Below are 217,725 nucleotides of genomic sequence, written 5' to 3' on the forward strand. Positions count from 1 at the left end.
CCTAAGATGCTGGAATAAAGGAACAGTTTGGGCAAATCCTTGTTTCACCCAAATGATCATCATGTGGGCTAAGTACAGACAGTCAAAAAGCCCGAGGCTAAATCAATTCAGTCTTTGCAGGTTAGTCTAAATTGCAGAGATTAAACTGAGAAACAACTGGCCAGACATTCACTTTTGATTCAGGAAATGCAGCCACATGCCTGCATTGGCGTAGGCCAGAAGCCAGGGGGCATTACAGCACTGCTCTCTGGGACATAGCCAGCATGGGCTGTGTGTTTGCTTCCTCTTCCTGCTGCCCCTGAGGTCACTGGGATTTGCAGTCCACAATCACAGCAGTAGGATTTTGCAGGGTTGCTCATCACTTCCTGTTCCTGCTTCCAGGTGCCTCTGGGATTTCTAGTCCACAGGCATAGCCAGCAGTAAGTTTTTAGCAGGGCAGAGCAGCTCATCACTTGGGGGAAGGGAAGTTTAACCCCTGTCCCCGGCCCCAGCTGGGGTTTGCCTGGGGAGGCAATCCCTGCCTCCTCCCCTTCTCTGCTGGAGCAGATAGCACAGCCCAGCCCATCCCAGGGCTGGAAAGCATGCTGGGATGCTGGGAGACTGTGATTTAATTTGAACCAGGAAGGGGTCTGGGACAGAAGTTTCATAAACCAGTTTGACCCAAATCAGTTGAGTCTGATACTACATTCAACCAGGTTGATCTTAAACCAGTTTCAGCCATTTTGAAACTGGTTTATGTCCACTCAACTTCTATTCTGTTGCAGGTTTAACCAATTTCTGATGACTTAAACTGGTTTATGTGTAACTTCTGTCCTTAGCCATGGAATTCCACTCAGCAGGAAAAGGGCTTAGACCAGAGCCCTGGGTCTGAACTTTGGGTGAGATGAGAGTGGCGTCAGACTAGGAGCTCAGAGTGGCATTCAGTCCCTTATCCCTGTATACCATGCCAAATTGAAACTAGAATCCAAACACTATTCTGTACCTCTAAGTGTCAGGAGGAGTTTGAAATCCAAGTCTGCATCCAGGGTCAGACTTTCAGAGTCATTTAGGTGAGTAAGATACAGTTGGTATCCAGAGGGATTTTCAGGAGCACTCAGGCAGGTGAGGTACCCAGCTCCCAGTGAGAGTTGAGGCTAGATCCTGAGCTAGTTGATGTAGTTCAATTGAGGTCAGTTGCTTGATAAAGTGTCTCCTCCATTTCTATTCCTTAGATTTCTGCAGCTGCCATTGAGTATGCCTTATACAATCCACAGTCAGCAGTGATGGATGGAGCAAGAGACAAGAGTCATCCTACAGCAAGATTTTCCAGGAGGAGGGGAGGGAATTCTACCAGAAGGTCAGTAATTTTGAGTGAGAAATAGGCAGCTTCCTTGCTTGGCTTCCCTTCCTTGAAACATTAGAGAAGCAGTGCTGTTTTGAAATGTCCATTTACTGGTAGCTTGAGTCTCACTGCACAGAGCTCACTGTCTGTGAACCCATCAATCAAATACAGTAAGCCAGAAATACCTTCCCTCCTGCAAAGGAAAAGACACACTCATGCTCACACACACACACTGCTTGCTTAAACTCAGCATAAACTCCAGGCCCAGCTGTAACCCATGATGTATATGGAGTGAATATCTCCCTGCAAAGGATATGAAATAATAGTACACATTTTGTACTGCTCTTCCTCTTCCCACATTCATGCCCTCCATCTCATTCACTTGCTAGCAAGACCACATCATTTAACTGAGAGGCTCAGGAAATGGGCAGACAAGAACCTGATGGTGTTTAACACAGAAAAATGCAAGGTTCTCCACCTTGGGAAGAAAAACCCGCAGCATGCTTATAGGCTCGGCAGTGCTACGCTGGCTAGCACTATGGATGAAAGGGACCTGGGGGTCATGACACCACAAGATGGACATAAGCCTTCAATGTGATGCTGCAGCTAGTAAAGTGAGCAACACGCTGGCTTGCATCCATAGATGCTTCTCAAGCAAATCCCAGGATGTCATTCTCCCATTGTACTCGGCCTTGGTGAGGCCACAGCTGGAGTACTGCATCCAGTTTTGGGCTCCACAATTCAAAAAGGATGTGGGGAAGCTTGAGAGAGCGCAGAGGAGAGCCACGCGCATGATCAGAGGTCAGGAAAACATACCTTACGATGACAGGCTGAGAGCCATGGGACTTGTCAGCCTGGAAAAGCGCAGGCTCAGGGGTGATCTGGTGGCTGCCTATAAGTTTATCAGGGGTGCTCACCAGGATCTGGGGGAACATATGTTCACAAGAGCGCACCAAGGGATGACAAGAACAAATAGTCACAAACTCCTCCATGACCGTTTCAGGCTGGACATAAGGAAGAACTTCTTTACTATCCAAGCCCCCCAGGTTTGGAATAGACTGCCGCCGGAGGTGGTTCAAGCACCTACTCTGAATGCCTTCAAGAGACATTTGGATGTTTATCTTGCTGGGATCCTTTGACCCCTGCTGACTTCCTAGCCCTGGGGCAGGGGGCTGGACTCGATGATCTTCTGAGGTCCCTTCCAGCCCTAGTGTCTATGTATGTCTACATATGTCTAACTAAGAATCTTTGGGTCAGATTCTGACTGCTACTGCACGATGCATCAAAAGGTCTCTCAAGGCCTTTTCACCCTTTGACTAATAGAACTGGTTCATTCAGGACAAAATACTGAGACAGCATCAAAAGAAACTGCTTTGCTGTAGCCTGCCCTGCTTCTGTTCAGTTTGTTAAGCAGAGTCCCCATGGCCCTCAGTCTGATACCTCTCAACAGCCAAAGGTATGCTTGATATGGCAGGTGTGATTTCTGAGACGGAACAATCCTGGATGCTTCAGGGATAGATTCCAGGACCAGCAATTTCCTGTCTCTGAGAGAATAGTATATTTTGAACCCCCTTACCATGGATCAGGCCAAAACAAGCAAGGCCTGATTCTGATCTCACATTGCTATAAATCTTGCTATAAATCAGGAGCAACTGCTTTGAAGTCAGTAGAGTTAACCCAAGACAAAGACCTGTTGTTTCCTCTTCATCTTGAATGAATTTATGGCCTCAACCCCATCCAAAAAATATCAAGTCCCCCTCTGCAGTTTTCTCACCTCCTATTCAGACATGCATTACACATGCCCAACATCCCTGCCATAGGCCCACAACAGGCACTGTACAGAAGGAGATTCATAGGAGATAAGAAATTCAAGGGGCAACCCAAAAGTCTGTGAACAGAAAGAAAGACACAAACTCTTTTGTTCTGCTTCCTTTACAACCACCCTGAGCCCCAAGTCCCTTTGGAGTCATTGGCACACATCAGGGGCTGCCCCTTTTGTCTGAAAAAGCACTTTGTGCCTTGACTTAGAAAAAGCAATAATCCCACAGTGGGGAAGAGGAAAAATAAAGGTTTCCCTCAATTTCTGAATGAGCTGCAAAGACCTTTAGAATCAGCCAATTAAAATAATCCTGAGACAAAAATAGAAAGAGAATGCAGTGTATTAAAAACAAAACAATTTACCCAAACCCAACCCTTTCCCTCCCATGAGTCTCAGTATGCAAGTGGCAGCTTTTGAGCTAGAAACAGTTTTGGGTCGGGATTCTATGGGAATTTTAAATGAATACCTTCAGTGAAGACCTCCCCACACTGGCTTTGGTTGAAGGCAGCAGCAGTGGACAAGATCAAGCTAAAAGGTATAGAGGGACCTCCCATAGAGGATTATTATTGCAGTCTACAGAAGGGCAGGAGTTAGAAAATAAAACCAACCAAGAAGCAGCTGATACAAGCTGCTTGTTCAATCTGTGCAAACAAAGCAGAGAGTCATTAACCAAAATGTATGGACTTTGGGATTGGGGATGTGAACTTTTGTGAAAGTTTCCACCTTGTGCTTTTTGTAATGGTTGCCTTAAGAACCATTACAACAGTGTTACTTTAAATACCCTTCAATACCTTATAATATTTTTCTGTGGCTAATGGGATGAACATCTGCTGAGTGAACACCAAAGTGACAAGAAGCGAAGAAGTGATTGCTAATATTCTACATGGCCTCAAGAAGGTATAATGAGAGAGCTGGGAAAACACTGGCCCTGCAATGGGATGCCGTCGAGCTACAACTCCCACTTCCTGCTGAGTGCAGCACAAGAGGATCTGACCTGAAGGTCATATGGTAGGGATGGGATTGACAGAGTCACTTGCCACAGATTAGGCCTTCATCCTCTATTGCTACAAACATTTGATATTGGTAATACCAGCACAATCCTAAATTTGCTCTGACATCACTCTTAGGGTCCCCATCTTTTGGAGAGTGGCCTCCATACATCTACATGAGAGCAAATACTGCTGTGCATTGCTATCCTTCCACTTTCATATTTCTTCCATCTAAAATATGAACCTGGATGCTGTTTCCTGCTGTGAGGCTGGTTTGCTAAGACTCTTCCCTGAGCACCGGCTGGGACTTTGCCCAGAAAACCCTTCCCCAGGTTTCCTGGGATATATGTATGGTGAGATAACCAAGGCGCCTTCTAGAGTTAATCAGGGGCCATGATAGTCTTGCAGGGAGCCTCTTCACTGCCTCATTCCAGTAAAAGACCTGGAGCAAATGTGAAATGGGGGTGGGGGGGGGAGAATAATTTTTTATGCCCCATCTTGTTTTCCCAGTGTCTTTAAGGGGCAGCAAAGCAAATCAAAGTGATGCATTAGCTCCAGAAGAATGTGAAAAGCTACAATGAAGTTTTTTTTTCCCTTCACCCAAAAAAGATCATTTTACCCCTCTTCCCTCTCCCGCCTTTGCAGAGGAGAATGAAGAGGAAGCATGGGGCTATCTGCCCTGTTTTATCATATCCTGTGGCAGAACTGTGACCTGTGTTTTTAGCTGTTTTCTCTTTTGAAGACAATGGAGGGTCAACATCAAACACAGCAGAGCCGAAGCTTTATCACAGATGTCTTTTACGCAGGAATGGAGAATAAGAAACTATCCCAAATGCTGCTCATTGCTTGACTGAAAAGAAATGACAGGAGTGAATCTGTTCAGCTGGTTAGTCCTTTCTTTGCTTGAAATATCCACAGCATATGGAGCTTTAATAGTTAATGCCAGAAGTGAGAACATTTCTGTGGTTTTGGAAACCTTTGAATGCCAAACACACAGTTGCTGTTTTGGTAGGAAGAACCTCTTTCTTTCTTATCCTCTGTAAACATATATAGTCAGACTTTTTATTGTCAATTCTTGTGAATTCTGATCACCTTGGCTTCAAATCGTAATTTTTAAGGCACCCAATAATGTTTGTTTACAGAGCCTCCTGACCTTAGAGATGGGCCCGTCTCTGGCAGGGAGATATTTAATTTCCAGTCTAATGCACAAGGGAGAACATTGTGAAATGATTGCATAAAAAAAGCATTAGAGTATAAATGATCTGGGGCTATTTGCCTGGCAAGGAAGTTGAACCAGTTACAGCTTTTCTTACTTGATTCATGGCTCTTCTGCAGAAGTCAGATGAGAAAAAAATAGATTTTTTAAACTGCAGCAAAACAAATTTAGATCAAGTGTAAGTGGTGGGGAGTGGGGGGGATGCTAGCTATAAGAACAGGACGACTTTGGAACATATTACGTAGAGAAGGTCTAAAATCGCTCACAGGAAGTTTTCAAGAAGCTGGGAAGGCATTTGCCTTGGATGGTTTAAGAACAGTGAATTTTGCTTCTCTGCAGTGGGTTGAACTAGATAGCCCTTGTGATCCCTTCCACAACCCTGAGATGCTGATTATTCTGATTATTTATGACATGATTGGAATAACAAAGACTTGGTGGGACAGCTCGCATTACTGGGGTACTGTCGTGGATGGGTACAAACTGCTCAGGAAGGACAGGCAGGGGAGAAAAGGAGGAGTTGTTCTTTTATGTGAAAGAGCTGTGTGATTGCCCAGAGGACAGTATGAAACTGGAGATAGACCTGTTGAAAGTCTCTGGGCTTGGGTCAGAGGGGAGAGCAACAAGGGTTATGTCATGGTGGGTAATTGCTATAGACCACCAGACCAGAAGGATGAGGTGGATGAGGCTTTTTTCAAACAGCTAGCACAAGTTTCCAGATCACAGGCCTGCTTCTCATGGGGGATTCAGTCACTCTAACATGTGCTGGGAGGACAATGCAGCAGTGTACAGGCAATCCAGGAAGTTTTTAGAGTGTAGTGGGGACAACTTTGTGGTGCAAGTGTTGGAGAGGCCAACTAGGGGCTATGCTCTTCTCGACCTGCTGCTCACAAACAGGGAAGAATTGGTGGGGAATGTAGCAGTAGATGGCAACTTGGGTAGCAGCAACCACAAGATGATTGAGTTCAGGATCCTGAGGAAAGGAAGGACGGAGAGCAGCGGAGTATGGACCCTGGACTTCAGAAAAGCAGACTTTGACTTGCTCAGGGAACTGATGGGCGGGATCCCTTGGGAGGCCAGTCTGAGGAAGAAAAGAGTCCAGGAGATGGCTGTACTTTAAAGAAGCCAGCGCTCTCCGCGGCGGACCCAGAAGCGGACTGGAAGTGCTTCTGGTCCACTTCCGGGTGTGCTGCCGAGCATGCGGGGGAGCCCCCCGCAGTTCTGTGGGACACTCCATGTGCCCCAGCATCGCACCATTCATGAGCCCCTGCTACCTAGTGGTATGTAGAAAAAACATTTAAATCTGTGTCTATGTCCAAATCTCTGAACCTTTCCGAATCTCTCTGAACTGATTCAGAGGGTTCCGATTTGATTCAGAGAGATTAAAGGGTCCTCTGATTCAATTCAGAGATTTGGCCACCAAATTGGCCCAAATCTCCACCAAACTGAGTCAGGGACCAAAGCTTCGCACAGCCCTACCGCCTGGCTAAGCAGCAGCTCTGCAGAAAAGCACCTGGGGGTGACAGTGGACAAGAAGCTGAATATGAGCCGGCAGTGTGCTCTTGTTGCCAAGAAGACTAATGACATACTGGGCTGCACTGGTAGAAGCATTGCCAGCAGATTGAGGAAAGTAGTTATTCCCATCTATTCAGCACTGTTGGGATCACATCTGGAATACTATGTCCAGTTTTGAGTCCCCCACTTCAGAAAGGATGTAGACGAGGGGTTGTCAACCAGGGGTGCTTGGGAAGGTCCTAGGGGGTACGCACGGGCAGGTGGGGAAGGAGCTCTGCCTCCCAGCAGCAGGGCCGGGGTGGGGCGAGGGCAGCAGTGCCCCTCCATGGGCCGCACAGGCCTGGTCAGATGCGGGGGAGTAATGCTGGGGAAGCTTGCACGCGGCAGCAGCTGCCGTTGCCGTCCACCACCCTGTGCTGCTGCTCCGTGTTTGGTTGTGTGCCGCCACCCCCACCGCGCCTGGCTCTGCATCCAGCCACTGGGGGTACACGTATTTAAAAAGGTTGAAAACCTCTGATGTGGACAAACTGGAGAGAGTCCAGCGGAGGGAAGTGAAAATGGTTAGAGGGCTGGGGAACATGACTTCTGAGGAGAGGCTGAGGGAACCCGGCTTATTTAGTCTCGAGAAAAGAAGACCGAGAGGGGATTTAATAACAGTCTTCAACTATCTGAAGGGGGGTTTGAAAGAGGATGGAGCTAGACCAGGGGTGGGCAGAATATGGCCTGTGGGCCGGATCTGGCCAAAGTACAACTGGATCTGGCCCCTGGCTGCCCCTGTGGCATTCTACATGGGGCTGACCCCCACCCGCTCCCACTGGGGCAGCCTGCGCCGCAACCAGCGGGCTGTTCCTGGTGCTGCTCGGTTCCCCTTGCCTCCGGTGGGAGCCACCCCGCTGAAGCTTTCCCCTGCCAGAGCTCGACTGTTCTCAGTGACGGGCAGGCGGGCAGGTGTGTGTTTGTTTGCAAAGCCAGCTTTAGGGGTGGGTGTTATGGACAAACACTTAGGTTGCCATGATTGTGGGGATGCCATACACACGCACATGTGCATACACCTGCACCTGCACCTGCACCTGCACGCAGCACTCTCCCCCCACCCTGCCCTGGGCAATCCCTGCCCCAGGCAGGAGGAGCAGTGCCCAGCCCAGGCCACCCCCCCACCTCCAGCCACTGCTTGGGAGGAGCTGGGCTGGGAAGCGCGGACAGCTCTGCCGCAGCACCGACTGCGCCCCGCGCCCCTGCCCAACTGCTTCTGCATGCAGCAGTGGTGCTGACCTTGAGGGAGGGGCACCAAAATACAAGGTTGCCCAGGGGGCCATTTTCCCAAAGGTCAGCTCTGTTTGCTTGCTTGTATGTGTGCTTGCTTGTTTTTTGTTGTTGCTGTTGTTGGTATTGGGGTTTTTTTTTCATTTTTTTTCCTATTGGGAAGGTATCTTCTTTGAATTTTACAAAACCACTGTACCCCAGATCTCCCAAAATATTGAAGATTAAGGCTGCAATCCCGTAGACACTTAAGCAAGTGTTTCACTTTGCTCATATAAAGAGTTTAACTGAGTTCAGGCCTGGACTCCCCAGGCACTTAAAATGCGCGTAGGAAAAAATCACAGCATCAGAGGCTCAAATGATATTTTTTCAAGAAAACCTAAAAAACCTCTCTCTTAGTAGCATAAAATCTTTAGCACTTTGTAGGAAATTTTATTCTGTGACTAGTTATTTAAATATCAGCACACTGACAAATTTGTGCACTATTATATACACAAGGCACATCTCTCCAAAATATAATTCTGAACTTAGATTTTCTCAGGCCTTGTGCAGCCTCCTCTGAAGGGATTTTCAAAGGCATCTAAACCCATTAGGTTCATAACTCCTGCTGATTTCATCCTGCAAATCCTGTTGGAGGATTTTGGATTAGTCAGAGTATTTCAGCTTTCTTGCCTTGTGGAAGCTCACTATTTCAAATACTAGTGTTCACTTTAAATCCAGCACCATCTCTTTGCTTCTTCATTTTGAGTTTGTTTTGTTATAGTGGAGCTGTTAAAAAGCTCCTTGTCTTTTTCAATACTGAGTATTTTAAGTGTGATTTATTTAGTAGACAAAAAAATCTCAGTGTAAAACCTGAAATTCTAGCAATGAGGAAATTAATGAAAGAAGTAAAAAAACTAATCTTGTTTTACATTTTGAAGCTTCAAACATAGAAAGCAATTAAAGAGCTAGCAACATGTACATAACAAATCTGTTTTAGTTTTATTAATTACTTTAAATTTAAAAAAAATGACTTAAAAAAAATCAAATTTAAGTATTTTGAATTAAGTATTCTCTGTGCCACTTACTAGCGTGACTGGGAAGACCTTCAGAACAAGATTGTCCTGCTCCTTTTTATGTTCTTTAATCGGCAGTGCAATAGTTAATAGACTTGACTTGGAAATTGCTGTTATTCCTGTCTAGTTTGGATTTCTTTTTAACCTGTCTGCAGACTCAGGCATTGTTATACTTGGTTTGTCTTTTCAAGGTTACCTGTATACCCCAAGGAGTAGATATATACTGTTCTTTCCCAGTGAATGCTGAGACACTGTGGTTTGTGATAACATCAAGCTGACAAAAGTGCTCACCTGAGCTCTGACATGTGGGCCCAGCTTGCACTCTGCTTCTCGCTTGGCCTCCGACCCCTTCCTTTTCCCCTTTTCTCTGTCCTCTTATGTTGGTCTGTTGGTGGACATGGTCGTGGTAGTGGTTCCATTTAGTTTAACTTCTGTCTGGTAAGCTCCCTGCTAGTCTAAATGAGTGACTTCTTGGAGCAGGGTGTCCCAAAATGTGAGGATGCCCTGCTGGTATGGTGTCAGGGACCCCCTCCCCAAATGCACAATGCATCTATTCCTCCCAGCCCTTTGGGACCAGATTTCCCCTTCACTTGGAGTATTAGCTGCAGTGATTTTCATTCAGGATTTTTTACTCAGAGTTGGAGGAGCAAAAGCTGAAAATGTTAGGATGACAAAAAAAATCCCATAGGACAAACCAGTCAGTAGAGCATGGGGCAGGTGGATTCAGAGCTGCTTAGCAGCACCTTCTAGTGTCTGCCATCCTTTTGCTGCAAAAGCAATTAAGCGTGACTTGTACTTTAAAATGTTAGAGTAAGGAAGAATTGTATCAATAGCAAACTATACTGGTAAAAGCTGTTAGGATACAACTGTTAACATCTGCATGATTCTGTAGTGATACAGGTGTAGCAAAACTACTGTAACCTTATTTCTTTCAGGGTCAAAGGGCATTTTGGCCAACTGGTATCCCTACAGAACAATGGTTTTCAACCTGTGGTCCATGGACCCCTGGGGGGCTGCACGCTATGTCTAAGGGGTCCATGAAAGATGACTATAATCAATCAAAAGTAGGTGAATACCCACACTTAACTGAAAGGAATCTGCATCTCCATTCAAAATTTTCAAAGGGGAATGCACCTTCATTCAAAATATTTTAAGGATCCACAAATTAAAAAGGTTGAAAACCCCTGCTATAGAAGCCTGCAGACCTAACAATTAGATTGTAACAGCTGATGCCTGCTCCCCAGTGGCAGCTCATTTGGCTTGCTGCCCTTGTCCTGTGTCCCTTGCTGTATCCTCTCCAAGGTTCATAGATTCATAGATGTTAGGGGCTGGAAGGGACCTCACAAGATCATCAGGTCCACCCCCTCCCCTTGCACTTGGGAAGGAAAGACTATTGGGGTCAGATAACCCCAGCAAGGTGAGCGTCCAGTCCATTTTAGAGGATCTCCAAGGTAGATGATTGTACCACCTCTGGGGGGAGTCTGTTCTGGACCCTGGATACTCAAATCGTACAGAAATGTTTCTGTATGTCCAATCTGAAGCAGTCTTCTAGCAGTTTGTGTCTGTTGTTCTATGCCGTCCCCTGAGGTACCTTGGTGAACAGGTGCTCCCCCACGCCCTGATGTACACCCCTAATATACAGCCTATACACTTATAGGCTGCCACCAAGTCCCCTCTATGTTTTCTCTTCTCCAGGCTGAACAGTCCCAAGTCTTTCAGCCACTCCTCATATGGCCTGCTCTCCAGACCTCTAATCACACGTGTGGCCCTCCTTTGGACTCTCTCAAGCTTCTCCACATCCTTCTTGAAGTGCAGTGCCCAGAACTGGATGCAGTACTCCAGCTGCAGCATCCCCAAAGCTCAGTAGAGTGGGATAACATTCTTAGTCTTGCTTGAGGTGCATCAGTAGATGCAAGCCAGTGTTTTTATTTGCTCTGCCAGCTACAGCATTGCACTGGTGGCTCATGCTCTATCACGACCCCCAGGTCTCTTTCAGTTGTGGTGCTGGCAAGCCTGTAAGTACGTTTTAGATTATTTCTTCCCAGATGGAGCACTTTACATTTCTCCATGTTAAATGCCATCAGGTTTTGATCTGCCCGTCTTGCAAGCCTGTCCAGGGCAGATCAAAACCTGGGGCCTGTATCCCCAGCCTGTCCTCTAGCATGACTACACTCCCCCATAATTTGGTGTCATCTGCAAACTTTGCCAGTATGCTTTTAACACACACATCCAAATAATTGATGAATATGTTGAAAAACACTGGTCCAAGTACTGAACCCTGAGGGATACCACTAGTCACCTTACACCATGTTGACTCAGTTTCTTACATTAGGTCAGGTTGCCTTACATTAGGTCAGGGGTTAGCACTGTTTTTGGGCAGAGTGCCAAAAACACCCACAACCTTGACTTGTAAGGTGTTGGCGTGCCAGGAGCAGATAGCAGGGAAACCGCAAGAAGCATGATCCTTGTGGCAATGCAGCCCCAAACCCTGCCCGGCTGTCTGCCCCAAGGCATGCATGCCAAATAAAATGCCTCCACATGCCATGCTGTGGCACCTGTGCCAGGGATTGCCTACCCCTGCATTAGGTTCAAATGGGACATGCCTCACATTCTTCACTATGTTTTTTTAAGCTACAGGTTGCATAAAAAACAACAAGTATCAGCAGAGCATACCTCAGAGTAAGTAGGTTATGGAAACAGAACCAGTATTTTAGCTGCATTTAGCAGACTGCTGCTGGTACATCTTGTCCCGTTAGCTCCTGCCACAGCCCTGGAAGACATTAGAGCACATGTTCAAATTCCTGGGCATTACTGATCTCTGTGCAGTGCCTGAATTTTCTTTTTATGCAGCAAATGGGACAGTGGAGGTGATTCCTAGAACTGGAAACCAGATTCCATAAAGAGCACCTGGAAATGGCACCACGCTGAAGGCCATTCCAGCCTGGAAGACCCCAAGCAGCTGCTTTAGTTTCTGGTTTTCTCCTGTTTTGGGCCACAACTGCAACTAATAAAAAACAGGGAAACTCCATTGGTGTCAATGGGGTGACACCAACTGAGGATCAGGACCCTTGTGTTTTCTCTCTCTATTTATGTACTTAAAGCCAGGGGTCTTTGGTGGGATGGGCACTAATGAAGAATTCCATTTTTTGCCTTTTCAGGTACATATGCTGTATTAGGGTAGTGACTGGCTTAGTTGCTAACAGTGCCTCTTTATACCATTACTCCTGACTTTCCAAGGGGAAGTTTTACTCTTGAGTGGAGGGACTTGCACTGGTGCATGGTTGTCCATCATGTGTCCACTCCATATTTATACCAGTGGAAAGGCAGCTTACATGAATGTGAATGCATTGTGCGTCTATACCTTTAGATGGGCCGGCTTCCTTAAATGAAGCTTCCCTAGTCTACCTTAAACACACACACCAGAACACTCCCTTCCTGCAATTTTCCTTCACAATAATTAAATGCACGCAGGAGTGGAAAAATCAAGAAGTGGAAAATAATCAGAGCAGCAACCACTTCAGAAGTGAACACAGTTGGCCATTTCTTCCCTGGACCTGTTCACACTGTAGTCAATACTATGGGAGTTGAGTCCTAGGTGCACACACCCCTGGATTTCATGGTGATAGGTACTCCCATTTGAATTTTGCAGTCAGCACGAGTCTCAAAAAATGGAGACTACTTCTATCACAGTAATACCTTGAGGCCCAGTGCAGATACATAACAAAGATATTGAGGAAACAGGGACACAGTTCTCAAGAAATCTGTGCAAGTCACCAGAATTAAACTCAGGCACACAAGCCAGGCCCTTTTCCACAAGTATGTCTTGAAATAGTTTATCTGCTTGTTGCTGACAGCAATTCAACTAATCTGTGGTGAGAACAATATAAAATAATATTAATTGCTATGAAGATACAAGTTTTGCCAGACTTGGGGACTGTGCTAGCAGAATGAATAAAACTATCAGAAGAGAGGAGAGAAAAAGATCCAGAGATGGCAAAGAGCAGTCTTTCAAAATCTGCACTCATTTAAGAACAGTGGGCTCAAACTTGCTGTGTTGATTCGGGCCAGCTTCCTGAATCTGGCACATTATACACGTAAAATTCTCTCATCTGTGTTAAAGGCAAGATCAGATCAGATTTTTTGAGTGGTACTACCTGGCCTTAAACTCATGGGTCAAACAAAATGCCCTGGTTTTGGAGATAAGGAGCCAAAGCTCAGGGACAGACTTGCAAGTTCTCATCACTCAAAATTGGGGTAAAAAATGTCAACACCCACTTGTGCTGATCTCTCTTGAAAATCTGACTCCAAAAGTATTTGTTCCATATTGTCCACAGCCTTGAAACAGCAAACACAGGTGTCTTAGTAAACAGGGCCCGTGTTGTCTCACTTTAGCCCTTTAAGCCCCTATGAGCTCTCTGCTGAAATGATATTTTATACCCTTTGGTGAGCACGTTGCTTCCCACTGAGCTTCTCATATTAGTGGGATCTTTTTCTTCTTAGAGAAGTGAATGCATGCTCTTGTTGGAAAGCTCTGTGTATCTAAGCATTGGCTCTTTCTGCACTTGTCATGCCAAGAGTGGTTTCATTTGTTTATTTCTACCATAAGGACAGAAATAGGCACCCCACCCATCCCAAGCCCAGATCCCCTGATAGAATTTAGTTTTGCAATAAATCTTCAAATACAATGACTTACTCTTCCCAGCACAAAAATAAATACATCCTATCTTAGCTCACCCCACAGCCAGGGACAGAATCTCTGCTGCCCTCATCTAAAAGGGTCATTGAAGAACATCCTAGAAGCTGTGGGTGGGGGAAAATCCTGGATTTGTTGAAGTCATCTGGCATTTCCCCACTGGCTTCAGTGAAGCCAGGATTTCGTTCCTCAGCTGTGGTGGACTGGTGGCTTCCCCTACCCTTTCTGTCCTCAGGGCAGCGGCCTAAGTCAGATGTATGGCAGTCTCTATTCACTGCTGTGTTCTTTATTTATCACTTTTGCCTACACACTTAAGGCACTGACACAGCAGCGCTCCTAGTTCATATTCAGGGCTTTTTGTTCCACTTCCATTTAAAGTGGTCAAATGACAGCTTCACAGCATTAGTTACAGCAATAGTTACTACACTGGAAATGCAGTCATGACCATTAGCAGTGGGGTTGATATCAAAGAAAGTTTGGGAGCTGCTGAGTTAGAGCACAGGTGCTGCCCAACCACGCAGTCTTCTTAATCACAGAAGAGTCACATCTTTGTTAACAAAGTTTATTTTCATCAAGCCTTCTGCATCTCATCTGAGTTTATAGTCATTAATCTTGTGAACACCACAGTTGATACATAGCTAGGGCTACTAATCCAAGCAGAAACTAGGAAGTGTTCACCTACGATCTAGGAAATGGCTGTAATTGTCACTGAATTTGGACTGAATCTGAAGTCGGGGGGGAAGAGATGAGGGAAGGAAGTCCCTGCACTTCCACTGTTCATAAACTTCATCTCAGCTGAATGAAATTCAGCATATTCATAATACCATAATAGGTCAAATTCATTCTCAATGCAACTCCAAGGAGGCCGTTAAGGTTACTGCAGGGATGAATTAATCTGATGCCTCAAGGGTTTAATCCAACATTCATTCTTTTTAACCCTTCCAGTGGCCCTTCCTAAGACCTCCTCAATCTTGTTTATTTTTTATCTATACAAAGCCAAGTGTTAGATAGCCAAGAGTCAACTTTTAAGAGATGAAGGAAGTTGAGTGAACCGTGGGCTGGTAAAGCATGACTGCTTTGCAGAATGAAATCCTACACTCCCTCATCCGTGTGACTCACCCCTGACACAGAGGAACCCCCATGTAGGAGCTGAGCATAAAGATGGAAAAATACAGTGATGTTTTTGTTTTTACCAAACCTAACCAAACAGGCTTTTCTTTTTGCAAAACTGCAACTCTGGGTGGTCTGGCTCAGGTTCCCGTTTCGTCTGAACATTCTGATAAATGGCTTTGGGTTTTTTCCCATTTTTGTCTCCCAGAGAGATGGACAAATCCTAGATGGCTTTTGTTTTGCTGGATTTTGTTTTGCTGCTGGTACACAGCTGGATTCTTCTTACCAAGAGGCTGACTTGGCTTATTGCACCTAACTCTTCCAGAACTCGGGGTCAATAGGGATCCAAATCTGTGTCTGGTTGTACATTTCACGGCGTGAACCCATCTTATTTTATTTTCAACCCCTGAGTTAGATAGCCGGTTTTGTGTTGCATCCTACATTAAATGAGTTGGAATTCAACCTTTGTCATCAACTCATTCCTTGGCCTCAACTGAGACTGATGGCAGGATAGATATGGACCTTATAGACCGGGGCGGGCCATTATTTTGGGCAAAGGGCCGCTTACTGAGTTTTGGCAAGTCATTGAGGGCTGCGTGACAGGCAGCCCAGGGCAGATAAATATTACTTTTCTAAATTTTTTAGGGGCCCCGCGGGCTGGATAGAATGGCCACATCAGGCCCCCAGGCTGCATTTTGCCCACGCCTGTTATAGACTAACAAGGAGGCTAGCTGGGAAAGTAGATTTTAAGCTGTCGAGACCTTTCCATGAATGACTATCCTGAGATCTGCAAACAATTCACATGGACCCGGAACAGCCATGCAGAAGAGGACAATCTTCTTTGCAATGACTGATGAGTGAGAGTGACTGCCATCTTAGCACAACAACTGAGTTCTCTGCTCTCTTTGGAGTTGCACCATCATGCTCTTGGTGGCCTCTTATTCTTGTTGCTGAAAATAGAATTGCATCGAGAGAGACCACGTTAAGATATAGAATCAAAGAACAACACATTAATCTGTCTGCTTTTCACACTCCAGCTTTCCAGCTGGTTTTGCAATTATCTAAACTTCTTTCAGAAATAATTAATGAATAACAAATTTGGGAGAAGCCATTGACAGGACAGGGAGGATGAACTGCAGAAGAGTGTAACAGGGCAGATGAAATACTGAATGTTCCTTGCTCCAGGGAGATTTTAAGTTGAGTTGTCGTTTTTCTTCTTCACTCAAAGCAGCTCAGGCAAAAAGAAGAGACACAAATTGCCCCTAACTTGGGTGTTTCCTCTTTTTGATCATTCTGAGTCACTGAACCTTGATGTTCTTCTCAAGGCGTTTGGCAAGCAAACTGCACACAAGGTCTAAATCGTTCTGTTGTTTGTATCAGGTGTGGTTTCTATTTTCTCACTGTCCCAGGAGTATTTCAGTCTGCCTTATGGAGCTCCCAAAGGCAAAATACTTCAAATGGTCACTTGGCCTTTTCTGCTTCTGTCCTGTTGCTAGAAGAGGGGAGATTAGTCTAGGCTTCTCTTCTGGTTCATTGCCTGCAAGAGGGAAGGTAGCCAGGAGATGGTGAGGGTATACAGAGGCCCAAGAAGTCATTTGCCTTGCTTTTGTCTAAAGCTTGAAGTGCCACTGTTGGAATTCCCTGCTTCATGGTGCATCCCCACTACAGCTTTGACTTGCTCAGCTTGTAAGGGAAACGTCGCCTTTGTTGCAGATTAGTTCGGGGATCTCGGTGTCAAGCTGGGTTCTTTCATCCCCAGAAATCTGCCCCAAATGAGATGCAGGAGACATGGACACTTCTGTGCCCTGAAGTAGTTTCTAAACTTGGGTTACTTACTGCTAGAGGAGCCCAAATAGAACTTGCTCATGCCATCTAAGGAAAGGAAAGAAAGAGAATATGCTGGTATTTCCTCAAAACTGAATTAAGGTGATTTGTGGAGAAGCATTATGTTAATTCAATATTTCTGTTTTTTGTTTTTTTGGGGGTGGGATGGGGTGGCGGTTAATGTGCATGAGCATGTTCCTAAATAGGAACATGAACTCAGACTACTGATAAAGACTCTGCAGTGGTCATTTTACCTTGCAAGGATGTTTTATAGGGAAAACATGATTTTCTTTTTTTGCTGTGTGTTGCAAACTTGCTCAGTGCAACTCAACCATAGTGAGCTGATAATATTTTTATAATATCACTTACTCTTCATAACACCCCCGATTGGCAGGTTAGTATTATTACCCCAGCTTCACAAATGGGGAAGCTGTCATAGAGTGGCTGGTTATTTATCAAGTTTGTGTCAGATGCTAGGTTAGAACGCAAGATTTCTGGGCCCTGTGGCAAACCTAATAGGCCATGCTCCCTTTTAGCTAGTCCCGTCGACTAACAGACTATGCTCCCTGTTTTTCCTAATTCATTAAGCAGTAATTAAAATGTATAGAATGAAAACGGCATACATGTCACAACTTCAAATGCTCAGAAAGATTGGGAATCCAGCACGTGTTATTTCCTGCGTGTGAGAGAAAATAAAACCAGAGGTGCATGATAGATAGTTTGTACCCCAGCATCATTAATTGACAGTGTGAAATGTTCCTGTGAAATATGAACAGCAGATTTTCGGCAGCAGAACCGTAGCACAGCTCGGGGAGCTTCTGAAAAGGATCTGTATCAGTACCAAACAGGCAGCATTTGGCTTGAAACTGCTCTGGGGCACTCTGTATTTCTACGACCTTCACACTTGAAATCCTTTGTGCCCAGACAGAATCTGCTGTTTGTTTTATCAGAAGCACCTTCTACAGAAATGATTATGAAATCGCAGACCTTCAGGTGGGAGGAAAACAGGAGGAAACTTAAGTATTAATAATTAGCCAACATCCATTTTTATCAAGGGAGGAAAAGAGGTACAGCCTGAGCGAGATGTGGCCAGTCACATAGTGAGCTAGGGGGCAAGGAGTAAAATCCAGGGGTCTCTCTTTCAACCCACCCCCACATTGTGGGCAGGAATAGAGCAGGGAGAGTTGAAGTGACCACTTTGTGTATTCTCTGTTTTGTAGGACTGTGGACCCCTGCCCCCTTCTTGGTGGAGTCTGGAATAGCCTTAGGGTGCTGCACTTGTTCTACTTCCCCTGCCTTATCTATGGGTGTGATAGGTAGAGAATGGGCCTGGTGTGCTACAGTCTGCCTATGCCCCTGACAAGCACCCTATTCTAAGGGCTGGGAGCAGGGCTGGTGTTAGAGGGCTCACTTCAGCTCTGCACTGTCCAGAGAGGCACCTGCACAGAGCACCGTCTTGAAAAAGGGAAGGTTTCATCCTTTTTATTCTGGCAAAGCAGCACAAAGGGGCCTCAACAGAGTGAGAGTCCTGCTGTCGGCCTCCTGGCTCCCAGCCCTGTGCTTTTGTTACTGCTGCACATGCACTTTGGGTTAGTAAAAGTTCTGCTTTCCCCTTGAGGGCCTAGAGAAGGAAGGAAAAGAAACACAGAAAGCAGGATAATAGCATGGGTCAAATTGTTCCAAATTTAAGCATCGCATTTTGCATAAAGCAACAGCATTAACTGCTGCCTGATAGATTAAATCAGTAAAGATAATGTTGTTTAAATCTTGGCTTCACTTTTCCATTTGAGACTTTAGCCTGATGAGATATGACTGCTAAACAGCTCATGGAGCATTAAGGAAAACATTAGCTTTGAAGGGTAACTGTTATTTTCTGCAACAGATTCGTCTTCAGGTTGCCTTGTGTTATAACTTACAAGCATTATGGGTGAACTCATTGAGCTACAGAGCTCTGAATATGAATCCCAGATTTGACTAGCTGTGTGATAAGTCACAAACTCTACACTCATTTTCCACTCTGTGCAATGGGGATAATCTTATTTGACTAGAGCACGTGGGGATGGAGAAGTGACTATTTAGTGAATTGACTGTTTTGAAAAGAAATCCTGCCATATTGTTAGCAGGTCTGGTCTGATCTCCAATTTGGTTTCCAATTTGTGTTGGTCTCCGACTGGTGTTGCATGTGTGTGTAACTGTTATTAAATAAAAACACAATGCAATACTGAACACCAAGCCTTTTCAAAGTAGTGCAGAAAAGTTTATTAAAGAGGCCATCCTTAATGGACTGGCCGACACCAACATCTTAAGGGATAGCCAGCACGGGTTTGTTGCTGGTAGGTCTTGCTTGACCAATCTCATTTCCTTCTATGACCAGGTGACCTATCACCTGGACAAGGAAGAAGAGATTGATGTCATATATCTTGACTTCAAAAAAGCCTTCGATCTGGTTTCCCATGATCGCCTCTTGGAGAAACTGGCCAATTGTTGCCTTGGGTCCTCCATGATCCACTGGCTGGAAAATTGGCTCCGGGGTCGGACCCAGAGGGTAGTAATTAATGGAAGTCACTCATCGTGGTGTCCTGTGACCAGTGGGGTCCCCCAGGGCTCTGTCCTTGGACCCATACTGTTCAACATCTTCATTAACTATGTGGACACTGGAGTCAGAAGCAGACTGGCCAAGTTCGCCGATGACACCAAACTTTGGGGCAAAGCATCCACACCAGAAGACAGGCAGGTGATCCAGGCTGACCTGGACAGGCTCAGCAAGTGGGCGGATGAGAATCTGATGGTGTTCAACGCCGACAAATGCAAGGTTCTCCACCTTGGGAAGAAAAACCCGCAGCATCCTTATAGGCTCAGCAGTGCTACGCTGGCTAGCACTATGCAAGAAAGAGACTTGGGGGTCATCATTGACCACAAGATGAACATGAGCCTGCAGTGCGATGCTGCGGCTAGTAAAGCGACCAAAACGCTGGCTTGCATCCATAGATGCTTCTCAAGCAAATCCCGGGACGTCATTCTCCCTTTGTACTCGGCCTTGGCGAGGCTGCAGCCGGAGTACTGCGTCCAGTTTTGGGCTCCACAATTCAAAAAGGATGTGGAGAAGCTTGAGAGACTCCAGAGAAGAGCCACGCGCATGATCAGGGGTCAGGGAAGCAGACCCTACGATGACAGGCTGAGAGCCCTGGGGCTCTTTAGCCTGGAAAAGCGTAGGCTCAGGGGTGATCTGATGGCCACCTACAAGTTTATCAGGGGTGACCACCAGTATCTGGGGGAACATTTGTTCACCAGAGCGCCCCAAGGGATGACGACTAGGTCGAATGGTCATAAACCACTTCAAGACCATTTCAGGCTGGACATAAGGAAGAATTTCTTTACTATCCGAGCCCCCAAGGTCTGGAACAGCCTGCCGCCGGAGGTGGTTCAAGCGCCTACATTGAACACCTTCAAGAGCAAACTGGATGCTTATCTTGCTGGGATCCTTTGACCCCAGCTGACTTCCTGCCCTTTGGGCAGGGGGCTGGACTCGATGATCTTCCGAGGTCCCTTCCAGCCCTAATGTCTATGAAATCTATGAAATCTATGAAATATTAACTCACACATTTAAACTCACAGCACCCTGGCTGGTAAGGAGCCCTCTTTTACAGCTTATTGTATTATCTTTGTGCTATTGTCTGTGTCTTCTATTACAAATAGAGGTGCTCAGGGTGAAAGGCAAAGTAATTCACCCAAGGGCAGATTGGGAGTGTGTGGCAGAGGCAGAACTACCTTTTATTTGTTCCTAGAAACCACTGTCTTGCCACCCACTCAGCCATTTCCCATCATTTTGAAGTGCTGCGTGCTGCTACTTAAACACTGAGAAGTCAAGAGCTATGATGAGTACGAACCGTTCCCACTCCACAGGCCATCAGGGGCTGAGATCACCCTCTTCGTTATATGCCTATCCTGGTTCAGCTCCCAACCATGCTTGCTTATTTTTTTCATCCTCTAATTCAGTTGGAGTGCCTTGAACCAACCCCCATATTGTAAAGCCCATACTTTTATACGGCTGCCTATTTGTTTCAGCAGCATTCACACAAAAGACTACATAATGTATCATCTCCTCCTGCATTTATTTTATGCCACAAATTAAACACTGTAGGCAGCTATTGCCCCTTGAAGGTGAGATTTGACCTGTTACCTTTGATTTCCTCATATCACAAGTGATCAGATCACCTTCCAGTCCCTACACCTTTCTGGCTTTCATCCCCCTGGGTTGGCAGGGTCTGAAAGCTTTGCTGTTGCACAGTGACTTCTGCTACCTAATTGCTGCTTGCAGAGTGAAACTTTCCAACCCTTCTCCCCCCTCCAAGATGCACATACTTTCAAGGAGAAAAAATTAGCCTGACAAAGCTTTGCTTATTTAAGTCTTCACCTCTCATGGCCAAAAGGGAGGGGGGAGTGCAGAGGGAAGAATTAAACGATGATGATGATGATAATAACCTAGCAGAGTGTTTTGCCAGGATTTGATTTCTCCAAGTAATGTGACCAAAGTTGCAGGCTCCATCAACAGCCCCGTAACCACCAGGGCCACAGGAATCTGTTAATATGCCCTGGAATTTGGACACTTTTCGTTGCACCATTTTGGGTTGCTTCCCAGGTTGTCACTCAAATGCAGGATACGCCTCTTCAGGAGGCTATTTAAAAAGGAGCTTGTGTGTAATGTTCTTTGGACAGAGAGAGGAGGCTTGGAAAGACAGCGGGGGAGAGAGAGTTGTTAGTCACTAGCCGTCAGTCTGAAATCCCTCCTCTCTCACTCGGGATGTCTGACAGCTTTGGGACAATAACCTGGACCCTGTTCCTCCTCCTCCTTGCACCTGACTGGGTATGTACTGTGCTACAGTAAAGTTGCTTACAGGATGAGCTGTGCAGCTTCTTGCTTTAATGCATGCAGGACGCTTTAGGCAAAATTACCCGTGCAGTTGCTACCTGCTTTTGAAGGGTCCTAGGAAAGGTTAGCGGTTCATTTGGTATTTCAGGTATGTAGGTAAAAAAACGTTCAGAGCAGCCTGATGCAAAGGAAGAGTGATATGCACAATGCCAGGGCTGGACACGGGCATGGGCAAACCAGGCGGCTGCCCGGGGCTTGAACAGAAAGGGGACCCCAAAATGGTAATTTAAAAATTATTATTATCATTATCTTCGGTGAAGGGGGGCCTGATACTAAAAGTTCACCCGGGGCTGCCAGGAATCCAGGTACGGTGCTGCACAGTGCCCTTGGTCCACAGCTCTGAAGGCATTTCATAAACACAAATGAATTAAGCTCCTCGTGCTTTCCTGATGTAATTGTTATTCCTGTTTACAGGAAGGAGAATGGGGAGGCTGAGAGGTAAAACAGTTTGTCCCACTGTGTTACCTGCCAAGTACGTAGCATTGCTCAGGACGAAAACCCTCTTATTTTTGTCCTGTACCTCGAATCATAAGACAGCTTCTTGCTCTTTGAAACAGCGATCTAAAGGAGAAATTGGTTTTCTTGCTGTTTGGGACTTGCCTACCTATGTGTTAATACAAGACCTAGAACAGTAGCATGCTGATTCTGAGCCAAACTTTGCTACCACACTTATAATAATAGCAATAGCATTATGATGATTTTGTTAGCATATGGCCTAAAAGCATGCACCTTGTGAAGCAATTAAGATGCAAGGCCCATGCCTCCGGCAGCTTTGAATGTTATAGCTTGTTGAGCTGATGTATGCAAAATGCTTTAGGCGGATGAACTATATTTGTTGCTGGCGCCACCCAGAATATGCCAACAGAGAAAAATGTGTCTCCTTTCACTGAGTAAAGAGCTCACTGGTGTCAAGGGCTGGGCAGTTTCTGTTCTTGGGGGAATCTCTCTTTTTTTGTTTTGTTCTTTGTTTGTGCAGCACCCCGCACAGGCACTCCTGAAGTACACACTATAGATCATTATAATTCACCTGATTGTGGAAACACGTTTATAGATGTTTATCCCAAATTAGGGCATATTCCCAAACAGCTGCTGAATGCTTTGACCGTGGGGCTCCAACTCCAACCACGTTCTCATCTTTAGGATCTAGTTGTTCGAGCTGGGGAGCAGGAGCCATGACTCCTACATAAGGAAGAGGCAGGTTGTTTAGTGGTTAAAGCAAAACAGGATTCTTATGGTTTGTTCTCAGCTTTGCCACTGACACCGATGACCTTGGGCAAACTAGTTTGTCTGTGCCTGAGTCCCTCTATCTGTCAAATGGAAATAGTGATTCTCACCTATCACACAAGGCTGTTATAAGGTGTCTCGGAGAGGTGTGATGAAGGACCACATGGGTACTATCCACTGCAGTTCAGCATTTGGGTGATCACAGTTTGCCTGCTGTATCCATATATTTGTGTGAGACTATAGGAGCAAGAACCATATGTTACATCTATATTTCACCAGCTTCCAGCAGACCTTTCACTGAGCCTCACAGTGTTTTCCCCCAGCTTTTTCAGATGTGATCATGGTCCAAAGAGCATTATTTTTCTAAAGAATCCTTGCACCTGTCTGCTGCTTCCCATGGATGAAATCTTGGTTGAGTATCTCCCCACTGACCATGCCACAGAGCCAATGCAGCTGCAGATATGAAGCTGTTGCCTCCTGGTGCATGCCCTCCCTGTGCCTTTACTGCTAGCAAGGGGTACATGGAGCAGAAAGAACATTACAGTACTTCTATCTCTCTCTCCAGGTAGCCAGGTGCAGCCTGTGGTGGCAGCAGTTAAGAAAATCTTGTTTTGACTTGTAAACTAAGCAAATGGGACCTGGGAGTCAGGGATGGAGAATATATACAGAGCTGTGAGTCTTCCAGGTAGATTTTTGACTGCAGCTTAGTCAACGCTTGCAGCTCCCAGGAGTGACAGCTTTACAAGTGATGTGTGTGAGCCATGCATAAGCTGCTAGCAGAACTAGAAGCAAGGGGAGTCATCTTTCTTATTCTGATCCATAATATTGGCTCAGTTTTGCTGCCCTTGAAGTCCTTAGAAATTTGTCAGTGACTTCAACAGAAGCAGGATTAGGCCTGTAATGAAGATGTGGGGACCCCATTCCTCTGAAAATGAAATCAGAGTGAACTTCAAGACGAGAGTCCCCAGATGGGGGGAGGAAGATGAAATGTCAGTTCTCAGGTTGGATTGCTAGGCTCCTTCTGCATGCAGGTCTGCAGCACGGCTTGTTGCAATTGTCCCACTTTGTTTCTTCAGCACCTTCTCACTAAGGTGATTCACATGCTTTACAGAGGTGAACTGAGTGCCCTTTTATTCACATTTTCCAAATGGGGCAAGTGAGACACAGAGGTGATGCAAATGGCATCAGGGCAGAGAGCAGCTCCACGGCAGAGCTAGGAACACTCAAGACTTTTCTGGCATCTGGGTCTTTATTCTTGGCACCAGGTATCAGATACCAGGTATCAAAGATACTGTATCAGGAATACACTACCCTGTTTCTGATCTCAGGTGCCCACCCATTGCTGGTTAAATAGCATGTCCCTTTGTCAATGGGAGCAGTTGCATACATGAAAAGGAATAGGGGAAAGTGTAGTGTACTTTTATCTTCTTTTAATGCAATTTAGCAGTTGGAAAGAGATCCATTTGACATGCCAGCTCACAGCAAGTGGTCCCAAAAAAGACTGCAGCTTGCAAACGTCTGTGCTACAGGCTGTAGAGGTTGTATTACACAATACTTTGCACTAGAGAATTACACTGATTCTTTTTGAAGAGAGTGAGACCTTGCGAGGTCTTGCAGGTTAAGCTTCAGGCTGATTGCTGGCCTGTGCTATATGGTGCTGATTGTTGCAGAAGTTAACAATAAAATGAAAAAAAAACAAACATTTGTCAACTCCTGCCCCCATGCCAGTTAAATTTAGAACCGTTGCTGGGAGCAACACTCAAAACAGCTGGGAGAGTTGTACTAGTGTTGTTGGTGACAAAACAATACTCAGGGAGGTTGCTTCACAGCAGGAGCTGAGTCTGCTGTAGCAAGTGCAGATATGGGTCCAGCATATGAACTTGATTGCTTTGTTACTTTACATCGGTATGGGATCTCAAAACAGTTTTTGAGCTCACACTGACAAACAGACTATAGGCAAGGGTCAGTTTGCCGCAATGGCAGCCACTTCTGAGCTGCTGAAGAATGCAAAGCAGAGAAGCAGTAGGATGGAGAAAGATCCATATTCTGTTGCGAGGACTGTGCAAGTGTCAGTAGACAGAATGTAGTGGCCTGAGTGGGTGCCAACAGATTTAGCATCTGTAATGGCCCCAGTTTCACATCTCATCCAAACTGTAGTGCATCCAGCAGATGAAGCGTTGGCTCACTTGGGGGCAAGGGTGCTAGCCAGGCCATCACCAACATTGCTGGCAGCGACCTGAGTTTTGCAGCACATATGCCTGTCCTCCTGGCCCAGGTCAGTTCCATAAGCCTGCAAACCCAATTGTGGACTGTGGAGGAACAGGCATCTCAGACCTCCCTTTGCACTGGGTTGACCGTAAGTTTGCATGGTCCTTAGGAAGGTGCTGCATCTAGGTGAGGTTTGCATCTTGTTGCCTAGTCTGCAGTGCAGATGTAGCCCTACACTTGGACTTGAGAGACCTCAGGTCCATTCCTAGCTCTGCCACTGGCCTTCTTAGTGACCCTGGGCAAGTCACTTCCCCTCTCTGATGCAATTCTCTTATCTGTAAAGGAAGGAGCCATGAGCCTGGCTTTTGTCAAGCACTTTCATCTACAGATATAGAGTGCTATGTAGGAGGTAGGCACTGCTGGTTTGTTCATTTGCTTACTGCCAGAGAGAAGTGAACTGAGCCCCAGAATGGGGGGCCAAGAAGTCATTTGTCCTGTTCTCCCCTGAACTCCAGTGGAGTTTGGGGAAAGAAGGAAATTGCTCATCTGGTGTTAGCTGAAACTGCACACAAGGTCCTCCATGGCAGTCCATCTTCAGGCGAGGGACTCGTGGATTTACTCTCCAGCTGTGGGGATGGCAAGGGGAAGAAGGGATCCACACACGTTCTTTACTGTTAATTTTTCCAGCTGGATGGTTTCTAAAAATAACTTGTTCTTTATCTGATTAATTTGCCTTCCAGGTAGAATCACAGGCATGTGTCTACCCATGCCAGTGCCCCTCCCAGCCACTGCAGTGCCCTGCTGGTACCAGCCATGTGTTGGATGCCTGCGGTTGCTGCAAGGTGTGTGCCAGGCAGCTTGGTGAGCTGTGTTCCCTTCAGAAACCCTGCGATCATCACAAAGGACTCTACTGCGACTTCTCCAAAATCCACAGTGGCAGTGGGATATGCTTAGGTGAGCAGTTTGCACATGCATTCATCATGAAGCCACAGCTTCTGTAGATGACAGAAAAACCACAGAGCTGTGTGACTCTCCTACAGGGGACAAACACAGCAGCAGACTTTTCTGATATGTTATCTGCCCTCTTCTTATTGGGTCTGTGTCATCCCTTTTAAACCAACCGATGGACTGAGAAGCGTGCAACTGAGTAGGTGACACAAGTCATAACCTCAGATGCATCCAAACCTCTCCCTAGTGGCATTTACATGTATCATTTAGCACCGCAGTATGTCAGTGCTGTATAGGGATTGAAAACACTGCAAGACCTGCCTAGGGTAGTCCATTCTTCCCCCCTCCAAAAATGTATTTCTGGGTCTGAGCTCAAATCTGATCTCTAGGTTTGGTTCAGCTGTGGTAGAAGTTATCTTATGAGATTTGAGTCCATCTCATCTTTAAATAGTGCTTTCTGTTGAAGTGGGAGAGATTTTCAAAGATACAAATGGGAGTTAGGGGCCAGATAATAATTGACTTTCAGTGGAAGCCAGTCATTTAGCTCTCCTTGGTGTCTGTGCTATCGCTGTGGAAGATTCCCATCACTGCGGCGCCTCTGCAGTAATGGCAACGTTTTGGACATGTCTGGTAAAGAAATGTCACTTTTTAAATCAAGTCAGAATTCCCCACCCCATCGTAGCAAGGGCTGCATTTTACACGCACTTCGCCCACACAAACAAACTGATGCTCTTTTTGTGGTCACAAGATTAATAAAGGCCAAAAATCATGAAGAAAAGAATGTATGGACTACCTAGGATTTGCAGGTGCTGAGCGATATAAATGCAAACCTGTTTTCACCAGATTTCCCTCAAGACTTCTTATTTTGCTCAATTTTGGTTTTTAATCCAAACTATTGCATCACCAGTGTTGTTACAAGAGTTCTTCCTGGATACTTTTATCATAGAAGAGAAAGCATGTTTACTCCCTCCCTTACTCTGCCTCCTATTGTCTTCCGGTTTTTTTGTTTAAAAAAAAAAAAAGTGAAGCATTTTTGGTTCAAAGATTCCAAAAAGTTCACCCTGCATAGACATGGAGGCTGGAAAATTTCTCTTATAGAGATCAAAGTTTTAGGAAGTTCTCAGCAATTGTAAATGGGATTTTGGAAATGGAAATGCTCAAGCAGCCCTTGCTCTAGCTAGCATTAGCATTTCAGCCATTGTACTTTGGAATTGCCCCGAGGCAGGAGAGCTGAATTGCACTGTTTTAACTATGTCAGAAACACAGTGGTCCTCAAATTTGTTTGCCCCCCCACTCAGAAAGTGTTTTCTGCTTTCACTCATTTTTTTTACTACAGAAAAGATAATAAAGCAATTCTTCTACTGCAAAGAACTCAGACAGGTGACAACAGGTCAGAATGTTTTTGACACTGAATTCCTATTTGAAATCTCTGGGTTTATCTTGTGAATTGTGTGTGTTGCACAAATAACAGTGCTAATATTGGGTGTTTTCCCACAGCAACCTTAAAAGACTCTCACAGCACCCCAGGGTGCCACCCAGATTGAGAATTGCTGGAATAACATGTGCTATTTTTTTTAATTTGCAAGAGTTTGGCTGATTAGTTTAACATGCAAAAGCTAGTGTTATCTCCTCTTTGATCAATTTTATTTCTTTTGATCTATTTAATTTTCCTTCTACCACACTTACTAAATATGTGATTGTGTCCCTAGGGGTGATTGTGAGCATGCATGTGCGGGGGCGTGTGTTTTCTGTGGGACACATTTGTGCCACTGCTATTTGTCCCTGGGCATGACCCTGCACACATGCTCCAGTGTGCAGTAAGTTGACCTGGGTGGCGCTGGGGAGGTGCTGGCCCCAGCAACCTTACCTGGAGTCCTGGGGACCTCCTGGGGCAGCAACAGTGTCAAGCTGACTGCTCAGAGCCTGGCCAGCAGCTAGAGTGTGGCTCTAGCTGGCCAGGCTTCATTTATGGCAGTGCACACTGCTGCCATGTGCACCACACTGCTTTTTTAGTGGTGTTTTTTTTTTACACCAGGATCTCCCAGTATTAAAAAAACCCCAAAACCCTCTGTGTGCAAACCAGCAGCATGGTGAAATGGGTTTGAGGTACTGCAAAGTGCATGTGCACACTTGTCAGGATTCACCCTGGATGTCTTTACACAGCCTTCCCAGTTCTAATTATATGAGCCGATGTCCAGATGTTGACTGCTGAAAGATGCCACTAAATGTACTTGAAGTTTGCCATTTTCTTTTAACTGCTGGCTTGATTGCAGGACAGAAATAAGCATAGCACCACTGGAAGAAGATCTAGTGGGAGTCTCTATTACTTACAGAATTGACCTCAGGTTTGAATGTCTGCCACAAAGCACAGGTTAGAAGTAGAAATCCCAGGGGGGATTCTGTAGCCTCTGTAATGCAAAAGGTCAGACCAGATGTTCACATTGATCCTTTCTGATCTTAAAAATGGATAAGTTAAATGTTCTGACAAAAATCCTAGTGACTTCAATAAGGTCAAAATTTCACTAGATGAATCTGTGGCCACCTGTTTGAAAGTATGGGCCATAATACCATTGACTCACCTAGTCATAACTTCCACATTGATATCTCTACGGTGCCTCTCGTTCTGTAATCTTGAGAGATGAGCCAGCAGAGGCAGTGAAGGAACAAGGGGGTGGCAGAGAGAGGGGTGGGAGAGGAAGATGAGATCAGCTACTGGATCTGGGACAGAAAGAAGAAGGGAGAGCTTGGGAGGCTGAAGAAAAGAAGGTCACAGGTGCCCACATGAGAGAGAACGGAGGTGTTTTCAGCAAGGACAAGAAAAGGAAAGGAAAGGAAGGTTGTTAAAAATATCCAAGGCAGAACTGTCAAGATTGGACACCAACCTGGGCAAGAAGGGAAGTGAAAGGTGAGAATTGCTACTTGTTAACATCCTCTGTGTGTCCAGTGCTCCACAAATCACTGCAAGAGAGCTCCTCCGCCAGGTAGCTTAGACAACAGGGCAGATGCAGAAACCATCTGTGCCAGCTGGGCATTCACAGTCTGGGGTATTCTGTGTGGCAGAGTGCAAACGCCTTGTCACCTGGAGGTGGTGTTTGGAGACAGGACTCATGAATGGAGCAGAGCTCCATGGAGCTTGTAAATGAGAAGCCCTAACTCGATTTGCTTTGTTGCTTTAATTGGATCAGAGCAAGAAAATGAAGCCATTATAGAGAAGTGAAAGGGCATGACTGGCTAATTGGAATCTAAAGGCATAAGAAAATCCCTGTCTAGAGCGCTCTTTAGGGGGAACCTTTTAAGAAAACCAACTGATCTTAGTTTAGCAGCAGGGAGCAAGAGGGTTTGAGCTGAAAGGAATAACAGGAGCATTCAAACAATCTTGGGATGGTCATTTTACATTGAATATGGGTGGTCTTCTTTTAGGTGGAAAAAGTGAAGTCTTTGAAGCTCCTGAGTGCAGATAATTACAAGTTAAGATCCATTTTCCGTACTCCGGCTAGAATAGAGATGTTTGCAATCCTGAAAGCCTTACGTTCCTCTCAAGAACTAGGTGGAATGAGCTTAGGAGAGCCTGACTGAGACCCTTAAAAGAGCACTGTGCAGCCCATACACTTTCTAAAATGAAGGTGTTTTATCTATGAAGCAAGGGAGAGGGGTAGCAAACATAGCTGATTTCTTGGTAAGTCCTTTAAAGTAGGCCATGGCTTGCCATGTTGGTAATCATTTACCTGAAGCCTTCACAGATCATTTTTTTATTCAGGATCTGAAATTTGGAAAGAAGTTGCTGAGCAGAGCTAACAAAAACAGGGAATTTCTGTCCTGTGGGAAATACTGAGAATTTGAAATTTTGTTTTGTCCCAAATCCAGGTGAAAAGTTGAAATCTCCCAACTTCTTTCCTGAAATTTTCAAAAAATATTTTGTTCTGATACTTTGATAAGCTCACAGCATTTATTTTGACAATTATTTATATATTATGTTATAAAAATGAAAACGTTTTGTCCTTATCAGAAAAAATGTTTGAATACTTTCACATAAAGATGCCGGGAAAATCAATACGGTCTCGTGAAACATTTTAATTTAGTTGAATCAACATTTTCTGGTTCAATGGAAAAATTTCTACCCATAGTTCTGCTGCACTTTATGTATGCACAGGGGCACCAGCTGTAAACCAGGGTGAGTACGACTTTGACATCTCTGTTTTAGATGAATACAGCAAAGAAAATGTACTGACTCATGTTCATTTTCTTGGAAGAAAATGGTCCTCTTATCTGGTTTAAAATATAAGGGTCTGTGGTGCACCACATAATAGGAAGGTTGCGCTTATGTATCTATTGGTGTAGGCCCTTTTTTGTTATCTGCAATTTATAAAGTAGATCTGAAAGAGATTTTTCAAGGGGTGGCAGACCAGGAAGTAGATTTTCTTAATATCTTTAACTGAAAAGTAGCCAGAGTGTTAATGCTGATGTACCTCAGCTTTGCAGAACAACCCTTTAGATTTAGAAGTCTTCAACATGGATTGGAAATGGCACAGCCCTTAAAGGAAGGGCTTGTACATTATTTTTTTAAAAGAGTGCTTTGCTCCTATATGTTGTTATGTCTTTGAGTTGAATTAGGTGTCAACAAAAATCTGCAGAAAATGGAAGTTTTAAATAGGCAACAAGGGAAAGTGATAATTTTAGTGGAGTGGTCTTTGATGTCTCAACTCTGCTAGTTCTCTGCTCACCTAGGGATTCTTTTAGGAAAACAGAGAAGGTTAGAGTTGAATGCCTAACGTGAAAGGGGAAAAAAATCCTTCAAGGAAGAAATTGTGGGAGTGAGGAGGAAAGGAATGGTTCCCAGTATTCTTCCCAGATCATAGAGAAGCCACCAAGGGTGCAAAACCAATTAAAAAAATTATTTTCCCATTCATAGTCACCTTTAAATGTGTGGGAAATCGATGACACATCAAAGAATGTTGCCTTTTTGTCTCAAAGGACAAAAGCCTTTGGCTCCTGTGTCATATCAGAAATTCGTCTTGCACAACGTCAGTGACTTGGGGCACTTTGAGACACTGGCTGTATGTAACCTGGATGGTTGCAAAGAGGTGGTTTTCCTTAGCAGCTTGCCCAGTTGAAGATGAGGTTTCTTTGGTGGATATATATAGATATATATAGATTTAAGGAAAAAATTTTGTGTCCCAAGTCAAATCAGCCAAATCAAATCCAAATCCGTGTGAATCATTCAAGAACCAGATGTGGCCCTGCTACTGGCAAGTATCCTCCACCCCAGCCTGGGGCTTCAGATGCTTCCAAATCCTTTGGCAGGCATCCTATGTGCAGGCCCAAGCCCAGAGGCTGGTGGATATCAGTGTTTGGCTTTAGCTCAGCAAAGAGGAGATGTGTAACAGGGAGTCAGAAAACTCCTGTTACTTAAGAGGAAACTGTAGCAGGGTTAGCTGTCCCCTAGCCGGCATGAGAGCTACCTTGGGGAGGCAAACAGAATGCTGCTGCCTTGCAAAGCATCGTGACCCAGGATGAGGAGGAAGCCTGGTTGAACAGACAAGACCATTGGTTACGGTTGGACCCAGAGCGGATTAGTTGGTGATGTTGCCAGAGGGTTTATACCTTTGTTATAATTTATACTGGTGGTTTGAGATTGGGACTACGAGGGGTGGTATGGAGGTCCCAGCTATGCCTGAGGGCACCAGAGTGTCTGGAGCCCTGCTAGGGGCTTGGGGCTTGAGACAGATCGGGCTTGAGCCTTATAGAGTGGCAGCTTAGAGAAGGACTGCAGCTGAGCACAACTCAAGCCAGATAGAGCAGAGGCCATGGATAAGATAGGGCTAGAGGCCCAGACAAAGCTGAAGCAGGCTCGTTGCCCAGAGCAGGGTGGAGACAGGGCCACGGGGCCGAAGGCAAAAGTAAGCCCCAACGAGGAAGCGACTGTGCGGTAACATCTGCGAAGCTTGGGCACGGCTGTAGGGGAGTTTTGGAGGCCGTGAATAGCCCTTAAGGTTGCAAGTACCCTGAGAGGCACAAGTGGGCCAAGAGGTCCCACCAGGCGTAAAGTATATAAAAGACCAGCAGGGTCCATGCGGGACCTGCTGGCTGTCAGAAGAACTGAGGGCTCACACTAGGACCCTTAGGTAGCCTCCCTTTCTGGCATTCAGTAGTTACATCAAGGCATGGCAGGAGAGCAGGGCAAGTGTTGGGGGACATCACGGCCAGTGCAGGAACTCAAACATTGCCACAGGCTGACGCTGACTTTCAGAAAGGCCTGAAAAGTACTGGGGAGAGCTCAGGCAGTTCAAGAAGCCAGATTCTAGACCTTGCTCGCTGCTGCCTTTTTAGATCCATCATTGAAAAAATGGCTCGGTTAGGGCCTGCCAAGTGCTTCCATAGCAACAGAGGTTTTTAATGTGATCAGAATGAATCGCACACTGAGAACTTACTCCCGTGAGACATCTCAGCAAGGGGTCTGTCACCCAGCCCTCAGAGTTAGGGCAGGACCAAGCACCTCTGAACTGTGGGGTGCTTGGGATCTAACCGTGAACCCCTCCATACTGCCAGTGTATCTCAACTGTACTGGGGGACCTACTCTCTGCGACAGAGAGCTTTATGTGATCTCCCTTCCTCCAAGGGTCTAGAAGGGCCAGAATAGCTCTGCACACAAGAAACATTCCTGAACTGTCAACCAGCTCCTTCATTACCCTTCGTTATCCCTTTAGCCTCCAGTTTCTTTCCCCCGGGCACCAGCTCAGTGCTGTAGCTGTCAGTAGCATGGTCATTTTCATATGGTACTAGTGCCCTCTGCTGTGCTCAGAAATAACAGATCCTCTCATCAGCATGTGTACTTCATTACACCATTCATTCAAAAGCATTTTACAGGCTTAGCCCTGACTTGGAGCTAATAAATGCAGCTTGTCAGCAAGTGCAGCTTGCACAGATCTGTATGGATAACTGGGCATGAGAAATTATACTGGTGCATTCTTGAATTGCCTAGGGGAGGGAGCCTCTCATGTCTGGAAGGGGACTGACTCTGGTCTGCAAGTGAAGCTGTTCCTATCCGGTCAGGTGGGTTAAGGCAGGGGTATGGTGGGTGCCTGGTGAACCTGGGGTCACCCTCAGCTCAATCCCTGCTCCTCATACAGGTACTCAAGGAAAGGACTGGAAATTGTCTGTTTGGGAGAGTCAGGCCTGGGGGAGGCCAGGCTGCACCCCGGGGGTCATATCTCCGGCTGAGAGAGGCTTCCGTCCACCTACTTTGCTCCTTCTGAAGTGCTTAGATTGTGCATTGTAACACAGCCCCTTGATGAAGAGGCCTGGCTTTCCAGCTGTTCACATTTCCCTGTCCTGTCTCCCTGCAGCTAATGAAGGAGCAACCTGTGATCTGCTGGGGAAGATCTATCACAATGGCGAGAGCTTCCAGCCCACCTGCAAGCTGCAGTGCATCTGCATGGACGGCGCCATTGGCTGCATCCCCCTGTGCTCAGACGACTTGCGGCTCCCCTCCCCAGACTGCCCCAACCCCCGCCGGGTGAAGCTTCTGAACAAGTGCTGCGAGGAGTGGATTTGCCAGGAGGGCAGCCAGGAGAACCGCTTTGAAACAGCCCTGGCAGGTGAGTGACAGGCAGGTGGGAGCAGGACCAGGGCCAGCGCAGCTGATTTCGCTGCCAAGAGAGAGCAGTTAGGTGTGGACTAAAGAAGTGTGTCACAGCTGTGAGGTTCAGATCCACAGGCGAGGGGATTCACAAGTGCAGCTGTGTGACGGGCCGGCTGCTGGGAGCAAATGATGCAGCCAATCAGTTGTGCACAAGGGGTGAGCCCTCTTCGGTCCCTCAGCATCAGGGAGCAGCCATGGTTTCCCTGAACAGAGCAGATTTCATGCAAGGGTCCAGCTCCACAAGCAGGCTTGGAGCAAGTGCTGCACAGAAAAGAAGTCAGGCTGGAAGGCAAAGATGGTGAACCCAGCTGAGACTGGAGGGAACCTGGGACTGCAGAAGTGAATCAGCTGCTCATCTCCTCTGTCGGAGCTGAGGATGTTGGCAAGGTCTGTGGGAGAGGCTGGGCTGAGCTTGTGCTGTGGGTAAAAAGTGTCAGTCTTGAAAGCAGCCAGGATGACTGCTAAGGAGTGGGTAAAGCCTGAGGCACTACCCAGGTCTCTCACATTGAGCAGAGCTGCCGGAAGTGGGGAAAGGAAACCAAATGTTGCCTGCCCTGCTAGTCTTCTTGCTGAAAAGCTGAGCAACCTAATGGGGTCTTGCAGAGTCCCTCTCTGCTCCATCACTGGAGAGTGAGACTGCACCAGCCTGTGAGTGACCGCATAGAGGCCCCCAAAGAATGAGGCACCATGCAATGATGTCCTTTGTGTCTGGTGATGCACCTTGTCTCGTCCCAGGGCTCTGAACCCTCTCTTTAGTCTCCTTTGACCTGGCTCAGTTTTTAGGGAGAATTCAGCATACAAGCCTGAGCTGAACAACTTCCAGGAGAACTGCCTGGTCCAGACAACCGAGTGGAGCGCCTGTTCCAGGACCTGTGGGATGGGCATCTCCAGCCGCGTCACCAATGACAACCCCCAGTGCCGCCTGGAGAAGGAAAGCCAGCTCTGCATGGTCCGGCCCTGCAACTTCCTCCTGGAGAAGAGCATCAAGGTACTAGCTGCAATGCTAGACAGCAGCAGGGTGAGGCTGAACCCACTGCAGCCGGTGGCTGGTGGCTTTTCCCTGCCCTTGCACTCCGAGCAGCCTCTAGCCTCTGGCTAGCAAAGGCACAAGGGGTCCTCTACCAGGACTACTAATGCCAAAGTAGTTGTGACACCTGTGTCGGGCCCTTTTAAGTAAGGCTCCTATCTCCAAGGGCTTGCAAATGTCAGGGCTTACTTCAGGGAGCTGCCTGCTTGCTCCCTTACCTGCTGATCCCTATACACTTATTGTACCTAAAATTCATGGACAGATGCCGAACCCATTGACCCAAAAGGAGCAGTCTCTGCAGGGCCCTAAAGCAAGCCTCATATTCCATTCCTTTCAGTCTCAAACTCCATGGGGTGTTTGGGGCATGGAGAAATAGCAGATCAGTCACCCCTTCCATACTGCATCACATACAGGGGCCAGACCTGTGAAGGGCAGAGCATCTTGCGCTCCCATTCACTTAACTGGAAACTGAGGGTTTGGTCATGGCAGAATCAGGCCCAGAGCTAAAGCTGTTCAAAAACTAGATGTCAAGATCATTGAAAACTGGGGTTAGGTAAGATGGAAGTGATTTGTGGGAGGGCTCTGATTGCTTTGAAATGGCTTTTTTTGTTCTAGCTTATTGAAATGTTGGGAAAAGGTTAGATGTGTCTTTGTTCCAGTTGCTGGGGAACCCACCTTTTGTTTTAAACACATTTTCTTGCTTCCATTTTCTTCTTCTTTTCCTTTTCCCAAGAAAGGGAGATCCTCACAGCCCTCTTTTCTCACGAAAACAAAATAACATATTCTACACCTCTCCCCCACCAAAAAAAAAATCACTTTAAAATTATTCCTAGAAAACCCAAGAGCATTCCCCCCACAGAGGCATGTCAATACTTTTCAGCTCCTCTGTCCATGTGGGTTCCTGTTCCGGGTGGTTAACCCTTTCCTTGCTGTTGCTCGCTTCCCAGAAAGGAAAGAAGTGTGTGCGGACCCCGAAGCACCGCCAGGCCATTCACTTGGAGTTCTCCGGCTGCACCAGCGTGCACACCTACCGACCCAAGTTCTGCGGCAGCTGCACGGATGGCCGCTGCTGCACCCCGCACACCACCAGCACCACAGAGGTGGATTTTAGGTGCCCAGAGGGGGACATCTTCCAGCGTAAGATGATGTTCATCAGGACATGCTCCTGCCACCATGACTGCCCCAGGGACAATGACATCTTCCTGGCCACCTATCACAGGAGGATGATAGGTGATCATGTCAGGGCAGAGAGGCAGTAGCCCCTTCCTCCCTGACCCCCAGGCCTAGGTGTCAAGAGTGTTCTCAAGTGTCCACAGTGCCTCCGCTGCTGAAGCCCAGGACCATGCGGTCCCTTCTCACCCGTGGGGAGACCACAATGCAATTTGGGCCCAGTGGCAAGGACAACAAGGCAGGCAGCATGGAGGGGAGCAGTCCCCATGGGCTCTCTACTGGTACCATGCATCAGGCAAGGCTTGGGCAGGAGCATCTGGCACACTCCCATCATAGTGGGGATGCTGAGAGAACCAGGCTAGATGCAGAGATGGGCCTGAACTGGAGCCCTGATCCATATTTCCCCAGCTTGTAAGGGGCTTTGGATCTGGATCTAAGCCACAAGGCTTAGCCCCACCTCCAGCTGGGAGCAAAATGAGTGTGGAGTTCCCCGAATCCACTGCCATGCTGCAGCCTTGCCACAACCCCAGAGCAGAGGGCAAAGGAGAGGCCCAGCAGCCTGATCTGTTGCCCAGCCATGCCAAGCAGCCTTCTCAATGGAGGAGGGAATCTGATACTGACCTTCTGCAATGCGTCTCTCTACATAGTTGTCTCCCTTGCCCAAAGAGGGGCTCCAGCCCTGCTGGCAATTCCTTCCAACTAACTGGGAACTACCATTGTTTGGCAAGGCTCATCCCCTTCCTAGTGCTCCCCCCATTGTGATTCCCCTGTGCCCCAGATTAATCAGACCACAGGAATTCTGTATATCTCTTGTGTCACTACGTTGCACGCAGGGGATACCACCCAGATGATAGCAAGGCTATCTAGCAAGTATGTGAGAGCCAACATTACAAGGGAAACAGCGGGTCCCATTGCAAGAAGCCTAAACTTGCCATATGGCTTCCCTAGGGACAGCTGAGCCCTGTAAGAGCCATCTTCAGAGAAGACAGGAATCAACTGGGCTTACCCTGCTCTTTGCCAATGCTAGAAGGATAGTTCTAGGGCCCAGCTCCCATCCCAGTTATGGCAGTACAGATCAGAAGTGTCCAGGGAGAGTAACATCAATGTAAAACTGGGGCTTGTTAAAGTAGAGTCAGCCTTCCAGCCTGTTGCACATCAACAAAGAGATCTGCCCCCTGTGTTTTGCAAGTCCCACACTCAGCCTGTACTGCCAAGAATGAGAATTGCCTACTTTTCTCCTCTGTTAAACTTCAGAGCTAGAACAGCTGGGGGACAAGGAACTGGATTCTCTAGTGGCCTGTGCATTAGCAACAGAGTTGAATTTCAGTAGCAGAGTCTTTTTATGACCAGCAGTGCATGAGCCAGAAAAACCTAGCTCAGGTCAAATCCCCCAGGAGCTTGAGGCACTGGCAGGAAAACCCAGCCTTTCTTGTAAATGGAACAGATTTAACCTGGCATTGCTGAGACAGTACTGCAGAAAGCGCTGCCTGGAGCACCCTGTGTTCTGCAGCCACAGACCTCACCTCCTGCCAGAGAACTATGTTGTATTCACAGGGCTGCACAATGACTGGGCTGGATTCACAGGAGTGTCTCTTGCAAATCAAAGGAAATGATTCTTCTGCTCTGTTTGGCACTGGAGAGGCCTCACCTGCAGAACAGAGTCCAGTTTGGGGCCCCACAATTCAAGAAAAATGTGAGCAGATTGGAAAGAATCCAGTGGAAAGCAACAAAAATGCTTAGGGGCTTTGGAAGCATGACTTGTGAGGAAAGGCTGAAAGAACTAGGGTTATTTAGTCTGGAGATTTTCAAGAGCAGGTTGGACAGACACTTGGCTGGGATAGTTAAGTCAGGGGTGATCCTGCCCTGAGCTTGGGGCTGGACTAGAGGACTTTATGAGGTCCCTTCCAACCCTACTTTCCCGTGATCCTATCACCTGTGTTCAGAATCTCGGCTTCCATTGGAAATGTTTGTAATCCTTACGGCTGCAAACCATCTTTGGACCATGGCCTGCATGTAATCAGTGCAAGAGGCATCTAGCTGAAAGTGCAGTCAGCCTGGAACAATAATTCAGAGAGGTGTGAGCTGCCCTGTTCATCTGAGAGGGACCTTAACTCTAAAGAGTCATGGTGATTTGACAGCTCAACATTACTGAGTATTCAACTCCAGCTCATTTTAGCAGAAGTATCCAGATAACAGCCTAGACACTATGTGCCTTTTTCTGTCTCTGCTCTTCAATTAATCTGAAGCTGGGGCAGAATTCCCTTCAGGACCACGCAGAGCCAAAGGACCCTACTGCAGGGCCAGCCTGCGGTGAGGGGCAGGTCCCGTGCTGCCCTCTGCAGCCATGTTTCAGAGCAGAGCTTCATTTCATATAGCATCCTTGTGCAGGGAGGAAAGGCAGCTTGTCACTGGCTTCGAGGCATTGGCTCTGACTTGGCCACTGAAATGCCAGTTTGGGACTTGCCCTTTTCCCTCTGCCCCAAACACCTGCAGTAGCATTGTTTCCTTCAGAGCCTTATGCAGTTTGGGCTTCTGTTGTTCGCATTGAAATCTGAGCTGTAGACACTGCTAAAAAGAAGCCTTTGTCCAGCCTCTATCATTTTGCTGTCTCACAGCTTCCCCTTGGGCCTTTCCAAGCTGCCAGTCCCTCCCAGCCCTTCTTGCTCTGCCCTGGTGTGTGCTTCTCCCTGGCTGCATGCAGAGCTCAGAGCCTAGTTGCACTTTACCTGATCACAGTAAAATTCTCTCTCTTTTTTTTATATAACCTGCCTGGTCTCTTCTGTGATGCTCTGCTGCTAATCAGGTGTGCCACCTTGTGCAAGTCCCCTCCTTCTCTGAGCCTCTGTTTCTTCTCCCATCACGGGAGAAGATGCCTTGCACAGGGACTACCTCACCCGCCCCCTCTCCCTGCCCCAGTATCTGTGCAGCACCAGTCCTGATCTGCGTGGATGGTAAGATGCTGCAAGCACAGTGCAGATGCAGTGAGGTGCCAGACAATGCCAGGGCTGCAATAGCATCCCATCCGACCAACGTGCACTGTGATTGCTTCTGACTACTGCCCTGGAGGAGGGGGGGTAGGAATCATAGGTAGCTGTTCACCAACGCTGCTCCATTAAGAAGTCTGAAGTCTGTAATACTGGGTTAAAAATAAACCTGGGAGCAGATGTGAGCAGGGGTTGGTGTCAATGTGGCCAGAATGTGGAGGCTCTTTACGGAGGCTTAACAGCTTATAGGTTCTGTTCACTGCCTTGTAACATTATCCAAGGGATCCCTAACATGGACACTTGCAGGAGCTGTTTTCCAGAGACCTGTGTGATACTGGGAAGATGGTCTCCTCTCCTCACAGGTTCCCCACTACCTGTGTCTCCTTTCCTGGGGACAGGATCTGAAGCTGCGGCCCCTCCAGATGAGAGAGGAAAAGTGAGGCAGATCCCCAGGGAGCCCCAGTGTGCTGCAGGTAACCAGGCAGCCCGGTTCCTTTCTCACTCATGCTGGCTTTACATTGTTCATCTCCATTGATCCCTTGGGGTCACTCCAATTTCCACCAGTGTAAGGGAGAGCAGGATCAAAGCCTGAGGAATGTCCTCCACCAAGGGCAGGCAGGAGTCATGGAAACACTCCCAGATTTGATGGGAGTTTAGCTCTGCCTCTCATCCAGGCAGCTGACTCTGTGTCTGGAGCAGTGGTTCTCGGCCTTTCTGGACTCGAAGCACCCCTCACTGGACTCGAGGAAGCCCTCCAGAACTTGTGAATTGAATGGCACTCAGTTGATGTTTGATATATTACAGTGCTTACCTCCTTGCAGAGGCGATGGGGAATCAGCCAGGCAGGGGCAAGCCTGAGCCTGTGCTTCTCTGTTTAATTTATCTGCTTATCCCCTCACACCCCATGGCACCCTTCAAATGATCTGGCAGCACCCTAGGGCACCCCAGCACCCTAGCTGAGAATCACTGGTCTAAAGCATCGCTGAGGGCTGGGACAGGAATCCCCTTCTCCATCTCCTTCACACACCCTGGCTGCATATCCGTCCCCTTCTGCAGCCACCTAATATCACATCACAATCCCCCACTCACCTGCCCTGCTTGCTGCCAGGGCTCCCACTGGCAGCTCCTTCCCAGCACTGAGCTATGCCTTCTCTGGGGTGGTAGCTGTCAATGGAGGTGGAGGGGAAATGAGAAGTAAGGCAGAGAGAAGAAAGAGGCCCTCCCTGCTGCCGCAGCTTGATTTTTCTTTTTCCCTTTTGGTTACGGGATAACTACAATAATCATCAGTCACTTTTTATACAGTCCTGAATCCCAAAGTGCTCTGGCAGCTGGGATGTCTTCACCCACCATGGAATGAATGCTGGCACCTCGGGGGTGGAAGGTGGCAGCCGACGGCAGCGCTGCACAATGGAGCACTCTGTTCAAGTGAAGTTGGAGAGGGAATTCAGGGAAGCAATATGGACTCAGCCACATGGAAATCTGATGGGACCCTGGTGCCACACTTGTCGAGGGGAACATCATGTGGGTAAACAGCTGCAGGCAATATGGATAACATGCAAGGAGCAGTTTTCAGGGAAGAGAGCTAGGGTTTCAGAGCCTGGTTCTTTTGTCTGTTAGGGACATAAGGGGCGCATCTACACGTGCAGTTAATGCAACACAATAAATTCCAGTGCTTATCGCACCAGAATGTATTGCTCCTGGGCACCCCATTTACATGCATGTTGGACCAGATCGGAGCAGCCCCGGCTGCCAGGGGACCTGGGGACAGGCCTGCCAGCCCAGGCCCGCTTTGACTCGGCTCAGCATGCTACCGAGGGGTTGGCTGCGGCACAAGAGTGGTTCAGTGATAGGCTAGCTGGCAAGCAGCCCCTGCACTGCAACACCCTCATGCCCCAGCCAACTGAGTCAGTGTCTACACATGCTTTGTGGCACACTAAATAATGCTGCCACAGGGTAGTACTTGTATTTACAAGTACTAACCTACAGCAGTGTTTATTCATTTCCTGCGACCTACCTAATAGGGCTGCATGTGTAGATGTGGCAACTTTACTGCAGAGCCAATTAGGCAGCTCCGCAGTAAATGTTTCGTGTAGATGCGCCCAGGGACACCCAAGCTACAGGTTTCTGTCTTCAGTGGGTGGGAAAAGCACAGAGCTCAGCCATGGGTATGGGCACCTCATGGGTAACTGATACCTTCAGAGCCCCCACCCCTGCAAGGGGAAGACAGGTATGGCCATAGGAAGATGACAGAGGTGAAAAAAAGAGTCTGGAGAGGAGGAAGGCTCTCTGGGCCTGGGATGAGTGATGTTCTCTGGGTGTGAGTCTCTTAATGCTATTGCAAGTGCTCAGGGGCTTTTATTTGGTCATCTGCCACTGGGCGGCAGCAGACACCTTGCTAACCAGCACTTGGCTTTCCTGGGTCTGGGTTTGTCTCTGGGTTATGGAGGGAGAGGAGATGTGGTGCCTTTGTGTTGTTGCCACATAACAAGCGCTCCCCTTTCTCAAGCACTCCCCTTTCTCCCCTGCATTGCCACTTTTGAGTGGGCTGCAGTGTGGGGGCTCTGGCTGGGCCACGTCTGGCAGTGAAACAGCTATGGCAGAGCAATTGGGTGCTGCAGGACCACCTGGCTCTGACTGACCCCATTGTGCTGAGACACAGCCAGCGGATCGGGGGCAACACGTATGCTGCAGTCAACAGCTTTGTGAGTCATCACCAAATACACTGCTCCTTTCCAAGGGCAGCCTGAAGGACTGGCACCACCCTAGTAATCCCTGAGGCAGCTTCCTTAGGCACTTCCCTCACAAAGCCCAGCTGATGTGCCCTGGGCAGGGCCCACCACTGCTGGCCAGCGATACCACTCTGCCAGAGCAGGTGGGAATGTGTTCAGCTGGGTGTGTTTTACTCCAATGTGCTGCTTCATGGGAGCCAAAAGGCTTGGCAGAGACATCTCAGTTCTGATGATGTTTGCAGCAGGAAGCATTTCAAGGTCCAGTGCATTGCAGTCACTCCAGCTTGGGGAAGGAGAGAGGAATCCCAGAGCTGCCTTTCTGAATCCACACCAGAAGTTTGGACTCAGTTCTGTTTTGTAAGAGCATTAAGCAGGAATAAAGCAAATAGCAAAGCCTCAGAGCTGTCACAAAAGAGACCAGCCAGCATGGGCGACTGGTGCCTCCTGAGTCTGGCAGGAGGGCACAATTTGTGGGCAGGCCAAAAGCCCCATATCCACATGCACCCCAAAAGCTCTCTTGGGGGCCGGAGGGGCCTGGCCCCACACACCACGGGCTTAGTGCCCCCCCAACACACCGCTGGCCCATGTGGCAAAAAAACTGCTTTGGGGGTGGGGGGACACAGCACACCACTACTCCCCCCCCACCCCCAGTACTTTTGGAGGCCAATCTCAGGAGGGGCACATGCTCCTGCTACCAGTTGCCTGTGCCAGCCAGTCCTGCTCCCTGCCCAGGACATCCGCAGTGCCCCTGCTGATGGGGTAAGATTCCCACTGGGCACTCATGCTCTCCTGGAGCTCAGCGCACCGCCTCCTGCTGCTGAGCCCTGGGGGTCCTGGGAGGTGAACAAGGAGCTCAGCATTCAGGTGCAGGCACATTTTTCACGTCTTTATAGAACGAGAGAGAAAGCAATGAAGAGAGCTTTATTCTGGAGGAAATCCCCACTGGGCTTCCTTAGACCAAGCCGCACTCGGAGCCCAGGAACACCATCTGCAGGCAGGAAAGGAGCTCTTGTGTCATGGGGTTCCCCTTGGGACAGTCCACAGCAGTGGTTCTCAAATTTTTTAGGGTCAAGCCCCCTCCCCCCCCCCGGAAAATGCCAGCTCTTAGCTTTCACTGGTTTTTGACCATGGACAAATAACAGCAATGTCTCTGTTGCAAAGAAATCAGAAAGACCACAGCAGCTCAGAATTGTCTTAACACTATAGATTCCTATTTGAAATCATTGGGTTTATCTTGAGAATCGTGCTTACACTCCTCATAGCGCTAACATTTCCTGGCATCCCTGAAAGGAGCTCTAGGTCTGTCCCATGGTGCCGCAGCACCCTGGCTGAGAATCACTGGTCCATAAGGAGGAGTTATTCTGGAAGAGGGAAAGGCACTGCACTAATGCAGAATAACTCCTGGGGACGCTCTTGTACCAGAGCAGGTGGGGCTTACACACTGAGCTGTTCCTCTGGGCTGGTCTCCCCATGGAGCCAAGCCCCAGCTCCCGCCCCCGAAGGGCATGGACTCCCAAGGCTGTTTGTGTACACAGCAGTTCAGCTCAGACCTGAGCAGTATACACATGTTGTGCCAATGCTCCTGCCAGTCCAGCTGCCCCAACAGCCTTATCGCATTTGCCTGGCCATCCCACATCATGTGCATGGGCGTGATAACCTGGGTGTTTCCCTGAGGCCTTAGCTGGCCTGGATAAGGGAGCAGGGGCAGCTTGGAGATCTTCACTGCACAGTAAACCGAATGCAAGACAGGCTTCCCCAGAACTGCCCTCCCCCACCCCTCTGTGAACCAGGTCCCTTATCAGCCTTTTGCACACTTCTCATTTCCAGGTGCAGCCTGCAGCTCAGCCAGCTGAAAACAGGCCCCGGGCTCGCTCTTGTCCTTGAACAGGGTAGAATTGCGCAGGCACTCCCCAGCTTACAGAGAAACAGTGCCCTTTTCTCTCTCCAGGCTGGCCAAACGTGGGCATGAATGTTCAAGCCTGAGGGCACAAGTAAGCTGTATGCAAGGGGATACACTGCCACTGGCTCCACTCTCTGTAGTTAGTGGTACTATCCCTTTCGTAGGGCTCTGCATGCACAAAGCTCTGCAGGGACATTAACTAGCAACTCTCACTCTTCCTGGATCAGGAAAGCACTACACTCATTTCAGAGACAAGAAGATTGGAGTGATGGTATTGTAGGAGGCTGGGTAGTGGGTCTGAACACATCAGGCAGGACTGGATTGAACCAGGATGGCTCTCCCTTGGTCAAACCCCCTGCTCTGCTAGGGAGCTCAGGGAGAGTCTCTGTTAGCTCCAGGAGATAGGGTCTGTGCTCCTGAAGCAGCAGGATCTGGAGTCTAGCCCAGATGCCTTTGGGTAGGCCCAGGTAGCTGTGGGGTCAGCAAGGCAATAGCTCTGAAGAGCTCATGATGCTCCTACTATGGCTATGCAGGAACAAGGCCCTGCCTCAGGAGGGATGCTTTGTGAGATGAGCACTCCCATGTATTCCTTGTATTTCTGAGTCTGCTGCTGGTAACAGCCACAGGGCCAGAAATCAGCGTCAGCTCCCGAAGCAGGGACTAAACCAGTTCTGATACCAGCTGGGACAACAGAACACTTGCACACTTCTATCATGCCTGCTCTCCCATAGCTTTACAAGGTCACAGCCCCTGCACACACCCCTGAAATGCAGCCACCTCTGAAGTGGACTGCAGATGTCCCAGCCAGAAAGGGGGGATCCAGCTGAAATGCCACAGAAGCTCCAGGGGGGCCAGGTGCCATCAGCCTGTTAGAATTTGGCCAGGATGCCACTGCTCATGTCCCTACTGGGCTATGTAATGACCCCAGCGTGGAAGCAGCTTCCAGCTCCCTGGCTCAGGTACAGCTCCCTCCAGCTGAAAACTGTGCTTGCATGGTAGCCAGGGATCAAGGGAGGCTGGGAGAAGGGGCAGCAGTGTGGAAGCAGCTCCCAGCTGCATGGCTCCAGCAGGGGCACGGGGAAAGCTGAAGCCGCCCAGCTCACGTTGCACTGCAGCTGGGCTGTTCAGGCCCCTGGCTTGAAAAGGTTGCCAGACCCTGCCTGAAGTCACTTCTTTAAGCAGCCTTGGTTTCTCCTGGAGATCTCTCCTGCAAACAGTGATTATCAGGGGCTCTGAGAGCGTCTTGCTGCAGGTGGGATTGAGCGTTGGCCCTGTGTATTTGTCTCTGTTTCCAAACTGCCAGTGACTAGATGCCTGGGTGTGCCCCAGGGCAAAGTGGACTGTGAACTAATCAATGCTGTGCTGAAAGCAGAGCACACACCCACCCCTGCTCTTACAAGGCACATTTGGGGCAGATTTCTGCAGAGATTTTCATTTTCAGTTCTGTGTTTTGTCCCCTCAAAGAAAGGAAGTGCTACAAGTTCTTTCTTGAAGAAAAACCCCTGGAAACATGGAGGCAAAACCCCAAGAAACATTTCCCCATGCATATATTTGTCTGCGCATATATATTGTAAATGAACCCAGCCAGACTCCAGCAGGATTGTGAGGGAGATGAAGTGAGCTTTGTTACATGCTTGGGGATCTTTGGATGGAAAGACCTGAACACAAAATCAAGTTATTGTTTCCTACTTTCTGAAGCAAAAATACAGCCTGAAGCTGTGTCCCTGTCAGTGTGAGACAGCTCTTTCTTTATGGCATCAATAGGTTGGAGTGCTCCTTTGGGGTGTGGGTGTGCAGTCTGTACCTATCTGGTACCATCTCATCTAGCAGTACCTTTGAGGCAGGATTTCATGGTCTTGTTGCCTGGGGCTGGAGGCAGCTGCCTGTATTTAAAGGGCTGGAGTCCACAGAGGGTTCTTTGCTTTACAATACAGGCAACCTGCCCCATCCCCTTTGCACCTGCACCTTCATTTGCCTTTATTTCCCCAGTGGCTGCTTGGTTGCAGCTGCAGGAGCCTGCTGTGGTCCAGCCAGGCAGCTGCCCATCAGCACTGAGGCCCCAGGGACAAGCCGGGATCTCACGTTCCTTTCCAGACCCTCCATTTTCTGAGACTCCAAGTGACTGCTTGCTTTGCTGGTGGAGCTGGGAGCTGAGCTCTGGGGTGCAGATCAGAAGCAGCAGCCAGGCATGAGTGCTTTGGGATCCCCCAGCAGAGAGTTCCTCCTCCCCGGTGTTCAAGCTACATGCATGGCTGTAGGAGACCTGCCAGGGGATGCCCTGCGAGTGCTGTGTGACCTGTCTGGGAGGCCTCCTCTGGGGTGACCTTGCCTGGCCCCTCATGCAGATAAGCTGGGGCTTGATTTCTTTCACCAGCTGCAGGTGTGGTAAGGCCAGTGGAGGTGCCATGGAAAGTGTCAGTCCTGAGCTGCAGCTCCAAAGATCCTACTAAACCTCTGCCATTGTCCTGCAAGCCTTGACCTGCAATCCCTCACACACAGCTCTGCCTGTGCCCCTCCATCCTGACTCATTACCCCTGCACTCCCAGCCCTGGGTTACTCACACAGCTCTGCTAGTGCCTCTCAGTCCTGACCCTTAATGCCAGCCCTGGGCTCTGCCCCTATCTGCCACTCAATCCTGTGCAACATCTTTCCTGACCTCCCCCTTCTGGAGACTCCTCAAGTAGACAGCCAGCCCCAGGATAATTCTCGACATTCAGACAACTACAATGCTTGCTCATCTCTAGTAATGCTGCCAAGTTTTTCTTGCCCTGTCTTAGTCTCCTGGCTTCGTGTCAAGTCATGATGCAGCCTTTCTCCCAGTCAGCCATGCCAGACAGGCTCATCCGACGCAGAGGGTGCGGCTCTGAAGCAGGCACTGCACTTTCCTCCGGAAACCCTGCTGCTCTTCTCAGACCTGCTTCCCCAGTCTGACATAGAAGAGGCATCCTGGCACCCTGTCAGTTGTGGCAGGGCAGGCAGGTAGGCTGCCACCCCCTGTCGGAGCCTCCAGTGGGTGAAACTGCTCCCCAGTGTATTTTCCACCTGTCATCTGCTCCCGGAAATGGGCAAAAGGAGACTGGGAAGAAGACTTCAACTGTGCATCAGAGCCTCCCGTGCCTGGTGCAGCTGTCCCGGGGTCAGGTCAGGAGCTGGAGGTACAAGGACCAATTCTGGCCTGTCATACTGGTGTAAGTCCAGAGTACCTGTCACTTGCTCTGCCTTAAAACTGGTGGTATAGACATAAGCCCATACTGAATCTTACAGAAAAGACAGCTCCATCTAGGACACAAGGCAAACAGCTGCTTTTGCAGAGTGGACATGTCTCCTGAGCTAGCCCACTTTCTCTGCAGCTGAAAGAAACTGGTTGAACCCCCACCTGTGCTCGACTCTTTTCCGAGGCCAGTCTGAATCATCTGCCTGTCTCTGGCCAGCTTCTGGGCAGATCAAGAAGGGCATCGAGCATGTTCTCAGGCATCAGAGGGGGCTACTCTGTCTGCCTTGCGCAGCGATGTGCCTCTGAAAATGTTCTATAATTATCAGACGCTCCTTGGTGGCACTTGTTTCTGGGCTTGGCAATTGGCCACTGGGGGACACCCCCCGACATGGTGATCAGCCATGGACAGGGGGCTACAAATGCAAGCATCAGCCCCCGGGCACCGGAGACCCACGGTATGCCACTGGGATCATCCAACCTGCTCCAATCCTGTGCTTCACCTTGGGACTATCTTGTGATGTGCGGGAGCCCCAGCTGGCTGGTGAAGGGTTAATTACCTTCTGGCAGAGCATCAAAAATGCTTTTAAAAAATGATGAGTATTGATTCCTCAAATGGGGTTGGGTGGAGGAAGAGAAGAGAGAGGGAGACTGCACAAAGCTGTGCCCAGGCACACATCTATACGTGCACCCAGGTCAGGAGCAAATTGAGCCTAACAGGAGCAGTGTAGTCCAGGGCTGCTCCTGCCTGGCTCTGTCCCCCTGCAGCAGCAAGGCTCAAGGCTCCCCCAGGTGCCAGCCCCAGGCTAGCAAGGGGTACATAGGGTCAGGCCTGGGCTCCAGGGGCAGCTCTGAGCCAGGCAGCCACCTGCTGCATTGTGTCTGCCTGCTGCCTGGCCTTCCTACCCCATGGGAAGACTAGGTCCAATGGTCACAAACTCTTGGAAGACCATTTTAGGCTGGACATAAGGAAAAACTTCCTTACTGTCTGAGTCCCCATGGCCTGGAATAAACTCTCTGCAGAGGTGGTGCAGGCACCTACTCTGGATTCGTTTAAGAAACACTTGGATGCTTATCTTGCTGGGATCATTTGACCCCTTCTGACTGCCTGCCCTTTGGGCAGGGGGCTGGACCCAGTGATCTTGTGAGGTCCCTTCCAGCCCTAACATCTATGAAATCTCTGAAATCTACGACTGGGACCAATTTGCTCCCAGGCCAGTGTCTGCACATGCAGTTAGGTGCATTAGTTTAAGGCACCATTTTCTAGTACCTGTATCCATTGATTCTAGAAAATGGCACTTTAAACTCATAGATTCATAGATGTTGGGTTGGAAGGGACCTCAATTGCAGCACATGTGTAGCTGGTGGTGCTTTACTGAGCTTTAGTCTAGTGCACAGTGAAGTACATGTGTAGATGTGCCCACAGAGGCCATGCTGCCTTCCAACCCTGTAGAGCTTCCCTTTGGTTCCTGGGCTTGAAAGGACTCCATGTGTATGTGCCAGCAAACATATTCTGATGCATTTTCAATGCAAAATGTCACAGAAAGAAAAAAATACTTTTTTTTCCTTGTCATGCTTTTCATGTCAATGTTCTTCTGACTGTTAATAGCTCTGGCAGACTGGCACCTTGCTCCAGAGGTTGTCTTCTTGTCTAAGAGTTTCAGTTTTTATTTTTAAAAAAGTCTCTAGATGTTAGCATTGCACAGAACACCTGTGAACAGATGTGTGCAAAGAGGTTTATTGAGTTTGCAGAGAGCCTGAACCCATAGGCATGAACTGGCTTGCTCATTTTGGTCAGTGATGATGTGTAGGGTGTGCACGGGGGTGCACATGCACCCCCTGACTGGCCACACTCGTTGCTTAGGTGATGAGCAGGGGGGGCAGGCAGGAGCACCAGTGGCCCCCGCTGCAAGCTCCAGGCAATCGCTGCAGCCGCTCCCAGAAGTCCACTTCAGCCCTTGCAGGATCAGCTGCGGGGGTTCCTCTGGGCAGCGATTTTGGCCGTGGGGGAACACCCCCCTTCCCCCGTTGGTGGGACTGGTCGGGGGGGCACATGCCCCCCCCCGCCTCCCAAGGTGGCACCAGTCACCCATGGTGAAAGGTCCACTTGGATGTCATGGGATGAGCACTTAAATATCAACACTGGAAATAATTGCACTCCCTGTGGAAGATGGGAGGGAAGGTCACAGACCAGCCCAGTTTCCAAGGGGTGATGTATCTTTCAGGTGCTACCAGTGGGCCGTGTTTGGAAGGAGATGCCAAGCGAAAGGGCTCAGCAGACCCCAAAGGCACAGTGAGAGCTCCCTGTAGTGACTAGGAAGCTGCTCAGCCAGTATAACAGTTTGCAGCAGGCTGCTCAGCATTAGAGGGCCTACTCCTGAGTCTGTGGCTAGGACTCTCTAGTTGCCTCTCGCCTTATCCTCAGCTTTGACATTCACTAAGCATAAGCCAAGTCTCCAACAGCCCCACAACCACACCTGCACAAGCTGCTTGGAGCAGTGCCCCATTCTGCTGACTCATACAAGCTGTGCTTCTGTTTAGAGGAGTGGTTGGACATTCACCACTTCCTTCCCCAGAAACACATCTGACACCCATGGTGCACACATTATTTAACCTGGTAGTCACCATGATATGCAAGGCACCAGCTAGTGTTTGTGCACTGTTGCCCCCTAATGGGCTGACATGGGACTGCTCAGCTGTGTGTCATAGTCCCTCTGCTACTAATAGCTAAGGGAGATTCTCCTTAAACGAGCCTGGACTGTTGGGGCAGAAAGGTCTGTCCTACCCCTGCTCTTTGGGCACATTTCCCAATGGCTCTGGTATGTTGTAGAATGACAGCTATGAAGTCCTAGGAAACTGGGATGTGTCAGCAAGTTATATCAGTGTCTGATATACAGGCCATCCAGGCACAGAAACAGGAATAGCAGGGCCTGGAATAGACCCCAAGAGTCCTGACTCCATGTTCAAATAAGCACAATGCCCCCATGGGAGACAGCAGAAGGCTCCTTTCTCCTGACTGCTCAGCTCACAGCCACATGGAGGTAGCCAGGAGGAGGTACATAGCGCACTGTGTTGGGTCAGCTAACTGGGGCCAGCCCCTGCTGACCTACCGATTTGCTGCTTGCTCACCCTGCCTGTGTTTGCACTGGTGTCCGTGTTTGTCTGCAGCCTAAGCCTTTCCAGTGCCCCATCAGCAAAGCTGTTCAGCAAGGGGCCATGACTCAGCTGGTTAGAAAGGTCATGCACAAAGCTGATAAGTCCAGAGGCTGCTGCAGTAAGTGCAACGCCAGCTTCACTTGTACAATGCTGGACTGGCACCACACACGCACAGATCCCCATGATGCAGGCAACTCCCAGGATCACTCGGGAATAGGCCTAGCAGGCAAGAATTTGCCATAATAATCTGTGGAGAGGAAGATGGAAATAACCTCAGAGATCAGCCAGGGCATCTTCTGGTCAGCCTGGAGTGTTGTCTACAGTATATTTATTAAAGTGCCCTGCAGTCTAGCTTAAATGTGCCAGGCAATGCACCTTCTATGCTTCCCTGAGGAGATCACTCCACAGCCTAATGGATCTCACTGCCTGTCTAGTACCTTCTGTCCGAGGACTTCCCAGCATTTACAATGCTCATTTGCACTTCTACAGCCCTTCCTTTCTGCCTCAGACCTCAAAGCATTTTACAAAGCATCAGGAATTCTACTTCAGGACATCTTTAGCAGGTAGACAAATACCATAACATCCTTTTCATAGGCCCATTGAGGCACATGGAGATGAAGTGACTTGTTTGGGGTTACAGAGCAAGTTGGTGGCAAATTCTGGAAAGAACCTGTGAGTCCTGGCTCTCAGGGCAAGGAAGAACTCCAGCTCGGGAAATATTAATGACTTGGAGAATCTACATTCTGCAGGAGAAGAAAAACTTGAGCAGTTTCCTAAGAGTTTGATTTCTGTGGCCAATATTTTGAGAACTAGGAGCCAGAAGTTAGACCTTGAAATCCCTAAGTAGGCACCTAAAGAGGGGCCTGCTTTTCAATACTGTCGAATACCCAGAAGCTCTTGCTGATTCCAGTGCAGTTACAACATCAGCATAGATGAAAGGACAACCAGGTCTTTAGTAAGCCAACAGAGCTGCTGTTCTGCTCCCAGAAACAGCATATGTGCTGCACCGGACATTAGATGCTGCCTTAGCGAGAGCAGACAATGAGAGGAACCCGTGAGCAGCAAATATGATGGGGCTCGTCCCCCATCACTTGCATTGGGACCTTCTGTTCTACAGCCCTGGAGGGCAGAGTAGTTTATTCCAAAGCAAAAGGTGAGAGAAAGAGTTGGAAGTGGTACAGGGCCATGGAGAATCTTGCCACAGGATAACATCAGTGTAACTCTATTGCATTTAGACCCATGTGGGATTGAAAAAAAAAGGCCTCTAGGTCTAGCAGCTTGATAAGGTATCTCCGTAGCTCTGTGACTTACTGTTATCAGACCCAGGATCAAATTCAGCTGTAAGGGGACTGGTGGTGCAAGCCACACACTTCCCCCTTGTACAAAATGAGTGTTGAATGTTACCTGTTAGTGGCCGTCATGAGAGTTGCATGCATTTGCACCACTTACTATTTTGGCCCAGCTGGCCATGGCAGCTGGCTTAATGTCAACCTGTTCTCCACAGCAGGTACCCTGTGTCCATGCTAGCTGAAGCAATCATGTGAGTCAACTGAAGAAATAACAGGCCTTTTAGTAGGTAGTGTTGGATTATGCTAGATCCCACTTAGGACATGAGGATGGTCTCCCACTGATTTAAAGAAAGAGATGATGGGGCTTTACCTTTCACTTGGATCCAACAAGGCTGGCTGCCTGGGGTTCAATTCAAACTGCCTTTGGGTAGACAATACCTCCAAGGTGCCCCCTCCTTCAAAAGGAGCAAGATTAAGGGAAATCCAAAAGATGGTCAGTTTTTGCTGTCCTGTTTCCATTCGGTGGCTGGATAATACAGACCTATACAATGTCTTTTAGGCCCATTCCAATAATTCTGATATTTCAACCTTTGTCTTAAATCAGGATGACAAATTGAAATGCTGAACATGTTTGTTGGATGAAATACTCAGTTTAGGAATCAAGCATCCGTTATAAAGATCAGTTGCAAAACAGTAATGCCTGTGAGGCCACACATTGCAACAGAGAAATGTAATGTGAGAGCAAACTAACTCACCAGGAAAGATTTGGGACCACTTCAACAAATCCAAATGCTCTGAGCCAAACCCAGATGAAATATTTTGTTCAGATTGTCCAGGTGGAAAATTGAAAATTCTCAGCAAAATTGGGATTTTTCCTCAAAACATTTTAATTCAGCAGAAACTGCATTTTCTAGCCAAAAATCAGTCTAGTGGAAAATCATTAATCAGTTCTATCTAGAACAATGTGCAGAATGGACAGGAAAGCACATGAAGAGTTACAGTATAGGTCTCAGTGCATCTGGAAATCATGCTGACTACCTGTGTCACTCCTGGTTTATTATTAATAAAGCAATTGCTTCTGCTGTAACTAGATGTGCCACTCTGTGTTCTCTGTTCTGCATCACAGTATAGCCCCCCGCCCCTCGGGTTCACAGTGTGCATTCTCCCTGACTTCTTCCTTTCTGCACTGCAGGGTGAAGAAGTTGGCTACTTTAACTTGTGTTGTAACAACTCCACAGCCACCTTGGATAGTGGTTCCATGGAGACATGGACCTAGAGGAAGGATGGCGGGGAGGTGGGAGTGAGTAGCAAGTGGGGTTCTAGGTATGTCCCACATCCAACTTTACCCACTTGGGGCACTGAAAACAGCTGTTCTCATGGTAGTTTGAAGATCTTTTTCACACGATTGTCCCTTTAATGGGCTTCAGAATCAGCTTTCTTTTAAGATTAATCATAGAAAGGTAGGGCACAAAGGGCCCACAGAGGTGATCTAGTCCATCTTCCAGCCCTGAGGCAGAATAAGTTTACCTTGAGTAGACCATCCCCAACAAACATTATTCTTAAAACCCTCTCATGAGGGATATTTCACAACATCCCCAGGTTGCCTGTTCCAGTGCTTCATTACCTTGTGTAGTTAGATAGGGCTTTCTTCATAATATCCACCGTAAATTCTCTTTTTTCCAAAGTAGGCTGATTTTTTTTTCTTGTCCTTTCCCCAGTGGACATGGAGAACTATTGCTCTACTTTCTTTGTATAACAGCCTTGCATGAACTGGAAGACTTATTTTATTGCCCCTTGGTCTGATCTTTTCTAGCCTAACAAACTCAGTTCCTTTAGCCCTTCCTCACAGGTCATGTTCCTAAACTTTCATTCCTGTTACCATCCTCTGGACACTTCTCAATTTGTCCACATCTTAAAGTGCGGTGACAAAAACTGGATGTGATATTCCAGGGGAGGCTTCACCAGATTAGGAACAGGGAGGAAGAATTACCTGCCATGACTTACAGAAGGCACTTCTGTTAATACTTCCCAGAAACAGGTCTGCTTTTTTTGCAACAGGATCACATTATTAACTCCTATCTAGTTTCTGATCCATTAGAACTCAGATAATTTTCTGCCGTATTGCTGCCTATTCCCCACCTTGTAAATCTGCTTCCCAAGTGTAGCATTTTGTTTTATTGAGTTTCATCTAACTGATTTCAGAAGACTTTTTCTAATTTGTCAAGATGATTTTGGATCCTTATCTTGTCTTCCAGAGGGCTTGCAATGCTTCCCACTCTAGTGTCACCAATGTGTTCCATCGTACACATTGTTGATGAAAGTATTGATTAGATCTGGGTCCCCTGCAGCGGCCTGACAGAGACTCACTGATAACTTTTCTTTGAGAGCAATTCTGTCAGGAGCAGGGCAGCAGGCAGGCTAAATTGCTCCCTGCAGACCCTGGCTGTCAGTGCCTAACTATCCCCGGTTCCTTTCATGGGTGATTCCTTATAAGCAACAGCCCTTGCAGTACCCGGCAGGTGACTCAACAGGACAGATGCCTCCTTGTCTAGCGTTGAGCTCCTTGTCCCTCATGTCCTGGTTCCTACTTTTGCTTTCTAGTTTCCCAGGTCCTGCCTATTTGTCCTAGTGTCCTAGATCCTGCACGTTTGTTCCCGGTTTTGTGTTCCCTGGGCCCTGGTCTTATCTTTGTTCCTAGTTTCTGCCTGTTGGTCCTGGGTTCCCTGCTTGCTTGTTCCAGACTCCAGCCTTGGCTTCTGTGCTCCAAACTGCCTAGCTGGCTACTTGGCCATTGTGCTCCACAATCTAGTCCAGATATCTGTCCTCTGACTGCTGTCTTCTGGCTCATAGTTTAGTTGGGTGATCAGATTACCTACATCCTGGTCCTGTCCCACTATAGCTGTGTGCTCCATATCAGCTAATGACTTCAATCTGGATCCCTGCGTCCTGCTCCTGACCTCCCCATGGCTTGTGGATGACAACCTATGTCCTGGTCCCTTGGCCTCCTGATCTACCTGCTCCTGATTCCCTAATTCTAGTTGGGACCCTTGCTTCTCTGATCTTGTCTTCACCAGATCCCCTGGGTTATGACCTCTAGGATCAGGATATCTACATCCCAGTTGTACCCCTGGCAAATTCTTCAACTAATTTCTGCACCCCTCTTACAGGGATTTCAGGCAGCTGGTTTATAAAAGGGGCAGGAGGCTGCTCTTCTCTTACAGTTATAGTGTTAAGCTGCTTGCAGACTCAGACAGATCTTACTGTTCAGGTCATGCTTGGATGTGGGACCTGATCCATCACTTCATGACACTAACATTCTCTGGCATAAAGCTGATATAAGACAATGTTGAATCATGCTCTTCTAGGTACAGTATATAGCATACATATATTTTGCGTATTTATATGTAATATGATATGCGTGCACCCCCATACATAATACGTGCTTGTCTCCTTTACATTCCTTTCCTTTGGGTCTGTCCCTGCTGTTGTCTTCCTATGTAAATGAAAGGTTAAATTCTGGGGCACAAGAATAAGCCACCAGAGGAAAAAACTATTTCAGTCACAGGCCTCTGACTAGGGTTCAGATATTGCTACTCCAGCCAAGTTTACACTAAAAACTTTTGTTGGTTTAGTAGAATCAGGTAAGGGTTTGACTTTTTTCATAATGTTTCTATATCAGTAGCATTCCTAATATGGATGCAGTTATAGTAGCAAAGAATTATTTTTGCCAATATAAATGACTCATGTTGGGACCCAGTATAAAGAACAGCACCAAAAGCACTCCTTGCTGGTGTAAGCTGTGGTTATGCTAGAAGGCATCGCTGCTCTGGCCATATCTTTCTTGGCCAGATCATATCTCCAAAGACACGTGCCCATTTCACTTGAGCTAACAAAAAATCTGCTGTCACTCAACAGTGAGGAGTCAGATTTTAAATAAGATCAGCTGTTATTTAGGTTTCAGATGAAAAGGGCAGATTTTTCCAAGGAGCTCAGTATGTGGGATGTCTGTTTGGTGATGAAGTTTCTGACAGTCTGGTCTTAACATCAGTATTGAATAATTGAAAAATCTGGTCTTGTGCTTTTTTTGAAAAATCTAGCACGTACAGCTTTGGAGCAGCTCCAGCCAATTAAGGGTAATGACACACATACACACAAGTAAGTACGTTCCAGCTTGATTTGGCTAAAAGCACAACAAATTCCAGATCAAAATGTGTTGCATTAGAGTGATATTGTAGCCATGGTCGTCCAAGAATGATGCAAGAGGCCAGGATTTCTTTGGGTGATATCATCACCATCATTATCTTTATTATTATCATTAAGTCTACCTCTATCCCAAGAATACAATTGGTCCAATAAAAGATATCACCCAAAGAAATCCTTGCCTCTCCAATCAAAATGTGAAACTTTTGGGAATGCTAGATGTAACCAAAACCAGTCCAGCCCAGCAAACATTCTGGCCTCAACTATAGCATCCATTATAAAGCGAATCTCTTAAAATGAGAAGGGAGGCAGAAAGCTGGGGGAAAGGATGGTAACAAACTGCAAACTGACAACAGGCAAAAGCAGGATATTATAGCTAAGGATACAGTGCCAAACTCTAGGTCTTATGAAAGGAACCATGAAACCGTCCGCGCCCAGAGAGCTGTTTGAAGCTCAGTTGAGCATTTCATAGGAAGGACCAGCTTGTGGCGAACAGCATGCAACAGCTTACATGCTATGAAAGGTGACAGGTTGAGGGTTACTTGCTGCAAAATTAACCTTTTATTTCAAGTAGTGGCATTTTGAATCAACATCTTAGTCCATATGCCATCCACTCCAAAAAGCATCTGGTATCCCCCTCCCACTTTGGAAGAGGCATACTTGCCATCTAATCACTCATCCCTGAGCTGTGACATTCTCTATAAACAATCGAGTCATCGTCTCAAATATTTTAGCTTTTACAGCAGCAATGATACTATAAGTCCTGGGATATGACTTGCATTCAGGGATTGCCACTAAATGCACGTTCGAGGTGCGGTGCCGCCATTGGGCCCGTCTGGCATCTTGCTGGCAATGAAATGCCCTCTCCAGGGATGCTGCCGTGCTCAGAAAGGTGCGTCCTCCAAGAGCGGTGCTTGGCCGGCGGGAAGAGAGATGCCAGCCGCACGGGCCACCGGTTTTAGGGGCAAACCCTTCAGCCCGTTGGCTCAGGGGCGTCACCGCAGTGCAGCGTCCGTGGACTCAAAGCACAAAACTGCAGTTTAGGCAGACAAGGGCCCCTGAGTCAAGGTGTTCTCTTGTATTAGACCAATGGAGGGTGCGGGTGCCAGAAAGCTTGCAAAGAACCATTGTACTAACTAGCTGGTCTAATAAAAGAGATCACCTTGACCCCAAGACCCCTGTCTGCCAATGTGCATAGATCAAAGCGGCTGCAATCAACACAACACCCCCAAAGCCGCGGTTGAGTGTTTCTCCATCACCACTGACGATCCCCAGTGGGTTTATGGGGGCTGGATGCTGACTCAGGGTCGGCGCTAGGACCCACCCCTCGCCCGGGCAGCGCAGCCGGGGCAGGCGAGGCCTCCGTGACGTCACCGCCCACCTGCCCGCCCCGCCCACTGCAGCGGCCGGGCGGTTGCCCCGCCCCTTCTCCCTGATGGGCGGCGCCGGACACCAATAGGCGCCGCGGTGGGTGGATGCGAGGTGACGTCAGGGGGCGTGGCCCGCGCGGCGCAGGTGGAGGCGCTGAGCGCGGTCAGTGGGGAGCAGCGTCTCTTAAAGGGCACGAGCCGGGCGCGGCCCCTCCCCCGCGCGGCGCTGACGCAGGTAACCGCGGGGCCGGGCCGGGCCGGGCCGGGCCGGGCAGGGCGCGGGGTGCGGGAGTTCCCCGGGCGTCACGTTGCGGGTCCTTGGTGCAGGGCGGGGGGCACTGCGCCATTGCAGCCGGCGTGTGTGTGTGCTGCATGCACAGGGACGTGCACACGCGCGTCTGCACCCCCACGTGCACGTGCTCATGTAGGTATAGAGCTGTCTAGAGATGTGCGTTTATATGCGTGTCTGTCATCTGTCTATCCTTCTGTGTGTGTATATGCGTGTGTGTGTGTACACACATACATATCTCCATAGGTATAGACCTAGACATCAACATTTAGAGTGTGTGTATGTGTGTGTGACAGTGACACCAGCATTCGTGTAACACCTCGGTGACCAGCACGGCAATGGCTGTGTGGAAAAGTACCATTAAACCACTTTTCGGTGCCTTTTAGCTTCACCTAACATGACCGACTTGCCCGGGGTCGGAGGAGGCGGAGCCGGCGTCACGTGACCCTCAGGAGACGGTGGTTTGGGGGAACGGCTCTTATCTCGTGTTTGTGCCCGGATGCCGCCGTGACCTGGTGTCATGATAAATGCCCCTGGTTTGCTCGCTCGTTTGGGTTTTTTTAAACCGTGTGTTGTTCTCTGTCACTCAGGTGGTGAAGGGGACGTCTTCCGGTGTCTTTCCGTTCTCCCGCGCTCCCCGGCTGGATGCTCTCGGTGTTTAACGCGGCATTAATGCTTTCCGCAGATTTCAGCTTGCCCACCCTTTTAGATGCGGGGTCTCCAGCCCCCTCAAGATGTCGAGTGCTTGAAATTCTCACGGATTTCCTCTGAAGTATGGGTGTCCTGGGCTCGTGACAGCTCTGCTCTACCTTCTTTTCAGCTACTGCATAATTTTCCTCTTTCTCTTTAGAAGGAGCGTGGATGAATGTAGCAGAAAGGACCCTCTGTGTGCTTTTGGCTTTTTTGCCATCGGAGAAGGTTATTGAACCCGGCAGTTTTGCCCTCTTGTCAACAGCTGCTTACAGAGGTCTGGGAAAGGTTCCTCCCACCCATTGTCAGTAGCAAGAGAGACCCCATCCTTCAGACACTGCCGGCATGCGAAGCTATAGAGATCAGTCCTGCACCATTAAAGTCAGTCTTGCTATTGAGTTCAATGCTGCTTCTGTTGAACTTCTGCAAAACCCGATTTGTCTCTCAGCACATCTCCCCATTGTCTCACACTGATGTTGCTAACAGTACAGCCTGCTGCATCTCCGCCCTCCTTCCTCTATATCCTTTCTGTCCAAGCCGTCTCTCACCTCTTCCTGTTATACCTCCCTAACCTCATGGACCTACATTGCTGCCGTTCTCTTCCCAGCTAAGCAGGACTGCACGGGACTCCATTAACAGCTTGACAACTCTGCTCGTTAACTGATAGAAGAGTCTCCTATTGAATGATGTGACTTCTCCCTACCCCTTTCAATTCTGTGCTGGCTTCACTATGCTTGCCACCCCCTAGCTTGGGGAAATGGGGAAAGAAACTCATTGCAAAGCCCAAGCTGCTTTCTGACTATCTAGGGCAGGAGTGGCCAACCTGAAGCAGGGGTGCCACGAGTGGCACAGGCAGTGGCTGGGGAGGTGACAGGAGCACAGTGGTAAATAGAGCAGAAAGAAGAGCATCAGATCAGGCAGGGAACACATGGCAAGAAGCAGGAAGCAGAGCAGCAGATGGGTCAGGGAACACGGGGCACAACAGAAAGAGCAGAGCAGTTTGGGGAGGGGAAAGGGATCAGGGTAGCACTCGGGAAGCATGCCGAGCTGGTTTGTGGCACCCCTGCTAAAAAGGTTGGCCTCTACTGTTCTAGGAGACGGTAACTATCTTTAGGGCTGTATTGCCATGGAGGGGTGTGTCCTGGATTGACACTGTAGGATGTCTCATTTAGCTCCATGGAGGATTGACTTACACTGGTGCTGATGTATGTGAAGTATCTGCTTGTGGCGTTCAGGGGCTGGAATTGGAGAAGTGTCCTCTTCCAATCAGATTTTGTTTCCCGTTTTCCCCCCCTCCCCTCCCCCCAATCTTTTTTTAAAAACCACCCCTGATTTTTGGGACCCACAGTATCCATTATCCATGTACCTCTGGTCCCTGGAGTTGCTATGGGGTTTCTTCAACCAGGCAGTGTTTATAAACCAACACTAGTGAATTCATTGCCAAGCTTGCAGGCTGACTCTGCCAAGTTCTGAAGGATTTGTAAAACAAGATGACATGCAGCACGCCCCCAGCTTGCTCCCCTGCTCTGTTACCGCAACTTTGCGCATGCAGAAGTGAGGAAATGCAAATTTAGGGTGTCCAGAGCAGCTGTAACCAAGTGCTATTACGTGCATGTGGCATGGGGGTCTTCTGTTAACACGAAGCTGCAGTGTAGCAGGGATCTAGGGTGCTGTGGGGAAACTTTCCATCATCTGCTTCCTGAAAAGAGGGTGAATGTGTAGGTACAAGAGAGCTTGTTTGAAATGGCATTGCTGCTTACCATCACCCACACTGGGCCACAGGGGGTGCCACACTGCTTGCACATAGCCCTTCCTAACCACAGCAGACAAGGCTATTGCTAGCTAGAACCCTTCACATTGAACAGTTGCAGGTTTTGACACCTTTCCTCTCCAGCTTGTGAGTGTTCAAGGTTTAAAAAGGGGGCACAAACGTGTCTAGAAGAGCCATGGGGTCATGAATCCTCTTACTCCCTCAACTGAGGCATTAGCTACATACTCTCTTTTGCTAGATGGGAGTAATTTAACAGGTGCATAGTAGTGTCAAGTGATGCAGGGTTGAGGTTCCTTGCTTTGCTTGGTATGCTTTTTATCCAGCCTTTACTTCATCTGTGCCCTGCTCTGTGTGTACACCAGGCAGGTTCAAGCTCAGCATATTCCTGCATCAAGGTAAGACTACTGAAACTTGAGGCCCTTGGGTGGGTTAAGCAGAAGGGAGCTTTGCTTCACTAACTTCAGTATTTGACTGCCGAAACAACACCATTCGGTATCAGTTACACAAATAACCCTGCTCCTGTGCACACTGGACATTGATTTAACTCGACTGCAGTTCCTCCTTAACCAGTTTGTTTCCAGCTTGGCAGCTGTCTGGCATTCCTTGCAAGGGGTTGGGTACATGCCACATACGCACTGTAACTATGTGTTACCCAAAGCCATCTGGGCATCCTACACAAGCACACCATGTTTAGATAATGATTATGTTTTTGAGGATGAGTTCTTTCCATTGCAAATCCCCATCATGCCTCTTCCCACCCCAATGCACCTCTCGGTGAACAGAAACTTCAGCTCAAACACCAGTCTCTTTAGAATATGCCTCAAAGTATTGACTTGGAATGAAAGTGCCTTCTCATTCCTGCTAATGCTGCTAGTGTGATTGTTATGATAACTGCTGCCTCTTGGGTTTAGCAGTCAAACATAGGAATTGTCTTCAGGCAGTCTTTAGTCGCACTGCATTAGCCGAAGCTTGAGGTGTGCCTTAGGTCGGTGTTAGTTATAAGCACATGGCTGGTCTGAAGAGATCACTTGGAGGATAACTGAGATAGTGACTGCTCTATTGCATGGTGATTTTTTTGCTTTATTTTAAACTGTATGTAATCAATCACGTGTTGTTTTTGAAGCTGCTGATGCCGTGATTGGCAGGTATTATCTGACTAGCTATTTTCCAGAGAAAATAAATAGACATTTGTGTGGAACCAGCTATGTTGGGCTGTGAGCAAGCTGGAAGATAGAGGCTTCCTTGCCTCTGTATAAAAAAGGTGCCTTTTGAGTCTGGCTATGTCATCCCAACCAGAGCGGGGCCTGGGGAGGAAGAAGTTGAAAGGTTTGGTAACAAAGCATTCAGGAACTTAAATGATCATTTAACCAAACCTGCGCACCTCCCTTTATGGTGAGTCTTTTCCCTATAAAAAGGTACTGTGGGGTTTGACCAGCCTACAAAACATGCTTTTTACCAGTTAAATCTTCTTTGGGTATACAGATTAAATGGCTAGGAATTCACAGGGGTGCGTCTATCATGGGGGCCAGCTCTCAATGGCTGGATTTGGGGGCAAGGCCTCACAGTGCAGATGAAGCCTTAAACTTTTCTGGTGCTGAAGAGGGAGGAGTGGATCCTGGCTGCAAGGCTAAGGCGATCAAAATGTCTCTAAATCAAGTCCAGATCAGCTCCTTGTGCGTGGGTGCAGCGTCACACTTCCTGAGTGTGAATGTGCCATTATAGACATTTCTCCAAATAAAACCATGCTTCCAATCAGCTCATGGGATCTGATAGAAATTCCCCAAAGGTGCATGAGACCCCATGGGTCTCTTCAGCTGCATGCACCCTCTCATCCCCAGGAACCCCCTTAGGAACCCAGGATCAGCTTTCTTAATAGGCAAGTTTTCTCTTTGCCCCTTTGACTTGCTGGCAGAATCCAAGTCTCCTAATCTCTGCCCGCTGCCCCTGTGCAGGGTCACCCATGGTCCTTTGCCTCCAGGTGTGCGGGCTCTTCTCAGGTCCCTATTGCTGCAGGACAACCTGCTTCAAACGTCACTGCCAGGCACTCTGCTCACTCTGCCTGGCATTTGACTGATAAGTAGGAGGGCAGTTGATAAGAATTACCCACTACTTTGCCTGGGGGTTGTGAGCCAAGCAGCGTCCTCAGCTCCAGTGAGAGGAACTGAAGCATGAACCTATGCCCCTACATATAGGAAAGGCTGAAGAGGAGAGTATGTGTGTTGGCAGCCATGGGGAGCTCTGTCTGCAAAGAAGAGGTATGGGTGATGGGAGGGCCTCAGCATGGTAAAGTCTGCTGGGGTTTTGCCCCACTGCAAAGTGGTCCCTATGCCCAGTTTAGCGTTTCTCTTTGGGAACTAGAGGATGCAAGTCTACATACCTTATTTCCCCACTAGAGGCTGCTGGTGGGACGAGCTGAACAAATTAACTGTTTGACGGCAGACATCAGGGCCCTGAGTCCCCTGTGTTGTGAACAGTAGCTGCTTGCATGGAGCAGTTGGGCATGCATTCCCCAGGTGCTCTCTTCTCATAGCTGCTGAGATGGCAGAGAAGTCCCCCAAAGAGCAGCAGTGCAAACAGTGAAGATGCAAGGGGCACATCTGGTCTCCTTTCAGGACTTGGCACCTCATTAAATCTCAGGCAGATGAACATAGAGGACTCATACTCTTACAAAAGTATGGTGCCACGGGACATGGAGTCAGGGCTTTGAAAATGGGCCGAGGAGTCTTTCACACTTGGGATGCTGGTTTAAATCTGGGCTGGATCAGTAATGACGGATGGAGCTTATCACGTAATGGCTTTTTGGAGATGTGTGAAACGAGCTTATTGGCTTCTTGTTTGTTTCCCAGCGGATGGATGAGCTCCTGACAGCCCACCCCTGTGCCTCAGCTAATTGGCAGTCTTAGCAGGAAAGCCAAAAGCTGCTTGGGCCAGGGAGACAGAATAGGTGTTCAACCCATAGAAGTGGTCCCGGAGGGCTAGAGGGCACAATACATATTGGTGATGTGGAAGAAGCCCTGATGGTTTCTGTATCCTTTGCCTTGTTCATACATAAGAGGCCTAGTTCTTCATGGCTGTTAGTTGGCATCTATTACAGAGTAAAATTCACATCCCTATATTAGTAGTTACAAGATTACTATTGACTCAATCTTGGATCAGTTAAATAGCAATAAATGTAAATATACATTGCAAGTTAATTGCAACTGCTGCTTAGTCATAGTAATTGCAATTTAGAGTGTCTGGCAGCACATTGAAACAGCAGCTTGTGATGCAAAGCATGGAGACCTGCACTGCTGGGTTTTTTACAGCCATCAAGGTAACAGTGCAAGCTTTGCCAGCTGGCTTTGGGAGGTAAATAGGCAGGCCTGCTTCACTTACAATGGAGGGCCCTTTCTTTACATAAAATGAGACACGCAAACAAGCTTGGAGACCTGGAAAATCCTGTCTGCCATTGTTGCTGCTCAAAAATTAACTAGACTTCCTGGGTTCATTTCCAGCTCTGATTTCTGAACTGTAATAAGGAAGATGTAAAGTGGCCACACAGAAGAATGGGTGTGTGTGTATGATGACTAATTCATCCCCATTCTGTAGCTGAAACTATTACTGAAAGCTCCTCCCAGCTGTGTAGGGCTTGGCCTAGGGTTTCAGGGCTCTTCCTTGTTTCAGTTAGTTGTGTTTGTCTTTACTGCTCTCTGATACCCCTGAGAAAATCCCACAGCAAGTCATGCATACATGTTTTATTTTGCATGCCAGATCATATAGGCTCCTGTCCTAAGCATGCGATAGAATTGAGAAAGTGCCAAATAAAATCTCAGCCCATTAACTCACGGGGAGACTGTAGGAATGGAGGTGGGTGAAGCTGGCATTAAGCCACCGTTGTGTTCTGTGTAGTCTGGCTCCTGATGGGAGCAAGGGTGGCCTTGCTCTGAGTGGTTCTGCTTCATGTGACTCCTCTGCTCCAGCTGTGTCCCTTACACTGGGTTGTATGAGGAGAAGGAGGATAAGACAGAAACATTACAGCAGCTCTAAACCGGCTGGAAAGCCCTGTTTACAGCCGGGTATTCTTTGGGAGGCCATTTTTGAGTGCTAACATGGCTTAAAGATGCAGAGATGAGAGAGAATTGGGCTTCTTGAATGTACAAGTCATGAGAATGGAGGACTTCTGGAGCTGGGATAGTGTGCATGTTTTTTGATTAGCGCATGCCTTTGATGCTTAGGGGACAAGAAATCTAATTCCATTAGGATTATTTCAAACCCTAAGAATGGGTCCAAGTGGCACACTGCTTCTCTCATCTGGGGGAGATCTCAAAGTACTTTAAAAATACAAATTAAACCTCCTGTGCTTCACTCAATTAAATAAATGAATCCTATTAAAATGCTCTCTGCTCCTGCTTCCAAATAGATAATTGGAGAGAGGAGTGATTTCTTAATTTAGTGGGCTTATTTCTTGTTGAATATAACCCCCTAGTGTTGTTCTCCAAACCAGACCACTTTTGGGTACTAGCATGTCTTTTTGCTTGCCAATTTAATATGCAACTAATGCTTCCCTGGCTAAGTAGCAAAGTAAAATCAGGAACCCAGGCATCCTAGAAGCACAAATAAATCTGCTGTATTAGACGTGATCTATACCTGCTTTCACATAGGCTACTAGATAGTAATTTTTGACCATAGTTGACTGGAGCCAGATTGTGTCATTACCAACCTTCAGAGCCATCCAGTTCCACTGACTGTTGTGTAAACTAGACATCTTGTCGGTGGTGTTCAGCTAGTTGCATTAAATGTTAATGGACACAGAAGCAGCTCTCCAACAGCCAGCACATCCCAGCTAAGATGAGTGGGTGATCACTGTGGGAGCTCTATGAACTCGCTGTAGCCTGGCTGTGAATCTGATACCCATACTGACCTCTGCAGAATGCAGATCTGCTTGGCATAGGAAAGGGCTGAGTGGATCAATGCCTCCAAGCATTTACTACAGGCATTGGCTTGTGAGGATCTTTTGATTCATAGAATCATAGAAAATGAGGGTTGGAAGGGACCTCAGGAGGTCATCTAGTCCAACCCCCTGCTCAAAGCAGGACCAGCCTCAACTAGATCATCCCAGCCAGGGCTTTGTCTAGCCGAGTCTTGAATGTTCAAGTTCTTTGCCCTCTCATATTTTCTTTTATCCAGAAATCTCAGAGTGGTGCAACACTCTTAGCATTTAAAAACTTAAGTGAAAGTGCTCTACAGAAATCTTTAATCAATGACTGTATTAATATCAGATAGGGCTGGATTTTGTCTGAACTATGTCTGTGCAGCCCTATTAACTGGAACAGTAATGATGCAAATACATGAGGGCAAATGTTGACCCACTCTTCTTCAGCCACGTTGCAGTGTAACGTGACTTTCCCCAGCGCTGTTGATGTTCTAGTAGATGCACGTGTCTGTGACGTGGAGGTAAACCTCTCCCGGATGGTACAGATCATCCTTATACAATCTGCAGGCTGTGAGCTGCCTGATTCCAAGCTGGCAGATGGGGTCAGTGCTGCTTGGGGATTTCCTCAGTGTCAGGATGGAAGCTCTTAATAGAAAAGGGAATAATTTTTCCAGGTTGTGTGCAGCATTAATTTGAATCCAGCTCCTTACAAATTCCAGCTTGCTTCTGGGTTGAGTCTGAGTGAGGCAAGTCTCTGCTCAAAAGCAATTTTCTGAAAACCATAAATGAAACCCAATTGGTATAAATAGATATTAACTTAGATCTAGCAACACTAATATGACTGGGGCGAGATTCATTTGGTGATTCTCCTGGGTGCCGCAGGACACCTTAAGGTGCCTGACTTTGGGAGAGCTGCTTAGCTTTCTGTTATTGTCATTCAAACCTTTTTAAGGAGTGTCTTTTTGGGATAGTTACAATTGCTAGGCACTCCTAGACCTGGTCATCCCAGAAGGATAGCATTGGCTGGTCTTGGCTCCCTGAAGTCCCATTCCCAGCTCAGCCAGTCTACCTCTGTCCTTAACTGCCCGGTTAGCTCCCGTGTGGAGTCTGCACATAGAGTAGGTTGAGATTTCACCAACTCGTGACACCAAGTGAGTGCCTGATGCTATCTGGTATTCTTTAACACAAGAGTGTGCTTGTGTGTGTGTGCAGGCATTGTGTGTGGAAGAGGTGGAGGGGAGAGAGAGAGAGAGAGAGAGAATATCTTAGGGGGAAGCATCAATCCCATGCTTTTGGCCAGACTTTTTTTCTGGCATTGTTATTTTTAGCACTAATGACACCCCAGCATCTTGCTCCTGTACAGCGTGCAGCAGCAAGAAGTCATGTAACTGATGCTGAGAGAACATTTTTTCCAGGAGAGCATCAGCTATCGCTCTTTGTTCTAGCCTTTTCCCAATTTAATGAGTGGACTCTTTTATTCTGAAGCTGCCCAAATCTGCATGGCAGTTTTCTCCAAGTAAAGGAGTGCCGGTGGAGCAGCGGCAAAGGAGATAATCAGTGTCTTTTTATCCTTTCTTCCCTCCCCACAGCATAATCAGTCAGTACTAGCCGCAGTGCTTTTGCTTACAGCAGCAATTGCGTGATTCTGCCACCCAAATGCTAAATGTTTGTAAGTGATTACTCAGAACACTGAAGAAATAAAAAGGGAACAGATGCCGTGTACAGTAGCCGCCTCGCCATCTTGGCCTTCCTTTTCTGTGTACCTCCTGAAATTCGCCGTGCTCTGTAGCTAGCTGGGTACAGGAGTGAGCACATTAGCCATATTCAGCAAATAATGGTGATCATCTTCCATTACTATGCTTCAGAGCCACCTGGCAAGGCTGGGGCTGAATGAAGAAGTTCATTTGCACAGGGCAGTTAATTCCCTGAATGTTTTAATCTCCGAGACCATCTGTGTCCCTGGCTAGGCTGGGGAGACTATACAGCTCTTGGGATTTATTCCAGGAGGTGAACGTGGGGAGCACAGCTTATTCGCTGCCTGCAGAAAACTTCTCTGGGTCAAAGGAGGACAGGCTCATTAACAATGGAAATAGTTGCTTGGATTTTATTCAGGCAAGAAGCCCTGCATCTAGACAGTGCTTCCATAATGTGTGCTTTTTAAGAGCTGGTATGTTCAAAATCAGATGAGAGAGAAAATGGGGATCTTTGCTACCACCCTCCACTGAAGGGCTTTACTGATATGAATAAATTCTCATATGGGTAGGAACTGCTACCACTTCCTTATAGATGGGGAAACTGAGGCACGGAGGTAAAATGACATGTTCAAAGTTATAGAACTATGTGGCAGAACCACATTTACACCCAGTAAACCTGCCTCCCATTCTCTTGATCGATCTTAAACTCTGTCTCCCTACTGGTTTTTGTGCCAATAACCCCTGCTTGCTATGGATTTTGGAATGGGACACATGACTTTGGTTTAAAGAAAAAACAACCCTCTTTATCTTTGGAGCCAACTTATGAGCCAGCTGTCAGTCCTTGACTGTGCTGCCTCCATTAGGGTGCAGAAGACTAGGATTGCTTGGGCACATCTACATGTCCAACTAGTATGGTTGAATAAATTCTAGTGTAGCTTGCACTGGAGTTTATTGCTCCCAGGTGCAGCATTTACATGTGCACCTGGGACCACAGCACACTGAGCCAAGGCAGTGCAGCCCTGGCTGGCAGGGTCTTGTGGGGTGGCGGGGGTAGGTCAGCCCGAGGCTGCTCCTACCTGGCTCAGTGTGCTGTGGAGGGGCTGGTTGGGGCCTAGCCAGCAGGCAGCCCCTGCACTGTAGCACCCTCGTACCCCAGCCAGCCCCAGTCACTATCTACACATACGTTTCAGTGCAGTAAAATACACTGCCGTAGGATAGTACTTGTCTGGAAGTACTATCCTACAGTGGAGCAAATTAGTTTACTACAGCCTAATAGCGCCACTTGTGTAGATGGTGATACTTTACTGCTGAGCTAATTGGGCAACTGCAGTATAGCACATGTGTAGATGCACCCCTTGTGTCACACTTGAATGCTTCTTGGTGGCTGATCTTTGGGGTGTGGACAGGCAAAAAAATGGAGTGTTTGAGGGGGTGGGGGTGAGCCTGGAGCACCCAGACCCCTGGGAACCACAAGCAGGGTGTCAAATGGCCCCTCTAACACCTGGCTACTCACCCCCCGCTCCAGATGAGCTTGGAATCCCCTGCTCAAGATCAGGGAAATGCTACTGACATAGAGGCTTTCTGCTTCCCTACCGCTACCCTACAATGGTCTCTCTAGGCAATAGATATTTGGGCAGTAGAGTCCTGGCTGCATCCCAGCGCAGTCCCATGGCCCTGCATGGCTTTGAGGGGGTGAGAAGCAGTGCAGTTTGGGATGTCTGGAGGACCGACCAGGTACTAGACATGCAATGTTCTGTGTCTGCACCAAACATTGAACCAGTTCATGGAGGACCAGCTTAAAATAGTACTTTATTTTCCCAGTGTGCTTTTGACACATTCCAGGAAATATAAAGCTTGCTTAAGTGGCATGCACATCTAGACTCTTGTGCTGCTTGTACACACCACAGGGGTTTAATTTGGTTTAGTTCCCCCTAAATTGAAATGGTGGGCTTTTAAAAACACCGCTTTATTGTAGGGAGAATTAAACTGAACTGAACCCCTGTGGCATGTACACAAGGGTGCGGGTCCAATCCTTACCTGTCTCTTCGGAAGTAAGCTGCCAGTCGGCTGAGTGGTCCCTGAGCTGCCTGGGGGCCCCCCAGGTGGCACCCGCCTGCTGGCACCTGGCCTGGGTAGTCTTGTGGGATGCTGCAGCCACAGAGAGAAGCACGAGCCCCCCCCACACACACAGCTGCAGAGGGAAGCACTGGGCCCCCCACACAGCTCAGGCAAGCAGGCAGACTCCAGGGAGAAGAAAGCCCAAAAGATCAGGCTTGTCTCATTTTTTTTTTCTTCAGTGGAGCCTGCCTGCACGGGCTGCCACTCAGTCCCACAGCCCCTGAGCTGTACGGGGCCTACCAAGCCCCAAGCACGTTGACTTCCAGCACCTTGTGCACTGTTGCTCTTTGTTAGGTAGCAAACCAAAACACCTCAGAGGTGTTTTATCTTGCTACGTACCAAAATCATTTAAAGCACAATATGCCACCAAGCGTGCAAACAGCAATTCCATTAAAGCAGTGCAAAAGGGCATTTAAACTGCTTTAAAGGCCAATTTTGTAGTGTGTACAAAGGCCCTTGGGGTTTAAAATATATTTAAAACATTTTAAGCCAGAGGTTCTCAACCTTTTTAGAAACAAGGAACCCTTGATTGATTTGAGGAATCTTTCAATAGACCCGAAGCACCCCTTGGAACGTGCCAGCTCTTAGTTTTCACTCATTTTTTGAGTCCAGAAAAATACTAGAGCAATTCTTCTGTTGCAAAGAAGTTAGAAAGACCACAACAGGTCAGTATGCTTTAACACTATAGATTCCTATCTGAAAACTCTTGAGTTTACCTTGTAAGTCATATTTGTAAACCTAAGAGTGCTAACATTGCATAGCACCCTTGAAAGGATCTTAAGGCATCCCAGGGTGCCATGGCACCCTGGTTGAGAATGACTGCTCTAAGCGTTACATTTGTCCACACCCCCAGAGAAGTCCATACCCAGCCTTTATGCTGCTGCAGAGAGGAGATGCAAATCTGGGAAGACTCCTCATGGCTGGCAGCTGCTCTTTGGCGATTGGATTCCTCAGGAAAGGGGCTAAATAGATCTAATCTGTAGAAACATATGTGCTCACTCTTAATTCTGATGCTTGTTACTCCCAAATAATGACTAGATCACTGCAACTAGTTTGTGATCCATAAAGCACCCAGAGTTGTGGAGCAAATATCTTCTCCCTCTCTCTCTGTTCAGGGCATAGAGATCAGAGGGGCAGCATTGTTGGCTCCTTGTTGACTCTATTTCCTCCTGCGATGTCCTGTAGTGGGATGTGGGGAGGATGATTCTTGTAGTGGAAAAGGGGCTTATGCAGGTTCAGCTGGAGAAATCCCCACACAAGAAGCTAGGCTGTGAATTCAGGGCACCTGCCTTTGCCATAATACTCTCCCCACTTGCATGGACACTCTGTGTGATGAGTGCCTTTGTGAAAAGTAACTTTGAAAGTGGGACTGGCTAGCTTATGCTTAGTGTGCATGACTGTATGCATGGAGAACAGGTCCTGAGTAGAGGGGGTGTGAATTTAGAACTCACCAGTTCATTGCAAGGTAACTTTGTCATGCAGACCAGCCCTGAGTGGGAAAGGACAGAATGGGGAAGACTTGGATGAAGGAGGAACATGTAAATCCTGGAGGAGACTCAGAAAAATGAGGCCAGGCACAAAGCAGGCTACCAAGTGCAGGTCCTTGGGGTGGACAGAGGGAAGATACTTTAGGGGCAAGGCAGGCCTAAGCTCTGGATTTTAAAATGAGGATGAGATTTGTGCCTCCCAAGTCAGGACTCTGTCTCAGTATGTAGGTGACTTAAGTCCTCATCAACTAAGATGAAGCAGCTTCAGAGCTCTGAGCCCCTTGCTACCTTTGTGGGTTAAGCTAACTGTCCCTGCTCCTCTTGGCCTGGACCTAGAGTCTAAATTAGCTGCTTTCTAGGATTTAGAAGCTGCTGAGTTTCTACACTCTTTGGAGCAGAGACCACCTCTGCTTCATGCCTGTACAGCACCAAATGCATTGGAGCTGGCATCTGTTGGTGCTGCCACAATACTGACCATGGGCTTTTCCAAGGAGACTTGTCTGTGGCCCGTGGTAAGGAATGGAAGGCTGGTCCAGACCTTCCCACTCATTTCTGGATTGGGGTACCAGTAGCTGTAGACTGTATTTTGTCCCTCTTTTCTTATTGACAGGTTTTTGCATTACCAGGTCAAGGTTCCACCATTTAACACAAGTACCATGAACAGTATCCAGGTTACAGATTACAATAGCAGGCTTTCCACATAGAGCAAACAGAAGCCTATATTTGCCGTGGGCGTCTTTGGAGCTCAGCTCCTTCTGGCTATTGATCTTGCACCTGGTAGCAAAGGACTGTTCACGATATTAAAGACTCCCACTGGCAAGGCCAAAGGGAACATTCTTCACAGCATAATTAATGTATGTTCCACTCCTGATCAGCATAGTAATGAGTAGCTTTACAGATCTTCTCACTGCATCAGTGGTTTGTGTTCCTAATGTGACTTAGGAAATAAAACCACGCAGATGCTTTTAAGATAAGTTTAAAGGTGACCTGTTAAGGGAGGAAAACATGAATCTGTCCTCACTATGTTGGACAAAAGTCCTGGAATCTTTTTATTTTGAAGGTCCTCCTGATTGTGTCCTGTCTTTTGGATATCAAGCCATATCCTTGCTTGGTGTAAATCAGTACTTCTTTGGCAGTATGCACTAGCTTAGGATCTACATAAACACTTTTTTTCCTGTGTTTACTCAGTTCTCGGGCTCTGCCAACATAAATGCTTTCATAGCCCTCAGCTGAAGGAGCAAAATGTTTAATAGCTCATGAGGAGGGCTTATCTTTCAACTGCTGACCAGGCTCAACATCAGTAGATGTTAACATGCTCTTTTGATTAATGCTCTGAGGGTGACAGTACCTTTCTCACTCAGCCGTTCACATTTCACTCTTCTCACATATAACAGCCTTGTGTCAGCTCTCTAGTGGTCTGTGGAGTCTTTCAGGAAAATCAGGCTGGACACGATCTAGACTTCTAATGTAAGAGAAACCAAAGCTCATCTCCTTTTTAAACAATATCCACATTGTGTGATACGAGTAAAGAAATCCAACACCTTGTGTTCCATTCCTTTTACTCCGTACGAAGTTGGTGGTGTTCTTGATTCATTGCGTGCGCTTTGCTGCATATAACAGAAGTGGAGAATCGGGCCCTTTGTAGTACGTGCGGTGCTTGGAATCGCTGAATGTCACTCTCCAGTCTGTGCATCATGCAGGCAGGATCATTCAAATAGCATCCAAGAGAATATAAATGGCAACTAAAACCAATGCACGTTAAACGTAATAAAGATACCATGCTACATACTTGATGCCCCAGAAATGCATGTGTAGCCTCTGGTGATGTAAATAGAACAGTATTTTTAGTGCAATGGTATGTGCTAGGTGCTTATACTGGGGAGCGTAGAAAAACAAGCCGGTGAAAGGAGAGCAGCAGTGGTAGACTACTGTGGCTTGTAGAGCCAGGTGTGTTCTTGAATTGCTGTATTTGGTTAATGTTTCATAGGCAGGGTTAGGGTTTACAGATCTTTAGAAAAAATGTAAATTAAATTTAAAAGTCAGAGCAGAGTGAAATTGAAAGCCCACTAGAGGGCTCAATTGAAACCTGTTTGAATTTGGGCTGGAGAGAAGTGCAGAGTTCCCCTCCCAACCCCCATAGCTGGTGAAGTTTGCCTTATATAACAGATCCTTTCTGGGCTTATCTAGACCCAACATGAAGAGAAGTGGAGTAGGAACTTGTCTGCAGTCTCAACGCTTCTGCAGCTCAATCAGATTTGCCTTGGTTCTTTACTCTTCTCTTAGTTTTTCTTTACTCTTCTTCACTCTTTCTTAGTTTTCATCTCTCTGTAACCTGAGTTCTTCTCTCTCTGCCTGTGTGTGAACCTCGTCTCAGGCTCTCAGAAAAGCTAAATATTGCATGTTATAAAACAGGGCTAACTGCCTCTTCATATGCAGTATTTAGAGTATTATCTGCATTAAATAACACATGACTATTTTTTTTTCTACATTTGTGTACTTAGAAGGAATATTCAATATAAACCTCTGGTTTAGCCATCTGTTCCGCTCCTGGTAATTTTGCACAAATTCTCTTACAGGGTTTATATTAAAATATAGGTATGAGGGCTTGACTTTGTGGCTTAAGGGATTTTTCTATGTGTGTAGTTGTTTTTTAAAGCTGGAACTCCCTATTAACTCATATCTTTTTCTCTTTCATACCCTGCCCTCCGATGGATTTTGGTGCCTCGCTGTTGGGTTTCTTCTGATTGGCTCATCTCTGTGTGAGTATGTGCTTGGTTACACTAATGAGTAGAAATAAATGGTCCATTCCTGTGTGTCTTAATTTTTGTTCTGTTTTGGGTTAAAAAAATTGGTTTGACTTTTCTGGCTTAACATTAAGAACACAGCTTGTTATACAATTGCAGGCTTTTCTCATATGGTATCGAGGGGTGGGGGGAGTATGTAGAAGTGAAGTGTATGAGCAGTGCAGGTTTGCAGTCATGAAAAGCAGGTTTATGTAGTTATTTCTGGATTTTTTTTTTATTAAAGTGTTTTCATTTGTGGGGTGTTTCCGTCAGCTAGAAATGCTTTACATTCTGGACAGCGAGATAAACCATGTCTTTTCAGCTCTGTACATGATTTGCTTGTTTGTGAAAAATGTTTTGTATTAGAGAAAAATAAATCACTTTCTCCCCATGTCTCTCCCTCTGCAAACTCCTGAAACTGGTAGGCATAAACCAGTGCTGCCATTGTATGGGAGATTCTCTGTAAGAGTTCAGTGACCTTCAGGATTGCCTGTGCCACATAAACAGGGACTACAGTGTTAACTTTTTGTAGCCTCCTGTAACAGGTTCTCCTTTTTGGGGTACAGCTACTTTTCTGTACAGCAGGATGCCTTATAGTCTGGACATTATTAGTGACTGTGACTTGTTGTCACCTGACTTAACCTTGGCTTGTGCAGTTACAAAGCAGATTCATATTTCTCTATTAGCAATGTCTGCTCTGCTCCATCAGGAAATGGGATGTGGCACAGAAGGTGACCAGAGTCAATCTTCTGCATGTTTAGGCAGAATGACAGTCATTGAAAAAGTATTTGAGAAGAAAGCGTACAAGGAGCAGACTGCCTTGCTAGTAAATCCTAATGAAGTTGCAGGGCTTTTTACCTAAGTGACACTTGAGGTCAAGAGATTTCATGGTATCAAGTAAAAGTGAATGGGTATCTTCTAGTGCAGTGGTCACCAACCAGTGGATCTCGATCCACCAGTAAATCTTGGAGTCAATCCGAGGCGGGGGTGGGGTGGGGCTGAGTGCCTGTGTGCATGCACACGCGTGCCCCAGCCCAGCAGGTCAGTCCATGGGGGGAGGCAAGGGGCAGGGCCTAGATTAAGGCCTCCGTGCTGAGGGACAGTGCCGCAGAGGTAGGAGCAGGGGTAAATTGAGTGGGGCCCCAGCTGGGTGGGACTTACCTGTTGGGGAGGCGCACCCTCAAATAATTTTTCTCTTTCTGCCTCGATATGCCCCCCTCTTTCCCGCCCTGCAGACTTACCTGGTGGGCGAGGGGAGGGGGGGTGACGGTGACGCACAGTAGATCTTGGGTTGCTTTAAATGCCAAAGGTGATCTCCCACTCTAAACAGGTTGGAGACCACTGATCTAGTGAATACAAGCACTAAACACTGGAATCCGTGTGAGTGTGTGTGTGATTAATCTCAGATCTGTTGGAAGCTCAGCACCTGTGAAATCTTTAGCTAAATGTTCAGTAGCTTTTAGATGGTTTTTGACGGAGTTATTCAGTAAAAGCCCCTGAGCCTTGTGCCTGAAAATGCAGAGCCTTCTTATGTGAATTACACTTTCAGGAAACAGTCCCTTGTTACTGGATGGGGAACTGGCGTGTGCAGCAAGATACAAGCATTCACTTACATAATATCCAGCGTGTGTTCAGTGATACTCGTGGTTTTGCTCAAGGTAGCCTGCAAACTTATTGCATAATACGTTTTTCCAGCTGCTTTGAGTTAACTGGGACCTGAGTTCCTGAGAAAGGGTTTCTCCTCTTTGCATGTGATCACAGTAGATGTCTTCAGTGCTGGCTTCTCCATGAAGGATAGTAAGACTTTGTGAGGGACTTTTATGTATGCAACTCCTCTATTGACCTCTCCCAGACATTTAGTTTCCCTCCTGAGGCCTGATTTTATTACTGGGTTAATTTTGTGTTGCTTGTGCATGATTTTTGTTTTTTGCAAATTTTTTTTTACCGTAGATGAACGCAATTTACCAAGAAAGGGAGGACTGTGAATTATTTTATAGCCGTATTATATCACAATAATGCTGGTATATTCAGCACTGTAGAAAAAGCGAGGGATTGCTAACAGGCCCTTCCCTCAAAAGCATAGGAGATACAGTACGGGACAAAACTAGCACAGAGTAGTATGAGAATGCGGCTTTTTTTCTAAAGTCCTTAATATTTGAAAGACTGTGGGCCTGATTCTGCTTTCATTAGTGTATGTCTGTACCTGTCAGTGATGGGTAGGTCTTGGCTTCAAGCTTTGGCCAGTGGTAAATTTTATCCTTGAAGAACTGAGGGTCTGAATAAGGTGTAGATGGTCACCAGTTTATCCCCCTTCAGTGAAAGAGAATCATTTTCTTTCATTAGGACAGTAAATTACCTGATGATAGCCACGTGGCATGTGCAACACCGTGGGTAAAAATTTGAATTATAATGTTACAGGCTTGCCACAAACTTCTCAAGGCCTTAACACAGTGGTTTTCAAGCTTGTTTTCATTTGTGGACCCCTAAACAATTTTGAATGGAGGTGCAGACCCGTTTGGAGATTTTGAATGGAGGTGTGGACCCCTTTGAATTTTGTGAGTATTCACATAATGTACTTTTGATTGATCGTAGTCATCTTTCGTGGACCCCCTAAACATAGTCTGCAGACCCCAAGGGGTCTGTGGACCACAAGTTGAAAACCACTGCCTTGACACAAGGAAACAAGCTATTTAGTTGGCTTTGCTGCTAATAGAAATTCATCGTTGAAGGATTCTCTGGATCTTAATCTCCGTCAATATGCAAGAAGGCTAAGTGGTATCTTGTTAATGACAGCAGAGATAAAAGCTTGTTTAGTATAGTATCACTGGAACATAGACAGTATTGACATGCGCTCAGTAGAGCAATTGGACAGCTCATGTTGCCTTTCCATCTTTAAACCTTGCTTATCTTTATCTCTGAAGTAGATGTTGTAGTTAGAGTGAAAGGATCCTCTTTCTGTACCTTGCAAAGTCGATTGGGCTACATTTTGTCTATAAGAACCAGTAAAGTGGGAGGGGTCCTGTGGGAGATGCTGGGATGTATCTGAGATGCGAAGTTTAGCAGCAAAACACTGAAAAACTGGCAGCAGCAGAGAAGTGTGGAATATTTGAGTCTAATGTATTGACATCATTTAAAGCCTTCCAAGAGACCCTCAGTGACATAAATGGAAGGGCAGACTGATTATTGGTAATGATGCATTACGTTATGCTTGCTGCAGAGAACATTGTTTCTCTAATTGCACTTGGGTATCTGGCTGACAGGTCCTTGGGAAAGGTGCATCAAATCACCAGACATGATCCCAACAAGTGGTGAGCAGAGGCCTAATAGTGAAGTCCAGCACCTAATTCACTGCTTCCCTGGCATCCCATCTGCTGGGAGGGAGTCTGCATGGGTTTGTCTCCATAGAACTGGTTTACAGTCTCTACTGGTTGTGGTGCTGGTGAGAGAAGGGGAGACATAGGGTGTTCTTTAACTGTACCCTTCTATGAGCAGAGAGAGGTAGTTAGCTGTGTTAGTCCAAAGTGCAACGCTGCTGCATGTACCCTTCTGGTTAAACAACATCTATGGTGTGTGGAAGAGGTGTTTGGAGATAGTTGGGATCCCAGTGCTGTGTATGGGTTGGGGAAAGGGCTAACGCTATAAAAATATGTTCTAACACTGTGACATTCTGGTTCCAGGTCAGTAATTTGACTTGAAAACTTAAGCAGCAAATGTGTACTGACTGAATATTTTATTTTAATAGATTAGAAAGGCTTAAACAGGCTGGATCTTTTCAAAGGTTTATTTTGAAAATTAAGCAAAGAAGTCACATCACCCCCCATCTATTTTGATCTACTCTGTGCCAGAGCTAGGTGTAAACTGGAATCCATGTTCCACGGGAAATTCTAAAACATTGGAAGATTACAAAATGATATATCCTCCTCCTCCTCCCTGGGAATACGATAAGAACTGAAACTTGCCTGGTTGGGTAGGGCTCCATTGAAGATGTTTTGGTTTCCATCAGAATTTCAAGTGGAGTTTTTCCAGTGGCAGTGGGTCGGAAGACATTTTAGCAGAGCATTTTGTATCAGCCTTCTCACCCCTCGTCTATAGGTACATCTTTTGTATTAGCAAGAGGGGAGCCACAGAGTAGAGGTACAGTTATTTCCATCAGAAACCAGTCTGAAGGACACAAGAATAGTCAGTGCTACCATGTATCTGTATATTCTGGCCTTGTTCCACTTCAGAAATAACATAAACTGCATTTAATAGTCATCATCTAAGTGTGTTGTTGGGTTTGGGGGGGTTTTTTTTGGTGTGTGAAAATCTAATATAGCAGTTCAGAGCAAAAATGTGAAATGTGGTTTCCCCTTATTCTCTATCTCTTCCCCACCATGTTTCTCTTGAAGTTTGACGCACTTTAATTTTATGAATCATTTTCTGCTTTCCCCTAACTTATCCTTCATGTCTCCCTCCAATTTGGGAAATCCTGCTGCTTATTGAAGGAGAGGAAGTGCATTACAAAAATATAGTCCTTGGTAACTACTTCACTACTTATTGATGCTAACTTTTAAAGCATTATTGCTGGCTCTTATATAAAATGGCTGTTCATACACTGGCATTATTGTTTAAGGCTCTCTTCCGACTTGGGCAGCGAGACATTGGCTGCACCCTCCATGATTTGAAAATTCTGTAACTGTTATGGCTTAAAAAAGCTTCTGATTTTACTCCCTCTCCCCCTTTTAAAATTAAAGTGGAACAGATTGCATCTTCCTACGCTTTACAAAATGCTAATAATGAATCTAGTTGACCTAAAAAACCAAAACAGAAAACTGAACTAGGCTAAACGGAGAAGTATTTTCTTTTCAGTGAATAGAGCCAGTGATGGCTTCTGGAGTTTTAGGGAGCTGTTTACTAAAGAGTGACAGCTGAAAGACATCTTTAATATTAGAAATGGATAGTTTTTGGAGGGATCTGTCTCTTATATTTAACAGTTTCAGGTACCCTATTGTAGAGGCAAATAGAAAAGAGTAAAAGATGGAGCTTAACGACTATTAAGGGCAGTAAAGCCTAATAGTAAAAACATAATATGTATCAGTGGAAGCAGCGACTGCTTTGTAAAGAAGAGACTAGTACTGGGAATGTCACAGAAGATTAATTTATTTGCATCCTGACATGCTACAGCTAGCATAGTGTGGGCCTGTGGAGCCTATTGCTTTCCGCTAAATTAAATATTATATTCTTATTGAAAGAAATATACTCTTCACAAAGGAATGTTTTAACAGTTAGTTGATGGCAAGTGAAATAGTTGAAAAATAGATCTGTTTTTACCTCCTTTCCATACACTTGCCCATACCCACGGATTTCTTCAGTATTTTACCTCAAGGGCTGATTTTTTTCCCCCCCTATGGAAAGTTTCTGTCTACAAATAAGTTTGAATTAAATCTTTTGAAAAAAGTAGAGGAGGAAAAATACTCTGACCTCCAAGGTTAAGGACAGACATTCAAAAAGCCTGAGGCTAAATCAATTCAATCTTTGCAGGTGGCTTTAAGCTGCGTAGATAGAACCAATAAGCAAGTGAACAGACATTCACTTTTGATTCCAGAAATGCAGTCACATGCCTGCAGTGGCTCAGGCTAGAAGCTGGTGGCGCTAAAGCAAGCGCTGCCTTCACTTTGGCAGTGGCAGGAAGGCTGGAGGGAAGGTGGGAGAGAAACCTGCTGGGCTTTTCCCTCCTCCCTGCTCAGTGTTACATGTGCCCAGGGAAGGGCTGAGCCGAGAGCCAAGGGGCTCGAGTGTATAGGCAGGGGGATCATCCCAGGCTGGAAGGTATACTGCCTGGAAGGTAAGGAAGATTTACTCTCTTACAGCAGAAGTAGTACTCTGGCCCTTTATGTGTTTCTGTTATAGCCCAGGGGCTTATGGCTTATGTTACTGTTTAATCTACTGGTTTGGGTTAGGACTATAAGGGGAAGTTATGGAGGTCCCGCTAGTGCCCAAGAGGTATGCGATAGCCTCGAGCCTTGCCAGGGGCAGGCTCAAGACTGTAGCTATTGTTGAGCCCAGAAAGGGGTGGAATGCAAAGCAGACAGGGGCCAGGAAGGTGCAGCTGCACAGGGGCCGGGGGGCACAGCTGCACAGGGGCCAGGGGTCCATTAACTGAAGGGACAAACAGAAGCTAGTGCCTCAAAGCCAGGTCCAATGCAGTGGGCCTAGGCTAAAAGTCCTAGTGAGATTAAAGGAGCAGAGGCTGATGCCCCAACAGGTGAACATTATTACTGTAACACCTGTGAGGCATGGAGAGTGGTCTAGGGGAGGATTTGGAGTCATGCAATTAACCCTTAAGGCTTGAGGTGCCCTGAGCATCACACTTATGGAGTGAGGCCCAGTAAGGAGGCCTGAGGACTCTCGAGGCCCAGCAAGGACTAGTGGGGTGTTGGAGAACCTTAACAGGGTCCAGCAGAATTGGGACCACACATGCCCCCTGATCTGTGCGCAGGGCAGAGGCAGCTCCCGCTGTGCACTGAGCTTTGTTCCCTGCTGCAGCTGCCCCAGGAATGGCTGACGCCATGCATCTCCCATCGTGGGGCTGTGCCATGCCTCCTGCTCACCCAGCGGAAAGACACACGTGGTATTGTATGGCTCTTGGGGAAGTGGGGCTCAAAGCACAGTGTACAGCGGCAGCCACTTCCACCCAGATCAGGGAGGCATGTGCCCTCTGGGCCTCTGCTTGTCTTACCACCTGGCCTGGCCGGGGCCCCACTCCACCCAGCTTCTGCCTATGCCCTGGTCCCTCCCTCATTCCTGGGGCCTCAATCTACCCCACATCCCACAGTCCTTTCCCCTCTTCCTGCCCCTTCCCCCACAGGCTTACCTGCTGGGGGGGTATGGGGTGTGTGCATGCATGTATATACGCAGTCAGCCCCCCCCCCCCATAATTTTTTCTCTCTCTGCCTATGGTTACAGGTTTAAAACTGCTTCTGATCACTTTAAACCAGTTTATATCTAACTTCTGTGCTCAGCCATTGTGTCCATGAAGGCTAGTTTTAAAGGCATAATGCACTTAATCTCAGCCAGGCTTGATATTATTTTTTTTTATGTTGTAATGTGAGGAGATTCAGCGATATCAACTTCTCCATCTGCAGCACAGGTTCTCTGTAAACTTTGGCTATGCTGTGTCAAGTTGCATGATCAGCTACAATAACCACACAAAAAGGGAGAAGTCAGATCCAGCTAAGAGCTTAACACTAATATGGGGGGATCCAAGAACATGTTCTATTCAATAATATTAATGCAAAATTCTTCTCTCTTCTCCAGTAGCGAGCTGATAGGGATATAAATGTGTGGGGGGCGGGGAGGGAGGGAGGAGCAACAATCTCTTTCTTTTGAAGGAGGTAGAGCAGTTTGCTTTTACGTATCTGTTATCTGTACTCTGTGGAAGTATGCTTCAGAAAGGACAACCATCTCCTTCAGCATGGTGCTGTACAGATGTACCTTGCTTTTATGGAGGAATGTTTCTCAAATGCTATTTCGTGTTTGTTTTGTTTTGGGTTTTTTTGCCAGATTCACAACCAGCAAAAACCTTTATAGCTCTTCAAGTCATTGGAAACGCATCAGTTTATAGCATTAGAAATCTGGTCCTAGGTTTCAGCCCAAATTCTGACCTGATGGAAAACAGGTTTTCCATCTGGTAAAAGTTTTAGTCCTAAAAAACCTTGACTCACTGATTGAGTCTAAGACTTCTTGGAGGTGTTGGAGAGAGAGAGAGAGAGAGACTTGTATATCACACCCCAGCAAAGCCAGTAGGTAGTGGTTGGGGCACTTCCCTGCGGATGTGGGAGATGGCAGGACACCAGGCTGAATCTGATGTTCCCACATCCCTTGCAAGTGCCCTGATCACCAGGCTTTTGGCTGTTGTGGGGTGAGTGTGTCTATTTTCAAGTCAATATTTCATTTGGGACTGGGAAGCCTTTTGTAATGAAGGATTCCTTGAACGTGCTAGCTACTAGATAACAAGTTAATGAGCAAGGATTAACACCTACAAAACCACAGACTAAGGAGAGGAAAGAATCGATACAGAGCCAGGAATTGCTTCTGGCCCAAGACAGAGACAGTCAGTTGCACAAGCACCCATGTCACGAGTTTTACCTGTCAGCAGCTAGGGGTGCAGGACCCCAGAACCCCCCTGCACTGAACTCCTTGACAGCTGGCAGGCTTCATGGCCACAGCAGGGGCCACCATCCCTGCAGATTTCACCCTGCTGCACCTTAATACACACAGTGTCACCCATGTCACGAGTTTTGCTCGTCTGCAGCTTGAGGTGCAGTTTCTCCCAAACCCCTACACCTGTTTCCTTGAAACTTGGCAGGATTTGTGGCCTCAGCAAGGGCCACGACCCCTGCAGTTTTCACCCCCTGTGATGTAACACATACACATGACATCAGTTTTGCTTTCAAGAATTTGGGGTGCAGTTCCCCCCGAATCCCTGCACCAATCTTCATGAAACTTGGCACGCATCATGCTTTCAGCAGAGGCTACCATCAGCCAAAAGACAACAAAGTATGGATATTTAATTGATTTCCCCGTTATACCCTATAGCCGAATCTCTGAATCGGCTCAGAGTCTTCCGAAGCAATTTGGCTGAATTGAATTGGAAAAACGATTCAGATAGCCGAATCAAATCTCTGGCATCCAAATTGAATAGTTCCGTATTCACGCAGGCCTAGTTCTTATAGTTTCAAGTTCCTACTGTTACCAAGACATTAGACTTATCAGCAGAATTTCATAGTTTCATAGTAGCTAGGGTCAGGAGGGACCTGAACAGATCATCTAGCCTGACCCCCTGCCACAGGCAGGAATGAATGCTGGGTTCACAAGACCCCAGACAGGAGATCGTCCATCCTCCTCTTGAATTTGCCCAAGGTAGGGGCGAGGACCACTTCCCTGGGAAGTTGGTTCCAGATTTTGGCCACCCTAACTGTAAAATATTGCCTCCTGATCTCTAACCTAAACCTATTCTCCATCACCTTATTACCATTGCTCCTTGTCACCACAGGTGGTGCTGCGGAGAAAAGGGCTCTGCTTATTTGCTGTTGATCTCCCCTGATGAGCTTGTAGGCAGCCACCAGGTCCCCCCTCAGCCTCCTCTTGCTGAGGCTGAACAGGTTCATGTCCCTCAGTCTCTCCTCGTAGGGCCTGTCCTGCTGTCCTCTCACCAAGCGGGTGGCCCTCCTCTGAACCCTCTCCAGGCTGGCCACATCCCTCCTGAAGTGTGGCACCCAGTACTGGATGCAGTACTCCAACTGCGGCCTGACCAAAGCCACATAGAGGGGGAGTATAATTTTTCTGGACCAGCTTGAGATGCACCTTCGGATGCATGACAAGGTATGGCTGGCCTTGCTGGCTGCAGTCTGGCATTGGCGGCTCATGTTCATCTTGGAGTCAATAATGACTCCAAGATCCCTTTCTGCCTCTGTGCTTTCAAGAAGGGAACTCCCCAGCCTGCATGTATGCTGTGGATTCCTTCTCCCAAGGTGCAGCACCCTGCATTTGTCTGCGTTGAACCCCATCCTGTTCTCGTCTGCCCACTTTTGTAGTCTGTCTAAATCTAGTTGCAGCTTCTCTCTCCCTTCAAGTGTGTCCACCTCACCCCACATCTTAGTGTCATCAGCAAACTTGGACAGCGTGCTTTCCACCCCCTCGTCCAAGTCGCTGATGAAGATGTTAAACAGTGCAGGCCCGAGGACCGAGCCCTGGGGTACCCCACTGCTCACATCTCGCCAGGTTGAGTACAACCTGTCCACCACTACTCTCTGGGTGCGTCCCATCAGCCAATTTTTTACCCATCCAACTGTGCAGGCATCAATGCCGCAGTCGCTTAATTTATTGATGAGGATGGGGTGAGAGACAGTATCAATTCTTCTGTAATTTATTAACACGTGTCATGGAAATGGAACTTCAAACAAAAAGGCATGGTTAAATATAGGGAAACACTAAACAAGGTAATATTAAGATCAAATCTAAAGGCTAGGCATCTCAGATATGAAATGCAATAAAGCTTTTCATCAAACTGGGATCAGTTTGAACTGTGCTGGTTGCTCCACTGATTTAAATGTATTTGAGAAATGGTTGAAATTAGAAAAGATTGGGCTAAAGCTTACAAATTTATGCTAAGTGTTGCCCTCCTTTAAAAGCCAATGCTTCCTGTTCTGTGGCAGTTGAATTTACCATTTATAGTTGCAGCATTAAGTATAAACAGTATTAAAAAAACAGTGATAACTCATGGCATATATGCTATATCTGTTTTAATGGAACTGTTTGTAAATTTAATACTCCCAAGCTATATCATTACATGAAAAAATCCTGTCTAATTCTTCATAGGGCAGAGAAATGTTCCCAAGATCTTTCTCTGTGTGAAACCATGGCCTTGTAACTTGTGCAAGGTCATCTTTTAATGGGTTCTCTCTCTAAATGATATGTCTCATCAGGGAATGTGCTCTTTCTCTGTGTCCCAAAGGTTTAAAAAAACCTTACTTTAAGGGAGAGGAGTTGTTAGTGTCTTGTTCCTTTTCCCTTGTTGACTTATGTAGTCCATCTCCTCCCATGCCCTGAGCAATCTGCACAGGGAGCGCAGTAGTTTTAATGGAAAACATCCAGTGAGAGATTTCTTGAATAGGGTAGTCAGAGTTTGGGTGGGATGTAAATTCATATTTAGGGAATTAGATGATTAAATGTAATTACTCAAATATATTTGAGTAAAAGATAATTTAGGGTGACTGTCTTGGGATTTGTTTGCTTGGTACAGCAAGGTCTGCTAGGTTGTGGAAAAAATTCCTAAGAAAAAGGTTGGAAGCCTTAGTTCCCTCTCTTCCCCACCGTTGAAAACTAATCTGAATTTCCAAACAAACCACTGTAAAATAAGGATAAGATGTTTGTTACACACAAAACAAGATTAGCTGTACCTACCTACCTACCTACCAATCATGTGTGTGTGTCTATGTGTGTATATATGTATATAATATTGACACCGTTCTCTCTTTTTTTTTCTGTTCGTCCCCTTTCTCTGTTGGTGGGAGAATCCTGCTAGTTGCTGACCACTCTGTGGAAGGTCTGACTATTCTTCAAGATTAGAATTTAGTGTCGCAGTAGGAGGCTGGAGCTGTGGAGTAGCTTTGTTTTAACTAGCCACAGTCTTGAGAGACACCTAACTCATTCGTTTTCTCACCACAGACTTCCTGTATGAACTTGGGCAAGTCTGTTTTCCTTCTTGGACCTCAGTTGTCCATCTGTAAAATGGGTCTAATGATACTTTTCAATTTCACTGGGGTATTTTGGAGATAAATGCATTAAAGATTGTGAAGTGTTAGCTACTATAATAATGAGCACCAGAGATGGAACCTAGAAAAAGCTTTCTGGACACCCTGACAGGTATCTTGAGGACCAGATGTATACATCAAGCATGCCAAATCGGTCTCATGGGGCAAAATGACCTCTCTACTCCATGGGTATGGGTCCTACCCCTCTGGGAAACTTGGTGTTGCCAAAAACAAGCAAACCTAATCTTGCCATTTTGAATGTTCCCCAACCTGTAGGCTGGAAAAACACAAACCCTTTCTTTGCAGCCCTCCAGGCTAGAAACTGCATTATTAGTATGATTAGTAATAATTATTTTAAATAGAAACAGAGACTATTCTGGAATATTAGGACTCCTAGAACTGGGGCCTTGAAAGCAAATGACCTCCCAAATGTTTTGAGAGTTGTGACAGAAATGTAGGAATCAGCAATATCATTGTTCTCTCACCATATATAATTCCAGCATCTGAAATAAAATTGATGCACATGCTCCTTAGATCTGAATGCCTAAAGGTGGCATTTTTTTTAGCAGTGGGCCTTTCCTTGTAATTCACGTCCATCAATTCAGCAGTATCTGAGCTTGAGGCTGGCAAAAGCCTTAATATTACAACCAAAGGATATTGCTCACATTGTTTACATTTGTACTTGCTGTAGGGATGTACATTTAAATATGATACACAGATTTAACCAGATCAGTCTGTATTTCTGTAGTCAGAATGCTCACTGAGTCCCCAAGTACACACAGAGACAAAATTAAACCTTGGACACTTCCAGAAGCAATCAAATACTCTTCTCTTTGCAGACACTGCTGTCAGCCAGATCTGGCTTTTGCGGTCCAGGATGCCTTATGAACAAGGATTCTGGTTTTCTGATATTAAAAAACCCCCTCCAAATTCCCAATTATTGGATTTTAAAAAGTAACTCCAAATCCACATTTTTCTGTGATTAAAATGAAACAACACTAAAATATAGATATAGTAGTGTTTCATTTTAATCACGGAAAAATGTGGATCTTGGGTTAGTTTTTTTAATTAAAAAATTGGGGATTTTGCTTTTTATCAGAGAAAACCAGGACCCCTGCTTATGAGAGAGAATATTGTAAGTAGCATGTTACACAAACACATCACGATGGTTCTGTTACTTTCCAACACAAGTCAGTTTTAACAAATGTGGGGAGGGAGGGGAAGGAAAGTGTTCTTCATTGGTGGAAGACCATGAATGAAAAATCGAAGGGAAATTTTATTTGTTTTTTGGCAAAATTTAAATGCTGGGTCACAACCAGGATTTATAATAGAAAACTAGTTTTAATCCCTTAGTGGTAGGGTTGTGATTGTGGCTTTTTAATAGTGCACCAAAGAATGAATGGATGGGCTGAACTAGATAATTTAATCAGCCTCTGCCATTTCTTAGTTTCTTAAATTTATAATCAAGTAAATGTATTAGACGTATAACAAGAAGCTGTTTTTATATGCCACTGCAAAGCAGTATCTGTATAATCTTTTGAAAGATACAGAAATGTTTCCTCCTATTTATAACTTTGTATATCAAAGGCAAATTATTAAAGACTTTTGTCAACGGTAAATCTCTTCTCCCCCAACTACTGTTTTGTAAGCTACAATTTTGTACACAGAACCGAGAGGTAAATACTGGATTTTAAATGAGTTAGCTAGGAAGGAGAGGTCTTACCTTAAAATATGTCAGAAATGGACCACATTAGATTGGTTTTACTAGGAAATATTTGTTTTCAAATGAGATTTCTTTAGTCCTCTTCAGAGCCTTCTGACCTTACCATTTGCGATGGCAGGAGTGAAAGTAAACCAGACAGCCAGGAGTGGAAGGCTAGTGTTAACAAAATTAAACCACTCACTTTCCCCAAAAGTGTATGTTTGCGCTTAGTATTTCTGCTGCTATGAATTAGCTATAATTCGTATACCAGTAGAAATGCAAGTTGGCACTTTCAATTACTTTTAGCCAGTTTTCAATACGAGTAGATATTCATTTATAAAATGAGGATGCTATTATTCAGGTTCAGGTCACTTTCAAGAGTGTGTGTGGGGGGGGGGGGGCAGGGGGGGAGAGAGAGAGAGAGAGAGGTTTGGAAACCTATGGCACTTTTGGAAACAGTTTTCCACAAATTCCTTTTTATTTCTTTCCCCCAATTCACTAACTTTAGGAGGGAGAGTGTACATGTATATATAAAACTGTAAAGCAAGAGTTGCAAAGTGTGTGTGTATGTATGTATGTATACACACACATTTTGTGAATTCTTTCTTCCAATACTTAACTCCTCTGGGATTAGAGAGTTTAGAACATTATTGGGTGTTTAACAAATAGTGTACCTTATGCTAACAGGAATGGAAATAAAATAGAAACTGGATTTGTAACAGCATACTAATTTGGGGATAGTACTGTGTGTGATACATTCTGTGTTGTCTTATGTGTAACTTGCAAGGATATATAAGATGTTCTCTCCTCTTCCACCCTAACAGAGATTGGAGCGGAACATAGACTTCTAGTTCCATTATTTACTCCTGTGCATTATTTAAAAGGCAGGGAGGGCTCCTTTTTATGGTTCCTCTTCCGTAGGCACCCTGCTCTCCATGATCCAGCTGATCTTCACCCACCAAGGCTACAGGGTCAGGATTGCTCCTATAATTGCCTTCCAGTCTGGAGTAAAATTGACTCCTCCCCAGCAGCCACATGTGCGTGCTGAAAATAATGTGATTTATATCCTTATGACCCCTGTTATTTTAACAGCGCTCATCTCTTGGGATTTCATGATTTATTGGATAACTTTGAATTTCTAATTGGTTTGTATATTGCAGTTTTTAACTTGTGCTCTTCAAAGCAGTGAATAGGAGCGTTCTTTAAATATCTTCAGTCTTGTCTTGGCACAGATTAAACTGTTGTTATAGTTAAGAATTTAAGCAATTTCCATTACTTCCTATGGGACTTCAGAGGTCAGTTTGGGACTGTGTAGGAAGGAAAAGGCTGGAAGATGAGCTAAAAAGAGAATTTGTAAAGAGAAGGGTGTAAAAAAAAAAAAAAAAAGGCAGATTTGTCATCTGATCTAAGGTTAAAAACTTGCTCACCCCTCTTTTTCCTTGGTTGGAAACAAGTACAAGTTACAGTTGTTACATGCCCCTATTGTAGGTTTGCTAAACTTACTGAGACAAGTGTTACAATATTGTTATTATGTATATACATTCTAACTACCATAATGCTGCCTCACATTATATCATGGTACTGCTCTTGATGTATAAAATGATCAGTTTTAACTGAATCTGCCAACATGGATTTATATAGAGCACAAAACAGTACACTTATATAAAAAGTTTTGGTGTTCTTACATACTACAGAGCTTTAAAAAAAAAAAGGAAAAAAAAGTTGGAATTCAAGTTTTGGTGCTCTACCTCCCTCCAACCATCAGACTTTTAAATATATATAAATGCTTTTAATGGTTAAATGTGTGCGAGTTTGCAGTACAGCAAAGTGTATTTGAAAGACTGTAATATTGCCCAGCCTGAGTGTTTAAACATTTGTAACTTGGAGAAACCTCCCTTCCCCAGCGTAATCTGATTTTTTTCTTTAACATGAAATTAAAAAATGGGAAAGTGTTCTAACTTCCCATATTTGTTTCTATTTAGCTCTTAGGACTTTCATTGTAAAGTATTCATTCTGACTGGAAAAGCTTCAAACACTCACATAATCATGTGTCTAGGAGCCACAGTTTTATGAAAGTCATGATTTCATGATAAGTGAGATGAAAAGTTTTGGGAGAATTAGTAACACTGACAGACAGGAAAAGCTATGATTTTTGTGCATCTCAGCATACATGAACCTTTAATGCAAACTGGCTGAAGCTTTAGAAGAGAAGACCTTTCTAAATCTGTAAAGCATTCTTCAGTGGAAGGTGAATTATTTTGAGGTAATGCAAGTGTCCCAGAGTGCTGAATTTTCAATATACAATCAATATTTGCCAAGAGTTTGAAAGGGACACCTGCTTGCTTAGTGTTGAAAGAGATATTGGTGAGGAGTTCCCAGCAGTAACTGCCCCCAGTCAGGAAGAATGTCAACATTGTGTCTTGATAGAGTGGAATAAAGAGTTGGTTAAAAAGCAGTCAGAAAACTGATCCATAATTTAATTTTCTTTCCTTTTTGCTCCAGGAGACTTTTGTTTCCATTAGTTCAGTTGCAGATTATATAAATATCTAAAATAAAAGCTCTTGGTTTCTGTTCATGGTTGGGTTTACATGGTAGGAATTCCTCTTGCTGAAGATTTGTTAGCAGTGACATTGTGAACAAACTACCTGGAGTTGTATTGTATAGTGAGATCTCCCAATGAGCAAGAAAGACTGAGTGTTTCTCACTATTTGAGTTGGTCAAATAAAAGATATCGGGTTTACCCAAATAACCTTGTCTGCCTACAGTACCTATAAAACACAATAACCTTTCCTTAAAATTTCACTACAGACTACAATGTGGAAACCCACTCCTCTAAAATAACACATTCCTTTAGGAAAGAGATGCTTTCATTTAAAAGAAACAAATCCAAACTTACACCACAAAAAAACCCCAAACCAACCAAACTCTCCCCCTTCCACACTCGCATTTTAAAAATTGACCTAGAAAAACTAATTTAATAGTTTCTAGGGTCAGAAGGGACCAGAACAGATCATCAAGTCCGACCCCCTGCCCTGGGCAGGAATGAGTGCTGGGATCATAATACCCCAGCCAGATATCTATCCAGCCTCCTGGGATAACAGAGAATAAGGGCCACTAGGTTAAAAGGAAAGTCTGCTTTGGGGTCACAGCAACTGCCCAGTTTCTTGCGTAATCTTCCTACTCATGTTGAAATATGACACAATTTTGCACATGCAAGCATTTTTTTTTGTTTTACAAACGAATAATGCCCTGCTTCTCAACTCGACTCTTATTAGAGAAACATCCATTGTCTTACAAATCTAGGTCGCTGTAGAAGAACAATTTGTTCCGATTCGGAAACTGTTGGCATCAGTTGTATATTTCCCCCCGTGTTGTTTCTCATTTTATTTGTAAATCTTTTTATGTTGCTGTTTCTTCTTGCTTGCTTGCTTTGACTCCCTACCTCCATAATCCCCTCCCCTCTCCCTAGATCCTCTTAGCTCCAGCGGCAGGACAAATCACTGCTAGTAATCGCGTCGCTCCAACCTCCTCTTCATGCATGGCGCTTGTTTTGCAAGCACCCCAGCAGCACCCATTCCCTGAAAAAACGAGACGAATGAGTTGCTAGGATAAGAATAATTTCCCTGAATTCCCCTGTCGCTCGACCCAGCCCTGCGCATATGCTGAGTTCATAGCAGGCTTTATCCTGGGGGGGGGTTCATCTGTGCTTTCTGCTGCGTGCAATCCGCATGTCCTGCAGAGCGATGCCCGAGAGAAACAGACCTGCTGCTTGAAGCCCCCCCCCGCCCCCTTCAGCACAGATTTGCATCCAGCTGCTCCCGCTGCCTCCCCGGGGGCTTGCGTACAAACAAAGAGGGGCTGAATGGGTTGCAGCTCATGTCAGGGTGGACCCCGCGCCCGCCTGCTCCTAGGGCTGTCGCGGGGGAGGTCACTGCTAGGGCTGCATTCATGCGAGCCTGGATGTGACACGACACTGGGGGGTGGCGGACACGACCTCTTCCCCCTCCGGATTTCCCGCGCTCTCCCGCGGGGCAGCGCGTCCCCCCGGCCGCGTGGGGGCGCCCCCGCTCTCTGTGGCGCCCGGCCGCGGGTTCCCCGCAGCCAATGGCAGCGCCCAGGGCGGCCCCGCCCCCCGCGTTCGGCCAATAGGAACTTACTACTATGTTGTGGGGGGGCGGCGGCGGCGCGCGGGCGCCAGAGGCCGGGAGGCAGCGGGGCCGGAGGGAGCCTCGCAGGCGCCGGCGGAGCGGCCCCGGCCGGGCCGGGCACGGTGCGTGGGGCGGGTGGGCCGGGGGCGGCTGTCGGTTGTGGGGGTTTTCTTTCTGCCCCCGCAGGTGAGAGGGGTCCAGGCGGGAAGAAGCCGCTCGTGCCTGGTCCTCTCAAGATTTGGGCTCGTCGTCGAAGCCTTGTGGGCCCCTCAGGGAGCACGGCGTGGGCCCCTGCAGGGGCCTCGAGGCGGTGGAGGCCTGCAAGTGCGGCCAGGATCTCCATGGAGAGCAGGTGGATGTGTGGAGGAGTGGGGGTTCAAAATGTTTGCCCTGAAATCCGTCAGTGATGCGCCTTGGGGAGTTTTTCTCTCGCTTTTCTAGGAAAGATGACGGCTCGGACGTCTCGTTTTTACAGCCCCGCGACGACACCTGCTTCGTAATGAATTTGCTGGGAGCGTTATGGGGTGCATCTGCACGCGGTCTTAGTTTTTTCTCTCGTGATGCAATCCGAAATGAGTAAGAAAATTCCAGTTGCTGCTTGTCTCCGGCTTGGGTGGTGCCTCTCCATTGAGGGAGAGCCCCTGCGTGGACTTCAGCAACTTGTGAATGCCCAAATCCATTTTTTTTTTTTAAACTTTGTGAATGGAGCAGTTTCATAGGTGGGAGTTTTTCCTGGGAAGGTTGAGCACTGGGTGCGCCCTTAAAAAACCCCCATGAAGTCTTGCAGGTTGTCCTGGTTGTAGCTGTATTGGTGTAGAGGAAAAGCCAGTTGGGACTTGTAGTAGAGATGACATCTTTTATGAGACCAACAAGATTTTTGCTAAAAAAAAATGTCTTTAATTGCAAGTTTTTGGGCACAAACACCCTTCATCAGGCATTGGAAGGAAGATTGTAAAAGTTCTCCTGGGTAGAAGTGAAGGTCTTGCAGGTCTTTGCTAATGTCGCGTGCCGTAGAAATAAAAAGGGCTGGAGTTCTTCAGTGTCTCATGACTAAAGGTAGTCTATCAGAGAGCATGTTCTAAACATAAGAATACTTGTGTGTGGTTAGGCATGCATAAATCACTCCTCGCCTGTTCAGAAACTCCTCTTCTCTCTCCACAGGAGAAGTCTGAGGGGGATCTTGTGGCTCAGGGGGACAGCAAGGAATAGGAGATGCACTGTTTACCAGGGCACCTCTTGGGGTAAATAGGGACAATGGCCACAAACTGACGGAGAACAGATTTAGGTTACAAATCAGGAAGGACTTCTTTATGGTAAGGGTTGACAGAATCTGGAATGGGCTTCCAAGGGAGGTGGTGCTCTCCGCCAAGCCTTGGGGTCTTTAAAAGGAGGCTAGACATACACACACTTGGCTGTCTCCAGAGCTCTTTCCTGCCCATGGCAGGGGGTTGGACTCGATTTGCTAAGGTTCCTTCCGACCCTAACATCTATGAATCTATGAAACAAAATGTACAAACAGGCATTTAGAAAGTGACTTCATAGGTGAATCAAACTTCATCAAAGGCAAATCCATCAATCTTTTTTTGTTTGTTTTTAATTGTTTGCTATTTCAAGTTGGAAAACCAAGAGCTACTCTTGGTATTAATCTGACTGTCATCATTGTGGTTTAAAAACAAATACTTATTAGGAATGAGGTGTCTCAACTGTTGGATAAACTTTTGTAAAAGAATCTATGACTTGGGTATCTTATTGCAATTTTGTAAAACTTAAATTCCTAAATCACATAAGCACTTTTGAACATTTTTTTTTCTCATCCATAGCTTTTATCAATGTTAGAGTTGGTGTGCAGGAAGGTGGCATCTGTATGAGTGGTTGTAATATTGTTAGTAGAGTGCTTTTGAATATACAAGGCTGCAGAAGTCATCTGTTTCAATATGCAGTCTCTTTATTTTACTACTGCCTTATTGAGTAAATTAAAATTGATGAGATGCCTACCTGAGATTCCATGTCACTACGCTGGTAAGCAACCACATTTACCAATACATTCATTTGTGATCAAAGCATCACTGTACAGTAGTTGGTAAGACACTTCAAGCTACAGAATAGCTGAATGCACTTTGTGCTTTGATATGTTAACAGGCTGATTCTCATGTCAAATATGTAGTACGTGACGTATGAAATATGATTCAGTGCTTGTGCTCACAAATGTCAGAATGAATAGGGCTGAATTGATACTTTTGATCACCAATTTGTTCTGAATCAAAATAGAGCCATCCTTTTGGTAACTCTTTTTATCATAGTCCAAGAAATCCAAACAAAGAAACCTTACCATAATTCTTTATGCATTCATGCAGTATAATGATAATTTTGTCATAGTGCCTATTCAGACAGTTATTAACAAGGCCAACTCTGGTCTGATGCACACTCAAATGTAGAATAAAGGATGATGGCCTCCACTTTAAATGGATATTTAAAAGAGACCATGCTTGGGAACAGATTGTTTTTGCTGCACAGCAGTTTTCTCTACCAACCTATTACTAATAATTTTACTTAAGTCTGTCTTTTTTTTTGTTTTTGAAAGAGCCTAAAATTTTGAAGCTTCCAAGCACATGTTTCCAAAGAATGTACCTTAGTAGGTCAGCATGCATGCATGCAAAAAATTCTGAATTTCTTTTAAGTGGTGCTGAGACCATAGGCTCACCTTGAACAGGAAACCTAGTGAGAGCTCTGGAGAACAAAGGAGTGGTGGCCTATTTTTGTGGCTCCTCTGTTTGTGCTGACATGCCCTTGAAGTTTTGAGATCTAATGCTTAGATTTGTGTATACTGTGTTAGGTGAATGTTTGTATATACTTAACTGGGGTTTGCTTAATGCTTCCTGACACTGCTTTTCAAATATGAAGCTTAAATGCTTCCTGACACTGCTTTTCAAATATTCTCGGAAAACAAATCCATTCATTTATGTAAGAAGCAGCGATGATAAATTTGAAATAGTGTGGGGGGATTTTTTAAAAAGAAAATAATCTTTATGGGGAGGGGCTCGTGAGGCCCACCACAGACTAAAGAGGAAACCAGCTTCCCAATAGATCTTGTGCCCTGTCACAAGTTTCAGGAGAAGCACTTTAGCCCCCACCCCCACTTAAATTTCCATTGCTCTAATTCTTCCTAGTGCAGTTTTACTTGGGTATTAAGAAACTACTGCATAGAATAAAAATTGTTTAAACTTGCAGTCTCAATTCTCTGCCAAATAAAAGACTCTTTGGGGAAACCTTTTATGCAGAGTTCTTAGATTTCAAACAGAAACCTGCTTGGAGTCTGTGATCCCTTGTAAATATGATTGTTCTTTCTACATACTTAGCTTAACTTTATTATGTCTTACAGGTATTCAGTTGAGGTCTTTGTGATTGCATATAGCTGCTGTCTGTTTAATTTCTCAATTGCCTCCCTGCTCTGAACAATAATATTAAGTTGCAAAGAGCTGGAGGATGCAACATGGATAGGATTTATCTTTGTCCATCAAATGGATTAGACAGGAATGTTCATGGTTTGTACTTAATCCAGATAACATTGTTACAGTTTCTTTATTTTTCAATCAGTTGTATACACTTGCTTTTCTGTTAGTGTGAACTGTTAGTTTTATAATGTAATTTTAGGTACTGTATGTGTTGTGATCCATTACTGTTAAAGTAAATTACTATGTCTGTTAAGTTTAAGAAGCAGTTCTAGATTGGAACAAGGTTCTGTTTTTAAATTTATACGCTTTTGCAGGGCATATACACGTGGGGCTTTGGGATTGTACTGCTACTACCACAAATCCTTACAAACCTGCTATAGCTATTTTGCATGTGATAAACACTTTATGCAAGTGAAAACATTACCCAGCATCACCTTTATGTGTAAGGTGCATTACTTTGCAATGGAAAGCAACATTTTAAACTCTTGGATCTGTTCGTATGGAGGGTATTGAATGCTTTTTATACTTATTCCCTGTTTTTCTTCTCTTTTTTGTACTTTTATAGTGAAAACATAATCACTCCCACAAAACTACTTATTTCCAATAAAAGCATTCTGCAGGCAAGTTCAATAGCCTTACATGGTCGTCTTGCTATTACATGATGCTGTATATTTTCCTTCTAGTGTGTGTTTCTCTCTCTCTCACACACACACACACACACACACACACACACACACACACACACACTTCTCTTTCTCTCTCATGTCTGTGTACACATGATTTATATATAATAAAAAGATTGCATGTCAAAACAGATGGGTTCTACAGTCTTGTATATTCAAAAGCACTTTATTGAAAATAGCACATCCACTTGTGTGTGTCATCTTTCTCCATAAGAGTTGTAACATTGGAAAGAGCTATGGATGAGGAGAAATATAGGAACTTTAAGTTAACTTTAGAACATTGCATTGCAACCTTTTATAGTGGCAGGGTATGTGCTTGGGATCTGGCTGTACCAGGGACCACTTCTCCCTTCTCATAAGGAAGGGAGGAGGGAGATAACTCCCAATGTCAGAAGGTGAGGGGGAGAGAGCTACAACCCACTATGGATAGGCACAGGGCAAAGAAGGGGACATACTGGGCCAAGCTACTTGCTGCTGATCCCCTGTGCTGTGTCCAGATGGGGCAGGGCCTCAGATTGACCACTACTTACTACTTTGGAAAATCACACACACACCCAGAGTGTGTGTGTCCGTCCATCTGTTTTTGAGGATAAGTGTCTTGTGACGTCACGTCTAAATCCCTCAATCTTCTTGGCAGATTCAGCTCTGGAACTAATGTTCTCCATATGAATACAAGAAAATCTTCACTCCTATGCTTAGACATTCCAGGGGATTGTCCATTCTCCCCCAAAGCACAAAGTGTTGCCTTTGGAGGGCTTTTACCGGACAGACCTAAGGTTGTCTTAGGACTGAAATTTTTTCTAGATTATTCAGTGGAAACTATTGGGGAATTGTTGATTATGATGACACAATTCAAAATGACTTTTGGACAATGTAGTAATGGCTGCTCTAAGGTTTGGACTATTTCCTAGCCAGTTGTAGGAAAACATTTCCCATAATCTTGTATGCAGTTGATTTTTGGTTTAGTGATGCCACTTATATATCTTGTGCAGTCTTCTCCTAGAGCTTTGTTATAGGTAAGTGTATTAAAGTATCCTTGTGTTCTGACTTCAGTAGTTCACATGGACTTGAGAGGACAGGGTTTTTAGGAAGGCAGTGGTGTTCTAGTGGGTGTAGAGTCTTCTATTGGTTTCCCATACTGTTGACTGCTTCCCCCTTCCGACTTGTCCCAGACCTCTTTTTCCATTCTACCTCCCGGTAGGATCTAGTTTCCAGTCCCTGCTGCCTGCCAGTCCTGTTATCTCCTCCCTTTCCCTCCCTGGCTTCCCGTCTTTGTCCAACTAATCCCAATCTCTTACATCCATGACTTCCAAATCCAGTGGTTCCTTTTTTGCTTCCTATGTTTCCTAGTCTGGCTTTTCCTTCTGCATTCAGTTCAAGCATCCTTCTCCTTTAGGCTCCCTGTGCCCAGCAAGAGGGTTATTGAGAGCCCCGAAGTCCTGCGTTTAGATCCAGGGCTCAGATATGACACAGTTGAGACCTGCAGTTGAAGAGGAAGTCCTGTTTAGCCCCAGGCTGAAGTGCAATTAATATGGAAAGAATCTCCAGGCAATTTAAACTTCCAAGGGCCACCAGTCTTCAGTGAGAGTGTGCAAACTGGGGTTATTATGGTAGGTGGGATGGAATTCCTAAATTCTACTGTTGCGATGTTGTGCTGTTTTGTTTCAGTATGCCGTGTCTCCCCTTGGTGGGGTGATTATGCTTTGAGGTTTTTTGGGGGTTTTTTGGGGTTTTTTTGAGGGTAGACAAAAGATAGATTTTTGGTAGTAAAGTTTTCACCTACTTCTACATTTCTCCCATTCCCACTTGAAAAACTCTGGGAGACAATTTTCTACTTCCATTAAGGGTAAGCTCATAATTAGACTTCTGGCTTTATAGTACTTTGAAGATGAAAGGTGCAACATAAACCTAATGGTAAATAAATGTATGCCTGTACTGTAGGCTGTAGCACAGCATAATAATGTTGGAGCTAACTCAGCTACTGGTAGCAGTTTAGCTATGGCAGCAAACAGCTCAGTGCAAGCTGCTAGTTTGCCCTGCTCGTGGGGTTGGGCACATTAGCTTGCGATCATTTTGAAGTTGACTGTTTCTGGAATCTGAGATAGTCTGGGTAACTTGGTGCTTCGTAAGAGTCTATATACCCTAGGGCAGGATCTGCCTATCTGTGTTGCAATGCCCGTGTTTAATGGAGGGATGCTAAAAATAAATCCTGTCTTGTATGTGGTCTCCCTTTCCCTTTTCCTTCAATGCATTTTAAATTACGTGCTGCACATGAAGTGCTGGGGGAGAAGTATTTAACATTAATATTGCAACCAGGAGCATGTTTTTCCACTTTCACACACTCTTTTGAGGCCAGTGGAACAAAGGCAGGTGATTAGTCTTCTTTTTGTATGGTTGCTTTGATGTTTTAACTGTAGACTAGGAGCCTATAGACAGTAGAACATGGCTAGCCTGATATAAATACTGACTAAAGCTGATAGGACCTTTTGGCAGGAGGGGGGGGAGCCCAGGTGAAGTCTTTGCCCCCCAACCCTTTGATGGAGAAGAGGAACTTTTTTCTGTGAAGGAACTGATTCATGAGGAAAGATCAAGACAGAACACAGGTAGTTAGTCTAGCAAATGATCAGGATTGGGGTGCAAATCTATCAAAACTCACATGGTATTGAGATGTCAGGTAGTAGCACCATGGAGCCTGCAACCCACTTTGATTCCTACTTGGCAAAGGAGTTGACTGCCTACAGACTTTTTAAAATCCACTGCCATCTCGGGCTGTTGAACAGACTAGTGCTTTGTTTCCCCTTCCTTTCTTGGCCATGGCTGGAGGGAGATTCTGTTTGTCTCAGCTAAAGCCTATTGCTATCTCTGTTCCTGCTCCTTAACAAGGCCAGCTGGAGGGGTCAAGAGTCTTGCAGGTTCTATGGGACTGAGAAGATTGAGTTACTGATACTGGGTTGGCTGTGCTCATTGATTTAGCTGATTTCCTTTGAAACCCCTTTAAAAAGGCTCATCTACAAAAAAATTATTATCAGATAAAGAGGTGGAAGAATAAGATTAAAAACCACAGGTGAGAACACCTACATAATTTACCTCCCTTTTTGATGGAGCAAAGACATATAACTAGGAATGATGGGATAAAATAAAGATCTTTCCTGACAAGCTATAGAATAGTTTGTCAGTGGTGGTGATGTAAAACCCCAATTTTAATTGGAATGTGGAAAGGTAGAAAATGTTCGGTTAGGAGCAGTAGTGTATTGGAAATGAAAGGGGCTGGGTGACTCAAATTCCTTTTATTTTCTAGTTTCCTAACTTCTCTTTGTGTGTTCACAAATGTTTAAAAAATAAATACGAACCAGTAAGTGGGATACCTTACTACTTTCAGATGTCTTCCTCGTACTTGTGTACTGCTGTTAATATTATTTCCTTCTGGCATATCTAGCTGTTTTTTGTTTTTATTTTATTTTTCTTGCAGTGTCTCTGTTTTTTTGTTTGGTGGTTTCATAGCGTCATTGCTTGCATCTTCTGTTTGTACCCTCCCTCCATCTCACCAGATTAACATTGGTTGTTTGCATTAAAGCAATTAGTCTGCATTTCCCTCCAGATGTTTTAAAATAAAAATTTCAGTTATTCTTTTCTTCTCTCTGGATATCAGTATATGGTTTTGGTGGAGTTATATCCCTTTTGTCACAGGCTGTGGTAACATGACCCATATTATGTCAAACCACAATAAAAGGTATCTATAAAATTTATGTCATCCCACCATGCTTCTGTTGTGTCTTTTAAAATTGGTTGCTTTACCTTGATTTGACACCACAGATATCCAAAGCCGTGTAATTATTGGTCTGAGGTAGGCTCCATAACTTCAGAACAGTAGTTTCGTGTATCAGGGGTGGTTTTTGTTAGGGTCTGTCTTCAGTTCCTAATTTAATGGTTGTTGGCTGTTTCGGATCAGTCACTCTCCTCAAATGGCTTTCCATTTTTCATTCATACAGTAATGCAATCTTTCCTATGTTTCATGAAAGTTTTGGATGACTTGTGTGCACTTTATATGCTGTTTCAGCTTGCGAAGAATGATGCAGAAAATGTGCATCTCTTCTCTGTTTCATTAGTCACGTACTGTACTTGTTTCTCTCTTGGTTGTAAAGTATGGTGTGCTAATACAGTGTTCTAGAGTGGGGAAGGAACCTGAAATAGAATTGGATAAAACTAAATATTTTGTTGCTGCCAGTTTCTTTTGTAATGACCATCAACCTTCTTTATCCGTTTTGTTGACCATCACTATAGCTACATTCTTCTTTGTGAAGATACATCTGTGTGTACATGATACTAAATACATTCATCATTAGCAATAATGAGTTTGGGAATTTTGAAGTGGTGGTATTGTTACAGGATCCACACAAATATGACTGCATTGTTAATGCAATTGCTCACTTAGGCAAAGCAAGAAGACTTGGAGCTAGTCAAGCTCAGTATTTATTTCTGCAGCATTTTCCATTGTATTGTCATTTATCAGGAGTTTTTGAGTGAAACAGTAATGTGATAGGAGGGGGTTCAACTTAACTTTTGTAGAATTATTTCTCTGTCTTTTACTAAAACCTTAATATGAATGCCACTATCCTGAGTGTGATTCGTGCAAAAATTTTTTCCTAATTTATTGGAGACCAGACACAAATTTGCATCTATATCTAAAGATATGTTTACTCCATAGACTTTCCATTCTAGACAACTTTCATTATAAATTAATCTTCTGTGTAGAGCATATATTGAAATCCAGTGTAGAGAACTGGAGTGGAGAAGCAGTTGCCTTTAGAAAACTCACGCCTTTCATATAAGCACGAATCAGTTATATTTAGGAACCGCAAGAGATGCAAGCCCATGAAATAGTTAGCTTTAAAAGTATATGATGGCAGAGCTGCTCCTGTGGTGAGTTGTCTTGATCTAACTGTTCTTGCTGCCTCCCCAGAAATGGGTGTGGATTGTTAGTTCTGTTGGAAAGGCTGCTGGTACATCCTGTTCTACTATATTTTTGTTGACAATATGGGGAGCTTGCATTTTGCGCTCTGAGAGTATGCGTTTTTAAATCAAAAGATAATGAATTGTGGAGAAAAATAAGGATTGTGCCCTTTTGTATGTGGGCAGACATTATTTTAAATCTGTAAAATTAATCTAGACTTTGACTATAGCGTGTCTTGCTCGCTGAAGGAAAGCAGTGGTAAACCCTGCTGCCAGCAGTTAAACCTGAAACTTTTGACTGTGGCAAAACAGGTAGTGATCAGTTATATTGAAACTAAACGTAATGAGAACTTTTTAGCAACGGTTATATTCTGTACTTGGTTTTGTTTTGCAATGAAATAATTTTATGGGAGAAGGCAGTGCTTAAACGTTTAAGTGACTACCAGCTTTTCGGATATAAACAACACATAACACTGCTCATAAGGCAGTTCCTTTTATATAAAAGAGGAAACTGAAGGTACTCGGGAACTGGAATAGAAAGTAGAGAAGGTGAGTGCATAACACTAAAATTGCACCTTGCCATTATGTAAAACAAAATAGATGAAAGTTAGTTATGTTGTTTACTTTAGGGTCTACATGCTTTGCAGTGGATAACACCATAATCCCTTTCATTGGAAACCATCTCAGGGTGGGGGCAATTCCTCTTATTTCCCAAAGGAAAGTGCATGCATTTCTGTTTTTTTGCAGAAGAGCTTTTCAAGCCAAAGAACACTTCCCTCACTTCCCTCCCCGCCACCCCCCCCCCCCAATTCTCACAGGCTATTGCTTTTGAGGTTATTTAGAATTCACACCTAAAATAATAACCCAAGCATGAGAAGCAACTCAACTGTAGTTGTTTTTTCCCTACTATTAATAGCACTTAAATTACCTGGGACACTTGACCCTTCTCTAGAGAATCAGACTTCTGATAAGCAGGGACTGCTCCACAGTGTTGGGGTCCTATTGGATTCATCACTGTTGCCAGGCAGGCAAGGTGAGGATTGCTTTGCTTCCCATCTTGGATCATAGTCCTTATCCAAGAAGAACGGCTGGTCACAGGCTTTAACAATATGAAGCTATTCAAGTCTCTGTTTTGAACATCTCTAATATACTCCATGAAAGGATAACCACAGAGGTCTCTGTGAAAACTAGATAATACACAATAAGCCCTCTATTACCAAGGGTTTGCAAGCACCCAGTTCAGCTCTGGATCTACTGGATCCTTCTCTTCATTTAATGGGCTGAGGCTCAGCTATTTTAAGGGCTCTTTCTCTGTATCCACTGGGGCAGGAATGATGAATGGGGATGTAAGACGTATAGTCTGGTGAAATTTCCAAGAGATTGGGGTTAAGTATCTTCTATAAAACTCGTGCTGCGAGAGATTAGAGTGAGCACAAGTCTATCTCACAAGCATCATTCTGACATATGCCTTTCCTATCAGCAGCGGCTAAAAAAGGGCTGGGCCTCATGGATGAAGAAGGGGAAATGTCAAATTCTTACATTAAATGCATTAACTAACACCAGGCAACATGGCAGTGCCTGGCTTTTTTGCGTGAAAAACAAATAGTGAACTTTATTGTACCATCTTGAGGCTAAATACATGACTTGCTTTTTAGAGCCTTTGCCACTTGAGGCACTTTCTTTTTTTCCTTAACTTCTGTAAATTCACATGAAAACCTTAGCTTGAAGATTGCATGTTTGTTTGCATTCCTCCCTGTTGATGGTTAGCTTGGTGCAAATAATGAGACTATGTGGTATTTAATGATGCATTGCACGATTAGTGTTAACATAAATGTAACCTCAGAGTAACGAGAGAAAAATGCGTGTGACATTTGGCTTTAATTGGTACATTACAATGATGGAAATGCTCAGTGTTTTAAAAGCATTAATGTTTAGACTTGCTTATTCATATTATTGTGATCTATGTCACTTATGCAAATCTACATGTACCAAATCTTTTATCTGGTAATAGTGTCATGGATAAATTTTAAGGATAATAGTGTCTAAAAAATGACGGTTCAGTTTTTTAATTTAATTTTGGGATTTTGTAAAGCTGGATTTCCTTGTAAAGTAAAGGCCTTGGCCGGTTCTTCAAAGTGTACTTTTTTTAGTGTCTTGTAATTTGGATGCCTCTATCCTGTTTGCAAAGTTGTCTTCTCAAAGCAGCAGTCAACAACACTTTTTCCTGCTGTGGGCTAGAATGACCCAGCTTGGCTCCAAGGTGGAGGGCGCTAGGATCTGGCCAGTGCCACTTCTCTGCTGCCTGACTGCACCATGGTATTGCCTGGCTGGGGCATGGCACAGGTAAAGCGCCATGCCACCAAATGGTGCTAAAGCCTTCTTGCTCCACAGGTCAGACCTAAGGGCTCCATGGGCCATAGGTTGCCAACCCCTGTTTTTTAAAGTGCTTTTCTAGCTAAGGGCTTGTCTGTGTGAAAAAGCAGTGGTTTAACTGATGTTGTGCTGACTTTATTTTAGAACAAAAATATTATTTAAACTAGTTTAAAAGGCTATTTATGAACTTTATTTGAGCCCAAAGGGTCAGTTTAATGTAAACTAAACCTGAGAAACAAATTGGGCAATCTCCTTTTCCTGATAGTGTGATTAAATATGGGCCCAGACCCGTGTGTTATACCTTTGTAGAATTCCCCAGTGAGGAGTTGGGTGCCTAAATACCTTTTGAGAATTTGGCCTAAAGGGATAAGGGGAATTTTCCAAGACTTTTAAGTTTGGGCCTTGGTTTCTTAGATTTATTTTCAGTGGTAAGAGGGAATCCATTCTTTCAAGCTGGCAGCTTCCTGAATGTCTGTCATTTTAATCAAGATTGTCAGTAATTCATTCCTTTTTGAATGAAGATTGCCTCATTCTCTTATAATGGTGAGAGTTCAACCCTAGAGCATTTGTAGGGAATGTGGATGATTCATAGAACTCAGTTCAAAATATTAATCTAGACCAGAGGTGGGCAATGATTTGGCTTGGAGGGCCACTTAGGGAATTTTGGTGAGCTGTTGTGGGGGGGAGGGAGGGTGTTACAATTGATCCTGTCGGCCCCACACCCATTACTGGGGGTGCTAGATGAAGCGAGGAGACGGGGTCTCCATAATAGAGACCAGCTGGGACCCCTGTGGGTAGGGCACGCTTGGCCAGGTGGATGGAATATGGCTGCAGATGGATGGGGAGTGATGTCCAGGAGCAGGATGGGCAGGCGGGGCCAGGGCCAGGTCATGGGGCAGTGACTGTACAGGGCCGGGACCTGGGGCAGAGCCGTGATCCGCTCCCCATACGTCCCTGCAATGGATGCTGGTTCCATGGGCAGGGACATGCCAGGGAGTAGATCGCAGCTCTGCCCTAAGCCCTAGGCACGCGCTGTCACTGCCCTGTGATCTTGGCCCTGGCCCTGGCCCCGCCCATCTGTCCCACTTGTGGACACTGCTTCTTGCCTGCCTGTGGCCCCATCCTGTCTGCCTGGCCAAGCATGCCCTGCTTGCAGGGATCCTGGCCGATCTCCATGGAGATGCTGTCTGCTAAATTCATCTTCCATCCCTGGCAGTGGATGTGGGGTGGATGGGTAGGAGTGCCCATGCAGTGGGGCCAGGTCCAGCAGCGATGGTGACACTGGCAGTGGGAACCAGAAGGAGCCGCTGCTGCCAGGGCTGCTGGGAGGCTAAGTCCCGCCGTTGTGCCACCCCACCTTTGTGCGCCTGGGGACAGCAGGACCAGCTGTACATGCCATGGCCTGGGCTGCTCCCTGCACCTGGGCTGGGCGGGGCTGAAGGACCTGCTGTGGACTGGATAAAATCCCTTGATGGGCTAAATCTGGCCCATGGGCCATATTTTGCCCACCTCTGATCTCAGCATTTTCAGGATGTGAAAAAACTTGCTTATCACCAGTACTTTTAGAGCCTATAGTCCTTGTACACTGTACAGACCTGTAATGAGTAGCTTCTACCCCAAGGCTTGCAAGCCAAATGGATCTAATGGGGGTGGGAGAAAGGTCGAGATGCTGGGGGAAGTGAAGTTGCTTTCCCAAGGTTGTCCAGCGGGTCAGAGGTAGAGTCAAGAATAGAATTCAGCTCTTGTACCTTCCTGTCTACTGTGCTGTACTGCCTCATTTTCAGTGGGAAAGTTTTACTTGATGGGTATGCGCTCTCTCTCTGAGGGAGTCAACCTTCTTAAATTTTCTAGTTCTTATTTTTGGAAAGATAATCTCCTTTGAACTGTTGTCAGGGCTGAGTTTAAGTCTGCAGATGTTCTTCTGTTTTTTATTTGAATGCAGCACAGTGAAAACAGACCAAGCTCTTCAGTCTTTCAAGGATCTCTCCTGCACCCCGCAAAATAATTCTGTGACCCCTGGAGTAGCAGTCCGATTTCATTCTGATGGTGGCTGGGGAAAGCTCTGCTGCTGTGCCTTCTGGAAGCATTTATAAGGAGAGGTGAAGGAGGGATAGAGATATGGACACATTCAGTCTTTCAGCAATCAGGGTTTGAGTCTGGAAAGGGGGCAAATGCAGCATTCTCTTCTTTGTTTCATCAGTCAGACGGGCTAGGGGCTCTGAACCTGGTAGCCAGAGGTTCGTGCAAAAATTAGCCCTCAGTTAACACAGTTTGGGGCAGCATAGCAGTAGAAATCCCAGCACCTGCTGATTTCTCACCAAATTGTAGGAGGTGTGGTGTGTGGGAGGAGCAAAACAACAAAAACTTCCCCTTCCCACCTCCCTCTCTGGCCAGTAAGTGATTGAGGTTTTCTTGTTTCACTCTTTTGCTCATTTCTCAGAGGTATGGACTGAGCATAGGATTAGAGGCAAGAGCTCCTGAGCCTTGCAGTGAATCTTCATGTAGCGGGCAAGTATCTTTTTAGGTTCTTCATATGTGCAGGGAGATCAATGTTTGTAGAATACTTTGAAGGAGGAACCACCTATACCTATTCTAAGGATGGACTCAGCACTGTACAGGATGCAAGTGTACCCCTGTGTATGTATAACAGAGTACTCATTGGAGTTGGGATATCACTCGTGAATGAGTGACCGTGTATGTAGTCAGAACATGGAACTGAAGTCCCCAATACTATAAATGCATAGTAAATGGTTTTGCAAAGAATGCCTTGTTAACTTCCAGCAATTTAAAGCATTCAATGATGTGATGTCGTTTTTCTTCTAGTGCAAAATTGGTCAGGAAAAAAATTTCATAGATTGGTTCATAGATTGTAATGCCGGAATGGACCTTGGAAGATCATTGGGTCTAGCCCCCTGCACCAGGCAGGAAAGATAAGTGGGGTCAGACGAGCCCAGCAAGGTGACTGTCCAGTCTACTCTTGAAGTTTTGCAGGGTAGGGTGATTGCACTACCTCTCGAGGGAGCTTATTTCACAGTTTGGACACCTTGATTCTGAAGAAGTTTTTCCTAATGTTGAGCCTGAATTGGTTTTCCAGGAGTTTGTGGCCATTACTCCTAGTTTTCCCCTCGGGTGCCCTGGTGAACATTGTTCATCAGCAGCCTTTGATGTATTCCCCTAATGTAGCAGTAAGCTGCTGCCAGGTCCCCTCCAGCCTTCTTTTCCTCAGCCTTTCCTTGTATGGCTTGCCTTGTAAGACTGCTCGTACGGGTGACTCTTCTTTGGACTCCCTCAAGCTTGCCCATGTCCTTGTTAAAGTGTGGTGCCCAGAACTGGATGCAGTACTCCAGCTGCAGTCTCACTAGTGCTGAGTAGAGTGGAAGAATCACCTCCTTGGTTTTGTCGGAGATGCGTCGATCGATGCATGCCAGAGTATTTGCCCTGCTGGCTACAGCATCGCACTGCCCGCTCATATTCATACTGTGGTCTGTTATTACCCCCAGGTCCCTTCTCATTCGTGGTGCTAGTCAGTTTGGTGCCGCCAAGCCTGTAGGTGTGTTGGGGGTTGTTTGTCCTGAGGTGGAGCACTTTACATTTCTTGACATTGAACTTCATCAGATTCCTGTCTGCCCAACTTGCTAGCCTGTCTAGGTCCACCTGTATCATAGCCTATCTTCAAACGTGACCATGCTTCCCCATAACTTGTCCAGTGAGCTCTTCACCCCTCACACCCAAATCGCTAATAAAGATGTTGAAAAGTACTGGGCCAAGCACTGACCCCTGCGGGACATTGCTGCCCACTTCTCACAAGGATGACACAGATCCATTCATTACGACTACTGGATTTGAGTGTTCATTGTATTTGAGGATCAGGAGAGTTGTAAAATAAATTTGCATTAATATACTTAGTCCTAAGCATTTCCATTAAGATTCCACAAATAGGAAAAGAGCATCTTACAGTATTTTTCAGATCCACTCTTGCCTCTCACCGCTTTTGTGTTATACTGGCCAGTTGTTTAATCAGGTTAACACTTTGACATCTGATGAATTGACCATTACTACCATTTTAACAGCTAAACATTTTCCACCATGAAGGTAAAAATACCTGGTCCTCAGTCCAGGTCAGAGGGAGAGGATTGTCATGTGTTTCTAAATCTTGGGTTCACAAAGGTTAGGAATAGGGGAATGTGTCTCTCTCTGTTAGATACCTTGAATGCTCCTTCATTAAATGAAGATTTATTCATCTAGTCTAAATCTGGAATTTTAGTGGTGGTCCTCTCCTGCCAGAGTAAGGTGTGATATGTTCTGTGCTTCAGAACGGATACCTTAAACATCCCAATCCTGAGGTGGTGGCAAGCCCCTTCTTTGAATGAGCAGCACTGAATTTATTGAAGAAATGAAGAATCATGTGCTCAGTGCTGAGCAACCCTGGGCTGTAAGGCGTAAATGAAATGTTCCCAAACCTACTCGGGTCTTTCCACTGACTGCTTCAATGGGCTTCTGTTCAGCCCCTAAATGAATCTTCCATTAGGATGGCAGGCTTCACCTGCTGTTTGTGAAACAGATTTAGTCCAACTTCAGATCAGCTGATAGAGGCCCTTGTTTTGTTTGTGTTTGTTTTTTCAATTAAATTGAAATACAGGGTTTTTTGTTTTTCTTTGGACAACTTGTTCCATTCTGGTCTGTAAGATCCTTTTAAAAACCTATCGTTGGCTGCTCCGTAGCAGGGTTTATTTTAAATCGTGCTTCCTGCTCCCTTTCCTTAGGTGGCAAGTAGAAATACGTTGTGGGGTTTTTTCCTCTTTGATAGTCAGCTCTCTTATGTGCTGAGAGCTACACTGTGGCTTCGACCAAATAGGTTGTTCCAGAGCTCTAAGTAATTGAATAGCGACTGGCTGACAGTTGAGAAATGCAAACTCCTAAACACATTTAACAAAGCACATCATTTGGGAACATTAATGTCAACTGGTAAATGAGCTTGTGGAATAATAAAACCCAACTTTGTAAGTAAGAACAGTAAGTGTAGCAATAAAAAATATTAAGAACCTTCCCTACATCTGTAGTATTTCTTATGCAAAATCCAGGTTCTTTGCATACTTCCTTTCCAGGCCTTGCACCCTGGTTGTGGCTGCTTAAGTTGCATTTGTGAGAAATTTATGTTAGTAGCTTAGTTCAAAAGGTTCACTTCAGAATATTAAACGTGGAATAACTATTTAAAATGTGTGCGTTTTTTAATTTTTGCTTTCTGCATCCTGTCTCATTTGGATAATGAGAACAAAACACATTCCTCAGCACTTGTATATTTGTGCTCTTTTTGGGGCCTGAAGGTGTCCTTACAGTAAGCAGATAAAACAGTTAAAACTAGATTTGAAGAAAACACTTTTTGTTAGGTGGTAAAACTTTTATTTATTTGCATTGCCTAAATATTGGGCTTAAGCCAGCACGTGGCGTATCCTTTTTAATGAAAAGAGCAAGAAGCAGGAATTGATTTATATTAAACAAGTGTGAACAGGAGTAGATCTTTTGATCCAAGAAGTGTCTTTTTGCTAGGTGGACAGCCTTGCCTATGCTGCTGGAGGCATGTTTCATAAATGAAAGTGCACTTCCAGTCGGATGTAATAATCTGAGTGATGCTTCTCTCCATTTTTCATCCTGTAACACTGGATGAAAAATCACTTGCCAGAAAAATGACCATTTACTTAAGCTGTGGCAATAGTTTATACAAGGAAATTGTTTTAATTTGCTTCTGAGGAAATCCAGAAAAGGTGTTTGTTTTTTTTTTTAAGACTTTTCATTACACGGGCAAAAAGCTGGTTTTGTATCGGCCATCTGTCTGATACGGAATGAGTGAGATCACAGCTGCTTTTTGCCCTCTCTCCAGTCTTTCACTCTGGTTTCAGCTGAAGAGTCTTCTCACTGTGGTGTTAGCCCTAACAATGATATCAACAGAGCTTGCAGAAAAGAGGATTTGTGTGGTATTTTATTCTCTTGTGCTTCATGAATGTGGATTTCAACAATATTGTTTTGTTAATTCTGTTGTCAGCAACACACCAAAAAGAATAGGTCATTTGTCTGGTATTAAGGCTGTGAAAGGCAGAACACTTGGATTTAAGGAGAAATGTAATTTGATTGCAAAATTCAGTTGTGATTTTAATATTGAAGGTTTACTGCTTTTTTAAAAAAAAATTGTATAAACTGAATAAGACAGAGGGCAATTCTGAGCTCCAGTGTTGATGCTATTTAGATACGTTTTGTGCTAATTTTACAGGTTGCCATGTTATTTCAAAGCATACTTTGCTTTTGTAGCACACACAACTGTCAGGTGCTGATAGAGGAATGAAACCCATTCTCTGCCCCCCAGAATATGCAGTTTAATTCCCGCTGGATGGGGTCCCACTAAATTCAATAGGGCTTCAGTTATGTGACGTTGCAATTTGACCTGACACAGAAAAGTGAGGAAGAAACCAGACAACTAATGGCTGTAACAATAAGGCCAAACAGTTATAAAAGCTGACTGCATGGGTTATGGTAGTTTATATGTGCATCTTTTAAAAATAACTCCTGTTCTATTGGGATCAGACAATGTGTGTAACCTCTTACTGAAATAAGCTGACTAATTATTTTCTGGCTTGATCACGTACTTGCATTTAACAGCACTTTTGGCAATTCTTAAAATATAGCATCCTCCTTCACCGCTCCCCCCTTTATTTTTTTTTGTAAATATGAAAAGTTAGTGTGCAGTTGACTCCTCTTTTAATGGAATGTTTTTCCCTTTCTATATTTATTTCTCTGCTCTTCACTTGGATATTTTGATGCATCTTGCATAGCTCTTTGGTTTTAATCATATGTTGTGAGCCACTTACTGTTCCCACCAGCATTTAATACATCCTGGTGCCTCAAGCTGGTTATGTTGCAGGGAAAGCGCCAAGAGAACCCATGGCTATGGGGATAATAGTGGCGTGGAGGGAAAGGAGTTGGAAAAGCTGCACAAGCTGTCCAGGTTTCCCCTGCGCACGCCTGTGGTCTGACCTAGCAGTGTTTGCATTTGGTCTGAGGTTATTTTTAATGTATTCAGGGACATTAAGCTTCTTCCAGTTTGTTATTTTATACAAAATGAAACAGAAGCTTAAAAGGGCTGTGTGGGGACCTGGGAAGCACTGGGGAAATCTGCAGCCATGTCTAGGCTGAAAGAGAGGTCCTGGGCAGTAGTGGGGGAGGGGAAGTATACGGGATGATTAGAGAGAACAAAGGAAGGAGGATTGCAATTATTCACGAGCTAGAATAAGGCAGCTGTGGCTGTGAAGGAGGGAGGCTGGACTGATGGACAAGTACAAGTTGAACATCATGATGTACTTTGTAAAAGGCATCCATGCTGTCCATGGAGTCTGTAGAGCAGTCTGTGGATCGCTGAGATGAAAAACATTAATTAATGTGAGGATTTAATACTGCAACTTGGGGCGGGCCACCTGTGTGTGCATCTCATTATACCTCCATTCAGAAACACAAGGCCAATTGGTCTTGGTAGCTTAGGTTTTTATCTTTTTTGGGTTTTTTTTGGCTTGCATTTTCTCTGTTGTATTGTGGTAGGTTCCAGCTATGTTAGTCTTATTTAATGTATGGTATTAATACAGAAGGAGGTCCTGGGTATGACTGTAACCTGCATCCAACTGGAGGGCCTGGTGGCAACATGGTGGGGCTACTCGTGGTGGGGTAGTTCCTATAAAATACCACCATGTTACAGCCTCCAGAGTACGGTGAGTATGCCTTGTGGGTACTCTTTGGTTGGAGAAAGGCTAAGGGACATCATCCCAACAGAAACATGCCCTTGCTGAGCTGTTAGGCAGTCAGCAGCAGTTCTTACCTGTTGCTCTCTGGCAGAAGCTACAACCATTGAGATACTGAACATCTGGCCTCAGTCTGGGGGGATGCTAAGTCTTGGGCAGCATCCACTCCTTCATACTCTTGCCTAGGTGTATGTGTTGAAGGTCTTGGTGTGTTGGTCACAGAACTCCATACAAGTGCATTCATCAGGCACCTGCCTATACCTCGTACGTGTACACCATGATCCAGAAGATCAACTGTAGTCTACATAATACAGAAAAAATTGTGTCCATTGAAGTCTTTTCAATTGCAAAACTAAACTGAGAGTTCTCCTTACATCCTTAGAGAAAATGGTATAGATATGGCAACAGTGATGCCAAATACTTGCTGTTTTTTATGGTAATTGTTTCTCAGTTCCTTTTTTGAGTCTGTGTTCTGTTGGTCAAAGCCAGATGTAGATTTGATACAAATATTGTGTGTTTTATAGAGAGAGACATCAGTCAAAAAATGTCCCATCCTAACCAAATTAAAAACTTTGTGACCATTTTACATGAACATGCTTGTGATTTAAACTTGCTTCTGGGATTATTTTAAACTTTCATCTTCTGTGATACAGACAAGTATTGAATATACACAACCTCTGCCCACAACTTCCTCTTCCTGATTACTAGTTAAAGAAACTAGTGTAGTAGAGGCAGGACGTGTGTGTGCTTCCTCCATGCATTTCTGTGTTCTGATTGTGGCCCGATTTCAGTAAAGTGGGTTACAGTACTCCTCTGCATCTGATACAAGGAAGTATTTGAACCTGAGTCTCCAAAGGTGAATGCTACCTTTATCTTTAGTATTCTTTTTTTACCTTTTTCTTTTTTTTTTTTTTCATTGTAACTGACCCTCTGCTTTCATATGGCGAAATTAGGATATTTATAAACGCCCTACTTACCTATTCCTGTCACTAACGTGACAGACTTCTTACTGGAGCTCAGCTGTGGTGGCCTAGTGATCTATTACCACATTAGGGTAGGAGTTTGATATAGTGGTTCAAGGCAAGAGTGAGCACAAATGCCCCCATGGAATAATAGTATAATGGCTCAAGGGGCAAGCAGAAGGTGTCAGCATAATTATTTGGTTCAGGAGCAGACTTGGGGATAATAAAGTGCTTGTCATGTATTCATTCTCCCAAGGGATCAAAGGGACTCCTGACAGCTGAGCAATTCAAATGAAGAGGCGAGAGCCATCTCCCTGCCAGAAGGGCACTGCTTTTAAAGGGGACTTAACTAAAAAGGCGCTGGATGAAAGGTATCCAAGCCCTTATTTATAGCTTGAAGCATATATTGAGGGGATATTGCCTTTTTATTTAAAGGAAATGCAGTAGGGTCTCTGAAAAGGTAACACTCTCTGCAGCTTTGCTAATTATCAGTTGTGCTGGGGTAGCGGGAGGTTTCCTACTACCTAAAACCCCAAGCAAACTGCACTAGTGATTTCCTAATATTGTAGTTGACTAGTTCCTCTAATTCATGCTACAGAATGCATACGGGACTGATTAAATATTGTAGATACCCTACAGTGTAAAAAAGCTAGCTAGTCTTACACCATATTTAAGCACTTGAGGGAAAGCAGGGCCATGAGGGGTCACAAAGGCTTGGTCAGTTGAACTGTTGTTGTCTTAAAATGCAGGGGTGGTCAGGCTGATCCTCTTGGGGAACTGAACAGTTTTGATTCAAAGCCATCTTGAGTGAAATGAGTTTACAAATGTGCTACCAATGTGTTACATAAGCTGTGTGTCAAGTGTTTGTTGATGTAATTAGGGAATGAAGAATCCATGGCATGCCCCCCATTCACAAAGATTAAAAACTGAAACTACCTTCTTTTACTACCTGGTGTACCAAAAAAAAGGTAATTGGTGAAGGATTATCCAGGCTTGTCTTTTGTGTGGTGCTTCCACATAAAAGCAGGGCAGGGGGAGAAATCTTGGAACTGAATTAACATTTACATTTAAATTTTGTGTAATTGCCTCTTAACAGAAAAGGGTCACTGTCTCTGCATTCTGATTTGAAGTCCCTGCAAATGCTTCCAGGCTTTCTGCTTTGTTTGTTTTAGGAGCTGTTCCATCCTGTCTCCCTCTCCTTGAGGGGCATGAGGATCTTGGTGAATCTTATTTAGTTCCAGACTGGATTTTGGAGGTATTTCTACAGTTTTTCCAGGCTACATAAATAACAAAGATGGTGTCTGGGTCTCTGTCATGCTCTAAGTATCAGACCAGCTTTTGCAAAGCATGCCTCAGAAGTTGCCACCCTGTTCCCCCTTTCTGATCTTTCTTTATGTTCTTTCTTTAGCAAACTCATTGCCTTTTCTTGTCCTTTTGCATTCATTTTTTAGGTCATATTTGTGCTAAAAAGTGTTACTGGTGTAATTTCTGCCAGCATGCAGCAGCTGACATTACAGTTCTGCTAATGCGTACATGCTTGAATACCATTGCTTGTGCAATGCTCCTTGCTGTGACAGGTTGTATTGGGAGAAGATGGACTGTATTGTGGGTAGGCATCCCATTGTGGCTCCCCCAGTCCTTGGTCAAAGTTTGGTGGCTTTTTGGGAGTTTTCTAGTGCATTGTTGGGGCCCGGCACTTATTTTGGGGGGTGAGAACTTCGGAGTTAGATTTCCATCATTCCTTCTATTCTCTTGCATTGTTTTTTAAAATGCTCACACTTCTACATGGCAATCCTTCCTCAACTGGTTGTTTCCATCTCAGTGACAGAAACATGGCTGTTGAAAAATTCAATGCAGTTCTCATTAGGTTATTTCCTGGCGGAAAGGAAGCGAGGAGAGGGGTGGAAAGAGTCCCCGATTCTTCTGTACTGGTGGTGATAGTTGAAGTTCCGCAGCAGCTGGTGGCGCAGCAGTGAATGTGTGAAGAGTGTATCAGTGAATGGAAATCCCTAGCATTATGGGCATAAGCCCAGTGTGATGGGGCTTTTGGGCACCTAAAACAAGCATTGGGTTGTGGGCTGAGTTTGATGCAAGTCTGAGACAATCTGCAATAGCACACAATTTTAGGAACGAGGCCTTACACATCCAGAAGTTCTGCAGCTAAGTTCGCCTTCCCTTCCAGTGTAAATCAGAGCAAAAGCTGCTTTGACTGTGGAAAAATGGAAGAGAATTACACTCTGGAAGCTTGCAAGCCCAGACTTACTACCCTCTAGCTAACAAAGTTTGATGTGTGTCATCCAGGTATACAAAGCTATTAGTGTGCAGCCTCCTGTGCAGAACTGTGGTTCTGAGCAATGTGCAGTCAACATAGGGTTTCAATGCCATGGACTTCCAAAACTGGTGAGGGTGATAGCTGGGATATGTATCCTGAGGCTGCTGCTTTCTTCTGACCCCAGCTTTCTCCACACTTTGCTTGTTGAGAGTGTGTGTGTGTGAGATATATAAAAAAACCCCAAAAAACAGGAAAAGTGCATGTCTTCTCTCCTTATACAAGTGATTGTGGATCGCTGGGGGAGGGCAGTCACAGAAAGTATATAATACTTGCATCTTTATGAGTACACGGCTCTGAAAAGCAGCCTATAAGGACAGGTATCCAGAAACTAAAGCATTTTTTGCGAAAATCTAGTTGGTGTATTAAAAGACATCACCTCTACCATGCGTTCTGATTCCTTTTGCCTGGTCACTGCACCCCCCCACCCTCCTGGACGCGGAAGAGGAAGGGGAAGCTTACATGTAGTGGCTGCTGCCGCCATTTACTGCCCCATGCCACTGCTCTGTATGCGGCCACTGCTCCAGGACCGGCTGCCATGCCAGTTTAAAAAATACAGCATTTTCAAATTTCTGGCAGGTGCTTGGTCCCAAGCATGCCAGATTTATGAGCTTATACTGTATATGTTGTCTTATGAAATATTTGCAAAGGAAAGGGAGAAACTTTATAGGCAGGATGGAATGGGAAAGTGGAAAGACCACTGGTCTTGAACAGTTGGACTGAAAGGCAATGATGTGAGGATGTCATGCTGCTGTATGACTCAGAGGTTTTAAAAGCACATTTTGAAAGTGTTCCTAGTCACTGCACTACTTTGCCACTTTCTGAATGAATTGTATTTGGCTTGTGTGAGAAATGTAAATGGAACTGTTGAAACATTTTATTAATCCTGTAAATGGGTATTGATGCAGGGGGTCATGTCTGTTTTCCAAGCTGTAACAAATCATGACTTTTCACAAAGAAAACATTTGAGCACTAACAGCAACACAACTTCTAAAACCATCAGAAGTCACTTAAACGTGCAGGGCCTGACTCTTCCTGCATTAATTGTGGGCAGTTGCACTACCTTTGACAACTGCTTGGAAGCTGCAGCTGGTGCAGAACGCAGTGGCCCCCCCCTCAGATGGAGGAAGGGGATGGGTTGCCAAGAGCATACAACTCCAGTGCTCCAGAGTACACTGACTTCCTGTAGCTTTCTAGGTGGAATTTAAAGTTTCTTGTTTTGACAGGTAAGACTCTAAATGGCCTGGGCTCTACTTGCTTAAGGGCTTCCCTCTCCTTTATGCCCCGTTGTGATCCATGGTGTCAATGAAAAACAACAACCTCCTGCAAGTGCCATGAATATGCCAAGTCTGCTTGGCAAAAGTGCATGGAAGTTTGTTCTCGGCAGTTTCTCCTCCTCTCTGGAACTCCTTCCTTCTTGGGGCCTGCTAGAGCCTGAGCCTGAACATCTTTAAGTGCTTTAAAATCTAACGTGTATCATGCCTTGAGCAGGGGACAGACCTAGATGACCTTGTGAGGTCCCTTCCAGCCCTATTTTTGTGCGGTCTTCAGAAGCTCTGTAAGACCTTCCTGTTTGCTCAGGTGTTTAGCAAACAAAGCTAGGTTGAAATATTGTTTCTGTTTTATGTTAATACTGCTTGCTTAGTAACTTAGTAGCCCCATTGTTTCTGTCCCAGGAGTTGTGAATTTGTTGGTATGCTTGTTTATGCCTCCCTTTGTTCTGCTACCTTTCCTTGATTGCATCTCCTCCCTTCCTTATGTTCTTTTGCATTGCTAGCAAGGCTCTTTTCCAGATGAGGAAACCTGCCTTGCTTTATCTGTCCATGTCTTCCTCCTCCTGATTAAGGTCTGCCTTTCACAGGCATGGAGGAAATGTCTCTGAGATGCTCTAGCTGAGGTCTGTGCTAAGTAAGGCAGGTGTACTTTTAGACTTAAAACGGGTTCCAGACAGAAAGAGATCAGTGACAGAACTCCCCCAAACTGCCCTGCTAAGATGTACGTAAAAATATGAAATGGCTCAGACTTTCAAGGCTGTTTAGTGATTTCTAGCATGGTGCGCATATGGAGCTTATATGAGGGATGGGGTGGAGGTGTTCCAATTAATAACTGTTAATAATGGTACTGCAGCATATATTGTTCCCTGAAGGTCATTGCACTATCTGCCACCTGCAGATGTACTGAGTAACAGTATAGCTCTGCTGCTAGTGAAGGTTAGCTGTGTAATAAGTTGTGGACCAAGCAACGGCAGCATGACCAGGATGTGGTGGGGACAGATAGCAGTATGCTTCCTCCAGAAAAGCTACATATACTTTGGTGCTGTGACATGGCAAGTACAGGTCACCATTATAATAAGCCATACATCTACAAGTCCGCAACGGAGGAGAAGGTGGAAGATGTTAGAATCTCATCAGCTGCAAAGGCAGACAAAGGCTGCAGCAGAATGAGATCTTCAATTGTCTTGGCCTCCTTGCTATTGAATTAAGGCCCTGTTCTGTCAAGAACTGTGAAAGCTGATGTGCAGCAGCTTCTCCATGGCAACAGATCATGCACCAGCATCTTGCATGAAAATGTCTTTTCCAGCATATTTTTCAAGCCTTTGGTGACCAGCTAGTGATGACGGGAGCAGGACTGTGATCTTCCGGAAGATCCTAATCATGAACTGGCATGAAGGCAACAGTTACAAGAAGGTTATTTAACACTTGGACCAGGCAGGAGTGTGATTTGGCAATGGTAACTGCAACTAAGCAGCCCTTTTGATGATCTGTTTTGTGCACCCACATGGGAAGGGGGCTAGAAATGGCATCCTAAACATAGTCTGCCTATTTTCTTCCTAACTGGATAACTGTATCCAGTGGGATCACCTTCACTGTGCTCAAGAGCAGCAAAGGCGCACACTCAGTTTTGGGACCTAGAACATCTGGACTGTCATGGGTAATCCTGATAGTGAATCTCCAGAGCCCCACACTGCAATCATGGCTTGAGAACTCAGATGACACAATATTGATATCACTGCACTAAGCGAGACCTGGTGAGCAGGAGATAGGCAGGCAGCTCAGAGAGAAAGGAGGCAGCTATAGCCTTTTCTGAAAGGGTAAACAGGAAAGAGAATGCTGACTTCATGGTGTTGGCTTTGCCATTAAGAATGAACTCATAAACCAACTGAATGAGTTCCCCATTAGAATTAATGAGCACCTCATGACTCTCCATCTTAAATTGACAGGGACCCAATATTTCACTGTCATCAGCGCATATGCCTCAACTCTTGATGCCACCAGTGAAACCAAGGAGGAATTCTATACCAAACTTTAACTCCTATCTGAAGTTCCAGAGGGAGACAGATTTATTCTGTGCAGCAATTTCAGTGCCAGTTGGAAGGGACTTGAACCTCTGGAATGGAACCATCAGCAAGGAGGGAATGGAAAAAATCAACTCTAATGGCATCCTCCTCTTGACCAAATGCACAGAACATGGACTCGACTTCACCAGCACTCTGTTCTGCCAGAAATCAGGCACAAGACATCAGGGCAGTATCTCTGGTCTAAGTGTTGGCAGATGATTGATTGTGTCATTGCTCATGCCCAGGATCACAAAGATGTCTGGATCACCCAAGTTATGTTAGGAGCTGATGATTACTGGACTGATTGTTGACTCATCTGGTTGGTTATGTCATTCAAACTGGCTCCCAAATGGCGGATGCAGCAGAAGCAATGCCAGTAAAAGCTCAGCGTCAAAGGATTCAAGGACCCAATCAAGTGAGACCTCTTTCACCAGTGCCTCAACAAAACACTGGTGAATTTCAATTGACAACAGTGGGAGAATGTCAGCAGCACTTTGGGGTGCCTTCAAGTCCACCATCATTAGCACGTATAAAGAGACACTTGGATTCTGTATCAAGAAACATTATGATGGGTTTTGACGAAAATGACCGGGACATCCAAGACTTGATTGACTGCAAGGCCATTTTTGCTTGGCAGAACAATACCAGTTCCAAGCAAAATGCATTGAATTGCCAACAAGCCAAGACAGGGGTCTAAAGGAGGACCTGCAATATAAAAAACAGATGGTAGGAGGACTATTTGAAGGAGATTCAACATCTCACTGGCACCCACGATACGTGCGTGTTTTTTTTTATTCCATCTGCAGACGGAGCGCTTGGGGACCAACCCCCTTGAGACCTAAGGATGGAGGAGAGCTGATCAAAGAAATGGGAGCCATCAGTGCCTGTTGGAAGGAGCATTTTGAAAACCTTCTCAATCGAGATCCAGTCAGGGATGACCTTGGAATCCCTCCAACCCTCGACCAGGTGAGGAAAGCCATCACACAGATGAAGAACAACAAGGCATCTGAAGCTGAGGGAATCCCTGCTGAAATATTTAAACAGAGGGGAGAGGAGCTCATATCACAGCTTCATGCACTCATCTTAAGGATCTGGAATGATGAGGGAATCCCAGATGACCGGAGAGGAGCCATAATTGTGACAATCTTCAAGAAGGGAGACAGGTCCAACTGTGGAAATTACAGAGGGATCACCTTGCTGTCTACCACAAGAAAGATCTTTGGGAGAACCCTCCTGAACCGTCTCTTTCCATTTGCTGAAAAGCTCCTCCCAGAATCTCAGTGTGGGTTTTAGGGCATCAGTAGGCACAACTGACATACATGATCTTCACTACTCGCCACCTGCATAAAAAATGCTGGGAACAGCATGAACTTCTCTGCGTGGCCTTCTTTGACGTAACAGAAGCCTTTGATTGTCAACTGAGAAGCACTGTGGAGGATCCTTCTGAAGTATGTATACCCACTGAAATTCATCACCATTCTTTGCCTGCTCCATTACAGTATGTGAATGGTGGTTCTCAGTAATGGATCTGTCACATCCTTTTGAGGCTAAGACCGGAGTTAAGCAAGGCTGTGTCATTGTTCCAACACTCTTCTCAATATTTCTTACTGCAGTGCTACATCTGACTACCATCAAGCTTCCAGTTGGAGTGGAGCTAAACTACTGAATGGATGGCAAGCTGTTTAATCTCAGCTGACTCTGAGCCAAAATCAAGACCATCCCAACCTCAAATCATTGAGCTCCACCAGTATGCTAGTGTTGCTTTAGTGTGTGCTTACTCAGAAGCAGAACTTCAGGCAATTGTCAGTGTCTTTACCGAGGCGTACAAGGAAAATGGGACTGACAGTTAACATTCAGAAGGCTAAGGTTTTCCATTGAGCTCTTAATGAGCAGTCCCCAGCTCTTGTAATTTAGATTAACAGTGAGACTCGGGAGAAATTTGAGCATTTCCTGTACCTTGGAAGCCATCTCTTGTAGAAGACAGACTTTGACAAAGAAATCCAACATCACCTTAAAAGTGCAAATGCAAATTATGGCAGCTTAAACCAGGACAGTGTCACCCCAATATGGTTCCGGTATTTGTGCATGTGGGGCACCATGCTAGGCTGGCCATTCTACTCCCAGTCCAGGAGACCACCTAAACTAGGAGGATTATGGGTGAGTGACTGCTGTGCTTTGCATGTACCTACTGAGTTTGGTGGCACTTAAATGATCTCATCTGCTTTAAGGAGGCAGAGTGCTGGAGGGGTTACATACTCCTTCTCACCAAGGTGCTGCTTGGCACCACAGAATTAAGCCAAGACAAAAGTCCAGGATTTTGTAAATGCCAGGACAGCTTTTTTTCAAACGGATGTTATCCAGTGCAAACTGGGATGATCAGTAGCTTTACCCCGAATGGAAAGCATAAGGCAGCCCCCCCTTAGAAATGTGCAGTGAATGATTAAACAATACCTGCTTGACATTTTCATTAAGATGGGCCTAGAAGGGATGCACAAACAGGGATGGTTTTATTTCAGAATCCGTCTCTGTTTCAGGTTGAAGGGTTGTTGCCACTACCTGCTTCAGCAAGCACAAAACCAAGTCTCCTGAGCCAGTGACACACCATCTGTTGCCTTCTTCTGTCCCTGAATCCAAGCACAGCATGCAAGTCATTTGCTTTGGTTTGGAGATGCAACTAGAAAATCAAAGCAGTGCATTTTCAGTGTTTATTATTTACTTTTGCAGTCTTTCCCACCCTTCTCCCTCACCCTTCACAAAAATAGTGTTGACTCAGGACTGAGCAATTATTGGATTACATTGGTTTATTAAACATAAGTATTTCTTTTGAATGCTCAGGTATTGGTTTCGGTAGTTGGATGTGTGTGGGGGGGGTGGGAGGGTGCAGATGTGTGGATGCACAATGTATTTATATGCTAAAATGTTTTTACTGTCTACACTGCCAGAAGCATGTATTTAGGAATGTCTTTTGGGGTTGGTTATAGGATTGTTGTTGTTTGCCTTTGCTAGTCTGTGTTGACAGTCATAAGCAAACAGCAACAGTACAATAACTAGTACCACATCCACCTTCCTGTAGTAGAGGCTGGGGGAAAGAGTGACAGAGCTCCAGATTTCTTGTTATTTTCTTCACCTTTATAATAATAGCTGAAAACATATGTAGTTCTCTCCCCTTCACCCCATGTTTCTGCATGTCCCTGTCATGCCATAGGTCCTGTATCTCTTTTGAAATGTCTAAATAAATGTCTTTGTACCTGGGCTTGCGCTGCCCCTTCCCCCCCACAGACTGTACCAGGGAGCTCTTCCTTAGCTTGGCAGCTGTACAGGGTTTGACTGGAGCTTTGTGTCATGCCAGAGGTGTGCACCAGGAAAACTGATACTTCTAAAATACATAGGATTTTAAGGGGGTTGCTCTTCCAGTCACTTAAATCTCTAGTCCAACTCGGGTCAAAATTGAGACCTGAGCAATCACTATCATGGGAATACAGGTATGGTAGAACTGTTGCTAGAAGATTGTTTGTGCAGATATAGGTAATGCTGAATCCACAGGACGGTATGGGTGGAGCAGGGCTGACAGGTTGTGAACTGTATAGGAACATGGTTTAACTTGATTGCAACTAACTGATAGGGCTCACAATTGAAGACAGGCAGAGATGTGCCAACATAGGGCAAGTCTGATCAGTAAAAACGTGTGGTATAGTGGACCATAATTAGTTTTATGACAAAAGCAAGGATGAAAAAAATCTGAGATTCATCTGTCGGTGCAGGAGGTGATACTGAATGTGAGGTGGGAAAGAGGAAAATGGCTTCTACCAACTTCATTGGTGAGGAGGCCAGTTCAGCCCCTGGCTTGGACCAAGAAAAGCCTAATTTGCACTCCCTGCTATATAGCACTTATAGAACTGGGGAACTGCCCCTGGTGCAAAGGGGCCCTTGAGTGACTAACCTAGCCCTCTGCCTCCTAATGGATTTGCTAGTCTTATGGGTCTTAGGACATTTTGCTACTTTTTCATTAACCTGCATAATGCAGGCACACATTAGATCTTAAAATACTGAAAGTCCCACAGGCGCATGAAGGATGGTTCTGACTACGTATTGTATAGAGCATAGCTTGAGGATGTTTGTTCATGGGAACAAATTTGTCTCTCTTCTCATGAGAGTTTCTTTTGTACTACTGTTGCATGTATGTTGCTGAATGGTGGAAAGGAAATGAAAAGATAGCAGAGCATTAAGGTCAGCCTGGTGGCAGGGAAATGAGAGGAAAGAATTCACTTGTTTTTTTTCCTGTAAGATTAAGCTGCAGATAAATGTTGGTGAAGCATAACAGCAGTGATGGTTGTGCAGCAACCTTTGGAGTCTCAAGCTGAATGTGCATATATAAGTTGAATTGCTCTTCCTGAGCCCCAGAAGCTGTCTTGCTCAGTAGCAGTCTTTCTTATCTTCAGTGTGGTCCTTTTCCTAGGCACTGGGATGTGCTTTGAGAATGAGTGTTTTCCTCATCCAAAGCATTTCTTAAATCCTCTTCTGTTTCTTGTTTTTTTTTTTTAATGTTAAACAACTCTGCTATTCTCCCTATTACCCAGACTCGCAGCCTAATTGGCCTTACTTGTTCCTTGCTTTCTTCTTCTCCAGTGTCTCATCCTATTCCACTATTCCCATAGCCAAAACGTATCTACAATCCTCTGTATGATTCCTCCTTAGATTAAGGTAAACTCCTCTGACTACCCACCTCTCCCATATCTATGGTTTCACATAACTGCCATAAACTCTTCATTGGCATCATGTTTTTCTGATTCTCTCACCTAGTTTCCTGCATCTCCTTGCTGTTGCCTTCAGGATTGAATAGCTGGCCCCTCATTTCTTTTTCTCCCTCTTGCCCAACTCCTTCTTAATGTTCTACACTATGCTACCTGTAGCTTCCATATTAAACTTTTCTTCTAGTTACACTTCTGTGGCTTCCTACCCACGTTTTCCCTTGTGTCTGGACGAACAAAAACTGATTTGAGATACCTTTTGCACAGTGTCTGGTTAGGCTGTGGGATTCAGCTAGCTGCATACTGTGGCAGTGGTGAGAAGAGTAATAAGATTCAAAGAAGGATTTGGCCTTTGTATGGACAATGAACCTAGATACTTTTGTGATAGTTCCTTTCCTTTTTCATGTCCTTATGACAAGGTATTTGACAGAATATGCAGATTTGTTGAAATCTGTGAGCACTTCTGCTATAGCCTCAAACTTGTGACCTTTGGGCTTTCAATCATGCACCTTGGCGCCCATGCTGCCCCAGCCCCCTTAGCAATAGTTGATGCTAATAGAAGTAGTATTAGAAGGGTGAAAATGCCTTAGGTTTCAGGTTTACACCAGGTACTTTTTATTATTTTCATAGAAAGCAACTTATTCTACACATTCCTGTGCTTTTTCCTAAAACAGGGGTGTCAAAGATATGGTTTGTGGGATTCCTGAAGGGGCTGGGATTTGGAGGGTGGGGCCTCGAATCTGGGATATACAGCCCCATTGGGGATGCATTTCGGTGATGGCTGGGCATGTGGCAGCTGCGTTAATCCCTGTGGTTCCCTGACACTTGCTTTGCCACCAGAGGTGCGTCCAGTTCTGGCCCCCAAGAAGCCCCATAATCTGGATCTGGCCCAGGGAGCCAAGTAGGGTGAGTTTGATATCCTTGCCTTGAAAAAGCATCTAATGCTGGTTGCAGTCTGTGATCAGGTACCAGACTAGATGAACCATGGGTCCAACTCAGCACAGGAGTCCCTGGTTTTCATTTTGTATTTTGGGTTTTTTTAAATCTAAAGTGATGTCTACATTGTGGTACTGTAGTAAAAATAAGAAAGATGCAGGGGTTGTTGAGGCTTTGGTTTTTTTTTTTCTTTCCTTGCTTGGTTTCTTATGGTTGTAAGGCATTGAATTAGTTGATGGATTGTTCTGATCCTGGTTAATTTATAACTGTTTTACACTTCCTTCTCCTTCCTCTTCCTCCCCTACCATCCCCTCTAAAATACTGACATCTGAACAAATGTATTCAGGTACTTGAGAGACTGAGATCTAGACAGCTCTGCCTTAGAAATGTGTCATATTACAAACTGTCAACTGGGAGAACTAAATATTTTACATTCAACTGATCTCTGTCTTGGAATGTTAAACAGCATTAAGGAGAAGGAAGGGGGACCTATTTTTATCAGGGAAGAAATTCTTGGAGTCAATTGAGGGTAGCATCAGTATGTGTTGAATTATCTGCTTGAATATTTTTTTAAGAGTGGATCACAATTCTGAGTTATTACTTAATAATTTGAGTCTCAATCTTTGAATCCTTGCAAGTAGACTTAACCAAAATCACTAGGCATCCTTGTGAGCAAGGGATTGGAAGATCAGTCTCTCTTTTTTTTTTTTTAGTGTAAGTTTGACTAAAGCAGTAGAACTGAACTGTAGCCCTCTTTAAGAGATTGGTATGTAATTTAAATCCCAAATTCTGGTTTGTGTGGATTGCTTGGATTTTTGTGGGCTCTTAGAAATCATAATTCTCTTGTGTATTACTTATATTGCAGGTAATAACATTTGTGAGTGGTTTAAAAAAAAATGATTTCAAGTCTGATGTTTTTCCTTTCTTATGCAATTTTTTTTTGGTGGGGACTGTGAGGGTGGTTCATAAAGAGAACCTGAGAACACACACAGATCTCATTACGGAAGCAACCGCAGAGTAGGCATTTAAGCAGACTGTAATGAGTGCAAGGAGCAGTCCAAGTGTGAGAGTGAGCTGTAGCCAGGCATGCTTAATGCAGCCATTTGGAATCTCCTACAGAATGGCAGTAGGCGACTAAAGCTTTTGAAAGCCTTTAGCCTCAAACATCTTTTCTCATTCTCATTGCGCTAGTAATACACACACTTGTGTGTGTTTGTGTGTACACATGCTATTATTTAGCAGGCTGCTCTTTATCAAAGGAGTGCATAGGTCCCTCTTGGATTCTAATTACAGCTTTGCCTTGGAAAACAACCAAAGGGAAAATAACAAAAGCAAAAACCATTTCACTCTGTGCCTGAAAAACCAGAAGGAAGGAAAGCAAGCCCTTGTTACATTATACAGCAAGTGTAAATGAGGCGTAGTGCGAGTAAACACATCTGTGCGCAGAAGAAAATATTTTATGAAGGCTTGATGGCAAATCTATTTTAGTTTACTTGGCTTCAGTCTACTGCTTGCCTCTTGATGATAAGAAATTTCTGCCTTAAAAGCAAGGGTAGTGGCAGAGTGTGAAGTCTGTAACTTACTTGACCAGTCTTTATCATTTACACCTTATTGTATTAAAAACAGAACTGGAGTGGCTTCTAAAGTGAAAGCAGTAATGACCTGCAGAAAATGCAAATCTTGAAATTTGATTTTTTTTTTAATTTTTTTTTTTTTTTGACCTACCATCACAGTCTGACATGGCTACCACAGATGAGTGTTCAGGATAGTCTCGTACACCCAACGGAGTTGGCTGAAATTCCAGTGGGAGGTTCTAGTGATGACATAAATAAAAAGCTGTTCCGTTACCACAATCCTTGATGAAATTGTGGTCTTTGCTCAGATTTTGGTGTGTTCTTTGTTTAATGCACATTTGGTCTTTCCACTCAGCTCTGGGGCAGGCCTGAGAAAGGAACTAGACATCACTATCTGTGAACTGCATATGTAAGGAGTCATGTGCTGGGTGGGGCCGTTCTGCCAGTTCCTCCCTTCATCAATACTGTCCCGTATATTATCAACTCTACTTGTAGAAGGACTGAACTTCAGTGGCCAGTAAAGGAGCTGTGCTCCCGGTTGCTCTTGCTGTTCTTTGTAGCATTGCTGCTATTAATAGAGCATTTAACAGGCTTATTATATATTTTTTCTGATATCCGTACTGAAATCGCAATAAGGAGAGAAGCCTAGTCATCAGGATTGCATTCTGTCACGAAGTGAATAAAAGAAGGAACTATCTGTGTAGACATATATTCTTCAAACATATATTAATTACAATTTTAAGCTAAGGAAAATAGTTGTCTTGCTATGCTTTGTTAACAGACTAGAGCAGTTGCTGGCAACCAGGCACAAGTGAAATGTAAGCCTTCTCTTGATATAGTCCATATCCATTAATAAGACCCTTTAAACAATTGCATAATTCCAAGTTGTATTTTAAATCTTTAGAATATTTTCAGGAAAGCTTTTGCCAGGAGACATTCCAGAGAGGAACTTCCTCCAAGTACTTGCACACCATTAAATTTGTAATAATTTTCCCCCCTCTTAATGTTGGAACATTTTATAAATCCAGCCTCCAGTTTGACACACATGATCTGGCTCCAGCAGATGCTAAGCTACTGTTTTCTCCCTCATTGAAATAGAAAAGCTGTACTATGGCGAAAGGATGAAGGAGGGGCATGGTACTGCTGACATACAGTAGATTACTGGGCCTGGTCTAGCGAGAATTAAATCTAGGCAGTGACAATGTACCATCTGGATTGTAATATTGGGTGGGTTTTTATTTTCTTTCTTTGTTGTTATTGAGCGTAAATCTTTAAGTAATTCCAGTGGAAAGATATCTCTGCTTCTGCTAGCATAGTGTCACTATTTGATTAACTGCCCCCTTAGTCTGTTTAGGAACCAAAATACAGTGATTCGTCGAGTAGCTAAATAACATTTAAAATACATTCTGCGTAGGATTTAAGTTCCCACTGGTAGGGACTCTAACCACATTTTGTCCTGGTGAAACACACTTTGTATTTCTGTTTAAAAGAGAACCTCCTCTATGCACTTCGTCACCAGAAGCTTTGACACGTTGGTGTAGAAGGTGATGTATGCAGAAGTAGTTTTAGAATTAATTTGTATTATTTCTCAATGTGGACATTTAACACTGCCTATAAAATGCCCATAGCATTGTCAATGGAGCACTTTCACTCTAAATTATTAACTATTTTTGAACCTATTGAAAGGAAATATTTTGTACATCTAGCAGTCTCTGAATTTATTGATTCCATTTGTCATCTAGTCAAACAATTCTGCAGTATTTTGGGGGCTGTACAATGAGGCTGAGGTGCAGTGTGAGCAAATTGAGACTGAGACTGCTGCTGGAGGTTGTACTGGGTTTCTTTCTAAACTATTTAAATAATGTTCTCGAATGTCATTTTTTGAGCCCTGCTAAGAAGCTCTCAATGCATATTTTCCAAAGAGAATTCTGTTAGAGTACTTGGGTTGTTGTTAAATAAAGATCTTCCATTTTCAGATGTTCCTTATGAAAATTGACCTATTATTGTTATAAGTAGCAGCAACCAAAGTTACTTTAATTGGAAGATACTTGAGACTAAACAGACAACAGGTTTTATTAGTCTGAACATCAAAACAGGAGTGGGACATTTTACACACTAGGCTTAGAAGGCAATTTACTGGAATTAGATGGGATTGCTTTGAGGCAAAGTGTTAATTTGTACACTTCACAGGTACTTAATGTGGGACAATGGGCTTGTCTGGCTGTAAGATCTGAGGTTTGCTGTGAGAAGATGCTCAAATAGAAATCAAACTGATTGTCTGTTTTTTATCCTGAGACATCTCACTTCCAGTTTAGTTTGCCCTTTTTACAATACCTTTCCATATGGCCTTTTTTCCCCTTCTGGCTTGTGTGGTCCTTTAATGAGTCTAGAAGAATAAAGAAGGGTGTTTTTTTTATTTTTTAAAATAGGAGAATAAGAGGCAAGAACTCTTTTTGTGGCCGATATATTTTACTGGACTGACTGTGCAGTTGGGAGAAACAGAGATGACCTTTCGGGTACCAGTGTACCCTTCCTCAGGTCTCACGTTTTTCCTGCACTTTCACGGCCGCAACATCACCCAAACATTACCGTTGTAAAATCATGAAATTTGTCACAGGAACTTAGGCAGGTACAGGCTTAAAAATTACTACCTCATTTGCTTTTTAAACATGGACAAAACTAAAGTAAAGTATCTGTCCTTTTAATTAAAATTGTGTTTTATCATTTTCATGGTCTATTGCTGCAGCAGTGTGTTTGTTTGTTTGTTTTCCTTTTCATAAGGGCACACATTTTCTCAGGTAGAAGGGATCCAAAGCAGTATATGGTGGCAAGAATAATTTTATTTTCTATAGCCTAACTTGTGTACTATGTTATTATACAATTCTGTATATTATCAGTAGAAGTTATTTGTCAACGACCAGATTTTCTTTGTTCCTTCTATTCTTCTGGTTTTTTTTATTTCAAGAGACCAAAGCCTTGAAGTTAAACGGTCAGTTCTGTAACATAAACTTTAACATGATTTGGATGCTCAGCATTGATGGCAGGAATAAGTTAGTAACTGTACCTTGTCTGAATAATAAATGTGTGCTTGCTTCTGAGTAAATGTTAACTAATGCACACTAAAGCAGTTCTCAATCCTTGAGACGCACTGCAATAGTTAGATACTGAGCTACTAGCATTACTCTGGGTCGTTATGACAATTGACCTCAGCTATATTTGGCTTTGATGTGACATCTTTTATTAGTAGTCTAAATTTATATCTTCTTCCAAATGAAGATCTTCTGAAAACAGATAGATGAACTGTGAAGTAGTGACTTAGTGTCCCTCAACCTAAGGTTTGAAATATCTGGATGCCCTGGCAAGGGCATATCCAGGATCAGCCAGACCTTCCAGATTTTCCAGTTAGATCATTCTAAGTTACAGCAGTTTAGCACAAATGCCCTGGGAGAAGTAGCGCCTGAGACTGCAAAACCCAAAGGCCCGTCTGCACTTTTTGTAATGACATTAAAAGCTCCCAGGTCAGTGTTGCATTGGGGATTTGCACCAGTGTCCTTGACTGAAATGTCTCCTTTCCCTGCATAAGCGTAGCCCACGGGCGGGCAATTATTTTGGGCGGAGGACTGCTTACCAAGTTTTGGCAAGCTGTCCAGGGCCGCATGGGTAGCCCCACCCTTTGACAGGTGCCCCACCCCTGGTTACCGTCTTGTGACTGGAAGTCTTGCCCCCAACCCCTGACCTTTGCCCCCAGAAATACTCTTTTCAGTAAGGGGTTTTGCCATCTCAGAACCAGAAAAATACCAAATTATATTCTAAAAAGTGAACATCTAAAACATTCATTAATTTGATTTCAAAAAATGTTTTTGTCCTGGCTTACATGTCTTTGTGTAGTCTACATAGAGGTGACTGTATAGAATAGCTTAAAATGAAGTCTTATGCTTGTATATTATGGGGGGTGGGTTTAGGTTTGTTGCAGGTATGTGGGGTGTGGGGGAGAGTTTGGGTGCGTCTGTGGGGGGTAGATAGGTGTGGGGTGAGGTAGTATGTGGGTGTGTGTATGGATATGTGGGGTGCTGGTGTGTATGGGGTTTCTGGGGGGCTGGATGTGTGAGGGGAGGGTGGTTGTGGTGTGTGTGGGGATGTGGGTGTGGGGGCCTGTGTGTATGGTAGTGCAAGGGGGGGGTGCATATGTATGGTGGAGTGTAAAAGTGGGACTCACCCTACAAACAGACACAAAGTACCTCCACGCACCATGCACTCATGCGCACACATGCGTGCACGCACGCACCCATTGAAAGATGAGTAGGGAAATAGTGGAGGCAGGTAGGTAAGTAATGCTTATCTTGAAAGAAGAGTAGAAGGGCATGTGAAAAAATAGAGATCTCTTCCAAGCATATTCAGACAAGATTCTGCTGATTTATCAGGTATATTTTGCCTTTATTCCAAATCCAATTTTTCCTTTTGCTGTGGATTTTCAAAATGACACAGGAGCTCTTAAAACTTGAAAATGCCTTTAAATAATTTGAAATAAGCATTTTTCTTTGAGGTCCACTTTTTCTGGAAAACTACATCAGTTATGCCCTCAGAAGAGTGGGCAGTGGGTCAGAACTGAAACTGGGTCTTATTCTGCCTTATTTCTTTCTGTTGGATGTTCTGAAGTAAATTTGTGAGAAGGGCAAGGCATCAATATTATATGTAAGCAGCAGAAAAACTTATAAAATGTTAGAAGAGCAGTTTGGCTTCAAAAAGAAAAATCTCACAAATAACATGCTAGTTAAGATTAGGTTAAATTATCCTAAATCTGTATATTTTGCAAGCATGAAGTAGCCCACTGGTGACAGCCTAACTGAAATGTATCAAATTATAGGTCAGGATTTAGAGATTGCCTCTGTCTAGAGATCCCAAGTGTTCAGAGGAAAGATTGAATTCACTAAAGGTGGCATTAAAGCATTTTGGAAGTATCTGGGACTCATCTAATGCATGATAATAGTTTTTTCCTTTTCATTAATGCAAGAGTAGTGGAAGTGTACTAGTGGGAAGAAAGAAAGAAAAAAGAACAATAGAGTTTTCTCTGAAATCCCCTTGAAGGTTAAGTATCATTGCATTGATTTGTGCTGGCCTAAAAAAGACAGTGAGCTTCTTAAAGTTTTTCTGTTGCTCTTCAGTATCTTTGCCTGTTGCACTTACTGGCTGTCTAGACTTGACATACCCATTCATACGCTTCCAAAATAGTGTCCATAGCCTGTTACTAGTGTTTTTATGTCTTAGTGATTTGGATTAACAGCAGTCTCTTCCTGCTGGTAATTCAAATATTTCAAGATCAGCTTTACAATTTTAGTTTTTGATATCTTAAAAACCGTATTATTGAAAGCTGGTAGGGAGAATAGAGCATTTTTGTTGTGAATACTTCTTACAGCATCTTAATTGCAAATGATTTCACTTGATTCTTATGTTGTGTATATATATCTGGGCATAAAGCCCTGTGAAACCCTGTCTAGTATAGAATAGTGCGGTCTACTATGAGCACATGCAAGCAATCTTCTGCTCCTGTGCTTAATTCCTGTAGAATTGAATCTTATATTCCAGTTACTGCATCCAGTTGATCCAAAATATCATCTAAAACTCTGGAATGAGCGTCACGATTGACAGTGCTGCTCATCAAATGCAGTGTAACTTTCCATCCCAAGGACAAAGCTTATTTGCGCACAAGGGGAAACTTTTGCGGTGTAGAAAGGGCTCAAAGAAACGTCTCAACTGCAGAACAAACAGCCTGAGAAGGATCATTGCAGACCTTGCTATCTTTTGCTCCATCTGCAAGGTGTACACCTTGTTAATTATAACATCTTTAACAAAAATATACCACTGGGTACATGTAATAAAAAGAAAAAAACCCCAAACACTATTAATACCTATGCTTCTTGCCTCGGACAGAGGATCAGAGGATTCATGGAGCGTACTGACAATAACTGGTAGTCCTGTTGTTTTATGTCCTGGAAGATGCTAAGTCCCCTGGTGCAGATGGTGGGATGATTAGAACCTGCACTTCATAGAAGGTAGCTCTTCAGAACTGAAATGTTGAAAGGGCCTCAAGTCTTCAGCGCTGCAGATGTGCATCATCAGTGCAGCAGGTACCTAAAGAGGACTTGGAAGTGGTCTGCAGGATCTAAGGATGTCTCTTGAGAGGGTAGCACAGGAAGCTTGTGTGCATTTCAACATGTGGGTCTTATCTCAGAATTGAAGGTGTTTCCTGTTAACAGTATCTTTCCTGAATATTTAACAAGCTACCTGTGTAGGAAACTCTTGCTGTGAGCTATGCTTAGGGATTCCAGTGGATAACAAACTAGGTGTTTAGCAAGCAGCTTTGTATAGCTAAGGCTTAAGAAATGCATGCGGAATTAAATAATGTGGTATCTTTTGATTTTTTTTTTAAATTATTATTGCTTTTTCATTTTACAAGATAAAGCCTTAGTGCATATGCTTTCAGGTGAAAGCATGAAAATGAATTCTAAATGTAAAAGCATGATGGACCAGAGTACATCAGGGTCTCATGTAAGTACGTGACTATGCTCAGCACGTTGCTGTTTGGTGCTTTGCTGATCACTAGATGTTTATTGGGAGGGGCTGTGAGAGGAAGTATTTGTACAGACCCATCTCCACATTCCTGGCTCTATGAAGTATGCTGGCCTGAGAGAAGAAATGGTGTGACTTCAGTCCTGGGGGACAAAGGAAATGCATGGAGATGTTTGTTCATTTGAAAACAAGACCCACCTTTTGGTACTAGGGAAAAAGTATGATCTATGACTGCACAAGAATTGTTCCTTTGTTAATATCTAACCAAGTAAACAGAACAGAGACTTTGGAAAGGAAGTGCCTATTTGTAGTTCGTCTTGTTTACTTGGCTCCTAGCAGCTCCTTAACCTCAAGAGCCCTGGTTTTACCTTTGTGGTAGGAAAGTAGGGCTGGAAGGGACCTCAGGAGGTCGTCTAGTCTATTTAGTGTGGGTTTCAAATGCGTTTTTTCTGAATGCGTTCCATGCAGAGTAACGACAAAGCAGATTTGTTTTGGCAGCCTAGCAAAGGAATTATCTTTTACCACTGGATATTAATGCTTGCATAATATGCCTGTATTTGACTCAGTGGTGTAATTAAGTGCCATCCCTTCAGGGGATGTCCCAGCAAGTTGACCATTGGTGGAAGTTAAATGTGCATTTTTTTTTCCTGATACACTCATTGTGCTTGGTAGATTACTGTTCAGTTAGTTAACACTTCCCTGTTTCTGAACTCCTGTCCTCATATTCAGCTCAGGAATTTAGAGGTGGATTGTGAGTGCTTTAATTATTGGTTTCTTTGCATTTTGCATGACAAGACTCAGAAGACTTGCAGGGCTCTTGTTGGATATGACAGAAATAAGCAATGGAATGAGTACGCGGAGCTGCTGAGGTCCCAGTGCAGAGCTAGGTGTATCATGTCTTGCACCTTTAGGATTATTTGCGTCTCCCCCTCTCTTACGTCCTACTTTGCCTGTGTTGATTGCTCACAGAGACCACAAAGTGAGACCCAGTGACACAGTAACTATTGCTGTTTTCTCCAGTAAGAAACCAGCTGTATGAAATGGAGAAAACTACTAGTTGCTTCTGCTGCTGAAATTTTTACTGTCCATATTTTTTTGCATGAATCTCAAATGTCTTACAGGGAAAAAAGTCTCCATTAAGCAAATATAGAACCTCTCCACTTAAATTATTAATGTTTATCCCCTGAGCTGTATTTTCAGATACTTAGATGCAGCTCTCTTTAAGGTAGAGCTGCATAGCACTATCTATATTTTATTTGAATTTTTATTAACTTTCTTGCAGAGGGGCTGTTATATGCTAAGGGGACCCTTGCCAGGCTTCTAAAAAATATATGCACTAATTCAACACCCTGATGATAATAAGGTAGCAACAGTAACATACCATCTCCTGAGTAGCCCCAGCAAATACTGGCACCACCTCTAGCCAGCTATACTTCATGCTTCCTGCACATGCAGGATGAAATAGGCTTGGCAGCGCACCCTCGGAGCTACAGAGAGTGACTGTTATGAGCAGAGGTGGCCGAATGAGCTCTAAGACTATGTAGGTGTCCTGCCATCTCCAATACCAGAGGGACCTTCACTAAGTAACTATGGTAGAGGGGCTGAGCTAGGCCACACCAGTGCAAGCTTAGAGTCTGTTAAAGAAGTAACTAGGTCACTTTTTCTAATATTTTGAAGGCCAGAAGTAACTCAAACTTGACTTTGAGATTGAGGCTGGTTTGTGAGGCTGGCCAGTGGTAAAGACACATCTGTAAGCTGAGGGAATTGGATCCACAGTAGAAGTTGAGTGTCAGATGTGGATCTCCCTGATGTAATTCTCACTCAAACAATTTAATGCAGGTTTAGAAACAGCGGGTCGTTGTGTTTTCCCTGTTGTACTGAACGGGCAAGGAGGAGAGCAGCGCAGATGGAAATCTAATACAAACAGTTTTTAAAGATGAAAGGATATGTTTAGGTCCCTTCTAAGTGGTGGGAAGATGCAGGGGCTCATGCAAGTAAACAGAAACCTATTGTTATTTTATCCTTATCTCACTCTTCTGTTTAACTCTTTCATTTCCTCCTCTGAAGCCTTTGTGAAACTAATGCAACAAAGGGTCCAGTCATGCATGATTTTTCAAAGCCTGTCTGAAAAGATGGGCGGAGACTTTTTTAGTTTGCTTTTTGTTGGGATATTTTCTTTCTTTCTTTTTTTGATTGATATTAATACCACTACGTCTGGATAAGTGGGGTAAATAGTCTGATTTTTAGCAACTACTACAAAACAAACTAGAAATGCTGTGTATGGACTGCATATTTTAGGGCAGTGGGTCTCAAACTGTGGTCCCCAGATGCTTTCTGGTGGTCCATGGATAGCTCAGTTGTGTGCTGCTGGGAATGAGAAAGTCAGCTATTGATTCATGTCAAATGAGTTAAAATACATTAAATATTTTAGTATTATGTTGTCTTCTAAGCAGTTAATTTAAGGTGACATTTATTTGACCATTGGTAGGTTGGAAGCATTGGCCCGTCAATGGCAAATAGTGAGGAGGGTAGAGATATCCACAGGACACTAAGTTAGGACTCCAGAGATTGGGGGTAGGATAATCTTTCACTGAGAAGTTACTAGTTCAAATTCTTCTCAGGTAAGTCATGAATGAAATCTTATTCCACCTGATGGTGTTCAGTGGCCAATAGGAAATGAGCAGAAATAGTATCTTCATAGAGTCTTGATTTTAGCTTTTGCTAGACCATTTCACATTTCAAAATCCCCTAGCATAATGGACCTGTTGGCAACCTCAGCCTAGTAAGAAAGGGCTGTGAAGAGTGACCTAACTCATTCCCTTAGGGAGAACCGTGACTTGGAGTGACCAAAGTGCCATATATTAGAACTATATCCGTTAGGGTAAGCATATGTCCCCAGTTTGGCTGGGACAATGCCAGATTTCAAAGGCAGGTCCCAACCAGTTGGTGAAAATTAAAATGAAAGTCCCAGAATTGCAGGGGCATGGGACACAGTCTGGTGGGGAAGTGGAATGGTATGGTGTGCCAGGCAGGCGGGCACCATGCTGCTTGTCTTCACCTCTGCCTGCAGCAGTCTCTCTGACCTTGGCAGGGAGCGAGGAAAGCGGCAGTGTCCTGGATTTCCCATGGCCACCCCACACTTAGTGCCAGTAGAGGACTTCTCCATCCGCTGTGTTTAGCAAGGCAGTCGTCACAAGCAGCACATTCCTGTAGAGAGAGAACTCTGGAAATCCCAGTGCTGAGTTTAATGTTGGAGAATCAACATAACTTGTCTAGGAGACTTGGACTATGTAGCAAATTGTGCATCTTGGGTGTTCAGAACAGTTGGTGCATACAATACAGAGTTAACAACATTTTTAGGACAACTCTTTTGTGATAGGTGAATCGCATTCTTATGCTTTTTTTCTGAAACATTTTGATTACTTTGGCAGCTAGTTCTAGGTAGAAAATGACTTAAAAAAATTAAGGGGGGGGCAAATTCTGTTTCTGTTAAATGGGGTAATGGGGGAGCCAACACTTGTCTGTTTCTTGATTCTAAATGAGAAGCTGAATAAATATTTCTGCAAGGTTTGGGCCAGTTTGACTTGAAACAGACTTCAGATTGTGGTCCCTATGTAAACAGTGAAATATGTTACTATAGAAACATGTGATGCAACTCTCCAAGATTAGTTCTATCCCCTCTAAAGCATGATTATCTCAGACCCTTTGAATAGATATTCTTCTCATGTGATTTCCATCATTTTTGCATCAATGGCTAGGTTAAAGTTGAAGTAAACAGTGCATCAGATGAACAAAATGCACTTAAAAAAACTTCATTAGAAGAATAAATTTTATTCAGAAACTATTTTAATTTTAAATTGTGATGTTTTACCATACAGTGCAAGTCTCAACTTGTCTACGCTGAATTCCACAGCCCAGTAGGTTTACTTAAAACTGCTTAAAGGCATATATAATTAAAATAATACATCTTTTAACTGGACCTCAGTAAATACTGTTCTGAACAATTCTGAATAGTGCAGCAATCTGTCTTGGTAAAGGAGATGAAGAGGATTATTATATTGCATTTGTGTATGTTTACTTCTTAATTTACCATTAAATTCTCTAGTCTGTTGCAGAGACACTTACTGTGGGTAGGCTATAAAATTTGCTCTAAGGTTGTTTTTTGGGGGGGGGAGGGGGGAGTGTTGTTGTTTTTTTTTAACCTCCTTGAAGAGTCTTACTGATAATACATAATGCATATTTGGGATTTTGTTTTTGAAACTTCCTATTACGAATAAAAAAAGAATGCTGTAATATTTCAGTAAGGGAGTATGTGGCTGCTCCAGAATTTTTTGTGCAGAATGTTACTGAGAAGTTGACTTAATGATGTGCCTGTTCTCCCCTCCCCACCTTCCACAAAAATGTACAAGCAAAAAGTTCTGTTAGAAAGTAAAAACTGACCTGGGGAGGAGGGGGACCTAAACTTAGACATGTCAGAGGAAGGTCCTACCTCCCTGACCTTGTTACTTGCTTTTGCATCTTTAAGTCTTCCACTCTTGTCATGTTTTGGCAGTAGCGCTCCTTGATTAGCACTTTTGATTAAGCAAGAGGGCTGCAATGATCTCCATGAATTCTAAGAAATGCATGGGAAGGAAGTGACGTTTTCTGCAAGAGCTGTTAACACATCTGAAACTTGTTTGGGTTTGTATAATCCCTAATTTAAAAGATGTGTGAGCAGGCAGAGATCAAGGTGCTTCTATTGGAAAGATTAAGCCGTGAATGGTCAGTGGAAATTTTTTTTTGTATTTGAGACTCAGCAGTCCTGAGAAGAGTGGCTGTACACAAGTGGTTCTTAGTGTTTGCTCTTCCCCATGCAATGGCTTAATGCATATGTGAACCCTGAAGAAAAGTTGTTCACTTTTTTAATCTCTCTTTATAGTTTCATCATGACAACAGAGAAGAGCTTAGTGGCTGAGCCCGAACATCCTAAGGAACAGCAGCCAAAGGAGGAAGACGTAGCTGCTGAAACTCATAAGCAAGAGTTTTCTTTGGAGGAAGAGGCTCCCCAACAGGCATCTGAGGGACATAATCAGCCTGGGCAGAAGCAGAAGGCCTCCAACGGTGATACCCCCACACACGAGGACCAGAGCAAGAAAGAGCGCCGCACTTCTGAGGGTCGGGGCCTGTCACGCCTATTTTCATCGTTTCTCAAAAGACCCAAATCTCAAGTCTCTGAAGACGACAAAGAAGCTGAAACTCCAAAGGAACCAGGGGAAGGAGACCAGAAAGAGAGAGACTTAGGAGCCAGCCCTGATGAAGAGATTCTGTTGAAGGCTCCAATAGCTGCACCAGAGCCTGAACTGAAGACTGATCCATCTTTAGATCTTCATTCACTCAGCAGTGCAGAGACACAGGTAAGAAAACGAAACAAAAATGGGTAAATAACAGGTGTTATAGATTCGTTGCACTTGGTTTACTAGAGAGAAAGATTGTACTTAAGATTATTTGTCAAATTAAATAAAGTTTAGACACAGATAAAGTAGGCATTTGCTGCACCGCTAATTTGCAGAGCAGTGGCTTTTGTTTGACACCAGGAAATCCTGGTGTCAAAAAAACCCCATGCCAGAAAAAAGCAGGGTGGCGTATGTGGTAGCAATGTGTGCTGCCTAAAACCGGAGCCTGGATGCCTAGAGCTACACTCCAGCTGCCAGCCAGGCTCTGGGCATCCGGATCACCACTGCTGCAGCCCAGGGAGGCTGCCAGGACCCCAGGTAAGGCTGCTGGGGTCAGCACAGGTGGTCCCAGCCTGTTACACATTTGTGCTGCTGCTTTTTTTCCCCATGGCAACCGTACACCTCTGCTCATGGGGGCATGGCCATTAAGTGCATGTAAGCCCCTAGTGAAAGTTTAGGACCTCAGAGTCCTCAGTTGTGGTTACACCCTGTTTTTCTGGGGCCCCACAGATACTGACACTGAGCACTAAATGTAGGTAGACGTTTTAAAGGATTGTAAGAAAATTAGAGACTCGGTTTCCAGGAACTCTGATTTAGTTTTTTAGGCTAGATCACAAAACTTTAAAAAGGTTGATATAATTTCTACCTTAGAGATGAAAAACTGAAGCAAAGGATGTAATAGACAATCAAAAGTAGCTGTACGTTTTGGATCTTGGGTTTGAAATGCAGAGGTCAGGCAAAGTGCTTTTAGTTGGACACCTAAAGATTGATGGCCAATTCCTTTTTTTCTTTTTCTTTCTTTCGGTCTTTGTGGGGAAGCCACATAGTAGGCAAGTGGTAGAGCCTGGGATGGAATTCAGCTCTCTTTAGTTTTGTCTATATGGCACGATACATTGTTATGTAAGGATGGGCCAGCTCAGGTGCGAGAGATAGTATAGCCATGTTGGTGCAGGTTAATTAGCTCCATTGAGAAACAGGGATCACTAGCCTAGTGGAACACTACATTAGCTCAGGCTCATTTTTTGCTCAGAGCTGGCTCAGGTATCTTAGACCAGCCCTGCCCTGTGTCTTGTAAAGAAACCCTTAGGTTTCACACCACTGATTTAAGCACTTGTTTGCACTGCCTGACACTAGCGTTGTGTGTCAGTGAGGTAAATATGAAGTCTACAGCCCATGTCTTTGAATTTTAGAGAAATACGAGCTCAAAGTTTAAATTATTGCCAACCCCAAGAATTGTCCCACTGCCGTGAAAATATTCTGTGTACATAAATACTAAAGTGTGCACTGTTTTCAGGCAAGTGTGACAGTCTGTTATTTTAATACATGAATAAGCTAATTTGCTGGCTGCCTTGCCTACAAGATTCAGTTTCAGGTAGGGGAAGAATCTGACACACCTTAAATGAGATGCTACTAATGGATTATGAAGACCTGCACAGTTTAATCAGTCCTCTTTTTCTTTCATGCTTTGATAATTTCAATCAATCACAGTAACTATTAGTGTATCATTAGATTTTAGAATTAACACCCAGTTGAACTCTTTTTTATTCAACTTGTGTCAGAGCTATTGTTTCGGGTATTTTGCTCAGGGAGATGGTACTGCGTTGATTTACATTTCAGTTATTTTCAACTAACAGGGGCAGAAATATAATTCAAGGTAAAAAGTATAAATTAGAGAGAGCAGGTTACAGGTTTAGAGAAAAGCACTGGTGGTTTGAGCTCCTGAGAACTGGGCCAGTTTGATCTCTGGTGGGTTTTAATTACCTAAAGTTGCATCTGTTCAATCAATATGCTGTTTGTATGACGCTACTTGCTTGAAACATTTAAGTAATAGATTTGCGTGTATTGTGGGGTTTCAGCCTGCTCAGGAGGACAGAAAAGAAGATCAGGACCCAGACATCAGAGACTTTGAGATTAAGGAAGACGGTGGTGTGCAGGAAGAGTGTTCCAGGGCAGAGGTGAAAAGAGAGAACCCGGAGACAAAGGCAGACAAAGACTTAAAGGCCACCCCGAGAACAGTGAAAAAACACAGAAACATGCACTGCAAAGTTACCTTGCTGGATGACACCATTTTTGAGTGTACTATGGATGTAAGTGCTTTTGTTCTTTCAGTATGTACAGATGGGAGAAGCTGAAAGTTGCACATAAATAAGGGTCTAATAGCATGTCAGCAAAGTGAATGGCAAAACTTTGTTGGAGAAGAATCATGCCCTAAGCTATAATAATTATTTACAATGTACAAAAAATGGTCTGACACTTTGGAAATTACCAAAAAAAAAAAAAGGAGAGAGAGAGAAAAAGTGCTTGACTAGTTGAAGGCATTTTTTAAAAATCGTTATTATCTGTGTCTCACCCTCCTCTCCCATCCTCCCCTCCTGCCCCCTGCCCCCCAAGTTCTTGATGTTTCAGACTACAGTTAGATTCTGATATCCTACTAAGGTTCAGCTATATGTCTAAATATTTTCTGGCTTTGAGTTGAACAATGTGTATTGTCAGCTGGTTTTATGTGCTTTGGCAAGCTTTTCTCTCAGCTCAGAATAGCTTAGAAATATAAGATTACATTGCTGCTGACTAATAACCAGAGAACAATTTCAGCAAAGCTCATCACAGAAAAAATTTAGATTGCTTCCACATGAACTTTTGCCAAAATATGGTTTGTGGTCCTTTTCTTTTAATCAAATTCTTCCTGTTTATACACATCAGATCTTGAAAGACTTAGCTGAGATGCTTACTGGGCATAACTCTTTCATTTATTTATTCTCACATCAATGTTTGTACGAATTCTTACTGAATGGTTACAGTAGTATTGCTGGCAGTCCACATGTGCTCTTGACCTAGCCCTCATGAGGGAGTGGGCTGTCTTTAAATAGCCACTAACAGAATTGATGGCCCACAAGGCATTTTGTGTTTCCACATAAAAAAAAATCATAGCAAAATGACAATGTTTTGCATATTGTTGAATAAGTTTGCACTAAACAGCAATAGAATTTAGAATCCACATCAAAGCGACTCCAGTAGTTCTGTAATGCTATGTCTGAATATTTTTGGTTTTACATTATTTTTATTATATACTGTTTCATCAGATGACCCACTGTGACAGGAGTAAAACATTTATCAGAGATCTCTACCTCAGTCTCTGAATATTTGGCCCAAATGTTAAAAAATCAGATATTTAGCATTTGAGATTTCATGAATGTGTTAATATCTGAATCTGCTAGTTAAGTTAAGATTACAGAATTATAGATGCCCATTTGTGGTCTGTTTGAGTCCTGGGGCTTTTTTGTACATTCAAGCAGTTCCTTGGATGTACAAATAAGTCACTGCATCTGTGTTTGTAATACTGGTGCTGCTGCTTTTGCATAGAATTGGCTACTTAAATTTATCACTGGATCATCAGCATTTAGGGTATGTGTGGGTTGTAAAGGTGGGGTTTATTAATGAGCACAACCTACAAGGTCCTTGGTTATAAAGTTGACATCCATAGGAAAGAAACGTTAAGCATCGTGGATGAGCAGTGGGTTCAGTACTGCTGCCCTGGACAGCGTGTTATGTTTAAGTTTCATATACCACTGCCTGGAGCTGTGCTTGGTTGGTTGTTTTAAAAAAATATATATTTTCTCGTGATTTCTGCCTCTTTCTTAACTTGTATGATCGGTTGATGATAGCATGAGGCAGTATGATAGGTACTATTACCTCACCCTGGGTAACAAGATAAATCTCTTCCACTATATAACCCAGAAAATTATGGTAAAGTTAAAGATCAGATTGTATAACACTCTCTTCTTTGTAAACATATATTGATGCAACTACTCCCATTGTCTTTACCTCCAACAATCTCACCAGTTTGTGAGAAACGAGTTAAAATTTATATGGGAAAGTGTTGCGAAGGTGTGACTGAGTAAATCAGTGCAAAATGCCTTCAGGAAGAATAAACTTCTCCAACACTTCTTTTCAAACTGTTGATCAGAAAGTAGAATTTTGATTCCCTCCAACATCTCTCTATTTTTCAATTGTTTTAGTTACAATTCTTTAAAAAATACCCTGAGCAGTATATTTTTTCAAGTAAGCTATACACTCTCAAGGTCTCACTGGCATTAATTTTAAAGGAGGGATGGTTCTTTGATCACCAGTACATATGAGCACACAGTAATAATACTTAACAAAAGCCATTGGGCAAGACTAAATAAAAAGAAAAAAGGCAGAAAGCTTTCATCAGCAAATTTGTTTTGCCTTAGTGGGGGCGTAGACCTTTTCAGTTCCTAGAAATCTTTCCTTTTCATCAGAGCCTCCACCAGACTGAGATGTTTCTGGTAATAGTTTTATGCTCTAGACAGGTTTCCTTTGTACTGTACTATAAAAGAACTCTTATTCCTATGCAGGCAAAGTTTGTCCATTTGTTTTTTTTTGTTCCTGCTGAATATCTGAAGGAGTGTTGGCCAAATGCTTTCATAGACCAGAAAAGAGTGAGGTGAATAGTAGCTATTGGAGTATAGAGGGAGCAAAATTTTAGAAATAGTGTTTGATCCCAAGAGCAAAGTAGGAAATTTTCAGGCAAGGCTGCTACAATCATGAAGCTGAAGTCTGAAAAATGTTTGCTGCTCCTGTCATTTGCCAAGTAACAGCTCTACCCCTGGAGCTGTAAATCCTTTTACAGCTACAACAGCTGTTCCCTCTCTGCCAGTCTGTTTCTCTCTCAAAATATCTGAGGTTCAAATTATCTAGATGTCCATTATTTCTATAGACTATTTGCCGGAATTTAATAGTGAGGTCTAATCCATATTCATTTTTCTCAATCTCACAATTTTCATTCATCTTTGCTGCACGAACATATTGTACCATTGAAAATAGTTTTAAATAGTCAAATAATTACAGTCTTTTAGGAGTGCATCCTGTACTCTGCACGTCCTCATGCTGAAAATGCTGTTAAGCTGAAAGCCTTGAGTAGAAAACCTCCTTGGAACATTACATTTACGCAATACTTCACTTCTAGAATTAATTCTAATTCTAAACAGGTGAATATTCTCCTTTTTATAAAAGAGTTCTCAGACACGGGCGCTGTGCCTTGTCCATCCCAGCAATTGCAAATAGTTTTGGAACCCAGAGGTCATACTCCTTTGCTCAAACCAGCAGAATATATTGCCTCTGAAAAAACAAGCATGTCAGAATAAAAAGTTCAGATAAATCAGAAATCTTAATGAATATCCACTTGTTTTCGCATTTTTATACTGGCACCTATCACTGAAGTGAGAGCATCTTCTTGCAGCATTTTTGCAAAAAAAAACTTAAGCTACACAATGCTTTGCATAACCATTTTTCAGATGGTAAGATGAGGCACAGATGAAGTGACCTTCAGGACAGTGAGTAAAAGGATTGGCATTATCTTCTTTTGTTCTAAATACTTTCTTTTTCCCTATTAGCCATGCTTTGCATTGTTAGAATCTGATTCTACTGGCCCAAAAGAAATACCTCAGCCATAAATTGCTGACGTGGTATAAATTGGAGTTTTGGAGCCATTTTAATGCTCAGAAATTTGTTCAGGAGTTCTCTGACTTCTTTGGGGTGGCAGGGGAAAGGCTTAAGACAGTGCATAATATGGAATCTTTTGGTTGTCTGCAGAAACATGCCAAGGGACAGGATCTGCTAAGAAAAGTATGTGAACATCTCAATCTTTTGGAAGAAGACTACTTTGGACTCGCCATATGGGATTCTCCAACTGCCAAGGTAAGCAAATGCTTGTTGAATTACAAGCCACAACCAATGGTTAACTTTGTCCTGATTTGAACAACTGGTCAAAAAAATGTATAAATGTCCTAAATTGGAGGTGTTGCATATATGGCCATGTCATCCAGCCTATGGGGTTTTTGGAGGGGCTGAGACTTCAGGGATGGGCCCATGGCTTAATTCCTGGTCCCACTGGGGGTGCATTTCAGGGTGGTAGGCCAGTGATGGCTGTGTCAACCCTGCTGCCACTTACCTTGCTACTGGAGATAGGTCTGGATCTGACCTGCAAGGTGCTGTATCATCTCAACCCATCTCAAGGGGCCAAATGAGTTTAACGCTTCTAAACTAAAAATAATTTGATTTGTTTTTTTCAAAAATCATAAGGAAGGACTATACTAAGTGCTGACAAACTGCATTTTAAGGGGTAATGATTGGGAGTAAAACAGAATAATCTTCTATCAAATAGTGCAATGTGGGCTTTGCTAATGGTGGAAACAAAGCAAACAGGGTAAAATGTATTTTAATGAAACCACATGCAGAAATAGCTTATATTCTGGTCCTTGATAAAAATACTGTTGTTGACTTGTAAACCTACAACAGAAGACCTAAAAGTCCCAGCTGTTCAGGAGTACCAGGGAAAACAAGTTTTTCTTTCTATCAAAAAAACCCCAACAAATGTGTTATGGTGAATATAACAGATAAAGCAAGGGAGTAAAGATCTAAGCTATGGAAGCAGGCCATGAACCCTGAAGGATTTGGGGGAGAATTTCTCCCTGATGAGTGAGTTCCATGTATTTATTGAAGACGGTATGCTGAGCAACAACCAGCAGTAAAAATTGGTTGTATTTTACAGATAAATAAGCCTATAGGATTTGACTGTGCATTTACAAGTCAAGAATATGTAGAATGGGTTCTCATTCTTTCTCCAAAGATGCCTCTGTTTTTAGCTTTTTTTCCCCCCCATAACTGACTCTTCTGTCACTGCCATAACTAATAATTAGGGGTTTAACCTCAGGCTTGTTTTACTCTGCCTGGGCAATCTCCTTGTCCAGCATCCTGGATATTCTTCTAATGTATGTCTGAATGAACTGGTCAATTGGTATATGAATGGCAACAACTTATTCCCTGAGCCCTACTGTTTTGCTGCACCATGCTAGCTGCTTCAGCTGTATGGGGAAGACAAAAAGGAAGAGCTGTAAGTGGTTCAAGACTTAATTCCTTTGTGCATTCACCGCAGAAGTCTCTCTGGAAACCCCCCCCCCCGTCGAGTTGCATATGTAAATTCCACACCTGCTGTGTGCATCGATGAGGGGAAAGAGTTTAGAAAATGTGTAGAGGTATCATTAGACTGTGGGGTATCATTAGACTGTGGAATATACCTAATTTCTGTAGAAACTAGACATGAAAAATATGTATGGATGAAAACGGACAGTTACTTGATTCAAAGTGTGGAAAATGTTGCTCTTTTTTGAGGACTTTTCAGAATGGGAAAATATATCGTAGCAGAGTGGCAGAAATTTCTTCAGCCTTTTTGTAAGGTCTGGTAAGAGGTAATTCGGGATTAATGTTTCAGGCTGCAGCTTGTCTTTGACAGAAGAGAGAAAATACCAGAGGTGTGTAATTTTAAGAAATAGGTTACTTTTAGTGAGTTTGCTGAGTGGAAAAGACATTTTTGATACTGAAACTTATGCAATGTAATTTTCCTATTGGCACTTTAACATCCTGTGTATCTTTTTAATAACCCAGAGTGCCTGACAGAAATGTTAACTGCAACTTTATTCAGGCAAAAACTCAGTCCCTAGATATGTTGAATTCAGATCAGTGGCTGATTTCAGCCTTGAACCCAAGACCTATTGTAACTGAATATTCTGACTACTTGTTTGTTACATATAATGCAGTTGCTTATGATGAGCAGGGTTATTATGGTGGGAAGTAGCAGCTAAATCATTAGAAAATAATATTTTAAAATTTTCTTATGGGTAATGAAGTGTAGCTGTTCATATCAGCTGATGCCCAGGCTTGGTCTTCATTGGTTTTGATGTACTTCCTTGTATTTGCAGTGTGATTCTTCCCCCCCCCCCCCCCCCAGTCATGCGGTATGAGCTGTTTCATTCCATATTTGTTAAGTGGAATCTACTGTGTGCAAAGAATTTCATAAGAGATCTCCAGGACAAAAACATCAAGCTGTTCATGCTAAGACTTTTCACTATTGCATTTTTGTGTTGGAGAAACATATATCTGGCAATTATCTAACCTTGTTAGTCTCAAGAACTGACAGATGGAGTGCCTTTTTGTATCTGTCACTTGAGTCAAGGAGGCTTCCTGAGGTTTGGGACAGGAGGACTGGAGGAATGCTAATTTCACTGCCTTCAGTAAAAAAGCAAATTTATGCATATGCTTGCTTTTTCTAATTGAAGTCAAAGTGTGAGGTTGAGGTTTTAATTTCTTAATGATTGCAGCAAGCCAAGGAAACACCCTGAGTAGCAAACTTCTGAGTCACAGACATTTATTGTCACTTAAAAGAAAGATTGACATAGTTAAACAGCTGCTGAAGTTTTAATCCTGGTCTGAAATAATCTATTCCTGTTCACAACCCCCATTTGCTTTATTGGAAAGTTGTCTTGTATACGTTTTGTCTTATTGGAAAGAAAACTGCCAAGCATGAAATTCCTTCCCTGCCCTACAGTATTCTTGGGGGGGGGGGGGGAAGCTGCCACTTCATTGTTTTGTGTTATCAGCTGAAAGTGTTCTTAATTCAAGGCCCCACCAAGTCGACTTCTGAACCTCCTTCAAAATTATGGCAAGGGCTTGAAGTGTGTAAAATAAATGTAGGCAAAATATTATACCTAGATATTCCTACCTTTTTGCTTTGGAAATAAACCAACCATGCCCCGAAGGAAGAGCATTTTCCCACACTGGAAAATCAGATCGTAAAAGTGAATAGAGTGACTGTTAAGCACTGAAGGAGTGTGCGCTAGAGTTTATACTAGTCTGAAAGAGAGAATTGTTTTTTACTGATTCATGACACAGCATTGGATAAAAGTATCATTAATTACTGAACTCTTCATTGTCTGTTGGATTAGGCAGACAGGATGCATTCCGTGAATGCATGACTGCACTGGGGCTGTGTTTGGGTCGACCTAACTGGCCCTTTTCTCCTTGGGGTAACTGAACATTGGTAGCATCAGCACTTAGACAAAAAGCTGCTCCATTTACTACACAGTATGTCTGGCTTATGCACCTTTCTGCATGCATATCAGTACTACTTTTACAGGTTGGAAGGGGTAGAGTGCATATTTAACACATTTAATTTAAACCTAACTACAGTTGTACCAGTAATTTATTAAGCTAAACACCCTTTAGGTTAAGATGAGCTCAGAAGGCTCAGCAGGTTAAGCATACTAGTCTTTCACCTCAGAAGACCTAGGCTTTTAAATCCTGCTTAGTTCACATGAAAATGAATTCAGTAGTCTCATTCTAGCCCCTAGAGGAAAACTATAAATATTGCATTGCCTCCATACATCATGGCAAAAATTGAGGGCTTCTGTTAAAGAGAAATTCAGGATTGAGGTGCTGAAAGGGCTTTGATCAGGCATTGGCAGGACCGACGGCATCAGTTTTACCCCTTCCCTAACCCCACTTCCCAAAAAGCAACTAATTTCAGGGAACTAGAAAACCTGGGATTTTTTTCTTAATATACGTGTAATCTCTTACAGTCCTTGAAAACTTCAACCATTATTTTTTGAACATTTTACCAATACTTTTCCCTTCTATGAGTGGTCCTACACTTTTTATGCTGTAATCAGATTTTCATAAGTAGTCCAGTGAGTGATATGTCAGGAAATTATACTTCATGACTGTGCATCAGAGCATATCTTCATAACGGTGAAAATTGCAGTATTCTGCACCTCTAGGTCCACAGAGAGAGAGCGCTTCCGTTGGAAGATACTGTTTTCTTGTTCAAGACCATGGTAAGATTTCAAATGAATGGAGCTTTGGGTATAGTAATTTTATTGTCCTTTCAATCTCAATTCATCTTGTATGCAGTATATATGCACTAGCTTGTCCAACTGGGACAAAAATCGTGGATATAAATTCTGCTACTGCCCTTCATTCCATCCTTTCCACTCTGAAGCAATTTTAGAAAATGGTGGGATTATAACATCAAACATGAATTTAAGCCAGTAGGCTGGAGTGAGTATGCTGAAAAAATGGAAGACATCGTGTCTGTATGTGTTAGTTATATGGTATGTGCATGCATTGCAACAGCCAGCTCCATTCATATTGGCAGATGCTTTTTATCTAAATGCCATGGTGTTCATATAATACATGTCAATCTGAATATATATGCTTTTCTGTTCTTACAGACATGGCTGGATCCTGCCAAGGAGATAAAAAAACAGGTTCATGGTAAGTGGATTGAGTTAATCTTTTTTTTGTTTGTTTTGTTTTCCTTCCCACTGTAGATATTTATAGACTTGGCACATAACCTAGAGAACCCCTGAGGACTAGCTAGAGTTCACGTAAGAATATTTGGCAGGGACCAGCACCAGTTCAGACAGCACATACTCTCTTGTATTTTACACTTAAGGATTTGCGGGTCTTAAGAACAACAGTGGCATTTTTTCACAATGAAGTATCGTGTCCAGTATCTTGTGCCAGTAGGCAGACAAATACTAGACCATCACACTGTAATCCAGAAATAAATAGATCTTTAATCTGACATTATGAGAGGGAGGGGGAACTAATTAAAGTTAATAGAGGACGTGGGGAAGGGGCAAAGAAAGTTGCATGCTGTAGCAAGCTTCTCCGAATACTTCTGGACAACTCTGGTATCCAGAAATATTGCAAGTGACTTCAGTGGGGTCAGAATAAATAACTGATGCTGTGAATAACACAACTGCTCTGTGAAGTCTACTAATATTGATGAAGCAGAGTTAATATAAGTCTAGGTTGAAGCTCGCTTTTCTCCGAAGAAAAATGCTAGGAAACTGAAAGAAGTAGATAGTGGTGTTAGTTTAAAGTCAAGCAGGAGGGGAGGGCACCTTAGAGACTAACCTGTATGGCTATGCAAAGCTTTCAGTCCCTGATTTGATTCGGCGGAGATTTGGCCCGATTTTGGTGACTGAATCTCCAAATCCAGATTGAATCAGGCGACCCTTTAATCTCTCTGAATTGATTTGGAGAGATTCGGAAAGATTTCGACATAGACGCAGCTTAAACGTTTTTTCTGAATACCTCGAGGTACCAGTCGGCTGATGAATGCTGAGATGCTGGGGCAGATGGAGCATCCCACAGGAGCGCTGGGGGCTCCCCAGCGTGCTCGGCAGCAGACCTGGAAGTGGACCAGAAGCACTTTCAGGTCTGCCGGGGAGTGCATGGAGGGGGCCCTGTGCCACCTGCTCCATGACTGGTGCCTCCTGGGTCTGGGGGGGTACCTGGGGTCCTCCCGTGGCCGAGTGGATGGGGACGGGGTGCCCCCCTGCGCGCTCCCCTGTGGACCCGGAAGTGGACCTACTTGGAAGTGCTTCTAGCCCACTTCCGAGTTTGCTATTGAGCATGCGGGGGCCCTTCTGCACTCCTGTGGGATGTTCTACCCGCCCCAGTATCACAGCATTCAGAAGCTGCACCTGGTACCTCGAGGTATATAGAAAAAACATTTAAAGCTGTGTCTATGGCCAAATAGCTGATTTTCTGAATTGGCATTGAATCTTCAGATTTGGATTTGGACGAATCAAATCAGGGAAAGTGATCTGAATCAACAATTCAAATCACTGTCGGATATGGGCCGAATCCAAATCTGAATTGAATATGGCCTAGTTTGTGCACCTGTACTAACCTGTTCAGAAAGAGAGAAGCTTTGTAGGTGACAGCCTGCTTCATCAGCCCTGTCTTTTGCCTGAAAGCATTGAAAGTAAAATTCTGATCTGTGTTAGGTTTATGGGGAAGAAATGAGAGGAAGAGGAGAGATTTCAGCATAGCTGTGAACTGAAGACGCTCTTTATATGGTGTGAAAGGAGAAAACCCCATTCGGTTTGATAAAAGAATAGGCCAGGGAAAGTTTTTTCTCTTCAATCATCTCTTCCTTTTTACAAGCTACATAAGGAATTGTTTGCTCAGGGCTTTGGCTGCTTTTACCTGTGTCATACCAAAGCCAAATGTATGATCCAGTGGGACAAGTGCAAAATCCTCTATAGAGTTAACATTAAAAGGAGATCTCTGTTTCATTCATTTGATTAAGGTGTCCAATTGAAAAGAGTTTTCATGAAAATGGCATGATTAGGATAGTGTTGTTGTAGTGTTATAGCCTTGAACGTCCAGAAAAATGCACGAGGCAAGCATTTTGTGGGTAATATCTTTTATTGGACTGACGTAGACAAGTTTTTGGGTACCACTGTGCCCTTCTTTGGGTAGGGGGGGAGACAAAGCATGGCTAAAGAGCAGATAGAAAAAGGCTTGAGCAAAACTCCATATATAAGTAAAATCAGAATATAGGAGGTATTATCAGGTAGCCAACGCATGAGAAACGCAGTAGAAAGGGTAGCTTAAGTAGAAGAGCAAGACTATTCAAGAGGGTTGCTATCATGGGGATCAAGTAGATTATAATGGGCCATGAAGTCAGTGCATCTGTTTAGTCCCTGATTCTTAGTGTCCAGTAAGTTAACAAATTTTTGCTCCCAAGGCTATCTTTTGAAAGTATTTTGTAAATTTCCCTTGAGCACAAGGACTGTGAGGTCAGAAAGGGAGTGTGTTTTTTCTGTTAAAAAAAAAAAAAAAAAAAAAAGTTCTCAGACCTTTGTTCTGGTGTCCCTATCCTTTATCTCTTTTTCTTTGTTTGTTCTGGTGTGTAATTTTTTTCTAGTTCATCCACATATCTTCCATGTGGGCATTTGGTACACTGGATGAGGTATGCCATGTTCTGGGATAGATGTGTAGGTTCCATGGATTTATGGTAAAGGCAGGGTTTTGTTCCACTACCAGCCTGCTGACCAGCAGGGAATTTGCTTCTGATGAGGAGCGGCAGAATTAGGGGGCTGTCTGAATGCCAGGAGTGGTGGGGATGCTGGGTTTTTTTTCTCTCTCTAGTTAAAATGGGTTGCCCTTTTTACTACAGTTCTCTTCTCTCTTAGCTACTGATAACATCTCCAGCTTTTATTTACATATGGAGTTTTGCACAAGCCTTAATTTTTATCTGCTCTTCAGTTCTGTTGTCTACTTCCTCTCCCTGCCCCCGAGCTGAGGAAAAACACAATGGTACCTGAAAGCTTGTGATATGTTCCTTCCAAAGATACAGATGGTTCAATAAAAGATATCACCCAGAAAAATCCTTGTCTCTTGCATGATTAAGATACAGACTCATAGCAGGGGATGATTATTTTCACCATACAGGCCCAATAAGCTTATCTATGCATCTCCCTTATAACAGACAATCACCCAGATTTGCTCTTGAATAATTTGGGTATTTCTGGGACCATACAATGGAGATGGCAGGTTTTGTCATTAACTCCAATTACAATGTTGTATAAAAGACAGTTCTGTAAAAGGAGTGGGGTTTTTTTTTATGGCTTCCTTCTCTATTTAAGGTTTATTAAATCTCTTAGGAAGTCAAACTGTGAGTTTTGTTTCCTTGATTTTTAAATATCATTTTAACCTAACAGGGTATATGGTACAGAATAAAGTAGTTCTATTTTTATTAGGTTTTTTAGAAACTTTAGAAATTACTCCTAGAATATTCTATGCCTTTGCTCTGGTCAATTATCTGAAGGTAAAATTGACTGTCAGCTCCAAGAAAGAAAAAAGGTGTCTTCATTTTAACATATGAAAACATTTTCAGGTACCAAAAGGCATAGTAGTTTTTACTCTCTCTAAAGACAGAGTAATGGTACAATTAATTTCAACTTTGGCATCTTACAGTCATAATTGTACTGTTACATTAATATGTGCATCAGCATTTGTTATTTTCAATTAAAAAATGTACGTATATGCTCCCTTATATCATGGTGGGCTGTATTTTTGTATGAAAGTTTAGTTTTGTATCTTTACTCACAGTAGTTTGCTAAAATAGTGGCTGATCTTACATTTTAAATACAATTACAATGACTATAGAAATCAGGAGTATGTTCTGTTGGAAGGTGCTACCATAAGTTTCATAGCACATCTATATTGAAGCATTTTAGTCTTGCCCTGCAAAACCCTTGCTGTCCTAGCCATGGGTGTGTTTTAAAGAGACTGAGAATTGTACTGAATTTATATGATGTTTGTGTTGTGTGGGCCAAACTCTTATTAGGTAGTTGAAGCCACTAAGCATGCCTCTCCCCAAGGGAGGTTGGAAACTTAGATTTTTAGTAGTGAAATATTAACTCATTAACCCACCACTATTTGATCTCTGTTCATACCTCATTGCCTCCTTCTTTCTTTTTATAGTAGTAATAAAGTGTTTTATGAGGAATAGGTCCTAAAGCACATGAATTCAGAATTTAATATTAGCTATGATGTCTTTCATATGAATGGTCTTATCCTTACTCTGGTCTGTTTACCTGCTTTCTTAGGGAAAGCGCTTGAAACCTAAGTTATGTAGATGAGGACAAATTGGGGATTTTACTACTGCTACAAAAGCAGTGTTCTTGCAGCCAATTATCAATTCAGTAGGCATTATTTAAAACATTGCAAGTTGCATGTTTTGCTTTACTTGGAAAGCCCAATTAGATATTCAGAACATTCATAAGACTTGAGTATTGTAAAGCTTTTTATTTTTCAAAACTGGTTTGCTTCTAATTACAGGAGGTCCCTGGGACTTTACGTTCAATGTGAAGTTTTATCCACCAGACCCAGCACAACTGACAGAAGATATAACAAGGTAAAGACATATACCATTGCCTATTAATTTTGCTAATTGAGTAATTGGTCCAGTAAAGTATGGTGGGAGCTTTTAGAAAGAGAGAGCATACTATTTGAACACTGTAGCTAAAAGTGGAGATCCAGTTGTGGGGTTCTTCCTTTTGTTGTTCATGTTCTTTCTGCACTGAAGACTACATGAGCAAGGCTAGTTAAATGTAGTGGTGGAACATAGTGTTGTGGTGGAACATGTATAAGCTTAAAATACATACTTGTTAAAGTCTGGAACAAAGTCTGGTTGCAGTGGTCAGATGTATCCTCTGCTCTATTTGGAGGGAGGTGCCTTTTACCTCATGAGCCTTTATTCAGGCTACTACAGCTGTGGTCTTTATCCTTTGACTGAAGGGTGCGCACTAACTTTTTTATTCCTTGCAAGCTAAAACCAGCAAAGCTCCATATCAGTCAACACTTAACCGTGGCCTTCATCTTACCTTTGGGAGCTTGAGCTCAAAAAAGCTGAGGTTTTTGTTTTCCATGCCTTCTGTGGTAAATCATACTTTCTTCTTTTTCTGTAGGTATTATTTGTGTCTTCAGCTTAGACAAGACATTGTGACAGGGCGGTTGCCTTGTTCCTTTGCAACGTTGGCCCTGCTGGGTTCTTATACAGTCCAGTCTGAGCTGGGGGATTATGATCCAGAGCTACATAATGCAGATTATGCCAGTGAGTTTAAACTGGCCCAAAACCAGACAAAAGAACTTGAAGACAAAGTTATGGAACTACATAAAACATACAGGTGAGTGCTGGCATTAGAGGAATTTGTCTAGGCACAACAGGAAAAGGAATAATTAAGAGAAACGGCTGTTTCCTTATCTTTCCCAAGTTTTCTGTGTTTAGTATCCTCTTATACCATAAGTCTCAGCTATGAACCTGAAATGGAACGGCAGTAAAAGAAAGATTTCATTTAGTAGATGAGTTTTGAGTTAGCAGAGAAAATCCAGCTGTTTTAAAAAAGAAAGGGCTCATGTGAAGGAGTCAGAAAGTTCCAGTAAAAGTTCTTCCAGAGCCCGTAACCCACTTCTTCATACCAGTAGTAGGACAGTGTCCAAAGGAGTTAGAATTAAAATTTATATTACTGTAAATATTGCAACTAGATGACCAGCCCAGGACTGCCCACAGAAATGACTTGCTCACAAAAAGTGTGGTTGCCTTTACTGCTATTTTAACTTGCCTGCACTTCCGTTTTGTCAGTTTGTCAGTTTGTGCATTGTGTCATAATCCTAGAATGTAAACTTTTGGGGACAGTGGCTGTCTAGTAGGGGCTACCTCAGCTATTCAGTTGCAGAAGAATTCTTGAAAATATTAGCGAGATAAAGATATTCTTGAGAATCTCATTTAACTAAAGGCTGTGGGATAAAGCTTGCTCACCACTCTTTCACTCTTGTTCTCTCTCTGTCTTCTCCCGCACTAGGTAAAGAGACTGTTTTGGAAGAGCTCAGTGAAATTAGAAATGTATTTTTTAAAAGCGGCACTTGTGTGGTCTCTATCTGGTATTTCTCTAACAGCAGGAATGAACTTGATTCTATGTGGAACTGCATGGTCTGCTTGCTTTTAACCTTGTCCTTCCTCCTTATCTCTCTCCTGTTTTATTTATTACTGACTCATATGCTGTCTGCAGTTAGGCTGTAAGCTGATTGTGGGAGGGACCTTATCTTTCCATGTGTGCAATAAGTGTCTAGCTGCATATTGTAGCCTAGATTCTGTTGGGGTCCTCTGGCACTTCTGTGTTACAAGTCATAGCCAATATTATACAACACTCACAACATTTCAAGTACGTGTGTGAGAGCTGTTAATAATAGTGAGGTCCATGTAATTTCTCAGTCTTGCTGCTTTTTTTGGCATTACCCTGATTTGCAGTAGGTAGGTGTTGTAAGTAGTATTGGTAGAATTTATGGGGCACCAGAGCTGTTCTTGGCAATGTATTGACCTGGGAGTTCATGATCTAATTGCATAGACAAAGCTAGATCATCACATCTTGGCCCAGAATAAGGATCTCTTAGAACAGAGCAATATTTATTTTTGTATGTGTAAGAGTACATCCAGCTGAGACTGGGTAATATTATTAAAGGAAGCAAACTTCTTCATACAGCCAATATCTGTGAAAAAGCACCTCTGATACCACACTAGAAGATTACAAAAACAAAGCCAAGCCTTTGCTATTTTATACACATGTATAGTAATATTCAGTTACATTGAGATGTGTGTTTTAAGTGCTAAGAGAGTAGTGTCATGAAGTCCCAATCATTTTGGTATATAGCTTTCATACCATCCAAAGAGGGGATGATTCTCTGTCCTGGTCTGAGTCTTAAGCCTATAACCTTCTGACCTGACACAGGCTGCCAGCTGTGTCACATTAATGACTACAGAAAACCAAAAGCAAAGTGAAACTTTCTCCAGGGCAAATATAAACTAATAATATTAGTAATTGTAGCCTGCATTGGTGGATTTTGGGTCTCTGGGTGATATCAAAGCTATAATTAACACCTTAAATTCAGACTCTTGATTGAGTATTTTAAACGGATTTCCTCCCTGTGTGTAATGAAGGGGAGAGGAAGTGAGGAATATAAGCTTGTCAGTTGCTCAATACTTCAGGACCAGAAGTCAAAGGGCATTGTCCTTAATAGAGCATGCAGCTAACATTGCTGAGTGATTTATTTGACTGCTGTATTCCATTAAAACAAAATAACCAATTCATATGAACCCCCCCATCAAATTCATTAAATGAGAGCAGAAATAACATGCATCTTTAAATGTGTTGAATTATAAAGACTTCCCCTTGCATAGATGAATATGTTAATTTCTGAATATCGTTCTATGACCTTTGAACATCAGATGGCTTTAAGTAAAGATTTCAATGTTAAACATGGTCTTGTGGCCATGTTTATTTGAACTATGCAGTCTTTCTTTATAAGAGAGAAGTTGTGGCCTTGTTTTTCCATTTAAAGGATTAGAGCTACAATATTAAATTTTCTTTTGGTCAGTGCACCCTAGGGTTGATATTTTTATATAAAATGTTTGTAAACAAGACTTAGAAGCAGTGAGCAAAATGAAACATACATAAATTAACTGTTCCAGTGCAGCATTTGCACAGATTTGGCACAATAGAAGCCTATTAGCAAGAACTTCAATAACATTGAAAATGGCCCTATTATCAGGATGTTTCTGTTAGCCAAAGTTGCATTGTATTGCCTCTCCTGTGGACAGGACACCATCTGTTCCCGGAAAATGTCTCATTCATCTAGGCTGTTCCTAATAGGAGACTCCTATTAAGTGATTTCAGCTGCCCTTCCATTTAATTCTCAGAACAACAGCTGGATTCTAAAATGTATTGAGGTAAAGCAGTTAAGAGGATTCTGCAGTTCACTCTATGCCTTCACAAAACTTAATATGTTCATTTTTTTTTCCAAGAGAGATTTTCTTGGGGAATCAGTGCTGAGATGGGTAGATATTGCTGCTTTGACATCTGTGTTCCTCTTCATAGGCATAAATAATGAAACATCTTCATAAAAATTAGATCCAAAGGACAAAAAGTGCGAGAGATTCTTCTGTAGGCATCACTTGTCTCCTCAGTTTAGGAGAATACAACAATCAAGAGCCCAACAACTAATTGGCTTAATAAGCGATTACTTTAAAAACCAGTCTTTGTTGTCAGTAATACTGAGACTATTGTCTTTCTTTCTCCAGATCCATGACTCCAGCACAAGCAGACCTGGAATTTCTTGAGAATGCAAAAAAGTTGTCAATGTATGGAGTTGATCTTCACCAAGCCAAGGTAAGAATTAACATTTATTTCTGTAGTGTTCTGTTTTCTTTATAGTGGGCGTCAGTTGGGCCATAATATTCTTGCTAAAAGATTTAGGCAGACAGCCAGCTAGCTGTCATTTATAGAAATGCAAATGAACGATAGATATTGCTTGTGTGCATGACTGCAAACATTGTAGAAGAAGCGATTCCTCCAGCTTTGCTTGTTATTTATATACTGTAGGAAGCTCATTACAAACCTATTGAAGTAGATGGGTCTTTGGTTTGAAGCACCTACTAAGATGTTATGATCCTGCAAAGTAAGGTATTCACAGAAGTCAGAGGCATGCAATATAAACCGTAAGAGATCAGAGAGCATTTTGAGAAAAGGAGGAGAATGTTAGGACAGATATGAAGAAAAAATGTTGGCCTTGGGCACATGGAAAGCTGGAGGTTGTTCTGACCATGAGGGTTGGAGACTAATTCAAGTGGGATTCAGGAAAACAAACAAACAAAAGTAATGTTTTAGAGGACAAATATTGTGTGATAAATTGTTGAGGCTTATAACTCCAACCCAGTTATATGTTTGAATCTTTATTTGCTTTCTTAGGATTTGGAGGGTGTAGACATCATTCTAGGAGTCTGTTCCAGTGGCCTTCTTGTCTACAAAGATAAACTGAGAATCAACCGCTTCCCTTGGCCCAAAGTTCTGAAGATTTCCTACAAACGCAGCAGCTTTTTTATTAAGATTCGGCCAGGGGAGGTATAGCTCGAGCTTTTTTTTTTCTTTCTTCCACTTGTTATATATAAGAACATGATTGAATTGGTTTTAGTTTTACCAAAAGAATAGAGAAGTATTGTGAGTAAAGCTAGTTCTGTTCCTCAGTGTATGATAGAACAATTATGGTTTTCATTTTAACTAGTATTTCTTAATTACTTTTTCAGCATAGTTATAGCTTGTCTATACTGTAAAACCAGTGGACCTGTTTAAGGCTATAAAATATTATTTGAATTTTAAATTGTATGGTATATAGTGCCACCTACTTGCAGAGTATGGTACGCTGGAGTTAACGTTTTCTAATCAGCACAGTTTGCCCAAACAAGCCAAGTACATGTTGGCTGAGGAATGGCTTTCCTATCTCATGATGATTTTCATGGTTTAAAAAAAAAAATGCTTTCCCAGTCAGAACCAGGATAAATCAAAGATCTATTGAATATTGTTCACAGAAAAAGGCACATCTCTTTCACAGACTCCAAAAATAGCTACTAGGCCAGCGTTTGGGGCTTTCGCCACCTGGGCTGTGGGAAAACTGAGGTTCAAGTCTGTGGTATGATACAGACAGCACATATACTTGAAGCTGAATTTCTAGTAGATAGTTTGTGAATATCCTAAATGCTGAGTTATTGGCTATTTGAGAATGGGGTGGAAAGTAGGGGGAAGGAAAATTCTCCCTCTCCTCCTCACTTTTTTCCATCCTGAGAAATCTTTTTTTTTTTTTTTTTTTTTTTTATGGAACAGTTTTGGTGGAACAGTTTTTATTTTTGGGGCGGGGTTTGTTGGGAAATTCCCAGTTAGCTCAGTGCTTATCAGATCCTTGTTGTTGGATCTGTAAATTAGATACTCATATGTTTCTATAATCCAAATAAAGCAAGACATTTTGATCTTTCTGATGTTATTTTGAAATGTAACTTCAAAGTGGCAAGGAATGGTTCTGCAGACAGACTAACTTTTTATCTTCACGAAAAGCAAGTTAGATGTGCATTTCACCAGACCTCAGATGACCATTGACCTTCAGAATATTGTACTGTTATAGACTAAAATAAGTAGGTAGCAACATTTTTGATGCTGGGCCAAGTTGTGCTCTTCTATGTGTGGGGTGGAGGGGTGTGGATCTCTTTCCTGAGTAGAAAGAGGAACATGGATCTCTGCAGCAGAGTTCCCCTTTCTTCCCTCCCTTATTCCTGCCTCTCATCAATACAGCATAGACAGAAAAGGAACAAGTCCATGATGGACAAAATGTTGGACAAAATCCCCTAGACATGATACCCATCATAAGCTATGCGTCATCTCTAGCCTTCTGTTATGAAAATCCTTCTTTAGAAGGGATCCTGGAGCTTTAATGCATAGGATGGGGGTAGTGTCACAGCTGCTGCAGAAGTCAACTCCATATAGATGGGTTTGTTCTCTTTTTGCAGGTTTTTTTTCATCGTAGGCTCCCAGAAATTGTTAATATAATTCCACATTTGGGATTAGAAGTATTTTATCCCCAGTTCCAAAAATGGTACTTTCTGCCATACCAGATGTGCGTGCTAGGATGTGTCATTTTGGGCACTGGGGATAAAATGTATCTGATTTCCAATGATTCAACTGCAGGGGTGAACTCAACACTGAGATCTGGTCCCTGATGCTAGGCTCCTCACCTCCAGCAACTTGAAAGGCACACCATGCAGCCCAGACTGGGAAAATCAGTTTCCCCATGCTGGCCTGGAATCTTGCTTTTTTAAGTTCCTGAGCAGCTGTGAGCCCAACATTGAGGAGAGGTTCCTAAGGGTGGGCTTCATGTGCCACAGGAGCTTAAAAGCAGGTGTGTAGCCCAGCTGCGTGTGCTGCCCTTTGAGCATGCTGCTGGCTCCCTGCAGCCTGCCGTATTCAAAGGATGTATATGCAGCTGGGCTGCACTTACCACTCCTGGATGCCTGCATGGCACATGTTCAAAATATAGCACAATACAGGCCAACCCCATGGAACACTCTTGTGGCTGGCTTAGCATTTTATGGTGTCTTAAATAGTTTGTATGTGTGGCCTGTTGCAATCTATTGTGTAATTAATGTGTTATTTGTATGATAAATATAACATCCACCAAAGGCCTTAGGATATTTACTGGGTTGGTGGATGGTTTCTGCCTAGGTGGTTTTATTTGGGTATGTTCCACACAGGTTCTATGCAGGTGATCTTCTCCATATATTAGCCATTGCTATAATTAAATATTCTGTTTTACTGTTTTCCATAGCAGGAACAATATGAAAGTACTATTGGGTTTAAACTGCCTAGTTACCGGGCAGCTAAGAAGCTGTGGAAAGTCTGTGTTGAGCATCACACATTTTTCAGGTATTCTTTCCTTAATCTGTATGTCTCCTTTTTATCAAATATGAGATCTTTTCTAAAGCAATACTGATTTTAAGTTTCTGTATCTGTAATTCCTTTGCAAGTGAATGCTGTGTGCGTCTCTCCTTCAGACAAGGTTCCTTGGGTGAATCTGATATCTTTTATTAGACCAACCCAAATAGTTGGAAAATAATTATTAAGCAAGCTTTCAGGTTCAAAAACCCCTGACCAAATTCTTAACTGGCATATTGATTATGTATTTTATTGGGTATTTTTCCACATCTTGTTTGATTCCTGTCCCTAAACATGGTTTCGTTCAAATAAAAGATTCTTCAGTAAAATAGAGACTAAAGTTGGGGAAAAAAACCCTGGAGGGAGTATAGGTCCATGCTTGTATTGAACACAGCAATTATTACAGCATCATTTTGAATGATTTTATATTAGTATGTGACCTTATGAACTGACACTTTCAATGGGGATTGACGTAACTGAGGAGTGAAAAATGAATAAAAGGTAATTAAATTAATAATAGCACTAACCTTCTTAACTGAAGACTTCATATTGAAAGTCTTAAGCATAGTGGTGCTATTGACTTTTATATTATGTTAATAGACCATGTAGAAAGGTGCATTGTTCTGCTCCCCAGATTTCTTTTTACTTCCACTTTATGTATTACGAGTTCCTTGAGTGTGAAGATACAAGATTAATGAATGTGTATGTCTTTTCAGGCTAACTTCTACTGAAGCCATTCCCAAAAGCAGGTTTCTGGCGCTGGGATCTAAATTCCGTTACAGTGGACGAACACAGGCCCAGACAAGACAGGCTAGCGCCTTGATTGATAGACCCGCACCACAGTTTGAACGAACAGCAAGCAAGCGGGCATCCAGAAGCCTTGATGGAGGTTAGTGACTAGTATATTTTTCCCCTTGTCACATTGCCATGAATGAAATCAATCTAGTAGGTTTCAGTAGAAAATCACTCTGTGAGGTGAGTATTTGTACCCATTTTGTCTAAGGAAGAGAAACTGATCTGAAGAATCTAAAACGGGGATATACTATGAAAAACGTTTCAGGAACTTTAATTCTAGTAAGGCACAGTGCATTTGCCTAATACGGGCAGTCCTGATTCAAAATTCACGGGTTGATAGAAATTTTGTTTTCATTCTGAAGTTTACAAAACTTAAACTAATTAATGTATTTGGCACTACTTGGAACTTACAAATGAGAGACACTAAAAAGAATCTTGTCAGTTTAAATTGCTGTTCAACACTGATGCTGTTCCTAAAATTTGAGGGAAGGTCTTTAAACAATCATTATGAAAATGTTTTGTAATATGCTGTAGCAGCACCCTTTTCCCCATCATTGTGTGTGTTTAAAAAATAACTTGGCTATGAGAATACCCAAAGATGCAAAAACTTCCTCAAAAACTGTTCCAGTTTGTCCCATTGGCACCCAAAGCCAAAAGGAAAACAACACATTTAGCCTTCTGACAACACATTTAGCCTTCTATGTAGCCTATACAAACCACTAGGACAAATCTTGCCTTGTGTTCCTGTTCTACATCTGGCATTCCAGTGGTGATAATTGATTTTGTGCTCCTGCTAAGTGTTTTGACACTTCTTCAGTAGCAGATGGAGCGACAATTCATTTGAAGTCTGTGGGCACTTGCTGTAGTGGAAGGCAAGTTATTCTTGAATGTCAGACCTTGAAAAATGTAAAACAGCTAAATACATCGCTTCTGTCCTATTGAAGTCTTCAGCCTTTTCCTGTGCACCATGTAGGTAGCTTGTTAACATATGCACAATTTCTTCAGCTAAACGTACGACCCAAAAAATTGAATTCAGACCTGTAGAGGAGGAGAAGCAGGAGGAGGTGGTGATGGTTGAGGTTCCAGAATCAAAACCTGTGGAACAATTCCAAGAAAAGCCAGGTATAGCTGTGGTGGCTATGACTCTGCAGTGCCTTTCCTATCCTTTCCCTACTGAGATGCCTTTACGTGCTTCTTCTTGACAGCCCTGAAACATTTGATGAACTCTTGCAGCTTTCCTTTTTTTCATTTCTTTGCAAGATGAGTTTTTACAGCTAGCCAGCAGACAGGCTAGGATAGGTATATGTCCTTAAGTGTTGAGAGGTGTTGCAGTAGAACTGTCTAATTACCCTTTGTTAGACAGAAATTTTACTTTGAGGGGAAGATCAATGTAATTGTTTCAAATATTTTTCTTTACATGCGTGTAGTTTTATAAATGCCATCTTTTTAGCTTGTTTTCACAGTGAAGTGAAGTTTGGATACTTATAAATTTGTGCATCTTGTAGTACTAATATGTGTGTTTACATCAGTGATTTTATTTGCTCCGCTTACTTTCATTAACAGGTAACTATTTATCTTGTAATGAATAGTTCTGGCATGTGCTAGCTGGAAAGAGTTATATGCCAATATCTCTGTTTGATTAGTACTATCCTGCTCTCCCATCCCAATTTACTTTAACCCCCTAATATTGCAGCCCTCACTTTTCTGATCAAAATTATATAGAATTGATTTATTAATACCTTTTCTAAACTGGGGAGCATGATACAGGCCAGACTTCCTCACCCTCTTCCACATGTTCTTTGTACCCAGCATTGCAAGCTCCTGAAGAATGGAATACCGATATAAATCACAAAGCATTGCAGATGACTAGCAGCTAAGACACCAGGACAACTATTGGTGCACAAGTCTGACTTCAGGGTTGTTGGTTGTAGCCATGTAGGTCTAAGGACATAAGCTGACAAGGTTTTTTGGGTAGACTTTGGTACCTTAGTCCTCTGAGCTGGCCCTGCCCTAGGTTAAAGCAGTAATTCTTGGTTCTTTCACCCTGTTTAATGTACCTTTCTGCCCAAGCCCTCTCATGAGGCTCTTTTACACCTTTTTGTTACCACTGAAATCCTGTGTAATGATACAGCATGCTGTTAGGACTGGTGTTAGGACTACTATGGTGTGTAAACACAATACAGAACTATATCAAATATGTAACATATAGCAGCTTAGGAGAGGCAATTGTAGTGTTGGCTGTTTTCAGATGTAGCCATTGGTGTCCTTCATTTTGTCATTAGTGACTGATGCATTTCCCTGCAGTCCTCCAGGTGGTATATTAATGTATGCAAAACTTTTTGTAGCCAAACATACATTTGAAATTTTTGAGATGAAACCCATTGCAGAAGAAGAGGAGGAAGAGAGATTGGAGGTGCTTAAATTTCCTGTTTCAGAAATAAAAATAATGGAACCATTCCAGAAACAGCCAGGTACAGCTGTGGTGGTTTCTTATACTAGTGTGGCTAACATTGCCTGCTGTGGTATTCAACATATTGGCACAGCTTTTGTTACGTATAAGCAGTGCTGTGAACTTCTGAAGCTTCATAGAAAATTGCTTGTGTTTTTGCAGTGGTATTAACTCCATTTAAATCAGAGTAAACTTTGCAAGTACCCTGGATTCTGTTTTGCCATATCAAGCACAGTTAGTGATTAGACCACTTTAATGAGGTAAAGATCCTCTATAAAAATAGGCAAAATATCTAACAGCAATGATTTAGCAGTTCTCTTTGTTACATGTACTGTCAGAACTAATAGCAGCCTTCACAAGGGTAGCACCTTCTTAAAATGCTCCACTGTTGTCCACTTTCAAAACAATAATTCCCAGGAAGCCTAATAGGAAGGTACATGTTTTTGAGTTATACTTTTAAGCCAGCGGTATTTGTCTCGCAGTACAGTTTGTGGAGGTAGATTGTGGCCTCTTTTTTCCAATCACACAATACTTGTTCATTGCAGATCCTGCTTCTTCTAAAGTCATATGCTCCTTCCAAGACAGTCCACTGCTTTAGATAAGACCAGTGGAGTTTTGATGACTTACTGGTAATAACAGAAGTTGGGAGGCTAAAATATTGGGGGAAAATAATTAAAATATCATGTTCTGGAATGTCAGAGAAAAGTACAAGCCCTATATTATACCAGAGACTGGTAACATTTTTTGGCAGGGGCCAGAGTAACCCAGCTGGGGTCTGAGGTGGGCAAGGACTAGGACCTTGCCATCTCAGGTATTTCTCTCTGCTGCCCAACTGCAAAAGCTCCCCCTCCACCAAATGCTGCCCAAGCCTTAGCTCCGTAGGTCAGATACAAAAGCTCTGTGGGCCAGATGCAACCCATGGACTGTAGGTTGCCAGTTCCCGTACTGTATTATACAATGTTCCAGTATTCCTGTTGCAGCATGGCAAGCTTAACTTCAGTCTTGTACTTGCAGACTGCTTAGCTCTGTGTCCCAGACAGATGATCCAAGGTTCTCTGTGTTATCAGAGCTGATCCTTCCCTTTTGTAAGGAAAACTTCTCTCTTCATCCATGAGCCAGTCTTTCTTTCCAAAGTAGCCATTTCCTCAACTCCTTTGGTAATCCAGCACACATGCTTCTGTAGTCCACAGTAGTAGTGTCATACATCTCAAATTTCACTTGCATGGTATTGGCCAAGCATAATGTTTCTTCACGCATTTCTTGTTGCATGGACCATGAGCATATTACCTCTCAGACACTTAAGTACACACAATTAATGGTACAAGTCACTGAACTGTTTTCTGTAGCTAACCACTCAAATAATTTGAGCACTGCTTTATCATCCTGGATGGATCTACACATGCATATTAAGGTGAAGCATTAAACTTTGGTACATATTGTGCCAGAGTTTATTGCTCCTGGTTACCACATTTGCACATGCACCTAGGACCACAGCACATTGAGCCGGACCAGAGCAGCTGCAGCTGGCAGGGGGCCCAGGGGTCAGCCTGCCATCCCAGGGCTGCTCTGACTTGGCTCTGTGTACTGCGGAGGGGTTGGCTGTGGCATGAGGGTGCTTCAGTGTGGGTCTAGATGGCAGGCAGCTCCCGCACTGAAGCACCGTTGTGCCCCAGCCAGCTGGGTCAGTCTCTACATGTGCATTGTTGCGCATGAAAAAACCCTTCAGCAGGATAGTACTGCAAAGTTCATTAGTTTTCTGTGGCTTAATAGAGCTGCACATGTAGACAGCGAGGCATTTATTTCGGAGCTAATTGGGCAACTTTGCAGTAAATGTCTTGTGTAGATGCCCCCCGTTTGTTTTGGATATAAAGGATTAATTTATCAATTTGAGGTATAGAAATCCATTTTAGATAGTGTAACCAATAAAATCAAGTGATTAAAGTAATCATTAATTTAGAAAGTAATTGGTATCTATACAACAGAATTAATCAGAACCTGTGATGTTCTCAAGTATCATAACTTTATGGACTGATATTTAAATCCATGAAGAGATATGGTTCTTGCAAGTTAACTCCTGGTACCCTTTTTTTCTTTTTCATGAATTTTTTTGTGGTGGCATTTTAATGTATGCCTAACTTTTTTAGCTGCAAGTGTTCTTGAAAGTATTGAGATAAGCCTCATAGAAGAAGAGGAGAAGGAAGAGGAGAAAATTTTGATGCACAAAGATCTAGAACCAGAACCTAAATTTTTGGAACCAGTCCAAAAGGAGCCAGGTACAGCTGTGATGGCTTCTCCCACCTGTGTGGTTAACATCATTTTAAGTGTGAATTTGCTGTCTGTCATTTGCCACAGACAGATTCTCCAGTGTTCATTATTACTTTTGTGGCAACAGCACTAAAAGAGGTTGTGCGCTATGGATGCCAGAATAGTCGAGCTCAATACAATGCACTGCTTTTTTGAAGTATGGGAGAAATGTTCTTAGAAAAGTGACCTAACTTGAGAACTTAAGCAGGAGTCTGAAAATTTTGGTAAGCCTTGGTAATTACGAGTTTGTGCTCTCGTGAATGTATGTTTAATTCCTGATGAGGGAGCTTGTTTTGCACACTTCTTGCATTTTTATGTTGATATAGTATGTACTTGACCAGGGCAAATACTATACTTCTGAACATTTTATTTTTTTTACATAAGAAAAAGCAATTAATACCTTTTGAGACAGAGGCAAAATGTGGGATTTGGGAGGAGTGAAAAAATATGGAATCTGATTGTTAAATCTGAACATTTTTCATGTCTTATGGGGTTGGATGGGCTGTCATAAAAATATTAGCTGGAATAAGTTCTCAGTGCCTTTTTTCCTACCTAAAGAAGTAGGGGTGCACCGATAGAGATTTTTTGGGCTGATATGGATGGCCAATTTTTAACGAGCCATATTGGCTGATGCTGATCTGATTGCTGCTATGCAGCCAGGCAGCATGGAGAGCAGCATCTGGCTGGTAAGTCTGTTGTGGGGGAAGGAGTGAGGGCGGGCTGCTGTGCACAGGGCGAGGGTGGGCTGCTGCTGCAGGCTGGGGCTGGGGGCAGCGCCAGGCTCTTCTCAGCTACCGGGGGGGGGGGTGACTGCAGCCACCCCAAAATTTGCCGTAGCCCCCCTCCCAGCACTGCCACCTCCTGCCTCAAGCCCAGTTCAACCTACCCACACTGGGAAGAGCCTGGCATTGCCCCAGCCTGCAATGGCAGCCCACCCTCACCCAGCGCACAGATCCGGGGGCGTACACCCTCCATGCCCTCCTGGGGTGTGCTCAGTGGAGGGAGCTGCCACCCCCTTCCCCTGGACAAGCCATTTGTGGCTCTCTTGCACCTAGCCCCACTCCCTCACTCACTGCTGGGGCCTTGATCTGCTGCCGCTTCCCTCACAACATAAGTACCAGTCAAACCCAGCTGCTCTCCATGCTGCCAGGTCTGTGCTCCTGGCTGCCTGCATGGGGTGCTGTGGCTGCACGCACGCGGCATTTATTGGCAACATTATCAACCACGTCAGCCAAAAAAAAGCCGATTGCCAATACTGTCAATTTTCCGTATATCAGTGCTGATCCGATATGGGATTAATGTATTGGTGCACCTCTGTAAAGAAGTGCTATATCTTCTCCATACATATGAGCTCATATAAATCTGAATTTATGCCAAATAGTGGAAATAGGTTTAATGGAATAGCCTGAAATATCACCATTTTGGAAAAATGAAATAATTTATTGCGGAGACGGACATAGCTTAGTGAATTGATCTCGTGTTGGTTTTGACACAAAGGGTCATTTTGTCCATCATCTCTCTATCAGGAGTTGTAGAAACTTGGAATCTCTGGTATCAGAAATTGTGTGAAGTGTATGGAAGCAGTGGATTCCTTGCTTAGCTGATGCTTTTATTGGAAATTTATCCTCGTTTGAAAGATGCTTTTCAAGAATGTTTTGTTTCTGCACCCTCCATTAGTTTGGAAAGTATGAGTATTTTTTCTTAACAGTGCATCTTGCTGTGCCAGGGGAAATCCATCTCAGACACAAAGTGGAAGTTTGCTTTGACAGCCACCTGGAAGCTATTGCTTGCCCATAAGTGTTTTGGGGAAATATCTGTTTGGTTTGAATTGGTAAAAAACAAAGTGCACAAATCTGCAGATAAGTCCTCCCCCGAATTTCTGTGGTCAAGAAACCCCAAGGTTCTACTTGGGGATATCCCAGTGAAGTTAATGAAGGCCAATAGTTACAAATTATTTGTATATGAATGGTTTCATAGTGATGAACTTCGTAGTGATGTGTGAAAGATCCAGAGCCTGACTGCACAGTGTTACAAATAGATTAGTTTTTCTGGTATGGCTTCTTTGCAGAGTGTGAGCTTACTTTTTCTTTCTGTAAAACATTCGTTTAAAAATAGGGAAAATAACCTCACTTTTCCTGCACTAAACTCACAAGCTGCTTTGCTTAATAATTTTTTTTTTTGAACTACACTGCTGTAATTTGGGAAGACTTTTTCATGGGGGTTTGGGAGACATTTTACATTCTGAACCTTGTCACAACTGTCGTTTTCTTCCCCACTTCAGCAGTAGCGGTGATTACACCTGACCGAAGCCCACGACCCACTTCTGCACCAGCCATTGCTCAGAGTCATGTAGCTGAACCAACCCCACCAGCTGCATCTGCCTTCAAGGAAATGGAGGTTGTTTCTAAAAAAGAGAAGGAAGCTGCAAAAACTGAAGTCAAACATGAAGAAATGCCATCTGACAAGGCCAAGATGGAGCCAGCTGAAGTGACCAAGGTGTGTTAATCCCAGATGTTAGCCATCTAGCACTTTTTTGAGATGACCATAAGTGTCTTTTGCTTCTTCTAGAACAGGGCCATCCAAATGCTTCCTGTCTCCACTCCTAGGGGCAGGGCAGGCTGCTCACGCTGTACACGCTGCAGAGGAGATCCAAACTGCCTGGGCTGTGTACACAGTGTGGGAAAGTGCTGGGAGGTGTCTGTGGTCCATGCCGGGGGGTGGGGAAGATTAGTGGTTTGTGGCCCATGCAGTGTGCGACCTGGGGATCTATGACCTGCTTGGTATGTGGGTGCCCCCCCTCCAGAAATTGGACATCCCTGATGCAAAATATTGTCTCCAAAATGGTCTCAAAGTGGTTATGCTACATTTTGAAGGGAATAAGCAGAATGTTTCCCCTTTTGTAGGCAATGAACTGGGAATGGGATCCCTATTAGCCAGTTAACTCTGGTTTTAAGAGAAATCCCTTCTTTGAATTTCAGGATATCCCAAAAATGGTAGAACATGTACTACAAAAACATCTCATAACACTAAAGAAGTAGGATGAGCTCCAGGACAAATTGTTATCTGGTGATCACCACAAAAATCACATATTTTACTGAGAACTTAGTTGCACAATTGAATAATATTTGCGGATGTTAAATTTAGGGATCATTTGTCACTAAACTATATCAGCTATATGCTGGTGTGACTATAGGAGCAGTTCTTCTGAAGTACACGATTTACATTAATATGAGAGAAGAATCTGTCCTAGAGTCTGCCAGTGTTTGTATTGTAAAGAGTTTTAATTGATTTGTTTCCCTTAGAGAACTGGTAATGCATTTGTGCCAAGTTTGCATATGGACTAAACTGTTCAAAACTGTTCAGACTTTGGATTTAATATGAAAATGGGACTTAAAAATAATTGGAAAAAGTGTAAATACCTGAGAGTATTATGTATAAATTTTCTGTACTTAAAAAAAAAAAAAAAAAGTTAAGGCATGGTCATGTATGACGAGTTACTGTTCTTTTTACAACATTCTGAATATTTTAAAATTTTATTTTGGATGAGGATTTGTATATGAAGTGGTAGAGTGATTTGTTCATTCTTGATCTATATCAAGTTTGCTTTCAGTCGCTCCAAATATTCAAGTGTTATTGAGTCATACTTTTTTTATATGATATTCCACTGTATGCAGAGGAAGTGTTGCATGGTGGATGCATGGAGCTGTCCTATGGAATGTATTTGTATGAAATAAGCACAAGAGGCAGAATGGAGAGAAACTGTCCAGTATCTTCCAGCATTATCCAGACAAACCAAGAAGCCTTAATTTTCAATCTTCAAGAAATAACTGCCATGATGATAAAAGTTGTTTTTTTTTTAGCTGGAGAAAATTGTGAGAATCAGGAGATTTAGGGCCAAATTCAGCACTCTATAGACTCATTAAGACAATAAGACATGGTCTGTTCTAGTACATTTCCTTCACTTTTACGTTCCCTCTGCCATTTGTTCATGTGTATAAAAGCACACAACATGAGGGAAACAGATCATTTAATTATCTAGTGCAGCAGTTCCCAAACTCTGACAGATTGCACACCACCAATTTAAAACCAGCAAATTTTTCAGTTCAACCTTAAGTACCAGCAGCAAATTTTTGTCATATAAGGTAATTATAATAAATCTATTAATGCATACCACTGACAGGTCATTTGCTTACCACTGGTGGTATGCATACCACAGATTGGGAACCGCTGATCTAGTGCCTCTAGTTGACTAACATAAGCCAACTTTGGTAACTCACACTTGAATTTAGGATAGCACTGACTATAAAATTGCCAGTTTGTGAACATCATTACAGAGCAGCCAAGAGCTTTAAGCAGCTTGAGCATACAGCAGGTATGACTATAAGCTTGCAGATAACTGAAATACTGCCTATCCAAAATTTCTAAAATGGCTTAGCCCCACAGAAGGGCTAAATACAGAATAACATCCATCCAGTCCCTGATTGAATCAGGCACTGATTCTTTTTCCCTACAGTAGTTAACAGTATTAGTTTTGAAAAGTGCATAGTATAAAACCCTCTGCATTGCAGAAGGTGCTGCAATTCAATCTATAGTTCAATTTTATATGGGTAACTCAAGTCACTCTATTTATCCTTGCACATGTCACCCTTTTTTGCCCGCTGGTGGCCAGTTGCTGAGGATTTTTCATTGCCTTAGTAGTCTGTCCCATTTAAGCATCCTTCCTTCATTGTGGGCAAGATTCCAACTTCAACTGGACCATTGAGATGGCCTTTCTAAATGTACTTCAGTGATAAGACCAGGTGCAGATGTTGAATAACTTGCTCTTTAGCTTGGCCATTGGATATAAGCATGTTACCGCAAAGGCTACGATTTTCTATGATGCCTAAAAGTTTTGGATACCCAGCTCCCATTAACTTTAAAAAACTTTAAAATTGACACTTTAAGCTGTGCAGCTATGAAGAACAAAAGGTTTGAAGTCATTCCGGTGCTGCCAAACCCTGTGTTGTTGGTAGAGCAGTTGGGTAATGCATATTATTAATATGTACATTCACAGCTTTAAGTAGCATACATTTAGTTTCCGTCTTTAAAAGATTCTGGGTCCATTAATATGAACATGTTCCTTTTAACAATGAGATCTCATGGTATCTCATTTGTAGAAACTTGGAGGACCCTAACACAAGAATAGTTTTAAAAACAAGATATCTGTCTTTGGTGGAAAAACCAAAGGCCCCCAGAGAACATTGAATCAAAGCATCAGTGTAAAAAAATGCTTTTCAGTGTTAGAAAGTGATCGTAGACTAACAGCCTGTGTTGGTGTCGCTTACATTGTCCCTTGCTAACACCATTCAGAAGACTGCATGTTGGTTACTGCATGTTCACACAACATTTCAAAACCAACTTAATTCAGCTGTGTTTTGAAACAAAGTTATCTTCAAAAAATCTATTAACAAGAAATGTTTTTACCACTTTGTCTTAAATGTAGGTGGGGAAAGCGCACATCGAGGTCACAGTACCTACCACAAATGGTGACCAACTCCAGGTTTGTGCTGATAATTACCAGTTAGGTTATTCATATTTTTTCTTTTTTTTTAAAGAAGCTTATAAAATGAAGGTTCAGCATAATTTAATGAACCAACATTTTTTGTTTTTATCACTGCAAAACAGCAGCCTGCAGAAAAAGAGGAAGAACTGATAAGAATGAGGAAGGTTAGCCATTTTATGCTTTCATCAAGCAGACTCACTATATCATTCATGCATATTTAACATGTTTAAAAAGACAGTGGTCCAATTTCTTCTTGTGCTTTGATTTTTTTTTTTTTTTTTTTTATTCCAAAGATATCTGATACTATTTGATTTCAAAATTATTCAGATGTTTTTCCCAATGCCAAACTGAGACATTTAAAGCTCTGTAAGTTGAAGAATTTCTTAAGGAAAAGTCACGCTGTTATAACTGTTATTTCACTTTTACGTATAAAAACAAATCTGGTAACTGGCCAAAGACGGTTTTAAAGTGTGCACCCTGGAAAATGCAGCAAGTTAAGAATGCATATTTTTGCAGATTGGTGGACAGGGGAACTATGTAAAAAGTTAAAGGTCAAGCCAATCTATTATTGTGTGCATTTTAATAAAATGCTTTTTTTTTAAGGCTTTGAAGCCCTAGAAAAAATAGACCTGCCACATCATTGAATATAGTGTTGTACTCTGAGGCACACTTGGTTATCAGGAAGATGAATAATCATTGGAAATCTTCCAAAAGAAAATGTTGGAATGTTTCTTTGTAGAGATCAAAATGACTGTGGTAGCAATGCAAATAAGCCAATGAAACTCTGGGAACTGTCTCTTTAAATGAAACTCATCTCATCCTTCCACTGTTCATGAATGAGGTCCTCAATTTCTTGATGGTGACTTACATCACATTTTTGTGGTTCCATGGCCCATCTCATACTGGCACAATGCTGCGCTCCAAACGTTTATTCAACTTTTTAATTTGCCAATTTGCGAATCCCGCAAGAACAGCATTTTAATTTTTTGTGCTTTTCTTTTTTTTTTGTTTTCCCCTTTCTTTCATTTTCACAGAAAAGATCAAAGAAACTAGATGGTGAAAACATTTATATCAGGCATAGCAATTTAATGTTGGAGGTTTGTATGAACTTGAAGCTTATTTCAGTTGCATTTGCCTGGATCTTCTGCATTCTTTGCTGAAACTCTTACTTCCTCCTCTGCTGCTGTATTTGTTTTTGCATGCTGTTGCATGAAGACCTCTTTAAACTATGCTTTTGCATGTCAACATGCCAATGTGCAGCCATTTTTCCTTCTGCCTATTTTGGTTTTCATTCTGTCATGCTTACCAAGAAATATATGATTGGGATAGTTCTGTGCTAAATCTGTTTCTAGATGTGCAATAGTTGTTCCCTTCAGTCCACAAATAGGCATCTCTCTGTAAGCACTCATATGCTTTGAACCATGCAGGATGCAAGGGCAGTTTTTTCCTAATTGGCTTGACTGGAATAGTGGCAGAGAAGGAAACTGAAACAAGGATGAAGCATAACTGAGAACATCAGAATGAGCTTGACAGAAGAGCTACAAGTTGTGTACTTTTTAGGGATTTTGCTGAGAAGTTCTCTCCAAATTAAATGCCACTGTAACCTGTGTGAGCAGAGACTCTGTGCTCTGCTCAAAGCATAACGATATTAGATGAGTCCTTTATCTGGTCTATTTAGGGAACTGCTAGGTGTAACCACTGTCATATTAGCTATAACTTTCCCTAAACACTTCCTTACTTCAGCAAGCCTTGAGGAACATGCAGTTTTCTTTCCTTTGAACAACCTAGTGATCAGTAGCAAGTTCCCTCACAGCTGATGGGACTACCACCTCCAACAAAGTATGCCCTTGAGTGGCGTGCAGGATCCTGTTGCTTAGCTATTTGTTGCTATGAATTCTAGAGGTAAAGGTTTCATACTGACAGGGTCTCAGGCTGGAACATGCCAATCATATATTTATTCATTTTGTTATGGAAGATGTTTTGTAGCTTCTGATACTGACTCTGTTCCTGTGTCGTGTGTTTCTTTCCAGAATTACAGCAGCAGCAGGGGCTTCTTCAGCATTATTGTTTGAAAATGAAATGTACTAACCCCCTTTTTTTTTCAGTCCTAATATAAAGCTTTGCAGCTTTTTTGTTTTTGACTGCTACCATTTTAAGCTTTTGGACATCAGTAAAATGATCTGTAACCTGTCAACAGGAGACCGTCAGAATGCTGTGAGGATTTCTCCAGGCAGTTTGTTCAGGGCACTCTTAAACAGATTGCTTTTTCTTATTAGAACACACCTCTTTCTCAAATGGCTTTTTTTTCTCCTGTTAATTTAAATCTTGGCTCTTACACACACTGCATTATTCTCAGTGCATTTTTTCTCCTCTCAGCCTCCTCAACCTATCATCATTTTTCCTGCCCTCAAAACAGTTCTGTTACAGGTGTTCACAAGCCCTCAGCTTAAAAAGGGCTAACCAGAGAGGGCTTGCTGCCTGCTTTATTTCTTCCTTTTCACTCAACGTATTTGGCAGATCAGATGAATTCCAGCACACCAGCTAACTGAGTGCAGGAGAATGTTTTAGAATTTGTCATATTTTATGGAAACCAGCTTTGGATCTTGAATGTCTGATTCATAAAGTTCTACAGAGCTGGAACAGGAAAAGTATGACATGTCAGTGAGGTTTATTCTTTAAGAGGCTTACAAGAGCAAACCAGACTTTTTCAGGATACATCTTACTAACTTTAGCTTCTACTTTAACGCTATCCTGCAGCCAGAATAAAGCATATGCCTGAAATTGGTAGGCTAGACAAGGAGTGATCTTTCTGCTCTTTGAACACAGAGTCTGTCATAGGGCTCCTCTGCACGTGCTGTGTGGTTCCCAGCTGCTAAGCTTACCATGGCATTTTCAACAAGCTTTTCCATGCTTTTTCTAACCAGCAGGCTTTCTCCACATGCTATCATCTGGGACCGAAGCCAAAACTATTGCTTCCCCATGGCTAGGCCAAAAGAGGAAGCTTATTAATGGAGCCCATGGGCTGTTTTATCTCTGAAGACAGTTTGTCTTGGGTAAGCTGCAGGGTCTCTGATTGTAGGCAGGCAGACCACAGGGGAGCTGCTTGAGGAGGACATTAATTTAAAGCAAGTCCATGCAATCTAGTCTTGCATTGAATAAATTAGGTGGGATAACCATAAAAAGTATAGAGAACATGTAATTAACAGTATAACATTTGCCAAGGACTCTTTTACTGATTTTCTTTAATAGGCAAGGCTTACTTCTTGTTGGCTCCATCCAGAACACATCTTTGTTTAGCTTAAGCCTACTTAACACAAAAGCTTTTGTTTTACACAGACTCTGTTTTGCTTGTAAGGAAAGGCAGCAGCAGCTTTTCTTTCTTTCTTTCTTTTTTCTTTAAAAAAAAAACTGAACAAAGCTGACTTGTCTTGAAGTTTGTGCATTCACGCTGTAAACTGGCATTGCCAAATAAAGACCTGGCATTTTTCATACCCTTATCTTTTAGCCTGGGTACACTGATTATTCTGGCAAGAAGTAGATGTCCAGTTCAGTTTTAGAAGTTTGTCTGTCTCACATTTTGTTTGTTCACCAGTGTGAAATCTCCTGTCTAGTTCCTGGAGGGAATATGATGAGGGGCAAGAAAGTAATGAGGTTGCTTTGTTACAAAGATTATTTTAAATAACATGGAAAGAGATAAAATTGGAAAACAAATCCTTTAAACATTAATGGCATTTATGACTATCCCTTGAATTTTCAGGGTTTAGGGAGGGGGAAACCACCCCTCCGAGAAACGCACTGTGTGAGGCATGAAATAAAATTGTCACGGTTTGTTTAGAGCGGTTGATACTTTTAGGGGGAAATATATGATGAAAACTCAGGTTATCTATCCTGGTGTAGCCAGAGGTGATTAATGACAATCACCTGTAGATGGGGCATCTGTCACCTGTTAATTAAAATTTGTCCCTCCTAATACAAGAATAGGAGAGAGAGAGAGAGAGGCTGTTTCCTTTGTCTGTTTACAGTGTGAGCACAATTAATGGAAGGCAGGAACAGCTCTGCTGAGCTCAGCTTGCTATCTTTCAGCCTAAGCAATTGTAGATGGACTTTCGTATGCTTGTCTTCATTTTCCTTTTCCTTCTAACCGTAGGATCTAGATAAACCTCAAGAAGACATAAAGAAACACCATGCCAGCATCAGTGAGTTAAAGAAGAACTTTATGGAGTCCGTCCCAGAGCCCCGGCCTAGTGAATGGGATAAGCGCCTGTCTACTCACTCCCCTTTCAGAGCACTTAACATCAATGGGCAGATCCCCACAGGAGTAGAAGGAGTGAGTACCTTGTGCAGTGTGGTATAGTTTGATGCTGTTTGTTTGTGTGCGTGTTGCTTCTTTTTAATGGTGTGGCAACAAAATAATATTAACTTAAAATTGGACTTAGATTTTGTGTTGTTTTAGATGTCTGTCTTGGTGTTTTTAAAGAACAAAGTTATTCCTGGGAATACTAATTTTGAACTTTATTACAATTTTCTGTGATACTGTGTAAAACAGTATTGAGAGGTCCCCACTTGGCTCTGTTTACCCTACTTTAATATTGCTCATATCCCTAACATCTGGGATGTTATTCCAGATCTTGTTTGGGGATCTGCCTTATTAACAGTACTAAGAGAATCTCATTCATGTTGGAAAATTTAAAAAATTGCTGTAGATAGTGTTCTTAAAATTAAGTTGCAATCTCCAGTGATAGGGAAAAACATTTGGATGGTGTCTGAGAGAACAAAAGGTCATACACATTAATTAGTTGGAGAGAAACCCCATTAAGAGGATGTTGCCTGAAATTGGGCCACAATCACCTAGCAGTCTGTGTGTACCCCTGTGTCTCTGGAGCCCTTTTAAGGTCAATAGGGACTCTTTATGGGCACAAGGGTATTTGCATGATTTTGGTCCCCACTTCACAAAAGAATTTTATTTTAGGAAACTGGCATTCATAGCTTTGGTAATCATGAACACTGAGAAACTTATTGGTTACTGTCATAAGAACTTTTTTATTTTTTAATACAAGCAAGTAGGACAAGAAATCAATCTGCTAACCTGTCTCTTCCTTAATGCTAGTCAATATTCCTGTTTAAGTACTGTTGCCATTACTTAATTGAAATTAAAGCTCCCAGAAGGCACTGCAGCAACTTCTTGAACAATAAATCTTGTCTCTATTATAGTCAGTGGCAAAACAACCATTGATTTTGGCCTAGATTTTACTTTCACAATTCCATTGGAGGGGTTTTTGTCTGACCTTTAAATCATGCAATCATATGTCTAATATTGTAACATTGAATCGTGTTGAGGGGCGCTGGAGGGGAAGAGAGGATTTCTTTTTTAAAGGATGTAAGAAGTTAGCAGCAACTTGATATATTAAAGTCAGCTTAAAGTTCAGCCAGGGTAGGAGCATGACAACTATGGATCTTATTTCCTGTCCAATATATTTAGTTGTAATATGAATTGATATACTTTCTGGAAGTCCCAGCTCATTTGTTAAATACATATTAGGCTATTTTACTAGAGCGTTTCTGAACCATGATATAAGCAATCTTTGTGCAGGTTGCTTGGCAGAGAATACTTCCCCAGATGAGGATATGGGATAGTGTGCTTGTAAATGCACAACTGCAGTGATTATGTTGCTAGCTCTCCTATGACATTGTATACAGTTTTGGTGCTAGTCCTGTGTGCCTCAGTTTGTTGCTCTGCATTTCTGGATGATCCATGACCTGTGACATGGTCCTTTTCAAAATGGCATTCATGCCAAGGTGGTTTAGGCTCAAATGTCTTTCTGAGGAACTTCCAGAAATGACTTCTCAGTGCTTGAGGAGGACAGAGGGACCTGCAAGAAGACACATGGCTAATGTTTTACTTAATCATTTTCAAATGTATAAGGAAGGTAAATGTCAATGTAAAATAATTCTCTGTCCTTCCAGTCACTGCATTAACTTTTTTTTTGCTCTAACAATAATGTTTTGTAAGAGGTTACCTTTCTACTATTTCTGTATGCTGCATTACCAAACAACTGAATGTTACACACTTTGTGTATGTCCAGGTCAAGAAAGTCACTGTCCTATCCTCTGAGAGAAAGGTTGGTGGGCTTGAGGTAAAGCTGCTGTTCTGATATGTGCTTCTGAAGCAGAATTTTGTTTTTGTAATGGCACTAAGCAAAAACCCAACAGCAGCTGCTAAGTAGCATTTTTCTTTTGGCCACATCAAGTAGTTTCACATCACACAGCCTCCAGACCTAACACCTAAAGGAGTTGCACTGCTGCAGCTTTTGCAGCTTTCAATTTGCTTATTTCAGTGCATGGCTGGTTGAAAAGCTGCATGAAGATGTAACCGTGTATTCGGAGAGAAAAACAATTATGAAAGTTTAACTGTACCCTGTTCTTTTTTATGTTGTCTTTCTTTCCGTTTTGTTTTTTGTTTTAATAATCATGTTACTCTTGCATCTTATTATTTTTCTTTTGCTGCCCAGTCTCCCAGCTACTTTCTCCCTGATACTCATCACTTAGGGGTGTGCAAAGAACCAGTCCCGAAATTCCAAACTGATCAAAGGAGGTTGGCTCAGTTGAGAGAGCTTAGGGCCAAATTTTTTCTTTCATAAATGTGCCTGGGTTGATCGTGCTTAGTAGTTGAAGGGATGGGAGAGAGTTTTTTAATGGAATGCAACATTTCCCCAAACTTTTTTTTTTTTTTAAATTTAAGTACTGAATCCTTTGCATGATACTGTGTGATGGTTTATTCATTATAGTTTTACATTCTTTAGACTGGAAACACAGATGCATTAATGTACAACAAGATTCAGGGAGTTTGGAATGTTACTGCTAAACTTGTGCATATTCCATGCTCTTGATTTTTAAGGCATATTGAACAGTTTTGCATTTCTAACAATATAATTTTTGGAAAAAAATGAAAATTTTGATACTATCTTCAGTACTTTCAAAATAGGATTTTATTATTTGCATTAACATCTGGGTGCCAAACCTATTGAACTAATGCCATTTTTCAGGCCAGTAATAGTATAGCAAATTGTAAAAAAAAAAACAAACAAACAAAAAAATGCAGAAAATTAAAAAAAACACACAAAAAATCCAACTTTTTATTGGACCATTTCTATTTATAAAGCAACAAGGAATTTTACTCTGTTCTTTCAATTGCGAGACACATTAGTGAGATCAACTTACTCTCTCCCAGGGAAACTGGGACAAGTTCAGATGTGCTCACAGGGGTTCATAAGTTCTACAGAGACGACCATATCAAACAGTGAACTTAAGAGTATTGCTAAAGTACTTCTGTCCTTTTTAAGCCACCAAAAGTTTTGTCCTCCAGCAGTTTAAATAACCTAATCTAAATTGGCACAGAGCCCCTGGAAGACCCATCCTAAAACTTTGCACATCCCCAAGTCCCATTTGGAGCACTTTCCATCTGTCATTTTTGTTCATCTCTGTCTTTCTTGATCTTCTGTCACGAAAGCAGACACAGGAACGTCCTCTGTTAGTACAGGATGAAGATAAAATAAAAAAGGAGAAACCTGCTGAGACAGCCTTGCCCCAGCGAGCAAGAGAAGAAACTCTTCCAAAGGTTTCTATTCCGATTCCTGAGGAGCAGAAATCACTCAAAAAGTGCCACCTGTACTCTAATATTTTTCCTTCTCTACGCATTCCTTTTATGATGTCCTTTTTTGTGGTCCTTGTACTGACGGTGTGGTGGCTGATCTTTCTGTGATTGGAAACAGGGTGCCTATTTGAAACATCAAGACCAAAGCTCTTGAATTCTTGGCTGTAGCTTCTACTGCATCTTCTGTGTTTTGCCCTCTGATCTCCATAGCTCCTTATGCCAGGGACATTCTGAAACTATTTTTTTAAATCATATTTCTCATTGCATAGCATATTGGTTGGCATACCAAAGGAGTGGCAATGGATTCTCCACCCCACTCCACTGTTCTGAACTTTCAACCTTTGCTGTCCATAAGAATTACTTTTTAAAAAGCATGTTACCTATTCAATACCTGTCAAAATCTTCAGCTCTTAAGCGTGTTTACTGATGATAGTTTTCTTGTTTTTATAGCCCCTTCAAATTTCATACATTGCAGTTTGTGGAAAGGTTTCACTGAAGATGACTCTTATTTTTAAAAACCAACACTTGCTTAAATTTGCATTGTTTGTGGGGGGAGAATTCAGTCTGATATTTATTGAAAAGCCTTAAGATTCCCAGCAATCCACAAAGTCTGATCTGTAATCACTCCTGTTCTAAGAGAATAAGATTGGCGTAGAGTTGCCTTTTTCTTTATTTAAAAAAGGCTTGATGTCAGTGGCCTTCTAAAGGATAATTCATGTTCCTAGGGACAGATTTCTTCACCTGTTCCCTTTATAGAAGATCCTTTCAAATCTTAATACTGTCTTACTGCAAACATCCCTGCATATCTTTCATAGCTGTATTCTCCTCTGAATGAAATTTTGTGTAATTTGTCACGGGGAAAAAAAAGTCACTGAAAGCAATATTTATTGTAAGCATAAATTAATCCATTTCCTGACTCTGATTACCTTGGTGCATACCCATATATATATCTATATTCTTTTAATTTGTGTTGAACTCACTGAAGTGTGTTTACTAATGATCATGAGAATGGATATAATGCCCCCTAAAGTATGTCTTCTTTTTGCATGTTGACTTGCTGCTATTAAGTTTATCTAAACATATAGGAGAGTACTATGCTCAGATCATAATTCTAGTGTTAAGCTGCTTATTTGGATTTCTTTAACAAAAGCTGTGCATGCTACTTATTTGTAAATTGGAGTGTAAATGTGTGGATGATGATTTTATGTATATTATCAAAATTTACACTTGACTATAGATAATCATCAGTTTCTTTTGAAAGCCAAGATTTGATGCTCAGCTGGGATGAGCAGATCTGGCTCACAAACCAGGCAAAAGATGGGACTTTTCATTTTAGCAGTTATTTTTTCATTATACAGTAAGCAGGACACAGAGTTAAGCCACCCCACTCTTTTCTAGTAGCAATTTGCATTCTGTTGCTTTCTCTAGAGGTGTTTGAGGTAGAGGTAGAAATAGTATAGCAGTGGACTGCCACCAATATCTGTCAGTGGTGGCATTCAAACTAAAAGCCCAGAAGAGAAAGGAATAGACATGGATAAAAAAGAACTAACTTCTTTGTATGCCTGTATGTGTACATGTGTGTATACTCCTTTATACGTCAATCTATGAACACATTGTTTTTAGAAGTTAATGTGTCCATATACATGTATGTGCATGCGGTGGGGAAAGGGAGGAGATGCATGCATAGTTAGCTTTAATTGTGCAAACACCTGATTTGGAAGAAAATAGTGAACCTTTAGAATTGCTCATCTGCATCTGCCTTTATTTTGAGTGTATGAATTCAGACCGTGTTTGGGAAGTCTTGGAAATTTAGCCAGAAATAATCTGGCTAGTACAGCACTAAATTCCTTTTGATCTCATGGAAACGTTCATTATTTAGGCCAGTACCTATTTGAATGCTTGTAATGTGTTCAGACCAGTGCACCAGTTTTGTGCCTTTTGAACTTTGCTTTATGTGTGGATACTAATTCTCATTGAAAACTCTTTGCATACTGTAATCTGACAAGCTGATATTTAAAACAAAGAAAGATTATATTCCAAACATATATATTGAACCCAAAATATATCCAATTTCCTTTTCCCACTATTTAAAGATATTGGGATTTAAAATAACATCAATATGCAAATGAAGACTTATTCACAGACTGAGGGGAAATACCTATATCATACCCCTGCTCCCCCCCCATTTGCTGTCAACATAGACAGCAAATGTTACCACTTTATAAACTGTGGACACAGTGGGTTTAAGGGAGTAAGGCTTGAACTGAAAATCAATGGAGAACCCTAATAGTGCTGAGCATTTAATTTAGGGCTGTCCCAAGGAAGTGGAAGGGGAGGGCACTAGGAAAGTGGGAAGTTGATGATCAGTGAGTCAAATGAAGAGCTGGACAGGGAAAATAGGGCTCTTGGGCTCTAGTCTACTTCCAAAAAAAAATAAATCCAGAAATGACAGGGATCTCTTAGGATGTAGTCATACAGGTCTCTCCAGATGTGTCCTTTCCTGTCCTTTTTTCTCAGAAGTGGACTGTTAGTGTGTCCCCAAGTAGGTTAGCTCTCTCTTCACCTTCCTTCTCACCCACTTGCCTGAAACAAATATTTACTGAAGCCTTTGGCCCGAGATGACCCATCTGTATACAGCTGTTGAATATGGGTAGATGCAACTCTCAAGATAAATGTAAAAACTGCTGAGAGAAAAGCATCTCATCATTAGCTGTATTTACATTGTCAGGAGGAACTGGGAAAGTGCATCCTTTGGAATTGTACATAGGGAAAGATTTGACAGTTGTATTCAGTACACCTGATCCTTTGGTGACAGAAGAAATAAATGCTTTTGGTTCTGGTCAGGTGAACAGATTGCTTTGGGAAATAAGACTGGTTTCCATCAGCAAAAGGCCTTTGAGCTACAGATTCTGAGAATACATCAAAAAAATGTTTGTGATCACATAAGTATTTCTCTAAAGAAACCTAACAAGCCATTCTTATCTGTAATGGGTTAGAAACCAGCTTTTCTACAGATTGTGAAGGTGGAGAAAACCTTTAATTAAATAGGCTTGCACCATTCAGACTAGCTTTTTCCCCTTGGCTTGCCAGTCCTCTTTGGTTCAAACACAGGGCATGGTCTTTGCATTAAAAACTTGGCGAGCCTGAAGTACAGGTTTCCCTCGCCAACTGCTGGGGTTAAGTTCCTGAAAGTTCCCGTGTTTGGCAAGACAAAAGGCTTATGGGGAAAAATGGTAGATGGCGGGCTGATGTGTGGCCACAGAATACCGTGGTTACTCAGATCTGTATACCGTGGTAGCCAAAATGGTATATAGCATATTAAGTGTGAATACTCAATACCGTGGTTGGCAAAACCGTGGTTGGTGAGGGAAACCTGTTCTGTTCCACAGATGTCCCTTTATGCTCATCTCCTGGAAGCCACCCTCTTTCTGGTCTATTTTCTTGCTGAATGGAGCTCAAGGAAGAACCTCTTCTGAAAGTTTTGCCTTCTCTGTGATGTCCTCCCACCCTTTTTTAGGAGCTTATAGAGCATTTGTCTAGTCAAAATTGCAGTGTACCTTTTGAAAATCTATCAATACATCTCGTTAGTCACCTTTGCCTCCCTGCACATCTTTGTATTTGCTTAGGGCTCGTTGAAAGGCACAACCACTTTTCTGGTATAAGGAGTAAAACTCTCACTTGTATGTATGTTCAGTATTTATTACAGTACATATGTAAATCATACACTTTGCTGGGTTGGCTGAGATCTACTACTCATTTCTATACTTCCCTTGATGTCACCTTTAGAGACAATATTGGAATAAAAAAGTATATATGAATATTACCTATTTATTTCTATAACATTTTCTATATGCTTATATGCATGTAATGTATATAGCACAAAATAACTTAAATTTTTTCTTCTTTTGAGTGTTTTGCTGGCAAAAGTACTTTAATTGTATTATTTACTAATTCCTGAATAGTGGTGTTCTTCAAAAATACAACAAGATTTGTTGTTACCGTTTGGATAGAAACATCGCTCGTGATGCCCTGTAGGGAAAGTACAAAAGAAGACTACGCTCACTGTAGCTGAATGTAAAGGCAGGGATTTCATGGTCTCCATGAACTGATGTTCATCAATGCCATCTTGCTCTGTTCTCGCTTCAGAGCCTAAAACAAAGTAGAGTGGGTACAAACAGACCCCATCTAGTGTACTGACTAACTTGCCATCACCATGCATTCATTAATTTATGGCAGTACTGATGTCTTTATCAGTAGAGAGCTTTGATTATATTTGGCCAAAGATCTGTGAGGTCTGTTGCAGTGATGGTGAATATTGAAATTAGTTTATGCATATTAGTATCGTAGCCAATGAAGTTAATCCGAGGCACGAATATTGCTAATTGAAAACTTTTCTGAAGGGAAGGTGAATATGTCAGCAGAATGTATACAACACAGGCTTATATGTTCAAAAGGCTGAATTTTTATACTTGATCTCTTACAGCTTAGGATCTCTCCATAACACCAAGATAACAATGACCGAGTGCTTTGTAAATACATAATGGTTAAATGGGATTAATTATTTTTAATACTCTTTCCATTGTTTTTCATTCTAACATATTTCAATTATTCCATGAAGATTTTCTGTTTAATTAAGATGATTGGCCTGCCCTGTGTGGTTATAAAAATAGAAATATACACTCTAATTAGAGATCAGAATAAGACTTTTTCTCTTCAGATCTTTGTTCCCTAATGTTCTTTTTTCACGAAATTCACATTTTAAGATAATTCTGTTAAATTAGCTGTGCATGTAATGCACTGGCTTAACTAGAAGTAACTTTCCACTTTTGTGAATTGTGATTCCCTTTGATTATGAAGTTAGTTTTGCTAATTTTCCTGATGGGATCAAATGCAAAAGAGTATCTGGGTCTTAAATTTCTGGAAGAAAATTAAGATTTTTGGACTTGAAGCAGCAAGATAAGTTTCTGCTTACGCTGGTTTTTTTTGTGGGGGGAGAGAAGGGGTCAGGGCTTAGGCAGCAACTGGGTGTCTTACTACCACTCTGAAACTTATTCAGAGAGGATGTTTATTCAGTTCAGGTTTTCTTGAAATTCAAATTAAATGAGGAGGAGGAGGTTAAAATAGATGAGCAGTAGTGCATGGGTTCATATGACCAGTATTAGAATGGATCAAAAACCCTGTGTTACTTTTTAAAATGTAGACACTTACATGAGGTCCATTAGCATAAGACAAATATCTGTTTTTATTTGGAAAACTAGTAAAAGTGAAGACGGGTATTCTTGTTGTCCGCTGCACGTTGTTTGGGTGCACCTTGTGGCTGTCAGCGGGAGAGTAACTGTAGTCTCATTGCACCGCATGCCCTGGCACATCAATTTTCTGCACTTTGAAGGACAGTAACTTAATTTATTAGTGATAGTTTCTTTATAAACTCAGCTCTTAACTAGTAGTATTGTCAAAATATAGTAAGATAATTTGAGGGTTATCTCTGCTATGTTCATTTGAAATATAGAAGTAATTATATATGGGACCAGTTGTGATGCAAATTCCTTGCTGCTTATTTCAACACTGAGCTTATGAAGAGATTAATGACAAATAGCAAGCCATTGTTCAAGATTAAAGGGCAAGTACAAAAGATTTTTGTTGTGTTTTGTTTTCCCTCTCCCACACACCCTGGCATCACTCTGTTGAAATGACTCACAGTTCTTGCAGAAACAAGGTCTGGGTTCATGCAGTCTGCATCACTAATCTTGCGGAGAAGGTTTTCGGTAGCGTGAAGTAGGTATCGGTTTCTGTAAGGGGTAGTCATTTTTCACTTTATGAACTATTCCGTTGGCATAATTGTTTTTTTCTGGCATACTTGGTGATGGATAATGAGTAGTCAAGTTCCTATTCCAATAGATAGGTAGGAGAAAATGCTTTTAGAAAAGTTCATTGACAGTAGGGCTGGGTAGCTTATTTAGAATTTAGTTATGCCTTTTCTTAGCATACTGGTGACCTGGTAGATCTAGACAGAGACATGTCCACTTATGCTGAGTATATAACTTATTTTACAGGGCTGTGGGAAAGATGGTGGCTCTTGGTGGTTCCTGACAGGCACTCGGCTTTGGTAAAGTGCTTCTGTGCCACTTAGTGTCTGTAATTTTATACCAGTGGTACATGGTATAGTTAAGTCAGTGCATGGGGACTAACTAAACTTAAAAGACTTTTTAAACTAAAACTTTCTCTTTGTGGAACACTTTTGTTTTCTATTTTTCCTTGGATTATTTGCTTTGTAAATATGTACATTTATCATCAATAAATGTTGTTGCAAACTAATCCCTCTTTCTATTATTCATTAATAAAACAGGAAGCATTTCTGTATTTTAACCTACTTGGACTAACATGCTCTGTTCCTCGACTGGTGAGCTCTCTGTGCCAACCCAGGTACCATAAGAACTATATCGTTTTGATTTGCAGTCTTGTATACTATGTGGGTTAGCCTGGCGTTAACAGCTACTTACTGCAGGTCTTGCTAGCATCACTCTGAAGAGCAGTTTTTACAAGGGAGCATTTTAGACTGTAAAAGAAGACTGTCAAAATAACCTGATCAGGGCTAAAGCCCACCTAGCCTAAAAACGGCTTTTAAAAGTCATTTGGCACCTTTTCAAATATACAGTAGGACATTTCTTCAAATTCATCTCTAACAGTAGCTGCTGCTTTGGCAACTGGGAAGGAATACTTTTCCTACCATTCCTTAAATCTGCACAGAACATTGCTGTATGTCAAAAATGTTTTTAGTGTCTGGTTTTAAATGACACTTGTTCTGTGGTGTCATTTATTGTGTGAATTCATTGCATGGTACCTGGAAATGTCTAACTTATTTAAAGAGCATCCATCCTACCATTTATTTTTTAAAGAGTTAAGTATCCATGTCCCTGACTAACCAGCTTCTCTGCCTTTTCTTCACCCCTAAACCTAATACCGTAAAGGTATCTGGCCTCATTTTAGCAGCGGGCTTGCTTTGAAGCTGACAAACTATATGTAACACTGGATTCTCTCAGTCATTCTTAAACCAGAGGACTAGATTTTCTTTATGCCTTGATTTAGCCGAGAGTCCTTTTTCTTTGATCTGGGTGGTGGTTCCAGTTTGGTTCCGTGTTGGTTGCATCATTTTGCAGAAAGTGAGCCTGGACTGTAATAGAGGTGCCCACTGCTGTCCCATGCCCTTGTATTCGGGCAGAGTTTTCTGCAGAGCCTCTTTCAAATCACTGAGTGCAAGGGTATTGCCTATGTGGAGTACCTTGCAAATTTAAAGCCTTAATGGTATGTGGTGATAAACAGGGAAATGCAGCAGCAAAAACCTCATGATCATCATGTGTCATTTTAAGATGTGACCATGTTTGTAGGCTGTTTACAGTTTCTGCTACAGAGCTGTTCCTGAATGTTTTCTAAGACAGTTGATTCTGGAAGGAAAAAAGGAGCAGATGTGCAACTTTGTTACTCCAGTAGCGCACACTTCTCACCTGCCCTACAAAAACAGAATTGGTTCCTGAAGACAGAGCCAGAAGGAGCCTTTGGGACAGCTGAATGATGGCTTGCGTAAAATATGTTAATAACATAGGTCTTCATTTTTTTTTGAAGTTGCTAAGCGACCAAAACTCCTACTGACTAAGATTTGAGGTAACCATTCTATGTCTTGCAGAACTTGGGTCCTTATTTGCATGGAAAACATATTTGAAATGCAGCATATCATTACTGGCATTACTACCGAGTAGAATTGTTTATCCGTGTATTGTCTGAAGTGATCAGCCCGGCCAGGCATCAGAGCTTTATGGTCAGCTCATCAGACTACACAGGTCTAGAGATAGTGGCCATGCATTTAAATGCTAGCATTGGTGGTTGTTGTTTTTTGTAAAGCCTTACTTTTTCAGTCTTGGGGAAATTGAAACTTATGAGGTATAAAACTGGTTGTAAATGAAGGATCTTTATTTTCTGCTTTTATAATACTTTTTGCTCGAGTACTTTGACAGCTTTGTTGAAATTGAGAACGTTCATCAGTTGATCTGTGGAATTCTTACTGGTGAGTGCAGTTCATTGCAAAACCCATGTCTTCTACTTATCAGCTCAGTGTGCATCTATAGGCATTTACGTTGATCCTGTTTGCTTATGCATACACTTATAATGGGGATAACCTAATAACAAAAGCCATTGTTCAATACCTGTGATGCTATGCTGAGCATAAATGATTGCAAATACTAGCCAATTAGAACCTGTAAAATGTCATTTGGTTCTTCTGTAGGGAATTTATTGAACACTTGTAGTAATTGGCAGGTTAACCAGTATTGTGTCAACCTTAAGTGTTCTGTCCTCAGTGCTTGTGCAGTGAGAACTGAACAAATGTGATCTATGGGGAGGGAGTTGGCAATGTGCAAAAACTGGCTGTGGAAATGTGTGTGGCGAAAGAGGAAGGATATAGAATAGAAAAACCAAGAGCTAAGCAAAAACAACTGGTTAAACATTGTGAGGCAAGAGCCAGGCTTTTTTTAGACATTTTGATTCAAAACAGTACTGCTAAAAATAGTGTTCTCCTAACCCACTAAAAATATCTCTGGTGTCTGGTATCGGCCAAACAATTAGCTTGTTATTAATTTATCCCCTATTTGAATTGCTGATTTTAGTGTCACTTCCTACACTGTAACTTTAAATTTGTCTGTCCTCAGCATTTTTCAAGATGAAGTACACAATTGGGATTTTTCAGGTTAATTTTTCAAATTGCATTCATTGTTCTAAAAGATGGGGCATCGCATTTTGTCCCGTGTTGTTTTTTTCTGCACTATGTATGGCTTATGCACCGTAGTCTGCTGCACATGTGATTAGCTTTTATTGCAGGTAACTGTTAGAATGAATAGCTTGTCTTTTGAAGAGTGCTGAGCACATTTATAGTTCCTCAGCAGTTCTAAAACTGGCTTTAGTAATCCTAAAAGTTAGGTGTGCCTTTGCATCGCCGAGTTCTGTTTTTTTTTAAAGCAATCATGATAAGATCAGATTTCATAGCATGTTCAAATTCTCTGTTTTAGCCTGTATGTTGGCTATATTTCCAAATGTAAGAAACGGCATAGGAGAACTTGCAGTAAACACGCTTTGTGTATATAGATGATTATATTTGTATGGGTAAAGTATCTTTTTAATTAGACTGTCTTGCTACTGAAGGACTAGGAAAAGCAAAGTACTCGGATCAACTGATCTTATCAGGATTTGATTCCATCTTTATAGTTTGCATGTTGCTGCTTATTGCAGCACTTTGCTTCCTTAAAATCCAAAATATCCGTGCTGTAGTTTTTATGTTGAGTGCTTATACCTGTATATTTTCAAAATGCAAATTGTTTAGTTGGAAAAATGTTTTTCTTTGCTTTTAAGGTAGTTGTATGTATTAAAATTAAAATTTCCAGGTTTTTTCTCTCTCCAGCAGAACTAGGTTTGCATAACTTTTCCTTTTTTTTCCTAGTCATCTAAGTAATGCCATGGTTTCATGTTTAATGGAAAGTGCTTAAGATGTGTAATTTGCTTAAAGTGCAGAGCTCCTGCTGCTCCCACTCAAGATCAGACACTCATTTTGCAAAGTCTAGTGTAGGTAATGAAGTGGTACTTGTCAGACCATGGTGTCCTAACCTAGCATTTAAAGTGGAAGTAACACATGGACGACAACCAATAACTTTTACTGCCCTTCCAAATGACAGATGGCAATATGATGTCTGTCATCAGGCAGTAATTCCAAATAGGCATTGCATATTTAAACATTTGTGTAGGAATGCATTACAAGTAGGGTATATTCTTTTTTTAGGTCAGAAATAATATTTAGTCTGTGCACGTAATCTTACCCGGTCATTCAACACTGTTAATCATTGTATCATTTTCGTTACCTTTTGAGTATGCTCCAAAATTAATATAAAAAAAATTGACAGGAAGTACAGTTGGCTGCAAATCTTAAAGAGTAGAAAATTGTAAATTTTCTTATGCAGAGAAAACTGTCCTCAGGTTGGGGTGAGACTAGACTATTAGTTGGTTCCTACTTAAGAACCATCATTTTTCATAGAATAGATTTGTGCTGCCTTAATCTCTAGAGATAATTCTGTTGGAGGTGTCACAGCCTACAGGGTGCATTTATCTGAACCGTATGAAGTCTGAATGTCATAGAATTCAAGCTTTAATTTCAGACAATGTATCATTTTTGTGATTGGCAAGATACACTTCTGAACATAGATTCATGTGATACTGTCTGCTGATCATAGTGGCACGTTGACCCTGAAGCTAGATGATAAGGCTTCAGGCATCAGAAAACTTTAAGGCAGTTGTTCATATCAAAAGTGCACAGGCTCACTTCTCCTATTTGTGTATACCAGGGGCGGGCGGTTATTTTGGGCAGAGGGCCGCTTACTGAGTTTTGACAAGCCATTGAGGGCTGCATGCTGGGCAGACCAGGGCAGATAAAAAATTTAGAAAATAAATATTTAGGAGCCCCACGGGCTGGATAGAATGGCCTGGCAGGCTGCATCCGGCCCCCGGGCCACATTTTGCCCGCCCCTGGTGTATACAGTTATGACAAACCTGTAATTGCCAATTAAATAAGGAGAAGAGCTAGCAGTGGTGCAATTGACTTTTCTGTCATTGGGGATTCTTCATACATCAGACAGTAGATTAGTGGTTACCAACTGGTCGATCGGGGAGCCTAATGCAGTCAATCTGAGGTTGGGGGGGGGGAGACTAAGCACATGCCACCCAGCACAGCAGGTCAGTCTGTGGGGGAAGGAAGGGGCAGGGGTCAGATCAAGGCCCCTGTGGTGAGGGAAAGTGCGGCAGAGGCAGGAGCAGGGGTAAGGCAAGTGGGGCCCCAGCCGGGTGGATGGTGGGAGGATTGAGCCTGGGCGGCTTGTCCAGGAGCGCGGGGGGCTCCCGCTGCTGTGCACATCCCAGTGGAGGCCTCAGGGGGCACATCCCCTCCCCCCCCAAATCTGTGCGCGGCGGAGGTAGCTGCCATTGCAGGCTGGGCTTTGTGCCCTAGGCCCCCTTGCAGCATGCCTGAGAGCAGTTCAATGCCACGTATGCCAGCTGCTGGGCGGGCAGGGGACAAGACTCAGCCCAGGACAGGATGCATGTGGTGTTGAGCTGCTTCTGGGCCAGCTGCAGCAGGGCTTGGGGTGCAAAGCCCAGCCCACAATGGCAGCTGCCTCTGCTGTGCATAGATTGGGGGGCACGTCATCCCCCCTCAAATGCGGGGCAGTGTAGGCAGCTACAGCAGTGGTGAGGGACGAGTGGGGCTGGGGCAGGGGCAGGACCTCCACAGCCAGGGTGGTGTGCAGGATGGAGCCGTGAGCAGCTTGTCCTGGGGTGCAGGGAGGGGGGGCACATAGCCCAGGACAGTGTGGGGGGTGTCTGCCCCTGGATCTGCACGCTGGCCGAGCTAACTGCTGCTGCAGTCTGGGGCCAGACTCTTCATGGCGGGGGTGTTGGGCCAGGCTGTGCTTTGTCTGGGTAGTGGCAACGCTGGGAATAGGGCTACAGGGGGGCTAAAGGCAGACGAAAATTTGCCAGTCCCCCCCCACCCCCCTCCCAGTGCAGCTGCCTCTCTCCCTGAGTGCAGTGTGGTCCAATCTCCCCCCCTCCTCCCCCCCCCCCCAAGAGCCTGGCGCAACCTTCCCCTCCCCCCACCCCTTCCCTCCCAAGGGCATGGGGGCCATGTGTCCAGGATATGTGCACATGGGAGGGCAGGCTGCGGCTGGGAGGCTGCGCTGGGCTCTTCCCAGCGAGGGGGTGGGCTGTGCTGCACTCGAGGCAGGTGGTGGCAGCACTAGGAGGGGGGTTGGGGGGCTACAGTGAATTCTTGGGTGCCTGCAGACATGTGGCCGCCCCCCCCCATCCCTGTTCCCAGCACCACTGCCTGGCCCAACACCCACACTGGGAAGAGCTGTCCCAGCCCACAGCAGCAGCCAGCATGCAAATCCAGGGGCACATGCCCCCCATACCCTCCTAGGCTGTGTGTCACCCTGCCATCCCACGCCCCACCCTGGCTGTGCAGGGCCTGCCCCGGCAGTGAGGGAGGGAGCAGGGCAGTAGCTGGGGGGAGTAGGGGACAAGCAGAGGCGGGGGGGGTATGTTACCCCCCAGGCCTCTGCTTGTCCCCCACTCCCCCCAGCCCCTGCTTCTGCCTGTGCCTTGCTCCCCCTCTCACCCCTGGGGTCTTGATCTGCACTCCCTCGGCCCTTTCCCCTCCCCCTGCCTCTTCCCCCACAGACTTACCTGATGGGAAAGCGCACCCCCAAATAGTTTTTTTTCCCTCCATCGTGATCTGCTCCCCCCTTTCCTCCCCACAGACTGACCTGTTTGGGGGGGGCAGGGGTGACACATGGTAGATCTTGAGTTGCTTTTTAATTCAGAAAGTGATCTACTTAAAGTTGGAGAACACTGCACTAGATGCAACACTAACTTTAGTAACTAGAGTAAAATTGTAGTTATTATGTCTGCTTATTTTCTTTTCTTTCTGCTAGCTTTCTGTTGTCACTAGTGGGAGAAATAGTGATTCTAGGATAGGATAAGATCATAGCTTGGTTTACAGCCCATAATTAAAGATGTAGCAGTCCTCTCTACAAAGCAAGTTTGACATGAGTATGTATATTGAGTGTTTTCGACTATACTCGCTGGGCATTTGAGGAAATAGGTGATTTTCGTTAAAGTTTTCTGTCTTTTACATGTTCTAACTCTTGTCTTCTCTTCTGTCATTGTTCCTTTTCTTCAAGTTCTGGCTTAGAGGGCTCCTCGAGATGTGAGAAGACCTAGTTGAGAACTTGCTAACGAGCTGAATGGAAGGCAGAATAGAACCGGCCTTAGTTAAATCCTCTGGCTTGACACAGCCTTCCAAAGTATCTCAGGTGTTTTGGAAATGCTTGCTTTTTTTCTAGGGAGGCCGGATTACCTGTCTTCTCAACAATGTACTGTCACACACACTAATTATATTGTGATTTCAAGAGGGTTGGTATTGTGAGGGGTTTTGTCCTCTTTTGCTTAAATATGGTATATGTGTTCCAGTGGTTTGGGATAAGCAGTATTGCAATATACAGTTGGTAAGCAATAAGGATTGCATATTCAACTGCAGTGTATTCAGAGCATGTTGATGTTCCAGCATAGAGCTGTGCTTCCCTACATGATTCTTCAGTGAAAGAGCAGTGTTTTAATTTCATGATCAATTGAATTGATTTGGTTTGCCTAAAGGAAATACTACAGCTTTCTTGTTGATTTAAGGCTGCATCGAACTTCCTGTGTGAGACAATGGCTTCTTTCAGTTTGACACAGCCTCTTGATAATTGGATTAGTTGACTTTAGGACTGACTTGTGGTTATTCTTGCAACAACATTGTCAATAGCGTCCTGACCTTTTCAGCTGTGTCTGTTAGCCTGGAGGTTGCAACACCAAACAACGTTCCAACAGTTATGGCTTTAAAGGTCCTGGAAAAAGAAAGAGCTCTTGTCAGCTGAACATAGGCTCTTTGTGTTCCCAGTGACAATAATTTTCTTTCAGTTACTCAAAGTGGTTTTGTACTCATTACCCCATAATGTAAGGGAAATGTACAGTAAAATAGATTAGGGAAAAAAGCGAGCATTGGAGTATAGTTTTGATGTGGGTCAAGGGTGTCTTTGTACATACAGCTTGCACAGAACTCTGCCTATGACATTGTTCCTTGGTTTTCTAATTAGGTGAAGGATATGTAGGTCGAACCAGACAGGTCAAATCGGAGCAGAGCGGTAACTGTTCAACGCTATTCTATAATAGATTGATCTGGAATGGTGTGTAGTGGGTTCCTTGGATGCAATGCATCTTGCACAGAGGTTTTCAGGCTCTTAAAAAAAATCCCAATCTAATTGTATTGCATGGATTGCCATGGACCTGCTACCGTATTGGAGACCAGTGTTGTATTTCTGTATGCTCCATGATGTTCCACGCTTCTTAACTGTTCTCTGCCCTTTTTTATGTATTCATTTCTTTTTAGAGTGTCAGTGACTTTCCTTCCCAAGAGGATGTGGATGAAATGACAGAGAGGAAAAGTACTAACCCTGACTTTGAATGGGAGGGCCCAGAGTGTTCAGTAGCCTTTAGTGGGAACCAAATACCAACTCCAGCAGAGACTTCACAAAGTCGTGACTTTGGCACTTCCTCTGTAAGCAGCGAGGAGGAGGGAGCTCCTGGCCTCCTTGAGAGCAAGGAGGAGCTAAGATGTGAAAAGGGGGTGTATGCAGGTGCAGAAAAGCAGGCTGATGACTTAGAGCAATCTGAGGTGGAGACCCCTGTAATCCCTGCTTCGCCTCCGCTGCAGCCCTTTGAGAGAGAGGAGGTGGCAGAGGATGTTGAAGAAAATGTTACGAGAGAGCCACTTAGAAAGCTAAACGGAGAGTGTCAGCACTCGTGTGTTAATAATGAGTTTCCTGCAGTCATTCGCTGTTTTCAGGTAGTAAGCTCAGACCCTCCCTTTTAACAAATTTCCCTTGTCTCTTTGGAGTGAAACCCCAAACACTGCAGCAAGCACCTACCAAAACCTCCAGGAAGAGGAATGGCTTCCTTGGTGTGAATGCAATCTCTAGACTAATCAGCTAGGTAACCTCTTGCAGTCTATGTGAATGAGGCCCCTTCAGTTTACTTTCAAATAAAATGAGATGCATCTTAATGCAAAATGGTCTTTGCCGTCTTCTGCTTGAAGTGCCGTGAGTTCCAAATAAGCTCCAAAGGCACAGCACATCTCACTTCCCACGGGACTAGATGGCTGCTTTGAGGTTTTATGTTTTATTGCAGAAAATAAGGAAACCATCTAAGAGATACTGAAGGGCAGAGACCTCATGTAGCACAGCAAATTGTAGCACTGATGAGTTTGTTCTTAGGCCCCTTCCCCTTTTACTCCCAAAGTGGGAGATGTTTTTGCCTGCTTCAGTGTTGCTGAATATTAATCATATTAAATACACAACCACTTAACCTGCTAACAATCAAGATGCTACTGTCATATTTTTGGAAAGAGGGCAGAATTGATTGATCTGGAAAAGCCTTGTGGGTCTTTACTAACTTTATCTCCTCTTTTAATTAATTACCAGGTGGTGGAACAACTGATTATATTTTCTTGTTTCTTTGTCAACATACAGTTTATTTTTTCTTTTAAAAACATGTCTGACATTGATTTAATAAAAGTCAGTGAACTACACATTGAGTAATTTAACAATGGAACTGGCTTTCCATTTGCATAAAGAATAAAGGTACTCTAAGCCATGATTAACTTTTTATTTGTCTATCCAAGTTGGTATTTAAGTAGAGCTGTTTAAGCGAGTTGTGGTTTGACTGGTAGTTGGTCGTGGGACTTCAGTCACTGGAAAGCCAGTCCATAAAGACAATATTTATGGTAGTCTGACAAACTGTTTAACACTTGATGACCTCCTTGGTCTAATTTCCGAGGTCAGCATGTTATTAGGGTCTGGGAAAATCTTGATGATTTCACTGTCTTACTTTAAAACTTGAACTGGATGGTTTCTGGATTTTTAATCCTATCAAACAGTAGAGGCCTAAACATTAAGATTTTTAGGCTGAGCCCAGTTTTCTGAGTCTATGATGCTTTTATCAGATCATTGTCAGACTGTTTGCCAGCAGCATCATCCATATGTAACCATACTAACTATTTTTTTTTTTTTAAACCTATTTCATAGCCACCCCTAGTGAAGACTCAAACAGTCACCATCTCTGATGTGTCCAATGCTGTGAAAAGTGAAATTCCAACAAAAGAAGTTCCCATTGTTCACACAGAGACCAAGACTATCACCTATGAGGCTGCTCAGGTAGAGATGTTTTGACTAATTCTGTGGACTTGCAGAAATGCAGCACTGTAGAAATCTGCAGGTGGATTAATCCTTAAAATATGTGCAGAGGTAATTTTCCGGAGTCAGGAGTTTGAGCATGTAGTTAAACTATATCATAGGACACGCGCACAAGGAATTGAAGATTTCCTGATCATCTAAGCATTGAAGGCTCAAATAACTTAAAGGATCTAGTATTACTGAACTCTTTTTAATTGTTTCAGTACATCTTCAAAATGAAATTGGTTCCCTACTGTTACTCTTTTTTCCCACCCTTTTCCCATAGGCATGCATTCAGCTGTTTGTATCTGTCTGATACCGGTAAAAACTGTTACATCTAGTTACACTTTAAAGTAGCCCCTTTTAATAAGACTCTTTAGCTGTCATTGAATTACCTGTAAGTTTTTTCAAAATCACTCTCTGTGTGAAGTTGTCTCTTTTTTAATACCAGCGAGTGGCAGTGCTTTGATGTAGACTGTTCAGAACAAACTGTATTAGGCCTTGTTCCTGTAAGTGATCTACTGTCTCCCTTGTCCTTCCTATTTGTTGCTTTTATCCACCAAAAGTCTCTTTCCTGTTTGTTTGGTCTTTAGAACTGTGTACAGGTGAAATACATTGCTCTTTTGTAACCTGTTTCCATCCTTTTCTTGTCTTGAGGATTTCCTAGTAGATTTGTAATCTCAGGCAACTGTTGAAACAAAGAGTGTGCTATGAAAATGCAAATTGTAGTCAGCATCTCCCAAGTACTTTGAAATAATACGTTAGAATGAGTTGTGCAATAGCTGCATAGATAAATGTGGTTCCATAGTTAAGATTAAAAATGTAGTCATCCATCTGAAACTGGCTTTCTCACCTGCCCCAATTTCAAGCCACCTAGTTTACTAGTATCCTAGTAGCTACGGTCAGGAGGGACCTGAACAGATCTTCTAGCCTGACCCCCTGCCACAGGCAGGCATGAATGCTGGGTTCACAAGACCCCAGACAGGTGATCATCCAATCTCCTCTTGAATTTGCCCAAGGTATGGGTGAGGACCACTTCCCTGGGAAGTTGGTTCCAGATTTTGGCCACCCTAACTGTAAAATATTGCCTCCTGATCTCTAACCTAAACCTGTTCTCCATCAGCTTATGACCATTGTTCCTTGTAACCCCAGGTGGTGCTGGGGAGAAAAGGGCTCTGCCTATTTGCTGTTGATCTACCCTGATGAGCTTGTAGGCAGCCACCAGGTCCCCCCTCAGCCTCCTCTTGCTGAGGCTGAACAGGTTCATGTCCCTCAGTCTCTCCTCGTAGGGCCTGTCCTGCTGCCCTCTCACCAAGCAGGTAGCCTTCCTCTGAACCCTCTCCAGGCTGGCCACATCCCTTTTGAAGTGCGGCGCCCAGTACTGGACGCAGTACTCCAACTGCGGCCTGACCGGAGTCGCATAGAGGGGGAGTATCACTTCTCTGGACTGGCTTGAGATGCATCTTTGGATGCATGACAAGGTATGGCTGGCCTTGCTGGCTGCAGTCTGGCATTGGCAGCTCATGTTCATCTTGGAGTCAGTAATGACTCCAAGATCCCATTCTGCCTCTGTGCTTTCAAGAAGGGAACTCCCCAGCCTGTATGTATGCTGTGGATTCCTTCTCCCAAGGTGCAGCACCCTACATTTGTCTACGTTGAACCCCATCCTATTCTCATCTGCTCACTTTTGTAGTCTGTCTAAATCTAGTTGCAGCCTCTCTTTCCCTTCAAGAGTGTCCACCTCGCCCCACATCTCAGTGTCATCAGCAAACTTGGACAGCGTGCTTTCCACCCCCTCGTCCAAGTCGCTGATGAAGTTGTTAAACAGTGCGGGCCCGAGGACCGAGCCCTGGGGTACCCCACTGCTCACATCTCGCCAGGTTGAATACAACCCATCCACCACTACTCTCTGGGTGTGCCCCATCAGCCAATTTTTTACCCATCCAACTGTGCAGGCATCAATGCCGCAGTCGCTTAATTTATTGATGAGGATGGGGTGAGAGACAGTGTCAAAGGCCTCCTAAAGTCTAGAAAGACTACGTCTACAGCAACACCATCATCCAAGGATTTAGTTACTTGGTCATAAAAGGCAATCAGGTTGGTCTGGCAGGACCTACCTTTATTGAACCCATGCTGATTGCCCCTGAGTGCAGGCCCCCCACAGATGTACTCCTTGATGATTCTCTCCAAGATCTTCCCGAGCACCGAGGTGAGGCTTACAGGCCTATAGTTACTTGGGTCCTCTGAAATCCTACAAATGTTATTTGATGTCAGAGTAGAATTTTTCAACTTTTTTTTAGCAAAGTTGGACAAGATTGCCTATAATTGCACAGTGCAAGATTCTCATGTGCATAATACAGAAACTTTTAGGAACTCTCAATATTTAGAGATAAAATAGACTAGAGGAATGAAATACTTCAGGCTTCCCAGCTCTGTTTGTCTCCATTCCCATTAGTCTCAAAAAATGAGAATTCTGAAGTAATTAATTTAGGTCAGGTGATACTTGCATGAGTTGATCTCTTGAGAAATAATTGGTTTGTAAAATTCCTTAAATTTCTGGAGAAGCTACTCCCACCTAGTGGTGATCCAAGGAGTTCATCCTACTGAGAATGATCATTGCAGTCCAATGGCCTCCTTTGTCCATTTACTCTTACAAAACATCCTGTTACCCATTAGTAGTTTTTAATTTGGTGGGTTTTGTCAGCAGGCTTCAGAAAAGTTGAGCATTGACAAGGAGACAAGCAGTTAAAATACTGGCACGTGCTGAACTGGTTTGTTTAATACGGTAGCACCCTGGACCCTCACTGTGCTAGGCTGTAAGGATGTAAGACATGACATATGACAGTTGTTAGAAAGTAAGACAAAAGTATCATCCAGACATGTATAAAGTTTTATTTAGGATCACAAGGTGCCAGTTAAGTGCATATGGCTCTTCAGTTGTCTTCGATTGATTCATAGATTTCATAGACATTAGGGCTGGAAGGGACCTCGGAAGATCATCAAGTCTAGCCCCCTGCCCCAGGGGCAGGAAGTCAGCCAGGGTCAGAGGATCCCAGCAAGATAAGCGTCCAAACATTTCTTAAAAGTGTCCAGAGTAGGTGCTTGCACCACCCTTGGGAGTCTTAGAATATGAGCTTGAACTGCTTACTGCAGGACAAAAGGACATGGGACTCACTTGCACAGCAGCTGCCCTGCAGTAAACTGCCCACATGCCTGCTTTCATACTGTCATATGTTGAAGTGGGACCATGATAAACTTTGTCCTCAGTGAAAGGGGCCAATGAAACTACCATGGTTTAGTTTCTACTTTGGGGTTAAGAATGTGCAAGTGAGAAGTTACTGCAAAGCATCTGACCAGCAGTAAAGCTCTACCCCTTTTGCCCTAAAGTGAATTTTTTATATACAGTAAAAGCTGAGTTATCCGGCACCTTGCAAGCTGACATGCTCTGTTAACCGGTATGCCGGCTTGTAGGGGAAAAGTGAAACTGGAAGTGCCCACCGTGGCACTTCTGGTTTTGCGAAGCCCGCACGGCCCAGGGGAAAGCAGCCTGCGTAGACTTCATAGACATTAGGGCTGGAAGGGACCTCGGAAGATCATCGAGTCCAGCCCCCTGCCCAAAGGGGTCCCCCCTCCCTGTCCCTCAGGGCCCGCGGGAGGGGCGGATTTGTCACATTGCTTCTGTGGAACTTGTAGGTCTAATTTGGGACTGCAGTGTGCAAGTAGAGCAGATATCAGTTCTACCCCTGCTGTCTGAAACGTGCCTGATAGCACAGGGGGACACCAAAGTAACTTAGCAGGCAAACACCCTTAAATAGGTTGGAAAAAGGGAAGGGTGGAGGGGGAGAAAAAAAAAAGCTTCCCGCCTCCCCACCTCCACCTTAGCAGTTGAGACCTGAACAGAGTCACTTTTGGGAAACAAACCTGGGGCTGCATGATCCTGTGTTAGTGCATGATTGCAGCTCAGAGGTTCTAGTGGACATCAGAATTGATCTGGATTACTCTGGTTCTTTGCGTCTCCATCCAGCAATAATATGGCTACTTAGTCTTAAAGTCCAAATGATCAGTGCTGGACCTCTAGCCAGCATTAGCTTTAAAGTATTAGTCGTATAGCTAAATGCCTGATTCGGCCAGCTGAGAATCAGTTTGCTCTTTCTCATAAATAATGCAGGGTCTACTTTTGAAATGATGATTCATCATCTCAGATTACAACATATTCTATTGATGTTGAGGGCTGGCTTTCAGTAGATAGTGTATGGTGAGGAGTAATAGCTGTTCTGTGTGTCTTCCATTAGACAGATGATGGCAATGGGGATTTGGACCCTGGAGTCCTGCTGACTGCTCAGACCATTACCTCTGAGACCCCCAGCAGCACAACCACCACTCAAATCACAAAGGTAAATGGGGACAGTGAGAGGACATCTAGGGCCTGCGGGAGTTGTAGAGATGTTCCTTAACCACCTAAAACCAAGCTGTCATTTCCTGATCAGATGTTGAGTGGCACAGCAATTACCCCTCCATTTCTGTCTCTCTCCTCTGCACTTAATTTTGCTAGACATCAATACAGTCCTGATAGGATATTTTCTTCCTCTATGGAGATCTGTACCATCTGAGTTTCACACTGATCTCACAGTAAGGTGAGATCCTGTGTTGCTCTAACGTAAAGCTGAGCTGGACTCGAAAAGAGTATGCACAAATCGACATATAGTTAATTTAGATTTCAGGCTTTCTTAGACCTTTTATTTAATGCAGAGTTTAGACTGTAAATGGCTGAGGCTTGGCCACGCTAGAAAAGCAAACTTGCTTGCAAAGAATGAGTTTGAAGATTTCAACTTAGTTCTATGTTACATGACAGTCCTAGATCTGTGGCAGGGAACAGCTGCTTAGAGCCCAGGCTGGGCAGCAGGCAGCTGGAGGCTGCAACCAGTGCACCAGGGCTCTGTGGCTGCAATGACTGCACATATTCCTCAGGATGCATGGTGAGGAAAGCACAACCTCAGCCCCTTCCCCGCCATGTGCCCTGAAGTGCATGTGCAGCTGCTGCCAGAGCTGGGCTGGGGCTCCAGACCCTAGTGCAACTGCAAGTAGCCTGGGCTCTGTGGCAGCCATGGCTGCACACACACCTCAAGGTGCATGGCAGAGAAGGGCCTGGAGGCAGCGCAGCCCTGGCCGCTTCCCCACCATGCTCCCTGAGGCATGTGTGCAGCCACTGCCAGCAACAAGCTCAGACCCTGGTGCAGCCACTTGTGGGCTTGCAGCTGCCTGCTGCAAGCAACCCAAGCTATTTGAGCAGCCCATCCTTGCTCCTCTGCCCTTTTTTGCAGCATGGATTATGTGCCCACTGCATGGGCTTCCCTTTGGGGGGGAGAGGGGGTACTCTGTGCTTCCTGCCTTGCAGTGCCCATGTCTGGCAGCCAGCAGCAGCTCTCCTCTGTTTCTCCTTCCCCTCCCAGCACGCTGTCCCTGTGCATTTGGGGGAGAGGGTGGGGTACATTCATTTGAATGGTAGCTCTGGTTTGTAAATCTTTTCTCTGTGGGAGGAAGTGGTTGCAAACTTGCCCCTCTCCCTCCCTTCCCCCCCCCCTCCCCATGCCATGTTGTGTGGTCTGCCCCTTCGCTCAGCTGATGCTTTGTGATCCAGAGATGGAGGGTGCTGGAAGGCTGCTGCAGCTGCTGCCTGGAGGAGCCCTCCAGGGGGGACAGCTGGCCCCTGGAGCAGCTCTCTCTTCCTCCCCCATGGAGGTGGTGATCCAGACAGAGCCTAGGCTGCTTGCAGCAGGCAGCGATAAGGTTGCAAGTGGCTGCACTGGGGTCCGGAGCCCTGGCCTGGCTTGTTGCTGGCTGCAACTGTACACATGCCTCAGGGAGCACAGCAGGGAAGGGGCTGGGGCTGCATTGCCACAGCAAAGGTTAGTCCCCTTGTGGCGCCCCTGCCCTCTGCCCATGGCACAACAACATCTTGGAAGTCTAGGTTGTAGGGTTTTTTGGCAGTTGGCCCAAAAATGTTGCCGACCTCTGAGCTACAGTGTCAGTGTCCCTTTACTATGATCCCAGCCTGAAAAAAAAAAAGAAAAATATTTTTTTAAACAGCTTTTTATTGGTTTGTACTTGGTTTAAAATAGTGGTCACCGGCTGGTCAATCGAGATCGACCAGTCGATCCTGGAGCCTCTTGCAGTCAATTCCTCAGCTGCGGGGACTGAACACATGCGTGCATAGGCTCGCCTCTTTCCCCCCCCCCCACCTGCCCAGCAGATCAGTTGGTGTGGTGAGGGACAGAGTGCAGGAGCAGCCTGCTGAATGGGGCCCTGGTTGGGCGGGTGGTGGGAGGATTGAGCGCTGGCAGCTTGTCGGGGGGGGCTCCTGCTGCTGCTCTGTGCACCCGGCAGAGGCCCTACAGTGAGTTTTCAGGTGGCTGAAGCCCCCCGTAGACCCGCTTCTAGTGTAGTGCCGCCACTGCCCAGGAACAGCCCAGCCTCAGCATGCTGTGGTGCGGCCCCAGCCTCTGCTGGGAACAGCCCAGCCCCAGCCCGCAGCTGCAGCCCATCCAGCCCCTTTCCCTCCCTCCCTCGCTGCCGTTGGGCAGGGGGGGCAGATTGAGGCTTCAGGGGTGAGGGAGGCAGTGGGGCTAGGGCTGGGGCCTTGATCTGCCCTGCACCCTCCCCCCCCCCCCCCCCCATGGCCCTTTTCCCTACCCCTGCCCCCACAGACTAGTCTGCTGGTCGGGGGGGGGGGGGGGGGGGGTGGCGCGCAGGGTGGTGTGGCAGTACAGGGTAGATCTTGGGTTCCTTTAAAATTCCAAAAGTGCTCTCTGACTTAAAGGTTGGAGACCACTAGTTTAAAGAAACATTTCACTTGAGCATTATCATGAAACAAATTTCCTCCTTCCTCTTCCATGACCTCTTACTGCCAGCATAAACAAAAATATCACTGTCAGACTACCATCACTGCTTCATAGGCAGTAAGTTGTTTGACTGCCATACTTGGAAAGCAGCCTCAACTCACTTTGTAACTCAGTTTGCTGTTCTTGCACTGTTGCTTAACAGTAACGTATGTTCTTTCGTACTAGACTGTGAAAGGTGGAATTTCAGAGACACGAATTGAAAAAAGAATCGTCATCACAGGAGATGCAGACATTGACCATGACCAGGTGAGCCATTGCAAGCTGGCCAAACATGAGCCTGTTCAGAGGCTACAAAAAGAGCTAATCAGTTATTCTAATCTACAAATTACTTTCTGTGCCAGATCAGTGGTGGCCACCTTTTTGCTGTTGCACCACAAGACCTCCTGCCCCAACATACTCCCTGAGTGCTGCTCTGATTCCTGCCCCCCCCGCAGGCATATCTGATAGTTTGCACCATTGCAGAATGGAGGTAGTGTGGACTCATGCTTCCTGCTACATAAAATGGAGTGGAGCAGCAGCAGGACACTGCTGTAAGACACGTCACTGCTAAGAGCCAGCTTAACACTTACTTGGCCCTGCAACTGCCCCATTTTTATATGGTGAGCAAGGATCCAGAGCCCTGCATTCAGTGACAGCTGTAGAGCCAGGAACTCCTCCTCTTACAGCAGCATCCAGCCTCTTATCCTGTACCTACCACCTGGAGGCTTTGCCCAGCCTCCCCATCCCCCTTTCCCTCCCATTACTGAACTTCTGGGGCTCATGCATCATCCACAACAGCTACCTGTGCCACTTAATTCACATGCCACAGGTTGGCCAGTACATCTGCCAGGCAGTCAAACTGTCTCACTTGTGTTGAATACAGTCGTTCAGGAAGCATTTAGGCTGCTAACTAGTAAGATTGTCTTGGGCTAAAAGTCATCCTATGGAAAACATCATTTTTTGCATTTCTAATGTGTCATCTGCAGGCACTGGTCATCAGAGATCTGGGTTTTCAGTTTGCCATGATAAAACACTGTAAAACCTGGATTTTCTCATTTTAAGGAGAAGAATGTGGGAAACAGTGGGTTTCCCCTTGGAAGCTGGCAGAGTCAAGGGGCTGGGGGAGGAGGGGGAGGGCAGTGAGGCAGGAGGCACCATGTGCATGTGCACACATACATATGCACATGGCCACCAGGCAGCCTGCAGAGCAGCTCCTGTGGGTAAGTTTGGGGGGATTGAGGCCCCCCATGGGAGGGAGGGAGGGAGGGAGTTGGGCAGGGCTGGGGCTGCTGCCCAGCCTGGGTAGTGTGTGGGACTTGGGCCCAGGGCTGGAATGTGCAGCCACTGGGCCCTATTGGAGAGCAAGATGGAGCTGTGAGGAGCTCGTCCAGGGGAGGCTGGCTTCTTGCCATTCTGTGCACTCCTGGAGTGGCTACCACCCCCCACAGGACTCTGCAGCCTAGTAGGTGAGACCTGGTGCAGCAGGGCAGAGTGGGGTGGGTCAGGGAAGTTTAATGCCGCTGCTGCTGGGAGCCTGGTGCTGCCATGGTGCGGTCCCTCCTGTCTGCTCAACAGCACCAGGGGTGGTGGCTTGGAGGGGCAGTGTGGCACTCATGGTGGCAGCACCTGGTCCCGTTCTACCCTGCCATGCTGGGTCCTGCCTGCTAGGCTGCAGACAACTCAAGGGGAGGGCAACAGGGCAGGGAGCCCCAAGCCCACAGCCCACACCTGGCCCGCACACAAGTCTGGGGTGCACATGTTCCCCGTGCACCACCCCAGGAGTGCACACAGTGGTGGGGAGCCAGCCAGCCCACCGCTGCTCCCCCCCACCTGCAGTGGCCAGCCCACACTTGCTTCCCCTTCTCCTGCCCCACAGTCTCTGCTCCGGCCGTGCTGCCCATGGGAGAGGGGGAGCGCTCCACGTTCCCCTCCATGGCAGCAGCTGCTGCCTCCCATGGGTAGCAGCCAGGGCTTGGGCGCTGCTGCAGGAGTCTGCAGAACCAGGCCCCTGGCCTCGTAGCCCTGCCAACTGGGGGTCCCCTCAGTTAGGTATAGGTATTTAGATTGTATTTTATTATAGTGATTGAGGCACTGGTAGGCTTCCAAATTATATATATTAGTAACATTTTATTTTAAGCATGAAAAAATGCGGATTTGGGGGTTTTTGATCAGAGAACTTGTGGTTTGATCAGAGAATTTGCAATTTTTAAACACAGAAAACCAGGATCCATGCTGATCATGCACAATGTAAGATGAGCTGAATTAGAAAAATGTCTGCAAGTATCCCCAGGATGACTCCTATGGCTTGCTGTCTTCATGCCATAAATTTATTGATACTTAATGACCATCAGAGTGGCATGTATTACTGCAGATACATTTCAGGGCATGGAAGGAGTGAACTGTGTTGTGATACTCTGATCACAATCTTTATAAAAAGCAGCGCAGAAAGGGAGAAGGGTTTCCATTTTAATGGCTGGGTCACTGGTTTGTTACAAGCACATTTTTCAGTATTTGAAATAAGTGACTTATAATAATTTTCCAAAGGCTTTTAAGACATCAGCAAACTTTTAGTAAGTCTTTGCTCATGCTAAATGCAATTAAGGCTCCAGAAATCATTTTAATGGTACTCCACAGAGATAATATTTACCACATTGTAAAAAAGTAAATGCCTTCATGTTAGGACTTCCAAAGCCTGTTCTTTTTATGAACAACAGCTGTCTAATGAGTGGTCATTGGCTTCTAAGATTGGCAGTGATGGCTCAGTGGTCTGGATACCACATTTGGAATTCAATTTTAGTTATATGGGTCTGGAGGATACTTCATCTAAGAAAATGAATATATTGGGCAGTTCCTGTTGGAAGGAGGTCTGGGACTGGAATAGTAAAAGTCATGGTTGAGATGTATATTGCCAGAGATTTGTTGGAAGCATATACTCATCTGCACTATAATTATCTCTAGCTAGCAGTGTTTTGTTGACTAGTATCATGCATCCATAATATGAGCTAGTCAAAGATGCTGGATTACACTGAGGTGAAAAAAAAATTTCTAGTCATGATTGGTGTCATTGCCTGCAGTGGGAGGCAGGTGTCAGCTGCAGTCAGGCTTGGCTGCTTGTATGTTGAAGACACCCAAAACCAGCCAAACTGGGTGTTAGTTTTCAGCTTGAAGCTTTAAGCAGACTTTATTAACCATGGCCTGATCCAAAAACTGTTAGGGGATGAATTACTGGATCCTAAAGAAATGTCCAGTTTTCAAGGACAGTGTCATGAATTTATGGATTTGTGTATACTTGTTTACAGTGGTTTGATTTTTACAACCCAAGCAAAATTTGAATAGCCTAAAACTCATTGTATACGCTGAAACATATCTCGTAGCTAATGGCAAATAATCCTTAAAAGCAGCATTTTTGCAATTGCTTTCAATGTGGTTCGAATATTGATTTGGCCTCTGGGTGCTCGTGTTCTTTTCTGGGCTGTTCTATATCCCTTGCATTTCAAACCTACTTCTGCCTTTTACTGATATGTAAAATAAGTAAAAATATAAAAATAAGTTAGATGTCTACATAGTTGATACATATGCTGCCATTCCCCAAAAGGCTCAGGGGAGCTTATAATAAAAGAGAAAAGGGATGATAGAAACAGATTAAAATATTAAAATAGGAACAGATGACTTTCCCTCCCCTCTCACTTGGCTAGAGGATATTTGAGGACATCCTTCTGGGATATCTTCTTTGGCATATTTTGATGCTTTAGTGTTTGGAAAGTGCCTTCAGAGCCACTGTTGAAGACTATTGGGAAGTGCAAAGTTGAGCTGCTATTTTTACTGCTAAATTGACTGAAACTAATCTGAAATGCAGATGTTTGAAAGCTCACGCTTCTCTTGGCAAAACCCTTGTTCAGCTTAGTTGAGGGAAAATAGATCAGAAACATTCTTCACCATGTTAACAGCCCTCATGAACAGCCCTCTTCCTTCTTATGCTGGATATTCCATTTCTCTGCTTATTTGGAGGTGAGAGATTCATGCACCAAGTCAGGGGTGGGCAATTATTTTGGTTTGAGGGTCACTTAATGAATTTGGGTGGCTGGGGGTCTGTGGGTATGGGAGTTTGTGGGGGTTTGTGTGTGTGGCTGTGTGGGGGTACATGTGGGGGAGGGTGTGAGTGGAAGTGGTGTTTGTGGGGTGTATGAGTGTGGGGGGGGTGTTTGTGGGTATGGTGGGGGTGTGCATGTGAGCCCCCCCCCTGCCCCCTTGAGCTAGTCGGCACCCACCCTCACCCTGCAACAGCCCAGAGCCCATGGGCCCTGTGGCACCTCTCCACCACTGCCAACAGCACACAGCCCTCACCCCACCTCACCCCATGCCCGCTCCAGACTCACCCCAGCAGGAGTGGACCAGCCAGAACCCACACGCACAGCCCTGACCCCAGCTCGCCCCACGGCACCTGCCCATGGCATGTCCTGCTGCCCCCGGGCATGCAGCAGGGCTGGGGCAGCTCCGTGAGTGAACTGCCTTTGTAAGCAGCCCAGGCAGTGGTGGCTTTTTCTGGGTGCTGCTGCTGCTGGCCCCAACCCCGTAATACTAGTGGGGACCTGTGCATACAGCCCTGACCCAGCCCACCCCATGCCTGCTGTGGACTCTCCTGCCCAGGCTTAGCAGCAGCAGGAGTGGTGGCTGCCAGGCAGAAACTGTTCCTCGGTGCAGGGGAAAAATGGGCCCTTCCTGCTGCAGCTACCTGGAGTCCGCGCTGCCCCGCGTCTCTGCTGCTGTCACGGCCGCCTCCGGGCTGCCCAGAGGCAGTGGTGGCAGTGCAGAGCAGGTGTAAGGCAGCCCGGAATGGGCTCTGGACAACTGCAGCAGGAAGGGCCCAGCAGCGGCCATGTGGGGGGGGGGGGGCGGGCCGCGCCGCTGTTCCCCCACACTGAGGTACAGTTTCTCCCTGGCAGCCACTGCTGCTGAACCTGGATGGGCAAGTCCGTAACAGGCGTGGGGCGGGCTGGGTCCGAGCTGAGTGTGTGCACAGGTCCCTGACGGTACCATGGGGTTGGGGCCAGCAGCAGCCAGAAGGAGGTGCCGCTGCTGCCTGGGCTGTCTAGCAAGGCAGTCCAGCTGCAGAGCTTCCCCAGCCCTGCTGAGTGCCCAGAGGGGGGCAGGACACACCACAGGTGGGTGGTGCCAGGACCAGGTGGGACCAAGGGACCTGCTGCGAGCTGAGTGAAGCCCCTCTGCAGGCCCTGTTTTGCCCACCCCTGCACTAACTGAAGCTCAGTGAGAGAAAATTCAATGCCTGAACAGTTCCCTGGCACTAGAACTGAATCAGTAACCGGTGCCTTGAGTTAGAATCTGGTAATTCTCCCCATAGAGATTTGAGCAACTCCTGGAAATTAAAAGGTTAATGCACAATCCTAAAAAAAACTGAATTGCAGTTTTACAAAACTACAGTGAAGTCTGGTTAATCAGTCACAGAAATAGCTTGTCTCTGTGGTCTTATAAGTCATTGCACTGACTCCCTGCCAGAGTCATGTTGATTTGTATGCAAAACTTTTTGGCTAATTCATTATCTGTTAAATCATAATTAGTCATTTCCAAGAGTACACCTGCGATAAATCACAATGGAATATGCTCTTAATAGTCTGCTTAAATGGTATTCTGCTTAGCACCTGAGCTCAACAGAAGCATTGGATACACTTCATCCTTTCTTGCTTTAATCTACTGTTCCATTTTGCAGTTATCTCCTGTTTGTGGAAGCCATGCATGTAAAAGTGCATAGCAGTGGTTTGTTTTACTGCATCACAGCTATGTGATTTTTTTTTTTTACATAGCGAGTGTTCCAAATTTGTATAATAAGGAACTGTAAACTTAAACCTTTATCTCTCTAATCATACGATTTGCACGTAGCAAGCCAGAGTGCGTGCAGTTTGCACTTGGAATTTTTGCAATATATTTTTTCTTTATTATAAGTGTCAAAAATCATTTGTTATGTGGCATGCAAAATACAGCTCTCAAATCACTGAACATGCTTACTGCTGGCAAGCCCCTTGTGGATAATTTAATCATTACCAATCCCCTTGGTATGATGATCTAACCAGATTTTGCTGCGTTTCCAGCTATCAGCTGTTTCTTTTATGAACAGTTCCTTTCCCCATTATAATAATAATGTCTTCTCACGTGAACATTGACCTAGTTAATGGGACTCCACATTCCTGTTTTTATGAAATGAGACAAATATTTTATTCAAAAGTGTGCCAGGTACTTGACACTCACTCAGTTCCTTCTTTTCCACTAGTGCAGACATCTGTGGCATTTTAGTTGGTGGCTTTGGAAACTCAAATCACAAGGCAGTTATCTTTCAGGGCAGCCCCTAAATCACAATCTTAAGTTTTTCACCTGCCAATCACCTGGTTGTCCCACACTGTGTCATATAGATGGCTATGAAATCTCCTCCATTCAGGGTGTTCCTGTGTAGTTTAAGTTCAGTTCCTGCATCATGTGGAGATAAGGGCAGTCATTTCATCCCAGGTCAGCAGATGCACAATTATATTCTATTCAGGCCCTTTAAGAATGGGGCACGTTATTTGATTATGGAACCAGCTGAATAGAAAAACACTTAAGAAGTGTTTTGTCCTCTGTTGGGGAAAATGCTTCTCTTTACTAGAAGAGAGGTCTGTTGACTTGCATCAATGGACACTCCCCTTGGAGAGTGTGGTGGGTCTCTGATGCTTTTAAATTTGCTACTTAGTGTAGCGAGGAGAATTTCTCCCTGAAAGGCTACTCGTTTCCAGGAAGATTTAGTCTCAGTCTTCAGTTTGCTGCTTAGTTTCTGTTCAGATTGAAGGATTAAAGCAGCTTTCATTGTTCCCCAAAGATAACAGTTGTCTTTTGACACCATGTAATTCAGGGACGGCATAGGAACATAAGAGCTGGAAGGGGCCTTCTGGGCCATCAAGTCCAATTCCTAGTAAGGTCTTGCAACGGTTTGTTTTCTTCCTGCTCACAACCCAAGGGGAGGACAACAGGGCAGGGAGCCCCAAGCCCACAGCCCACACCTGGCCCGCCATAAAACCAAGATAGGAGTATAAAAGCTAATGAAAAAGTTCAGTCATTACAGTCTTCACGCAATTTGAAGTGCTGCAAAGATGGGAAATGCCAGAGTGAATAAGGAAGTCACTGCTGTTTATACTGCAACAAGGACAGACAACCTTGGAATTGGGGCATCCTTTTGTATGAAGTATTTTACAGGGACACAAAGATGCCTACCCTCAAGACTTTCCAGAGTGATGGGCCTTATAGATGGTGGAAAAGAATGTAGCATGCAAATGGAGTGGTCAGTGGCTGGGGAAGAAACAAAGGTGGCAGCATTATAGTTAGATTGGAAAATTGCAAGGGAGCGCAGTAAGTTGTTGCTAGTCTAAGCTTATATCTTGAGGAAGGCACATGTTTTGGTCTGATGCAGTGTGTCCTTGCAAGTGCAGGGCATGAGGCAAGGTGTGGGAGGGCAGCTACAACTGCCAGACAGCTGATCACAGGGCTGCTAGTATGGGAGTCTTCTGGAGCCAGTACTTTTCTACAAGCCACCATTAGACTGGTGATGCCAGAGCTCAGCAAATGGAAGGAGACCTGTCACCCAGACGTGCTGTCCCGGGTTGTCTCCCCTCTGACTTGGGTTGGGGTGGGTGGCCTAGCTCCCTCAACCAGCTGCTTAAAGCTACAGATAAGTGAAATCCTGACACCATGAAATTCAGTGCAGCCCAGATTTCACCCTTTATATGTATAGGGATGTGTGAGAGTCTGAAGTGAAATTCATTTTAAAATATGAACATGTACATAGCCCAAAGTGCTTCTCTGAAATGCTGTTTCTGTTTCAGGTTCTAGTGCAGGCTATCAAAGAAGCCAAAGAACAGCATCCAGACATGTCTGTGACCAAAGTGGTCGTTCACCAGGAAACTGAGATTGCTGAAGAATAGCCAGGTCAGGTAAGCAGATGGAGGTCAGAAGTGACCCATGTGCCAGGACCACCTTCAGAAAGAAGCACCCATGCTTTACTTCAAACTTGGTTTATATTTTAAATTGTCTCCAGTGTGGCTCCAGAGCTTTGCTACAAAGATGCGGGTGGGGAACAACCATTAATGAAATAGTGTGAATTAAAAAGGATTGTTTTTACACAGGCAGACTGCCAGTGTTGGTTATCTAGATTTCATAGACGTTAGGGCTGCAAGGGAACTCGCAAGATCATCAGGTCCAGCTCCCTGCCCAAGGGCAGGCAGTCAGTAGGGGTCAATGATCCCAGCAATGTAGGCATCTGTGCAGAAGGGCTCTGATTCAGTGGAAACATACTGAACTACCAGTAGTTTTGAGGGACTGGCTGAGGGTACCAATTTCAAAAAGACAAAAAGTAGCTGAGAGTAGGAAGGGCTGGCATACATATTGCAGCAATCTGAGGGCAAGAAATACTTGCTTCAGATGAAGAGGTGGGTTAATTTGGATAGACTGGATGCAGTTACCCAGATTGGAATTTGGCTAAATCTGTGTCTACAATTAGGGTGACGGATAGCAACTGATTACAAGGGAAATTCCCTTGGCCTTTAGCTGGTCTTTCTGGTCATGCCAGATAACTCCTGCTGTACTGGCACTATAACACAGTGGGGTTGATTTTACTGGGTGTGAATGGGGGTTAGATTAACAAGCACACAAAGGTATCTAGGCACGATCTATAACCAGATAAACACTCTTCTCCTGTTTCAGCTCTGTTCAAAACAAAGTGCCCAGGTCAGTTTGAGAGCTGGAGAGGGAATGAATGGGGATTCACTATTTGACAAGAGGAAGTGCCAAAGTTGGCAGGAAGATAAGACCCGTGTATGTTTTCAGACCTCAAGGGCTGAACTCAGAGTCCTAAAGCCACACTGAGCTGCTTAAATAAAAGTGGCCTACTTTGTCAAAGAGATTGAGCACTCACAGCTCTCATCATACTAAGGATTTGTGGAGATTCAGAAAAAATAATTAGGCCAGTCATTTGGGACGCTTACTTTCATGCACGCAGGTGAAAATTCAGATCTGTGCTTTTAATCCTCTGAGAAATGGAAGCACCCTGTACTGCTTCTCGCGTGGTGTCTTCAGAGACCTGGGCAGTTGTACTGGATGTGTAACCTTCCGTAAACATCTCTCTTTCCAGGAAGTTTCTCCCTGACTGAAAGAACGTGAGAAAGACGAAAACCAGCAAAACAACAAGGAAACTACCTGGAGCACAAAGACCTCGGATTTACAATCTTTACTCTCAGAAACTGAACCTTCATATTGCTTATTATTAGGAGTTGTGCTTTGACATTTACTTGGAATTTTCCAGAGTACAATGGATCCTTTTGAATATAGTTTTTTATATTGTGACAGACAGTATGCCATACTTCTCACTGTACTGAATGTTTTTTTTTTTTTACAGGTTTTCAATTTTGCATTCCCCCTCTCTCAGCCTCTTCCAGATCCATTTTTACAGCAGAGGTCCCAGCAAAACCCATGGGGCTCTCAAAGGATTGGCATTTAAGTCCTTTTTTTGTCCAGCCTCATCAGGTAAAATGAAGGTAGTCACACCCAGGCGAGGCGTGGAATTTTTATGTAATCAAAGATGGAAAGAAACCTGGCAATGAGTTCTTCTGCCAGAAGAGTCAGTTAAATAAGGCAGTGGCATTTCTGACTGCCTCCTACAGTTGGCCATAGGTATTTCCAGAGACTCCAACCCACAATGCCCAGGTGCACAGAACAGAGTTTCTGCCTTACTCTGAAATTTCTAGCTTTTGTGGGTTTCAGACCCTTAACGTTGTTTGAACATGGTAGGGTTTTTGTGATGTACATTACACCACACACATTTTAATAGCTGTCTAGATTAAGGAATACTGGAAGTTCCTTCGAGTGTCTCTTATACTGTGAATTTTAGAGCTTTTCAAGAGAACTGTGACAGGACACCTCCCCCTTCTGCTCCTCCGAGGACTGCATCTGCTGAATGCTACCTACCGATTTTGTTTTTGCTCTTTAGATGCCATTAAATCAATAAGCCTATAGAAGTGTGTGCTTATGGGGTGTGGGCTCTGAATGCTATGAAATAGGCTATACAGCTTTCACAGTGATAGGTTTCTGAGCATCATCCATTCCCCCCCCCCCCTTTTTGTTTGTGTGTTAAGTTTGTAAATCATGTTTTTTCCAGTACTATTTAAAGTTAAGCACATTACCCCTGTGCCTGGGCAGGGGGGTGCACACTATTTTAACTTAATTTAAAGTCCCTTAGACAGTCTTACCTTAGATGTGTAAGCTGTGTTTGGACAGGCTATCATCATGGATGTAGATTGTTCTCGTTGGTTGCTAAAGTCAAACTGTTTGCAAAGCAACTGTAGAAATGTTCAAAGCACTGACCACCCTCCCGACTCTCTAAATGATGTGTCTGTAATACTTTAGCTCCTTTACTGCCATACTGGAATGAAATACCAGGGCCAGAGTAGCCTGCACTTTTCAGTGTCTGGTTCAAGAAGACACACCTGCTTTCTGAAAGGCACTAAAGTTATAGCATGTTTCCAGGATTCAATTATTCACCAGCCTGTGGCCTACTTACCTTTTTTTAAAAATTATAATTACATACAGTGTATTATGGGGAGGCAGGTATGACTGGCATTTTCTATTCACGTGAATGGAAATTATAAATTTGTGAACTGGCCACTTTGTGGTCCTGGCTTTAAAGATAAGGGAATAATACTTTTTACCTAGGGTAGGGTGCACTTGATTTCATGGCAGTTGGGGGTGATTTTTCACTGCTACTGTATTTAATAGAAATGTCTTAATCACGCCCTGGTTTTTCCTTCCAGCAGTGTTTTTAAAGTGTTTGTTGGGTGTTTTTTTGTAAAGAATATCCCCATAGAATTGCAAGCAATATGTATTTTTTTTTTAAAGATAGGGTGTTGAGGTTGTACTTCTGTATCTGGTGTGGCACATCAGTGGTCATGAGGGCACTGCAGAGCCCGTGGCTGCTAAAGCTTCATTCCAAGATGAGGAGAAAACGGCAATAAAAGCTTTCTGCTATTTAAAGTTTGAACAATGTGTTTTAAAAAAGGATATTGAGTTGAGCTCAGGCTGAGCTATTACCACTTGGCTGGAAATAGTCTTTAAAATCACACTGTCCCCACACTCCATGCTTCTTAATTCAGGTGCAGTTTTAATTAAGCTGCCAATATTGACTGGAGACCCCTTCTCTGTTAGAAGAATTATGGAGCTGCTGAAGTCCTCCACTGCTTGATAAGCCCAGCCTTTGGCTGCCCTCACAGGGCTCAGCATCCAAGTTCCTACACAAGCCGCTCCTTTGTTTGAGCTATGCTGCCTGTCCCTTCCTGCTGGCAGGTGCTACCACATGGAACAGCTACAAGGCAAGCTGTACTTTCTTGGTCCCTCCTGAGTGTGCTTCTGAGGTGCTAGCTCTGGCTTTCTGCCCTTGCTCTGGGTGGCAGCAGTGCAGTTGATAAACAGGCTGCAACCCTCCTGTTTAACAACTGTGTTAACCTAACAGACCCCACTGAGCGTGGTTCTTGGAAGCCTGTGCCAGAACACATTTGCAGTGACATGGACACAGCGGCATATTCAGTGCTGAACATGAATTCATTCACCCAGAGGTACACAGCACATGGAGCAAAGGGCTTAAAGGTCTTTATGTGAATCCTGCTTAAGTGTAAGCCCTCTTCATAGCTCAGGCGGGTACAGCTTATTCCAGCCCCTTTTGAAGTCTGAGGGCTAGCTGGTGTTGTCACAGACCCTCTGTGTCAGTCTCACTCTGCAGCCTCCCCCTGTTTCCTGCAGGAGAGATCCTTTTAACTGCCTGTCTTCTGATCTCTACTCAGCCTGGCCAAGCTACTGCAAAACTTTACTGGCACTAGTCAGGGAGCCTTTTTACAGCTACTAACTTGGCTTTTGGAGAGTGTCTGCAGAGATGCTCCTTGCCTTTTTTGCTTGTTCCCTTTCAGCATCCCCTTCTGCTGTCACCCCCATACACAGGAGTGTGCAGCAGTCATTGAAGAGCTCCTTGTGACAGGTTCCCTCATAGGGTTTAGAGCTACCAAATGTTTATCTTCCCATAACACTTAGGCATTTGGTAGTTGAAAGGGTTTAGATACGCCACTTTCTCTAATGAAGGAAGCACTAAACGTTGTCTCCACTGCAACCTAATGCTTTTACACTAGGTGTGGTGTGAATTAACAGCATAAAAACGATCAGGGTAGGCAAAATTCTTGATCTTTCCCAGGTGGAGGAACTTGCTAGTGAGAGAATTGTTCCTTTCCAAAAGGATCAGTGAAAGTGTTTCTTGCATATAGCCTGCTTTTACTGTGGCTGTAGAGTTGCTTCTCAGAGGGGACTGAAAAAGCAGAGTAGCTTTTTTGCTGGATTCTGGGTAGCCACTAGCTGTGCTGCTCATTCATGCAGTTCCCTTTGGATGTGAGCATTTGTTTCTTCTAGTCACCCTTTCTCCAGCACACAGCTGCACAGGGGCGCAAGTCAGTCCAAAGTAAAGTGGCTTCTGAAAGTATAGGATAGCACTGACCTTCCAAGAGCCTGTTATGTAACCCAGAGAGGGATTCCTACCTAACTCCACTGAGTCTCATAGACAAGACTTTACATGTCAAATGTTCTCCTAAGCCAGAAGTTGAACCAAGACATTGATTGTTCCTTAAACTGCTCAGGCTGGAACAGTTTAGCTTTTCAGAGAAACAGGGAAGCCTAGAGCTTTCAGTAACACTCAATACTCCTCTGAGTCGCTGACTGCTAACACTGGAAATAATCTCTTCCACCTTAGCCAGAAACAGCTGCAGGGTTGCCTGTATCCTCTCCTGCTATTCATTTTCCCCCTGACATAAGTTGGTCAGCATTTACTTTAAATCTGACTTGTGGTGAATTGTGCATTTTCAGGGGACCAGAACTGCTGGTATCAATATGAGTAAACAAGGTCTATTAGTAATATGAATGTTCCCAGCTATTCCCAATTCACAAAATCAGCGTGAGACTGTCTTGAATGTATAGTGTGTATTATTTGGAAGCTATTTATATATATGAATTAACATTTTCATAGAAAAGGTGGCAAGGAGCATCATGACCTGTGTCAATAAATTAAACTGGACTAGGCAGTTTTGTTTGCCAGACCACAGTCACCCAGCAGTAGTTATATTGAGACCTGATGGACTTCTGGTTTTAATAAACTGGTTTGCTGACTTCATACAATGTACATTTACCTTAAAAGATGTTAGTGTCCCAACCTTGGGTTTGTTTTTTGGGTATTTTTTTTTTTACAAGTTTAATCTCTCTAGTTGCAAATATGAAGGAGCTTTGTAAAATTTTTAAGACAATGGTGAATTGTCTAGAATAGCTGTTTACATTTTTTTCTTTACAAAAATAGGAAATATTGCAACAGAATAAAATTGGCAAATCTTTATAGTTTGAATAGTAAATCACAGGAGCTGTTATTTTGGACTTTTATAGTAAATCAAAGAAAAAATTGCTGTAGTGTTTAGACAGACCTAAGTGTTCAATATTGCTTCTTGTATTGCATTTTTCAATAAACTTTCAAACAAACCATTGCCTCCAGCTCTGTCTTGACTCTTACCTTGTTCAGCAAGCACACTCTGCCCACCCAGGTGGTTCTGGTGTCTGAAGACTGACTTCAAGCTATCTGCAACTAGGAAGAGCCAAAGGTGGAGTTGTTGATAGCACCCACCTGGCTAAATCTCAACAGCACAATTGCTACTGTGAATGCCAGCCCTGCAGCCTTACTTGGATGCCTCAGTGACACAATATAAATCTAGGGTAAAGTTTTCAAGAGGTCTAATTGACTTAAATGCAGAGAGTCTATCCTTAGCCTAGAGGACATGGTGAACTATTTTACAGTAACGGGCATGTTGTCTTCCAGGTGCTACAGAAGCAGGCGTGAGCACTGCCTTCAAGAGCCCTGGTGCCAGTAACCTCGTTCTGCCACGTAAGAGGAGGGATGCCAGTGTCACACGAACACTCGTGTCTTGTAGTTGCACCAGAATTGCTGTGTGCTGGGGGAAGGAGCTGTGAACTGTTGGGGAGCACGGTTCAGTGGAGAAGTGCAGTGATGTTTGCCTTCAACATACAGGGAAGGATGAGAGACTGGTACATGTCTCTAAGGAGCCTGGCAGTGCAGCTTTGCCTGAAGTTATTTTGAGCAGCCACTAGAGTTCCCCACAGCCCTGCACTAACCTGCAGCCACAGCACAAGCTGTTCCCATGTTAAACCTCTACTTTTCAGCATTGGTTTTTGCTTTGGGTGTCATTAAGCTGTTGGCATGTAGAACAGAGTGAGTTTGAATAGCTGTCCCCACAGGCACAATGAGGACAATTTTCCAAAGCACCCCGGTGACCGGCTGTGAGCTTCTGAGAGGAAACCTCTACCCTGTGTCCCTAAAACATCGTGTGCTTGATAAAGCACAGGATTGAGATGTCCATGGAAGCAAGCCAAAAGTGGACACCCCCTTGTAGTTGACAGTGGAGCAAAACCAGCATTGTTGGCCCTAGAGAGCCCCTACCTGCCATGGCTGGGTGGCTCCAGCAAAACTACCTCCAGAGCAGGTGTCACCAGTCAAGAGCTTCTGGTTTTTGCTCCCATGTCAGGCAGGCATCAGTCTTCTGTAGGGGGAGGACAAAATGAGGTGATAGTGACAGCTTTATACAGGCTTGCTGATTCAGTGCCTGCTGGCTTTGTGTTCCCCTTCTCACTGGACCCCACCCCTGGCTGGAACAAGAACAGAATCCAAATCTGAAGGAAGAAGCAAGGGAGGAGCTTGGCTCTTTTGTCACAAGTAGCAGGGCAGGTGCAGCAGCACTCGCTAGCACCCGAGTACCTTCCCTGTGTCCCTTAGGCACTTGTACCTCAGTTGTTACACGGTTGAGAAGCCTGCATCGCTGCTATCACCTAGATGAGGGCTAGCCTGGATATACTTACATTTCTCAATCCATCAATTATACTTTCATTTTCCTTTTGGGCAGGGGACAACCTGAAGATGGGGGGAGAATTACCTGAGTGGTGGTGACTCTTCCCCAAAAGCTCAGCCGGGGAGGAGAACCGAGCCAGCCTTCCTGTCCTGTCCTCTAGCTACTCCCGTGTTGTTGAACATGTGTCACCAGCAGCTGTTCCCATGCCAGCCTGTACAGGAGGGGAACCTTTGTATGACCTGCTTTTAGCCTGTTCAACTGCTATTTAAAGAGAGCTACAGGTTTCAACAGTTTTCTTACCATGGGAAAGACTTGACTCCATCATAAAACTTGAAACAAACCCAACACAAACCCTTGCTCACCAGCCGGGGGGAGCAGCATTTCCACAGATGAATGAAGTTTCACTACTCCTAAAACATGTGGCTTAATTCTTCGCAGTTTCTAATCTAGGCACTGTGCAGTTACAGGTTCAATGAGGTGTCCTAACCCTTCTGTGGTATCTGGTGTTGAGTGTTAAATACCAAACCAGAATGCAGCGGATGGATGGATGAGCGCTATGAGGCTATTCCAAGAAATGGGGATGGGAAATACAGGAACTGTGATCCCCTGTAAACTCCTTATGGTCACAGCAACCCACCATTTCCCCTTTGACTTGTCAGCAGGGAGTCTGTGACATTCATTTGATCACACCACCTCCCACCCTCCTTCAGGCTATTGCTTTAACTATGTCTTTGCTGCCAGCCTAGCTTTCCACTGCAAGTTGAGCAAACCGGTTCCTCCCTCCCTCCCCCCAATACTCCACAGTCTTTGGTCTAGCAGAGTCCATGCAGCTCAGGAGACAGGAAGCCAGGAAAAGTGGAATGAGTGACACAACAATTCTGGCACAACTGCTCCATCCACACACCTAGTCACTCAGCTTTCACTCCTTGGTTTTGACCTCTGCTGTTTCTGCCGTGCAATAAGAGCTAGGTCTAAGTCTCAGCTGCTCCCCTTTTGCGCTCAGTTCTGGTGAGCGGCTTCCACTGCCGAGGCATAAGGGCTTGAGCTCCCTGCACTGGCTTCCCTGACTGCAAAAGAGAAGTTTCCTTGGGCAAGGATTCAGGGCTGCAGCCTGCTGTAAGCAGTTTGATTGCTTTCAAGGCAGGTCACTTGGTCTTCCTGACATCAAAGAGTTGGCCCTGCTGCAAACTAACAGTTGCCTTTGGGCATTTTGCTTTCAAGCGGTTCCAAGCGCTAAATCCCAACGTGCAGCAAGTGGAACTGAAAAGGACCCATACAACAGCCCCAAAAGGGGCAGGCGCTGCTTCCAGAGCTGGGGCCTTCAGAATAACATGATTTACTTAACACATGGGGGGGAGTGTGGGGGGGGGGTGGAGTGTGTTTGCAAATGCATTAGCTAAACAAAATATCACAGCCAGCAAGCATGTGAACTTGAGCATGTCAGGCCTGCTGGCTTTTTTCTTCTTTGGAGTGGGGGTAAGCCCTGGGCTGCTTCCTCTGTCTAACCTCATTATACTCGCACTGTGTCTCTGGAGCACTTGGCTCCCCTGGATGGGTTTATTTGGAAAGGACAGCATATTGCAAAATTCACGTCCACAGTCTTCCATGCTGGCTCATATGCCCGTTAGCAGACAGACAACACAGCAACTTGACAAGAAAGTTTCATTTGTGGTGAAGTAGGATCTTCAGACTTTTTTGGGGGGAGCTAAAATGGGGAGAAGCCAAAGAAATGTATTTGAAGGAAGCTTAAAAGTATTGCCTGAACTACACATGCAGCCAGTCTGCAGGTTCAGGGTCATTCACTTGCTTGAAATGTAAAAAAGAGGCGCAAGGGTCTTGGCAGGAGTGCTAACTCCTTGCTTGAACAGTTTTACCATCTGTTACAATAGACTCCACACAGCTGAACTGTGGGGGAAGGTTTGTATTAAACATCTAACCCAGGACCCGGTGGGAACATGCCTGTCCAACACCAAAACACAGGGCCTTGAAGGGACCAGATGGGAATGATAGTCATTGCTTAAGCAGGACATGCCACCATTTTTGAGCTCAGCAGGGGGGTTATTTTTTCCAAGGGCCCCTTTCACACAGTATCAAGTCGAAACCTTACGTAAGAAAATTTAAGATTAGGATGTGTGAAAAATCTCTTCTGACTGCAAACTACTTAATAAAACTACCCTGTCCAGGTTTCACTGGGCCTTAGGGGGAGAAGCGTGATGAACCTGCAGACTAGATTCATGACTCACTTAGGCAGTACTACATGAAAGCAAACCCAGTCCTTCAGCAGGATCCAAGTCCAAGGAAAGGGCCTGCTCTGATTAACCGCGTGCAAAGAGAGCCCAGCATGACACTCCCACCTCTCATTACTTTGTATTATTTCACATCAACCAGAAAGCACAGTAAGAAGATCAGGCCGACTTAAATAAGCTCCTGCTTTGAAGAGATGGATTCAGATACATCCCGCCAGCTCCCATCTGTGCTCCTTGCTTTGCAAGAGGATAAACGTCAGCTTAGATGCAGCTTCCCACGCCTCGGTGCTGGATGAAGCTGTCAGGCTCAGCTGGGGAGGATGGAGCCGCAGGAGAGCATCAGTGCTAGTACTGCTGGGTACACGTCACCTCCGCAACCAAATGGCAGAGGCACGTGAAGCTGAGTGAGGGGGTTGGGGAGGGAAAGGGGCAAGGTGGGGAGTCTGCCTTGCTAATGGCAACTCTGTTGTAAGCAAAAAGCAACAGCTGGATCTGTTGTAAGCTTTGGGCCTACGGGTCGAATCCAATGCAGTCCCTAGCCTGAAAATTGCCCTTCTTTGCATTTCTGCCCACTGCTCATCTCCCTGGGTCCTCCCACTCCTGAAGTTGGTGGCTCTCCTCTGGTCACTCCCCATATCTGTGTTCATGCTGGGGGCCCTAGCTCTATCCCTACATTTGCCAAACAAGGGATCTGGAGAACCCCTTTGGTCTCATCCATGCTCCAGTTTTCCTTTCTCTAAAGCATGTGGGCACAGATCAAGGAAGGAGGGTCACAGCTAGTATGCAAGTAGCTGGCCAAGCTCAGTTCCTCCCTGGGAGTCAGGACCCCTGTGCTCTCACCCAGCAGCAGTCACTTCCCTGAAGGATCATGATGTCCACCCAGCTGCTTGGAGGTCTCTAGGTCTGGCTAATAATCTATGCCTGCAGTGGGGACTGGCCACTGCGTGGGAGATGGGGATCAGCCGGATGGAAATCAGAGTCCAGCTCAGCTAGAAGTGGTCACACACAGCAAGTTGAACTTGGTTTTGGACAAAAATCAAGTCTGTTCCTAACTAGAGACAGAGGGACAAGTTGCAAATATGGCTAGGGAGCATCTTGTGGTCGATACCTTAAGAACATGATTCTGATATGCAAGGCAGTGGCCAAGAGGGTCACAAGGTAAGCCACAATGATCCAATGCCAAGCAGAGGGACAGGAGACAGCAACCCGAGTACTGGAAGAGAGCAGACCCCCATGCCTGGGTCAGCTGGGTAGTAGGAGTGAGGCATGTCCTGCTCCTAGCTCTGCTCTTCCCAAGTAGCTGCACCTTTCTGTTAACCCATTCTCCCACCTGCCACCAAAGTCACTTGCCTTTTCCATAAGCTCTGTAAAACCACCTCTCCCTCCCTGCAGAGAACAGCTTCCCCCTGAGCTCTGTTGCTAAGAGGATCAAGAGAGTCAGGCCATAGTCAAGGGACCTGCTGGACCAGTGGGTTGGCTGAAGACCTTTACTTAAAGTCACAGGCTAGAAGCTTGTGGCTTCCTAGTCTCGCTGCTCAACCTTTTGTATCCATGAGGCCTTCCCGCAGGGAGCCCAGCTCCCAAGGCTCAGACCAATCCAACCAAGTGCTGCACTCCTGAGGTTTCCACAGGGGCTTGCTGGGGTGAATTCGGAGCCATCTACGCCCTGCAGAGCTGGGCATGGAGCTGCCCCACAGCTGCAGGAGTCTGTTCTGCAGAGAGCAGGAGGCAAACTGAAGTCATGTCATAAAGTCAAGCAAGCACTCAGGCTGGAAACTCCCCACCCGCCCCTCAGAGCAAGTGGAAGATGGACTGTGCAAGTCCCATGCATTGCCCATTGCTGCTGAGCTTCCCCTCCACTGGCAACAGACCTGGCTCTTCAGGAACATGGAGACTGGCCTTTACACGCAGGCATGGTCTTCATGTGCCAGTGTGCTGTGCTCCACCCAGTCATGCTCATCATGAAGAGGGCAGCTACTGGTCACAGCACTATTGTGCACGGGTTAGGCTTGGTCCCAAAGCCCTCTGGCTGCATGTGAGTAAATAAGTAGATCCCAGTAGAGGGTACCCAAGAGGCAGCAGAGTTCATAGGCTTGGCAGGACCAACGCAAAGCAGGCCTACAGTGTGCTACAAATGAGCCCCATACATCTGGTAATGAGCTGTGCATGGGCATTTCTCCTTGGACTTCAAGGGCCAGCTAAGACCCTTCTACATCCAAGAGGGAGGGAGGAAAACGTATGAGCCTGGTGCACAAACAGCGTACTCCTGGGGTCAGAGAAGTACCCACCCACCCCCAGCTTTTTCTACCAAAGCATCCTGCAAGCTCCAGTGCAGCAGCAAGAGGCTGTGGCCAAGTCTAGCAGCCAGGAAGGCAGTACGTTTGTGTGTCACATGTGCTCACCGTGATACCAAGGCCCGTGTTTTGGGAACCTCACCTGCTGGTACGACTAGAGAAGCCAGCACAGACCATCCACGCCAGCCCCGACCTCAGCACTGTGCCTGCACCGTCCCTTACAATCTGGGAGCAAGATTCAAGAACTGATTTCCCTGCTAGGTAAAGGGGCTGTGTCCGACAAGCTCCTGCTTCTGGCTGAGCAGCCATTCTCGGGGGCACGCAGGTGCAGAGCCCCTGCTTTCACCAGTAACATGGATCCATCCAAAGCACCTGGACATGGGCTCTTGCCGAGCAAGTACGAAGAAACTGAACTGGACAGCCGGCTGGGCTAGGCTGGCACTGCTCCCACTGAACTATGGTCTTGTGCGAGCTGGT

The 217,725-nt window shown here is 44.1% G+C and overlaps 2 protein-coding genes across 29 annotated transcripts; both read left to right on the plus strand.

Moving 5' to 3' along the window:
- The first annotated feature begins 21,380 nt into the window (after positions 1 to 21,380).
- On the plus strand, positions 21,381 to 42,057 carry LOC102577158 (CCN family member 2). Of its 2 annotated transcripts, none has more exons than XM_006267130.4 (5): positions 21,381 to 21,663; positions 25,902 to 26,115; positions 33,453 to 33,704; positions 34,525 to 34,736; positions 35,723 to 39,114. In XM_006267130.4, exons 1-5 carry the CDS (start codon positions 21,601 to 21,603, stop codon positions 36,032 to 36,034), a joined length of 1,053 nt encoding a protein of 350 aa, XP_006267192.1. In that variant the 5' UTR covers positions 21,381 to 21,600; the 3' UTR covers positions 36,035 to 39,114. The 2 variants fall into 2 exon arrangements, with proteins under 2 accessions (XP_006267192.1, XP_019344073.2); XM_019488528.2 differs by lacking the exon at positions 21,381 to 21,663 and adding an exon at positions 21,843 to 21,950 and having other exon boundaries at positions 35,723 to 42,057.
- Positions 42,058 to 56,920: 14,863 nt separating this feature from the next.
- On the plus strand, positions 56,921 to 211,329 carry EPB41 (erythrocyte membrane protein band 4.1). 27 transcript variants are annotated; one of them, XM_019488587.2, is made up of 23 exons: positions 56,921 to 57,019; positions 134,300 to 134,757; positions 136,653 to 136,883; positions 140,410 to 140,514; positions 144,882 to 144,924; positions 149,296 to 149,371; positions 149,925 to 150,143; positions 153,092 to 153,179; positions 153,759 to 153,911; positions 156,160 to 156,257; positions 156,983 to 157,155; positions 158,067 to 158,183; positions 164,096 to 164,310; positions 167,297 to 167,353; positions 167,479 to 167,520; positions 168,391 to 168,453; positions 171,504 to 171,683; positions 189,025 to 189,480; positions 190,718 to 190,846; positions 195,157 to 195,258; positions 197,929 to 198,009; positions 205,605 to 205,712; positions 206,909 to 211,329. In XM_019488587.2, exons 3-22 carry the CDS (start codon positions 136,830 to 136,832, stop codon positions 205,701 to 205,703), a joined length of 2,550 nt encoding a protein of 849 aa, XP_019344132.1. In that variant the 5' UTR covers positions 56,921 to 57,019; positions 134,300 to 134,757; positions 136,653 to 136,829; the 3' UTR covers positions 205,704 to 205,712; positions 206,909 to 211,329. The 27 variants fall into 27 exon arrangements, with proteins under 27 accessions (XP_019344132.1, XP_019344085.1, XP_019344079.1 ...); XM_019488540.2 differs by lacking the exon at positions 56,921 to 57,019 and adding an exon at positions 72,483 to 72,504 and having other exon boundaries at positions 134,283 to 134,757; XM_019488534.2 differs by lacking the exon at positions 56,921 to 57,019 and adding an exon at positions 89,696 to 89,794 and having other exon boundaries at positions 134,283 to 134,757.
- Positions 211,330 to 217,725: the final 6,396 nt, after the last annotated feature.

The sequence above is a fragment of the Alligator mississippiensis genome, chromosome 6 (genome assembly GCF_030867095.1).
Source record: "Alligator mississippiensis isolate rAllMis1 chromosome 6, rAllMis1, whole genome shotgun sequence".
NCBI lineage: Eukaryota > Metazoa > Chordata > Crocodylia > Alligatoridae > Alligator > Alligator mississippiensis.

Coding starts and splice junctions, on each gene's coding strand:
- EPB41 (XM_019488540.2), top strand. CDS start 134,290: ATGACAACAGAGAAGAGCTTAGTGGCTGAGCCCGAACATCCTAAGGAA. Junction 149,372..149,924: donor CTGACAGAAGATATAACAAG/GTAAAGACATAT, acceptor CTTTTTCTGTAG/GTATTATTTGTGTCTTCAGC. Junction 198,010..205,604: donor CAGACATTGACCATGACCAG/GTGAGCCATTGC, acceptor TTTCTGTTTCAG/GTTCTAGTGCAGGCTATCAA.
- LOC102577158 (XM_019488528.2), top strand. CDS start 21,876: ATGCCAGGGCTGGACACGGGCATGGGCAAACCAGGCGGCTGCCCGGGG. Junction 26,116..33,452: donor TGGCAGTGGGATATGCTTAG/GTGAGCAGTTTG, acceptor GTCTCCCTGCAG/CTAATGAAGGAGCAACCTGT. Junction 34,737..35,722: donor TCCTGGAGAAGAGCATCAAG/GTACTAGCTGCA, acceptor CTCGCTTCCCAG/AAAGGAAAGAAGTGTGTGCG.